This window comes from Silurus meridionalis, chromosome 5, assembly GCF_014805685.1.
Source record: "Silurus meridionalis isolate SWU-2019-XX chromosome 5, ASM1480568v1, whole genome shotgun sequence".
In the NCBI taxonomy this organism is placed as follows: Eukaryota; Metazoa; Chordata; class Actinopteri; order Siluriformes; family Siluridae; genus Silurus; species Silurus meridionalis.
This window is the reverse complement of record NC_060888.1, coordinates 19,194,653-19,483,010: the sequence shown is the minus strand read 5'-3', so window position 1 is coordinate 19,483,010 and position 288,358 is coordinate 19,194,653. Positions and strand designations below refer to the sequence as shown.

At 37.0% G+C, this 288,358-nt stretch overlaps 1 protein-coding gene across 4 annotated transcripts; it reads right to left on the bottom strand.

The window, feature by feature from the left end:
- Positions 1–76,088: 76,088 nt before the first annotated feature.
- pcdh11 (protocadherin 11) lies at positions 76,089–266,797 on the bottom strand. Of its 4 annotated transcripts, none has more exons than XM_046849645.1 (6): positions 265,887–266,797; positions 258,038–258,619; positions 247,721–250,207; positions 183,034–183,093; positions 150,883–151,093; positions 76,089–78,899 (listed from the first exon to the last, which is right to left on the bottom strand). In XM_046849645.1, exons 2-6 carry the CDS (start codon positions 258,575–258,577, stop codon positions 78,499–78,501), a joined length of 3,699 nt encoding a protein of 1,232 aa, XP_046705601.1. In that variant the 5' UTR covers positions 258,578–258,619; positions 265,887–266,797; the 3' UTR covers positions 76,089–78,498. The 4 variants fall into 4 exon arrangements, with proteins under 4 accessions (XP_046705601.1, XP_046705603.1, XP_046705604.1 ...); XM_046849648.1 differs by lacking the exon at positions 76,089–78,899 and adding an exon at positions 138,901–139,107 and having other exon boundaries at positions 265,887–266,240; XM_046849647.1 differs by lacking the exon at positions 183,034–183,093.
- Positions 266,798–288,358: the final 21,561 nt, after the last annotated feature.

The following is a 288,358-nucleotide window of genomic DNA, read 5'->3' as shown; positions in this document are numbered from 1 at the left end:
TGGAAAAAATGTTAGATTCCTGCCAGGATTCAGGCAAACAGCCAAAAATAAGCAAAAGAAATTGGGTCTTGCACAAAATAGGGGTTTTCTGTATGTAACATTCTTGGATGTTACACACACACATCTAACAGCTACAGGCACTTTTCAATAACCACTTCACAAACTATCTTCTTGCAAAACCCACACATATAGGCAAAAATACACAGAAATCCCACACTGACAGTAACCCAAGCTCTGGACCAAAAAAAAAAAAAAGCGTTGAAGAACCTGGAGTTGTGAAATAGTTTAATTATTCTAAAAAAGAAAACAGTGAAGTTAAACATGCAGCTCCGCATTTTGACTGGGTTTGTCTATGACCTCCTAGATTCCATTTATGCACTCTTGGAGAAATTTTGGTGGACCAGCCACTTTTGAGAAAATTTGCTATAGCTCCATTTTTTTTTGTCTATTTACAGATAATAGCTTTCACTGTGCCTTACTAGAGTCTCAGAGATTTTTAAATGTATTCATAACCCTTTTCAGACTAATATACTCTATATTTAAATAGCTGCATTTCTTATCTGTTTAAGAATTTCTTTTAACTGCACCACAATGTGCTGCTTGTTGAGACCATATAGACATTTAGAACTTATAACTTCACATCGCCTGGGAATTTCTACTTTAATCGAAAACAATTACCAGTTACATTTGGTTAATTGGTGAATTAAGCAGTTAAGGAGGCAATCACAATCCAACTGGATAATGTTTTTTTCCCTCAATAAAGTAATACAGGGTGCGTGAAAAATAACTAGCAATATTTAATGACTATAGAACTTGGCGACCTTATTTTTATTTAGAATGGTGCACCACCTAATTTTGCTCTTACTGTGTGTGCGTGGTTAAACCAGCATTTTCCAGGATGTTGGTATGGACAACACAGACCTCATGGATGGCCTACAAGAAGAACTCACTTTTTTGATTTTTTTTCTTCTGGGGCTAAGCAAAGGAGGAGGTATACAGGACAAAGCCTCACACACTGAAGGACATGGAGGAATGGAATAGAAGACCATGCATTCCATTTGTTCATAAATTCATATTAGAAATATGGACTTTACTACCAATTTTTAATGAATAGTTACTTTTTACCCACCTTTGAGTCATTACAAAATCAGTACTTTGTGTTTCGTTAGGTTGTCTTTGCTGTATATAACATTTAGATTTTTACATAGGAAACATCAAAAGGGGGTACAAATTCCTTTTCCTGGCATTGTGCATGATTATATTTCAAAGCAGTGAAGTTGGATCCTTATGCTGCCCCAGTTACACATTGAGGAGGCTTGTTTTAACATTATTGCTGGTTTGTTTAACAGCAAGAGATAACTGACAAGGAACAAGATTAAAAATATAATATTAAATAATCATACAAAATTATTACATTTCCTGTTATCTAGATAGATAGATAGATAGATAGATAGATAGATAGATAGATAGATAGATAGATAGATAGATAGATAGATAGATAGATAGATAGATAGATAGATAGATGAAAAAGTGAATAAATGGATGAATGACTTGAAATAAGGAAACTTATTAGCGGCCTAATGAAAGTCTGCTGCACTTGAACTACTTTGCCATCTTAATGGGAACTTCAGACATTTGGCCTCGAAAAGATTATCTTGATGTCTTTCCTGGTACATTCAAGGCATTATACACCAGGCAATGATGTGAAATTAAAGAGCATGTGAATTAGTGGCGCGCTAAGCCGAGCGGACTTGTTAGTGTGTTCAAGGTCTAGTGACACAGCCATGGCAAAAGGCTGTGCTGTCTCTTCCATTTAATTTTCCAAGCCACTTCCTCCACAGAGTTTTGGGAAGAGAATTTTGTTCTGGTTTGATTCACTGCTTAATGAGTGGTACTAAGAGCTTGTTGAAATTGTCCCCTCATAACGCATTCTAAAGCCTCTGAATGATGAATATTTTTTATTTCTCGAAATGGTTTAACACTTTTGAAGGTTGCCATGGTTGTTTTTTCTTCTACAGAGTTTCATTTGCTCCTTAATCATTACAAAGTCCACATACAGTCAGATTTTGATCTGAAAGCAAATGTCTGTTTTGGATGTAGGCATGAGAATATGACATTTTAGTCTGATCATTTCAATTGTTTTGCACAAGAAGAAATTATTGAAGAGGTTCAAAAAATCAGTCAGTCGGTTTTTCTGACTCATTCATCTACTCTATCCGTTGCAGTTTGTGCACAACATTGTACAATGCTGGCAAAATGAAAAATGCAAAACACAGTCTGTTTAAAAATTCTTTTACTAGTTACATTCTGCCATATTTTAGAACTTTGTTTCAAACTACAGAACTAGTAACTACTAAAAATTACACATTTGCAAATGCCTTTGCATTGTCACTGTAAATGATGAGGCTCAATCAATCATGGTGGGTGGGACTTTGAAGGGGAACCATGTAAAATCAAGAGACCAGGGGCGGAGCTTGAGCTGATCTTATGACCTTATTTATTTATATTTTTTCAGCTGCAAGAGTGACTTATGAAAAGAACTTTCAGGATGCTCATGGGTTATCAGAAACTGACAGTGTTTATGACAGTGTTTTTATAGTAAAAGAAAACATGGGGTTGAGTTCAGGGCCCTGTGCAAGACACATCAACTATGTCAAAGCATGTCTTTCTGGACCCCATAAAGTGTTGTAGTACTCTTGGTCTTAACACGTCAATAATTTTGTTCTTGTCATAAACTCGGGTTACTCTGTTTTGTCTTGCTTTTGGCGAAAAAAAGACGAAACAAGTACTTAAACAAGTACTTGCTCATTGTTATTATTATTATTATTATTTAAAATATTATTTATTATTTTAATTAGAAGCTTATTACATGAGTTACATTTGTCGCTTATAACAGTTACATAACATGACATAACATAACATAACATGACATAACATGACATAACATGACATAACATGACATAACATGACATAGCATAACATAACATAACATAACATAACATAACATAACATAACATAACATAATATAACATAGCATGACATAACATAACATAACATAACATAACATAACATAACATAACATAACATAACATAACATAACATAACATAACATAATTACTACCCGCATCCCGTGCCCAATCCCAACTACATTTGTACCATTAATGGATCACGTGACCATAAAATTCAGAAGCCCTTGGATTTCATGTCATCACACAGTTGCAATAAAAAATGATCATTTGGATATGGATTGGTAGGTAAAATAGTTTTACAATTCTTGTAAGAGTTTATGAGTACATATGGATGATTTTATTAATTCTATTTTTGTGAATGTATATTGTGTTTATTAATTGTTTATCAATTATTTAGAATGTCTCCAGGTTATGTAAGTAACCCTGGGTTCCTGTGGGAACGAGACGCTTCCGCAATCTGAATCACGTGTGTAATCCGTCCAATAGGAAGCTATAAAAGCACATGGAGTGAAGCCGTCAGTAGCTTCTGAAAAGGAAAGGAAGCGCTGTAGGGATGCCGGTAGTGTGGCATGGAAACGCAGTATCTGGTTTCCTCAGGGAACCAGGGTTATTTACTGTACGTAACTTGAAGACGTTCCCATTCAGGAACTCGAACTGCACCAATAACGATTTGGAAACGAGAGTCCAATACCGGCAAAATGACCAGTCCCTGTATAGAGTAGAGTAAGAGCACAGCTGGGTCGAAGGACAGAGGGGCCATGAGTGGCACTGAGGTCAAGATTCTAAAACCTGACAAGGTCAGCGGGGTAGACCAGCATTGCAAATGTCATGGAGGGAAACTCCAGCCTTAGAGGCTGCCACACTCCGGGTTGAGTGCGCTCTGACCCCGAAAGGAGCAGGGCGACCAGAGGACTCGTAGGAAGATAAGGACTCCAGGAGAAGAAGGGCTCTGTCCTGGCGACTCTCCAGAACTCCCAGGAGCAGCACGACAGTATGCAGAACCCACCGAGACACGTCTGGCAGAGCTTCCCAGGCTAAGGGACTTTAAGACTTAAGACTAGCCTCTAGTACACCTAGAGCCGGATCTACGCCCTGGTGCAGCTTTAGGAGCCTCCAAGGAGGCAGGGCTGGCCGTGCTCTGAAGCACCGATCGTGGCAGGGTTAATGGACCAGGTCCCTAGAGGCGCTGGGGTGGGGCTCACTGTATAATAAGGTGAACCCATGCCCTTTCCTGCCAGAATCCCTAGAACGCCCCATGTCAGGACTTCTTGGACAAAGCACTCTTATTGAAAATGACAGTCCTCAAATCTTTCATCTCACAGGGTTTAGGCCCAGAGTGTCGCAAAGGATCCCTAGCAGGGGGAGTGCGAGTTGTGGCACTCTGTGTTTGAACCTTACGGTGATGGGAGGTGCTGGGTTGTTCTTGGGGCTGCGCTTGGGGTTGCGTTCTTAGTAACTACTGAAATACTGCTGATTGCATTGAGCATCCAACAAGGATCTGATAGGATAAGCCATAGGTGCCTCTAAGGAGTCTAAGGTGGCTATAGACCAGCCAACGGCCCAATGGTCCCTTTTGTGGCCCTAAGAGCCAAAACCTGCTCCTCGGTGTGCAGGTCTGGAAAGAAAGGCAGACCCCAACGTGGAGGTTGTGACACAGCTTACTGGACAGGGAAGCTTTCTGATGATCGGCTTGTCAAGCTTTAATAAGTTTGGCTACGGCATGGGGCACAACCTCTAATAGCGCCTCGAAACCCTCGAAAATCTCCCAAAGCTCCCTCGGGAAACGACCTAACGTGCTCCGCTCCCAAGCAAACAACGCATGGGCTGTCTTTTGTGCACAGTCGGAATGACCGCTTGCATATATTTTTTCAGAACATTTACCTTTTACCAAAAACCTGTAAGGTGACAAACACACACAAAGAGCGCTACATGAACAAACAGAAGCTAGTGCCTGCTTCACTCCATGTGCTTTTTTAGCTTTTCCCGCCGGTGATTCCACGCTTTTCAATAGTCAGACTACACTCGTCATTCAGAGCTTGGACAACGCAGAAGAATCAACAACCAAGCTAAGGCTTACTCTACATTCAGGCCTCCATATCATGTTCAATCAGACAGAACAGTTAGGCTAAAGCAATGACCAGTCCTATGAGGCTCTCAAATGTCTAGACTCTGGGCCAAGGAAAAATGCAAATGCAATTAAGTATAGAAAGCTGGAGCTCACTCTAAAGTTGATTGACAGATGCCCAAGTATATAGAGTTCAACATAAAACAGAGGCAAGGTTTTGAAGAATGGAAATCTCAAAACTAAAGAAAAACAAACTATATTGTTATTATTATTATTATTATTATTATTATTATTATAAATAATATAATAATATAATTATTACTGTATATATACAGCATATTTAGACCACATATGATTTCTGTATAGACAATGAAAAGACACTAGGTAAAGACTCATTGTTGGGTGCACACAAGTTCCCATTCATTCTGTTTTAATATATATTTTTAATATAATCATTCTTAGTCTTTTTATGTTAAATTATTTGTTTACTTTTAACAACTTTGACATGAGTGGAACCGGATGTGTTTTTCTGCTCTTGTAGCCCTTCCATGTCAAAAGTGGGTATTTGAGGTTCTGTAGATTTCCTGTAAGCTCGAATAAATGGCCATTCTACTCTGACTTTCCTTATGAACAAGTTGTTTCCACCTGCATAACTGGCACTCGCTGGATTTTTTTTTACACCACTCTGTCAACTCTAGAGATTATTGTGGGTGAAAATCCCAAATCAGCAGTTTCTGAAATTCTCAGAGCAGACCGTTTGGCACCAACTACCATGCTATGATCAAAGGCACTGAGATAACACCATTTTGATTATCTACAACATTTAGATTTCGAAATATTATTATATTGCTGCTGATGCAGTATACTGCTAAAATAGCTCTGGCTTCATACATAGATAATTGGCCTGAGTTGTATCCAGGTATCCTGCTTACATACTGGATTCTACTTCCAGCTTTTAGGTTATTACAATTTTAATGATTATTCTTATATTAAAATCAGGGATATTAAACAGTTTGCAAATGTTTTTATATTATGTTCAAATGTGATGTAAACATAGCATAATGTCTATACACAATGATTTTATGTAATTTTATGAAAGGCATAATGTATAAAGAGTGAATCTGTGTGATTTTTACTGATGAAAAAAAAAAAATATATATATGTATATATAAAATATATAAACAAATAGACAGGTGTATTAACCAGTCAGCCCTAAGAATATGATACAGCACATTTTTTGTGAATATTTGTATATCATATAAATAAAAATACACATTAAAATACACACTGAATACACATAAAAATCAACTCATATACTTAAAAAAATTCAAATTTATTTGCTATTTACTTCACATTCTTACTACATTGGGCTTAACAAAATGGCATTATATCATTATATAAAGTAATGCTGTGTAGTTTAGCACAGTTTAATTCATTTGTTTATGCACAGTATCACTTTTAGGCTTCTGGGGAAGTGGTAGTCTAGTGGTTTAACTGTTGGACTTATAATTGAAAGGTCATAGGTTAAAATCCCAGCACCATTAAGCTGCTGTTACCCAGTCCTTGAGAAAGGCTTTTAATCCCAAATTGCTCAGTTGTATAAATTATATCATTCTCTCACCCTGTATAAGGGCATCTGCCAAATGCCATAAATGTGTGCATCACTGCATCTATTCAACAATTTTCAATAAAAGATTAACAAATAATTGTTATACATGTGAAGTTGGTAGTAAACTATTTCAAAGGTTTTTTTCAAATCCATTTTGGTAATGACATAAATTAATATACTTCCATGACAAATGTTTGCACAAATAGTATCAGGTAAACACTGTTTCAAGTCTTTTCTAGCCAACAAGCAGTAAAGCTGTTTAAAACCAGTCGATGTGATATAAAAACAAATGGATATTTAACACATTTAGTATTGATCTAAATGTATTACATTTAAATAGTTATTTGCTATTTAAAGTTTTTGCAGATTTGATATTAAGAAAATAAATATTTGTGGCATTTTATTTGTTTCAAAACAACTGAACTCACTTTAAAACTTAGGTGCATGTTAATACTTATTGAAATCAGAAATATATTTTTTATCTTACACTATAATAAAGATATGACTATTATTATTATTATTATTATTATTATTATTATTAATAATAATAATAATAATAATAATAATAATAATAATAATGACAATAATATATAGAACCTGGTGTCATGCTTCAGCACAATGACTACATTAACTCCTGTACATCACATTTAAACACCAATAAGCACTCATACTTGTTCTGCCAACTTAAGTTCTTTAAGTTGACTTTAAGTTTTTTTGTATGTCTTACTGTCATTGTTTTTTCTTTGTTTTCTGTATAAGTCATTGTGAGTTCCACAGCCTTGCCCATAGCTTGTTATTTTGTTGTATATCCAGTGTTAATGCTCATGGTTCTTATTTCTCAGTTTTGTTTGTTTGTTTTTTTCACTCCTTTAAATAAAATCCATTCTTTCATTCTCTGTCTCCTGAATTATGTGACACACGGCTTCAACTGCCAAATTGCGCCTGGATTTTTTGGGGGGCTCTTTCATTACATTACATTGTTACAAAAAAAAAAAAAAAAAAGAATCACTTTGAAACATTTTACGTTCACCAAACCCTTCAGGGCTTCTGTAAGAAAATAGATGTCAGAGAAAGTCTGGCCCTAATTGCACTTAATGAAACTCAAAAATATAGACTAATTTATATGTAGATTTAATAAATGACAGGGTTTGCCATTGTTATGTCTAAGGTTTCGATTCAAAAAGAAAGCTTGCAATATAATGCGTTCACTTTAACCTTGAAAGATTCTACATTGGCTGTATGCCTGGAAGGTAAAAACTATATTTTAAAAATGCTGTGTTGTGGCTTCTATTGAAATTTGAGGATTATAAGGTATAAACAAATGCCCATATAAACCTCGGCATCTGACCCTTTGCTAATGAGTCATGGCACATGACAGTTTTACAAAAAAGCTAAATGCAAATACACGATTAGGAATATGGTCGTGGGTGAGATCTGGTCTGAAATCCTACCTGACATTCACTTTAGCTTTGTTTGATACAGTAATCTGCTTCGTATAAAAACCTCAAGGCTGAATGTGTTTCACCTTGCAGTCTCAGTGGTTAGAATTTAGGCATTGTGTGATGTCTGATTGGATCTTTACATTAGAATGTATATGAAAATTTTCCAATATCGGGTCTTGCTCAAGGCAATAGTAAGAAAACAGTGGGCCCATTCTTTTTGGGGAAAAGAAAAGTGCACTTCCTAAGATCTTCCTGAGAGAACATGACTTGTAAATCCATGAGTTCACAGTCGATCTCTTTTTTTTACCGACTGACATTTCAGACATGGCAGTGCACATTTTCAGGAAGGGGAAAATCAATAATCTGTGTCAATTTTTTCAAATCCACAAGAGTCTATGTCTACATTTAGTGTTTTGCAAGCTGTTGGCACAGAGCATCTGAAATAAGATTTTCTTTTTAAAACTTTTCTTGGTATTAAGTGTTGTATTGCTCCACAGCTAATAACAAATGTATACATGTCTAACTGTCATAGACATTGTACATAGTCACATTGTTATAGTCATATTATTATATTTTAGTGCAATTATCTTTTGTTTATTGTTTTGTTTATTTAAACATTTTAGTCTTAGTCTAGCTGTGGAGAAAGTTTAAAAAAAACGAAAGGTTCCCCATTTAAGTAATTCAAAAAAAAAAAAAGAGAACTGCTTTCATATTCGTGCCATTATTTAAAATAAAGCTAACCTATTTAAAACCTCTCATTTTCTTATCCACAAGCTACCTGAAATTGAAATCGGAAGTCTGCATTAATAACAAGCCCATTTAAGGGGTTTGTATTTGCAGCTGCAGATCATTATTTCTCCCACGAAACATGGATGAGGTACTTCTAAATAAATGCTCTTGCTAATTAAGGCCTCATCTTCATTAAATTTTAATGGGAGAAACAGACCTTGCTGAAAGAAACAAATAAAGGTCACAGACAGCTTTAAAGTTGCAAACACTGCTTTCGAACATGCTATTTTGGATATAGATGCTTAAATTTGAACGGATCTTCGGTTTGGAGTGTTAAGTTTAACCAGAAATAGCATAAAATTATTAAGCACATACCTACTGAAGAACAACTGCTGTCTTACTATATACCCTGTATATAATGTGCTATATAGTTACATGAACAAATAACAGTTTATATTTTAATCTCATCCGAATCTAAAATTTGATCCATGTATTATTGGGTAAACTATACCAGCCCCAGTGTTACCAGGTCCAGGGATTGTTCTAGGTACTAAAACTCTTTTAAATTGCTGCCATTTGCCGACTTATAATATCATAACTAAAGTAAATGCCTACGAATAATAATAAAAATTGATTGTCTAGCTGTATGATGTCAGTATAACTTTTTTTATATATTTATTTTATGTTATTTATAAAACTTGTAATTACTTATAGTATAATTGGCAATTGGAGTTAAGATTTTACATTGCAAACCACAGATTTCATTGCTGGTACTGGCTGGCTTTCATTTGTCATGCACATCTGGCAACCCTGACTTGTATTAGTTCATGCTTTTGTTACTTCTAGATTAGACTACTGTAACGCTTTACTGTCTGGGTGTGCGATTAAGTGCATAAATAAGCTTCAGTTAGTTCAGAATGCAGCAGCAAGGGTCCTCACTAGATCTAGGAAATATGACCAAATCACTCCTATTTTAATCAGTCTACACTGCTCCTAATCAAATCTCGCATTGATTATAAAATACTACTACTGACGTATAAAGCACCTAACGGTCTCGCACCGCAGTATCTGAGTGAACTTCTTTACCAGTATGATTCTCCATGCCTACTTAGATCAAAAGGTGCAGGCTATCTGTTGGTTCCTCAAATAACGAAGACTACAGCAGGGGGCAGATCTTTCTCTTATAAAGCCCCACAGTTATGGAACAGCCTTCCAATCAGTGCCAATCGGGACTCAGACACAGTCTCAGTGTTCAAGTCGAGGTTGAAAACACATTTATTTAGTCAAGCCTTTGATCAGTAGATTTTTTCTTAGGTAAAGGCGCAGATCTGGAGGGAACATGGATATAGAGTGTTTGGTGAACTGGGATATTTGTATGCTGTCGTCCCCTCACTCTCACACGTTCACTCAGGTTTGTTGCGGTGGCGTGGTGGGTCGTCTCTTATCCCAGAGATCCCTTATGTCTGTGTTACCTTCTGGTTCTTCCTCGTAGTTATGCTGCTATAGCGAGTCCTGCCTGAGTCCAAACTGCACAGTGATATTAACTTTCATACAACAATAAGGACACTTAATAATCCATATCCTTCTCTTTCTGTCAACCCTTTCTCTCTCTCTCTCTTTCTCTCTCTCTCTCTCTCGATAGTGTTCTCTTCGACTGGAGCCCACTCTGTGCAGCTTGGGACCTTGGGTGGTTACATGAAATTCCGGAGTAAGAACAGGCGCTTTGAGGATGGATTGGAGTAGAAGTTAATGTCAACAGTCTCCTACACTGACTCAGGACTACTTTTCGCTTCTGATCATCATCACTGTACCCCGCAACATCGTATATCTGCAATAAATGGACATTCGGTGCAACCCAGATGAGGATGGGTTCCCTCTTGAGTCTGGTTCCTTTCAAAGTTTCTTCCTTATGCCATCTCGAGGAGTTTTTCCTCACCACAGTTGCCACCTGCTTGCTCATCAGGGACAAACTTACTTATAAAGAACATATTCACTTTTAATCACCACAATATCTACTACTTTGAGACAATGTTCATTGTTAAAAGCGCTATACAAATAAAAATGAATTGAATTGAATTAAATATCATCTCATACATCTGTCTTGCAAATCACCAAGTTATTTAAATATTAATAGGGTTATTGTTTCTATTGTAGCATTTCATTCACAGGTATGTATGATCAACATGATCTAAAATTGAATACGTGAATGGAATAAGTAGTGATATGGTAAACTTAGTAGGAGAGATGACATTTTTGAGTTTGATGGTAATAGGACAAGCTGCGTTTTGTGTTTTATTAAAACTTAATAAAACATATCTATAACATATATTCAAATCATGCTTTATGCCTATAGAAATAAAAGCAGCTCCTTTGATAAAGATTATAGTTTTTAGCTTTTTTAACAGACATTACCTTATATAAACTTTTCCACAGCCTGTCAGATGTTCAGGGATTTGTCCCTGATGCCTTATGTATTTAAGGTAATAATGATTGCTTGGTAACAAGTACTATTAATCTGCCTTGACACATTTAGTCTATTAGGTCATTTTCCTTGGCAGACATAGCCTGAGCAGGGTAGCTTGTGAGGACAGAGTGAGGAAGAGGCAGCTGCTTCGTGTTCTCTCTCTGTCATAACAATAAGGCTGTTAACCAAGCAGATGGGAGCTCAGGCATTGCATGACTGCATTGCTTCTGACAAGTCACGAGAAAATTGTTTGATTGATGAACAAAGTCTTTTCCCATTTGTAATTAATACAAGAGGATGTAAAGTCATTCCGAGAGCAGACTGAAATGTATTAATTCAGAGTTTGTGTGGAAGAAGGAACTCCCAGCAGACAGAAGGGGCAGGATCTCATTTATCAAAGCTCATGCTAAATACTCATGACATTATTAATGGATTCTTAGCAAAAATATGACGCGGAATGATTAAAGAGGTAAAGGAGGAATTATATGTGTTTGTACTGAATATGTCTTTTACTGTCTGAAGTCTTGTTCAACACCTTTAGTCTTTATCATAGTGCTTTTACTGCTTCTTTGTCTAATGTGCCTGAAACGTTCACCTGGTTCAATTAGCAGCAAATGCTCTCAATATCTAGCACTTTCAAACTTGTTTAACGGCCTACATTTTAGCTCTTGTGCATCCCACTCAGCTAGCTCATGTCTTATTATATTGAAGGACATACATTATCAGTGCACAGTTGACTCAAGTGGAATCCTCTAATGAATCCACTTACACACAGGAGGGATATATATATATATATATATATATATATATATATATATATATATATATATATATATATATATATATGTACCACATATCAATTAGAAATGTAGCATAAAAGCAAAAAAACATTTAGGTAAAAAAAAAAAAAGACAATTATAAAGAAAACAAAAATCTGTTAACATCCCATGAATGCCTATTACCATCCTAAGAAAGTCTAACTAGCTGTAATTTGTTTATCTGTAATAAATGGACATTCGGTGCAACCCAGATGAGGATGGGTTCCCTCTAGAGTCTGGTTTCTCTCAAGGTTTCTTCCTTATGCCATCTCGGAGAGTTTTTCCTTGCCACATCAAGTCAAGTCAAGTCAAGTTTATTTGTATAGCGCTTTTCACAACAGACATTGTCTCAAAGCAGCTTTACACAAATCAACAGTGAAGGTGAATGGTGTGCATTTGTCCCTGATGAGCAAGCCGTGGCGACTGTGGCAAGGAAAAACTCCCTTAGATGTTATGAGGAAGAAACCTTGAGAGGAACCAGACTCAAAAGGGGAACCCATTCTCATCTGGGTGACATCAAGAGTTTGATCACATCTTATTCATTTTTATCACCACATTCTCTGTGTAAAGCTGCTTTGAGACAATGTTCATTGTTAAAAGCATTATACAAATAAAAATAAATTGAATTGAATTGAATGTATAAGAAAACAAAATAAATAAATAAAAACTGAATGACTCACATAATGAGTATCCGTTGTTAAAGTCACATCTCTCGTGAAGAACATGTAACTTTGTTATTGATTCAGCAGATTGGCCACCAATCAGAACTGACTTCTGCAAAACGAGTTAGCCAATTATATTTAAGGTTACAATTAAACCAGTGGGGCCCTCCTACTTTTGGTAATTAAAAAAGTACTCGTCTGAGGAAAAGCAATAATTGAGAAAAAGTGCAGTTTTTGAAATGTGGGAACAATTTTGCTTGTGTCTTCAGATAGAAAATATGTTTTTGCACGCACAAGAGTTTCCAACAAGCATGCTTCATCTCCCCTGTCCACGCATGTACACAAATTTTCCTCTTGTGATTGTAATTTACCGCACAAAAGATTTTGCACCTTACTTCTGCCAAATACCAGTCTTGTGTGTCCCATCAATCCTTCACTGTCTGCATCACCCTAAAACTTGTATTTTAATACTACTGAAAGCTCTTATGCCAATACATTTGTTATATTTTGTGAATCTCGATATATCGTACAACACTAATTGCATTTTTTTCCATTTGATATTTGTGCTGGATCTTTCATACCTCATTCTGTTCAGTTTCAAGATTCTGAAAGATTAAATCCAGGTGAAAACGCATTCACTTAAAAGCACTTTCTGCACCAGTGTTCCATCTTTATAGTTTAGAGCATAAAACGGCACCATTTTATAGTATTCAATACTGCTGAATACAACTGTTAAAGTTAACTGTTTGTAACACATATCAAATCTAATTCAGCTGTGGAAAGGTTTCTTAACAGCATAAAGTCAGGAAATTCAGTTGCAATGGCATGTAATTTTTATGGCTTGTACAGGGCAGAATTGTGCTATGAATCATTGATTATACATCAGTTTAGTATACCGCACTGCAGACTTTGCACTGGGTTCGAATTGAGAAAAGGCAACCTGAAGTCTCAGATCGATATAAGCAGACCTGCAAGGAATCCATCAGGTCCAGCTAGAGGACTCGGTGCAGCTCCTCAGGGGGCAAGGCCTAACCTTTTCAAAAGCAAGGTGAGAAAGAAGCTCATCATTCTTAATGAGGAATTAAGGATCCATGTGTTAAAATCAGAAATGCAGTCAGGAGAACTGCGGACATTAAGACTGATCCACACAGCAGTTTTTAAACAAAAAATAGCATACAAAAAAATAAAAGATCACTTCAATCAACCAAATCTCTATACTATGCCTACTATTTCCAGTTCATTTTGATTGCAGGGAAATGTAATCAAATGGAATAATTCCCACAATCTGAAATGTTAACAGACATTAGATTGGATATTGTGTATTTTCTGCCTTATGCATAAAAGAATATTTTAACCCAAGCATTAATACCAAAAGAAAATAGGCATGGTGTCTAATTTGAATGAATGTGTCTTGTCTGGTATGGCACTTTATTTTTCACAGAGGAATGACAAATTACAGCAATTGACAAGAACAGATTTACAGTTAATTAAAAATGTAATTACATGCACTTAAGCTATTTAAAGTAAGATAAATGTGAAATCATTAGGCATACTTTGAAAATCTTATGTTTGTTAAATTACTTTAAATGGACATCATAGACCAGAACATGTGGGCATGTGCGTGCCAGTGTCTAGGCTTGCACGCCTGTGTAGAGTAAACTAAGATAACTACTAAAAAAATAAAACCCTCTGGTGGTAGCACATAAACAATCCACTATTCTTAACGAACAATTATGTAATCAAATAATAGCTTTACTTTATGAATGCTTAAACATATTTTACCAAAACAACACAGAAATGTTTTATTTAATTTTAAACCATACTTTGGTTAATAAATATCAGATGTTAAACATGTTATACAGTAAAACCCTATTGTACGAGCAACTTATAGTAAGAGCAAACGAAAATACTAGAGAACATGCTCGAAAAACTTTACCCTATTTTGCAAGCAAATTTCGAAGGCACGAGCAAACCCACGCCGCTTAGTTCATGTTGTGTCGCTCAGTCGTTGTTCAGTGCAGTGAAAACTTTATATTTTTATTTCACTAGAAATCTTGAAAAATGTCTCCCAAGAAAATCAGTGATGGTGCTGGGAAAACAAAAGTAAATAGAATTACCATTGAAACCAAGAAGAAAATAGTCGAAAAGTACGAGCGTGGTGTACGTCTCACACTCGCACACTGACAGCAGACAGAGTTATAAAACAATAAAACAGCATTGCAGTAATAAACAAATTTGGTCAATAGAATAAAAAAAAAAAAAAGACTAAATTAACAGTGATCCATCAAGCTGAGACAGAGATAAGTGTGGAAGATGCTACAAATCAAAGTGAGAGCTCAGTTCTTATTATTAAACTTAGTACAGTTTTTTAATGTTTGGAAAAAATGCCAAATGTATGTGTTTTTCTGAAAGGTGATAAGAGTATGAATGTAGAGGCTAGCAGAACATTTTTCAGTAGAATGAGTATTAAAACTTTGAAATTCTACTTTACAATTTCTGTCATCTGTCATCTTTCTATGATTGGTGGTTAAATGGTATTGTTAAAATCAGTGACAAAAAATGTTTTAGACTCCCTTACCCAGAATTCAGAGGCATGGGGTACACCAGACTACAACACACAAACCCTGGTTTGTACTCAGGTCTCTGGTATTCCATTTATATATATATATATATATATATATATATATATATATATATATATATATATATATATATATATATATATATATATATATATATATATATATATATATATATATATATAATGTATATACACACACACACACACACACACACACACACACACACACACAGGGTTCTGGAGAAACATTGTCTCAATTCGCTGTGTACTGTGTCAGCTATGTATGGTTGAAATGACAATAAAAGCTTCTTGACTTGACTTGACACACACACACTAACCAGGCAGAAATTTTATAGCCACAGATCAGGCATAACATTGTGACATTGCATTGCATTACACTGCAGACCACACGGACCAGTCTTCGCTCCGGATGTGCATCAATGAGCCTTGGCTGCCCATGACCCTGTTGCCATATCACCACTGTTCCTTTCTTGGACCACTTTTGATACTGACCACAGCAGATTGGGAACACCCCACAAAAGCTGCAGTTTTAAAGATGTTCTGACTCAGTCATCCAGCCATCACAATTTGTCCCTTGTCAAAACACTACGCTTGCTTAAATTCTTATACTTGCCCATTTTTCCTGCTTCCAACACATACATTTTGAGACAAAATATTCTCTTGACTTTTATGTTTTTTCAGGCCAGCATAGCAATTCCAAAAAAGCAGGTTATCATATCACAGATAAAATTAAGCTAAATAAAATTATTACCAACCTAGCACAACTAAGGGCAGTGTGTGTTCAAATCTGTTTTCTTTCTCTGACTGCCTGAGTGTCCCCACTGTCTGCCGTAAGATATTCGAGCCTTGGCAGGATGTTAATGTGTGTATTTTCCTTTACTCAATTAGCACCTGTTGTTAAATTTATAATGTTGCTTTAAACCCTATAGGCTCTTATGAACCCTGACCAATAAATGAACTGCATGCGTTTGTGTAAAATTCAGCATGCAAGTCAGACGAGAATGAGATGAGAAGCAAGGTGGACATTACTTGAGATGATTGCTGATACAAACTTTTATGATCAGTGTTCATGTATAAATGTGCCCTGAATACTCCCCACACCACATTAATTTATTACAGAGCTGTTGCGCAATGACAGGTGATTGTTTATAGGATGCTTTTAACTGGAAGGACTTCTTCAAGGGCTTGCTTAAAGGTAACTACCTGCTAAAGCTTCAGTGGACTTCAGGGAACTGATCCAGTTTCTTTTAGGGATTCATTACACAGGGCATATCAGGCATTGCATCGGGTGTAGGTTTTGCTGCTTCTGTAATTTTCAAGTAAATCTGGACTACTTTTGACTTGCATGAATGTTTTGCATACAGTAAATTAGACGGAGTGTATTATTGCTTTGCGGGCAAGATAGGTAACCTGGAGATTTCCATAATGTGAAAAAATAAATGCAATTAAAACTAAAATCCGATTGGTTGAGGCATGCTAAATACCATTTTAATGCACACTCTCACACACATCACACTGTGTTTTGTCCATTGTTTTGTCCATAGAATGCCCTAATCTTTTACAGAGATGTCATCTGTTAACAGTGTTGTAATCTGCACTTGACTTACTCTTGACTATACCAATATGCTTTATGCAATAATTCACATTTTTTGGGACTTTCATGCCTATAACTTTAATCAGTGAAATATGTTCAATGTACCTTGGTCATTATTACAATGTTTACGCTTGTGTAGTTAGTCAGTTTCTATTGAAAATTTACCTTTTTGGTGCAGTTGTATTAAATAGCTATTCTGTAATGCAAACAAAGCTGAAAAAGCTACATTTTACCTTTCAAAAATCTTTTCTTTTTCCTCATTTGCACACCTATATTTTGTGTAGTTTTTGGTATAATTCAAAGTAAGCTTTCCATTAGTGCATTTCACTGTTTGTTTTTACTGTAGCATTCTTATGATTATCATTGACTCTACAATATACATGTAATTATACACTTCTGGGGAAAAAAAACACAATGGCAAAATATTACAATTTTAATGATCTCAAAAAATAACAATGTCATGAAATTAGCAAGAATTAACAAATAGTGTGGATCTGCTTTGTTAATTCTGGTTCCATTCATCAGCTTGTTAGATGCCCTTGATGAGCAGCATCATGTGTTGCACAAATATTAAACAAGGGCTAATCTTTTATTTCCCTAAAAAAAGAATAACAAACAAAAACACATTCAAGAAGATATTTTGGAATAATTTGCACTGCAAATTATTCATTTGTTCATTCTGTGAATGTTGATTTCTTTTTTACTTTTGCATACAAGAGTACTATATAAGTGCATTCCTAGCATTGCAGAAGGCCTCAGGTGGGAATTTGTTTCATTCTTCAAACTAAACGTTTGCAATTCTTGAGCTTTTGCTCAGTAATCTTGACTAGTGATGTGCTGCATTTAAAGTTCAACCGCTTTCTATATGTGTGAGTGAACCAGTACCTACACAAGTATACTCACACTCTGCAATCTAGACTTTTCACATGGCAGCGCTCCAATGTATGCCTACATTCCTGCAGTTATTACCATATGATACGTTCCCTGACCAGGTAGTATGGGTTGCTTCACTGCGGTGCTAAAGCTTCATTATCGATTCACTCGCATGCAGAACAGCACTTGAAAGTGTTCTATTACTGCTGGACACTCGACTCAGCCTCTCATTTCTGCCTCTGACTTGGTGCTCATTGGCAACTGTGCTATTATTCTGTGCTGAACACACAGAGCGCCTGACTCACACTGCTTCATTCTTTTTCTAAAAGCCACACTGAGTAATTTCAATTTCCTTGCCTTAAGGTTAAGCCCTAACAACAGTCTCTTTCTTCCACCATCAGAATTAGATTTGGTTCCATAAGAATAGGAGTTTGCAGTATATGTGATAACAGATTTTTTTTTTTAATAGCTGTACGTTAGCTTTGCTGCAGCTAAACTGCAATGTAGTCACTGTCTGGGTTGAAGGTCTCAAGTGCATATACAGCACCAAGCAAGCACACTAAGGATTGGATTGAGTGGCATTTGTGATTGGATTATTGACTGCACAGTAAAATCCTCTAAGTCAGAAAGTAGCATAGTGCTACTTTGACAAAACTTAAGATATAAAGATGCCAAAATGTTATTGAAGAGATCAAGCTTTCGGTTGTGCAAATTATAATTTAAATCTGTAATTCTTGTTTTTAATTTTGATTTAAAAAATAAAAAGACATTACAATAAATATGCAAAATATAAATAAAGTGCACCGCTCATTAAAACTGTTAATACTCGTGCTTTAACATGTTGGACAATAGATGTTGCAGTAATTAGATTTCGATGTTACAGTGACACCATCTGCCATTTTTGGATGCTGCTTTAGAGGCACCATTCCTATTGCATACCTTCCTTAGAGACATAGCATGGAAGAATATCAAACGAACAGAACAAATGGTTGAAGAGATGTTTTTAGCTACACTTGTGTCATCACTACAATCCAAATCTGTTTGGGAGGGGACTCAATTTGTTCTATTTGTTTGTTTTGGCTCGGAGGAAACTAACCAGTACTTATGAAGGCATTATTTTAGAACATAGACTTTAATTACATTTCATTTACAATATGTCGGGTATATATATCTCCCCGCATATTCAGCAATTCGAACCTGAGAAATTACAATATAGTGTATTTTCATATATAGTGTTATTACATTACCATAAGTACTCACTTGTGCCATTATTTACACAACTGAGAATTATATTAGCAAATAACATCTAGGTTTTATTATTTTATACTTATTTTAGATATAATTCTTTAGATTAAGAGTTACTGTGTATTACAATAATGCTTGAAAATTTAAACCAAAATATTCTGGTCACGTCCATATATACAGTATGTTAAGCCTTTATGAATAAGTAGTTTTTACCGGATCAAAAATTCTAACACAATAATGAGAGATAACAACTGACCAAAGTGAATGTCTGGAAAATACCTTTTTTGAAATATTGTACTGAATACTTCCTATTATATGGACACATGCATCCTTGTAAAGGATTTCAATCACAATGCAATCCACCAAGGTCAGCAAGGTTAACTTATATAAAAGTAAGAGATTAAAAACAGGACAATCTCTGCGAAAATGTAAATGACAGTTGAGATGAACATTAACCTGCTCTAAATGATACGGGAGCTGTTTGGGGAAAATAGCTATTTATATTTATAAGTTTATGGATTTGAGGAGAGTGGCAAAAAAGGTGAATTCCAAAGTGCACACATTATTGAGTGCCATAGAATATAGTAATGTTTCAGCTCGTTCATTGTATGTCTTTTAATAAATCATGAATTGTATGCTAAATGCAATATTAGGGCAGAATTGTCACATATTTTCATTACCATTTCCATTATTTGTGTTTTTCAAGTGAAATCTTAAAAAAGTGTCCTCAGCCTCAGATTGTGAAAAGGAAATGCCATGAACAATTTAATCTCTTGCTGAGCCACACACTTAATGCATTATTAACCAGCTGCCGCTGTTGTATCAATAGACATTTTTCCCCCAAAAATACCTTTTGTCTAGTAATGAGCCTGTTTGTCAAGTACTACACTGTCTACAGATTAAATATTTATCATTCAATTCAACAATTGACTATCTGATAGACTACAACAGCAATCACTGAACAGCAAACAACAACAACAAAAAGCCACATAACAGTTACAGATGTAAGTAATTCAACTGATTAGGTATTAAGCAGTTTAATTACTTCAGTTAATATTCTCCAACTTTCTGATTCCATTTAAGCGATTTGCATATTGTCATTGTCTCTGTCTTATTGCACTGGAAAGATTCTTCCAAGGACTGCACATAATGGATGATGGCAAATCCTTTAAGCCATGTTTCACAGATAGTTTTGATCCTGTAATTCCTGGATGACAAAGTGGAGAGCAGTGTGCAGCTATCACTAGGTGGCAATGTAGCAACATGAGAAAATGAGCAGACACACGGATGCCCTGCGCTTTAATTTGGGAGCGAGGGCATTGGTGCGGTGTGCCACACAATCAACAGATTCTGTGCTATTTTTCTTTACTTAATCATTGCCTTTTCTAAACCATTCACAAGTTGTGTTAACACAAAATCATAATCTCATATAAATATGTATCTACACACACACACACACACACACACACACACACACACACACACGCACATATTATATATATATATATATATATATATATATATATATATATATATATATATATATATATATACATATATATGTGCGTGTGCGTGTGTGTGTGTGTGTAATTTGCTCTTATGTATACCATAATTCAAATGCCATTTGGTTTATTTGCAGTTAGTGAGTTATTTTCTGCATATGCCCCTTAAGATGTCCCTCATGTCTTCTCATATACTCTTTATTTTCTTCTAAGCACCAAAAGTCCCCTAATAAAAAATACTCTCTCTTTTAACACATCAAGATGCTTCATTTATGCATGATTTTTCACTGTACCTTCCAAAGAAAACTGGGCAGAGACATGCACGATGGTCTGAAACACTGAGCTTTCCAATATCCTGCAAAGCTGCTCTCCTGTCTGTGACAGGTCCCAGTAAGGGAGTTGAACTAGCAATGGATGTCATCCCTTGCAGTGATTTAGGAGAAAGCTTCACATTAGCATTAAAGTAGTCCTTTAGTAGAAAAAAAGGACGTTCAATTTTTTTTTAAAGCTGTATGTATTATTTTATACATTTTACATAGTATAGAAAATTTCTTAATAGTACCCAATAACTATAAATAGATAGATAGATAGATAGATAGATAGATAGATAGATAGATAGATAGATAGATAGATAGATAGATAGATAGATTAGATCCATCTTCATTCTTCATACTGACAAAACTTTCCCAAACTTCAAACAAATAAAAAGCATTAAAACTCTCTATGCAAATGTGTCACATGCAACAAGCTATAATGAGGTTTGCTTCGATTCCTGTTTTATTCTAATATTTTGGCAAATCTTACGTCTGAGTAATGTATAATACTTTTATTCCAAATCTATGGTTCAGATCTCTTTTCCTATGTTGCATATGCGAGTTATGTAAATTGTGTGCCATTGTATAATGAATATTGACATTTTGTTTACAACATGATCACATGGCATCATAGAATTACTTATAAACACTATTAGATCTTATTAAAGATGATAAACTTTCTTTCGGCTTCTCCCATTAGGGGTCGCCACAGCAGATAATCTGTATTCATGATCCGCATGTTTGATTTGGCACATGTTTTTACGCTGGATGCCCTTCCTAATGCAACCCTCCCCATTTATCCAGGCTTGGGACCGGCACTAAGAGTGCACTGGCTTGTGCAACCCTAACGGCTGGGGTCGGTTCCTTGACCGGGGATCGAACCCAGGCAGCAGCGGTGAAAGCGCTGCATCCTAACCACTAGTTGAAAAATAAAATTACAAGGAGTAAGAACCAACTTTTTCAATATTTATAAGCATAGATATGGATGTTTTAAAAGCTGTAATGTTTTTAATTGTATTGCTAAATCATCTGCAAAACCTAAATATGAGTTACTAACTAAAGTCCCAAAAAGGATTTTGCTCTTCATTCATCGCAAAAGATTTGCCCCAAAATTTATAAAAACTAAACTAATCTAATGATTTAAAGTTAAAAATGAGGGAAATGTTTCACAAAGTAAAGGTTTACTTAACAAAACAATTGCGAGGAGCAAACAAGATAATAAGCAGCACTAGAGTTTGTAGCTTTTCTTTTCAACCTTATTCATAACCACCTTCATAAACCTTAATCATAAACTCACTCAATAAACTTCAACAGAGCACTTGTTTTTAATAATCCTCTGTAATCTCAGAAGTGTTCACTACAATGTTTATATAACTTTAACAATACCATTGTGATGAAACAAAAACAATTTAACGATCGAGGAAAACAGTAATACGTTATTCTAGGTGAAATTACAAAATGAATACAATTTAAGACCCTGTTAGTAAATGTCTGTGTAGCAGGTATAAAAAATACATGGAGAAATTGGGGAAATGTCCTAAAATTTTTTTTTTTATAAAATTGCAGATCAGTTGTAGCAACATTTCAGCGAGAGTGGAGATAGGAAGCACTGAAGCAATGTGCACTTGAATGATTGAGGTTACTCCAGTGATCTCATAAACCAAAATGTATGGCAGCCTCCCAAGGTGAACGCTGAATTATGCTGTCATTAAAAGGACAGGCCCGGTAGCCAAGGTTAGTATGTAAAGTAGACTTCGCTATCTCTTAGCTGTTGGTGTGAACTTGACAATACTGCATCTTGAACATGTTTCGCATTGTATGTTTAAAATGAAGCTATCCTCTTCCAGTTTGAATATATAAACAGTGACTTGTGCCAATAGATACTGTAGGACAAACTGACATTAATAACACATGGACTAAAACAAAATGAAGTTGACATGCTACCACAACTGAGTTATACTATAGGCCACTCGATTTTCAGTTGCGTTTAACTTTTAGTTCAGTTGAGTTATAAAACATCCACCATACAGTCTAGCAGCTAATTTGGACAAATTCAGACATACCTTTGTTGAATTGTGCTCAATACAGCAGGTGTGTTTCCGGTTGCCAGTGAGAGACACACACACAGACATGCACACGCACACACACACACACACACACACACACACACACACACACACACACACACACACACACATTAATATCATTAGCATGGGTTGCCAGGTTACAGCAAAATTTCCAGACCAATTATATGTCAGAAACCACACAAAAGAACTGAAACTAGATAAAAATGCAAGCACTTTCATTCTGCCTTTATTTGCTTCAGACATGATCATGGAAGCTGAGAAGTATTTTTTTTTTATCCCAATTTGCTGTAAAATGTACAACATGTCATGTCTACTGCTCCTCTTACATTATACCTGGCTGGCCCAGAATAGAGTCAGCAGTTCTCTGATTGGATGGTCAGAGGAAAACTGTTACAGCCAAGTTCGACTGGCAAAACACGTGTGTAGCGCGCTGCACACAATAATACATCTGAGTGGGACTTTTTTACGCCTACGGAGGTAGAGAAATTGATTTTGTAGCGGACATACTTAAAAATACATTTTCAAGAAAAGCTAGACGGCTAGGAGAGGTCGGCCAATGCCGAAGCTAGCTAGCTTGTCTCAGCCCAGGAAAGGGTTTGTTTGCCACTTCCAGACTAGTAAATACGAGTGGTACCACTGGATTACAGCCTCTGAGGAGCGGTGCAAATTATGAGTCTGCATCTCTGATGAGTAGGTTGGATTTTATTTACATTTGAATGTTTTTATCATGTTATGAGACAAATATTGATTCGGAAATGCTCCAGATAATGTGGATTGAGGTTGTAGTGTAGAAGTGTAGAAGTAGAAGTATGGTAGAAGTTTGGAGCTTGCTTTAGTTAAATGGTATTTACCCTCCATATGCAAAATGCCTTTCTCTCTGTAATGCAACGCACAGTTATATTGCGTTTTTGTATTGTATTGATGGTTTCTATAATTGCGATGTGATAGTGGTGATATTAAGAGGTGGATTAAGTAGGGTAAGCCCCAACTGAAGACACAGGTACCAAATGCACAGCCCGCCACACACACACACACACACACACATACATACATACATACCCACATGTGAACATGTGAACATGTCAAAACTGTGTTCAAAGTGTCAATATTTTGCGTGAGCACCATTGTTATTGAGCACTGCCTTAATACTCCTGGCCATGGAATTCATTAGAACTGCACAGGTTGTTGCTGGGATTCTCTTCCACTCATCCATAATGACATCACATAGCTGCTGGATGTTAGACAAATGGTGCTTCTCCACCTTCTGCTTGAGGATGCACCACAGGTGCTCAATAGGGTTCAGGTCTAGACACATACTTGGCCACTCCATCACCTTTACCTTCAGCCTTCTCAGCAGTTGTCATCTTGGCAGTGTGTTTTCGGGTCATTATTATGTTAAAATGCTGCCTTTCGGCCCAGTTTCAGAAGAGAGGGCATCATGTTCTGCTTCAGAATGTCACAGTGCATGTTGGAAATGATATTTACCTCAAGCCAGCTTCAGAAGAGGCTACCTTACTTGTTGCAGTGTGCGAGCTGGTCTGAGCACTGACAAGCGAAATTTCCACTTCTGCAACCTTTAAAGCAATGCTGGCAGCACTCATGCGTCTATGTTCTTAAGCCAGCTTTTGCACCTGATGCACAGCACGAGGACTCAACTTTTTTGATCGACCCTTGTGAGGCCTGTTCTGAGTGGAACCCCTTTTGGAAAACCTCTGTATGATCATGGCCACTGCACTGTAACTTTGTTTTAGAGTGTTACTGATCTTCTTACAGCTGACGCTATCTTTGTGGAGAGCAACAATTCTAATTCTCCAATCCCTAGGAGAGTCTTTGCCATCAAGTGGCATGTTGAACATCTAGTGGTCAGTATGAGAGAATTGTACTCAAAGCACTACATTTTAACTGCTCTAATACAAAATACACAAATTTGTATGGTTTTAAATGTATATTTGTGTGTGTGTGTGTGTGTGTGTGTGTGTGTGTGTGTGTGTGTGGTAAGGCTGTGCTCAATCATATGTGGTGAGATACACACAAAAAACTAAACTAGTTTTAATAAACAATGCTGCAACTATGAGCCATTAAAAGCATGATTACAAAAGTGAGGTTTAAAATTTTTCTCTATAACCTAATATAACCTAATGTCAGGTGCAGGAGAAGGAGGGGGGACACATGCACATTCCACTCTTGCATAAGCATAGTGCTTGCTTTAGCAAGAAGCCTGACCTTTCCATAATACAGGGAGGTCAAATCTGAAATCTGGTCGCATACAGCATTTTGGAAATTCAAACTAGTAACTCACCGTTAGATTAGATTCATTAGATTTTATATGAAAAAAGTTGCAAGAAAGAAAAATTAATATTGATACTACTACACTACACTACTACTGATCTGAACCTTAACCTTCATATCTTAAATAAAAAAAAAGATACAAGGTTATGTGCATAATTATGAACTCTAGACCATAAATGAGTATGTGTATTTGGGGTTTCTGAGGATCAGAAAGGTGCCCTCCAGCAAAATTTTCACTTTCATAGCAAATCCTTGTTGGGTGAAAAGCCTGCTATTAATGCCCTGCCTCAACCCATTTAAATGCAAAGGAAAAAAACCTTTGCCAGTTTCCCTAGACAAAAATCTTGAATTTTTCAGCAAAAGCTGTTGAATAGGCTGTTATCAAAAAGTAGTGTCTGAGCTGTTCAGGACTCAACTGCTGCCATGAGAAACTCTAGACCCTGAAAGATGGTCCCCAAAGAAACATAGGCAGCTAAAGAAATGGTCGTCAGCCTCCATGAACTACCACCATCAACCCCGGTCGGTATACATTATATGGCTAAATATTTTTTCTTATATCCCCAAAGCTAACAGACTAGATCTAATATAACAAGTGCGGTGAGCTAGAATGTGCTTCACAGCCTAATGCCACCAAATGGCCTTGTCCTTCATTGATCTTCCCTGCTGCCTGTGCTGGCGGCGCACTGCTGCTTTTCTCTGTTCCAAGGCTGGCAAATGTGCTAATGGTATTGCCACCCCTAAATCAGCAATGACTGTGAATGTGGCACCATGTTAAGCAATAACTCTTACTATGGTTGTGCAGGAATGTGAAAAGGTGCAAGATACATGGGGAAAAAGAAGATATTTTTGCAGCACTCAGTTCTCAGGTATGCTGGCAGATTTCTTTTTCTTTTTATATTTTATTAAATAATTAAAACCAGTGGTCTTTAAAATGGAGTCATAACAAGAGCCAAACTAGATTAAAATATATTTTAAAATTATCTTACAATTAGAAAATGAAAAAAATGCAATCTACCATTTGTATTTTTTGAAGCATGCAAAATATTGTCAAAGACAATCTTACTTTTAACAATCTGCACAATTATAGCTTAATTGAGGACAAGCATTAAATCAAGTAACACTGTAACACTGTTTAATGTCATCTCAAAACATCAGTTCTGGAAACTGATGTGTTGGAAGCAATAAATGGGCAAGCGTTATGATTTAAGTAACTTTGTTAAGTTGCTATATACAGTATATAATAGATGAATGGGTCAAAGCATCTCCAAAACAACAGATCTTGTGGTGTATTTCTATTTGCACTGATTCTCCTACCTCAGATGACTTAAAATCGGGCGATAGAAATTGTTATTGTTGTTTATTGTTGGTGATTTCTTAATGCACAATGTTGCAAATGTCCTAAAAGTTGATGTGCATGCACTTGGTCGAGCTGCGGACCGGTCTTGCATTTTTCAATCGTGGAAATGATGGGCTCTTCTACTGTGAGACTGTTACTCTGTCTCAGGGTCAAACTTGTACACCCAAGTTTTCATCACTGGTAATGATCATGGACATGAAGGAAGGGGTCATCTAGGGCGCACTGACAGAGTTCTTGGCAGACTTCGACACGGTGTTCCTCTGCTCCTGGGTCAGCAGCCTGGGGATGAACTTAGCAGCCTGGACTGTTCTGTATGACACACCGACAATTGTAGCAATGTTGTTGAGTGTTCTCTGAAAATCATCATGCACAAGTTGCTGAATATTTTCAACATTTTCGGAGTTCAGCTTGTTGAAGGTCTTCCTGATCTCTTTTCATCTTTCAGTGATGTTCTTCCACTCTTGAAGTGCATGCACCACTTAAAACACCTCAATTATTGCAGCATCGCCGTAAACTTGCCAAACCATGTCAAACATTTCTGTGGCAGATTTGCCCAGTTTCACACAGAATTTCACATTTGCTCTTTGTTCTAACTTGCTGTCAATGATGAAATCACAGACTTGGTAACACACATGGGCAGAATAGCACCAGTTGCACAGCTCTGGTTGGCGCTCCCTGTGACCACGCGCACAGCCTTTTGCTGCCATCTATTGGCGACTTACAAAACTAGTCTCTAAACTGTTTGATATGACCTTATATTAGTAAACTAAATGCTTTTTTTGTTTTGTTTTTTTCATGTCGTGGACATTATAAAAGGTTTTAATTACAGCAGTACACAGTAAATTAACAAAACTTTGCCATTGTTTTATTAAAAATCTATCTGAAAATTGCAAATTAAAAAGCAAAAATTAGCTTTACACTTTACGATATTTTGACCTACGTTTTGTGGCCATATTAAATTGTATGTACAATTAACTGTTTATGTGATTTTTAATTTTTTTTTTAGATAAAAAGAAATTCGAAGGCATATCAACTCACAGCACTCAACAGTATACATCACGTTCACCTTCCCTTATAAGAAATTGAAGGTGTTTATTTAAATTATTAAATTGTGTTATCTTCAATTTCAAGTTCAATTTTAAATTCCATAGACTCATTGTTTTTTTATTTGTTTATTTTCAAATTGTCTCTGGCTTTTATGCTACACTGTGTTGCAGTTGACAGCAAAGGAATAACGTGGTCTTATTCCATCCACATCTATCACCTGAATTATTTCAGGCTCAAAGGAAAGTCAAGGAAAGTGCTTGTGTTTAAAGGTGGTGGTCTAGACACCAGTGAAAAACCCAAACTCGACCACTTCTTAGGAAAAATCAATCCACCCGCTAACACTTAATGTCCACTAAAGTCTTCATCTTCAGGTAACTACACCACGTCCAACACAAAAAATAACTCTCACGAGAACTCATTACAAACTCTCATTCTGTAAATTGCATATTGCCACACAGTTTTGGTCATGCAACTTCATGCACCTGCTTACTTTAAGTCTTATTTAGGTTTTAAAAATAACCAAACTGCTGATAGTCTAAGATCTCATTGAAAGAGTGTTTAACGGCATCACACATTTTTGCAAATCTTTTATTTAAATTGATAATAATGAACACGTTCATCTAATACAAAAGAAGCCATTCATATAGAAATGTAAGAATTCGATGCAATCATTATGTTTGTTTAGAAATGTTTTAAATGTTACAAGAATGGAAAACTGAACTTGTACCTTATTTATTATACTTTACCTAGATCCCTAAGCTCAGCAGTCTGAAAACCCAAATGCATCAATCCAGCATATTTTAAAGTATAGTGGATATAGGGATTTTCCCTGCATGTACCTAATTTATTTTTCCAAAAAATCATCATAATGGTCATGGAGTCTTAGGAATATGGTATTATGAAGTGCCATGATAATTCAGCCCAGCAAGTTCATTGCGTACAGCAGGAGATTGAAGGAGACCTGGTCAACATAAGCTATAACCCTGCATACAAATAGAAACAGCACATAATCAAGGTTTTGCAATAACATGAGTAAGGCACATGTGGCCTGAAATAAAGAAAAAAACAGACGGTTCACATCCGCGAAAGCTTATAGGTGCTTTTAAGGATATAAAAAAGCTTCAAGAGCGCTGAATGGAGACATTGTCCAAGATCCCAACACAAGTGTCTCTAACCCATTACAGAAAGCAGCTCAGTGATATTATTTTCTCTCAGAGGAGCTTCACCGAATATTATTTGCAAGGCCATTGATAATATTGAATTGAGCCAGAAGCAACTTTTTCTTTTTGGCAGGACTACTTAAAAAAAAAAACATATTTCTTGAGTTAAAGAAATTAAAGTGTTTTTAAATATAACTGGGCAGAGGGCCTATACAACTGAAGGCAGAAAAATATTACATGGAGTATTTTATGTATTTGATATTCATTTTTGTTCCTTTAAATGAAGGGTGCCAATAATTTTGTAGGACACTGTAGCTTTATCACAAAGTTAATTGGATTTTTGGCCCCACCCCTAATTCTGCATGCACAAATACTAAAAAGGTCAAAAACGTACATCAAGGAAAGCTCGGGCACTGACCACAAATTAGAATTCTTTGTACTCATCGAACCCTGCAAGGTGCAGTGATGACATTATTTTATTCATGATTTACTGCTGAACTTTGCATTGTGCTGACATCGGGGATGTAGTAACTAAGCTGTGAATTAAGCCTCAAATCCCTTTGATTCCTCCAAGCTGACTGCACATCTCCACTGATGATTTTAAAAAGTGAAAAAAAGGAGATTTTGCTGAAGGGCCCCACTATATCAGCGTCCCCTCACCTGTTCTAATCCAGTATAATGGAATGCAGAATGTCACCTTGTCTTCAAGGTACCTGATAGCCTTCTGTAAAAATGTCATTTAGCTCAAGTGCAGATCGCATTTAATTAGAATAGGGGATTTAAATTGTCATGCATCAAACACGGCAGATGACCAAATGGGAGAAAAAAAAAAAAAAAACTGGGCTTCAAGCCAGACACTATGAGCTCTTCACAACCCATCAAAATCCCTAGTGCCAATGAGGTCAGAAAGCCAAGGCAGCCTTAATTAATGATGACCAAAGTGAACAACTGAGCAGAATTGTGTGAGTGTACAGACAAAAAATTGACAAAAGATTGCAGAGATTATTTGTCAGAGTAATATGCATAATCCTACAATGTGTATTGTTTGTCTAAAACAGGTTAGGGTAACAAATGTTCAAATAGATTAAAATCTCATTGAAATAAATTATTGTACATGCCATTGCTCTATAGAGTCTGACAGTGTCTCTGCCAATAACATCTCCTTAACTTCTGTCCATGATATGAATGGAAGCATATCAAGTATTAAATGGGGTAGGTAAACGTCAAAAAGTGTCAGCTCATTTTTTTAAAGCTTGTTAACTTGTCAATTTAAACACATTTTTTTTTAACCACTTAAGTCAACTTTTTGTTCCAGAGTAATTCTATTTGTGTTATGTTTTGTAGAGCACTCAATAATAACCTCACAGCTGTCAAAGTCAATTTGGCATACACTTTAAGATGAGGAAAGATTATTCATATAACCTAACATATCCTCTAACTACAATGTATGAAGGCCAAATTGTTCAAACAATCATCTGAAAAATGTGCCAGCTCATACTGATTTACACAATTATTGGGTTCAGCAATGTGTATTGCTGCGGTGTAAAAGAACTTAGCATATGTCATTAATCCTCATCTCAAAAACCTCTACTACAGTGTAGATACACCTATACTGTAGAATTAAGTTATTAAAATCTACATTCCCCCAGTTTTTCACATAAGTTTGGCCACTTGCAAACAGTTATTTCTCTCCTATAGATAGATAGATAGATAGATAGATAGATAGATAGATAGATGGATAGATAGATAGATAGATAGATAGATAGATAGATAGATAGATAGATAGATAGATAGATAGATAGATAGATAGATAGATAGATAGATAGATAGAACTTTATTGTCATTGCATAGTACAGCTACACAGCAATGGAATGCAGTTTAGCATCTACAGAAGTGCAAAGATGCAAAAGTGCAAAAGTGCAGATAAATATGTAAATATATGTACAGTAAATAAATATAAAGGCTATAGCAGTGAAAAGATGTGTAGACACTGTTGAAAAGTACAAGCAAATAGTTATAAAGCTATGGCAGTAAAAAATGTGCAGACACTGTTGAAAAGGTACAACAAGGGTATAAGGCTATGGCATTGAAAAAATGTGCAAAAAGCTGAAAAAACAAGTACACTAAATACCAAATCATTTTTACCAAATCTACCAATAAGGTAAGATGAAGGCTAAAATGCTTCATTTGAAACATGAGAAAGCCGCTACATTTTTGACAGCTTGTTTCACAGCGCAGCATAAAACACACATTTAGAGGAAAGTGGTATCTGCCCTCTTATGGATACATACCGTATTTTTCGGACTATAAGCCGCTACTTTTTTCCCACGTTTTGAACCCCACGGCTTAAACAACAAAGCGGCTTATTTGTGAATTTTTCCTGGGTTTTTCCTGGTTTCACAAACTTCAAGCTAAAAAACGGAACCCCATAACATTAGACCAATGAAATTTCCGAACGGAAACAAAAAAACGCACCTCACCTGTGTTCTGAGCTGCACGGCATCGGGAGAAAAAACTTTTTTTTTTAAACGCACGACGATGCCAAAAGATAAACTATCGAGAGAAATACTTGTGAAAGGACGGAGGAAGACAGTGAACAATGACTTTCTTGGGAGGCTGCTGTTAAGATAGAAGCCGTTGTAACGCATTGAGTCTGGGTGAAGGGAGAGCTCGCTAACTCCAGTTGCAACAGAAATCATATAAGCACAGACAGGTTTCCAAAACTTGTGCTTTTTTATTTTTCTTGGCAACAGCGTTACGGTTTAGTCAAAGAAACTTTGATGAGCATCAGAAAATAATAAGGACATATTCCTCGTCTTGCACACACGCAGTAATAGCGGAAAAATGCAGTGCCAGGCTATTCCCAAAATACCGCTATGCTCCTATAGGAAACGCAACATATTTCACCCGTTACACCGTGTGTAACGTGTCTTTTGTTAAAGCCTGTGTACGGTTCATTAGTTTCAGTGTAGACTGCGGCTTATTTATGTTCAAAATAAAAAATATTTGTAAAATTCAGTGGGTGCGGCTTATATATGTCCAGAAATTACGGTATCTACAATTGGCTAGGAATGCTTAGGTTGACAAGAGTGAGAAAGAGTAAAACACAGTTTTGGTTACCTCACAGTAACTTAGTTATCTAATGACAGGACAAATGTGAAGCACAATTATAAACAACTTATAGCCTTTTCTTATTTATTTATAGCAGTGAACATTTAAGCATCACAAAGTAGCTTTTAAGGCATGTTATTTATTTATAATCTTATAAGAATTTAATATATAGTTAGACCTTTGAAAGTGAAATTTTCTTGCCAACAAGAAGTCAGCAAAAAGTGAACAACTGCAGTTTCAACCCCCTTGTTGAACAAGAGATTTTTAGTGAAAGTGTATTGAAGTTTATTTACTTGAATTCACTTACATCCCTTAGAAGAGCATGATGTTTCTATTGAAACAAACAAGTGACAGATATTTCACCAGTTGAAGTCTTCCCTTCAGGGTAGTCAGGATTAAGAAAAAGGCAAGAATGGCCTCCTGCTAAGACAGTCACACTAAAAAGAAATGCTCTGCCTTTCCAGTCCTATGAAGGCCCCGTTTTACAAATTATCCGGACTTTGCCAGCCTCCACAATGCCCATTTAGTTCTGGGCATGAGACAGGCATTCAACATTAAAAAAAAAAAAAAAAAAAAGGAAAATATTTTAAATTTCCTGTTTTAAGAATGTAACTAGCTGAAAGTATACTGAAGATATTTTCTAAAGGTTTTTATTTTATTAAAACAGGCCCAGGCAAGGTCAGCTTCAGCAAATTTCAAAATGTCATTTATATTCATTTAATTTTGCTTTGACACTAAAGAATCTTGACTCATAAACTGCGTGGTCTATTACATCAAGCCTCAATTTCCAACTGAATGTTAATTAAAGCACCTTTCAGTGGAGGCACACAGACAAAAAAAATGGCCCTATTATAATAAATAGCATTCTTGCAGATTAATGAAAGACCAAATACATGTGGATGACTTGGCTTTTGTACAAATAAAAGCTGTTCTGTTTCAGCTGAAATTCTTACCACAGAGTGCAAACTCATACTAAATTGTACTATTACTTCAGCAGCCGAAATGAAAATGCCATGTCAACAATGAAACATAAGAGACTTTGCAAATAATCGAAATAAATGCAAAGTTGTCTGTAGTGCATACTATTAAATAATGATTGCATTTTCTGTTTTCCTGTTTCCCTTTTATTGCATAAGTTATTTTGGTGCAGCTGTTAGCCATGCTGTTTTACTCTATAATACAGTTTATCCTCTCAGACATCATTTCATCATAAAGTCACTTGCTTTTAAAGCAAATCTTTAAACATTGCATGTTTTTCCTATGACCTTTCGTGACTCTCTCCTGTAGTTAGAGGCAATACAGTTGGAAGAAAAAAAATATGGTTTTCTTCAAAATGATGAGTCACTCAGCAATCAGTGTGAAGACCGCCATTAAATGAGGACAAATAATATATTTTGCTGCCAAGGACCTCTGTGATTGGGAGTTATTCACTCAGCTGGTAACCAAAGTCAAATTTCACCGTGCTAATTTTAAATGACATATTAATGTAATAATAAAGATGCTATACCAGTTTTTTTCATGTGGCTATAGAAGCTCAACAGGTAAGGATAAATGTTGTGGTGTTTGTGCTACTAGAGGTAGTCAGTTCAAAATCCAGGAATGGCAAATAAATATTATTCATCCTTTATAAAAATGTCCCTGAAATCTTATAGGTGTTTTCCGCAAGGTATTGCCCACTAAATTTTTTGTTTAAATTATAAAGTTCTTCACTTGTGGGAAAATGATTAAAATCTTTTTATCGAACCATCCTGTACTAGTCTTCAATTTGCTCAATTAAATACCCTCTAGAACGCATATATCCCACACCTGGGGCCTTCAAAGGAGCAACTAGAAACGGCTGTTGGTGTGTGGTTTTTTTTTTGTATGCATGGCTTTCTGCACTCTTTTCCTTTTTTCAACCATCTCTTAGTGGAGGACATTTTTTTGTGTATATTAATTTGAAACAGAGAGGGTTTTGTGCAAGTTATGTAGCAGGCACTCATTCATATATTCATAGGAATTTTAACAAGTCAGGGATGTTCAATGCTTGAATATCTCACTACATCACACTGATTAAAATTTTTACACTGTTTGGGCTTCTTCATCTGTAAAAGAAAGGAATATAATGCTATCATCTCCAACATTAACAGTTGACCTTGGCACAAACATGCATGGTATTAACTCTAAAAATACACTGCATTTAGGATACTCAAGAATATGATAATTATTTGAGTTTAGCAATGGTGTGAAATCTTGCACAGTTTAACAAATATTTAGTTAAACTCTTCACTGTATTTAGCACTTAAACATGTCATTACTTTTTTGTCCAGGCTCCAGAGAAAATACGAACAAAGCAATAACGTCTAACTTCTTTGCTATAAGCTAACATAGTTGGAATCTGAATGACACTTTAGGTCACTTTTGATCAGGCCGCTTGCCAAATGAATCATTTTAAATGATAGACTGTGGTGGAAAAGGACAGATAGATCACAAACATTGCCACATTTATGCACACAAGGGTCAGGACTTTTATGGTTCAACCAGTATTAAGAGGTCCAAGAGAATGATTGAATCATTCTATGAGTCATTGACCCACACTTATCATAATAGCTCTTCTAGTTTCGGAAGCAATGTTTCTGAAAAAGAACAGTGACCCTTTTAAAATTTAGGAAATAACAAACATACTGGGAGAGCATAAAATTGTACGAAATCTGTCAGAGAAAGTGTTTAACCCCCTATTCTTTTCACATTCACATTATCAAGTGTCACAAATACAGATGTCTTTTTATTTAATATGCACATGTCTGGCATAGAGCCATGATTTGTAGCAACAACAGCAAGAAACAAAGTTCAACAGACAACTTGGAATTGAAGTTTTCTCAATTACATGCCTATTAGATATGACAGAAACAAAAAAAACCTAAAACAAATAATTGTCGAATGCTTCCTCAAACCAATTTCTTACGTACAAATTTATTTTCTAAATGAAATGTTCCTATTTAAAGTTTTATTGGAAAAAATGGCAGAAAAAAAAACATACGACAGTGATGTCATATGATGTTGGGGAGTGAACATAGTATATGTACATTAAGTACAGAAACAATGCATCTGCAAGATATATAGTAGAAATTGAAAAAGGATGATTCATGAAGGATTCAAGATGATAGCAAAGAATATTGCAGTTATTACAAATCCAAACTTTGCACACCACAGTGAACCTGGTAAACCCACACAAAGACTGGAAATAAAAGCAAAACAATGCAGCTCTGTTTTTCATTTTCAATCTTGTATATTTTTTTAGACCTGGCAACCCTACACTACCATTTCTAATCAAAATTAAATGTGTAGGACAGTGTAAGCTCATCAGCAACAACAGTATGAGTCATTACACATCTACAAGTAACAGAATATAAACAACATCAGCAATCTATTTGCCTATAGTGTGATTAAATGTTTCCTATTTTATTAAATATAAATGAATACGGAAAAAGTAGACAACTAGCAAAACTATTGCCAAATAAATCTTTCAGGTGTCTAAGCTGGAACAAAAAATGCACACACATATTGATATAAACAGTTGATTCTCAAAGAACAGAAATTGGTTACCTTAATTTTAGAGATGGAAACATGCAGCAGTGGTAGCTGATGGTGGGTGCTTTTTGATTGGCAGCGTGAAACCCAGTAGCATTGGTGGTTTCTGTGGCTAGGGAGACTGTAGGGCTGGAGGGCAGTTGTCTTGCAGGGAACCTGTCATGAAGACGTGAAAGATAAAGGATTACTGCATGGTTTCACAAGATTGCTGTGCTTCTGGCATCTTTCCTCCCTTTTCCTCCAGTGAGCAGCTCTTTTATTCCCCTTCTGATGAGCCACCATCCGTTGAGGACTGCGCCACTCATTGCCTTCCAGCCACAAGCATTTGGTTGTGTCTCTGCCTTGAGGCTATGATTACTTGTTGATGTTTTGGTTACTGTCCCACATTGTTGGTGTGCTCATGGTCCATAATGTTATTCCCATTTCCTCTACTTTTGCTTACTTTAAAATAGAATGGGCTGACATTTTCTAAGTTACTTAATACATTTAGTATTAATAAATAAGAACTAAAATTGTCGTATATATACAGTATACTATATTTTTCTATGGTCATTTATTTGTATTTCTTAACTCGATAATGTATGAATACCATGCTGTGTTATCATGAAATGGGTTAATTTCCTGTTCTATGTTTGATCAATTATACTGAACTCACATGATATTACAACAGCATATTGTGAGCACAAGGCTCTTTGTAAAGTCTTTGAGAAGTACCAATATAAAAAAAAAAAAATAAACAGGAAAACCCTGAAAACCTACAGAACATAGTTAAATGACCAACAAAACATTAAACTGTTATCTTCTAGATACAAAATATTCTTTCACAATAATTCTTGATTGGAAAAGTTTTTAAAGCCTGCAAGTCTGGAGGTTAAATAAGCCCATGTTCACCTTTTAAAATAACCTTGGTCTGAGTACGTTGCTGTTAACTAACTTATAAAAGGTTCTTTTGGTTGAGCGCAAGTATGTGACAATGAAGCTCTGGCCAGAGGAGCCGATCACCATGGCAACAAACAACAGAATAGATCTATCGTTCAGCATTGAATGGAAAAAAGCAAGATCATGAAAATTGATTGCCACAGATGAATAATTGTACAGCCTTGTGACACGACTATGCTGTATATGCATACTTATTGGCTTGAATGCCCAGGGCCAGCTTCATATTTTCACAAAGAAACTGTGATGAGAGCAGATGTAATTGCTTGTGAGCCAAATGAAATATGTAGGCTAGGCCATGTGTCTGACCTGTACACTTATATTATGGGGTTTTCAACATCTTTAGAAGATTTAATTCACTAGAGTCTTTTTTTCTGTTTAATTAGAAGTACATCGTTTTGTTCTGGGAACTCGTTCATTTAAATACATGACCTCGTTTTACTGGGAATCCGAAGTTAAACATTCAATTAAGAAGATGTTAAACAGAATTTAGGGCACTTTTCTTTTCATATTCCTTACTCCACAACAACCCCTATTTACAAAACTCAAAACAAGTGTTTAACCTTTCCTTAACTTTCTGAAAGAAGTCATACATTAAAAAACAAAGCGTGTGAAAACTGGTATGGTAGTTGTGGTAGTTGGTAGTTGTTTATACAACATATATAGTATTTGAATTACAATTATTAAAGTATTCTATTGTTTGTTCCCAAAATGGAACTCACACAGTAGTGACTGAGCATTTTAATGTGTCTTGCTTTTCAATGTCATAATTATTTACTACAGATTTTAACAACAATAATGAGTAATTTCTTCTAACTTATTTACTCATTGGAATCACCCTGAGCACATAGGTTTTGGTGAAAACTAAAATAATTCACCAAATCAAATAGAGACAACAGACAACATTTAAGACAACAGTTTCCAGGTAACCAAAGTCAATTTCATGCAGAACACCACTGCAGAGTATGAGGACATGAGGCATTTCCTAAACATGATTTCAGTAGAAAAACAGTTTATTTGGTCCATTTGGGCGGAATGATTGACATAGTAGCAAAGATATTTACTCAAATTATTTTTATATTTACACTTGTCAATCTGATAAAGGAAAATAAAACCTACAATGGTCCTTATATCTTGCCAAGCTGTCATGACAAAAACACTCTTCTGCATTTCCTGTTAGGGGCAGTGGCAAACAAGCTGAGAACCTCAGTTGTAGGCGTCCCAGTGTGTCTGTTCGGTGGGACTTTCCTGATATTGCTCTGCAGTGAACATAGCAGAGGGTATCAAAAACCACCACAACTGGCTCCTCAGAGAAGTAGTAGCTCAACTCTGAAGCACTTTTGTATTTTCACTCTCCTCACCATATATTGGACAGTAAGCCCAGCAATTCTGTAGAGGAACCTTATTTCCACCACGTGTCACATGTTCTTTTTGTCATTATACCCTGGCTTGTGACTATGACAGGCAACTACACAGAATATTTGGTGCTTGGCTAGGTAGTCTAGAGAATGCATGATGGACATCCTGAACCACGTTTTTTACAAGCATGCATGGTACATGATTGAAACAATCATGTAGCAATCATGCTGGATTGGTCAGAAAATGTGTGATCATAATGTCTCCTGTATGTACCTTATCTGGATTAGGGTTATTGGGACAAACCTTGTGAACCAAGCCTAAGAGGTGTTTTCTGTAGAATCACAGACAGACTAGACTTTTGAAATGGATTAAAAACAAATCTTAGATTATGTATTATGTATTTTAAACATTCGACACGTGATGATGATAATTTTCTCTTAAAAACCGAAAAGCAACATTTCACCAATCACTTTAACGTGATCAATACTCACATACAGTAATTTAATAATCCACATAAGACATAATCTGCACAATCCCAAAATTAAGCTCCCTAGAGTCATCATAATATGATATCATAATATGATAGAGCGTATTATTACATGCCTTATTGGTGCCTTGATTTTCATTTAATCTGCCTGAGTGATGCATCATTGCTTACCCTTTATGATCTCATTTTGTTTTATTGCACGTGTATTGTGCCTCTCTGGCAATATTCTCATTTACTACTCAGCAATAAAATGCCCACAAGTTTTAATATACAGCCTTTTTTTTTTTTTTTTACACTATTTTATATGAAAATGTGAAGAAAACTAATAGTTTCTACAGGAAAAAAAACCAAAACAAAAGCACCTATATTGATCTGGCTCACAAAATAAATACACTACTGAAAACAGTATCTTTTTATTTTATAACTGTAGCTAAATCTTATGATTTATTTCGGTTAAATTTTTAACCATGTATGGTAGGTATGATGTATCATGACATAAGAACCTACCTTCCTTTAATGGGTACCCAAGTGTAAAGACATGCATTATTAACAAAGCCGTCTTTTTACAGTAAATGTAGGCTCTCCAGAATACTATGCATGACATCCTCGAAGCCTTGGATAATATTTGTTGACAATATGATCAAAATAAGATATTCACTAATACCCAATAAAATAAATAATGATTTACAGCATACAAATAACACAGAATAAACAAAACACACACACAACATGCAATTACTCATGCTTATTTTGGAACAGCTAATTAGTCTTCAATAACTAAAATTATACACCAAACAACAGTGTCAGAAAGCTAGCACAATGACAATAGTGTTAAATGGAAGCTTTCAGCATGGTAACTACAGGATTGGAATCTGAAATCTGACACTGCGCTGGTTACTAAGGGGGAAATAACAATAGAGTCAGCAGAGAACCATGTGAAACACATCTGCACAATAAGCAACCTAAGCAACACATTGTGCAATTTTTATGCTTATAATTCTAATGTTTGTTTTTGTGCAATAATGACACATGGATGTCTGCATTATGTTAGAATAGCACCAGTCTTTACAACAGACAGCACAAGTAACACTGTGGATTTATTAGACATTTGTCAAGCTAGATACAAAGGAATTTAATCAGTTGCAAGAGCATTTAGAACTCTAAGCGGTTCCGAAAAAGGTTTGTGTCTTACCCGAGTTTGTATAATTTACATATAAAGTGTCTCCTAATGTAAAACTAATTTGACTGACTGCAAATTGTACAATTGGCACAAGTTACGCTAATTTTACATTATATACTGAATATGTTATCAAGAGTAAATTACTTATTTCGTTTTTCTTTTTTCTTTTTTTTTTTGACAAAAAGGAGAAAAGGTTAGTTTTCTCTACTGGGTTGTATCATTAAGGTGCTTATTAGAGATACAACACACTGCTTTCACTAGACTGATGTCCACCCTTACTACATCCTGGTGCTCTTTAGCAGGTAAGAGATGCAAAAGTCCTCAGAGATCTACTTGATGCAAAAGAAAATATAAGATTTATTAAACCAGGCCACCTTCTTCCTTTGCTCCATGGTCCAATTCTGATGCCCATTGTTGGTGCTTTTGTTGAAAGACAAGGATCAGCGTGGGCACTCTGACTGGTCTGTGGTTACACAAGCTGTGATGCATTGTGTACTGACCTCTTTCTATTATAGCCAGCAAGAACTTTTTCAGCAATTCATGCTACAGTAGCTCTTCTGTGGAATCAGAGAAGATGGCCATCAATAGGTCTTGGAAGCCCATGACCCTACTGCGGTTCACCAATTGTCCTTCCTTGGACCACATTTTGTAGATAATAACTACTGCCTACCAGGAACACCTCACACAATTTGGCCCATGTCATCCTTATTCTTGCCCAGTTTTCCTGCTTCCATCAAATCAACTTAAGGAACTGACTGTTTACTTGCTGCCTAATATGTATATTGCATATTGACAGGTGCCAGTGTAACAAGAAAATTTATTATATTAACTTGACCTAGCATTAGATTTTGTTTTGTAAGCATTTTTCTTTCTTCTTTTGTTTCATTCTTCTTCTTTTGTCTGAGGTAAAACTTTCTTTCGGCTTCTCCCATTAGGGGTCGCCACAGCGGACCATCCGCATGTTTGATTTGGCACATGTTTTTTAAGCTGGATGCCCTTCCTAACGCAACCCTCCCCATTTATCCGGGCTTGGGACCGGCACTAAGGCTTGTGCAACCCTAATGCAACCCCGGGCCGCAGCGGTGAGAGCGCCGCATCCTAACCACTAGACCACCTACTTTTGTCTGAAGTACAATGTACAAATAAGTGTTTATAGGAAATTCTAGTATCTGGTCTTGCAAATCTTAAATTCTGCCCAACATTTAATTTCATATTGATCACAACAAGTGACAGTTCCTTTTTTGACACTGTCCATTTTATTATCCACAATGATTCATTGCTATAATAATCTCTCTTGGCCTGGATTGTACATCGTGAACCATGCTAAATAAAACTACTCACCTTTATGTGAACTCCCATGTCCAGAATCTTTTTCACAGTAGTCACTTTTATGGTCATTTCTTACAAATGATGAATATTGTTTGAAAACCTGCATACTGCCTGTCAAAAAAAAGATTTGATGATTTTACCCTGTTAATATCAATCTTGGTTTTTAATATACTGTATATTTTATCGCTTTAGGCAACACTCAATTACTTTGATCCACAGCAAGCCTCTGCATAAAGGATTATAAGGAATAGTTCCATTAGGACGCAGGGAATGGCCTCTTTTATCTATAACATCAAAGTTTATTGGTTGCCCATTAAACATACACATTTATTTCTCCCTGGACTAAAAAAAGTAAGAGTAATTTTTACAAGATATCTTTCACAGTTATGTTTCATGGTGCATTCTTACACATGAACACCAGTTGCATCAGAGTTTAAATCCTTGAAGCTCTAAAGGGTGTTTTACATGTTCAAGCCATATTGAATAAGAAATGCAGTAAAAGTCTTTTAAATGTACTTCCAGATTTAGTTAAATGGTGTTGTGTTTTATGCTTGTTCTTCCTTAGAAAGTAATTTATTGCATTTATCATAGGGGACAACATGGCGCAGCACCAATTTCGCTTCAAGGAAACATCTTTTTTGCAAATAACTTGTAAAATAAACCAAGAACTGGCTGTGTTTAACAAATAAATTGTATTTAGCTGCTTTCTGTGCTCCCTGATCAACTGCTTTAAAATGTCAATGCAACACTGGCTGGTGAGAAATGGCAAGGAGAAAATAAAAGCAATCTTGTTTTTATTTCTGCAGGGTGTCCCACTTAAACCACAAAAAAAAAAAAATCACTATGACAAGAATGTAGGACACTTCTGAAAGTATAGAACATTAGACTGAAAAAAAGCTTTCACTGTAGTTGAAAAGATTCATTGCTGTGATGAAGTTCACCACGTCGAGATCTCATTGACTCAAATCCCTCATGCCTTGTTAAATGGCATTGCAGCTCCACAGAGGCTTGCCCCAAACTCACAAGGCAGATGTTGTTGCCGAAAGCGACAGGGTCTTCTGGAGCAGTGTGATCCTTCAGGACCAACCAAAGCAAACACAAAGCAGATTTTCATCAGGGGCTTCTCCTGTTGTTTGGCTCTGCAGTGTACACACAGAAACTGTGGATGAGCAAAGGCCCTTAAGTGAACGCCACAGAAGACAAGAAACTTACGAGGTGATGGAGAAAATAAGCAGGCTGTGTGATGGAAGATTATGGTACGGTGCCCTAATTCTCCATAGCCACCAAAATAATTAGTTTGCAAACACAAACACCTGTGGATGTTCACCTAGGATGGCTAAAGCTGGACTTAATTTCTCCTCTGCAGGGAGATGCTCTCAGAGGTGCACAGTGTTGATGGCTTAAGAATAAATGTGCTCACTGCAGTTTTTTTTAAATGATTTATATTTGTCTTGCTTGTCCATGTCTCCTGTACACGTGAGAACAGACGTGATTGTGTCCTGGCTGACCGACCTTGGTGCCACCATTTTATTAATTACTGAGTAAAGTGTTTAAATTGTCAGCTCAGCACTTTACAGATTTATCGATAAAGACAGAATAATTAATCTCATCTTTGTTTTCTGATTTGTAATATGTTTTGACTGCATGTCCATATTTTGGAAGGGTATAGTAAGCATTATTGGTGGACAGTAATGAAGAAAGTGTAATTTGTTACTGAACTTACAGTAAGTAGTTTTTCCGCATATCTGTGCTTTACTCAAGTATTTTCGTTTCCTTTTACTTTAACTTCACTACATTTCAAAGTTAAATATCTTACTTTTTACTCTACTACATTTACAAATCAGTCGTTTCTTTTTATTTATGAGCGGATAAAAACTTAACTGGTCTAACACGCAGCAAACCACCAATCAGTGTAGAGCTCTGTTTTAAACTTTTTTATCTTGCAAAAAAAAAATAATAATAAAAAGCTCATTTGCGTGGTCGCATTAATTATTATATCATGCCACGGTGAATGAACCTGGTCAGGACTCAGAGTATGAGGATAGTAAAGAATAATGCATTTAATGAAATAGTAATAATAATAATAATAAAGCTTTTACACATAGAGCAACACTATGAATTTTTTGGCTGCATAACTATCATTTATAGTATATAGTTTATTATAATGTGTGTAGCAACAAAATAATTACAACCCAACTAATCTAGTAGGATTGTATTTAAATTAGCACTTATTGATTTGGTTACCTTTAATTGAGATGATGTCATAAAAGTTTTCTTTGATTGTACTGTAAATGTCCTGAACTGAGTTCAGTAAGGGGAATCTCCAGTGCATCTTATAAGGCTAATTTAAAAGACATATATTATAAAGATATAGACGTTATATGTATATAATGGTTACACTTAGCCAAAGAGTTGTATGAGTCTTGGTTCTGAGAGTTTGATAAATTATGCACAATGACGTGTATTTCATTGTTCAGTAAATACATTCAGGTTGATTTAGGATCTGTCTTATGCCCACTGCTTTTTTCTTTATATATGCTGCCTCTGGGTAAAATTATACATGAACATGGTATTCGCTTCCATTGCTATGCTGATGATACCCAGTTGTATATTTCAGCAAAGCCAGATGATAGAGATCAGGTTAAAAATGTGGAGGAGTGTAAAGGACATTAAACAATGGATGCTTAATAACCTCCTTCTGCTCAATTTGGATAAGACGGAAGTACTTTTACTAGGACCACATGCAGCTAGAAGTAAACTTTCCGATTATGTAGCATCTCTGGATGGTGTTTCTGTCTCAGTGTGTACAGCAGTCAAAGACCTTGGTGTAATTATTGACCCTAGTCTTCCTTTCAGGCTCATGTGAATAACATTACCAGCCTTATTTCACCTTAGAAATATTGCTAAAATTAGATTGTCATTACAGGATGCAGAAAAAAATTGTTCATTATATTGTTACAGCTAAATTAGACTACTGTAATTATTTACTGTCTGGGTGTTTGAGTAAGGCATAAATAAACTTCAGATAGTTCAAAATGCAGCAGCAAGAGTTCTACTAGATCTAGAAAATATGACCACATCACCCCTGTTTTAATTATTCTACACTGGCTTTCTATTAAATCTCACACTGATTATTAAAAATACTACTACTGACGTATAAAGCACTTAATGGTCTCGTGCCAGAGTATCTTGTGAACTTCTGTACCATTATGATCCCCCATGCCTACTTAGATCAAGCTATATGTTGGTACCTCAAATAATGAAGACTACAGCAGGGGGCAGGTCTTTCTCTTATGAAGTCCTACAGTTATGAAACAGTCTTCCAATCAGTTTTCGCAATTCAGCCACAGTCCCAGTGTTCAAGTCGAGGCTGAAAACATATTTATTTAGTCAAGTCTTTTATCAGTAGATTTTTCTTAGTTAAAGGAGCAGATATGGAGGTGTCATGGATAGAGAGTGTTTGCTGAACTGGGATATTTGTATGCTGTCATCCCCTCACTCTCACAAGTTCACTCAGTTTTGTTGACGGTGGTGTGGTGGGCCGTCTCTTATCCCAGAGATCCTTTATGTTTGCGTTACCTTCTGGCTCTCTCTTTTAATTATGCTGCAGTAGCGAGTCTTGCCTGAGTCCCCAACTGCACAGAGTCCTTAACTTTTATACAACAATAAGGATAATTAATAATCCATATCCTTCTCTCCCTGTCACCCCTCTTCTCTCTCTCTCTCTCTCTCTCTCTCTCTCTCTCTCTCTCTCTCTCTCTCTCTCTCTCTCTCTCTCTCCCCTTCTCTCTCTCTGTCCAGTTAAACATGCTCCTGAGGTTCCAGTGATCACTGTTCCTGCCCCTCTCCTCTTCTTGGATCTGCCTGCTTCATCCCAGCCTCCCTCTGGATGGTGTTCTTTTCGATTGGAGACCACTCTGTGCAGCTGGGGATGGTTTCTCCTCAACGGCCTGGGGATCCATGAAATTACGGATTAAGAACAGAAGCTTTGACTATGGATTTGGACTGTACTTAATGTTAACAGCCTGCTACACTGACTCAGGACAGTTTGCATCTGATCACCATCAATGCACACCTTAACATCATTTAGCTGTAATAACTGGACATTCAGTGCCACCCAGATGAGAATAAGTTACCTCTTGAGTCTGGTTCCTCTCAAGGTTTTTTCCTTATGCCATTCAGGGAGTTTTTCCTTGCCACAGTTGCCACCGGCTCGCTAATCAGGGACAAACTTACACTTCTAAAGAACAATCTTATTCATTCTTTATCACCACATTATCTTTGTGAAGCTGATTTGAGACAATGTTCATTGTTAAAAGTGCTATACAAATAAAAATTAATTACATTTAATTATTTATACATGAAATGGATCTCAGAAATGTATCCAAATTTGTACTCTGCTCTGAGAATATGTTCTTACTCATCCAGTGACTGAAGCAGAGAGAAGCTTTTCAGAGCTAAAATGAATCAATGGGGAGACATTGGGTCATGGCGTGGTTCACCCAGGGCATCATTCAAGCTAGAACTGCTATTGCCACTTGATGGTATCTACTTAGTACGAATATACAGTTCAACATCAGTTCAACAGCAAGCAGAACATTTTGAGAGTAATAAATGATGGAAAAAACTCATGACTCTAACTTGCCACAGCACCATTGGCCATTATTTGCAAAAATATTTAAGTTGTTGAAAAGAGAAAAGGAAAAAGAAAAGGTTTTGGGCTCATAATAATACATTTTATATCAATTAGTGTTTGGCTCAATAATATCATTCTAGTAATAAATTGGTGTGCTAAGAGTAACATTAGAGTCTTTTTTACATGAGTTGATTATTAAAAGAGTCTTGTGATTAAAAATTATAATAGGACATTATTGCCCTAATAAATCTTGTACTTGGATACTTAAGTATATATATATATATATATATATATATATATATATATATATATATATATATATATATATATATATACACACACACACACACACACACACACACACACACACACACACACAGACACACACACACACACACACACTAAATACCAACTACCTGTCATGAAGAAATATATCTTAGACCCAGCATGACATCACAACAGTATGCATAGTCCTATATACACAAGTGGGACTTTGAGAGTTATCTAAGTCTAATGAGCCCCTTGACAGTCCTCACCTCATTTGTTAAATTGGCTAATTAAAAAGACATTTAGTCACAAATAAAACCTGTGTGCATTAAATGAACATATCTCCAATGATTACACACAGTGTATCTGCACTGAAAAGAAGTGTGCTCTCGAGCATTCATCAACATTTTCCTCATACAAGTCTTTTTTTTTTTTTTTTTTTTTTTATATAAGGCATTTATATGTAAATCATTAAAAAACAAATTCTAAAGGCAAAAAAAAAGCTGCATAAATAATTTTTAAATGAATTAGAGCCTGGTAGGATACTTGGCCCTGACTATGTGACCGCCCACAGCATTGAGCCGCTGCACCTGACTTCACATGACAACAAGCATGCTATTGCAAACACACGCTCATTCACACAAGATAATTAACCTACTAATGTAGTAGTCATCTCATGCCATCCTCATCATTAAACGTTTGACATATGAACTAGACATTTGGCAGAACATGACAAGAGATATGAGAGTCAACTTTTGATGTCATCCATTCATATTCACATGCACAGTGGGAAGTGTTATCCTTCCCCACACAATACTATTACTAGTACATTACAGTGCACTCACTTCTACACAATTGTTGTTTCACTATGTTGTCTTTTACACCAGAAGACCGCTTCAGTCAAATGCAAACGGTGTAAGGATAGGTCTGGAGACAAGATCTTAACAGCAGATGAATTTTATTTTTTGAGATGGAGAAATCTAAAAGTGTAGTCAGAGTTCTGTCAAGCATACTGTCTCCATTTCTGTCAAAGTAATTGTGTGAAATCCTATCCAATACATAAAAAGGTTTTAGATCATTTATGTTCAGGCTTAGCTCAATGGATGATTTTTCACATGACAAGGTGTATCACTTATCAATTTCCTTAATACATTCTCTTCACTTATCTTATAAAAAGATATTTCAGGTCAGAACACTCTGGCACATAGTATATATATATATATATATATATATATATATATATATATATATATATATATATATATATATATATATATATACACAAACACCTGTTTAATAGCTAACATAAGTAAGAATGTTCTTAGCTACCATCACTCTGGCAGTAAACATTTAGGTAACTAGTAATTAGGAAGAATTTGCTAGAAATGTCTCCCTATGTTCTAATGTTGGATGCTACAAAGAAAAGGGATTACATTTCTGCCTCATTGCATTTATTTATTTTAAAATTACTTTTAAGATTCTTCCATTTCTGCACAATCTGCACTCTCCTTCAGCTGTACCCCCTCAGTCTTTAAAATCATGTAGTCAACTTATTTTCTCTTTTTCTTGCTCTCTGTGTAAATCAATGGGCAATTGGTCTTTTTTTTATTCTTCTCATCAGCACCCCTTAAGCTGATGTGGAGTGTTGATGTTAAAGCTTTTTAAACTTATTTTGATTCTTCAACTTTTGATGAATTTGAATGTCCTCTAAGCATTTACAGTAAAATGTTATGTAGTATAATCAAATTAAATAAGCTAGCATCTGCTTGCTAATTTACAATTATAGAAGACATCTAAAACAATTGTTATGTTCAGGAAAAGATTTGATCAGATTTGATTAGTACTGCCACCTGTAACCTACAATACAAGATTATTAATAATATTATTATTAATTAATTTGTTTATTCATTTATAAAATAAAACAGTATTTACTAGAAAGTTTGAATCATAGCATAAAAAGGATTAGCATATTAGACTAATGATGCAACACATAACAAATGGCTAAAAATATTGGTCCAAAAGAAATACACTGAGTTCAGAAATCCTGAATAAGTCCAGAGTGCAGACTACAACTCCAAGATCATAACTACTACAAATATTGCCGTAATTATAAATCTAAAGTTTGTTGCTTTGCTCTTTGTAGATTTGCATGATATTCTTGAAGTGAAACTAAATGCTAAATTCTGCTTTAATTTGTCAGTGTTGACATGTAAACAACAGAATTTAAAACCATATCACAAATCACGGCTCTTTAAACAAGCATAACCTTGATTATTACTGAATATAAGTAATTAGACACATTTTTAAATAACGTTGACACATTTTGTACTTGCTTGCAAATCCTTGTGCAAGCACTTCTTGAAAGTCTGCACAGACATCTGCTAATACGTTCTGTCAGGCCTGTAATGCAGTCATCTTTCTGTACATTCCGTTTCTTTTTCTTTTTTGCCTTCAGTAAATAAAACCTCCATAAAGTTCAAGTTAGGTGAGCAACAGTCAAGAACATTTCTCTTTTGCCTCTGAAAATAATCTCTGCTCTCTTTATGTTCGAGGTCATTATCTTGCTGCAGCGAGACATTTGATTGGATCTGAGCAGTTAAGACAGATCAAGCAAAAACGGCAGTAAAAACAAGTGAGCCGCTGCCAGTCTCAGCCACACATGCCCGTGCCACCCTGTTTCACAGCTGAGGTGGTATGCTTTGGATTTTGAGTAGGATTATGTTCTATTTTCTCTACATATTTCTCTTTCCTTCACACTGGTACAGGCTGGCCTCCGTCTTATCTCTCCGTAAAATTTTGTCATAGAACTCTACAGGCTTTTTACGTACTTTGCAGCAAACTTGAACCTGGCCTTTCTGTTTTCCAGGCTTATCTGTGTTTTACACCTTGTGTGAAACCCTCTTAGGTCATGTTGGTGTATTCTTTTCTTTTCAAGTAATCTTTGACATATCTGTGCCTACATCCTGCAGGGTGTTTCATGACTGGAAATATTCTTTGGTCCTCCACTGCGGTGGTCTCTTATGATTTACCATACTGTTTACTATTACAAACCTCCCCAGTTCTGGCTTGGTCCTTAACAGTGTATCAAACAGTTTATTCCAACATATTTTAGGGCTTGTATATCACTTTAAATTCAAGATGTTCAAAACTTAATTTGAACATCTTAAACATCTCAAATTCAAGATGTTCCAAAACTTAATTAATCATTGCGCATTCACATATTCAGATGTCACATTTTTCCTTTGCACAGTTTTTATTATTTCAATATAGCTGAAACTGAATAATATTACAAATTTATGCACATGATCACATTTATATAAAAACTATATCTGGCACCAGAAAACTGATCATGTAAGAATATTTTACTTGAACTTCCGTGTAGACGCTTCACATCAAATAGTACTGTGGGTGTTTTTTTTATTTATTTTCAGATTTAGGAATATTTCAGATGTAGATTTTGTGGTGAAACGAGAGTCAATATTTCAGTGATTCTTGTTAATGATGATTAACTATTTTTATTGCCTATGACAAGTTGCTCCTTCTTTTGCTAGACAACAAACTTCACTTGCAAACGCTTCAACTGGAACCTACAGCAAACATTTTATTTTATTTTTATGTATATTTAAAAAAAAAAAATAAAAAAAAAAAGATTTTTCAATGTGCTGCAATATTGTGCCAAAACGACAGGTTTTCTTTTACTGTCTAGTTCTTCCAAGAGTGCTGTATATTGTTTAATTGGTAGGTAATGGATGCAAATCCATGAGTGGTAGGAAGGAATGTGCATATGTTTATTTGTTATCGACGAGCTTAAACTTCAAATGATAGATGTAATAATGTATAGAGCATATTTAGCTTAAGATCTAGATATATAGATTTATAAATGTATCTATAGATAGATATATGTTTTTAAGCACAGTTCTCCGTACTCTACAACTACAAGATACATTGTTTTCTTATTTATATAATGTAGTGAATCTTGGTGAGAAATGGTATAGCTAACCAGCTAGCTAACCAGCTAGCTAACCAGCTAGCTAACCAGCAATCTATCTATCTATCTATCTATCTATCTATCTATCTATCTATCTATCTATCTATCTATCTATCTATCTATCTATCTATCTATCTGTCTGTCTGTCTGTCTGTCTGTCTGTCTGTCTGTCTGTCTGTCTGTCCGTCTGTCTGACAAATAAAGTTGGCTTGGGCCGACTCCATATCTCTAAAACTCCTCAGCTTTAGCTTTAGCCTTAGACTACTTTTCTGTTCACTCAGACTTATAACCTGAGCAACCATGATCATAATTTAGCATTTTGCATTTAAGAGCTAAATTTGCTAGTTTGTTAAACTCAATTTGTTATACTCAGTTTGTGTATTAAGTGACAAGCAGCTCTACAACCTACATTTTGTCTTTACAGCCTAATGAATTAGCAAGGTGCCTGGACTTTGAGAAGGTAATTGATATCTCCAACTGTTACCCCAGATTCTGAAATAATAGGCAGTAGTCATGCATGAACAAAGCAGGCTTCTACCCTATTTTTGCTGCTTGCCCCAAGCACTATGCCCCTAGATATATGTACAAAATACACCCACAATGTTTTTGACTAAAAGCCGAACTGTTGAGGAAATGCTCTACTTTGTCTTGCTTACTCTCTCTCTTCTTCACTGTCACCATCTGCCAATCTTTATGCAATGTGACATGCCCACACACATATGAACAGGTGGAGTTTTAATGGTGATTAACTGTAATTAAATGGAGGTTAAGCACATTATGTACGCTTATATATATACTCAGCAATTTAAGTATAAAAAGTAGCAAATGCTTAGTATCACAAGCCTGTTTTCAGTAGAGGGCTGCAAAAACCTTCAGATTTCTGTATACATTTTTAGAATTCATGGAGCTTTAGCTATGCTTTATGTATGCATATGCATTATCCACTTGTCTGTTTCACCATTTGTGAACAGGAGCCAGTCTGCATTATATAGCATTAAAGTGGCATAAGTAAATGGATTAGGAAACACGATGTATTCTATTGCAAGGTGCTTCAATTGAAAAATTCACAAGTTGTTGCTCTCTGTTGAAAAATTAAACATAGTTCAACCCTTTTTTTTAATCGGACTGAACCCAAAAGCTATTGGAAAACATAACTTTGGGACCCTGCTATTCTGAATGTGATTATACCCTTGCCCCTAAATTAACACTGGACTGGATCTCAATTAATTCTCAGTATTATTAATCACCTCAAATTACCCTAGCTAATCAGTGTTTTAATAATTAAAAACAGAGAGAGAAGATTGATATCGGAAGAAATGGCATTTTTATTGGAAGGAATACATGTTAAGTTGATTTTCCTGACTGCTGGAGTGGTTTAGGCACAGGATAAGTAAAATATTGTAACTGGCAGGCTGGTGAAAGAAGCACAGGTATAATATCAGTGTGAGCATTTCTGAGCACAAAGCAATATCAAGCATAACACCCTCCTTCATTTCCTTGCACAAGTAACTGCAGAAAAAAAATCACACATGCCTTCAATCACCAATTCTTTATACTGAATGCAGCAAAGTATAAAAAGTACAATTATTAGATATACAGACAAACAAACAAAGAAGTAAATGAGTCAGTGCAAATATAGATATATAAATGCAATTACATTTTGTCAAATAATTTGTTTATTCACATTCATAATATAATATATGATACAATACAAATGATACAATAATAATCATAGTAAGAATGTACTATCTATCTATCTATCTATCTATCTATCTATCTATCTATCTATCTATCTATCTATCTATCTATCTATCTATCTATCTATCTATCTATCTATCTATCTATCTATCTATAAAAAGAGAGAGAGGAAGAAAGAGATTAAATGAAATGACAGATTTAAAAAAAAAAAAAACAACAACCCACATATACAGTGCAAGATGCTGCAGGAAAACTATTTTCTCAGCCAATCAGTAGAAAGACCATACAGTGTCACACACTGTATACACCAAACACTCCACCTTCCCCAAGTACAAACATCTGTGACCAATCAACAGCCTCCAGACACCAACAATGCTTTTATTTCTTACAGCTCACCTCCTCATTTCCACTCCTTTCCCTTCATCTCATTTTAGCTCCCTCTTCTGAACACAAGAAGCATAAGGAGGATGCGAAGAAAGGAAATTAGGACAGGAGGAATTGAGGACAAACATATTTACCCAGAGATGTCCTTGTTCACTGAAGTGTCACTCTAAAGTGACTTAAGCAATTCACTTATTGAGGACACATTGCCATTATTGCACCTGTACATCACACACACAAAATACAGCTGCTTAGGTTTTTTTAGCACCTGACTTTTAACGATTTCATTTAGATTATTCAAAGTTTAAGAGTATGATCTTTTCTCATCTTCTGTAAAGCCTTTCTTTGTTTCCTGTTTTCTTTGAGCTTCTGTTTGCTCTTTATCTTTACATTTATCAGTTTGTGTTTATAATGATTACTTCCATTTTTCTCACAATCATTTTCAGTTACTACTATAAATATACTATAAATAGAGTTTTTTTGTCTTGCATTATCCTGCAAGCAAGGCAAGGAAACAACCAAGACAGAGGAAGAGTGAGAATCTAAATACCATTTTAAGGTGACATACAGTACGAGTGCATATTAATAATAAAGTATGATAGTCTTAATAAGAAAAGAAGCACATTAACGTGAGATGGACGTTTACTCTCTGTGTAAGGTCTCCCATGTTCTCCCTGTGCCTATGTGTGCTTTCATCCAGTTTGTCCAGTTTCTTTTCCCCTTTTCCTCATTGTGGGAACTATAAATTGGCTCTGTGAGATGGACAGAAAGAGTGATAAATGGTGGATAGTCGATGTTGGGTGCTGCCCCCTTAAGGACGCCGATTCTGGGGCACGTAATAGTTTTGAAAATAGGTTGCAGATAAAAAATAAATAACTAAATAAAAAAACAGAGAGAAATGCATGTTGTTCTCATGTTAAAACCTCACTGAACTTCTATAAAGATTTCAGTTTCAATTATAATTTAAAATAATTATAGTAATTCACATGTTTTTTAAAAGAATTGATAGTTTCTGATGTGTGACTTGTGGTTTAATGTTTGTGTACTTGGTATGGTATTTGTGAATTGTTTTGTTTATACAGTTTGACCACACATGAATGTGCAAAAAATACTAAACTAAAATTAAACTGCAACAACAACAACGACCAAATGTGTACATTTTGAGTTCAGCATGAGAGAAATAAAAGACAAAATCAAGATCTAAGTTAATGTTATAATTTCATGGGTAACAGTTGAACTTTTCAGCCTGTTGCAGTTTGCATGAAGGGATGCATGGATTCACCTTAACACCTGCTGGCCAGAGAAGTTCAAGCTAATTACCTACTCAGTGGATACAACATTATTACAGAAACATTCATTCTGAAATAAAGATCAATGACCTCTTTCTTATTTTACAAATTGCTTACCAATTACAATTTTCTATTGCAGGATGTTATTTTTTATTTTTTTTTTTATTTTTGTAGAACATGCTTAACATTAATTAAAATAATAACTTACAACCAAGGATTTAATTATAAAATATTTTCTACAAAGAGATTTGCCATCAATCTATTGATATCATTTTGCAAGACTTCTGTTTGAGAGAGTGACCCACAGTTGGATTTTAGTGTTATTAAAGCTCAACTGTTAATGGTAATCAGAGAGCACATCACATCTGGCCCAAGGATAAGCAGAAGTCAGAATGACTGGCAAGGCCCTGACTGCACTGGCCAGGTGCAGAGTGGGAAGGGACCTCCCTGTTAACACATGGCACGACACTCAACCAGGGAGATTAATGGCTCTGACTACATGGCAGCGAAGCGACCGGGATTCGCAAAGTATAATTGGCCTGGGCCAAGTATGGTCATGGACAGCTGCTCATAGCAGGAGCTAATCACACTCTGTCATCCCTATAGTAGTTCATGCTAGGTAAGTGGAGCACCATCCAAGTGTTGATGGGTTGCCATTGTGTGCACTTTAAACCAATGAAGCAGTTTAACTTATATTTAAATAAAATTACCAATCAGAATGTTCACTTTGTTTTGTGCACATATGTTAATGTATTGCATGAAAATTGGTATGCTTACACTAGTGTTTGGCAGGTAGATTTTAATGGTGTAACACAGTGCCACTATCTGTATGTGTATTCAGGTATAAATGGGCGTAGTCTATACTGGTAAAGGGGTTTTTTTTTGACAATGAACCCTACCACTATGCCCCTTAACACCTGAACCTCAGCTTCTTTACATGAGTTAAAAAATAGTCTTCTTGCACTAACCTGTTTAGCTTTTTGACGCGAGTGCTATCTGTATTGACTTAGTAAGGTGGGAAATCGGTATTTAAAACATCTTTTTAAAATTGATGACAAAAATATAAAATATAATATTATGACCACCTGCCTAATATTGTGTTGGTCCTGACCCATCAAGCAGTCAACGTCTTCAGCAGTTTACATCAATGTGCATCAATGAGCCTTGGCCACCCATGACCCTGTCGCTGGTTCAACATTTTTCCTTCCTTTGACCACTTTGGTTGGATAATGACCACTGCAGACTGGGAACACCCTACAAGAGCTGCACTTTTGGAGATGTTCTGACCCAGTTGTCTAGCCATCACAATTTGGCCCTTGGTCAAACTCTAATGCTTGCTCAAATTCTTACACGTTCCTATTTTTCCTGCTTTTAACACATCAACTATAAGGAGAAAATGTTCATTTGCTGCATAATATATCCCACCAACTAACAGGTGCCATGATGAAGAGATAATCAATGGTTTTCATTAACTACTCATAATGTTATAATGTCATAATATTATTCATTGTCCATAGTATATATTCTATTTACTTCATTTTTTTTCCAGGTTTAGGTCAGCCTTTTAAAGCATCCCACTGCTAATACAAAATACAATTCATTAGGAAGACAACGATGATACCAAAAATCCACTCCTGTTCACAGCAATCACCTCTTGTTCTACAAGGACTTTGGTGAAATGAGAAGAGCATGTGGGTGTCAAAAGAGTTTATCTTGTGACACCCACATGCTCATCTCATTTCACCAAAGTCCTTGTTCCTGCAGCAGATGTTTAAGACAATGCTAATATCTTAGTGACATTGAAGTGGCACTTTGCTATTCAAATTAGCTTTGCATCTTTCAATGCTAAACGCCCCTTCAGTTGTCTGTGATATCAGTGCCTCTATAAACAGCTGTGACCCCATGCAGGAAGTCAGGCATCCCACTTCCTGTGGCAAGCTGTGTCGCTGGCTCTTCTGGCCAGAGATTGCTTTCTAATTGGTGTCCTCTCACCTCTTTATACGGAGATGCTTCTGTTTGACAGTTCTTGGCAGCAGGTGGAATGTCCTTGAAGAAGTAGAAAAAAGTCAGATCCGAAAGCTGGTATGTTAAAACACTATCCCAGTTTTCCCACAAGGATGCCACCTGTGAACAGACAGGAAGCTGCTGCACCTTGACACTGTCATTTAGGCTTAACTTATTTAATCACTCCATTTCAATTAGATGTGCTGATAAAGAGGTTCTCCCCTTAAGGCCTAGTAATTATGGGTTTAAACTGTGGGCGTCTCATACACCCTAAGACTCATTTTTACTAGTGTTATATGACATACTAAGTCTCATAGTTAATCATAATAGTTAAATGCTGTATAATAGTTATAGAGGCATGATAGTGCAGTGTCTAGCATTGCTATTTTACATTCTAGATTCTGATCTCCCCTATGAGCTTGAAAGTTTTCTAACATCCTAGTCAATTTCCTCTGGGTTCTGTGATGTCTTTCTACTTCCTAAACAATCCCATTGAGCTAATGGGTTTAATTGCCATGTAAGTGCTAAAGCTCTCTGAAATAATAAGTTGGACGTTTTATAATATTCATGCAAGATCATGGGTTTCTAACTTTCTTTAAAACTTTTCTTTGAAAATTATTTTAGTCCAGCTTTTTTTATTTGGCACTTAGAAGCTTGTTTCAATATTATGAGGGAAACGTAAAAGAAAAAAAAGCTGCACTGCAGACAATTCTCTGCATTTTGTAAAAGATCTATAAAGCTGAATGAGTTATCTAGTGCTTTGTATTTTTCGAATGAAAATTGTAAAGCAGAGAAAAAGTGCTTTAAGTAATATCATAGACACAATGATTCTGGCTTTTGTTGTGGACTGTGGATGGAATTTCAGGGTGGGGGACTGGGGGTGTGTGTGAACAGCTCTGACCAGAGGCCCTTGGGCATCAAGCATTTATATGTTACACCCTGGCTAAAACCAGGATAAATTATTCATGTGACCCAGGCAGAGGCTTCTGAGTGGGTCAACATAAAGCTTCATAAGCAATGAGAGAACTGACAGCAAGTGGTGCAAGACTTGTCCTGAAAAACCATGTTTTTGGAAAGGGTCAGATTTGCAGCAGCTGTTCAAGCAAGCGGGGAGTGACCTGCTCACTAAACCATAAATAAGTTAACGGAATATGCAAAGACTCTTGTGGGGTAGAATGTTGTTTATATTCACCTTGAGTGGGGATGGGTTTTAGAGGAGTTTCAGCTGTCACTGGTTAAATGCATATATTTAAATTACCAGATTATATATACATATATAGTATAGACACTAAATTCGGATCTTTCTATGCAGACTTGTTGAGCAAAAATAGTTCAAACAACTTTGGTTCTAGGATACATTGTTGGATTTGCTTCTTAACTTTTTGTCCTTTTCCACCTTTCACCCTGGCGTTAAATATACATGAAGTACCATACTCCAAGCTTTGAGCATGACCTTTATACACATGCTACTTAAATAAAAAAAAAATATATATATAAACCTACATACTCTCATTACTGCTACAGTGCAATGCATTCCCATAACAAAAAGTTGCAAACACTTAATTCTATGTTCTCAGATAAAAAAAAAACAAACCTGTGACAATCAAGACTTTCTCGGAAAAGGTGTGATTATTTATTTATTTAATCATTTATAAGAATAAAATATTAATAGCTGTGGATTTCCTAATAAGCTCGTTGATCATGCCATGGTCCATATTAACAGAATCCAAATTATTCTGGTGCTCAAACATCATATTGTTGAGAAAACCAAGGGTCAAATTATACAATGTCTTTCATGAGACTGCTTTCTTTTTTGAAGATCATCACTTATTTCTATCTATCTATCTATCTATCTATCTATCTATCTATCTATCTATCTATCTATCTATCTATCTATCTATCTATCTATCTATCTATCTATCTATCTATCTATCTATCTATCTATCATCTATCTATCTATCTATCATCTATCTATCTATCTATCTATCTATCTATCTATCTATCTATCTATCTATCTATCTATAATGTTATTAATTTTGGTAATTATTGCACTACAGTATATATGCTTTATGGTATAATGCATGGGGTAATATAGCGCTCCTTCCTTGTTCCCAGTTTATCTGGAACCTCTGCATCCACAATAACCATTCTCAGGAGAATTTACTGTAAATGAATGAATGATGATCACTGTGGATGCGATCACATTAAAAGTACATGATGTTTGGAGGGAAACAGGACATTGTAAGTGCACACTCAGTTCAGCTCAGGAAAAATTGCAGCTTTCAGAACTTTAATTGTAGAAAGTGTAAAATGTTGTCATACACACACGCATGCACGCACGCACGCACACACACACACACACACACACACACACACACACACACACACACACACACACACACACACACACACAAACCCATTATGCTAACTCATCAGACACCAAATAATGTTCCAACCCCCAATATAGCAATATTGGTTTATAGGAGTGTGGGTTTATAGGACTGTGGTGAGACCTGCGATGTTGTATGGATTAGAGACAGTGGCATTGATTAAAAGACAGAGGGCAGAGCTGGAAGTAGCAGAGCTGATGATGTTAAGGTTTTCATTGAGAGTGATGACGATGGAGAGGATTAGAAATTAGTTTATTAGAGGGAAAGCGCATGTAGGACGTTTTGGAGACAAGGTAAGGAGGCGAGATTGAGATGGTTGAGATGGACATGTGCAGAGGAGGGACATGGGTTATACTGGGAGGAGAATGCTGAAGATGGAGCCACCAGGAAGAAGGAAAAGAGGAAGACCAAGGAGGAGGTTCATGTATGTGGTGAGGGAAGACATGCTGGTAGTTGGTGTGAAAGAGGCAGATGTAGAGGACAGGGGGGTATGGAGACGAATGATCCGCTATGGCGACCCCTAATGGGAGAAGCCAAAAGAAGAAGAAGATTGCTTAGGGATATTGACTAACTTTGTGTGTCCAGGTTATATATTTAGACACACACAGTTAAATTTTATATTCCTTTTTGGCTCTTTTTCTATACCTCAGGTAGTGTTTGAGAGATCCATCTATGAATTTTAAGATGCTGTGGCTTACAGCAGAATCTGACAGTTATGTTTGAAGCTTTGGACGTCTGGACATTTTTTTCTTCCCTTTCTGAGCTCCACACCAACTGCTTTGGCGTTTGCCTATTCTGCTTAAACAGATTTCTCCCCTGTGAATAGTATACTTGCACTCACTACTCACTACTGTTTGTATCAGACTGCTTGGCACTGTCTTGATGTGGCTACTATCCTCAGTTGATTGCCCACTTCTTGGTATTAGCTACAGTCTCACAGGACATGCAACACATCTGCCCGTCCACGCTAGAGTACTTTCTAATGAAAAACACAGCTCTACTTTACTAGGGGGTGTTTGGCATCGTCAAACAGCGTGGGTGCCAGAAGTTGCATTATGCCACATAATATCCTTAAACACTATTTTCTTGGCAATGACTGATGTGTCAGAATCAAGTCGAACACACAATCTCATCAAAGGCTTCAAGTTTGTAAAAAGAAAAAAAAAAAAAAAGGAATGTAATGATAAGACAAATCGATAAGTAATGAGAGAAGAGCTTTTTGTCAAGAGCAGATCTAAAACATTTTGTTTTCTTTTTTTCCTGTATGAATTATGTACAGTATAATTCTGTATTATTTATAATACAAAAGCTTGCAGTTACTTTAATATACATTACATTTACAAAAAGAAAATCCAGACAACCCAGACTTAATATTTTAAGTTAAGTTTCCATTCAGAGACTTAATTAAAAAGCAGCTCCTACCTACTTCTGACATGATTCTGAAAACATTCACTGATAGAAATGGTCTGTATTTTATAGCTCAAAAAATAAACAAAAATCAAGTTTGGGAGTAATGACACTGTACTTGTACCTGCAAAGTGAGAACAGGCATTATTGTTGATTGCTCCTCTTTATCAGTCACAAAATGATTGTGTGTTTTGTTTATTTTTTTTTCCCCAAAGTGCAGAATGGTTTAAACTAAGGTAATTTATTGTTTGAAACACTGAATGGAATGGCAGGAAGAAGCCTCTGACAAGGAAGCCTATGCTGACCTTCAATTAGACTCTGAAATGACAGTGCTGTCGGGGGAGTGGGGGTGGTGGTGTTGGGTAGAAGAAAGAAGAAGACTAGAAATCAATAGCTCATTTTGTACTTTTTTTGTATAGGGATTTTTATGTTTGCAGAGACAAAACGTTGACAAGACTGAAAATAGAGTATCCTCTTAAGATGAACAAACACTGAAAATTGCCACTCGCTAGACAAACACTTGTAAGCAGAATTCGATTTTGCACACTGGTTTCAACGTGACAGCTTAGAATAAAGGCATGGTTATTTGGTAAATATGTTTGTTGGACGTATTTCCCCATTCAGACATAACATGTTACAGTTTGTTGCAATATTTAATGATTGTTAAATTTTGTTGCATTAGTCTATGTTAAGTCTGCTTCCTCATTGTCAATTTGTCCATCTGTCAGAGATTGCATCTGCAGAGGTGACGGAGGAGAGGTTCCATCTGCAAACTTTCTCCCACACATTTCATCTGCGATGTTTCTCACACGTCATGTGTCAATAAAATTGTCCGTCTTCTCGCTCTGCCACATGTTTATGTTCAGTCTATTAAATTGCGTGTTTTCTGTGCCGTGAGCTAACAGGCAGCCCTTGTGCGCCTCAAAGTAGGAAGGAAACTCAGCAAATGAATAAACTAAATGAAGGGGGTATTTAAAAGCATGCCTTATTAGGAAAAATCTGATGGCACCTATTATGGCTATCTCAGAAAAAAGCATGTTTGTCTGTCTCTCTTGCTCCCATGATGCCTGCTATGTGCCCGCCACCTGCCAGCCTGCCACCTCACATCCCGGGAGAGAGAGAGAGAGAGAGAGAGAGAGAGAGAGAGAGAGAGAGAGAGGGAGAGAGGCACAGTTCTTCAAGGGAAAAAAAGGAAGAAGAAAAAGCCATGAGCACACAGCACTCCAGCAGAGCAGATATCAGCTCTGCAATCACATCTCACTTTATCCTCAGCCATCAATTTTCAATCATCTCCATACAGACAGGTTTATTTTGGACCACCTCTATCTTTAGACCTGCAGACAGACCTTTACATCCAAAAAAAGGAAAGAAAAAAAGGAAAAAAAAAGTGGGGAAAAAAAGAAAAACTGCACTACCCTATTAATTGTGAAGAAGGACAAACACCTGCAGTGTTTGATCCCAGACATCGGTGACATAAAGATTAGAAGTGAGCAGCAGATGCTGTAGCCAGAGCCAGGACCAGTGGGCCCCTAATGAATTTTGAACTTGTGAATGCTAAGTGGCATATGTAAGGTCCCAGTGTACAGTTGTTTGCAGTCAGAGGAATAGAGCTGAAGTCCCTAAACACCTGCTTCATGACAGTTCCGCTCCTCCCATCCAACTGGAAGAAGCTGTCAAGTGTGTTGCCAGGCTTGCAGCAAGCAGGTTGCTTTGCATTTTAAAATAAGGCAATGACACTGAGCGCAGGAATAACAAGGAAAATTATTCAGGTGCTGCAAAACCATGAACAGAGATTATAGCACTAGCAAGGGGGTTTGTAATTAGCTCAATTGTAAGAAACTGTATAAAATAATGTACAAATTGTGCTGTCAGGTTCCTGTCTTATTCGCTTTAATGCTGTATATAATGAGGCTGATTAATCCAAAGGCGTATTCCGGTGTTATTTTCTGTGTAAAAATCGAGTAGCATGAAAAACTTACAATGAAAGAATTTACGAATAGATAGAGGTGGTTTAGTGAATGTAGCCGTTCTTATGGATTTCATTCATACAAAATCCAACAAAATTGCTCTTGTTAAAATCCTATGAATTTTGAATGAATCTTGGTTGGTGAATAAGAAAACAGCTCTCAATTACATTTCCACACTACAGCTAAAAAAGAGACGATATTAGGTCTTTAATTCCACACGTGTTTATTTTTTTATTTTTTATTTTTTTACTGTTGTTCCCTAACTGACCTCTGCGGCTTGTTCCAGCTGTTATCAATGATGTTCGACAGAATCTGTCTGGCATCACTGAAAATTACATTTGCCATTAGGCCCTTGTAAGGGAAATCTCTGTCAGCTGATATATCTTTGAATTTGTGCATTCACAGCTGTGACACATGCCAAAACAGTTACAGAAATGTGACTATGGAATGGAAGAGTGGTGTCAGTTATTGAATGACCCCTCATATACTGATGGAAAAGAATGAGGTGTCACACCAAGGAGTAGTAATAGATATAGAATACATTAAATAATAGGGAGGATCCATCGAGCTGGAACCAATCTGCTCCCTCTTGGAGGCCCAGGGACCACCAAACAAGACTGCATGCAGGCTTATGTGATTATGCATCGGCGAGCAGAGATGTGCGAAGCGGACATGCATGATGAATGACATCAACTGACTTCGGTGTTATTAATTTTAAGAAGAGCCTTCAAACAATCTGCCGATACAGAGGGCGGAATTATTGCTGCACTCAGCCCGAACCAGGCAATTTATTATTCTTTAATAAAAAATAAAATAGGAACAATACTACAAAGATAAAGATCAACTCGAATCTTCTTTTGGTTCTTTTTAAGTAGATAAATAGGCAGCCTTGTTAATTAATATGCAAATCAATGCACAGATTTCTAACCTCTTGCTTTTCACTCAGTTATCACTTTCACTTAAAAACTAGGTCTAACAATATTTAAATGAGTTAACATTACATATTGCAAAAATGTCTTTTCACAATATTAAATGTATGCTCTATTATTTCAACTTTATTGTCTGATCCCTGCACCATTATTTCTGGGTTAAACACTGGTTAGACCATTTCAATGGTTGATTTCAGAATTAAATTGCATGGTATGTTAATATAGTAGCTAATGAACACTGTCAGTGTAGTAGTATGCTATTAGTTAAAAAAAAGTGCAATTTCAAAAAGAAATTCTATAGAATTTATTTAGAAACAATCGTGTAGTTTAAATCAGGTAATCAGGTCATTGCAAATAATAGGCTGACAGAGAGAAAATACAGAGCAAAACAAATTTATATCTTTCATTTAATGCATTGTTCTACCACTTTTTCTAGTTGAGGTCTCAGTGGAAAGATAAATTGGGGTTTGCATTATATCCACAGGCAATTGCTTTTTAAATTAAATCACATATTCGTACTTGGGCAGCATGGTGGTGTTGTAGGTAGTTTTGCCTTCTTAAGGTTTCAAAGTCCAGGGTTTGTTACTGAACTTGAGTTTAAATAAGGGTTTAAGGTTTGTGCAGGTTGCCCAAAGTCACATTTAAGACTTTTTAAAGACCTGTTTAAATTAAGAATGAATTTAAGACCTTTATCACAGCTTCAAACACACACACACACTGCTTTTAGCAACTGGGCTTAACAAAGCCCTAAAGTAATTTTTTCAAGTCAAGTATCGCAAACTTGCTAAATTAACTGAAAAATTTAATCGTTTTTACAGTATGTCTGCGATACAATCAAAGAGAGATTCGTGCCAATAACAGAAAGCTGACTGGCTGTTCCATGTTGGTCTCATTTGTAGTCGTAATAAAGCAAATTATATTTGGACTAGCAAAGGAAAAAACTACAACCAAGGAAATAAACAACAACAACAACAAAAAATACATTCTAAAGTGCTGTGGGAGCATTAGAGGTAGCATTACATGAATTTCTTAAAAAAAAAAAATGTATCTGTTCAAAATGATTTAACACCTAGAAGAGCAAAATATTTAAGGCCTAAAATTTTTAATTTTAAATTTAAGACTTTTTAAGACAGCAGAAAACCTGCTAGTTGTTTGGATTTTCTGATCATGTTCTTCCCATGTTAAAACAGGTTTCCTTCAGGTTCTCTCATTTTCTGGCAGTTTTCCTAAACATAGGTGGATTAACTATGCAAAAGTTCCCATGGTTCTGAAAGTGTCGAACTCGGAGGTCCATACCTCTTCCTCCGAGGAGGGAAACATTTTGGAAGCTAGCGAGCCCACGGACTCCTCAAAGCCTGTGCTGTTTGAGGAGCTCCTGGGGGTAATGACGCGAACCGTGTCCAAGCTAGAGATAGCTTGACCGGGCGAGAAGCGGAAGCAATGCACTCCAAGTAACCAGATACCACAGATACCACATACTACCAGATACTGCTCCCAGGAGTTCTGAAGAAAATCCGCCAGGAAGGAGTCTGCTCCTGGTGGCACCTCATTGGCCGGGAAGACCGTGGTTCATGGACCTGTTGTCCCCTCTCGAGGGACTTCCTTCGGAAATTCTTCCCAGGAGGAATCTCCTCTTGCATTCAGAGGGATCCCTGGTTCACCCCCACCCAGAGTTATAAAAGTTATGGCTGTGGCCCCTGAGGGGGCACAATTTCTAGCAGCTGGTCTCTCTACTGAGGTAGTTGAGATCATCCTCCATTCCAAAACTCCCTCCACAAGGAGGTCGTATGGCACTACATAGCACCTGTTCCACCACTTGGTGTGAGTCAACCCAGTCAACTGCCCGGTTGGTTCAGTTCTGGAGTTCTTGCAGGAACAGTTTGCCACAGGGTTGGGGGGGGGCACCCTCACGTTTCCTACGTGGCACCCGAAGGCTGAGCCCTGGGATACGACCCAGATGCCCATGTGGGATTTGGTCATTGTGTTGGCGGCTCTATCTGAGCCCCCCCTTCGAGCCTTTAGCCGAGGTGGCCCTTAGGTACCTGTCGGTAAAAACCGCCTTTCTTTTGGCGATATCCTCCCTTAAGAGGGTTGAGAACCCACAGGCTCTTTCCGTGGCCAAGTCTCCCCTGGGGTTTAACCCTGGCATGGCCAGTGCTTTTCTCTACCCTAAACCTGGGTATGTGCCTAAGGTGCCTACGGCTCCCTCACGACCTGTCATAATGCAGGCATTCTGCCCTCCTCCTTTCCTAGCCCCGACCAGGAAAAGCAAAATTGACTGTGTCCAGTGCGAGCACTGGATACATACCTCCACAGGACGAGTCCATGGAGAAAGTCAGAGCAACTGTTTGTCTGCTATGGCCCAAATAGAGAAGAGAATAGAGAGAGAAAGGTTTTCCTGCCAATACGCAGACTCTCAGCAGATGATATTTTATGAGTCCTCTCGTCTTTCCACTCCTTTTGGAATCAAGGCTCATTCCACCCGGAGTATGGCAGCCTCTACGGCCTGGTCCACGGGAGTTTCCCTCCAGGACATATGCAACGCTGTGGGCTGGTCCACCCCTTTGACCTTTGTCAGGTTTTACAACCTCGACATCAGAGCCACTCCTGGCTCCTCTGTCCTACACAATGGTGGTGTTTAGACACACTAGGCAGGGATTGGTCAGTATTGGAGTCGTGATTGGACACTCGTTCCCAAAGTGTTTCGACACAGCTAGAGTTCCTGAAAGAGAATGTCTTTAGGTTACATATGTAACCCTAGTTCCCTGAGGGAACGAGATTTTTTCTCGTCTTTTCTCTTTCACAGAAGCTAATGTCGCTGCCATCGCTCAGCCATTTTGTAGCTTCCTGGTTTGCGCGACATTGTCCGCCTATGATGTCATCACTTACTAATTGGCCAGATTTCACACGTGACTCAGAGCGTGGACAACGCTAGGCGTTCCCAAAGCGTTTTGACACAGCGTTCGTTCCCTTAGGAAACTAGGGTTACATACGTAACCTAAAAAAAGGTTAAGCAGTCCATAAATGCTTTTGCATTTATATGATAGTTGTAATCTATAAGTTAAAGTCTGTTACTGTGAGAATCAGCTGCTCTGAGGTCAGAAAAAATCAAATCATTTCTGCTGATTAGGTATTGGCAAGCTACACCTTGAAGACTGTACTGCTTCCAAGTTGAAATAAATAAATGTGGGGTGTGAAAACACAATATTCCAAAACTACTTTGCTCCAGACCTTGATGTATTTGTAGCTAGTTAAAACAAGCAACAACTTTTTAACAAAACTTTTTGGATCTTTTTTTTTTTTTTTTTTTTTTAGTATTTTACAAATGAATTCATTTATTAAAATGTAATGGTGTTCTTAATATTGTGTGGTTTTTTACTAGTAAATAAGGTATTTATTAGATACAGTTCATTTATATGAGCAATCCTATTTGATGTGACCAAGTGATTATTAACCACACTAGTATTGTAGAGGATTCTCAAAAAACATGAAACATGAAGGGCTGAAAATGCAGCTTTATAAGTGCAGCAACTTTAAACCCTTTTTCACTTTCTCTGAGGATTTCTTTGACATTTCAAAGGTTTTTTCCCCCCAACTACAACTCACTTCAACAACACATTTGAAAGCATCAGAACTGAATCCAGTTGGGATCTGCTATTTTTGGCCTTTTAGGAATTGCTGCCCCTACATACTGATCCAAATAGTCATTTCGTGGACTGACTGTGCCAACGGCATTGAGTTCTATGACTTTAGTAATCAGAAATTCTGTATCTTTTTTATTTCAGAGGTGGGGTTGGAGGTAGGAAGTTCTCAGTTCTATCTATTGGTTACTATCACTTTTCATTTACCAAACCATGGGTTTCTATTAACAGCATCATTTAAAAATTAATTTTAATAATTAAAATGCTTTTTATGGAAATCATGTAAATGAAGTTTAGCTGAGAGTCAATATTTTATTAAATATCTAATTCCTGTTTTCAAATTAGGTTACCTGATTAATTAAATTATTATGTAGGGGGCCAAAAATCTAACTTAATAATTTGACAGAAATTGGACAAATTCAGATTACATTTAAATTCTTATAATTTTAGCATTACATTGATGGACTTGGATTATTTTCATAAATTAAATAACAAATAATTATAATTTAATTATAATAATTACACAACTTTCTACTTCTGTGTAAAATAAACAGTATGCCTGTGAATTTCTAAAAATTTTTTTTTAGAAATTTGTTTCATGTTAAAAAAAAGAATAATTAGTTTTAATAAAACTTTTAATTAGGTTGATTAAATAAACCATAAACTAAAACTAAAGTAGTAAACCAGTGCAACTAATTGAGTGACTAAACCTGGTTATTCTTGCCTATTAGCAGTATGGTATTCTGCAGTTCTACATACTTCAGACATGTCCATTTTTTAGACCAGTTTTGAGAACTCTGAGAATGAGTTAAGACATAACCGTCTAATGCTCCGTGAACAGGAGCTATTGAGAATAATAATTTGTGTGATTAGTGTCACAGGTAATGAGTTCCTCATGCATCTGAATTAGGTCCTATTGTGCAAAAATATAATGCAATTAATGCTCATTTTAGTTGAACAATTGAAAACTAATGTTCAATTTATTCAGTGATTAAGATGTAGCCTCTAGACTATGCTGATGCTCACTTTATTGCCTTGGACTCCCTATTTTCTGCTTTATTTCATTAAATATATGAATGAAACAAAAAAAAGTTTCTATACAAAATACATTTATATTACGGACAAAATTATGTGGACTCTTAATTATCAAAATATTTGGCCATTCTTCTGGTCTGATGAACCTTGGAGCAGATTGTAGAGTTTGAATTTTATGTTAGTAAACATAGAAACTACCTTGTGTCAACAGTTTCAGGTTGGTGGTGTTGCATATATAGTCATGGAGCACTATAAAAATAACACCTGTACCTCTCTCCCTTCATGCGATTATCCAATAAGTCAACCATGTGGTAGCAGTGCAACATGTAAAAACATGCCGATAGAAATGATGTTTGATTTCCATAGAACAAAGATCAGAATGTTAAAAGAAATGTGATCTTTGACAACAGCACAGCTGACAGACAGTTTGAGCATTTCAGAAACTGTTGATCTCCTGGGAGATTCACATACAGTTTCAAGCTTTTAGAAAGATCTGTGCAAAAAATAAAAAATAAAAAAATAAAACTCTCAGTAAGCAGCAGTTCTGCACTAGAAATATCTTTTTATTGCAAGATGTCAAAGGATAATGGCCAGACTGGTTTGAGCTGACAAGATGTCTACACTCATTAAAATAACCACCCTTTACAACCATGGTGAACAGAATAGTATTTCAGACTACACAACATATAGAACACTGCAGCAGATTAGCACCAAAACAGAAGACCACATTACGTTTTACTTCTGTTAGGTAAGAACAGGAATCTGAGGTTTTCAATGGGTACAGGTTCATTAATTCTGGATAATTTGATAAAGGTGACTTCATTATTAGGTAATTAATACTCTAATAATATATAATAATCATAAAATGCTATTAACATAATCTAAGTCTACTAAAGAAGAAGAAAAAAACCCCATGCACAAACAACAATATCAACATCTAACCTTCTAATGATAAAGTGAATTGGACTCAAATGACAAAGCAAAAGCCTTGGCATGAACCCATCCCAAACTTCTGGAACATTCTCAGCATTTATGGTGCATCTGGACAAAAAAGCTGGTGAGAGAAAGGCCTTTAGAATTGTTGAGAGATATCATTAAGGAAGGGTGGGGCAAACCCAGTGGTAGCCTGACAGAAAAAAAAATGGCATATAATTTTTACTCAATAAGTGCTCATGAGCCATTTTCTTCATTTGATTGTTTGTTGAAGAAGGCAAGGCTTTGTTGCTGGTGCCTGGCTTGTTTTTCTGTCCATACCTTTTTCTGGTCAAAGAAGATGAATTATATTTCAGGCTTGATGCTATTTTCTCAACAGAATACAATGAGCCTGTCTTTCAAAAGGAGCATAGCATACTGCCATGGCAACAAGCCACAGGCTTGAGCGGCAAGTTATGTGCTCCGCAAAGGTTAGTCAAGAGGTTCATCCACCTTTAGGGCCATGGAGACAGCGCCGCAATATCATAGCTGTCTGCTGTGTCTCCCTCTCTTTCCCCCTCTCTTCCTCTTGTTTTTATATATATATATATATATATATATATATATATATATATATATATATATATATATATATATATATATGTCTACTAAATAAGTGATATAGGGTTGAGCATGATTTTGGGAACACTTTTAGAGGTCAGGGAGCGTATTGTGGCTGTCCTACCTTGTATGAAATAGAGTGTAAGGATGACATAATGTGATTATGTGCTTAAGACCGACGTGCATTCTAAAGCACTTGTCTGCATGAAAATAGGACTGTGATGCTTTCATATTGTGTAGCTATTGTACTGAAGGGTAAAATATTGTTACAGCCAGGATCATTTTAAAAGGTTTGGTTGAGCTGTTTGGGAATGAAGAATACACACATTTACATACTTTTGTGTTCAATGTGTCCTTAGACCTGCAGATAATGAATAATGTTGTAATGATATATATATATATTACTCTCCTTCTTGGTCAAATAGCCCTTGATGCCTTCAGTGTGACTCTACAATTTTCATAGTCATGAAAATAAAAAAAACTCTTTGAATGAGAAGGTGTATCCAAACTTTTGGTCTGTACTGTATAGGGATCACTGGGATTCTTGTTTGACCCAGGGGTATACATTTACATTTGGACTGAGAGCCCATGGGATGCAGCAAAAAAATTTACTAGGCGTGAGATATTTACTTTCATGAGAGTTACAGGTTTGCACAATGCACATTCAGCATCTTTAGTGCCTGATTAGATTCATGGTGGTTTAATATAAGCTACTAGTTGTTATTTAACATCTTAGATACAATCTGAATTTGTTAGAAAAAAAAATTCAGGCAGAATCAACCAAAGATAAGGTTAGATTAACATTAATTAATTAATTTTTAAAAAGTCCTGCAGTCATCTTTACTTAACATTAATTATAAACAAACATTTGTGAGTTTAAGAAAAGTGTATATATGTGTATTCTTAGGTAGGTAGGTAGATCAGGAAAACTGTATGAAGTGATAATTTCCCCAACAACATTTTAACCATCAGAACAACAGCCAATAACGGTTCTGGTGCACAGCAGTAAGGTTTATATATTTTAATTATAATACAACAAGAAAATACAATGAATATCCATTGAACACTTAATTACAATTAACGATTCAGTATTTGGTTACACTCCCTTGCTGGTATTAAAAAAAGAAATGGTGGCTAAGCAGCTCCCTGTTGTTCTGGAATAAAACTTTGTTGCCGCTATTCTAACTTTCAAGCATAAGTAGTGTAATTGCAGATATAGTCATGCTGACCCCACTGGATTGTTGTAGATGTACCTAGGACACAGAAAGTCTTATAACTAGCACTGCAATAGAAGACTCAGCATCTGGCAAATGACAAATGCATGTTTGATAGTACAAAGCTCCCATTTTTCCCCCTACTCCATTCCGCCTCCAATTAGCGGAAATGTAAGGATCATTATCCCGTGGCTTGATTTGCATTATTTAAATCAGCCATTGCAGTTGTCAGTCATTAATCAGTGTTCACTGAAGGCTGTCGGAGAGCTGACAAGCCTGCCAGCTCATTATGGACTGATTTGGCGTCTCATCATCCAGATCACACACTCATCTGACCTGGGCCAGAGGTTTACGCACCAATCCTAATGGCTGGTGATAGCAAGTCTTCTCTCTATTGTTTTTTCCGTAATCCATTTTGTTGTCAGTTTTGTGTGAAAGATCCTTTGTTTCAGCCAGTCCAACTGTTGCTATTGGATCCCATTTGTTTCCCAGTATACTGTTCAATGTGTGATGGGAATTTTAGACAATGATGTCTTGAGATCTATGACCAAACGTGCCAGATTATTGCCATGCAAATGTTTGTGCCCATAGAAATTGTTGTATGTTAACTGGATTCCAAAATAACACCTTCATGTTCATTATCAGAGTGCATAATTGCAATTGATTATCCCCCTCTCATAAAACTCTCTCCAGTCTTTCATTGCTCTCTGTTTGGGGTTTCATGCAGCGTGGTGAATTACTGTGTGAGTGGGTGTTTCAGCTTATACTTTGTGTGTCATTATGCGAGCAATCACGGCTTAATTTGTAACAGCGTGATTGACTGGACAGTAATTTGTGATAATTAAGCTCTGAGGTGACTGTGGCACAGTTATAGATTATAGATATTCATTATAGTCATTTGTTTAGAACAGGCTCAGCAGTGAACACATGAATCATGTGCATCTCAAGTTACATGTTCTAACCTCTAGTATTACCATCACAAATTATAACAAATGTTTTCCCAAGTCTAGATGTCTATATTTTCCCCCTTCACTTTTGTTCCATTGGAAAATGAATTGGCCTATGGCTAGACTGGCAAAATTGAATATCGTGTGTGAAGTAAGGGGAAGTGGACAACATAACACTATTACAGTATCAGGGCATGAGCCAGTGTGGGTGGATTGAAGCTAATAATTTAATTAGCTCAACCTGCTTTAAGCACATTTTAAAACTGCTGTCAGCAAAAATAGAGAAGAAAACCCAATTAGACTGATGGCAGCACCATGTGTTTACCAAGTAAGGCTTCAACGAATATTGAATTGTTGCACTATAATTGTGAGGACCCAAAAACCAAGACAGCGACAAAGTGTCCATTTTAGAGCCACAAGTGGATATGCGGAGGATCCATTTGTGATTAAAAATGTGTGGACATTTGATATTGCAAGATTACGAAAATTTTTGCAACCTTCCTACAAATATTGGTTTAGCCACTACATGAATTAAGTAGGTTGGTTATAGATTCAAAACAATTTCTGAACAAATATAAACACAATCAGTTCAGCTCCTATATTCAGATCACCAACATTAAAAAAGTCCTACTCATGTTACATATTTCATTACATAGACGTGTATAGTGGAATGTTGAATTTTAACATTGGATTGTTGAGCGTGTTTGGAGCATATAAAGTTCCCCTGGATACACAATGGATGTCTCAGAAGCAATTTCCTCAATTATGAATTATTCACCAGATATTATTTCAAAGGTCATCTTATAGTAATTAGTATCCTGCTATTGACCAAACAGCCTCAAGGTAGCTGATGGCCAGTTTAATTACAATTTAAAATGAGCATGCTGGGTGACATGCTCTATATGTTGAACTGTTGCCTATCAATGATTGTACTTTGGAGAGCGAGGCAAGTTACCACTAAAGAACCATATTTGCAACGTTAACAGCTGTGCTTGTGGCTCACCAGGGGTGGAAACTAAAAAAAAATAGATGCTTTGTGCTTGCAAATGAAGAATTCAATCCAAATGGATATTCAGAGTAGCCTGGCATGATGTTACGATACTTATAGTGGCTTGCCTTGGATATATATCACCGATATGCTTGGTGCGTCATCCAATATTGTACTGTGAGAGTTGTGATTCAATCATTCCTGTTATTTCATTGTCAGTGTAAACCTCTGTAAATGCATTCCTACCTATATGGTTGATGTGATCAAATGTGCAATCAGATATGAAAGTAAGGTCACAGAAACACAATTCTCTTATGTTAAGGGCAATCCCCATGAGCACTGAAAGAAAAAGAGCTCGGCACTGGCGATGAGAAGACCCCATCTAGACGGGCTTTTGCAACATGCTGTGCCACTGTCTGCTAATCTCACACAGTTCGTTTAGTTTCTCTTCTCAGATTACTCTGTCTACAGAGAGTGCTCCAGTGCATTACTGACAAGTCTTTTGAGTGTTCCTGGAAACAGCCATGAGCGCTGAGAGTCATTCTTGAGCCATTTTGATCCCTTTGCTGAAATGATCGCATGGAAGTGGGCTGATTATCTCTACATCCATTAAAGGCGAGAAGTCACGTTTCATTCATCCAGCACAATGCCTATGAGGGTGTCTTCTGGGAAGAACCATCTGTAACCTTGTTCATGTTAGTTTTTTTGGTTTTGCATTCATGCATACAAATCTACTGACATTGTCAATCAATGCTATTCAATATGTCCATAATTGAAACATATATTAGAAAAAACTAAATATTGTGTTTCCTGGCTATTGGATATCATGTTACTTAATTTTATTGTCTGACAACCAGCTAAAAATCTAACAGGGTGATGTTTAGGCTACTGAGCATGATCATGTGCCTTATGAGACTCATACATCAGCTTGTGTTCGTATATTCATATATGCATTGGCACACGTGCGGTATTCTAACCTCCATAAAGTTACTTTACAACCGGCAGAGGAAATATAATTGTCAGCATCTTACTTACATTATACTGAGGTGTTTACTTGGGTTATGTTTATTCATTGGCTTTTTTTTATCCGTGTGACAAGGAAGGCATTATGGCAGTGATGTAAATATTTACAAATCATTTCGGAACATGCCCAGGTGGATTTTCTGCTTTCAGCCAACCTTTCTGAGGTGAGTTATAGGGATTCCCCTTTTCAGTGCCTCTGACAGGAAAGAAGTCAACAAGGAAAGGTTAGGTCCTTATTAAAATCACATGCTTATTATGTAATTAGACAAATGGCATATGACTATCACAGCTACTTTTTCAGACTGTACTTTAGTTCAAATGGCGTAATGTGATGAAGTTAATCATTAGGTGGGGAGTAATTCTCTCATCTGAATCAGAAGTCTGTTTAGGTATAATTTTAACATTCACATACTCATACTCATAAAAGAAAACAGTATAACTGAAATCTAATTATATTATTACCCTGTATAAAAAAGCATTAATGAATAAATTGTTTTTCAATTTTCTTGTTATTTAACTATTTACCGCAATTTCCAGACTATAAAGCGCACCCATATATAAGCCGCACCCACTGAATTTTACAAATATTTTTATTTTGAACATAAATAAGCCGCACCTGTCTATAAGTCGCAGGTGTCTACACTGAAACGAATAAATTTTACACAGGCTTTAACGAAAGACACGTTACACACGGTGTAACTGGTGAAATATGTTGCGCTTCTTTTAGGAGCATAGCGGTATATTGGGAACAGCCTGGCACTGCATTTTTCCACTATTACTGCAAGACGAGGTGTGCAAGACAAGGATTATGTGTTTATTATTTTCTGATGCTCATTTCTAAGTTTCTTTGACTAACCCGTAACGATGTTGCCAAAAAAAATAAAAAAAGCATGAGTTTTGAAAACCTGTCTCTGCTTATATGATTTCTGTTGCAACTGGAGTTAGCGAGCTCTCCCTTCACCCAGACTCAACGCGCTACAACAGCTTGTATCTAAACAGTAGCCTTCCAAGAAATTTATTGTTCACTGTCTTCCTCCTTCATTTCACAACTATTTTTCTCGGGAGTTTATCTTTTGGCATCATTGGGCGTTTAAAAAAACTTTTTTATCTCCTGAAGCCGTGCAGTGCAGGACACAGGTTAGGTGCGTTTTTTCGTTTCCGTTCGGAAATGTCATTGGTCTAATGTTATGGGGCTCAGTTTTTTGGCTTGAAGTTTGTAAAACCAGGAAAAACTCAGGAAAAATTCATAAATAAGCCGCCTCATTGTTTAAGCCGCGGGGTTCAAAATGTGGGGAAAAAGTAGCGGCTTATAGTCTGAAAAATACGGTATGTATTTATGCATTATGATACATGTATTTTAAATAGTAAATAGGATTTTGTCATTTGTATTTGATAGGGTTGATGAAAATGTTTTATATTTTGTAATAAAATACTTGAGTGTTTTGTGTTTTTGTAGATTTCAGATACTGTAAAATACTTTGTAAGAAATCTACGTGATGACATCATAAAAATGTGTCCTCCGATTGAAAATCGATCGAAATTAAGAAAGGTGGTGAAGGTAAGAAACCTGCAGGTTGCCATCTTTCAAATAGGTGTCCAATGATTCATAAATAAATATTTGTTTGCCAAATATTGCACCCTAATTAAAGTAGCTGTTTAGTAGGATCATGATTTTGCAAGAATGACTGCCTGACACATAATATATTATTATATTTATGATTAACAATCAAATGATTAATTAGTTAGAAACTAGTTGCTATGAATACATCAGTTGTCTTCTTATGAATAACTTGTTTGTCATTGAGTCAGTGTTGCTAATGCAAAGTAGCCTTTTATTACTGAACACCAACTATATTAGAATGCAATTACGAGTCATTTGCAAACTGTTAAACATTAAACTGTTGGTTAGTTTAAAACAAACCTTCATGTGGGAAATCAAAGGGATTATGTATGTGAATATATGATTTGTTAACTGGTTGCATATGTCAGATTTATTGCATGACTCGGCCAAAGAAAAGCTGTTGCTATCAAACACTGTTTACTTAATCAACTGAGTCAGTGTAATAGTAAATAGAAGAGATCAAATAGGCCAATTGATTGGAGGTTTGTAAAGAAATGTAATGCTTCCTTGTCAAAGGTTTTTTTTTTTTGAAGACAGTAGTTTATTTTGATACTTGTTGTGACTGCTGTATTTTGTAGTTTATAGTATAGTTTAAGTATGTGCTATTTTATTTAAAAAAACATTTTGATGTATATTTGCCCAACCCTGCATTTCTGTATCTATGTATTTGTGTGTTTATTTTAATGTGTGTGTTTTATTTTTGTGTTTTGGTGTTGTGCTTTGGTATAGCCATTGAGTTTTTGATTTTGCTTTTGGGATTTTTAATTGTTGTTGTTGTTTTTGTTGTTGTTGTTGTTTTTTTTTTTGCTGCTTCTAGTACTATTGGTATATTTTTTTTTCTGATTTCTCCATGGTGTTGTGCATTTTGGCTTATTGGTGTTTTTGTTGTGCTTTTGGTTTTGCTGATCAGATGTCTTTAGTTTGTTGGCAGGTTTTATTTTGTTTGTTTTGAATTTTGTGTTTGGTTTTACTCATATGTTTTCAATTTTGCTCTTGTGTATTTTATTTTCACTGATGTTTTGTCTGTGGATGTTGTGTGTGGTTTTGCTATGATGCTTGTGATTTTGTTGTGTTTTGCCTTTGCTTTTTGATTTTGCTTTTGTGATTTTTATTTTTTTGCTTTTGGTTGATATTATCTGTTTAGAATTTGTTATTTATTTATTTATTTATTTATTTATTTATTTATTTATTTATTTATTTATTTATTTATTTATTCATTTAACAGGCCATCATATATTTTTTTTCATTTGTTATTTTCTTATACGTCATTTATGCAGTATTTTTATATCCAAGTTTTTTCACAAAATAACATTCACAGCACACAAATAAATGAGTACTCAACAAATTTCTAAAGATACACAATATTTAATTATTCAAGTAAAATTCCAAGACAAGAAAAATCATTACACCAAATGTATATGAATTTTTTTCATAGATTCTAAAGGGATTATTTTACAGGGGCAAGACAATACACAGAATATTTTTTTTATTGTTTAATAGTGTACTGCTGGCACATATCAAAGCTGTCATCTTTCAAAGCAATTGTGAAACACAACAAATGATTGAATTACAAGCATTTATAGTATAGCAATAGCTTCATATTGTTTTCCTGCTTTATACAAGATGCATGGTGTGTACATTATTCTGACCATCTCTGTGCCAGCATACATACATGTACACACACAAAGACACCCGCGCACATACACTGATATATGCATAAGGAATGATGACGATTGTCTCATAATGTTAGAAATTTCTGCTTTTTTCTATGTACTGTATTTTATCAATAAGTTCAAGACACACCAAGCACCCCACTTCCCTTTGCCAACATTTTGCCAGATAATGCTATCTGAAGTTACTTTTAATATATATATGTACATTTTCACCCTTTTCATTCCATTTTTTTTGTCAGATGATGATGAAAGCTGATTTGATTTCTGCATAAATGATATGCACCACTGTACTGACACGTGTCGATAAAAAGCTTGGGGAGCTTGCATTATCAGTATTTATTACTGCCATGACAAGTTCAGGTCTATAACACAATCTACAAGTGGCCACATGGCTACAAAATGCACCTCATCACTGTCAGACACGAGCCAAGGGTGTCAAAGGTCACATCCTGCTTTTTAAGGTCATGCAAATGCAAAATATGAGAGAAAGAGTGAGTGTGATAGGAATTAGCCCCCTGCACAATATTCCAGAGTACTGAAAATAAATGCTTTTGTTTAAGGTGGCTGATGCTGCTTTCATAATGCACTGGATATTAAGCTATAAAATGTATCAAAAAGTGTTAAAGGGAGAATGGACATGAAAGTAGTATATATTTATGTTTGGTTTTTTTTTTTTTTTTAATTCATTAGTGATTTTGCAGCTTTTTTTTTTTGTTGTTTATTTTTTTTATTTTTTTTTTTTTTTGCGAGACCTTTGGCACCAAATGTAACTCTACCAAACTGGTTACACACGATAGATATGGATATTTATCAAGTATACCTTTATAACATTTTTATTATTAAGAGCTCTTCACTGACATTCTGACATTGGAGCAGCATTGTGTTTTCTTTTCTTTTTTTTTTTTTAACATCGTGGCCTCATGCATTTTGAATAGCATTCAAATTATATGTAAAAATAATTAAAATTATTTTTAAATTTGAATACATATATAGCCTATATATTTTTCCCCAGACAGAACTGGAGAGTAGAAATGTTTTAAAACCCCCAAATAATTTAAGTATGTATTATTTGCTCATAACTACAAAATAATGATTACTGGTGAAAAAAAAAATTCTTTCATTTCTAATCATTCATAAATTAGTCTCATTAGAACTTTTAACCTTCCGGTTTACTGACCTATCGGTTTGATAGGTTCATCCACCAAGCAATAAAATCTTTATTTAAATGATCCTGTCTTAGTAAGCTGGAAAGAATGTGTTTTATGCCACAGCCAGGGCATGGAAAATCCCCTGATGCAGTACCACCTTATAGTTCTTTTCATTGATTAACAGCATTAAAGGGATTTTTTTTTTGCTGCTTTAGTCCAGAGACTTGCTGCCAATGCAACTGTGCATTCTCTCAGATCAATGAGCAATACAGCAGACCCAGGCTCATCATAGCCCTCTCCTGGCATACATTCCTTCACTGCTATTTCACCTAATTTATAAGAAAGTAATTTTTTGGATCACTAACTCAAATGCTTGAGTTTCATTTAGTATGTACTAAGCAGAATTGCTGAATTAAAGAAAGTATGCCTGTTCGAGTCCTTTGGGCTCTGCCTGATTCAAAATTATTATGGAAAATAAAAGAGTGTATAGGCCTTTGTTTTATTCAAAGAAGCAAAGAAGGGAGAAAAAGAAAGAGAGAAATGCCTAATTAACTACACTGTGATGTTTGTAATTACAGTTTCGGGTCCTTCTTATTGTTTGGTGGCTTTATGATTGACACTGTCTGCTATAAGACCACATGATGAACACAGTTGTTTTTTTGTGTTTTATTTTTTATTTTTTGGTTTTGTTTTATTTATTTTTTTAAACCAGTTATAGCTCATTACTCACTATAAAAAATTATAATGTAAATGTGTGGAGGGGAACGAGAGCTTCTATTTCTATTTAGCAGTCAAAAGGCATACACGCCACAAATAAGTTTGAGGTCCTTGACTAAAGTAAAAACCAAAGAACAATTCACATCAGCAACCAAGTGTTATGATTTTTTTTCTTATATAGATTATAAAAGAGTAGTAGTGTGCCACGAAGGTAACACACACAGACACGCACGCAAAGAAAAAGTAAGCCAATTATACTATTACAGAGCAGTCTTCCCCAGCAATGGCTGCTACGGTGATTACAGATCAAAGTAATTATACTATCAGGAGATTCTCATAATTGGTTCCATAGCACTTGTTATGGTGCATAAATTGTATATTTCAAGAGCGAAACTTGATGTAGGGGAAAATGAAAAACAAAGGCCGGCTCTTTAGCACATCTGTCTGTGCCTTCCCAGGCTTGGTTAATAAGAAAATTAGTAGGTTCCTAATAATGGCAGAAAAAAAATAAGGGTGTCAGATGCGAGGAAACTGCAGACATAAGAGGAACCTTCACTTTTTAGTTTATGAAGAAAAAAAAAAAGATGTCGATTTCATGAGAAAACTTTCTGCATGTTATTAGAGTGCAAGCAAAAAGTTTGCAATAAGGGGTAATAACATGTCTGTTGTCTGGACAGAGTCTCTGCAGCACTCAGATGAGAAAAAAAAGTTGCTAAAAACAATTTACGCTATATACTCACAGATTCTTACTGAAACTAACATCTCAATCACTCACACAAATTTACAGTATCACTGTTCATATCAACAGCATATAATGTAGGTTTTTTATAATTACATCATATTCAAAAGGCTCAAAAAACATTGACATCATCTCTGAAGCTCGATTCGTTAGCCACTACCTAACAAAGAGACACAGCTTTTTTTTTTTTTTTTTGCTTTTTTGTTTTTTTCGTTTGAGATGCTACTTTGGTTTAGATCTACTGAGAGTATCATGACTGTCCGTTCACTTCAATTTCTATCCTGACAAAAACAGAAAAAAAAAACAAAAAACACGAAAACCTTTTGTAAGCATTGCAAATTCAGGTTGATGATAAATTTTGTTAAGATTTTCTTTCGTAAGTTGTCTGCTTAGTTATGGTTTTCTCATCACTCACTATTGTTTTTGTGTCGCTGTAACTTACTGCAAATGCTTGCTTCTTGCTCTACAACTGATGCTCATGTAAGAATGCAGAAGAGGCGCCAGTGCCCGAGTTCTGCGGGCTTGACGTGGCAGAGAAGCTGGCCAGAGGGATGACCTTCACAGCGTCCTCTTTCTTGCTACAGTGTCTGTCCAGTGTGCTGTAAAACTGGGGCCGATTGCTCCCTTTGTCCAGATCATCTCTGGGCACAGATCTGCCGAGGGTGTGACGCCCGTCTGGCATGGCGCCGCTGCGTGCCCAGCTCTGTTGAAGGCTGAATGAGGGCAACGTGGCAGCAGCAGTTGTCTGGAATTGGGTCACTGCCGGGGGCATCCAACAGCTGTCAGAATGGCCGAGGATCAGACATTCTTGGGTGCAGGTCTCCGAGGCCTCAGTCATGGCCTTCTGCAGGTTGACTTCGATAGCTGTCGAAGAAAAAGTGGCAGGATGAAAAACTTAAAACATGAGAACTTAAAAGGAAAAAAAAAAAGGATTTTAGCTGTAGCTAACTAAAGTGCCGCAGTTATAAATGTTTAATTCATCCTATAACACACACACACAAAACACAATCAGTACGTTTAATTTGCACCATATTCCCAAGGTCTTCAATGTTTACCTGCAATATGCACTGAATTCCCTGTAGCTTAATTAAACTACTTAAAAAAAAAGAAGAGGAAAGTCTCATTTGTGTGTGAGAGCAGCTCTGCCACATTAAAGAATTAATGAACTGCTCATACAAGCCATTGTTTATTTTAATAACTGTCATTGTGGCGCACTTCACATCTTCAGATCTTTTAATGAATTTGGTCAAGTTGAATCAGACCCCAACTCTGAAAAATACACCTACAGTCTTGACTTTGCCTACTTGTTAGCATATCTGACAACGTGTTAGGCAAAATGAACATAGCTTTGAGGAACCAGATTTGATTTCAACAAAGGAAGAGAACAGGAAGGTTCTCCACCATCCTACCTCATTAAGCCCGCTCTGACATTGTACATCTGATGGATCTACCAACACGCCTTATAGTCTCAACAGTGAAGCCTGTCAGCTCAGATAATTAGAATGTAAAACAGTATTTTCAGAGCCTGCGGCCTTATGTTTCTTTACCTACTAAGAAATCGGAAAGTGCGGAAATCTTGTTAGGCCTTCACTTTGAGCTGTCATGTAGAAATAATTGATCGTATTTGCATGAGTAATATGCTATCAATAATTGAGCAGGACTCTGTCTCTGATTTCTGCATGCTCTGAGGAGTTTTATTTGCTAACCACCGGTCAGCTTACTAAAAGATTTTAATCATGTTTATGACCATTCAGGAAGGAGGAAAATCACATGATGATACACTAAATCTATAAGCATTCAGGTTTATTGTCAGTCAGAATAATCCTCACGTGATCATGCAGCTTTAGAATGTACAGATAGGAAAGAACGAAAGAGAGAAAGAGAGAGAGAGAGAGAGAGAGAGAGAGAGGTGAGAAGGAAAAAAGTGAAGAGAGAGAAAGATACAGACATGTGGCTGGATCCCTCTGGTTCTGCACTGTTCCAGCTTGCCTCAGAGAATCGGTGCATAAATCAGCCAAGCGGTAAATGTGTCACCTTTCAGAGGGTCACTAACTTCATTAAGGAAAAATGATGCTGCTCACTCACTCTTTGCGCAAGCAGAATAAACGGGGGGCCAGATCGCTCGCACAGCCTTCACTGTAAATCACCTCCAAGCTGCTTAGGAAATTGGAGGTGTCTTTCCAAGCCATTGTTCTTCACAGGAGCAAACACTTTACGCCACAACGGACACATTCGTTTATGCCGGCAAACACACACACACACACACACACACACACACACACACACACACACACACACACACACACACTCATAGTGTGCTCACCTGTGCTCCCAACTTCGCCTTTTGTGCAGAGAAGGCAGAGATCAGCCCAAAGTGCACAAGCTTATGTGTAATTATATAATGCGTGAAAGGTGATTTCAGTGCATCTGTGTTTTCTACAAAGGCGCAGCATGAGCTGCCAGGGACCCTTTGTCAACAGCCAGAAGTTGTTATTATTCTATTTTTTTTCTTTCGAATCTGATATTTTACATTAAACAGCTCTAAATATGTAGTCTGTATCAGTTTTCTATCTCCATAGGGACTGGTATTGCTTGACTGATGTGGCTAAAATTGTTGAATGCTTTCGTCAGCAAGAGGCAAGCAGCTCACAGTCATTTAAGTGTCTGATGCATTCTAAAGGAATTGCCATTCTTCCGTCGTGTTTTCCTCTTCTGTTTTTTTTTTTTAAACTCGTACCACATGCATAGTCCAACCCCATCCCATGCATTTAAACGTTTGAATCTAAATATTGTGTAAAATATGTGTAATCTATAGTACAGTCAGTCTGATCCTCATACATTTTACAAAGAGGAAAAAACATGTTTAAAGGAAAATTGGCTTCTCAGCTACAGTATGTGGAACGGAGTCTTGTGGCTCGCTGGCGTTTTGTAAAATGACCAGTTGCTATCGATTGAGGCCTTGGCCGATTCAGGCTGGTAATTACAGTGGTACAAACGCTTGGAGATGTTTTTCATCTCCTTTTCTCTGCAAATGTTTTTTTCAGTTCCTTGACTCTTAATCAGACAGTCTTGGCTTTTGACTCAGTTGGTGCGAACTGCCAGCTTGTTTTTATACAGTCTTAGCCTCCATGGTAAAAAAAAAAAGAAACCAGATTCTGTCCCCATTGTACTTTCATGTCAATAGATGCAGCCCACAAATACGCAAGTAAAAGCTATTAATTTGATAAAAAAACTTTATCATAGGCTTGCATCTAAAACTGGCTTGGACTGAATAGCGGAAAGAATATGAACTCGATAAAAAAATATGTAAAAAGACAAATAAAACATCCAGGAGCTTTCGTGAAGAATTTGTGTCGGAGAAAATGACAATAAATGCAGATGACACGTAGCAACGGAGTCTGCTCAGGAAAACAGCACGACCTGATGGGATTTACATGGATAGACTAGGGATGATTACTCATCTCATTACAGTAGCATGTGCATACCTATTACTACCAATTAGAGGGCTAATTGCATAAATATAGAACATTATTTTCCCTCAATCCAAACAGTCTCTGTTGGGACAGAAATCTTGTGCACCATATCTGCAGTAACGCTGTTGTAGATTTGAATGAGCTGATGTCATGCATTCATTTTGATCGGTCCCATCTAATATTCTTCTACACATCACTATACTGTAGAATTAAAAAGCTACTTTCATCATATATTTTTCAACATGCTATCTGAACATGTAGTCATTAGTGCTTGATTCCTATTCAACCGAACTCCACTTTTTAAAGCTTTTTTTTAAATAGGTTGTTGCATGAGTGACATTTTCAAGGACACCACTTTTCGCATGCAAATGAAGTAGAAATGACTCTTCATAAAATTTATGAAGCTCAAAAGATGTCAGTGGCCTGTGCACACTTGCTTCTATGTTTCTCTCATCGAAACATACCTTAATGGTTTACATTTCTTGACAAAATTGCCCAATTCAGCTGTGTAGTATTTAAATAGTGGTTATGTAGTTTAGATAATTGTAGTCACTAGAGGTTTATTGACGCAAAAACATTACTGTATAAGTCATAATGAATATAGAACTTCAGGAATTCCTTGAAGACGATAAGGGTTTTATTATCTTGATTGCAATTACTTTAGTTTCAATCTACAGTATTTGGTAACATGATCAATATTTTTTTCTTTTTATTGCCACTGTTTTCAGCCCATCAACCTATTTCTCATAATTGTGGGAGAAATTGTGCATTGTGACTATTTCTCTTCATTGTGTGTATCATTTCCAGGCACCACAGATGTAGGCTAGCCTAACGTAGATGAGACAGAGGGAGCCAGTGATGTAAACATGATTGAGATGTTCCTGATCAACTAATCATAATCATCTTTGCTCTACTTGTGTTCTAAATGGTGGTTGTTTAGCAAGGATACATCATTAGGTAACAAAATTTGAAATTCATTCATATCAATATATTAACTCTCTAGTATACGAGGGTGTTTTGGGGCCATAATAGTATGCGAACAGCATGTATGTATATGATTGTGCTTTTGAGAAAGTTACTGGAATGAGGCCATGAAACACATACAGAACATATGTTTACAAGAACTCGATGTAATAGACTAGAGTTTTTGCTTTAAATTGATGTAAAAATCATCCTATTCACTCATTCATGGAAAACAATATATTGATTAATATTTTTGAAGACACTTTTGAAGAACTGGCACTGGTCAATTTTGGTGTGATTTTCTGGCACACCACAGAGTTCTGCAATTTGTTCTTCCATAAACTCCTTGTGGCTTATGGTGCCATAAAGATCTTTGTGTGAGATAAAAGTGTTGGTGCCAGCAATGTCCAAGAAGTGTGGAAAGATCTTTCTGTACCACTTCATTGTTTTGTGCTGTGTACTGTAGTACTGTAAAAGCTGATCAGACAGGTCAACTGATCATGTGCTGGTTGTAGGCAGTCAAAGGTGCAGGACATGGAAAAATCTTTGGCCTGCATACATCTTGTGTTTACACCCTCCTCTGTACAGTGTCTTCTGTATAGGCGGCATGGATGGTGGAGCAGACAGATACCTCTCGTGTGTCCATCCACTTTACAAACACAGGATGTCTGGCTTAAATCCACCTGATGGATCTCGTCAAAGATTTTTTGGTGAGCGAGTTAGCTGGATTCTAAAGGCAATCCTTCCTGTTGTCTCTGTAGGTCCCACATGCCAAACTTCAAAGCAAACAAGTCCATTAGGAGCTTAGGACTAGTGTAAAAATGATCCATGTATACATGGTACCCAGAGCCCAAAACTGTACCTCTTCAAACTTTCATACGGATTACATAGTTAGAGAATATTTGTTTTTTTGGTTTGAATTGGTTTATTTAAAGTAGACATTTCAAGCTTTCTATGCATATATTTATAATGTCTGTAAGGCAAAAATTTACGGAGATTCAGGTTGTTTTATTTATGTGTCTGTAAAAAGAGATGACAGAGACAGAGACGACTGACCTTGCACCCTGTCAGTTTTCTTTATTTTACAAAAGCACAGTATTTTTGTTGTTATTATGAGCGTATACAAATAAAAGTAGACCCTTCACAGATTGGAATGATGTATTGCTCTTATTTATTTGAAGAAAAAATACATTTTAGTTCGTTTTGGCGTTATGAGGAAAAAAATGCGTTTTGTTTGACCCCAATGGGTTAATAGAATGTGAGGTCCAGTTACAACCTTGACACTAAAACAGGTAGTAGTAATGACAACTTTTTACTTAAGTACATGTCAGAGCCCAAAAGTCTTTACTTTAATTTGAGTGAAAAAGTGTAGTCAGTACTTCAACTTTTACCAGTGTCTTTCAAAACATGAGTATCTGTACTTCTACTTGAATAAAGGAGGTGTGTACTTTTGCTATTTCTGATTGTGGGTCAAAATCAATTTGTTAGAAGATGGGAACATGGGGGAAAAAGAAAAATTATATACAGTGTAGGAGTCCAATCAGGGTTAAACACAAAGTGCAACACTTTCAACAAACTGTCTATTTAAGAAGAACATGTGCTTGTAAAAGAGATCCCATGTTGTCAGCTGGAATGAAATTTGAAAGAAATAATTGAGTTTGTAATTGCACAGACTGTCATTTTATTACAGTGCCACTCTGCCTCTACATCTGGATTGGCAAATGGGTGATCATTAATAATAATGAAGCCATTTAACCCCATGGGCCTTTTACAAGGGAAGCGATGCCATTTTTCAAACGGCGGACATGACCATAAGGTGAAAGAAGAGGCCTACTTTTCATTTTCACACAGCCGAGAAGGGCCACTTACTGCAGGACGGATTCATTTTATCATGATTCCACTCCAGGTCCTTCACTGTTACTTCATCACCTGATAATGTGTGATTTATGCTTTCAGTTTTCAAAAATGACTGATATGAATTTGTTGCCAAATTGTTGCCTCATTTCATCAAGTTAATCATGAACCCTCTATACTTGGATATTAAAACATAACACCATTACAAACAAAAATGTACTACCAAGCACAAATAATGCACCAAAAATAGAAAAGAGGTATTATAGACATATGGGTGTTGACAAGCTATTTCACAGAGTTATGTGGAAATTTCAGCACCTGTCTGTGGTTGACAGTTGAAAAGAAGCAGTTGTCTTTTGGAGTGGTCTGGGGTTTTCTCAGTTGTGGCTTTATGAGTAACTTTCTCTGACAAAATCAATGTTGCAGAGGTTATTTTTGCCAAGAGCCATCAAAGGGGATCTTTGTTGTAATGCTGAGGATTAATGACAGTGGTAATCTTTTTCTTCTCTCCAAAGCTGTTTGAGGGCTTAGAAACACAAAAAACACCAGACTTTTCTGTTATTAGCTAAATGACTAAAATTGTGGCGATTTAGACTTGTTACCCATGTGCAATTTGGTGGAGTTACACTTTGTAGCCTTGCAGAATGCAACACACTTCTTGATACCATTCCTCCACACGCATCCATGTCTCACCATCTGTTACTGTTAACTCTTACTGATGGTGAAGAAGAACTAAGTCTAAAGCAATCGGCTCCATCCATGTGTAGTTTCTGTACTCGAATGAATATTAGCAAATCTGTCTAGGGAACTTCTTCCAAATTCTTAATGTACAAACAGAAGTGCTCAGCGGGTGAAACTCACAGCTTCTCAAGTTATTTAGGATCATTTGCACCTGCATAAAAAAAACAGCAAAAAAAAACCCCAACAAACTTGCTTGCAGTACATGTGCACAACTTGTGAACTCTGAGAATTTTGCCATACTTAATTCTTGTTATTGAGAAATCCTAAAAGAGGCTGGTGTTGCCGAGCATGTCACATTTTCAACAAAGAATAAGGATATTTATGAATAAGAATTATTATTTTTTTCTAATTTTAGTCTGAGTTAAGTATGTGTTATATCCCCTTTTGTGTCATAACTAAACATTAAAAAACATCACCTGGACATTTCCAGTTCACAGCTGTTCCATTGCAGTGAGTAGATATTGCCTGATCAGAGCAAAATCTAATGTGGCCAACCTCGAGGTTTGATGTGTTTGCATTCCGAGATGCTCAGACCAGACTGACCATTCTATTTTAATCTCTCATGAACAAGTTGGAGATCAGCATGTTTGAAAACACAAAGATCACACATTTTCCCCATTCTGATGTCTTATGTAAACATTAACTGAAGACCTGTATCTGCACGATTTTTCTCATTGCACAGCTGCCACATGATCGGTTGATAGTGATATGTGCATGCATACTGTTGTTCCTAATAAAGTGGATGATGAGTGGGTTGTCAACAGCAACCTACAGAATAATAAAATCAGAAAATAAACAAATTATGTAGACAATTTCAACAAATTAATCTTACTAATATATCAATTAAAAGTAATTATATATTTTGAAATGAAGAGCTAATAACTCAAAATAATGAGATACGAAGTCAAAATAACAAGATCTTGTCACAATATTTTGTTATAACTTGCAGGTCAGAGCTTTAGTTTCACTATGAAATATTCGCTATTCAGCCAGGACAAACCACTGAGTAAATAACATTGATTATCGAATTACAATGGCCCCTGTTAAGGACTGGCTATATTAGGCAGGAGTCAGTTCTTAAAGTATGCTAAAAGCAGAAAAAAATAGGCATGTATAAAAAGTGATTTGCGGTTGTGCATTTTTTAGTAAACAGGAAGATGGCAAGTCAGCTGAGGCAGTCTGATGCTCTGGGCAATATTCTGCTGGGAAACCTTGGGTCCTGTCATTCCTGCGAATGTCACTTTGACACCTACCACCTAACAAAACATTATATGCAAACTGAGCAAACACCTTCATGGCAACAGTATTCTATTTCAGCAGGCTAATAGACCCGGATAAACTGCAGAAAACTGTTCAGTAATGGTTTGTGGAACACAACAATGGGTGTTGGACTGTCCTCAAAATTCCCCAGATCAAGCATCTGAGCATCTGTGGAGATGTGCTGGACAAACAGGTTCACTTCATGGAGGCTCCTCCTCACAGCTCTGTAAGCTCTTAAAGGATCTGCTGGTAATGGTTTTATGTCTGATATCACAGCACACCTTCAGATATCTTGTGGAGTCCAGGCATGGACAGGTCAGAGCTGCTTAGGTGGCTTAAGATGGAAGAACACAGTCTTTGTTGGGTGGTTATATTGATCTTTGCAGGCAAACAGTCAAGGCGCAGTCAAAAAAGTTTAAATAACATATTTCCATTTCATTTTTCTAAAATATTTGTGTTGTATAATGTAGAAAATAGTATAGTATCAGGATAAAATTTTTTGCTGGAAAAATAAATCGTTATGTTTGGCTGTTTTTCAGAATGAAGTCTTAGCAATCAGTGATCAGTGGTGGCTGACAAGTTTGTCTCTTGTCTTTTCTTTGTCTTTTCAATACAGCAAAAAATAGAAGGATTTTTTTTTTTTAGAACACATTTAGTCCACAATCGAAAACATTCTTTCATTTGCTGCATTTGCAAAGATTTCTTGACACTGCAAAGTGAGTCATTCGGTGTTAGGAATATATCAACTGCAGCGTGTTTAATGCCTGAGAGCCCTGGCTTCACACCTTTCCAGTTCTTCATCACTTTTGTTCTTGTTCATTCCCTCCTCTTTCTTCTCACCCTTTTCTTTCCCCTCCATGCCCATGTTGTCTTTGACCCAGCGAAAACTATAAGTAATTGCAAGCCGAAAAACAACATTTAATGATACAACATTTACTAAGGCTGAACAGACAGAAGTCACAGGTAGGCGCTTCCAACAAAAGGCTTTTTTTCCCCTCCATCACTCCTTTTTCAAACGACAAAGAATATTATTGACTCAGCCAAGATTAAAACACCGAAACAAATAATGGAACAGCATCAAGAACAGGTTGCAGGAGGAAAAAAGTGGCCTGGAACATGACAGGTCAGCTGCTCGGCTCTGTCTTTTCTTTTGTTAGTGTTGATTAAAAACATGCAGCCGCTAACAGATTAGATGTTTTTTTCTCTCTGGATATAAATAAAATTCTCTTTTCTAGTCATGCCATTTGTATAATAAAGTGTTGATATACTGTATATTGTCCTGCACAGACATACACTCCTGCAAACTTATTGAAGTGCAGAATTATTAGGCAAATGAGTATTTTGACCACATCATCCTCGTTATGCATGTTGTCTTACTCCAAGCTGTATAGGCTGGAAAGCCTACTACCAATTAAGCATATTAGGTGATGTGCATCTCTGTAATGAGAAGGGGTGTGGTCTAATGACATCAACACCCTATATCAGGTGTGCATAATTATTAGGCAACTTCCTTTCCTTTGGCAAAATGGGTCAAAAGAAGGACTTGACAGGCTCAGAAAAGTCAAAAATAGTGAGATATATTGCAGAGGATGCAGCAGTCTTAAAATAGCCAAGCTTCTGAGCGTGATCATCGAACAATCAAGCGTTTCATTCAAAATAGTCAACAGGGTCGCAAGAAGCGTGTGGAAAAACCAAGGCGCAAAATAACTGCCCGTGAACTGAGAAAAGTCAAGCGTGCAGCTGCCAAGATGCCACTTGCCACCAGTTTGGCCATATTTCAGAGCTGCAACATCACTGGGTGCCCAAAAGCACAAGGTGTGCAATACTCAGAGACATGGCCAAGGTAAGAAAGGCAGAAAGTCGACCACCACTGAACAAGACACACAAGCTGAAACGTCAAGACTGGGCCAAGAAATATCTCAAGACTGATTTTCTAAGGTTTTATGGACTGATGAAATGAGAGTGAGTCTTGATGGGCCAGATGGATGGGCCCGTGGCTGGATTGGTAAAGGGCAGAGAGCTCCAGTCCGACTCAGACGCCAGCAAGGTGGAGGTGGAGTACTGGTTTGGGCTGGTATCATCAAAGATGAGCTTGTGGGGCCTTTTCGGGTTGAGGATGGAGTCAAGCTGAACTCCCAGTCCTACTGCCAGTTTCTGGAAGACACCTTCTTCAAGCAGTGGTACAGGAAGAAGTCTGCATCCTTCAAGAAAAACATGATTTTCATGCAGGACAATGCTCCATCACACACGCCCAAGTACTCCACAGCGTGGCTGGCAAGAAAGGGTATAAAGAAGAAAATCTAATGATATGGCCTCCTTGTTCACCTGATCTGAACCCCATTGAGAACCTGTGGTCCATCATCAAATGTGCGATTTACAAGGAGGAAAACAGTACACCTCTCTGAACAGTGTCTGGGAGGCTGTGGTTGCTGCTGCACGCAATGTTGATGGTGAACAGATCAAAACACTGACAGAATCCATGGATGGCAGGCTTTTGAGTGTCCTTGCAAAGAAAGGTGGCTATATTGGTCACTGATTTGTTTTTGTTTGGTTTTGAATGTCAGAAATGTATATTTGTGAATGTTGAGATGTTATATTGGTTTCACTGGTAAAAATAAATAATTGAAATGGGTATAAATTTGTTTGTCACCTGCACACACAGATATCCCCCTAAAATAGCTAAAACTAAAAACTACTTCCAAAAATATTCAGCTTTGATATTAATGAGTTTTTTGTGTTCATTGAGAACATGGTTGTTGTTCAAATTAAATCCTCAAATAAAATTAATCCTCAAAAATACAACTTGCCTAATAATTCTGCACTCCCTGTAGATGTAAATGAAACATACCCTTATTTTTTCCTTCCTCAGTGAATTGATAAAAAAATACATGCGTATTGCTGCACTGTCTTCTGACTACTTGACTTTTTTTCCCCCAGCCAGCTACTGTTGGCTGATGGGACTGATTGCGTGGTGTTCATTATGTCTGATGGACCCTGCCTCTTGTCTCCTCTCCTCCGCTTAGGCCTCTCCTCCATTAAGAGTGCAGAGGAGGAGAGGTGGTGGTGGTGGTGGTGGTGGTGGTGAGGGGGGGCAGCGTCAACACAATCAGCACTGCCCAAACACACAGCGTGTGCCGAATAGACGAGAGGCGCAAACACCATAACAATCAGCAATCAGCACTGATCATGATAATCACACGGAGAGTGCTACAAGATCCATGCTGCGCTCTCCCAGCTTGCCAAGAGTGGTTATTGTGTTGATAGGTCGGCGTGTGAAGAGAAGTAATAAATTCGTCCGTAATTTGAGAGGTAAGAAAAGAAAATGCGACCCTCATTTAAAAATAAATAAATAAATAAACTACAGCAGGTATTTCAATATATGTAGGTGGAAATTTGGCAGCAGACATGACCTTTTCTTATGGCTAATGCTTTCTGAAATCTAAAAGGAAGGAAACAATTTCTTGGGAGGGGAGAGAAAGTCTAAATCGTATACTGAGAAGGTGCTTTTATGAAGAGATAACATAGATGGATGGAGCAATATGTGCAAAAGATTAAGGGGTACTGTGAAGACAAGGGCACTGACAAAGCCATGCTCTAAAACCTACTCACCATTCAGATCAGCTGTTTGAAATGCCCAGAATGTTCTCTATGATGGCCAAGTTTACCATTAAGGAGCTATGCTTTCAAAAAATAAAAAATCTAATAATAATAATAATAAAAAAAATTATAGTATATAACCTGCATTGTAGCAGCTGTACTTGAGTATTTATTTGAGTAGACCGAAAGCAAGCTGTAGATCAGTTCATTCTGGGATACTAGACCCAGAACTGTTACTGTAGCATATCCTATATTAGATCTTATCCCATGCATTCATGCAGATTGTTAAACTGTTACAGTTTATTAAACCAAAGATAATCTACTAAGATAGAAATATGAGTTCAAGAAGCAAAAAAATATTTATTTGCCATTTCTCGTATGAAAAAGAAAAAAATAAGAAAAGAATATGACTAAAATCTAATTTTTATAACTAAACTGAACAGAAAAGTATGTATTTATTCTATTTATGTCAAACTCAAAATTCCCTTGTCTGTAACACTAATTGAAAGTGGTGCTGAGAACAGCTTCCATCCTCTATTTTTGGAAATTAATCATTAATGGTCAAGCACAAAAAGACAACTGTTATCAGTATCCAGTCATGTTTCCTATAGAATTCTCTTTTGTAATTTTATTTTCTTGAATAACCAAATATTAGTGTAATTATCTGTTATCAGATTGATTAGTGCCTCCCTAATACATGCTGTGTGCATATTTATCAGTCTGAACTACTTAAAAATTCTATTCAACCAATAATGGAATGCAATTGGTGTGAAAAAAGAGCCTTTAACTCTTGGTGCAGTCTATAGAGAGCTCCCTCGAGGTGTGGGCAAATAAACTATGCCTTTGGACCCACAATATATCTGTTAGTCACTTGTGATTTGTTCTCGTTCTCGTAGCCATATATTTCTGTAACTGCTGCAATGGTCAGGGAGATAGTGAGTACATAGCATCAAAAGAGGCCATCCTTCAACCCTTTACTGGCAGGACAGAAAGCCGCTTGCCACAGTTGCTCCTTTGTCTTCGAAAATAAATGTCTCTGAAATGGACAGAATCTGTTACATTGTGAATTGGGTGAGAAGAAGTCTGCTAATTAACTGTTAACAGAAAAAAAGTGATAAAAACTGTTTCTTTGTGTCAGTGATATATCCTTGAGGCCAGTGTACTTGCTACATGGCCTCTGATTATTTCAAGAGACAAACCGGTTCTTTGAAAATGAGCTAAGAATAACTTGAGTTCCTCAGAGGCTTCTTACTGAAAAGCTCCTTTTTCTTTTTTTCAAATCACAGCCTTGATGAAGTTTCTGCAATGTTAACACACTTGTTTCATGAGGATTAGACGCGGTTTGAAGCGTGAATAATTTGACTGTGTTTTTTTTTTTGTTTTGTTCCGATACGATTGAAGGGCAGATTTCATATGTTGGTTCAACATGCAATGTAACTGTCACAGCCAAGCAGTTCGCTAAATTATTAAAGGTTGTCCTGCATATCTTAAAGGAAATGGAAACACAAAAATCAAATCACAGGGAAAGAAAATGTATGTGTATATATAAGTTTTAAAACGTTAGCTTGAAAATATTTGCATTTCTGCTGCGCTCATTCTTTTCCATTCCCTTTCTTATAAAAGAGGGACATTATTCCTTTCCTCCTTTCTAGCGTTTTTTTTTTTTTTTTTTTGGGGATTTCTGTTTTAGCACTTTGGTAAATATGAACACTTTTAGGTTTTATTTATATATTTGTAAAAAATAAAGATGCTGTTTATTTCTTTTTGGTTGTCTTGTAGCAGTCAAAGTCATTCAAACTACAACTACATGGATTACTGGCATCCATTATCAAATATGTTACAGTTATTATCTCGACTGAACAGCACCATCAATAGTAATCAGAAAAACTACATTAAATAGTAGAACCAATAGTAGAGCCTGATTTCTTTCTGGCCCAGACTGGAAAGTCATGCATTAATGTCAGGTTCAATTTGGAATTCAAATTTTCAGTGAATCACTTCATCTGACACTGCCAAGTCCATAATACATCATCAGCATGTTGTAAAGCACATGGAAAAATACAGTTACAGGTTTAAGGTGTCACGGAGTCCGGTGGTGGGGGGTCAGGGCCAGCAAAGCCTTCTCTGCTGGCCTAAACACTATCAGAAGCTTCATTTACAACCTCAATTATAATATTTGTTCCAAGAAATTGTATTCATTAATTCCCAACAGTTTATTCTCTTCATTTCATAGTGTTTCTTTTGGCTGCACTGCTTCTAGTACGTGTATATGGATGTTAGATTTTTTTGTCCAATCAGATTTCAGCCTCTATGTGCTGCCATATCAATCTAATCTGCCCAGGGCCTTCAAAGTCTGTACTGCTGGCCTTTTTACCATAGGGGATATTAGCACTGGGTCTGTATCTTTAACCAGTCAAAGTTTGAAATTCGCCTCACAGGGTCAGCTAGCTGGCCCAGAATAGCGACAGCATTTTTTCGTCCTTTGATTGGTTGGCCAGAGGGAAACAATTACAGCCAAGTTTGACTGACAAAACACGTCTGTATTGCGCTGCACACATTAATACATCTGAGTTAGACTTTTTTTATGCCTACGGAGGAAGAGAAATTTATTTGGTTTTGGACATACTTAAAAATCCATTTTCAACAAAAGCTAGACATCATGAGGAGAGGTCGACCAACCCTGAAGCTAGCTTGTCTCAACCCGGGAAAGAGTTTGTTCTCCACTTCCAGACCAGTGAATATGAGCAGCACCACTGGCTTACAGCCTCTGAGGAGCGGTGCAAATTATGACTATGCATCTCTGGTGAGTAGGTCGTATTTTATTTACATTTTTATGTTTTTGTCATGTTATTAGACAAATATTCATTCTGAACTGCTCCAGATGATGTAGGAGGCACAGATGCGGTTGTAGTGTAGTGTTTTGGAGCTTACTTTAGTAAAATGGTATTCACCCTCCATATGCGAAATGCTTCTCTCTCTGTAATGCCACGTGTTGTTATTTTGCGTTTTTGTATAGTATTGATAATTTCTATAATTGCGACATGATAGTGGTAGTATTTATAGGTGGATTAGGTCGGGTAAGTCCCCACTGCAGGCCCAGGTACCAAATGCACGGCCTGCCATTGATGGAGTTCAAAGACCAGAGGGGTGGATGCAAATATATAGGATCTTTAACGAAAAACAACTAAGACCGGAGAAAAACAAACAATAGATCCTCAAAGGGCAGTGCTAATGCTAGGCAATGCATGGTAAGACAAGGACGATTTAACACACAGACACAGAAACAAAAAAGGCTCTTCACACATTAAATAGCAACTGTTGCTTAAATCACTCACAGATGTGCAAACAAAAACACACACACTACTCCAAAAAAACCAAGAGGGAAAGCTATGGACTTAAATTGACTAAAAGAGAAGTGAAAAAAATAGGTGTGCAAAATCAAGAAGTGAAATAATTACAAATGAAGTGATTCAAACAGGTGGTCTGCTTCATACCGGTGGTCAAGCTCCGTTGGACATTGGAAATTTCCATAGTGGTCATGGCAAAAGTAAACACACCCTTCAGTCAAGTAGAAGTACAGATACTCATGTTTTAGTTTAAAGACTCTGGTAAAAGTTGAAGTACTGACTACACTTTTTCCACTCAAGTTAAAGTAAAGAAGTTTGGGCTCTGACATGTACTTAATTGAAAAGTAGCCATTACTACTACCTGTTTAGGTGTGACAGTTGTAACTGGACCTCACATCTTATTAATATATTAATACAAAGGAATCTCAAATTCTGTTGAAATGCCCAGGCTGTCCAGGCTATCCAGGCTGAACATCCACCATATAGAACACAAGCAGAGAAAATATGATAATGATGATGATCAGGTGATCAGGAATGTCTCTGTTCTCAGTCATGTTTACATCACTGACTCCCTCTGCTTATCCAAGTTAGCCATATTTCTTGTTGCCTTCTGCCTTGCTTGTTGTTAGCTTCATAGTCTAGCCTACATCTGTGGTGATTGATAGACAGGAAATGATACACCAGGTTGAAAAAGCTGCACAATGACAAGAAATATGTTGATGGTCTGAAAACAGAGCGCAATGAAAAGAAAAAATATTGATCATGCCACCAAAGAGATTAAAACTAAAGTAATGAGACGGTTTGAAAATGTAAACAGTAGAAAGTACAGATATTTATGTAAAATGTGTAATGTGTGAATAGAAAAAATTGTCAAAAAAATAAATGTGAAGTAAAGTACTGATACCAGAAAAATATACTTAACAGTAACAAAGTATTTGTACTTCATTACTTCCCACCTCTGACTGTATGCCATCTTTCCCCTGCACAAAGCACAGCCAATTTTGCTCCCTTGAATCCCAGTCACAGATGGCTATTGGTATTGTTGGGATTCAAATGTGACAATCTCCTGACAATAGGGCAAATGCTTTTCTGCAGCACATAGAAGCATGTTTTTTCTGTTTACAATGTTTGAGATTCAGATCAAACATGGCATGAAGCCAGTAGAGCATTACAGACTTGAAAAAAACACTTGAAAAAACTCTACTTTCAAGTGTGTGTGTGTGTGTGTGTGTGCATGAAAGTTTGCCCTGCATTATTTCTATTATGCCATTATTATAAGACCTAATGAAATTATTCCATGTTCAACCCTAAAATGTTCACCTCTAGCAATTTAGAAATTACAAGAATTGAGCCCATAGTCATCACTGCTGATATATGGATATAATCTACAAAAATACACAGACGTTTTAAAATTCAAACATAATGCCGTTTTACTTCAGACATCAGTGAATGAGCAATCATTGTGAAACACTTTCTTCCTCCGAAAGGATTTGATGTGTCCATACAGGCTAAAAGCCCTCTTTACATTATTGTGGTCTTTTCTCCTCTCCACCTACTATCTCCCTATATACCTGCCAGAAACATGTCTACTGCTGCATTTCAATACAGTTCAGGATAAAATAAATAGAGTATATACAGGTTAATAAAATACATATTTCATAGTGATGATGATTGCAAATAGGAGAATTTATCTTTTTTTAAGTTATCAGTTAAATGCATGTATGTGCATTTACTCACATTACTCACACCCACACACACCTACACCCCCTCACATACACAATCACACACACACTCCTAAAGTAAAGCGACAAATGTGTCAGGTGAGTAGAAGAAAATATTTTTAGGGCTATTTTTTTCCACATATGAGCAATCAATGCAAGAGCTGTGCCAGAGGCACTTACAGTGAGATGCTGAAGAATTATAGCAGTAGAAGGTGAAATGGATTTTTAGACCTCAGTAACAACAGGAAGTAATAGGCAACATCAACAACAACAACAACAAAAACAAAACTCTGACAGCTTGTGTAAAATAATAATAAAAAAAGAAATCCCGCTTGGATAATTTTTTTTTTTTAAGCTGAACACCATGTCAGGGTGAGTCATCTCATATAATTATTTCATATGTTACTTCAAAACCACACAAAAATTAAGGAAGAAATCCAACACAGATAATGAATGATGTGCGAAAGCCGCACCATGAAAGCAATGGTCAGTCGTAGTAACTTGAATGCTGTAGTTTGATGTTTTTTTTAACGTTTGATTTCTACATGAGGACAACAGGGGGAGCTCAGGGGGAAGGACCAGGCTTCTGCCTTGATAAATAAAGCATATTTTATCTTTTTCTTAGTATTCCACATGCAGCATCGTCATGCATTAAATTACTAGCCCGTAGCTTTTCATGGAAGAAAAAAAAAAAAAAACACAGAGCAGTTGGGGAGTATCTTCAGGATTTAACACCAAGTACATATTCTTAGGCCTAGTGGTGAGTTGTGATCAAAAATATTCACCATATATCTACCTTTTTACTTGATTCCATAAAGTTTTTTTTTTAGCAGTATACTGGCCTTGTTTTGTGCAATGAGAAGCAGAAACTTTATACAAATACAAACAGGGAATGCAAAATCAATAGATGAGCGATCTCTAAAGGAGCAGACACACTGGGTTCCAGGAAAAGACACATGGCCACATTGCAGAGACCACCAAAGGCCAGGACATGCAAGAAGTGAGAAGAATTGGAAATAGCCACAGGGCCTGTGCTCAGTAGACTGCCTGAAACCTATTGACCTCATTGCCTTGATTTTTATTTTTTTTGCCTGAGGCAGCCACTATCAAACATTAACCAGTGAAGCAGATTTATGTATGTGTCCAGATATGGATCAGGCCTATTGTATATAATATGATGGTCAATATACTCCAGAAACAGAAGATGGACTGGACATGTCATCCTCCATTTTGGACATACTGGTTTTTTTCTTGATCCTCTCACAACCCTATGTCTGTCACATTTCATGGTTGGCATCTCTTACAGCTGTAATGTCAGGACCCATTAGTGTGTCATGCTGACGGCACGGAAAGACAGAAGCTCTGCCGACCAAATGTCAGAGACTTTTGTCATCATATCGCATGCTCAGCATCGCTGTTTGTTGTCAAAGACTATTCCTCTTCCTCTGTACACAGTCTGTTCCATGTCTCCACATGAACACACACTGATATTGATACAATATGTATGATAATGCTATTCCCATATCGAAAAAAAAAAAAAAAGAAAAAAAAAAACAAGCCTCATGCAATATATCTCCACAGGCATTGCAAACAGGTTGGGATGAAATTCTGGAGAGACAGCTGCTTTTAGATTACATTCATTATTCCATGGGGTTTGCTGTTCCAAGCTGAGGACAAGAGGCCCAGGCTTTAATTTGGAGCTAAGATTAGCTGCTATTGGTCAGCATGAGGGCTCAGAGCATGCTATTGCCAATAATATTCAAGGTGATCTCTCCATAATTTTCCTCTTTTTTTTCCAGACCGTTCTCCACTCCAATATTTGATAATTAGGTAAAGCCATCAGGTAGACAATTTCGTTTTCAATTAAAACTCCTTCTCCCCTTGTGACCTTGAGAATAACAAGGGAATGCTCTATATAGATCAGTGTTCAGCATGGACATTTCAGGTGCCATTTAAAAATACATTTTAATTTAAAGCCGAACCCCCCTCAGCATCTAATCTTAACGCACACTCACCTTCATAGAGACTGAAGGCGTACCATGAGGTAGACTGGGATAAATGTTAATGTAATTACTGAAGCTGACCCAATTAACTCCAGGGATATGAGTGGACACCATCTGAATGTCATATTTATGACCATATATTGTTTGCCACTCTTGCAAAAACAGGTTGTAAATTTGTGTGACTTTCATATGAGCATAAGGCATGCTGATGAGCTAACAATGAATGAACTTTATAATATAGCTTAATAGTGTGATTAGACTTTATATCAACATATCTACAACTTTAATATGTATTTTAATAATAATACCCCACAACTCACCCACTGATGTGCGAATCTGTTTAGTACTCACAGAGATTTTAGGGAATTTAAATGATAATTGTATGTGTTAGCTATATGTTATATAATAGAACCCTGAATAATGCAAGGTTTCGATCTATTTGTTTTTGTCCTCAGGGCTTCATTTAACTAACCACAAATAGATCTCAGAAGCTTAAATGCTGTGTTTGTTTGACAAGTTGTTGGCATCTGTATCACATCTTGATTATTATTATCAGCATTATTCCATTGCTGAAATTGACTTTTCCAACAGAAGTTAATTACTTGGCATTCGCATAAACCAAAAATTGCATCAAAGAATCAGTCTTCCAAATTTCTCCTGTCAGTCACGAAGCACTTTGATTTATTGTTTTAACCCTTACACAAGAAGTACCATAAAATTACTGTACATACTATACTCATAATAAAAAGGATCATTAGAGCAACACTGCATGCTAATCAAGAAAATAACAGTTACCAAATGTAAATGTATTGCAATAATTTGTCAACCATAATAAATATCGAGGGGAAAATGACAAGAACAAAAGGAAGTTTCAGAATTACTGGTCTGCATATTATGCTTCCACTCTTAAATCTGTCCAAACGATCCAATGTATTGGATAAAGACATTTTAGGACTCTTTCATAAAAAGCATCACAAGCTAGTGCCACTCATCCAGCTTTCTGTCTGTCTTTGTCTAGGAAGCTGGTTTAGGATATTGTCTCTTTGAACACAAATTTGTGATGTAAGAGTGGCCAATCAGAAAACAAGCAAAAAATAAATAAACAACTAAAGTTAGTCAGTGGGGTTACAATTTATGTTTCAGTACATGATCTTGTGATTTTAGGTAGAATAAATAAACAACAAAGTAAAATTTCTTCAGTAATATTTGTTTCTGTTTGTAGCTCTATCGCAGTGTGGCGATGCCAATGAAGAGAGGAGAGACACCAACCCCCGAGAGAGAGAGAGAGAGAGAGAGAGAGAGAGAGAGAGAGAGAGAGAGAGAGACCAAGCAGAGAGACGAGCGGAAGTGTCGCCGAAAGGTGATTTAACGCGGGCGGGTGCCGGTAAAAGACGTGTCGACCGGCAAATGAACTCGGGTGGATGCGGAAAAAAAGGCGTACAATTTGTTTGCATTGGCAATAGCAGCATACTAAACTAATCAATACATATATAATTATGCATTTAATGCACCATCAGGTCATAAAGATGCATTATGCAATTTTTTTATGGATATTAAGTTAGAATAATGTGGTAACTCTGGCCACCCCATTGTAAAGTGTCTGGCCATCCCATTGTTAAAACAAAACTTCAGTATTGTACCGTTTTGTGGCAACTTACATGAGCATGTTTTGATAAAAAAATTTAAATAAAATACTTCTGATAGAAACAAGGTCAAATACAAAATTCCAGTTGAAAGGAACATTAGGAATAGGTTAACTGGAAGTTTGACCTTAAAAGTAAGTTGTGGCATAAAGGTGTCTGGTTTGAAAAAGCTCACAACTAAGGAGCAATAGAAATGAGTGTCAAAAATTGGTTGCAAACCATGTCGCTCACACTCAAGTATTCAGCTTTTAACAGTAGTTGGCTTATGTAACTTTTTTCTAAAATTACAATCATGAGACCAATTTGTAGCTCAAAGATGTGTCCTACCGTTGGGACTGGCATTTCTATTGCATTCAGTGCAGACGAGTGCACTACCACTGGGACTAAGGTTTCTGGTGCATCCAGTACAGAGGAGCGCACACCACTGAGACTTGAGTTTCTTCTGCAGCTGTGCCATCTGTAGCCACAGGCACTCAATTGGCCATGTTCTCATTAGAGGGGAAGGACAGCAGGGTCCCTGCTATCATTACATAACAAACCAACCAATCAGGTGTCTACTTGGTCAGTTGATTAGCATTCCCTAAGCACACATCAGAAGCTGATATAGCTGTGTGGTTGCTGGTTTGGAAAGGTCCACTGGCGGGCTACATATGCCATAGAGGAAACAAGTTTTTTTTTTTACTTTTTTTTCTTTTTAATTAGTACACAGCTGGTAAAACATTAAATATGACAACTGTTTACGATAAATAGATCAACAAATAATGGCTCGTGAGCCAAAAGAAACATTTTGCATCTGAAATTGCTTCTGTTCCTGATAAATGCGTCCCTCAAACCTAGGCAAAACACAGGGTTCTTGTTTCATCTAAAGTGCACGGCAATTAAACCAAAGCAATGTATCATTTCATATCAATGATATCTAGCACAGTTCTAACACTTCTTCAAATAAATATAAAGTTGGTGATAATGCTACAAATTGCTAATATTAAAAAAAAATGCTGTGCAATCAAACTGGCCTCCGACAGGGATGCCAATCAGATGAATGTTTACTGAGCCTTGTTGCTGCTTCTTATTTTGGAAATCAACAGAGATGGTGCCGGAGCTTGAAGATGATGGAGGGGGAAATGTTGATTTGTGATTATTCTCTTCAGCTTCTCAGTAAGGAATGCTCTGTAAGACACTGTTTGAGCTACATGCAAAAATTGTTCTAAAAACTCACAAACAGTACACATTTGCTCCATTGATAAACCTATATCGGGGCAATTATGTACATGCATGCTGTGTATGCATACGAACACTGGCCACATTAAAAGGAACACCTGTACACTTGCTTATTTGTGCAATTATCATATCAGCATATCATGTGGTAATTCAATATCAGAATATGTTTTTTTTTAAGGAATTTCTGTGGAAAAAAAGAAGAAGACTGGTTCGAGCTGGTTGATACTTTAAATAACCACAGTCAGCATTGGCACCTCGAAAATGCATTTATATGTCGTACTGCTCATTTAAATGAAACCACATCAGGCTCCACTCCAGTCAAAAACAAGGCACAGGATCAGCAAAACCAGACAGTTGTTGATTGGAAAAGTCCATGGTACTTTTCCATCGTCTACTGCCCGATGTAGGTTTATTTGTTTATACTTTGAAAATACACTAAAAGCCTAAGAGACCTAAATGGATAAAGATAGATACATCTGTTTTAGGCTTGAAAACATACACTGCACAAAAGTTGATTTAGATCTGTTTGCTCGGGCTGGCAAAAAAAAGAGAGATATGAAAATGGCCTCGCCAATGGCAATATGACAACATTATAAAAATGTTATTTTCTGCAGTGATTTGAGCAGCCAGATAGAACAAATAGCAACGGCTGAACTATCCAAATACAATAATTGGCTATCTAAAAATCCTTACTTTACCACCTTCAATCGATCCAGCCCGTGTAGATAAGTGTTCATTTTCAATCCTTGAGTTTAGCAATAATGTGGAATGATGTACTTGCAAACAGATTGTGACATAAATTTTTCCAAGCCGTTCTCAGTGGTCACTGCATACACCATACATTTTCAAGCATTTTTCTTTATTACAATAATAAGATGTCTTTTACTCTACAGCCGAATCACATAATCGAATACACTGGGCCATTATAAGTCTGAATCTGCTCTGGGTGGTTGTTTCTGAGCTTTTCTCTGTTTATATCAACCACAAGACGAATTTATTGGGCTTGACATTTTAATGCCTTCCTTCTTAGTTGCCCCCTCTGCTATGACTTCATCTGCGCCTTAAACCTGCAACAGCTAGTTCATGACCAGAATAATGGAGTTGCAAGTAGGAAAGATCCTTTCAGCAGAAACGTGCTGATGCAAATTCATGTGAGGCGTGGCTGCCGAGTCTTACTCTTAGCATCCGTGACTTACTGTCACAAAGGAGATTGAACTTCCTCATTTGAGTAATTAATATAACATCATAAAACTTTTTCACAACTGCAGATTCAAGTGAAAATAATGAAAATGACTTTCATCCGCAATCAACCTCATCAATAATACCAAGGACCCACCATCATTTCTGACCTGCTTCCATAAACACAAAAAATGATCATTGCACTGTCTCGCTTGCATTTTTATTTGCACTGCCTCACTTTACATACCCTGCGCAAACTGTATAGATAATGTCTTTATTTATTTATATAATTTTTTTTATAATTTTGTAGTACCAGCTCACCATGACACATTCTTTGTACATGCAACCCAGGATACTTGGCAATAAAGATGATTCTGATAACATTAATAACACAAACAACCAAAAAAACACAATGTATTTTACTTTGCTTTCCAGAGACATCTGTTGTATGTTGTATGTCAGGTTGTACGTTTTTTGTGTGCTTTCATTCGTGATTGCAGCATTTAATATTATTGACTATTAGACTATTACATTTTAATGAGCAGGCTTGAAATCATAATAGGTTTAAACAGACACATTCTTTTCACTTTTAGATGTTACTTTACAAGCCATCACCAGGTTGCTATCATAAATAGAGATTATTGAGAGCCTCGAAAGATGCAATATGGTGTCCCAAAAGATTACATTTAAGCCCCCGGAATTATCCTCCATTTTTATCTGTCCTTTGGGCATCGAATTTTGGCTTTACTTTCTATGATGTACAAGAACAATTAACAGAAACAAACAAGATGAAAATTATTTTTTACCTAGTTAATTCTGATTAAATGCTGATTTTTAACCTAGAGCATAATGGAATTTCTGAACCAGATCAGGTTCATCCTTTGTATTTGTTTTTTTTTCCATAGATGTAACATCTCAAATCCTGCTTGTTAACATCTGAAAAGCAAAACTATAATAAGAAATATACTAACCTTACATGACACTGAGAAGCTACTGCATGCTTTCATACCTTCTAGATGAGAGTGTTATGAGGTGTTGCTGGACGGCTGCCTTACTGTCTCTGTAAATAAGCTAGTTAATATAGGATATGGCATAATAGACTTCAAGGAAAGTAAGACAGAGTTTATTAAGTTACTTTGGCTGCCTGTTTTTTTAAAACTAATGTTTAGGTCTGAAACTGATGATTCTTTATTAATAGTTATTAAATAGTAATCAAACTTCCATTTTTAATGTGACACTATATATATATATATATATATATATAGGTTTGGACACACCTTCTCATTCAAATAGTTTTCTTTATTTTCATGACTATAAAAATTGTAAAATCACACTGAAGGCATCAAGGGCTATTTGACCAAGAAGGAGAGTGATGGGGTGCTGCGCCAGATGACCTGGCCTCCACAGTCACCGGACCTGAACCCAATCGAGATGGTTTAGGGGTGAGCTGGACCGCAGAGTGAAGGCAAAAGGGCCAACAAGTGCCAAGCATCTCTCGGGGAACTCCTTCAAGACTGTTGGAAGACCATTTCAGGTGACTTCCTCTTGAAGCTCATCAAGAGAATGCCAAGAGTGTGCAAAGCAGTAATCAAAGCAAAAGGTGGCTACTTTGAAGAACCTAGAATATGACATTTTTCAGTTGTTTCACACTTTTTTGTTATGTATATAATTCCATATATAATTCCACATGTGTTAATTCATAGTTTTGATGCCTTCAGTGTGAATCTACAATTTTCATAGTCATGAAAATAAAGAAAACTCTTTGAATGAGAAGGTGTGTCCAAACTTTTGATCTGTAATATATATATATATATATATATATAGTGGTATGACAAATAAACAAGCATACAATTACATAAATACATTGCTACTGTCTGAAAATAATGCATTTTTTTCAATATACAGTACATAATGTGGACATACAGTACTCCTAATTCACCTAAATCACCAAAGTTAAAAAGTAGTAGTTAAACTGTTTTTCATTTGGCTGTTCATCAAGATTATGTATCTCAATTAAATCAGATCTTTGATGTGTGTTTGAGAATTGTTCACCATTACATAGATTTTTAAGAAAAGGACTGACACACTTCCTAGTCCTCACTGATGTCCATATTTCCAAGTATCCCAACAATCCAAACAACTCCTAACAATCATTTGCACCAGTCTACTGGAAAACCATGAATGCTATACTCCTAAGCAGTGCACTCCAGAAAAGGTGTACAAACCTGCAACAAATCTGTCCGCAAGTACTGCAATGAGTACATGCACTTCATACCACATTGATCTTGGTTGTCATAATCCAATTTTCTAAAGCTGGATTGCTTATCCTTTAATCCAAATTAGCCTTTCACTTGATACATGAAAAGTGAGCTCCCAGCTCGTGTTCATAACACAGTGAACTACCTGAGGACCAACTGAGTCTCAGACCCTAATTTACCTCTTTTGTATGGCAGGCATCATAGAAGATATTGCAAATTAAATTTTACAACACTGAATATAGCCAACTAGTTATATTCCAAAAATTTGTAAGCTAAACTATAGAGACTGGCAGACTCCTTTTTATCTATTAATCCATAGAGCTTTGTAATCAGATTTAGTTTTTGTTTTCTGCTTTTGCCACAGCTTTTAATGAGGTACTGTAAAATGAGAAGACGTGTAATTTTAGCAAAGACATCAAAATGCCCATGTTGATCACCGACATTGTCCATCTCTCCTTAAGCCCGGTTATTCTCAGACACTGGCCAAAGAGACCATGATTACCCAATCCTACATTCGAAGTATGGTCAATGAGTTTACATTGTCTGAGCCCTGTGGGACATGCTTGGGTGATTCTGTACACTTTGGAAATACAGGACATCCACTGGAAACACCCTAGTCAGCCTGCCCTGGAGGCATAAGGAGCTGCTCATAGGGGAATTTCCATCATGGGTTAACCTGAGAATTTCACAGCACAGCACAGCACACCACACCACACCATTAGAGCATTACCTATGATACCTAGAATATCTAGTCCACTTCTAATTTATCTGAATTGCTGATTCATGGTACTTCCCCATTTACTCATTATTATATGCCTCTTCTCCAAGTTTTCATTACCTCATTACAAAGTCTTGCCTTCCATCTGGGTTACAGTTCTGAGAATTTATGTCTGAGACTTTATGACCTTGTGATTTGGTGACTTTATGTCTGAGAATATGTTTCTTTTTTTTATACTTCTGGATTGTTAACTGACACTTTTGCCTTTTCTCTCTGTTTGCTAGGCTATAATTCTGTCACGGGTTTATCAGAAATTACCTTGTGCAATTTCTATGATTGCTAAGTGGAACTATTTCTAATAAACTGTCAACCGGAGCAATATATTTTTTTCAATAGATCATCGAAATTACAAAACTGACATATCAATTTTTTTTTATTTTATAGTACGGTCTATGTTTTAACAACATATGTATCCTTAGATGCCAATTTTTCTACTAATTTAGATCTTTGATCCCCTAATAACACAAAGTAAAAACTCTGCCTTTGTCAGTGAATAGTGCTGCACAGTCTCTTTATCCAGCTTAGGTTTATATGCCTGACTACACTAATCATGAATGTGAAGTGCCAATTCATTCTTTGTTAAACATGTGCTTTCACTCTGGAAAGAGAATTATGTGCTTTTTGAATTTAACAGATATACTGTACAGGGTAAACATCCCCTAGCTTGATTTGACACAATACTAATGATACACTACTTTTGATACTGAAAATTTGGTGCACACGAGAAACAGGCAATAGCCACAGCTTAATCCAAAGAGGTATTATAACAGTGATATCTAGGCAGGCTGACAAATCTATTTTGTAGTGGTCACTCGGTTTTTTCTTCAGGTACTTTGGTTTTTTTCCCCACTGTACAAAAACAATCTGCAGGTTGGCGAATTGGCTATATTAAACTGCCCGTAGGTGTGGATGATTGTGTGAATGTGTTCCCTGCAATCAACTGGAGTCCTACTGGGAAGAATTTTCCTGACTTGCACCTAGTGTAAGCCCTGGATAAACAGCATTCTTGATTCTTGATTCTTAAAGAGGTTATTGGAGATGAACGAATGAATATAAATAGAGACTTGCGAGTTAACTAGATCATAAGATCTATAAACCATAATTGGTGATGTTTACTTAGTATAATCAATGCAAATCCATTTCAAATATGAAAATGTATATTAATAAAGGGATGATGATTTAATTTGAGATTGAATGAAGTATAAATTCTGAACACTCACTTTTTTACTGGTCACTGGCAAGTTCATATGAAACTAAGCCTAAAGAGAATACAATCAAGTATAAAAGCCCATATCCAGTGAGATGTTCATCTGTATTTAATTGGCCTTTGTATGGTCATAATTTTTGCAGCAGATTTCTTTTCATCCTTTCTTTGTTTTTTCAAGATAGTTATTTACTTCAGCGCAGGCGTTCTTCTTGACACTAGTCTGAATGACTTGTGTAGGTTGGTGAAGGCCTATCCATCTCTCTGGCAAGCTAAAAAGTAATTTACTAATTTGCTTGTGGGTGACCTGGGTCATTTTTATTTATGATCCATTAGTGAAATATATTCAGGCATCAAACCCCCGCATTAAGAGAATGATAGTGAATTATGTAGCCTGAGCAACAGAGCAAGCTTACACTCCACCCAACTGTTTGAAGGAAGAAGTCATGATAGTGGGCATGCTTTAAAAAGCAGAGAATGCATTTTTTTTTCTCCAACCTGGCTGACATAAGTGTGTGGGGAAAGGAAATCTCTAAGGTTTATAAACTGAACTTTTTATCCAACGCACATAGTATAGGACAATTACCATTTATAGTGGTTGCATGGCCTTTGCAGCATCCCCCTGCCACCAACTTGCCTTTTTATATGAAAAGTACTATACATTCTGCTATTACCTAACATATTGAGTGAGGTCACACTGGTAGAATATGCTGTGGGTTATTGAACTTGGTAAATGGGCACAGATTACACCAATGCCTCAACTGTCAATGCCTCATAAAAAGAAAGGCAGTAAAATAGAGTCATTAAAAACTACTCCAACAAGCGCTTCATCTTCATTTACACCAAAATCTGCTTTTCTTTGCCGATGTTTCAAATACTATAGGAACACTGTGTTCAGCTGAAGCTGATGCAATGATGCCAAGAAAATGAACAATCTTTATTAAAGAAACACAAATGTACACTAAAATAAGGTCAATGAAAAAGCTGACATTACATTCGGACAGAAGTGCAAATGATCATTGTGATATAATGAACAGGCCATTTTTTATTATATATTATATTTTTTCGATTCTTTTTTTCAACTTAACACACACGAAACACAATATGCCAAGAGTTCAAAATGCATGAGCCAAGCATTATTAATATTTTTTTCCGCCAGCATTATTTCTCTTGAAAATTTTAGCAGCTTGTCTTTAGCTCACCCTTTGAGGGCTAAAAGAAGTCTCTGAAGTGGATAATTCTCCTTTCAGTGGGAGAAAACGTTCTGCCTGCTCATGTCAATACAACTTCTCATGAGATGTGCATCAATGTCTGCACAGCTGTGATAAGTGTATTGAAAACGAATAATAATTCGGCACATTTCGCGTGCACATATTTACTGCATATTGTAAATTAAGTCATGTCTCCATTAATGTGACTTTGTTTTTTTGCCTCCATTTTAGTGAATTTTAAATGAACAACTGAAGGGGTGATGCCTGAAAATTTATCGACAAAGCACCAATTAATGAAGTTAAGTAAATAAATAAGAAAGGCCCCTCAAAGATGAATGGTAATGGAAAAAAAAGGCAAAACTGGAAAAGTAAAGTTCTAAGTTTAAATATTTCATAACCACAATTTGTTTCTCTTCTTCTCTCTTTCCTTCAAAAAAGGTATTACGGAAGATAAAAGGGCGTGTGGATTAACATTGGTGCATAATGTTGGACAGCCTCGCATAACGAGTGCAGGAGTACACACTTCACCGCACAGCCTGGGAAAGCAAAAGCATGTGAACTCCGCAGTTGAAGCTCTTTTGATCAGCATCAGGCTACTCCTCCTGCTGAGCCCCTCCATCCTGTTCACAGTTGGATAATTGAAGATGAGTTTCTTTCCCTAATGAAATCTGCACTGGATCATGGGTTTGTGAATGACCACCATGAAAGGTCAGACAATAAAGAAGCTGTTTTTCCACCTGCTGAGAAAAAAAAACCTGTGTCGTATCTAAAAAGTTTACATTACTTTACACAAGGCTTGACACAAGCCACTCGGTGGAAAGTTATTTAATTAGGTCAATAACCTAATACAGCCTGAGAGTGACCCAGGTTAGAAAATCACTAGCCTAATTTACCTTGACCCATGAGCTTATCAAGTCATTAATGCCTGTGACAAAATATAGTGAGGTTCTTGAAACACAGAGTTGTTTTGCTAATGCAGTCGGTGGAGAGATGGGCATGAAAATTACACACTCATGTTTACCGGAATATTATTTTTACTCACTTCTCGCCACTTTTATTTTCACCCTACATTCACGCTCTTGACAAGTTACTCATGTCGGGTTGTAGTATGTCTCTTGTGTCTCTTGATTTTTAATGTAACATGCTAAGCTTTGTACCACCTTTGTTGGCAGACACTGTAAATAAAACAAGCAAAAAATGTATTTGCTACGCACACACACGAGCGCCAACAATCCATGCTACTTGCTTCAAAGCTTTATTTTTCTTAAAAAAAAAAAAATACACATATATACGCCCATACACATTTATCAAGACATGTTGAAAAACAAAAGAATTAACTATGGCTTTTTAGTTTGAATTTTTTTTTTGCATGTTGAAATGTAAATGCCTTCAAACCAATCGTTTGGATTTATTGCTTTAATACTTTGCACAGAATTGAAAAAAAAATCTCAACTCAAATATTAATTGTCATGCTGCCGTGAGCTGCTGTCAAAGAAATTGTGGTTCAATGTCATGTGCATACTTTGGAAATGAATAGCCACACGTCTCATTGCTACTTGCTAGCGTGAAGGGGTCAAGGAGAGCAGTAGAAAAGCAATTAAATGACACATTAAAGAGCATATATCACTTTAATGTACTGTATGCTTAAAGATTTCAAATTTCTACATTTCGTGGCATCCCAAGGTATTATTAAAAAAAAAAGTGCTGCAATTCTTAGACATGGTCTGTAAATATTACCTATCTTTTCCATTTAACACCCATAGGCAGGCTGCAAGTGCTGCTCTGGCACATCATGGCATTTTGGATTCTCCTTTCATTAATATTTGAATGCCACATGAAAGAAATATTACAACATGGAGAGAAAAAAGGGAGTGGACTCTCTCCCACCAGAGGAGGAAGTTTTGTATCCAGCACGCTACTGAATGGCAGAACGTCATGCTGAATTTTCTTCCCCTTCATTCCACTATCTGATGCAATGCACATCTTTCACAGTCAGACACCCTCTACATCGTCTACAGGTTACACCTAGCATCTCACGCTACGCATCATTCTGCACCATCTAAGCAAAAATCTCAAGCTGTGAACACGCTGATGCTGCTCCAGACGTCTAAAAGGATTCAGCCAGGGTTATCCGGGAGTGCTTCATCCCATCGCATGACCTGTCCGCATCTTCTGGATCTCAAAAAGGTTTTCCATGGTTTAAGAAGCCAATGCTTTTTAGATTGTAATAAGGTCCCAATTGTACAAAGCATGCATGGCGCAGGAACAGAAGGCTTATTGTGCGAGCATCAATGCATGAGGGCTGCTTTAAGAACGAAACTCAGTCACGCACAGCATGGACCTCCCTTTATACACAGATGAAACCGTATTCCCTAGATCAATGGCAGGATGTCTCGTCGTACAGTAAACACAAATCATTCTTTATCATCTGGCCTTCAAATGTGATTGCTTGGGCCACTACTCAGCCGCAGCACAGCGCCTCATTTCAGTGGCATTTCAAAGCTTGAGTGTTTGGACGCAGCACTGAGGGAGGATGAGTTTACTGAGCAGATTTCTTGACCTTTTAATGGCCAGTAGAGGGCAGATAATACTCCTATGATGGTGTCTTTGTGTGTGTTTGTGTGTGTGTAGATTTTAACAGCCATTTAATATATATATATATATATATATATATATATATATATATATATATATATATATATATATATATATATATATATACATACACAAATATAGTTATACTGTACATAGTTTGTTGAATTTAATCCAAACCAATTTAATCACTAGAAAAGTTTTTGTTATGAATTTTCTGTCTGTCTTATTTAATGATCATAAATGCAATCAATATCGAAATATCTACCAATTTTAAATTGTCAAAATCTGAAATTCAGTGGATTGTTTCTAATGACTTTTTCAGGCAAAAACTCGTTTGTATAAGTTTATAGTGCAAAATTAGTTTTTATTGCTAATTCTAATACTTGAGTGCTAATTTACTGTGCTTGTCTTAAAAGTAAGTTAATCAGTTGGTTTTTATAGGTAGTGCTGGTTGAATGCAAGCAAGCTCACTGAGGAAAGCATATAGAGCTTCGAGCTACTGCTTAGAAGGTTATAAGTGACATGGTTGCCATGGTTGGATCCTTGTGCAAGACCTTCAGCTACTGCAAACTATTGTAAGCTGCTTTGTTTTCACTGAAATACAAAGTATAACACTGTAAGCATTATACTGTAAAACAGATTTTAGAGGCAAAGTCCATTTTTTTTTTTAGACGTTTTGTCCAATTTAATACCAAAAAAACATCATTATAGATGTTTTTTCCATCTGATTGAATTTAATTGGTTGACATAGAATTTTCAAAGAATAGCCATTTGTATTTTTAAATAGATTACTTTTAGTACCAATAATTGTACTAATTGTATATTTCCCTACTGTATGCATTAGTTATTAAGATGAATCATCTTTTTATGGTAAAAATATGATAAGGCCATAATATGAAGCTGTAATTAGATATAAGTATTGCATAAAACAGTACTTTCTGTATTCACTAGTTATTTATAAACACAAACTAATGTCTGATATACAATCCAAATAGAAATCCATTCATACTAATGTGTTACCAATTAAAGAAAATCAAAACGCCTCCATTCAGGATGTTATTGTGCATCTGATATCCTATAACCAGAGACACAGTGTACATGTGGCAGATGTGGCACTTGTACTCAGGTCTAGTCCAGTCACTGAGACAGATAAGCTGGCAAACACAAGACGAGGTGGTGAAGGATGCAGTGTCAGTAATGGCAGCAGGTGAGATAAAGTCACTGGAAAGCTGTGAAGATTCAAGCCACCTGATTCAAAGTGGATACAGTAAAAAGGCTATTGTGAGTGTGTGTCTGTGTGTTGGTGGTTACTGCAGGCCTGAATGTTCTGTGCCCAAGTCTCAGTAGCCACAATATGAAGTTTCTTTTTTTTTCTGCAGAGGCTACGGCTGGTTAAGGTCCTCAGTAGACAGGGAAGAGCCCTGTCTCATACATTCAAATGCACACACACACACACACACACACACACACACACCCACACACACACACGTGCGCGTGCGTGCGTGCGCAAACAGGATGGAGAATGACCCAGATACAAACAGAACCATCCATTTTGCAGGGCGTCCATTTTGCTGTTGCTTCCTGTTGATTGAATGTGGGCACATATTCTAGAGGATGGTATAGTTGGAAACAGTTATCTACATATAATTTTTTGAACTGGTATAACCACGGCAAAATTAATTGTGTGCCTATTCTGTGTCAGGAAGGACAAACGCAACCGCTGCAAGATTTTATCTGCACATAGAAAGATGCCCTGCATGTAATTAGATATGCTTCTTTTTTTACCATTCATATGCAACACTAGCATTGATAAAAAACTATCACAAGATGATGCTCTATTGTGGTGCTAAGCCGGTTTGATAGTTACTGTAAACAATATAACAAACCACCTTCTTAGACAAAATGGAACAATGAGCTATTCTGCATGTATATAAGCAGCCACCGATTCCTATTTTAAGGGAGGTTGAACAATTCAGTGCTGTAATCATCTCTCTCCATTCAAGTCCCCTTTTTTGTTCTTCTCAAATGGTGTTCAAAAGAATGAGCATTTTCTTTCCAGTCCACTTGAGTCGAGAATATAAAGTGCTACAATGCAATCTACTCCACAGCTCGATCAAGGCAGCGATGTACTGTATGTATAGAGCCACTTTAAAAGTGTTATGGAAATATGCATTTAAACACACATATGCAAATGATTCTTGCTAAAGATGTAACTGAATGGCAATGCATTATTTAGAATGAGAAGCTAGAAATAAAATTATTACCCTTTTTCGTTTCCCCACCGGAACTTAAAGGACAACTTCATGGGTGCAAAAAGAAAAAACTCATGCAACTGCGAGGTTTTATTTTTCAAGTAGTCATATATGTTGCTTGAAGGACATAGAAAATCCACATTCATAAATATTGACGACTCGTTTACATTGCTCGTCTAAGTATTCATTGGTTTATACATAGAACTAACTAAACTCATTACAAATATTCAAAGACAGTAATACGTTTGTAGATTTTCTCCTTTCTACCTGTCGAGAGTTCAATTTGTTGTGTATGTTGTGTATGTTGTAGTATTTCTAGCAATTAAGTTATGTCAGATTAGAGATAGTTTACATGTACACAAAATGTATATATAATGTGTGTGTGTGTGTGTGTGTGTGTGTGTGTGTGTGTATGTCAGAAATCCACCTGCCACGCCACCTTCTGCGGCTATCATTCCTGAGCTCTCAGCTTCCGCCTCCATATCTCCGCATGACACAAAAAAAAAAAAAAAAAAAAAAATATATATATATATATATATATATATATATATATATATATATATATATATATATATATATATATATATATATGTGTGTGTGTGTGTGTGTGCCAAGGACTGCATTTATAATTTCAAATGTCCTGCCTGATGTGGCAAATGGAAATAATTCAATTATTAGCACCATGTACATTATATATATATGATGTGCATCAGAGCACACTGCCCTTGCTTTTAGGATTCAGCAGATGATGGAGGATGTCTAGGCATCTCATTTCCCTTTGGACTGTAATTCGGTGGTGACAATGTGCTATGGACCCTAAAGGCCTGCCATCTGCTGATGTTTTTCCTTTTCCTAAGGTGAGAGAGCCAGACCTCAACCTGGAAGTTCCAAATTGTGCACACACACACACACACACACACACACACACACACACACACACACACACACACTATAAATCCCAAAGAGCTCTAGCAAAATGCTGATGCTTGCTGCAGACAGCTCAGCATCAGTGTGAAATGACAGGAGTTCCGCTATGTTTGGACCAGATTAATTACACCAATTGAGGAAATAGCTGCACACTAAATAGCCATTAGTCCCTACAAGAAACACTTAGAGCAAAACAGAAACAACAATCAACACCCTGCCAAGTCCTGATCAGACTGATGGGAGGTGAGGGTGAGGGATGGGGGGTACGGGTGCAATGACAGAGAAAGGAAATCTCACTTAGTCGGCTGGAAGCCTGTACTTCACTGCTACTAAACCTCTAACTAGGACAGACAACGATGAAAGAGAAACAAAAGGGCATCACTCTTTCACACATTCTGCTTTCCTCATTGGCAGGAAGATTTATATTCACTATTATTCACTGTCTGTCGGTCCTCCCCTTCTTCTCGTCCGTGATTTCATGACTCAAATAAACTTAAAACTCCTGAATACTGCTTTTTAATAATAATTTATAGAAGAAGAATAGAACAGCCTTTTTTTGTTACATATACATTACAGCACATTGAAATTCTTTCTTCACATACCCCAGCTTGCTCGGATCTTTGGTTTTAAATTTGCTTTAGCAGAATCTGTTTGGGTTTGCATACACAGTTTTAGCTTCGTCAACTGTTTTATTGACAATTGTATATAACTGAACTTGAAATATTATTCACAGTCGACTGGCTGATCTTATTTGGTGCTGTTTATTTAGTGATCGAGCGCCACTTTAATACTAGTTTTCTTGTTCCAGCTGCCAAAAGCATGGCCACTGAAGCCATATGGTGCCTCTACAAATCACACCATGAAATACACAAACACACAACCACACATACTCTGGAAAAGTAGCATTCAGTGTGATATTAGATTTTTGCACACACGCACAAATGCACAAAGTACTCTCTGTTGTCTTGTTTTCCCAGTAAGCAACTTGCTTTTTACACTTAGCCACTGGTATTGTCATTAATGCTTAATTGCCTTAACAGAGCTGGTAAACTAATCAAAACTCTAAAGGGTCTCAGTGGCATTATTCATATTCCGTACAAGTAATAACTTGTAATGAAAAGATTATTTTTATAACAGTTTTGTGTCTGAAAAGACAGAGTGTTGTGTTGCTTTTACAGCTCAGTGATTGCATTAGAGCTCTGCAAATTGACTGTTGTCATTCTCCGACTAATTATAGCACTTAAGTGAATTCTTAATAACCAAGAATTACGCTGCATGCCTCGCAGCGTCCGATGGGGGTTAGTAAGTATCAACATTTTGATGTGTACTTGCAAAATCTGTGTGTTTTCTTCATGCCATCAAGAACAGTACTATCAAACCATTTAAAATGTTGTTGTTGGTGGTGGTGGTGGTGGTGTGTGGAGGAGTGTATTTGCACTCGGGTTTATGATCGTTCTCTGGGGAAGGACTTGAACCAAGATTTGCATTGGAACACTCTTCTAGAACAGTGGAACTTGAGTTCTCTTTTGTTGGTTAGGCCCATCTCCAGGGGGGTTTAAGAAAAAACAAAAAAAGCTTGGCCACTTTTCCAAAAGCGTTTCCGGATATTCAGAGCTGACGCGTTGCTGTGGCAACCGCACGCCTTAATGGTCGGCTATTTACCCATTAAAACAGAAGCTGGGTTGATGGACGAATGAATGCAACCTCACATCTCTTAAGGTCATGTGTCCTTGTGTGTCATATTTGATTGCTTCTACATGCTTTTTTTGGAAGTGTTGGCTATTTATAAATAGCTTTTTCATATGTCTCTATCCAGTCCAGTTTGGTTCATAAAGCAACATATCATTCCTGGTCCAATCTGTACTCTGAAATTTAGTATAATTCACTTCATTTAACATTCAGACAACTAAAAACAACTATAATGTAAATCATTCAACCTTGATTCTCACAGGTACTGAAGTGCAAATAAAGTGTTTAGCCCTAGAGCTAAGATTTAGAAAGCTAATTAGATAGATGTACTTTATTGATCCCTAACGGGGAAATGACGCAGTCTATTCTTACTCATTCTCGCCTTATACACTTACATTTAACCTTTCTCACTTCTCACCTGATTCATGAAGTTTTAGGATGAGTGCAAATGACAAGAGCTGCTTTTACATTTTACCAAGTTTTTTATCCTGAATGCTTTGAGCTATCTAGACTCTATAGAACTCCCGCAAGGTGTTATTGAACATCATTTACCTTTGACATATTAAAATATAAAAAGAAGACAACTAACTATAGCTTGTTTCCTTATTATTCTGTGCATGTCACAGAAGGTCATACCTTCATCCAAATATCAGCCGGTCTAGTTTTTTCCTAGGGCCTTTTTTTGAAGACAAAGTGCTTTTCTTTGCTAAATGTCACTGTCAGTCTAAAAAACAAGGCTAAATAGCATCTAACCTGCCAGTCCATATTTGTAAGCCATGTTTATAAGGACAGGAAATTACTTTTGACTCTAGATGGCCATATATGATTCAGAAAGGAAGCTATCTCACCATAGGACACAGATGCAGAAGTTTTATGGTAATTTGATTGTTTGATTTCTTTCAGCTAAAGATTGTGGTCTGTTGGATGTTTTTGACATTTATGGGTGCCCCTAAAGGCTTGTAAGAAAACATTTTTACAAGCCCCCCAGCTTACAAATATAAGTATAAAGAAATAATAAGAGACTATATTATCATATTATAAATTTCCCGGTATCAGTCATAACATTTGGATTCCCAAAATGTCCCATTATGGATGGATTTAATCTAGTAACGGTCAGATTGGGCTTTTATAATTTATACAGTAAGAGACAAATTGCATTACTAGTTTTACAATTGGCCCTAAAAAAATCTGAATTGTTCTTTGAAACCATATCAAGCTGCTTTCTATCGCACGCTGTACGCATCGCATGCTTTCACTGGGGAGTGGTAGCTCAGTGGTTAAGGTGCTGGGTTACTGATCAGAAGGTCGGTGGTTCAAGCCCTGGTATCGCCAAGCTAGCGCTCTTGGGCCCTTGAGCATGGCCCTTAACTCTCTGTGCTCCAGGGGTGCCGTATCATGGCTGACCCTGTGTTCTCACCCTAGCATCGTAAACACGGCACGCTCATAAGAAATACCGCTGTAATCATTCTACTCCTCACTGCCAAACACACTTTTGACACCACAGTGTCAAAAACATCCCAGGAATACATTAGTTGATAATGCATAACAGCTCCTCCAGGGTTGAACACACTGCTTTTTTTGTTCAGCTGCGTGATGCAATCAGATAATGCAGCAATACATCACAGACATCATAGCTATCAAAGCTATACATTTGGCAAGTTATGCTCCAATCAATCATGTCAGAGCCTCTCTGGAAAGCCCTCCACGAAGTGTGTGTGTGTGTGTGTGTGTGTGTGTGTGTGTGTGTGTGTGTGTGTGTACACGCATGAACATTACTGAAGGCGAGGATCAGAGCGTGCACAAGCCAAGTAACAGTCAACTGCTGTATGTATGAGTTAAGGTCACAGCACAAGAGCACTGAAATGTTGATAATGATGTAGTCGGTTTACATGCAAAACATACCAAGATGCTGTGTGTGTGTGTGTGTGTGTGTGTGTGTGTGTGTGCATATTTGCTACAGATAAAATGTTCTATATTTAGCAAAATGAATGATAAAAAAAAGAGTGAAATGCTAATGGAAAATCACATTTATTCCACATGATTATTATGGTTATCATTATGATTTATAGTTTACTTATAATAATTGAAGAGATGTGAAAAATTCATTTTCAGCCTGTTAAATCCTGAAATTGCACTTGTTTAACATGTATAATAATAATAATAATAATAATAATAATAATAATAATAATGATAAAAGAAGAAGAAATTACATTGCACATTAAGATATGTCCTGTAACAATACCTCAGTTTTGAGGAAAATAATTCTGAAGCCCTTTAATGTTAATTTTTTAATTCAAATGCAGATGAGTGCATTATGTATAACTTTTATACCATGAATTAAGCTTATTTTTGGAAACCAAAATCACATTAATCTAAAATTTCTGATGTAATTCACAACTTGTTTATTGCATATTCGACTTTAAACACTATAGGTTATAGTGATATTTTAGACTTTGAATCTTGTACTATTAGTGATTCACTCATATTAGCTCTTAAATAATGAACTACAGAAGTCACTTAACACTCACTAAAACCTGGTGGAAGATAATGCTAATTATAAAGATGTCAATTTAGATAATGAATCCATGCTTAATAATATCAGCTTGACAATTAAAGTGTTTAATGTGCATTAATATACATTAGATAGTTTGTTTACCAAGAACCGATAAAGGTTAAATCCTATTCAAAGCCATGCCTTTACTTTGAATTGAATTGATTTCTAGATTGTATTGTTTTCTAGTCAAATTATTTTCTACCTGTCAAACATTAAACTTTTTAAAATTAAGGAAAGCAAAAGCATTATTTATTACTATAATTATGTGCAAACTCTTATAACAATGTTTAGCAAGACCAGTGCCTGAGTTTAAACCAAGCCAGAGTACATACTCTGATAAGTTTAAAACAATTACAAGTCTTAAAACCAGCCTCATGTTCAAGTCTAAAAACATCTAAATATGAATTAAGCTTCAATTCACATGCTAAATTTATGTGCACTTTCTTTTAAAAAAGAAATGTCTCATTTGGTACAATTTGAAATAATTTAAAATGAGCTCCTAGCCACGTAATGTGTTGCTTTAGGCCATACAAGCCAGATAATTCATTTATTTAATTCTTAAACCACTATCTTTTCTGAGTACAAAGTCAATTTTTTCTTTATTTCGACTGCTGCGCAGCATGGGATCATCAGTGGTGAAAGGAGCGTGCCTTCAAAGAGATTAGCTCATCATCAAATAGATGCCAGTAGAGGAACAACAGGATTGTGGGCATACATGCAAAGTTTTATGTCTTCATAATTGTTATTTAGTCATTAGTGCATATCTCACTAGGTGAGAGACAGGTAAAAGTAGAGCAAACCTTTTCTGGAACAACATGCTGAAACGGATTAAGTGCTGAAAGTCACTGGGGAAAAGCAGAATGTAAGGTTTACAACACACAAATGTGCACCTGAGTCCCCTGTTCAGCACAACCCCTTGCTGAACTCAGAGCTTGTTAAAGGGGTTCAGTCATGTGATGTGTTATTTTAACGGCTGTTCCTCTAGATTGGTCTCAGTGGCATCGTGAAGGCTCATAAAGGCTGATTCATCACCTGTGTTGTTCACAGAGGGCATGGCTAGCAGGAGACAAGCTCCTCGCAGGTATATTAAAGTCACTCCCAGCAGAATATGTTAACTCAAGACAACTGCCTTCCAGACTTGGTGTCCCGCGAGACACAACAGAGACGGTTCGTCTCCACTAGTTCTCAAAAGTGACCAGCAAATTGTTGCCACTTGATATGCAGTGCCCTCATCCTCATAACCTCAACCCAATCAATGTGATTGATGTTATCAATAGGACTATAATGCATATGAGCAATACAAAGTCACTGGCTGAGTGTACGGCTTTTTTACTGTGAGCCGTACTATTCATTTTATCGGCTGCCTTAACTTTGAGCAGGTCATTAGCATTTGGCAGGAATTATGTGCGATGTGCTTAAAGCTGATACCCTTGGGTTTAAGGGACACTACTTTTCTGCAATGTGCCACCACATGACACAACACAAAAGGCTTCCAGAAACATCACATTAGCTGAGTGATATCACTCGTGATTGATTTTTTAAAGAAAGTGCCACATTTATTTATTTTCTCCATCAGCAGACTGGGCATCCAAAAGCAATACATAGAATGTAGAGCAGAATGAGGAGCAGGGGTAATGTTTATGCTGGATTTGTTCGAAAATGCACAGTATAACTACTTTTTGATTTTGGATGGAACATGAACATAGATTTTCCTATATGCCAGCAAGTAATGGTATCTGTGTGCATGGCTTTAAGTTACAATTCAAGTTGCAATACATAAATTGACTTTTCAAACAGAATATCGCTGTACCCTGCCTAGCTCCTATCTTTGAATACTGATTTTGTGGGATGCCTAAGAGAGCTTTTGGAACAGGTCAATGTCTGAGAGAAATGGGAACATATCTACATAAGTGCAACTGCAAAAAGAACCAGTACTCAGTTTAATATAATTATTTTGGAATTATTTTGCATGGCAGAAGTGTTGGAAGCTAGTTACTGACAGATTGGAGGGAAGGTATTGACACATGGTTTGAAAGATACAATAGTTACTAAGAGAAGAGATTAAAAGTACATACAGATAGAATAGTTTTTCTGTTCACTGAAAACATGGTAAATTGTTACTCGGAAAAGAAGATAGTTCTATCTATAGATAGAAAAGTTGGAAGTTTGTTACTCAAAAGAGTAAAAAAGTCATTACTAACAGAAGAGTTGGAGGCTAGTTACAAGAGTAAGGAAGTATTTACTGACAAAAAAGTTGAAAGGTAGATACTTATAGAAAAGATGGATGGTAGTTACTGACAGAAGATTTGGATGGTAGCTACTGACAGGAGGGTTGGAAAGCAGTTACATATAAGAGTTAGAAAGTATATACTGACAGAAAAGGTAGTTACTAACAGAAGACTTGGAAGGTAGTAACTGACAGGAGAGTTTGAAGTTAGTGACTAGAAGAAGAGTTGGAAAATAATTACTAACAGACGAGGCAGAAGGTAGTTACTGGAAAAAAAACAGCAGGCAGTTACTGAGAAAAGATATAAAGTTAGTTTAAAAAAGGTTTTCTCACAACAGTAGTGTTAATTATCAAGAATAAGTACTAGGAATGTATCTATCAATTACAGTGTTTATTACACTTCTTTGAACACAGAAGTGCATAGTAGTGGTAAAGACTTTTCTAAAGCCCATACGCATTGACCTATATATTCCACATCCATACAGCAGATAAAATCAGTCCAATATTTCCTTTCCTTTTTCCAACCACATGTAAGAAGTTTTGTTTCCCTATCAATTCTAAACTTGACAGGTGGAGCCTCCAGAAAATGGATTGAGTATGGATTTAGATGGGCGGTGCGTCGGCCTGTCTCGTGCTATTTTTTCTCTCTTGGCACTGCACCAATTTCATATTGATGAGCTAAGCAGCAACTCCAATTGCTTGTCTTCTTTAAACATTTAACCAGAGAAGAGAGGGGTCACAATAAATATAAAACCTAAGGAATATCTGAAGCGCAACCCATTAATGGTTATTGCTATTGTAAATTTTTGTGTATATTTCCAAAAGATGTAGGTCAAAAAAAAAAAAAAAAAAAAAAAAAAAAAAAAATATATATATATATATATATATATATATATATATATATATATATATATATATATATATATATATATTTATATATTTATATATTTATATATTTATACCGATATAATCCATATAATAAAAATTATTATTATTATTAATAATAATAATAAAAAGGTGAAAAAGAAGAAGAAGAAGAAGAACAACAACAATAATATTACTTAAAACTGTAAGACAAGATTAAGAGTAAGACATATGCAGCATTCTCTGTGCCCACATTTTACTTCACATGCAGTCCACTTTTCCTATAATTGCATGGAATCATGGCTGCCAAATATGGAAAGAAAATAGGTGGTACAGAGAATATCACTGCTGCCTCATAACTCAAGGGAGTGCAGTTCTATCCTGAGCTCAGATTACTGTCTGTGTGGACTTTTCCTTGTGTGGGTTTCTTCTAATTTTTCTTGTTAACTTCCAACTTCTAAAACATTGAAGTAGATAGATTTCATCTGCACCTGGTGACCATTAATGGGCTTGTCTATCATCCACATATTTGCTTGGGTGTTTTTTATTGGGGTGGCACTAAAATAATAAAATGAATCAAGTTACCACTGAGAATCATATAATTAATGATATGGAATAAATCCTTCAAAACCCAATTAGAATCTGCTTTTAGATTATAAGTTTCAGTTTCCCTGAAAGTGTTCAGGATAGCAATCAAATTTCTAGACCCCTCTGGTTTTTAGCAGCAAGAAAAAATGTGTAAGTTTGCATTAATGCTCATTTATTAAAATATAGTAGTGCTGGTGTAATTGCTACTCGGATATATGCACCACTGGTCCATTATTAACACTTTTTAAAGGTTTTTCTGACTACACTTTAATCTTTAATCTTAAATGTATGTTTGTACAGTGAACAATTCATGCAGAATCCAATTTCAGCACCTATATATGTATTATAAACACCTATAAAGTACATATTGGCAATAATACAGGTATTGACTTCCCTTTAACACGCTGCCTAGGCATTTCCTTTTGAAAACACAGCATGTGTATTTTGTGCTTACTAATCATTCTGTTGATTAATAATCTTTTATTTATTTATTTATTTATTTATTTATTTATTTATTTATTTTTTAAGTATTTTCACTACTAAGTCCTGAACATATATTATTATTCTTTTTTTTTTTTTTTTTTGTACTGACCATTGTCTAGAACCTTCTCTAGCTCCAATAGGCATTTCTTTTTAAACATGCTTGGGTATATCTTATCTCAAAAACACCTGAGCACATAAAAAAAAAAAAAAGAAATAATTAAATAAATAAAATAAAAATAAAAAATATGAATGCCATGCAGAGAAAAGGCTCTTTGGGGAGTTTTGGCCCTCATAAATTCTAATCACATTATCGGAGATAATCATTAGCATTCATGTTTTTTTATAGGACAAGAGAGGTTGCTTTAATTAGCAATGAAAAACACAGGGATATGACTGGGTGATGATATGCTTCTAAACCCGCTGTGAATAATTTCTGAGAGTAAATCAAATATATTTTATTACCCCCTTATCCAAATTAGGACAAGGGGAAAAAAAAAGAAAAATGGCTGAGAAAGAAAAACAAAAGTGGTTCATAAGGTGAACCACTTCCCAACAAGTCCACCCTGCCCCCCATCCCCCCTCCAAAAAAAAAAAAAAAACACTCATAACAGCTGGAGCTTCGGGAAATATAGAACAAATGGCAGTCCTTTAATTCACCTATTGCCATTAAGAGGTGATAAACTTCTGATGGGCTAAGTGCCATAGTTCTCGTTCTGTCTAAATGTACTGCTTTGCCAATATTTATTCGGCGCCGTGATGACTGTGAGGTTTTACCCGTGTGTGTGGTCGCCAGGCTCTTTTCAAGGATCGCTTCTCTCCTAGCAAATCTGTCAATTTGTCTAGTGATTTATGATGTTGACTAACTGAGTTGGTATCATCTAACTAATTCACAGAGAGGCAGTGCAGGTTGCTTGGCGGCTGTCCATTGGTACTGGGGTGGGGGGTGGGGGGGCTCGTCGGTAAGCAAAAACCTCATGAGGGAAATACAGGAAAGATGAGAAAATAAGTGCGTCAAGCAGCAGCAGGCACAAGGGCACAGGCTAGAGACGAGGAACCCGGAAATCAATGTCTCCTTTTTCAAGACTTACTTTTGTGGGATATTGAACACTGTAAAATGCGTAGTGCAACGGTGAGTGACAGAAAACGGGGGCAATATCTTTTTATACCTGGCTTTGATTAGTCTGTCTTCTCGTGCTGGTGAGTTATTTAAACACAGAATAAGTGTCAAGGATCATATTGTTTCCCTGCCACACTATTCTTCAGGCCTGCCATGTACAGGCTAATCATAGTGGCCTACTGTGTGTAAGCTCAAGCTGGACACAACAAAGCAAGCCAGCAGTGCGCTGTAACCACACATGCGCCTTTCAAGCCATGTGAAAACTGTTAAAATTTTGGAACGGAATTATTATGTTAGATGATATATGGCGGAAGTTATAATACAATAAATTTCTCTTACTCAAAATGTGTGACTGCTGCGTTTAAAAAGCTGCTTGTTTTATAGAAAAAAATTATAATTCCAATGTGCAGCATGCAATATCTGTCATAAATACATTTATAGTAAAAATACATTTTGGGAGAAGAAATGAAAGTCTGAATGAAAAAACTGTCTATCAAAAAACATGATTTGCTTTATATAAATGTGGGAAAATTAAGAATAAATAAATATGGCTCTGTTTGTATTTTTTACCATTACACTAAATAATGTGTTGATTCTCTCTTGAAAAAATACAGACCAAAATACAAATTTTTGATCATTAGTTGCGCTTTCAAATTACCACCTTTGTTTTTGCAGGCAGAGGCTGTTACATTTGCTGGAAAACTGTTATCTAAAACATTTCTTAAAAATGTGAGTGGTTTTAACTTTTTTTAACCAGAGGATGCAATAGTGTCTTAATAGTATTAATGGTTTATATAAAATTATGAAAAATGACACACAGAAACCCAACAGACTTGTGTTGAGAAAATAATTATCTTAATAAATGTGTTTATACCTATATTTGTTATATACCTATATAATTCAATTCCCATTCCATCAGCTTGAATAAAACACCAGTGTAAAGGTAAAAAAGCCATTTGATATTTACATATGAGATGAAGTGGTGTTCACATTCACATCAAAGCACATTCATTCAAAGATGAATGAATGGTAAATGAAGATCCACGCAGCAAAAACATCCCTGTTTAAATGTCTTGATCCTGCGTAAAAACTTTATTGCTGTCTGGATGCAAGAGTTTAATAATGGAGGAGGCAAATTATTACAGATGTCATTGAGACCCATTAATCCTGTCTAAACATTCCAGACCTTTGAATCATAAAAAACTGAATTATTATTATCAAGATTCCAGCTTTCCTCTGACTGAGGCACAAACAGTGCAGACGATATGCATATAAACAAACACATAGAAACCAGTGTCTAAATAAAATAATTAAATACAGTCAAATTTATTTAGCAAAATTTCTTCCAGTTTCAGTCATTTTGCTAATTTTTAACTAGATTTTCCGCCGATCAAAGAAAATCTGAAGCTTGAAATTATTATTGAAATTCTAATCTTATAATAAGAAATACTAGAAAAAATGGCAATATACAAGATACATTCACTGGATAGGATGGCACTGTTTTTTGTGTAAAAAGATTCGGAAAAATCAAACTGGTAAAAAAGGAAAGTGTAGGAGGAAAATTCATAGCATAGCTGAGGTCACATTCGGGAAAAAAATAAGGAAAGACAAGTGTGTGATTGTGGGTGTGTGTACACTGGTAACGATTTCTCAAAGAAATGTAACAAATTTAAATCAGAATCAGACAACTTGATTTTATTTATTATCTCTATCTTTGATAGAATGTGCATAGATTCCATGAGTATTAGTAATACACCACCAGACACATTTCTCTGTTTAATGGAACTATTTGCTTTGTGATGCTTATAACACATTCACTAGAGTTCATATATCTCACCTTCCTGACAAGCTGCCACAGTTGCAAATACAAACATCGCATCAGGCTCACAGCCTGGCTCTCCAACAGCTCGAAATCATTTATTTATTGCATCCTGGATAAGCGCATATAGCCACCAGTGCTCTCGAGCCTAAACAGGGCCATAGCACTACTAGGAGCATCTATCTGCTCACTACAGGTGTGTACAGATAAGCCATTTTGCTCTAGGTTAAACTTGTTATCTGCCATACAGAGCGGAATTAGGTTTATCTAAACTAAGCATTTCCTTTTCTACCTTGAGGCATCCCACCGGCAGGAAAAAGACATTCCGGGCTCATCAGCTGTTTACTCATTACAGTGCTTTTGAGTTATAGAACAGTAGTGTTCAGTCTGATGCACTGTGTTAAATGGGGTTTTTTACCAAGGTCATGTTAATCAGTGCCTGATTAGCAGAGCAGCTACAGTTCTTCCAATCAATATCAAGCGTAAACCAAAAACAGTGACAACTCCATTACAACTGTTAGTCACTTAGCATGCTTATCTGGATTCTTCTTAAGTTCTGAAATAAGAAGCAAGTGATTCATATATATATATATATACAGTACAGACCAAAGGTTTGGACACACCTTCTCATTCAAAGCGTTTTCTTTATTTTCATGACTATGAAAATTGTAGAGTCACACTGAAGGCATCAAGGGCTATTTGACCAAGAAGGAGAGTGATGGGGTGCTGCGCCAGATGACCTGGCCTCCACAGTCACCGGACCTGAACCCAATCGAGATGGTTTAGGGGTGAGCTGGACCGCAGAGTGAAGGCAAAGGGCCAACAAGTGCCAAGCATCTCTCGGGAACTCCTTCAAGACTGTTGGAAGACCATTTCAGGTGACTACCTCTTGAAGCTCATCAAGAGAATGCCAAGAGTGTGCAAAGCAGTAATCAATGCAAAAGGTGGCTACTTTGAAGAACCTAGAATATGAAATTTTTCAGTTGTTTCACACTTTTTTGTTATGTATATAATTCTATATATAATTCCACGTGTTAATTCATAGTTTTGATGCCTTCAGTGTGAATCTACAATTTTCCTAGTCATGAAAATAAAGAAAACTCTTTGAATGAGAAGGTGTGTCCAAACTTTTGGTCTGTACTGTATATATATATATATATATATATATATATATATATATATATATATATATATATATATATATATATAAAGATAAAATCCAACATTTCATCTTACTATCCAAAAATTGTTTTAATTGAGCAGCAGTAAAAACAATGAATCTTAATGAATTGTCCTCATTTAAAATACATTACAATTTTTTTGTTTTAAATTTATTTGAATTAAAATGTAATTGCCATCTTGAGTTTCATAACCTATTTCGACACTGGACTACACACCTTGCTGATTCTTTTCACATGACACATTTTCTGTTCCTGTCACACCATACACCTTACACTTGGAATGTGTCTAGCATTTGTCTTTCATGGTCATTGTGTCTGTCTCTACCCACAATTCAGGTTATGGTTTTCTTGGTCCTTATGGTCTTTGTGTTTATATGAATGCATTGTCAATAAAGAAAATCTGCATTTGCATCCACTTTTGCCTTAATTACATGACAATATTGTCTTCGAGATCATTATCGGGAGTAAACAGGAAACAACTAGATAGCCATTAGTTAGCCACTGCTAAGTACGTATGTGTATCATAAAAAAAAAATAATTCACTTAGTCGTTATGGTGTTTTAAATTACATAAATCAGCAGGACACCAAATGGAACCTTTGCTGTTTCCACACAGGTGGTTAATGAGGTGATACCAAAGAAACTGTACCTCTTCTAACTTTCATGCAAAATACATAACCAGAGAATATTTGTTTTCTATGTGAATTGTTATATAGACATGTCAAGCTTTCTATAGATATATTTATTATGTCTGTGAGGCAAGTATTAACTGCGATTCAGGTTGTTTTATTTACGTGTCTGTGAAAGATGACAGACAGAGACGGCAGAGAGCGCACCCTGACTGTTTTCTTTATTTTACAAAAGCACAGCGTATTGTTGTTGTTATTATGAGTGTATACAATAAAAGAAGACCCTTTACAGATCTGAATGATGTATTGCTCTTATCCGTACGATCAAAAAAGAGTAATTTAAGTTCATTTCAGCGTTATGAGGAAAAAATGCCACAAAATGGGCCGGCGCGTTTGTCGACCACAGAGGGTTAATTGCCGGATTCTGGTGCTCGATTTGAGACTTGGCGCATCAGTAAAACAAATGTTTACTGATTAAAAAAATGTTTTCGATTGAGTTTATTTAATTTTATATATCTGAATAAAGAAAGGAGGCTGTGAATAAATGTGTGATGCACTGAAGGTTTTAATTTTGTCTCTTTTATATTTATTTATATCTTTTAAAAAAAATGGTCAAACAAACGATAAAATGTGTGCTCTTTAAATAAATGTGCATTAGCGCGTTATTGACAGCCCTAATTAATATATTAATACTTGAGGAAAATTTTGTTATATAATGAATGTATGCTGGCTGAACAACCACCATATAGAACACAAGCAGAGAAAAGATGATGATGATCAGGTGATCAGGAATGTCTCTCTTCTCAGTCATGCTTACATCGCTGACTCCATCTGTCTCATCCACGTTTAAACCCCAAACTTTGTGTTGCCTTTTGTCTTGCTCATTGTTATCTTTGTACACTAGCCTATGTGTGTGGTGTGTGAAAGCCAGGAAATGATATATCAGTGGTATATTGAAAAAGCTGCGCAATGACAGGAAATTGGTTGATGGGCTGAAAACGATGCACATTAAGAAGAAAAAATATTGATCACGTCACCGAAAAGATTAAAACTAAAGTAACAAGCCTGTTTTAAGTAGAAAGTAGGGACATTTATGTAAGAAATATAGTGAGTAAAGGTAAAAAGTTGTTCGAAAAAGAAATAGTGGTGTAAAGCACTGATCGACAGAAACATTACACTAAAAAGTGATATTTAAGGCTGCAGCTTTTGAAAGCAATTCCATCTTTTACATTACTGATTTCGGGTAAAAAATGTAATAATAAATCCAGTTAAAAGGAGACTGCTGCAAGCCAGATTACATGATTTCAGTAAATGTTTTAATTTGATATAAATCATCTTAGGGCTAGATGGGGAAATATCTCATTTACAAATTGTGTCCTCGTTTGTTAGTGGCACTGCACCTCAATTACCCGCCAAGCAGCTTTTTATTTATTCATGCACACAAAGTCATGTATTCATGAGGATTAAGCAGCTACTCTCACGGAGAGTGGCAGCCACAGACAGCATATTTTCCCAGACAGGGAAAATATGATGCAGATTAAAACGCAAAGGAATTGGAAGAGAAGCGTCCTCCTGTGACTCAGTACCTTCGTAGGTCGGTACTTGGTCAGTTTGGCAGCGAAAGCTTCGTTTTAACAAATGATCTTCGGAATGAATAAAAGCAAAGCTGGTGTAGCTGCAATGCCTTTAAATCAGGCAAGAGCTCTAACCGCTGTGAAATGATATACTAGCACTGAGCATTTGGGGACATTTATATATGATAATGTATGCGCTATTGTAATGGGAAGATGTCAAAGCAAATATAATAAATTCCTCTGTGCAAGGTGTCCTCCGATCTCTTATATAATGCATAGAAGAAAAAAAAAACAACAAAAAATGTTGGGAGAAAATGAAATGACATTATACTGGGGAACAGTGAGAATGAATTGTTTTGATAGCTATTCGTGTGACTGATATTTGTAATAAAGCATGCTAACATGCTGGAAAGCACTCTGACATTTGGGGCCCACAAAAGGATTACAAAGCTGCATTGTTCTTATTAAAAAAAGAAACAAAGTAAAGGAAATTGTCAAGCCCTTAATTTACCTTAATGCCTGCGCTTCCCACGGCCGCGATATGCACTAGACACATTTATCAGGATCCTGTAGCACCGTTATGAAGAGCCTTATCAAATTATCAGGCAGCGGAGTGGCTGCAGGCAAGGAATTGGAAACACCAAGTCCACTGAGGAATGCAATTTGCTTAGATCTAGCGTAGCAAATGCTCGCAAGCACATCGCTGGGCCTGGTGGAGCATGCACAGAGCGGGGCGACGCATCCCGATTTGCTGTCTGTAGGGACAGATGTCTGCATGTCTCTCTGACTGGTGAGGTGGACTTCCCTGCGAGCCATGACAGATGCTCTCAAAGGTAAAACAGATGGGCCTGACTTTGGGCCGAGGGAGGCTATAGGCATTTAAGCAGGGAAATAATGGGGATAATCATTCACCAAAGCAAAAGCAGTCGGGACATCACACACTCTAAATCCCACATGGCTCGTGACGTGACAAGAGATGTAAAAAGGCTGGGGGCCTGGTGCCGAGAATGATCATGTCTGGATTGCGCTGCTGAGTGGACAGACACATTTGGGTTCTCTGCTCTGCTACACTTTACTTTTCTGACGGAGGGGAAAAACAGGTGCGTGGGATCACGAGCATATCACAATACGTAATTTAGTACCAGTGCACAGGAGCGTTTACCCTTACTGTGAAGAAATGGAGTGTAAAATGCCTAATTAGATACACCTTGTACAACATATTTGCTGAGAATTGAGTATGTACAATACCTTGGGCATAATTAAATGGCTAATCCTAAATCCTAATGGAATAATTAGCCATGGGGACAGGCTAATCAAAATAAACAAACTTGTACTTTGATTCATTGCAAAAGAGAAGAAATAAACACAGCTATAATGTCTTTCTGAAAAAAAAAAAAAAGAGGGGAAAAAAATTGTCTCAGTTGTGCCGTGTTTACTTTCTTTCAAGTCCACTCATTACTAACTTATGAGACCATCTCGCAAATGTTTAAAGAAGCGTCGGCGATACAGAGAGAGAAAAACATTCCTGGATGAGAAGGGCCATGGTGAATCAACTGTTCATAGCGATGCTCCCGGACGTTGCTATTGGAGACAGTGTCACTTCAGAGGAACGCATAATTAACTGGAACTTCAGCAAGAGGAGGTGGAGGAGAGATCTATGGGCTGAAGCACATCAAGGCGCCTCGAGCACATCATTAGGATGCAAATCTGCCATTTGTAGGACAAAATGCTCATCCAGCAGTACAATAGGCCTCCTGATGTTTACACAGTTGCCGTGTAATACCTGGACCTTGCAGCAAAAAAAAAAACAGTCCTGTGTTAGGTGCCTTACTAGCATGTTTTTTTTCTGTACGGACCAGCGATTTCTTATACTGACAGCAAGCCTGATCATCAATTATTATAGCTCACTAGGTCTAATAGGCATTTCCCCCTTGCTGTCTGACTCGCCGCTCAGGCTGGTGGCGAGAAAGAGCAAGCTCTGGGGCATGGTGCACCTGTAACCTTACCACAAGACAACATCTGTCTCCCACGAGTTAAGCCACTACACGCGTTAGAAAAACGCTGACAGCTAACTGGCAAACTCTGAATAAATAGAGCATAATTAGCAATTTTATTTGTGGGTCTTAATGAAGTACTATGTTAAGCACAGTGTCAGATCATTTCCTGATTAAAACATTTCCCCAGTATCATTATTGCCGTATAAAGACATATATGCAGCTGTGTTTTAAAGCAGAATGTTTGACAGATGTGAGACAGCTGAGAGCCTTGGGAGTTATGCTCGACTAGAATGAAGGAAAATCAATGCAGCCAAGCAGGTGTGTTGAGTTAGTGGGGCAAAAGAGAGCAAATGGCCAGGCTGGGTGGCTCACGGCATTTCGCGCTGGTGGCCTGATCCACTTCAGCCCAGAGGTCTTGCAGATGTTCAGTGGTGGCCAACTTGACCATAACAAATGTGATGAATGCACCAGTTCATCTATGCTGCACCCACAATGCTTGCCAGGTCCCTGTGTTCACTGTCAAGCCCTCAAAAGCTCCCTGTCATTCTCAGTTAGCGCAAACATTTCCTGCAAGCACAAGCATAATCCATCCTCACCAAATCCCAACTGGAATAACTGGAATCCTTTATTCCTTCACTCAGCAAACCTCCCCTGTTCCCAAAGCACTCCATCCGTCTGCGTTACCCAGCCCCTTGAGCTCTTTCTGAACTCATCCATTTGTCGCAGGATGCAGATTTATCAACAAATCGCAGTGCACATCGATCAACTGGACTACGGTGTGCCACGGAGTAATCCAGCTTTTGAATGTGCACCCACATGCTATGATTAAATCCCACTGACGTGTCCAAGAACACAAAAGCCTAAAAAAAAAAAAAATCCCTTTTGACTGTTCATGTATTAGCCTCTATAAAACATCCATGATGTTTTCTTTGGTAGCCTGAGGAAAAAATATTTACACAATTCTATAAACTATTTTCTTGTTGGCATATGTGGATATCCTGCATATCTTTGAGTTTGTAATAATATTCCCATAACAGGATTTCTCTTGGCAGCAAATCTTCCTAAAATGGTGGCAGCGTATGTTTGGGGCGATAACTGTTAACAGGATGTAAGCACTTTAGAGGTCAACAGCGTTATGTTTTGTCAAAGCCCCCACCCATAAAATCAAAAATAAATAAAAATCTTTAAGCGTTCTATTTTCAGAATCAAGGAAACATGTTTCTGCTTAGTTATTTTGGTCAATAAGGCTGTCCACAGGTGGAAAGTAACAAAGTACAAATACTTTGTTACTGAACTTAAGTAGATTTTTCTGATATCACCTTTTACTTTCACTCATTACATTTTTTACACAAATATCGTTACTTAATTTTGTGACATGATCAATATTTTTTTCTTCTGTTTTCAGCCCATCAACCTATTTATTGTCATTGCGTGGCTTTTCAATCTACCACTGGTGTATCATTTCCTGTCTTTCACACACCAGAGATGTAGACGAGTTTACAAAGCTAACAATGAGCAGGCAGAAGACAACAAGAATTATAGGGTTAACCTGGATGAGACAGAGGGAGTCAGTGATGTAAACATGCCTGAGAAACACTTTCTCCGGTATAACCTCATTAACCGTCCGAGTGGAAACATAGCAAAGGTTCCGTTTGATGTCCTGTTGATTTACGTAATTTAAAACAGCATAATTACTTTTAAATATTTACAAGAATTGTAATTGCGATTAAATATTTGAAACGATTGATAATAATAATAAGGCATGAAGTCCAGTTACCAGTGTGACAATAAAACAGGTAGTAGTAATGGCTTCTTTTTACTTAAGTACTTGTCAGAGCCCAAACTTCTTTACTTTAACTTGTGTAAAAAAGTATAGTCAGTACTTCAACTTTTACCTAAATATTTAAAAATATGAGTATCTGTATTTCTACTTAAGTGAAGGATGTGTGAACTTTTGCCATCTCTGAGGCCGTCTAGCCAGAGCCATCTTAATTATGGAGTGGTGTCGCATGAAAAATGGAAGCTAGACAAGGATGCATTTTAATCAGTTCACCACAGAATGCGGTAGAGCATAAGGCATATACCTTGTGTCGGCTTCAGCTGTGCTCCAATCAGACGGTAATCATAATTAGATATAATTCCTTAGAGATGATTGACCTTTTTGAAAATCTGTGGGCCCCCAACCCGCCAGCAATGAAACGAGGGCTTGATTATGGCAGTATCGGAATGAGGGACTGCAAACAAGAGGTACCACACAGGAAAGAGTGTCTATAGGCTACACGCTGGTAAGCTGACAGGCGCAAATGCTTTGTTTGTCCGGAAGATTACTAAAAATTTGGTAAGTACTAAAATCATCCAAAATTTATGAATTTAATAGTAATAAGTCATAGAAAAAAATTCATTCCGAGACTTAAGCTATATTTTGTTTGGACTACTTTTACATAGGGGTTGGGTATCATGTTGTTGTCTTTTGCCCTGTCTAGAAAGAGCAATCTTTTTTATTTTATTATTATTTTTTTTTATAAACTATGTGTCTATGTGCTTGGAAAGAGCTACAAAATGACCGGTCAAAATAACCCCGGGTAACTTATATAAATCAGATCGAAATTGACATGTTGGTAAAGATTGCATTATATCCAGTGGGAAAAGAGATTTCAGACTGTTTCTTCAATATGGAGACACTCCAAGAATTGTACTTGTCTGTCATCTCTTGCCAAAACCAAAACAAATGAATACTGGCCATGTTTATAATGGAACAAAATAGTACAATTGAAATAAAAAAACTTCTAACCCAGGCATGTTTCTAACTACATGCATGGTCATGTGACTTACTAATGATTAAGCCCTACAACAAGCATGCATTTATGTATAGCATACATGGCATTTTTGGGGGTTGGCACACTTCACAAAGACACTCCCATCTCCCTAAATCATACAAAACTCAGTTGTCCCACACAATTCGATCATAATTACTACAGACATTTCTCCAGCAATATTACACAGCAGACATCTGTTCCGAAATCGTATGCCATCCAAATAGTACTTTAATATTGAAACAGCATGATTCAAAAAGTTCTTTCAGGCATAAAAAAACAACTCGGCAGCCTGAAAGTGACAGCGACTGTTTTTCCTCTCACAAGTGCGTATTAGCACTTTTCCATTTCCCAATGTAAACACTGAGCAATAGTCAGTTTGTAGGATTTCAATAATTCAACAGATTTCTAACATTCAGTAAATCTCTGTGGGAAAGCCACGCCCTAGAGCTCTGCTGTGCCAAAAAAATGTGGTGCAACGCTATTGATGCTTATGTTATAATTTATAGATGCAGTGCAAATCTTATGAGGATTTTATTAGATAATACTCCCACATGGAGACCTTAATCGTAGTATGGCCCCCATGACACCATGTGGGCAGCGATTGTGCCCTGTATGCCACTGACCTTTTAGACTCACTGGTGCTGCAAGAAAAAAAGAAAAAGAAAAGAAAAACAGAGGAGGAAGAAAGCCACCATTTTCTCTTGATGTCAGATCAGAAAATTTTCTGGGCATAATTTGTGGGTAATCACATGCGCGTTAAGTGCAGATGGTCTGGCTGTTTGCTGTGTAGGGGTGCTTTAAAAAGCTGCTGCTGTCCAAAATGACAGTGGATCTGAAATGGGTGCTTTTCTGCCCGCAATTGGGAAGGCAAAGCGTTTTTACTCTCATCTGGCCCAGCCATGGTTTTAAGCTGTCTAAAACCAAATTACTCTGAAACCAACAGTTGACCTAATTCCCAAACACAATGGAAATCTTTGTGTTGAATCTATTACAAAGAAGAAAAAACAACCCAGCATCCCTGGCAACCTTTTAGCTAAGAACACCGCTGTAAGAATGACATGCTGATGTTTGCCCTAACTCATGACAGCTATCATTAGATTTGCACCACTCTGTTTTGCAATTGACATTATGGCACATTCAGTCAGGACGTATGATGGTCTATCTTAAGGTTGACAGTTGTCAAGCTTTTTTTTTAAGCTGACCAAAGGATTATGGCATAAAATGCAAATAACAAGTGCAATCATGAGATTTAGGCAGTCAAACAGCTGAAATATCCACATGACAATCTGTACCACCTAGCTAATACACGGACTGATAATCAAACAAACACACAGTGATAACCACTACATTGCAGTTTGGCGCATTGCTGAGAAAAACTGTATGATCTGCGCCAAGTTTAAAGGTAAGGAATAAAACATAATAAGGGTGTGCATTTTATACAACATGCATTAACAAGTCAATGCGATGATGTTGCCTTCTCAGAATTGATCATTCATGTTATGGATGATCTTCTTTTTAACTCTTTTTTTAAAAAAAATTCACGTTACACTTATTTTACGGTTGAGCCAAGGCTGTGGAATGCCCATAAGGCAAGTTAGCACCAGACATTAATTACAAAAAGACTTTCACATGGTGGAAACCTGTCTGTTACTCATTGTATTGACTGACCCCTGGAGACTACTTCTATGAATATTAACTAATCACCTCCTTATGGAATGGTTTACCATATCAATGATTATATCATTGTTTAAAAAAGTATGTTTTTTACTGCATTTATTAGTGCACGTAGACTATCTGGAGGGTCTGCTGTAAAAGTCAATGTGTTTGAGTTGTTACTACAGAAAGTGAGTGCATTGCTACAAACCATTCAAATAACATGTTACATGGCATGTAGAGCTGCTGTAACACCTTCTGACCAATTAGGTTTGAGTATGCTAAAATATTTTATAAAACAGTAACAATTGTAATTATTCAGAATTTTCAAAAATGCTAAAAATGCCATAAATAACACGGCAAGAATAAAGTAATAATAATAATAATAATAATAATAATAATTATTATTATTATTATTATTATTATTATTATTATTATAACGATAATACTGTGAAGTTTCAATTTGGTTCAAACCATTTGGGAACAAAGAATAACTCTAGCTGTATGACAGGAGCAATGCAAGAGCTAAGACATCTAATGAAGCATAGATATGAATATTTATAAATCAGCTTTTGTTCATGCACTTTTGAGACCAGTTGCTTCCCATGGAATTACATTATGTGTAAAAGAACCTGTTATAATCTATCTAATCTATTTTAGGCAACCTATTTATAACAGAATGCATAAAAAATAAATAATTGGCCCAATAGAACCCCTCTGGGCTTTATTTGTGTTTATATACTATATGAATGAAGATTTGCCAACATGTTGTTACACCTCTCATCTGCTGCGAAGTTTCCTTTTACCTAAAGACTCTGAACAAACGTGAATCGGATAAACACATCTGCAATATGATTCCGTTCATCAAGCAAATCAAGGCGTGAAAAATCACTGTTTAGTCGAGACATAAACCCTGCATTTAAATGCTCTTGTAATGCGCTGTACACATTCCTTTGGCTTCGATGCATGAATGCTGTCACTGAAATCATGCCAGTTGGACGGAGGTATATCAAATTGGCCCTTTGTTAATGAAGCCTTGTAAACAGAAGAGGCTTTGGCAAAATGTCTGGAAGATGTCCACGTTAGGGTTTGTACTTAAAAAAAAAATAAAGTACTTTATTTGATGTGTGTGACACTGGGTTGGTTTTAAAGCTGAACATTCCTTTTTCTCTCCAGTATGCTTTAAATCCAAATGGTTGTAAGTGGAAAAAAACTCCCCAGAGATTTATATGGCTGCCTATTATTCTACTTTTAATATAATTGAGATGTAGGCTGGTTGGGGCACGTTTCGTTATGATTTCAAGGCATTTGGAGGCAGGTGATTTCGATTTTCTGAATTTCAGTTCTTGTCAGAAAAATGAGGCAGACCAACTTGATAGGCAGCTAGAGGGGTGTGTGCACACTGGGTGTTTGAAGTTCTCTCACAGAGTTCACAACGCTTTGTCCAGAGAGGCAATCAAATGTGGCAGCTATCGATCGCCTTTTTACTCAGACAGATGACTTGGTGCACATGTTAACAAGTTGACAAAGGCTGGTTTAATTGTAAGCCTCCTGCAGTTTTCAAAGTTTGGGTTGCTTAAAGGGATTTGACTAAGGACAGTGTAAAATAAAGGCAGCGTACTAAGGTATCAAGCATGGGAACTAGAATCTATACAGATCTATAGAGAATAAATGATCTATCTATCTATCTATCTATCTATCTATCTATCTATCTATCTATCTATCTATCTATCTATCTATCTATCTATCTATCTATCTATCTATCTATCATCTATCTATCTATCTATCTATCTATCTATCTATCTATCTATCTATCTATCTATCTATCTATCTATCTATCTATCATCTGTCTGTCTGTCTGTCTGTCTGTCTGTCTGTCTGTCTGTATATTTGCCTGTCTGTCTGAGAGAGAGTTTTATATATATTAGTTCCCATGCAACTGATATTTTTCAGAAATTAATTTTAACCCTAAATATGAACACTTCAAATGAAGATAAAAAGTAGGAAGCAAATGTACAAATCAATATGCACTAGCAAGCGCTCAAAGTGATTGTGGCTTCTTTTGGATCTGTTTCCTAGAGCAGTGGAAACAATCAACATGTGTCTGATATGTAACTTATTCTAGATTCATTTCTTGGATATAGAATTGTTGTGTAAAAGCAACACTGCACTTGCAATAGTGTTGCTATACTGAATAGCAGCATGACTGTGGCTCGCACTGCAGACTGCATGCCTACACGGAATCCCAGCCGTGCCAATATTCAGTACAACCACATTCTTGCTAGTGCGATAATGCGTAAAAAATTCATATGACATTAACTAAAAATGTCTTTGTTCCCCTGCTGTGTTTATTTTGAACCTCTAAATATATCATTTAAAATTGCAGGTTACATCTTTAGATTTAGAATAACAAAAAAAATGTCCAGGAAAATTCTTCAAAATTTGAATACAAATTCGATGTAAATTAGAGAAAATGTAAAACATTGCATACAGACTGGTCAAATCTATAAATAAACAAATAAAGTTTTATCTTTTATTCTGATAGCTACACTATATGGACAAAAGTATTGGCACACCTGCCTTTCCAGAGATATGTTTCTCTTCCCCAAACTATTACCACAATATTGGAGGCGCACAATTGTATAGGGTGTGGTAGCATAACATTTTCCACAAACCATTTCCAGCATGACAATATCCCTGTGAACAAAGCATGCTCCGTGAACATGTGGCTTACATGGGTGGAAGTAAAAGATCTTGAGTGGCCTGCTATAGAGCTCTGACACCAACCCTACTGAACACCTTTGGATGAATTGTAACACTACACCCCAGGCCTCTTCACCCTACATCAGTACCTAACTTTACCAATGCCCTCGTGGCTGACTGTGCACAAATCTTCACAAACACACTTTTGTCCGTATGGTGTATGTTAGACAGTAAATTCTTAGTGTAGCTATATTTATGTAACATTATTTAGTTAGGATTCACAGCCTAATATAAATTGACTAGCAATGATTAGCAGCTAACTTTTAGTAGAACATAAAAAGAATGACTAATTACTTTTAATTATTTATATAAATAATTTGCTTATTAAGATTCATATCATGCATTTTGCATTGCTTAACTCAGGTACAGTACATGAGCATGGCAGAAGACTGAGATTGGCTTCATTCTAAGTTAATTCTGAAAGCATTTACTTTACACTGAGAGCATTGGATGCTTCACCTTTTGTCTAGTTTACATGTATCTCTGAGATTTAACTGTTTGATATTAGTATTTAAGGTTCAGAACTATTTTCCAACACTGTAACCTGTAATTGAGGATTATATGTTTTAAAAGTTAAATCTTACCCCAGGCAAGTTCAAAACAACAGCACTGGTGAAAATGTAAATGTATTAAATACGTTACAGAAAAAAAAAAATAATAATACATGAAATATATTGAAATATTTCTGGCAGCTTTTTGAGCTATACCCAGGAGCCTGTACACTGGTGAAATGTGCATCTTCCTACTCGAGTCAGTAAATAACATGCTTAAGAACCTGCGAAGTTTCCTTTTACCTAAAGACTCTGAACAAACGTGAATCGGATAAACACATCTGCAATATGATTCCGTTCATCAAGCAAATCAAGGGCGTGAAAAATCACTGTTTAGTCGAGACATAAACCCTGCATTTAAATGCTCTTGTAATGCGCTGTACACATTCCTTTGGCTTCGATGCATGAATGCTGTCACTGAAATCATGCCAGTTGGACGGAGGTATATCAAATTGGCCCTTTGTTAATGAAGCCTTGTAAACAGAAGAGGCTTTGGCAAAATGTCTGGAAGATGTCCACGTTAGGGTTTGTACTTAAAAAAAAAATAAAGTACTTTATTTGATGTGTGTGACACTGGGTTGGTTTTAAAGCTGAACATTCCTTTTTCTCTCCAGTATGCTTTAAATCCAAATTCATTCTAAGTTAATTCTGAAAGCATTTACTTTACACTGAGAGCATTGGATGCTTCACCTTTTGTCTAGTTTACATGTATCTCTGAGATTTAACTGTTTGATATTAGTATTTAAGGTTCAGAACTATTTTCCAACACTGTAACCTGTAATTGAGGATTATATGTTTTAAAAGTTAAATCTTACCCCAGGCAAGTTCAAAACAACAGCACTGGTGAAAATGTAAATGTATTAAATACGTTACAGAAAAAAAAAAATAATAATACATGAAATATATTGAAATATTTCTGGCAGCTTTTTGAGCTATACCCAGGAGCCTGTACACTGGTGAAATGTGCATCTTCCTACTCGAGTCAGTAAATAACATGCTTAAGAACCTGCGAAGTTTCCTTTTACCTAAAGACTCTGAACAAACGTGAATCGGATAAACACATCTGCAATATGATTCCGTTCATCAAGCAAATCAAGGCGTGAAAATCACTGTTTAGTCGAGACATAAACCCTGCATTTAAATGCTCTTGTAATGCGCTGTACACATTCCTTTGGCTTCGATGCATGAATGCTGTCACTGAAATCATGCCAGTTGGACGGAGGTATATCAAATTGGCCCTTTGTTAATGAAGCCTTGTAAACAGAAGAGGCTTTGGCAAAATGTCTGGAAGATGTCCACGTTAGGGTTTGTACTTAAAAAAAAAATAAAGTACTTTATTTGATGTGTGTGACACTGGGTTGGTTTTAAAGCTGAACATTCCTTTTTCTCTCCAGTATGCTTTAAATCCAAATTCATTCTAAGTTAATTCTGAAAGCATTTACTTTACACTGAGAGCATTGGATGCTTCACCTTTTGTCTAGTTTACATGTATCTCTGAGATTTAACTGTTTGATATTAGTATTTAAGGTTCAGAACTATTTTCCAACACTGTAACCTGTAATTGAGGATTATATGTTTTAAAAGTTAAATCTTACCCCAGGCAAGTTCAAAACAACAGCACTGGTGAAAATGTAAATGTATTAAATACGTTACAGAAAAAAAAAAAAAATAATACATGAAATATATTGAAATATTTCTGGCAGCTTTTTGAGCTATACCCAGGAGCCTGTACACTGGTGAAATGTGCATCTTCCTACTCGAGTCAGTAAATAACATGCTTAAGAACCTCCTCTCTTGCATTAACACTAAAATGCACCCTATAAAAGAAACAAGTGCTGGCAACATATTTAAAAGCCGACATGTGTTTATCTTCAATGGATCTACCAAGCATAAGAGTTCGCTCATTCCGCATCGTTCTCTACCAAAGCTAAGGCTGCGTAATTAATGCAGGAAGGTTTTAAGGACCATCTCGAGATATATTAACAGGTGTTCGCGTGGCTCTTATACTGAATTATCTCCACTATCTACACATTACTTTTTCTGATTTCCTTTGTTCATGATGTTCATTATGTACTCGGTTCCCTAGGGACACTTAATGCACCGTGCATGAGCTGTCTTACATGACACTCCCCCGGTCTCTTCTGAGGAAATTTCAGAGCTTTGACTCGCCTTGCCAAATCAATAGCCTGTCTCCTCGAGATGACTATCAATGGCATTTGATCCAGACGAAACACAGGTGCCTCTCCAGATCACCTCGGAAGCACGAGCGCTTCCCTAAAACCCCAGCTGCTACGATGGATATACAGATGAATCCATTTAAATCCCATCTGGCGCAGCCAGAGACCTGAAAGAGTCAAAAGATGAAGGAATAAAAGATTCAAAATCAGCAAAAGGAAGAGACTAACACAGTATGTGGGTTAATACTGTTGGTGCATCATTTAGGACCAGTGCAGCAGCTGGGGGAAAAAAAATTCTGCTTGCCTGCAGCGCAACGGCATTTTTGGAAATTCTGTAAAGAAGGAAAAGCTAATTATGAAACGAGACAAGATGTAAATCTTAGTAAAATAATCTAAGATAAATAAATTTATATATATATATATATATATATATATATATATAAAATACTGACTATATTTTATCCTGGCATTTATGCTTTCGGATGCCCCCACCAAATATTTAAACTTTGCTGCAGGTTGGTGGGTGACATATTAGAGCTATAAAGCCCTTAATTGCGAACATCTGGGGTAGCCGAAATGTCGGCAACATGAAGGATCACAGTTTTAGGAATAGAACTGCTGCTAGTGATCATGAAATAAGACAACACAATGACCGGCATAATTGACCAAGCAAATATGTAATGCAACATTACCCCGACTGCCAATTCTGTCCTTGTAAAGAACGGCTGCTCCCATGATGTTCTCCATCGCTAATTAGTATTGTCTTTGTTTTGGACGAAACTCAACTCATGAAATGCCATCATTCGGTGTCAAAATGTTTCCAGAGAGAAATTTGGTGAGTAATAGAGATTTACACAGCTCAGTGTAATTAAGCACTACATTCATTAATGCTAATTGCATAAAAAACAGGCTGAAATTAATGAAAATGTGTTTCACTCAGTGTCATCACATTTCTTCTGTGTGGGCACAGCATCTTATATGTCCTGCTTTATTATTAATAATATTCCAGTAACTGCCTCAATCACAGTAGAAAAAATACCACAAGTTTTGTGTGTGTGTGTGTGTGTGTGTGTGTGTGTGTGTGTGTGTGTGTGTGTGTGTGTGTGTGTGTGTGTAAAACTGCACACAAGAGTTCATTTGGGTCAAACCACATTTGTGTACATTATAAAAATCTATAATAAGAACTAATACGCTTGGCGAAATGTATACTAAAACTTGCTGTGTAACCTTCTTATTTTTAAAAGAATTTAGAAAAATTGTTCTTTTGTTAGTAAAAGAGTTGCCTGGATACTTTCTTTCTTTCTTTCTTTCTTTCTTTCTTTCTTTCTTTCTTTCTTTCTTTCTTTCTATCTATCTATCTATCTATCTATCTATCTATCTATCTATCTATCTATCTATCTATCTATCTATCTATCTATCTATCATCTATTTATTTATTTATTTGTTTGCAATCCAATTGAAACCTTTGAAATATGATGGATGAGATGAAGCTTGAAACCAGAGCAGCTTATCATTCTACTGCAATGTGCTGCACACATCTGGACTGTTTGAGCATTTAAGGACTTGAATTACTTTTCTTTCTGTATTTATTGAGTTTTAACTCTATTTGGATAATGACACATGACGCCATTTTCTTTTCAGACTGAACATCATTTTTGATAAAATCTCACTAGTTGTAGAAAAAAAATACTTAACAACTCTTTAGCATTTAAAGAACTTCTTTACCGATGTTTAAACGGTTTGTTAAAAATAGGATTTTGTTTTGTAAAACATGGCAACACAGCTGTCAGGATTTGGCAGATGCACACAGGTGCACAGAACACAGGTTCTACAGTGCAAAACAACACCTAAAACAGTGAGCGCACAAACAATAAAGTAAACTGTAGATACATGAAAAAACATACAGATTATAGAATGCGCAGTGACACACAAGTACAATAAAACCAACAGAAGCTAAACAACAAGTTGGAAGTTCCCTTTCAGGAACTCGAGCTGCCTCGGAACGCTTTGGGAATGCCTTTGCATTGTCCACTCTCTGAATCATGTGTATAATCAGTCCAGTGGTAAGCAGGCGTCACCAGCGGGATGACGTCACGACTAGGAAGCTTAAAAGCTCATGGAGTGAAACCAGCGGCAGCTTCCGTTTGTTCAGAATGTGTGTGTGTTTGTGTGGCAAGGTAGGAGCTGTTTAGATCCTTCGATGAAGCATTGCTTCCATCCTTGGTTCCTCCTTGCCTCCGCTATATTACGGAGGGGTGGGGGTGGGGGGGTGTATACGCATAAACTGTGTGTTGCTTGTCTGGAAGCGGTGCATGCTATGTCGGTTCACGAGGGAGAAAGTCGTTTTTTTCTTTCCTTGGTCTCTAAGCCTCCTGAAACCACCCCTCAGGCAGTCCTTTTTGAGGAGCTCCTAGCGGTAGTAACCAGTGCTGTTATAAAGCTCGAATTAGAATGGCCAGCCGATAAGCAGAATGTCCACCTAGCAAGCTGAACGAGCACTTCTTGCAACCCTCTTCACTGCCTCCGCATGGGGGCTTGCCTTTTTTTCCAAGACCTGCACACCAAGGTGTCCAGGTTGTGGGTGTCCCTTTATTCCAATATAGTAAGATTGATGAAGTGCGGCTATTTCTCTCCGGGTGACGCGTCATTCCTTAAAGCCCCAGCACTGTCCACCAAGCCTCTGAGAACCACTTCAGCACTGGTGGGCAAGGCTTATGCCTCAGAAGGTCAGGCCTCTCTAGGGCTGCATGCTATGGTACAGGCATAGCCAAAGCTGCACTGATGCGCTGCTCCCCGGAGTTCTGGAGAGTTTGCTGAGGGGGATTCTGTCTCCTCCTGGTGGCCCTGTGGTGGCCAGGCAGGCCATGGTTTGTTGACCTGGTAGCCCTTCTTGAACAACCTCCCTGGGAGCTTTCTCTCAGGAGGGATCTTCTATCTTAAGCAGGGGGCACAATAATACACCTCCACTCAGAGCTATGGGGGATTGCTAGCCACCAGTCTCTCCACCGAGAGGTAGAAACCATTCTTCAATCCAGAGCTCCCTCCATGAGGAGGTTGTATGCTGCAAGGTGGCATCTGTTTAGTTTACTGCCCAGTTGGTTCAGTGCTGGAATTCCTTCAAGAACAGTTCACGTGTCTGCCATTTCCATTGATGTGTCTGCCATTGTGGCCTGTCATGCCCCCCTTGCAGGGCAATCACTGGGTTAGAAGCCGTTGTGGCCTTTGGTATGACCTAGAGTACCGACCTCTCAAGAGAGTATGAGATCTTCAGGTGATCTTCCCTTTTTGTGGCACCTTTATTCCTGGAGTTTACTCCAGGCCTGGCAAGTGCCTTCTTCTACCCTAGATCAGCGTTCCCAAAGTACCCTCAGTCATCCCAGAACCCATTAGGCATTCTCTCCTCTTCTCTTTCAGGCCCCAGACCAGGAGATGCTTGCACTGAACATATACGTCCACAGATCAGAACTGTGGAAGAAGTCAGAGCAGCTGTTCATCTGCTATGGCCCTTTTGCAGGTCTCCCTGCAAATAAACAGATGCTCAGCAGATGGATTGTGGATGCTATTTCCACCTCTTGTGAGTCTTCTGGTCTCCCCACTGCATTCCACTCGAAGTGTGGCAGCCTCTAAAGTCTTGTCTTCTGGAGTTTCCCCCGGGACATTTGCAACGCTGCGGGCTGGTCCACCACGCTGACCTTTGTCAGGTTCTAAAGCCTCGACCTCAGTGCCACTCCTGGCCCCTCTGTCCTTTGCTCTAGCTGTGCCCGTCCACACTAGGCAGGGATTGGTTAGTCTGGCTGGATTGGACTTTCGTTCCCAAAACGTTCTGACGCAGCTCAAGTTTCTGAAGGAGAACGTCTCCAAGTTACGTATGTAACCATGGTTCCGCAAGGGAACGAGACACTGCATCTTGATGCTACGCTGCCTGCATCCCTGCAGTGCTTCCTTCTCCTTTCAGAAGCTGGTTGTGATTCCTGGTCATGATTCCTGGTCGCGATGTCACATCGCCAGTGACGCCGCACTTTCATCGGTAATCGGACACGTTCATCCTTTTGACTGATTATACACGTGATTCAGAGCATGGACAATGCAAAGGCATTCCCAAAGCTTTCTGACAGAGCGTTTTGTTCCCTCAGGGAACCATGGTTACATACGTAATGTGGAGACGTTGCTCTGGATAAACGTCTGACAAAATGCTATAACAAAAAGAGTAAAATGTCAAGTAAGGGTAAAGATTCTTAATTTCCATGATCTTTACTTATATTTTTATAATAGTCAATAGACCATTTTTCTAAAACAGCAGCTCTGAAACAAACGCTTGAATCTCTGTTTCAAATCACACATTCATATATTTCATTCATTTAAATACATTAGTGTTTCTTTATTAACTACAATAACTGATACTGGGATTTGCATGTCAAATGCTCTATGTACAATATTTGGTAAGTGTGTTAATGGTGATATGGTGACATTTTCTTAAAGAAAAATGCTGATTTAGCATTTATGGAAAGAGTCTCCAGTGACAGTTAACGGTTTACAAGTTTTTGAGAAAGAAAAGCCCAAGCAGGAACTACTACTTGCTTTAACATAAGTGGTAACAGGAACTAGACATTATTTACATATATTTACATTCCCCAGTGTAAATATTAAAAAAAGAGTTAAAGAGTTTGACATGCTCATCTTAATTTTTTAAAATTAATAATATTTTGTTTTATATATATATATATATATATATATATATATATATATATATATATATATATATATATATATATATATATAGTGAGGAAAATAAGTATTTGAACACCCGGCTATTTTGCAAGTTCTCCCACTTAGGAATCATGGAGGGGTCTGAAATTGTCATCGTAGGTGCATGTCCACTGTGAGAGACATAATCTAAAAAAAAAAATCCAGAAATCACAATATATGATTTTTTAACTATTTATTTGTATGATACAGCTGCAAATAAGTATTTGAACACCTGTCTATCAGCTAGAATTCTGACCCTCAAAGACCTGTTAGTCTGCCATTAAAATGTCCACCTCCAATTTCAGACCCCTCCATGATTTCTAAGTGGGAGAACTTGCAAAATAGCAGGGTGTTCAAATACTTATTTTCCTCACTGTATATATACATTTATCAGAACATGTATATAATAATATATGATTTATGGTATGCCCATGGTATGAAGAGGATGGTTTGGGTTTTTTGTGAATAATAGTGAGGATAAGACCATAGTAGCCAATATATTCAGGGAAGTCAGTTATAGGAAACACAGAGGCACAAGAGACCTATGTATGCTTTGAGGAATCTCAGAACGTGTACGAAGGTGTAAATTCCTAGCTCTAACTAAATTATAGCTTCCTCATATTTCAGGAGAGGGAGGAATTCATTTTGAAAGAAAGAAGGCATAGAGTAGATTGAAAGTAGAACATTTGATTTAATAAAAGAATAGGGTGAAACATACCAGTGGCAAGAAGTTAAATTCTCCAAATGCAGTATTTTTCTCTGCTTCAGGAATGACAAAAAAAATGTGTTATGCTAAAAAATTTTCTTATGAGACTATCATAATATGTGTGGTAGAGGGTTAAGATGTTTCGGAACATTCCCAGCATAGCAGTGGCACTATTGTGTGATGCTCTTGTACCAGTGTTGTAGGTTTACAATTAACACAATTCACACAAATCTTAACATGTTAATCCTTCCCTAACCCTAGATCGGTATCAGTTTCTGTCCACAGCACTGCTGTTTACTGGATGTTAATGGCTGGCAAAACTGTTTCTCAACCCAGCAGTGGCATTATGCTTGTAATCCTAGTAACACTGCCATGTCTGATCTTCTCATAGCATTGCAACACCTGCTAACACGCCAGTACCATAACAAAGCCGCTGCTGTGCTGTGAATGTTGCACCATATCAACACTATTTGGTCAGTAGTAGTCCTGGAGTAGCTTCATGGAAAATAAACCTAATTTGTGAATATTATACTAAATAGCCATGTTATCATGAACAAACAAAAAAACCTTCTTAAAAATATTATATAATCAACTAGTGTTAGTTGATTTGTAGGAGTTAACCAAAAATGATTGTTTTGAGCTGACAGGAAGTCAGTAGCACAAAAAACACTTTTTACAACCATGCTGAACAGAAAAGCATTATAGATTGTACAGTCATGATTGTACATGGGCTACAACAGTAGGGAATCACTTCCACTTTTGCCAAGAAGAGGTTTCAGTTACTTTAGTGGGCAGAGTTTAGCTAAAAAGTAACAAATGAAGACATCTAAACTCTAAATATCCAGAATACACATTTCTGCTGTATGTAAAGCTGCTGGTGGTGTAATGGTGAATGTAATAAAGTATTTTCTCATCACACACTGTTCACTTTATAGTAAGTCTTTACCGTTTCAATTCCATAGATTTGATCTAATCTGAATATTTCTGCTGACCATTTGCATCTGTTTATGGCCATTATTTAATTTGATCTTATAAAGTCTACCTCCAGCCTGATGATGATAATGAGAGAAAAAGTCAGTCCTATCCAGTATTAGTGTGGTATGGTGTCCCATTGCATAAAAAAAAAAAAAAAAAAAAAACCAATCCTTGTTTATTTAATATACAATTCTACAAAAAGAAATCCGGATAATAATAATAATAATAATTTTAATAGTAATCATAATAATAATAATAAATGTCAGACTAGCAGCATTCATTAAATCTTATTCAATTATATCATATTATAATGCATTTTATATATATGGTGTATATATTATATATACATTTATATATACATTTGGATCTCTTCCTTATAATTAATACCATTGACAATATCTTCGTATTGATCAGCTCCTTTCGGTCTTTTCACGTTTCATGCACATGTTTACTCATTTTAAATGACATGGGAACAGGAGGTAAACAACAAAACACACACACACATCACACACCCAAACACACACACCCACCCACACACACACACACACACACACACACACACACACCAGCCACAGTCACCATGGTGACAGCTATAGGCGAGATGCACTTTTATGCATTATACTGTTTGATGTTAAGTACAAAGGTTTGGCTACAGCCTGGAGGGACGGTTCAAAATTAAAAGTGCTAATTGTTTGAGACGTGCATCTCCCCCTCTGCCAGCTGTTTGGGGAATGAGAGAGGAGGTGGAGAAGAAGCAGCATCCATGCTAATTCTGCCACAGCAAATCGAGCCTTTTAGACAATCGGCCAGAGGCCATGGCACATTCGACCGGTGTGTTTGTGTGTGTGTGTGTGTGTGTGGTAAGGATGAGAGACCAAGCACTGCTAACTGGCTGATAAAGAAATGCCGAAGAGTGAAATAAACAAATAAATAAATAAAGTGGCCGTAAAGAGAACAGCCTCCTCCCTCATAAATAACAGCTACATAAACGTCATATGAACTTTATTTCAAGAGCGGGTCGGTGTAATAAAGATGCCGTTTTAAAAAGGAGTGGAGAAATTCATTGTCATAAGAAGGCCATATCCCTCTGCTTCCCTCCGCTGGCCGTTATTCACTGGAGAGTTGACACACCAGACCTTGCCACACCACCACACTGACATAAAGCCTGGGAGTTTGGACACTTTGTTTAACACCACCTTATTTTTTTCTTCTTCTCAGCTCTCTCTCTTTTTTCTCCTTCCCCTTCTCTTCTCTCTCCTACCATCCATATCACCCTCTGTCTCTTGTTCTCACTCTTTTCAAATTGAGACGACAAGATAAGCGATTGCCACAGCTCCGGCAGCCTGCTGCTCATTGATAAAACCGTATCTAATCCGTCTCGGGCTCGCGACACCACAGATGCACTCGTCTCCCAGTCTGTCAACAGAGCATGGATCTATCTCTCCTTTTGAACTCTCAACCACAGTGTCAGGTTTTATCTGTGAACTTTTTTATCGTGAGGAAAAAAAAAAACAACAAGGAGGATGAACAAGCTGGTCGACTTCAACATCACACATCCTGACTTGTCAGATTCTCTGTTTCAAAGCCCCAGTCCTTAACCCCCAAACCTTATTATATATGCATGACAAAAAATGCAACATATCCAACTACACAACTGCAAATAATTTGCCTGGATAAAAAGAGCACATGATGTGTTTTTCATTTTTCCAGCAGCACTGGATTGCTCATGTTTATTCATGGGTCTGTCAGTTGGGAGGCTTTCGGGTTTCTAACGCGCACAGTGGGTTCTTAACCAGTGCTTTGACAATTGAATCAATGATACATTTTATGTATAAAGGAGCGATTTTTTTTCGCATAAATGTGTGAATTGAGAATTAAAATGGTGGTTTTGCTGACAAAAGAGCCACAACTACCATTTGCCACATTACTTTTTTCTTAAGTCTGTTTTGTGTTGCTCGAACTACCTGAAATGTGTTTAAATATGATTGGGTAGAGCAAAATGAATGAATAAATAAAATAATTAGCCTAGATTTCACAGATGAAAGGCTGATATAAAATTTCTACTGCTGACTATTATTAATCCAGGAAATATTTACAGCATCGAAAGCAGTGTTGAGGCTGTACAGGTTTTCGCTTGTGTTTGTTTTGTTTTATTTATTGTTTTTTTTTTCCTTTTACAGTGCATCTAAAAGACCTGATTATGCGCCGGCAGCCAGCAATATGCAGCAAAAGGTCATTATCATAGAACGCAGGCTGGTGGGACAACAGCTAATCTGAAGGAATAGATTGGTGATCATGGGTATGGAAATAGGCAGGCAGGGGGAACTGCACGGATCCATTCATCCTCACATAGACACCGCGGGTTCTGTCAGACCTGTGCTGCAATGCAGAGAGAGGGGAAGATGAGCTCGCAACCGCGGCCAGCGACGCTGTTGTCTCATTTACAGCCCAGACTGAAAGGATATCTGCAGGTGTATGCCAGGCAATTTATTCCTCCCCTGTCCTGTGTTTAAAAAAAAGAGCTTGTGTCGCCTCTGACAACCGGAGCAATGCTATGGTAATTCACCCATATCATTGATGCGTAGGCTGGAGCGGGATGAAGAGATCGACGCTGATCACAGTCGGCCCACTCGCTTCCTGATTATGACAGGGGCGCGGCGGCGGAAATCAAAGCCTCCGACAGTGGCTTTTGACAGTTCCGCCATCTGATTCCAGTGGCTTTACAACAGCAGATTTTTGTAAAGCCCACCAGATAACTACAAGGGGGGAGGGGGGGTTGGGGGGTCGAGCATGCTATCACTGCGACTTTGCCAGTCAGTCACATTAATGGCTGTCCAATATATACAGCAACTCAGTGGCACACAAACGCTAACCAGTTTTTGCGCGCCTCATTAAACCATAACGACTTGAGCAAATAAACAGCCTCCCCCTGATCAAGCATTATTTGTTCAGCACTATTACGGCAAGCCATGCAGCGTCCACCAGGCATGGCTTGCCTGTCTTCATCTAGCCCATTCTCAAATCTCAAAATCTCATCATGTCTGTAAGTGTCTGTCTGTGCATGTGTTTTTGGAAACAATTTGCATGAATATTAATGCTTTACTAGTTTAAATAGTAATTTAAAAAGTAGCCATTTGCCAAAACTGATTCAGGACACGATTATTCTTAGACTTTACTAGCAGTGCAGGTAAATACTTCCAAACAACAGCAAAGTAGACCTCACACTTCACTTTCATTAAAAACCATACACAAGCTACGAATTATACTTCCAGCCTCAGTGCTTTGTTTAAGACACAATAAATCAGTGTAATAAATGTAAAAAGAAATTTTACTAGAGGTGTGTATCGGCACCGTGTTTCAGAGGGACCCGAGTGAAAAGTCACAAGCGCAGGTGCTTATTCTCTTATATGACATGCAGGCAGGCGAGCATGGCCACATACAAAGCTCATGGGACAAAGAAAGGTCATGTTGTTTAACATGTGAAAATATTGAAGTGATGTGCTTGCAGCATTTGGTGTAAACTGTCATTTAGCCATTCATGCTGTGTAGTCCTTTAGTAACTAGTTTATCCTGGTCAGGGTTGCTGGGGTTTCAATTATTAAATGTGTAGTTCTGGGAAAAACATGTCAGACTGAATTCTGGCAAATAAACACAAAAAAACAAACAAAAAAAAAAACATTTTAACCGAAGTCGGGCCTATAACATACTTTGACACCTCTGCTTCAAAAAAAAAAAAAAGAAGAAAGATCTATATTCCTCCAAACTATATAGAATATTTTTTAACCTTGCCTCTGCTAGCAGGTTACAGATATGGCATTATTTAAGAAGCCACTGTGACTAATGCAGCAATAGAATCATTCTTCAACAGATTCAGTGTGTATAAAAACTAGCTGTCAAAAAATCAGTGCTGCACGTGCAAAATGTCTTACATTTTTGAGAGGGTAGCAGCCAAAGCTGTAATATAATAAAATACTAATTAAAATTAATGAGAAGTGTCAGGAACACAACAGTTTATAAATTAATTAGAGATTATATCAGCACCAATAAATAAGAAGAGATCGATCTGTTGTTAAATCTCCCGTTTATTACTGATATTATGACTGATATTGATACTGATGTGTGGATAATGCTTGTTTTTCATGATAACCTCATGATGTTTTATAAAGTGACTCTATATATGAATCAATAGGACAATTGCAGTGTTTATATATATATATATATATATATATATATATATATATATATATATATATATATATATATATATATATATATTCAAATTAATAGAGCCACAGTTATTTACTGTTATTTTTATCCTGGTCTTGTGTTTGTTTTATATTATACTAACTTCTACAACATTTGTTTTAGACTCATAGTGTTTTTAGACTCTGATCTGGTGTACTCTGGAGCTCATCCTCAAAAGAGCTTCAGAATATGTTTATGATAGAAACTATAGGGCTCTTCTCTCAGTGGCACTGTATGAGGGTGCCTACCAAATGCAATAAATGTGAGCGTAAATGTGAAAAGTGTAAAGGCATGTGGGCGTTTGTTGATATAGAATGTCTTCTCAGGGAAAAAATAAAATGAAAGATAATTCCTGAGATAATATAGTGAAGACAACAAAGTAAACCCAACAAAGTAAACCCCAGCAAATCTCAGAGTAAGTTCTGGTTTGAGTTTCTATTCAATAAGATTTCAGCCATCATGCTTTGCTGGGGTCAAAGGGAATTGCTCTATGGTCATCACTGTAAACACTGCAATTGTCCTATTGATTCATATCTATATTGCTTGAAGGCTGTTGCTTTAACCACTCAGATAGCGACTTACTTACTCCAAGGCCTCCTTGAAGCCGTCTAAACACATCAGCATTCTCACGTCCTTTAATTGGATGGTCAGAGAATATGTGCTAATCAGAGCTATCAAACCGCATCTGCTGCAAAATGCACAAGCTCATGTATGTTAATGTAGATGTAATAGCTGTTTTTTATTTCATTCCAAAATGGCTGAGAGTGAAGAATCAAATTTTTCTGGGTGCAGGTTCACAAAACAGAATTGATGCTTCTGCTAGCGATGATGTATGCGGGCAGTGCAGCTGTGGCTGCAGTGAAAGGAGACTTGTTAAATTGGGTTTAATGGGTTTCTTGATTTACTAATGGCATTTATTGTAAATGCATGAAATACCTGTCTATGATATGTCTGTTATATTGCGTTTCTGTAAAATATTGATGGTTTCTGTAGACCTTACATCTATACGCTCATCCAAGGGAAATTATGCAAAAAACATTCACAGTGTAGTCTTACACTGATGGGAATCGATTTCATCTAGTTTAAATATTTCCATATTAACAAAGTACATGATGTACAAGTACATGAATAGTATTCAAATGTCTTTACTGCCACACTGTTTGTTCCTACATTTGCTTAATCTCACAGTTTTGGATATTAAATGTATATCAGTAGACTAGTGGGTGCTGCTCCTAGCCTGTGATGTAAAAGAATAGTAGCAGGCACTCACTAGACTCGGGGTCAGAGTTGCCATCACCTTCGGTGCGGCTGTTGGGTGATGTCTGCTCATAGTACTCATCCTGTGGGAATCCCAGTGGCAGCGATTGAGTGGTGCTGGTGCCACTGGCACTGCTGCCCACCTCCTGTTCTGCCAGCCCAGTGGCATTACAGCTTTCCTGAGAACCATCCGGAAGGTGAAAGGTCACACGCCGCTGACTCTGCTAAACACACAAACACATACGCACAACGCTGTTCAGCATAAGTAGGCAACGTCTTTGTGCTCCAAGGAGATATATAAAGACAGGAATAATTGTGAATAATGAGAGTAACAAGCTGCAGAGGCACACACTGAATGAAACACAGTTTGCTTAACCCTAATATCCAGATAATTCCTGACACATTCCTCAACAGCTGTACACAAAACCAGCAGCGAGTTTAGATTATTGGTTCAAATTAATTGGTTTCTTGTTCTTGTTCTTTTTTTTTTGTTATTATTTTTTAAGTACAAACATATATATATATATATATATATATATATATATATATATATATATATATATATATATATTAGGTATGCACCGAATATTCTGCCGAAAGATTTTGATCACCGAAAAAACACGGCCGAAACAGTGTGTTGTGATGACGCAAACAGAAACCGCTGCCTGCACGTGCTTGTCTAAAACAACATGTCTGCGGTGTTGACGTATTTCATATATCTGAGAAACACGGATGGCGATTTGCAAAACATGCAATGCCGAAATTTCAAGATAGGGTGCATCTGCAAAGACTTTCTCCACGTCGGGTTTAATTTATCACCTGAAATCCAAACATCCCGATCGCTATGCTGAATATGAGAAGAACACAAACGCACAGAAAAGCAAAACCCCTCCAAGCACGCGCACTCCGTCTGTGGTGGACGTATTTGAAAAGGCAGGAAGTTTCCCAGTGATAGTGTTGTATTGTTGTATCTTTAAGCAGTTGCACTTGTTCTAAATGCACTTTGTTTTTATGCAAGAACAGATTTAACTTTGCAACCTTCCAGCAGGCCAGAGGGCCTGTACATTATTATTTAATGTACACATGAGTGCATTTAAGTTAAACATTTAAGACTAAATGTTATTTTTTTTATCCTGTGCATTGTTGCAATGTGCTATAAATAAATATTTTTATAATTTGTAATTGATTTATTCTTTGAAAATATATATATATATTTTTTTTTAATTATTATTTATTTATTTATTTATTTATTTATTTATTTATTTATTTATTTTTATTGCCAAACATGGCAACTAAAAAACACTATCTGTCTTTCGTTCTTTTGTTCTTTCTTTCTCTCTTTCTTTCTCTCTTTCTTTGTTCATTCAATTGATTGCTTGTTCATTTTTTTTTTCTGTCTAAACACATGTGGACAAACAAAAGGAGATAATTAATAAGCATGCAAAATAAATACCATGTGTATTTGCCACTATCACTACTTTCCATGCCACCATGCCAACCCCAGACCAATAATGCTATTAATTCTAGATTCCTGTATATTTATATATTTTCTATATTTTCTATAGTTTATAATTTTTTATTTATCTACTTTACCTAATTTTTTTATCCTTATATTCTATTCCTTTTTTATCATGCTTAAATGTCTTCCGAATGTTAAACCAGGACTGAAAATCTGACACATGAAAATTAAAGTGTCATCTACTATGCTGTGAATATATATATATATATATATATATATATATATATATATATATATATATATATACTCAGATACTTGTATTTATATATTTTTAGATTTATTTATTTTTTATTCATGCACAGTACAGATGCTAAGGCCAATGCCAGAAAACATGATGTACTAGATGTACATGTGTGATAATGGCGGACATGTGCAGTGTGAATGGAGCAGAGGAATGCATAAAGTATTACCATCAAATCAATATAAAAAATTATAATAATAATAAAAGAGAAGAAGAATCTAGATTGAAACCATACAGAATACTTCATAAGTATATGGTTATCAAAAATAACCAGTATGCATTATCCTAGCCATAGATGCTCCATAATATCTCCAAAAGTATATGGACCACTTCCCTCACATTCTTGCCACAAAGCTGCACAAATCAGTCTAGTGTGATTGTATACAGCAGCATTTATTTGCAAGAAATACTAAGAGATAAAAACCTGTTTCAGCATGCCATTGCCTTGTCCAAGCAAGCTTCATGAAGACATGTTTTGTCGAAGTCGGTGTGTAAGAACTCGAGTGGCCTGCACAGAACCCTGACCTCAAACCCACTGAACACCTTTGTGATGAATTGGAATGCTCTTACCTAACATCAGTGCCTGAGCTTATGTGGCTAAATGACCACAAATCCCCACTGTTCTGACACCAACCACATTACAAAACCTTTGACCCTTAGACTCCTTACTGACCTTGCTAATACTCTTGCGGCTGAATGGATGCAAGTCTCTACAGCAACACCCCAAAATCTACTGGAAAACTTTGAGTGGAGGTGATTATAGCAGCAAAGGCAATTCACTCTAGAATAGGATGTTCAAAAAGCAGATATGGATTGAGTAATGGTGTGCACAAACCTTCAGCAATATAGTGTAGCTCATCATATATACAATGATTCTTGTGTGGCTAAGACAGGGGTGTCAAAATCAGGTGTAATTCTATTTTGCCCACGAGATCATATCAAATGTGTATTAGAGCTGCCCGCCATTATAGAGCGCATACACCGCTGATACTACAAATCCAAGAAGGCTTTGTTGCGTTGGCGCATCAGTCGAGACCGCTGAAAAACTCTGCGTACTCGGCGCCGAATTTACTGATCGATTTGCCGACTTTGAAGCCCAGAAATGCAGATTTGAACTGCTCAGTAATCCGTTTGTGGTTGACGTAGAAAGCGCACCAACCAACCTCCAAATGGAGCTGATTGAACTCCAGTGTAGACGTGCTCAAGTCAAAGTACGACTCTGTGTGTGCTGCACAGTTTCCATGTTTCCTCCCAACACCCTGCCCCAACTCCGTGTCCAAGCTGCTCAAATGCTCTCTATGTTTGGCAGCACATATCTATGTGAGCAACTGTTCTCTTTGATGACGATGAACAAAACACCACTCTCGTGTCGTCTCACTGATGAACACCTTCACTCAAACCTGAGGATTTCCTCAGCTCAGAGCCCAACCCCAAACATTGATGCACTTGTATCTAAGAAGAGATGCCAGGTATCTGGCTTCAACCAATGTGCATCAGAGTAAATCAGCAAACTGAGCTTGAATGAATGTTTTTTCTACTTCAAAACATGGACAGCTAACAGTTGAAAGATTGCCTTTTTTTTTAATTGAAGGAAATTATTATTATTTTTGGTTGTTTTGTTGTTGGCCTGTGAAAAAAGATTTACATTGAAAAGGAACTCAAAAGGCAACAGATAGAGAGAGAAATAATAAGAAACAAATACATCTTATGTGTGTTTTATTTCAAATTGCATTTCTCATGTGTTTTTAATATTAAGCTTTGATTGTTCCAGATTCAATGTTTATGCAAAATTAAAGTTTGTTTCCATATGAAAAGGTTCAACATTACATATCTGAAGAGAAGGGAAAACATGCACAATTGCAGTCAATTTTTCAATAAATATTGAGTTTGGCCCGTGACTTCGTCCTAGTTCTTAATTTTGGCTCACTGTGAATTTGAGTTTGACACCCCTGGGCTAAGACATGTTTCTCAAGATACCACTGGTTCTCTTTAACTGCCTTCTATGACTTCTATCTATCTGTACTAAGATATTTTGCAAAACATTCTATGCTTGTTTTCCACCGGGGCTGTGGAGGAGAGAATTTCGAAAGCCATAACTATGTGGTCTTATTAGACTGTTGTACTTTACAACTAAAAATATGAAGGAGACAATTTTGTAGAACAAGTGCAGAGCAGTGCAGGTAGAGTATTGTGTACAATGCATTGGGGATTGTGCTTGAAGAAGCAGGAGAGAAATGGTCTAATTCTCCTCACAATTGCAATCCCTAAAGTATTATATTTTAATGTTTTTGTATTTCATTTTAATAGCTCAGTTTATAATCATGAGCCCAGTGCTGCCTGAAAGCAACTTTTAGGGAAAAGAAAAAATGGTTCTGTTTCTTGCTTTACAGTTGCTCTAGTATGCTTCTGATAAAGTCAGAATTGCCTGGGTCAGAGATTAACCACTAACGGTGCCAAGCTCAATGTTGTTACCGTTGTAGTACTGAACAGCAGATTTTGGCCAACACAGTGTAGAACACAATCTCTGGCAAGGCAGTTGTTGGCCAGGATAATCAGCCTGGCAGCTACTATTAGGAAAGTTTCTCAGTCCAATCTGGCCCTATGCGTGGGGAAGATTACAACTCACAAAGAGTCAGGATTGCTCGCTGAGGCATGAAACCAAAGCAGTAACACCATACCAATGCTCACTACTTTATACCAAGAAGCTGAAGCTTTTGTGACTAAATTAAATGCATGGGGTATTGCTGAGACACACACGTGCACACACACAGAAATGCATTGATTGAGAAATGTAAAATAATAATTATTATTATTGTTGTCTTATTATGATTTTCATAAATGTAAAAATAAACTTCCATCAAGGTAATACCTGCCCCTTTGTTGTGTTGATAATTATAATAATTAAATCATATAAGTTGAAAATCTCCAAATATATCAAAAATATTGTTAATTAATTCAAAATAAGGAAATCAAACCTTCTATTTGATCCGCTGATCCGGCAAAGATCTTCCCTGCAAGTGAACTAGTTTAAATTCTATAATAACAATAAGAAAAAAAAATGCTTTCAAAATCTAAAACAGGAACCTTTAAATTCCGGAAACAGCAAAAATGTGCATTTTCCTCTGACACTAACACTATTGGAGATATATGATCCGTTGTGGCGACCCCTAACGAGAGCAGCCAAAAGTAGGAGAAGAAGAAGCAGGCAAAAAACCTTATTGTGTGAAGTGAGTGGAAGTTTGTCAATAATTGAGATGCATTTAATAAAAGATATATTCAATATTTTAAATATTATCAGTATTCATTTGAAATGTAAAGTGCGACCTGATCTATGATCTTGGGCTTCAGGAGTGCTATTGAATTCTGGGAAATTCTCCAGCCTATAAAATGTGTGCTATTTGATCATGTAATGTCAGGTTGGAACTGGTATGAACATACAAAAGTATTTTTACACAAGTGCAAAACTTTCTATCGGCTTCTCCCATTAGGGGTCGCCACAGCGGATCATCCGTATTCATGATCCGCATGTTTGATTTGGCATGTGTTTTACACTGGATGCCCTTCCTAACGCAACCCTCCCCATTTATCTGGGCTAGAGTGCACTAAGCACTAAACCAGCACTAAGAGTGCACTGGCTTGTGCCTCCCTAATGGGTGGGGTTGGTTCCCTGACCGGGGATCGAACCCGGGCCGCAGCGGTGAGAGCGCCGCATCCTAACCACTAGACCACCTGGGAACCTCAGGTAATAATGAGTGCAAATGAGGACTAAATGTGGAGTTCAAAAACACAAAAAAAATCTTATGGTCAGGTGTCCACAAGCTTTTATCCATCCTTTAAAAAAAATCACAAAAATATCATCCTGCTGTAAAAGATTCCCATGTCCTAAAATAAGTCGTTGAATGTTACGTGTTAACTCTCCATAATGCTGAGTGTTTAATTGATAGAGATTCGCAATCGTTAGGCAAAACGGTGATAGTTTTTCACTAGCCTTCACTGCTTTCAACCCAGTGGCCCAATTTAGAAGAAGGAGAAGGATGTGGATCAAGTGGCCTTAACCAGGCGGCTCCAGGAGCGTTATAAGGATTTTCTCGTTCAAAGAAGGAGCACTCCTGTCTCTCTGGGGACTTAGCTGCAGAGGTTTGAATGAATGACCTTTTTACAGACAGTCAATTTGTTGGAAGTAAGAAAACAGCCAAAGGCAAGCGCAGCTTTGCTTGATTCTTTATGAAACAGAACTAACTGGATGTCTGCCCCCCCTTTCTCTTTTTTTCTTTTTTTTTGTACTTTGCGTTTGCATTAGGCTGCAAACTGAAAAGATCCATTTGTTTCCCTTTTCATTTGCAGCTCTTGGACGACTTCTTGTAACATTGTTATGGTGAGAATAAAAGTGACAGAGTACATCCTCATATTTGCTTCCCTAAATTTGTGCACAATGAAAAAGCAATGATGCTGAGATACGAGGTCGTGTTTACTCTCATGAACATGTGCGATGAAGGAAAACAAGAGGTGCTTAGAAGGCAAAGGTATTTCGCTGTTGTCGTATTTTTCCAAGATTTATTCAAAAAAACAAACATTAATAAATACATTGTTAAGCAGATTTTTTGTAGTTGGCAAAAAAAAAAAAAGAAATAAAAAAAAAAAAAAAAAAAAAATATATATATATATATATATATATATATATATATATATATATATATATATATATATATATATATATATATAGTCCAAAAGAACTGAAAGAAGTATAACAAGGAAGATACATCAAGCTTTATTATAATATTATTCTTGTGTCATGGTGATATACAGATATTAAGTTATTATTATTTCGTTATTGTTTTACAGGGAAGGAAAAAAGTCTCTTGGCATAAAAACAGCTGCCTGCTGCCAAACCCACAGATTTGCAAAGAGCTTACCGGTTCATTTACGAACTATCGGTGGATTGACTAAAGCAAATCCTTACAATTGGCAAGCTGAATTGCTGAGTTGCGCTATTGGGTGTGTTATAGACACTGATCACCACCTCCAAAATTCATTCAGAAGCTAAAAGAGAGAGAGAGAGAGAGAGAGAGAGAGAGAGAGAGAGAGAGAGAGAGAGAGAGAGAGATCTCAGTGTACTAATGGATTATGCTTTAAAGGGATCTTAGATAGACTTATCGGCTGCGATTGCCTCTACTCTGCACACTTAATTCGATTCTTTTCATTCAAGCTGTAATGATACTCCCTCGTCTGACAATATCATAAACACTAATCTCATTTAGCATTTAAAAACCGGCAATGTGTGAGTGTGTGTCTGTGTCAGTGCGTGTATGTGTGTGCACGTGTGTGTGTGTGTGTTGGGGGCGTATTGGAGATGTAATGAGATTGGAATTAAAATTCGAAAAGAGCAATGTGCAATTCTACCCCCTGTAGCCAGAAACCTTTCCTTTAAAGAATGGATCGAAGTTGTGCTGTCAGAGAACACAGTGGCATTCTGGTGACCTGAGACCTCCGAGCTGGGTGATGTTCTGATTGGTTTATCTTTGATCTGTGCTGACAGAACAACAGGACACTGATGTGGAATTATGCGGTCTATAATTTAGAGCCTGCGCAGCTCTGCTCCACCAGATGTGCTGTCATTTATTAAGGGGTCTGACTGGAAACATAGTCGGAGGTAAACAAATGAGCTGGGGAGCTCGATATGGTCTGTTGGTGCCAGTTTTATCACTGTAATGCAATGAATGACTAAGAAATTCTTTGCATGAGTAAATAAATGAGAATACACTTTTTTTTTTGAGAATGTGTTTACAGAAAAGGACATGTTACTTTGCTTAGGAGGCACAGTAGCGCAGCCCATAGCAATGTCCTTCCGGGTGTCTGCGTGGGATTCTCTAGGTTCTTAAGCTTCCTCTGACTTCTAAGAATGTGCTGTAGGTGTGTTGACTACTGTAAATTGCCCCTAGGTATGAATGGGTGGTAAATGTGTGTGCAGACTGTATTTCCAGTATCACCCTCACCATTCTTCGGACTGAATCCAGATCCACTCTGAACCTGACCCTGACCTGGATAAAGTAGCTACTGAAGATCAATGAAAGAGAAAAAGTTAGTTGTGATGCACTGAACTATTTGTAGAAAAGCTACATGCAAAGAAAATTCACTGTATGGATTTCTATGTTTGCCAATGGAAAATGATGATAAAAATGATAATGATAAAAAAAGTCCTATGTAAAATTCAACACATCTGTCGTCCCGAATGTTTTTAAAGTCGGAATCATCTGTTAGGAGCTCATCAACGTTGAATGGAACAATAGTGACTCTTTTTTTCTGAAAGAAAGTCTGCAAGTTTTCTCACAAAGCTTAAACATTTACATAGTGCCAATGTATTTACTCCTTTATTATTGCTAATCTTATTGGCTATTATTACCATTTTGAGTTGGCCCATGAGTTTTTGTCCATAAATTGTATTTCTTTATTTGTAACTTTATCTGTAAATAATATGTATATATTTAAAATGTTTGATTGTGTCTTAAATTTATAGCTGCAACAAAATCTTAAGACAAATATTCTTTAAAAACCCAAGTACAGTACTGCTTCATAAAGGTGTCACAACTGTGTAAAGACACTGCACTATGAATAAAATTGAATGATCACAGCTCATGAATCTGTCACCTGCTTTAAATGTCAATATACGAAGGTAAAATCTAGACAGTCATAAAAAATACTTTGTCTACTTCCTATATGGACGATGCCAACAAGCTATTATCTCCATCGCCATTTATTAAATTTGAATATCTTTAAGAGCAATCCTCTCACGGCCAAGAGTTTTGAACAAACATATACCATCTCATTAGAGGGGGTTAAGGTGCGTATGTAGGGCATTACCGTATGCCAGAAATTCACAACACAAATACAGGCTGCTCAAGGAGATATCCAGACCAAACAAAGCCTGTCAAACCAGATAACACTGCCATCAAAAGTATGTGCATAGAGATAAAGGGGAGGAGCCAAGTACTGAGTCAGCTACTGCCAAATGCTCCTTGCTAGTGGCGAACCCAGGCACGGTGCAGATGGAGCCAGATTGGCCGGTGAGCGGATTATGTGCTCCTTATATTAATGTAGGGAGAAAAAGAGAGAGAGTGGAAGCGAGGGGAGAGAGGAAGAACATCAGCCACCTACACCAGAGGGAAGTCGCGGATCAGTGCTTCGCCATGTCCTCTATCCTTAGCAAAGTCAGAATGTCAGTGTTATTCAAAAAAAAAAAAAAAACAAGTCCCAATTTCTATGCAAGATGGCAAGTGCAGCCTGTCCAGCCTCATTCTGAGTGACAAACAGCAGCAGCTTAGGAGTAGATCACCAGAGACTGGCTGGCTGGCTGAAGACACATCCTTGGGGCTAAATTGAGCTGTGAAAAATCTGTTTAACTCAAAAGGCTAATTCGCAGTCAATTGTTTAAAATAAGACTGGAAAGGCGGAGGAAAAAAAAAACATTCATGAATACCTCATCACCGTTATCTGCATGCAAGAACATCTGATAACTTGAATTATACATTTCTGTCCATCATGTTTCAAGAGACAGAAATCATTTTCTGCCAGAAAACAAACGAACTCAGCATTGCCACAGTCTCGGGTTTGATCTTGTAATCCTATGTTTATAAGTTATGTTTTATTCATTCTTATTCTAATACTAGGCTGGTGTATAACAATAATATAAAAATGTAATTTCCCATTCTTTGCCATAGTCATCTATTCTTCTGCATTGCAATAAAATTGACAGAATTCTTCTTCCAAAAACATGGAACTGCTTTAAGTTGAAACCTGGTTGAGCTGAAAATATCTGAATTATTCATTGCTACCTTACAACTGTTTTTAAGCCCTTTAACCTCATAGATGAAGCAGGGATATGGTTTTGCACCTCATCTCAGCTTTTCTCTATTTAAATATGTCAGGGGAAAAAAAGTAATTCACTTTACTCAATTTTGTGCAGCCTTAGGTCCAGAGAAGCAGGGGGGAGTGGGTTGTTAAGACAGCATAAATGCTGCTTCGAGAGGACATGCAAAACTATTTCTCAGCCAAATGTAGTCGACGTACTCGAGTATTATTAATTTATTTATTTATTTTCATGTTGGATTTGAATACGAGGTCACCATCAGTTTGAATTTGTTGTGCCGCTTTAATTTGTTCCCATGAATAGGGAATGAGAGGATAACGAAAACGAGGGTGCTCATGCAGAGTGACCCTGACTACTGCTCTCCCTTTTGCCTCCATGGAAAGCAGGCAGGGCTGATCTCCAACTGTGGAGCACCGTGAAATAGCATTACGGTTAATTTTCTCGTTTGGCGCTTTCTCGAAAGCCAGCAAGACACCGAACAGGCATCTCTCCAGATCCGTGCGTGGCACGAGCTACTCAGCTGAAAAAAAAAAAAACATATGTGGCCTGTTCATTTTTCTCCCCTTTGCTTTCCCTTGATAAAACCGAACAACCAAAGACCTTAATGTCCTCAGCAACATACAAATCCTAGTTGGTTTGAAGCGGCTGTTATTTTGGGCACTTGCACATATCTTTCCTAGCCTGAATTCAAGCACCTGACTCAGCAGACGGGCAAAACAAAGTGCAATACTCTTCTAGGCCTACTAGCCATTTGAAAGAAATATGTATGCTACAGTATAAATTGTTTCATATTGTGTCATATGGAGGTAAATAACCTGCAGGAAAAAGGATCAGATGTCAGAGAAGGACCAATAGGCTTGTGTAAATGTAAAACATTGACAATGTCTATTATTTTTATTTATTTTTTGCTTGCTTGTTGTGCCACAGGGCATGGAAAGAAATAAAATGTGAGTGCTAAAATTGTCATAGCAGCACAAGAGCAACAAGTTCCAGACAAAGCCTCTGTTCATATTTAACATTTAAGTTTTGTTTAGGTCATAATGATGCGTTTGAATGTTTTTATTAACATCAGTGCCAAAAAACAATTTAAGCGTGACTTGCCTGGCTCTTATTCTGGAAAGCGCAATGAAAATCATATTCAAAGCTTCAAAGGTCACGCTTTAATCAAATTGACCCGACGAAACGATCATGTTGGATGTGAAATGTGCGTTCGGATCACAAGGGTGAAAACACACAATGTTTTACAGATTTAAAGTTGTCGTGAGCCGAACCTTGAAAACGACCATAATTAACTAAATGCCTGAGATTAAAGATCACTCTAATCATAACTTAGATGATCGTCTGACACCACGTTAGCGTTCGTGATAATGAAAAGATGAGCCGGTCTGTGCTGTAACAGGCACTTCAGAGACTGAAAAGACAATCTCAACAGTGCTTAAGGCCTCTTCTCCCCTGATGGAGCGCACTGAGTCACAATGTATTTGCAAGTGACATTTTGCTTAAAGTAAATGCCTTTTGATGGAACAAAAATCTGAAAATTGCTCATTAGAGCTAGGATAAGCCTCCGTGGCCTTACAGGGGAAAGGATATGGAAAAGAACTGTCACTTCATTAAGCATCAGAGGGCTAAAGCATAGAAGTCATTAGCTACTCTGGCCAATGCTACGTTCATATTACAAACTGATAGTGACAGGTGAGAACGGAAATATATTTTTTTTTGACCTGGAGAGCTGAACTAAAATACATAGTAAAAGCAAAAGCATTTGCAAAGAGAGAACCTTGAAAACTTGGACTTAAGCAAAAGCATGAAGGTCATGCTTTAATTAATCTCTTATACGAACATTGCAGAAGACTTACTGAAACGCCTCACACTATTATATAGATACTATAAGACAATCTAGGTTGCGTTCAGTGCTCAGACAGTCTCTGCTGGTAGTCTATTGAGAGGAACTGATAGAAAACCATAGGTGGATGCAGGAAAAGATGTTTGCATTGGCTTTTTGACGTGACTATAAGATTTGGTATCGATTTTAGACCCGGCGTGTCACCCAGTTGTTATTACTACATTAGTACTCTGACATATCTGGTAGTAGAATACACAGTGACATTGGGGTTTGATAGGCAGCCCCTGGCATGCTGATGAAGCTGTCAGAGAGCAGTACATATCTAGTGAATGAGTAAAGAAAAAAAAAGGCTCTAAATAGAGAACACAGAGCGACTATTTGTATTTGGAACAAATAGCTTTGTCTCGTGAGAGACTGTATAGTTACTCAGAGAAAGAGAAAGGGACAGAGAAAGGGGTTGTGTTTAATTATTAATCAATAATTTTCCATTCTGCATATAATTCTCTAACAGCTCTCACCAAACGGAACGTGCTAGAGCAGAAACGAAGGAGACACACGTGACTATTTTTTCGAGCTGCGAGTGCATAGGAGGCAAAATATTCATGTCAACAAATCAACAAATCACTCGAGGAGCTAAGAGGGCAGCCACGAGCATGTAGGAGAGCAAGGCGCTTAGCAAAGTGCACAGGATGCACTGACTGATGTGGCCTGTCAGGTCTACAAGGATACAGATGGCACAGGCTACAGCGAGGCTCCACGTCATGTCCGACAGCGGCAGCTATAGCGCAGTCCTTCATACGCCACCAGCATAATTACATCTGTCATAGAAAACAACGGAGATTCATCAGGCTGATCAAATATTTAAGCAGAGACCTGTGGTCCAGCCATTTATAAGAGACATACATTTTAGTGACGGTAGCGCCTCTGGCGAAGCCCAGTGGATGGTAAATGTTTCTACAAAACTTTCATATCCAGTGAATTATGAAACACTAAGGTTTAATATTTGCCTCAAGACTTAAAACACTATGGGATGAACCTTTTTTTTTAAACATACAATAATAGACACGAACGGATTTCCAGAGAACCAGATTCATTGAAGAACTACGTGAGATTCAGCACCCTGCTCTATGACACGGCATGCAACCTATTTGCTATACAATTAATCCGACCTGTTCAGCGAGGCTTGGCTTTGTGTGTCCAGCGGGAAAATGTAAGCCTCTGTAAATGCCGAGCATCAATAAGCTGTCGGCGGGGCAGAACAGCTTTCTCTGACACCTCTTCATTGTGACACAGATTGGATTGGCTCATCAGCAGCCACAAAGCCATCTCTGCTCACGGATTTATTGCCTTTGAATGATGTGGTTTCTCGAGGAGACGAGCACTTCTGCTCGACAAAGCATCTCGATGAATAAAATAAAAATGAACAAATTAATTAGCTCATTAGGCGAAAAATCGCAAACGGAACTACACTCTCGAGTCATTTATCACAAGAGACACACTTGAATGAGAGCTTCAATGTCGCATTAACAGATTCCGATTTAACCTTGGGAAGGCATGAGGGTCTCAGGTTTGAGCCTGACCTCTTGTTTCTGTCTGTTTGAGGTTTTGCATATTCTCTGCATGTCTGCTGTGGGTTTTCTCCAGACTCTCTGGTTTCCTCCCACCTCCGAAAAAATATGTTAATGTGTGAATTGTTAAGTGTGCAAGCATGCGACTGATTGCAAGCTACCCCATCCAAGTTGCATTGTACGCATTATGACCCGCAGTTCCTATTAAAATACAATGTGGATCCGCCTTAGTGCTGTCCAGGATTAAACGATTACTGAACATGAACGAACTAAAAAGAAATAATAATATAACCCCAGAAACCACTGGCTTGCCATTAGCTCAGAAAAAAAAAAAGATTATGGTTATATTGTAGAATAAAACCCACACTAAAAGCAAGGCCTGTCAGTAAAAAAAGATTTGTTTTCCCAGAACATTTTTTCCTTGAAATGAGAATGAGCAAGGTAGTGTGTGAAGATCTATGAGAAGATCAGGCCAGAGGGAAGAAAGCGAAAAATTAATCAGCACTCTCGGCATTGGCCCGAGTTTGTGCAGATTCAATGTGGTATATTAGATGTTTAAAGAATGGGTCAGTGACCCTGACCTATCTGCAGTGGCTCCTCAGACCAGCACTGTCAAAACTCTGCAAAAAGAAATGTAGAGACAAGTGAATTTTTTGGCGAAGCACATCAAAGCTCCACTGCATGTCTCAGTGAGCCACAGCACAGAGGCACGAACCAGACCTTTGATCATCTCCAGCTTTCTGATCATTAAAATATCGAATGAATAATTGATTAAAAACAGCAGGGCTTATTGTGTTGTGTCTCTAGATCCCAATTTATTTCAACCTTGAGAAGTATTTTTTTTTTGCTTCTGCCAAATGAATAAATGCAGAATAAAGTCACAAAGATATTAAGATGTATGTCTTGAATAATGCTATTGGTATTAGCAATATTTTGTATGCCATTACATTAACCTTAAGCATTTAGAACATATTAGAAACACGAAGGAGAATTAATTTATTTGCAATTTATTTGCAATTTTTATACTTACAAAAAGCAAAGAAGAAAGGTCCAACCAGGGTCATCCTTAACCAAGGGGTCTTATGCAGGGAAAGTTTGGTGCACACAAAAATACAAATATATGCTATGTTTTATTATTCCTCAAGGCTGGGGTTAGCCTCAAAGGGTCAGAACATGCTCCTGAGATTTCCTGCCACATTGCAGGAAATAATAGCCAACATATAGTACGATACAAAATAGGAGTCATTGAGAAGGAGCAAATGATTCCGGCTACATTATGTGATTTTACACAGAATTACAATGACGTAAAAATGGGCACAAGGGATTGTTTTGAGGCAGCTTGTGCTGTATAACTTTCAAAAAGACATTGTGTGCATGGGTCACATACAGTACAGACCTCAACCGTGTAAAAAAAAAAAAAATCATTAGGGATATACACTGCTTGTTCTATTAAGCTAAATTAGACCAGCTAGGTTAGATTTGGTAAACAAAATACATTATTAATATAACTTAATTCTTAATGCATTTAATGTATTGTCTATTTTTATTGTTACTTTAAGTAGCATTATGCTTCATGCTGCATGACTGATACGAAAAGCAGCAGCACACACACAACGGCATGTTGGGTGTCGAGTTGTGACAATTTCCAGGTACATTCTGAGTTCCTGATATTTACAGAACACCACACATTTCACAATCACACATGCAGCAGCTCATAAAAAGTGTTATTTTACGTAGGTTGTGCTGATTACATACTTCAATCAACAACCACTTGCCTCTGTCATGATCAGTAACATCAAGGCAGCTACAACAACAACAACAAAAATAATTGTTGCAGATATAATTGATGTGAGAGACAAGACTTTTTGAAAATTAAATTTCTTTCTCCAGTAATTGTTATACAGTAGTTTCTGGACTTAATCTAAGCAAACGTGTTCTAAGCATACACTATATAGACAAAGGTTTTAGGACACCTGACATTTCCTGCTATATCTGAAACAGAAAGTACAGCAAAGGGTTCAGCAAAGAGCACTTTACAGTACTAGGATTTGTCTTGTTGTGAGGTGTAGAAATATACACAGAAATGAAATGTGTACAGTTATAAATGAATGAATGAATTGGAACAATGACTGCATCCCAGGCCTCCTCACATCACCATGGCCTTGTGGCTGAATAAGCACAAATCTCCACAACCACACTCCAAAATGTAGTGGAACATCTTCCCAGAAAAATGGAAGTTGTTATAACAGCAGACTAATTGTGGAATGGAATATTTTAAAAAGCACCCACGAATCACATGGTCAGGTGTCCACAAACGAATGTCCATATTGTGTATCACGTTAACAATGTGAAAAAATGTTGTGCGCTATAGACGTTACAGTTAACTACTGACCCACCCAACCAATCAGCCCCTTACTGCTACTCAAATGAAGCAGCTACCTGAAAACTATTTTGAGGCATTTATGTAATGCCAGCTACTTCAGAAATAAAACGTGACGTGTCCCAGGATAGGAAGATGCGTACATGATACATGATATTGTACAGATTTATTTTAGGCTACTAACCATTCATTTACACGAAAGCCTTTCTATAGTGATGTGTAATGCAGCACTAAGCTCTCACATTATTTCTGATGCGAATAAACATACCATAATCAAATGCACCGATTTTAGAGCCTGCTGCTTATCATCTTAATATGATTGTCGATCACTCAGCCTACCAGCCTGCCTACAGCAACTGAAAGGTACGCTGTGTGTTTAAGCATATTGCTAAAAATAAGGAGTGGTAAGTGATGTAGGAAACTACAGCCATGGACCAAGAATTAATCATGTAGCAGGATCTCAGAGCACTGCTCCAAATGTAAAAAAAAATAATTAAATAAATAAGTTTTTGTACTGTTTTGTTCTTATAATCTACTGCAGAAGAAAGAGATGTGTGCCATTGTAAATGTGTTTCCTATTGATCACAAAAGTTTATACTGCATGCAAATGATGCACGGTAGATGGAAGTTTCTTTTGGCAATCCACACGCTGACTTCAAAACAAAGGTTCCTGCATTTTCGGTGCCGATCTTCAGCTGCGAGGAAATGACCAGTGAAATGTGTATGCATGCTAATCTATCTCCAGGTCCTCGGGTACATTTATAGCTCAGCGCATTATTCTGATGAATTGCGCATAGTAAGGTGTCAAATCGCCTTCACGATGCTTTGTTATCGGAGAGTGTTTACAACCAGAGACACCTGGTGTTCACTTTTTCCCCATATTTTATTCCCGTCAACTCACTGTACGTTTATTACAGATTACAATTTCCTGCTCTGTTTCTCCGCCACACATGAATAAACATAGGCAGTTTGCTCGTTAGGTAGCCATATGGTTGGGGTGTTTGCAGTACTTATGCATGCCTGTGTAAGGCTGGAGTGTACAATGTCCTTGCAGGCCATCATGGCCCTCTTGCGATGTTTGCCATGCAAAGGAAACCTTCACTTTATGTCCTCATGGGACTATTTCTGTAGTATTGTCCTTCAACTTCGACTCACTTTCTACCAAAGCAGTCTCTCTGGACCTTTAAAAAAAAAAAAAACAACTCCATGGACCAATTCCAACACCCTGCTTAGTTCATACTGTGAGCCTGGATCAGCAGTGTTGATGGTTGGGCTAGGTTCAAACCACTGGGACCCCCAAAATCCCAGCTGTGATTTGCAGCTTACACACCCATAAAGTGCTGTGGCCAAATGCAGTTCTTATTCATTTCAAAGTGGTCGTGAATGTAGGACAAAACCTATAATGAGCCTAACCTTCCTCAATAACAGTCGCCATGGACTGCCACTCCCTGATGAATGATGTTCCACGGTGTTCAACCTTTCTAAAAAAAAAAAGCTCAAACAATGTGTTTGTACAGTCTAACTCTCACTGAGAATTTTCTTCTTTGCCCTAGTACGTACATATTGATCATGTCAGATAAAAGAGACCTGGTAAAAAATAATAATAATATACATAGATCAATACAACAGAAGAAAGGAAATTGTAAGTGGACAGATGAATCTGAAAATGGTATTAGATTGCAATAAATGCAGCTCCAAATCAATTTACAACCAACTCTTTTTTTTTTAATGAATGCAAGAGACAAAGGAAAAAAAAAACTCTTCCAAATCCCTCCAAATCCTTTCTGCTCGAGGATATGATTCACTTCTCTCTGCCTAAATTCTACCTCCAGTTCATTAGGCCAAACAGCAGTGAAACTGGTGAAAGTCTCTTATTATCCCTGTTCCACGCACAGGTTCAGCTAACTCCACTTACGACTGGGAGCTCTTTGAGAAGCGAGAGCAGCAGGGGCTCGGTGTGTTAAAGCAGTGAAATGACGGTCGAGAGCAAGCTGTCGTAGCAGCTCATCCTTGCAGAACGGCCTGGCAGGCCCTGGACTTCCACCTCAGCTGTTAAGTGGAGGTGAGAGAATCCTGCGGCCTGCTATCAGACAGTTACCCACTGAGTCTTGTTTACGTGCCTGTATTTTCCTGATGTGAAATACGGGCACGGCTTTCAGAGCAAAATAACTGGTTGCACCTTGTGCCAAGAAGGCATGCACAATCTCCCACATGCACAGGCACGAAGAGGCAGAGCATATGCATGCGCACATGCTCCTCACATTCTAATGTCAAAAATAATCATTTTGAAAATTAAAACTAATATAGGCAGCCATGTCACTAAAAGGTTTACTGCTGTGTGATCTTATTACTTTGTAATCATTATGCCTTTTCCCATGAATATGTCGCTAGTTTCTCTCTGATAGCAGGCTGAAGGGGTGTAAAGGTCAACGTTGAGAAGCCACGCTTCGTAATTGGTTCCACTGCAGAATATTCGGCCGCAATGCACCTCGCATCGCGTCCATGCTAAATGAGGTGTTTTACTTTGTCGCTCACTTTCTTTCAAGTGTCATTTCTCGGGCACGTTTTGTTTTTTAAGCACTTTTAAAGGTCAACACTCTTTTGCTACTTTGCTAAGTATTTTTTGGAACGGAGCCATTTCACATTTTCTCTCAATCTGCACCAGTAAAGATTCCTATGCTCTGCAATAATAAGAGAAAGAAAGCAAGTGTGAAAAAACATCTAACAGTTTCTCACATATTTAAACTTTTCACCCAGTACAGGCATCTCACACTTGCTAGCACCAGAGGTATTTCTGCAATACACACAACAGCTTAGGCTAAAAGGGGGAAACACATTGGTATTTCAGGGTCTGTCACCTTTGTTTTAGAGTGACTTATATGGTGCTGAAGCAATGTTCTTCCTAGTACACCAGTCCTTCTCACATACTAATTACACCATCACTGATCATCACTCTGTATTTTGAAGAGGTCTGACTTTCGTTAACTCTGAGCCTCCACTTTCCAATAGAAATGTGTACTTTCAAGAATTTCATTTCGTATTTTACTAACGGTGGTGTTGTCAGAATTATGGAATTGTAATGCTTTGGCCACTACAGGCCCACAATGTCACCCATATTATTATCCTCCTCTCTGTTTCATTTCATCATTACTTCCACCTGTGCCTCAATTCCTCCATGTATACAGTATTTAAGCATTTACATTTACATCTGCAGCATTTAGCAGATGCCTTAAGCTGCCCTGTTTTCTTAGTTTTCTCGATTTAGTATTTCAGGAACTTGAACTCAGGTCAAAATTCAATGAATAAAAGAAAATGTTAATGGAATCCTCAAAGCTTTTAGCTATCATTAGCTGTCTGTGTTTAGTAATGTCAGGAAACAAATGTGTATACCTATACTTAATATATACAGTGGCACCTTGACCTACGAGTGAATTAATGTACGAGATTTCCGAGGAACGAGCGGTCACTCGGTCGATTTTTTGTTATGTTACACGAGCAAAAGATTGAGGTACGAGTTTGAGACGCCTCTGCTAAATGCCGAAGCGAAGCCAGAAAGTAGAGACTGTGACGAAAAATTAAGATAAGCAAAGAAGAAAAAGTAAAAATGTAAAAGTTTAGGGATACGTAGTGTGCAGTAGTGATAGAGAAAGTAGCAAAAAACGAGTTTTCCCTCCTCCTCCGCTTATCTCCTCTAGTACCATAATGTGGTATGGATGTAATATAAAGTGACCCTACTATGTTTCTTGTGGCTAATTAAATACGGCCTTCATATAAAGTGCGATAATGAAACTGTTGTAGCTACAATATTAGTAAAAAAAAATTACAATTGAGTGCCAGAATGTTATGCTGCACACAAAATCTTCAGACATTCATATGCAGAACAACCTACCCTGTCCCACAACATGTTGTACTGGATTTTCTGCAAGCTCTGGATATGTTGCTCTACTTTGTATCATATTATTTATCATGTGCACAAATAGTTCTAGAGTGGACATTTATTTCTAAGAAAAGACCGGCAGTGAAATTCAGGTTTACTCCAAGGTTAGGATGGTAGATTTGAAATATTGTGGACTTTCAGGCATTTATCATATTTAGTATTGTGAGATTTTGATTGCTGCACAAACAAAGTAACGATTTTCCTGTATTGTGTGTGCTCAAAACAATACAAATCTGTTTTCTCCTGATTTTGCTTTCAATATTAAGAAAAAGTACAGTCATTTCATTTTCAATTTTTTTTATTATTTTCTGTCCAGTGTATACTTTTTCCCCATCATGTAAGACACACAGAGGTGGTTTGGAAGTGTGAAAAGCTAATCCATCTGCCACCTTCAATATTCTCCTAATACCTAATGGGGTTAAACCTACACCTGCTTGAACACCTTTTGTAGTGCATACTATTGTCGATACACTGACAGATTTTTATTCTAAATCACAAAATGACAAATTTGCTTGACTGGTCATTTTCGAATGCAATCAATCCTAGGAAATGTGTTTGACGTAAGACAAAATTTGGATTAAAGAATTACAGACTTTGACTGGAAGGCTCACTTAATTACATCCATCTGAGCAGAAAGTCTGCTAGTTTGCCTCAATATGTTAGCACACTGAAGTGACATCTCATTTAGCACATGTGGACCTGGTTCATCAGCTTATTACTATTAAGTGCCTTGTATTTCCCTGTACAATTCCTAGCCAGGCCACACTTAAAGACCTGTATTGATCCTCATGGTACACACCATCCTCTCATTTCATTAGGCCCGGTGCCTTTAATTACTCCACACTCTAACCTTGTGGTGTTTCATTTGGGCCGACAAATTAGGTGAATTAAAAAAAAAGGTTGGAAAGGAAAAAAGGCAAAAAAAAAAAACGTCAGAATGCGGTTGTAGATCCCTGTACTGGCAGCATCAAATTCCCAGGCGGCATAATAATTAAAAAAGTTCATCAATGTTCCCTTTGCTCATCACATTATGCAGAGGTTGGGCTCGCCTGTAATAGTTCTGGAGAATTCATTTAGGAAATTAGACCAGTTTGAGCTGGTTCTTCATCAAGAGAATGGTCCAGTGCTCCCTGAGAGTTTTTCATGGATAAACCTCCACCTCAGCTTTTTTTTGTTTTTTTTTTGTTTTTTTTTTTGAGTGAAAATAAACAGTGAGTGAAATTTGATACATGGTTTAATGGTGATCCTCTCATGATCTGTGTTTTAGAAACGGTCTCTGACCCATGTTGAATTGGTATTTAGCCATTTGGTGATAAAACCTTCATCTGGATTGGCTAAGGAGCGCTGAATAGTTCGTTGCAAAGGGAAATGAACAGAATTATTGCTTGATTTAATTAAGCATTAAAATTCAATTAGATATCCTTTTCACTGAATTTAAAAGTGAGTTTGGTCAAGAACTCCCACAGAAACAGGCACAGTTCAAGGACATCTTCAATAATAACAATAATGATGATTTAATAAAGCTCTTGTGATGAAATCAGTGACGTGAGGATTACATGGAAAATGTAATGTAATGTAAAATTTCACAGTGCGGTTTCACCAATTATTATTTTTTTTTTGTTATGTATAAATATTAGTCCTCTGGACAAAGGCATTATTAAACATTATTTTCAGCAGCCAGATTGCGTAGTCCTTGAAGTGAAATGTTCACTGATGGGGTGATTGAGCACAAAGTAAAGCTTTCATGAAGTTATCGAGTTGCAAAGGACGAAAAAAAAAAAAGCCATTGCTATGCTTGAGATGAGAGGCTGAATCCACTCGAACTTTTCGTCCCTTGCCCTCCACGCTACTGGAACGCCTCATCAAAGCTAAAGTCAGACCTTGTTTTACATGTGGCACTGATTTATCCCACCAAACACCTGGTTGATGTCATTTCCGCACTATAGCAGAGGAGAGAGTGTAGAGGTCATGAACCAGAGCGCTTTGACAAGCAGGGAAGGATGATGAGGTAGGAAGTAGGAGCTCCGTCCTGCCTCAACCTTCAGAGCTTGTTTTTTCTGCATGACATTTAAATTGTAAATGGGTTTGATCTTCCTCCTATCGAGTGACCTGACACTTTTGTTCATTGCGAGTGGCACTGGCATTGTCTTCACTTGATAATGTGAAAAGCCCACTGTATTAGGGCTCATGTTGGAACAAGAGGAGGATCACTTATCACTGTCACTTAGGCCTCGTCTGGCAAACAAGCCACCTGATGGGGACACTGATTAATGGTGCTGGATAACTTTGTGAGCACAGCAAGAGCACCACAGAGGTTCTGTCTGATTTATACTTAAGCATATGGGCACCATATGGATTCAGATGCTTAATGAAATACTGTTGCCAACAACGGCAGATCTATAGATATCAAAACTCGGTTTCGGTTTTTGTTTTCAGGGTGTAATAAATGTGCAATTACATTATTATTTTTTTAAATGTATTTATAGTCCTAATTACTCTAACTCAAAATCTCTAACCCAATGTTTTAATGTTAAAATAAATGAAACTGTCCTGATAAACTACCCCTGTTCTATTTACGTTATAATTGTTGGTATTATAGTATAATTTTGCGGTTTTAATCTTGAAATGTGTTTCTTATTTCTTGTCATTCCCATGACATTGCCATGCACACACATAATTATTCACACCTTGGGGCAAATGTAGACTTGCCAATCAACCAAACTTGTTTTTTAGAAGTGGGAGGAAACTAGACAAGCCAGATGAAACCCACATGGACATATAAAACTCAAAACGTAAAGTAATGATGTAATCAGGGACTTGGAGACATGATGCTACCCATACTGCAGCATCTCTAAAGCATGCTAATGCAATCCCTAACAACACCAAGAAAAGGACCGAAATGAAAGTTATAATTTCTTTTATAACCACTTTATCTGTGTAAAGCTGCTTTGAGACAATGTCCATTGTAAAAAGAGCTATACAAATAGAAATTAATTGAATTGAAATGAAATGAAGCAGGGTGAAAAAAGAAGTGGTCCACATCAAAAATATTTGGCAATAATTTCTGTCTATTTAGTTATTTGGAGGGAGTACTTTGGGGATTACGATCTGGTACAAATGATTGTTCTTGTTCTTTTCTATAAGTAGGTGCTAAATGGTGTGCATCAACAAACAAATGGAGATACCAAAAATTAAACTAGATAGATAGATAGATAGATAGATAGATAGATAGATAGATAGATAGATAGATAGATAGATAGATAGATAGATAGATAGATAGATAGATAGATGATAGATAAGTTTACATACTGAACTTTCTTGTCAAGTTCTAAAAACAGCATTTACTCAATATATTTTCAAATAATATTAAAACCAGGGCATCAAGTCTTGAGCTAATCAAAGTAAATCTTTGCTTAGACAAGGACAGAGAGTGCCTCATTTAGATCAGCTTGTTTTGACCATGTCAAGCTGACATAAACCTCTCAAGTGTTTATTTACACTTCTGATACACTTAGAGGTATTGACTATGCTCTAAGACTTCCAGCATTTATAGCAAGAGTTATTGATTGGTAAAATTGATTTGGAGCTGATGGAAAAAGATGCTTAGTCACGGTGGACATGAGTAATTTACACAGCGAGTGAAAGTAAGGAGAGGAGATGTTAATAAGCCCGGACTAATTAAAGCAATATCAGGCATCCATGTGCAGCATTGCAAGCATTCTCAGGCCTATCTTAGGCGAAGCAAGTTTCCTTTTTTTTGAGAATTATCTCAGTGTTTTTTTTCAGGGTTAGAGTATAAGTTGGCAGAAGATGAATAGCTGTCAGGAGGCATTTTAGTAGTACAAATAAGGACCTGCTGCCTTTAGATTGCAACCTTAAAGTGTAATACATATAAGTGTAGTTTAAGATAAAAGAAAAGATTACCGAAAGAAAAGAAAAAACTTAACCCGGCGAAATTCTTCATATCACCTTGCAATAAAATGCTAATACCAAATATCAAAACAATAGGCTTGATTGCACAAGAAGGGCAAGTAAGGGTAAGAAATGAGAATGTGTGTAAATGCCTGTGATTTTTGGCAAGCCTTGTGTGCTGTCCCGAGCTGCCTTTGCGTGCAGTCTTTTGTGAAGAATACAATCCTGCCAACAAAACAGCTTGTCGAAAGGCCCTCCTGAAACTGGTGTTTTCAGTTAAAACACTTTAAAAAGAGTCAAACTGGCCTTTCAGTATGGATCTTGCACCCTCACTGTGATTGGCTCAGGGTCTAAAATATTAGAAATGGCATCTGATAGTTAAATTGTTGTATTGTTTTTTCTTAGCACTATCACCATTGCTGCGTGTTATAGACATGGCTTTGCCGGATATCATTATTCAGCTGTGATCCAAGTAGTACAAGCATCGTTCTGAGGACGAAATAATATTAATAATGCTAAGCATTGAGCACTGCACTGTTTAAAATCTAAAAAATAAGCAATTCTAATTATAATTATAATATTCTAATGTGCAGTGCATTAAGGACAAGATAATTGATTCATTTATATTATCGACCATTAAAAATTAAGGCACATAAAGCTTTATCTGAGTCATTCTATGTTTATATATTGATTGAAATAGTTCAGCCCATAATATAATATATTATGGTGAAGCAAAAAAAAAAAAGTGCAGGAAAATTAAAAGACATCAGTGCTGCTAAATGTGGCCCATAGCTTAACCATATGCAGCAACGACACCACACCGTGCTTTCTGCTCCAGACCTCATGCTGTTTTCTGGCGTCCGCTATCCTCATCGACATATGCTGTTTGCAGCGCGCAGTGTTAAAATCCATTCGAGTTCAGTAAACGAAACATGTTCCTGTGCTCGGCTGTGGTCGTAATCAGTGCTGTTTCTTCAAGGAGCAGTAAAGCGTGATCCCACATGGACCCTTAGAGCTCTGGATGAACGTCTCCTTAACTCCTTATTATCAGCCACAGGCCTTCCGCTAGACGGGAAATAATAACGAATATTTATACCACCGAATTCTCAATTCGACTTGGTATGAAGGTGGTGATTCATTTTCTCTAACAGCATAGCTCTGGCAGGATTCCTGTCTGAGAGGTAAATAACAGGTTTCTACTAATGCACTCATGCTAATACGTTTTGATTTCTGTAGTATCAGCTAATTCACAGGAACTTGTATGGTAGATACTCACATAAAGAAAAAGGGATTAAAAATGTGTGTAATTGCTGATATGGTAAAGTTTTCTTATTTTGCATTTTTGAGGCTCAAGGGTCAGCGTTTTGGAACAGTCAGAGGTGAAGGCAATGAGCTTTACCACAGGCTTTGAGCTTTGTGTTCTTTTTTTCAGTAACAAGTAAAATTATTTATTTTTCTATTATTAACTATAAGATTTAAAGAGAGCCAGAGACAAACAGACAGAGCGAGAGAGAGAGAGAGAGAGAGAGAGAGAGAGACTTGTGAGGGAAAGAGTCTATATAGCAACTTCATCATAAGTGATGACATAAACAGTAAATAGTTTCGCAGACATTCCACGACAGAATGCAATTCGAAATGGATAAAAAACATGTCATGTCCTTTACTAAATTAAACCTGTTAGCTTTGGCAAATTGCTCTGCTACAATAAGAATAGAGCGCTTGAAGACATGTTATTATGGGAAAATTATCACCTTCAGGTTGGTAAGAGTAACTCCGCTTTGTGTCAGGCCTCATCAAGCCACCCTGTCGCTGATTATTCTCCTATAACCGCACACCCCATTGCGTCTTACTTTCTTCTATGTGTTTTTGGATTGGAGAACTTTGAGTCTAATGAGGTCACCGGGCAGATATAATGTTTTATTCTTTTTGTTTCCGAGTGCTGAAACTTCAATCCCCTCACAGCATGTACAAGCCCCAAAAGGAAGCGATGCCCTGAAATATTTAGCGCAAATGGAATATTTCAGGCCAGTGACATGCCATTATCAGCTTTTGCATTGAACACTTACGTCCAGTTAATGATCATACGGATGCAATTTTCTCTCAACTTTCTCGAGGAAATTTCCCTCAGGAGAGATGGAGTGAGACTTTCGAATGTCATAAATTCTTCGTAATAAACTGAACCAAAGCAATTATGGCAAAAAAAAAAAATTGTCATTAAATATTCGCGCAAGTCAGTTTCTCATCTATTTCATCCAGCACATCTTGTAAAAAGGGGTTGGGGACATATTTAAGAATAGTACACAAATTATTTCCAAACCTGGCAGCGTGAGGCCTATGAATAATAGCATAAAGAGGTGAGGGAAGGAAAGGTTGCGTGAAGGTGAGCGGCATTAATTTGCTTTTAAGCTTATGGGAGTTTCAGGCACACTAGGTACACTCCACCACCTGCTGCAAGAGACAAAGGCGCCATTCTGGGTGTCAGCGACTCAGTTCCTTTAGCAATTCACCCAGGGAGACATGACTTCCTAAAATGGATCATTAGACTACGTTATAGGGGATGCCTTATTACCGTAAATGCACACAATGCACAAAGATTATTCATGAATAGATCTGTTCATGGCTGTTGGTTTCCTGTCATAGAAACTACCTCTTGAGTCATAACAAAGTGTCAGGAGGCCCGAGAGAATATCAAGCATGCACAAATTGCATGCGCAAATATTTTTATAACGGTCAGCTGCTTATAATGCAGACAAAACACGTTTAGGATGCCAAAAGTGTATCAGCTTAAGTAGTGAGTCTTAAAGTGGGGACCAGGGACACCCAGAGGTGCATGAAGCATAGCCAGGCGGGCCATGATTTTCTCATTTTTCTACAGTGGTGGAAATTACAACCTACCATTATCAATGCTATTAAGCTTACAGGAATATCTGGGATCTAATGACAATTATAATAAAATGTTTTAATAAAATTTTGAAAAGGAAAAAATAATAGAATCCAATAAATAGCCACAATTTTATTGCACATATTCAAATAATGTACTTTTTGGCTATAATTTTTTATGGACATGAAATTTTCAATTAAACTAAATCTGCATATATGAGTAATGTGATTTTTAAATTAATGCTTTTTAATCTTTCAAATTGCTATTCAACCTTTTTTTATTTTTTTTATTTCTTGACTGTAAATATGACTTGTTTAAGAATGTGTGACTTAGGGCATCTATAAATTCTAACCAAAAACATAAACACGTCAGTATGGCATCTCTGGTCAATACAGGGGATCGGGTATGTATTATGGGAAAATTTGATTGCTCAGGCAACTACTTGTCAACTCCTACTTTGATTACCCTTTAAATCAATGTCGCATGTCTTACTTTTTCTCATCTATTCTATGAACGTGTTTCCCTGTTATTAAACTACCGTAATTTCCGGACTATAAGCCGCACCCACTGAATTTTACAAATATTTTTATTTTTAACATAAATAAGCCACACCTGTCTATAAGCCTAATGTACATTACACAGGCTTTAACGAAAGACACGTTACACACGGTGTAACGGGTGAAATATGTTGCGCTTCCTTCAGGAGCAAAGCGGTATTTTGGGAATAGCATGCCAGAAGCGAGCTATCCCTTCACCCTGACTCAACGCGTTACAACGGCTTGTATCTAAACAGAAGGTCTTCCTCCTTCCTTTCACAACTATTTTTTTTGGGAGTTTATTTTTTGGCATCGTCGTGCGTTTAAAAATCACCCTGATGGAAGTTTTTTCTCACGATGCCGTGCAGCTCAGAACACAGGTGAGGTGCGTTTTTTCGTTTCCGTTTGGAAATTTCATTGGTCTAATGTTATGGGGTTCAGTTTTTTGGCTTGAAGTTTGTGAAACCTGGGAAAAATTCATAAATTAGCCGCTTCCTTGTTTAAGCCGCGGGGTTCAAAACGTGGGGAAAAAGTAGCGGCTTATAGTCCGAAAAATACGGTACTATTTATGCCGTTGTTTCATTGTACCTCGTCTGTAGAGTGAGTGGTGCAGAAGATAATAATAATATTAATAATAATAAAAAACTAGAACTACATAGTAAAGAAATCCGAATTATGCTGTGCTCATGGGTGTCGTAATTGAAGGAATCACATTTCTTTTTCTTAAAAGGAATTCAGGCTTCTGAAGGTTGTTATTTAATCCAAAAATGTTAAATAAAGCTCACTATAGGCCACGTTAAATTAAACTCAGAAGGAAGAGGAGTGAAGTTTCTTTTTCCAAGTTCTTCTGAGAGCAGCCAGAACAAAGCAATATGAGTGAATCATTAAGCATCACATAAATTCATCTTAATTAACCCTTCAGAGCTTCCACTGTCTTGTACAACACAATCAACTACTACTGATTTCCAAGGTAAACCAGGATTCTTTCACCTCCCACCACAATTTACCCAATAATGGCTTAGAATGCAATTATGCTTAATGCATTTATGTTATACTAAAGGTAGTTTGCAGTATCAGGTGACATCGAATGCGATAAGCAGGCAATGGGACAGAGTGAAGGATTTGAATCCTAATAGCCCGAATTCTGCGAAATAACACCATGCTTTCTCGGAGTACAGCTTTCAAAAAATTAAGAGGTTAAGCTGTGCAATCAAGAGGCTAATGCATGGAAAAAAAGCTTATGGAGCATAGCTGAGGCAAATCCAGTGAGCACAATGACACCCCATTAACGGGTTGTAGGACGACGGCAATGCCCAACTGAACAAACAGATTTCCAGGTGGATAGGATGGCAAGCTTCTGTCTCTGGACTACTTGCACTCTGTCTAAGCCGCTCCTTTGACAAATGATTCCATAGCAAAGGGCCGCACACTTATTTAAGCTTAATTGATTGGATAGGAGGCAGTGAAATCCCTGATTGGTTTAACTAAAAAAAAAAAAGTCGCTGAAACATGCCACGGCTTCAGAGGAAGCTTGGTACAGTCGCTGAGGTGAAATGAGGCTTATGGCTCGAAATTTAACTGATTAATATCAGAACAGTAAAAAAGGGAGATAAATTAATCTAGTTTAAATGCAATGAATTAAAGAATAGGGGCAGGTCTGCAGGCCATAATTCCACAGGTTAGCATTCCTTTCATCTGTTCATTAGCAGGGTTCAACCTGCACCAAGACCTTCTGCGAGGCGGCTCTATAAACTCAGTACGCTGTGTAAAACACGAAAAGAACTGACACCACATTAACACGTTACATGTAATTAATAGAGGCGAGAAAAGCCAAATACATTCCTTAAAAAAGGTGATAGGGAGACTGTAATCACATGCTAAAAAATAGTATTGCACTGTATAAAAGAGCAAATTTGTGCCAAATTCTTAGACTAAAAAAGAAGACGCGGTGCTTTCTGTGATTAGCGTAATGTAGCTGTACCATTAGCTCAAGCATACATTTATAATCCCATTATTTGATAGGTATAATTTGCAGAGCATTTACATTATGCACATTTTTACATTGCACTGGCACACATCTTGGAATTTCTTCTTAAATGTTTTTTAATGTTTGCCACAGAATGTGGAGAAAATCTGCAGTTTGCATTGTGCTGTTGCAATTTTGGCAGGTGCTTCAAATATGGCTGCCAGAAAATATTACCCAGATACCAGGAATATCTCCATGGTGACATGGACTCGAAGGCTGGAAGGCATTCAGCAAGCTGCTTGTGTAAATAAGACTAATTCTCTGTAAAGCATACCCATATTAGGACTTGATCTGCTCCAGAAAATTGCTCACGTCCATACAATTCAAAGAAAAGCGTCCTGTTGATTTGCAAATGCTAGCTAGTTTGTTCTTGCAACCTGTGATGTAAAGTGATATTTGCTGTCGAGGTAGCTAACCAAAAATATCTCAAGGGATACATTTAGCATGGATTATAACCATCTTATTTCACAGTAATGATGGTATTAGGGTGGCCGGATCCATTAATTTGTGTGATGAGTCACACATTTTAAATTTAAGACATATTTTATTTTAGATGAGTCATTATGAAAGAGAATTGCAGGTTTCATATGGGAATGAGCTCACAAACCACATAATAAGCCAATAAATTTGAAATTTATACAGAAATCTACTTGGATGTGTTCAAACAAGTTTATGGATGCAACACAACCCACGGTACAGCCGAGCTTTTCTGTGTGTTGTGCATTCCTCTGTTTGACATGGACATGCTGTGAGCACAAGTGACAGGCCTTGTACCCAAAGCTCACCGATGACCTTTCTGATTGCTTTTTTCTTTTTCTAGGTTTGTTACACGTTTGTCTGAAGATGTCGGCCGAACTTCCCCAGGCACCCTGACAGTGCCATTGTGTATGTGTGCAACATTTCGCTGCTTGTCTTCCAAAATCATGCCTACTAGCTCTGAATGGTGAACGCGTGCAGAGCTCTGAACCTGAAACCTGCTGCTTGGAGTTTTACATGTTTTAATACTTAATCTCTGCATGACTAGGCTGCTGATAGGCGCTGGAGGGAGTTCCACTCATCACCCAGTATAAATCATTATTAAGATGTACTTATTCACAGCTGCTTTCTCCCAGATCGTTGCGTGCTCAGTCAGAGTGCAGGCGAGTGCACAAGTGCACAGTCATGTTTGCAGTTTGGATTTCAAAAGGAGAGGAGAAGAAGAAGCAGAAGAAGAAGAAAAAAATGGTTTTGCAGTTATGGAATGGAGAGCACCATAGCGTCTCACTTTCAGCTGGTGGTGGAAAGATTGTATGGTGGTCCCACCAAGCTCAGATTGCCATCAATGCCAAGGTTCAGCATGATCATACCCAAGGAAGGAGGGGTCAAATCCTGCTCCATCTGCTATCTGATATTTGGCAACAACATGATGGCTAGCAGGAGGCGTTTCTGCCAAACTCAGTGGTGATGGTGACGTTAACCCTGTGCTGCAACCGACCGAGAGTTGAGCCAAGCCTGGAATATAGGTCAGGGTCATCGGGTGAAATTTCCCAGAGAGCCATGTTTCTATTATTCATGACAAATCGGTTTACTCAAGTCAAGATCTCTTCATCAGCAATAGGCTTTCAGATGTTCAATGCTTCCTAACAGGAGGTCTGTAGTTGGGAGACTTTTTATTTCTGCTCCTGACCTGCTGTGCATAAAGTGACCAGGAATGAATACCTAAAAATGGGACAAAGTGCATAATGCAAGATATTATTGTGTAATTTAACAATGTTCGGGCCATTGGGGTTTTTTCATCACATAGTGTATAGCCTTTGGACCAGAATTGCTTTGGAAACCAAAGTCCTTGGGTGACCAAGTAGCCCGCCCACACCGGCCGTTAATCATCTTCGCTGCAATACTGGCGTAGCAGAATTTGGCCAATGTGTCAAGCAGCAATTATGTATACTTAATTTTGTCTCCGCCCTCTCCTCTGCTTTCCTCTTGCTGATCCTGCCTCTTTCCTGACAGCCAGATTCACTCTCTGTCTCTGTCTACTCTCTTTCCTGTTTTATATAATCACTAAGCCCGTTAAAGCTGTTCATTAGCTCTCTTTCATCGCCGATGCATACAATATCAAGGGAGAAAATAGAAACAGTCTTAGTGCCACATAATAAGACGTTCCTATTATATAAATCATATCCGACCATTTAGCCATTATACTTTCATTCTGGGCTGACTGACACACCGAATTACTCCACCACCTCATTGCTTTTTTTGCATATTGGTTTGTGCAGATCACAGATGCTAATGGAAAGTGACGAGACAAAGCTTATGTTCCGGTGCATGAGAGGAAACCGTTAAAGGCATCGAAACTCTGGTGCGTAGTACCTTCATTACCTCAGTCCGGCACTTTTGTTTCAAGGGAAATTTTGACAACAGTACAGGACTTCCTTTACTTCAAGGACAACGTATACAAACCTGGACAGCCAACTGTAGAGTGATAGTGATGTCAGAAACGTGCCATTACAGATGATGTCAACAGAAATGGTGCCAGGGTGAAGGACAGGCCAGCAATTAAAGCATGCGTCTATGTCAACAGACTCAGGACAAAGCTGATTGCCTTTTTCGATATCGCTTCACATGCGGTGTTGGTGCCATTTCACATAACGTGAGAAGATCTAAATTATTTTCCAGTTCACCTCTACAAGTTTCTAAAGATAGCACTCAGTGTATTAAGGCAGCACACTTAAGATGGAGTCGAGTTTGACCACTCGCTGACAGGCTGTCAGACATGTCTGCTGTTTTTCGGTAACTCCGGCGCAGTCTTTACTCTTGACCCCGCTAGTCAACCAGAAAAGGACATGAGCATTTTGACACATTTGGGGTTAGTGGACTGAAAATAGTGCAAGTTTTTGCAGTATAGCACATTAACACATTTTCATGCAGACATGCCAAAGTGCTGAGGGATTTATTTTATTTTTATTTTATTTTTTATTTTTTAAATGTAAAAGTTGTGAAAAAAGACAACAACGAAAAAAAAAAAAAAAAAGTAATCCATAAAAATAGAAAAATAAAATGAAATAAATAAATTGAAAAAAAGCTAAATGCATGATTATTCTGTGCTTGGTTTGTAAAATGAGAAAATGTAGATTGTTATTTATGTTTGGCTGACTCCCAAGCCTTCATGAATGATAATCTTGTCACTTAAATCGAGTGGTACAAATTGTATTTTCAAAATTAGATAAGACACTGCTGAGCAAGACATCTGAGGTAATAGATTAAAAAAGAATCTATGCCAACTCGTGAATGGCAAAGGGAATTTAGGATATGCAGGTATGTGAGGAATTGCTGAAAAAGAAATAACCGAAATCTTTTAATACAAAGTTCAATCAAGCAGTCGAATGCTAATTACTCTCTGGGTGATTACCAAGGGATATGATCATTGGTTTCTACATAACAGAATCACAATTTCAAATAGTAACTGATAAGGAATCACCTTATGAGGACAAGTGGCAGGAACTGCAGTCAGTGTCTTGTCTGGGGTCTGGTTCTGGTTCTGCAAAAGAGTGAGTGCAAAAAAAAAAAAAAGAAAAAAAGATGTTCATTAATTTCTTAATTAAAAGACATGAAGGAAAAACAAATCTGATAATATCTTGTATTTAGATGAAAGATGACTTATTGCTTGCACAGAAATTCTGAAAACTTAAAAAAACAGGGGGAAGGAAAGAGGTGAATAAAGGTTAAGATCATTAATCTCTGGAGGTGAATTACAGAGAGCCACGGCACTGTTTTTTGCCTCCCACATTAATGACTCAACTAATAATTGCACCATTTCCATACAACATATGCAGTAACTCTAAAACAGGATTTCATTAGGCAATTACCATTTTGTAAATATGCCTCTACATCAGACAGATACATGAAATGCGACACTAAAAAGGTTACGCTTAGCTAAGCCAACAAGGCAACAACAGATGGTCCTGCTGTTTGTGATTATGCAGGATGCAAGGCCTCTACACACTGAAGGCGACACACACACACACAAAAGTGCCTTCTTTCAGGTGACCTCAGAGGTGAAAACAAAACAAAACCAGTAAAAAAAAAACAGAGAGAAAAAAAAAATACAGTCCTGAGGCACCATGACTCTCACAACAGGCAGCGATGGCCTCACAAACTTCTCCCTCAACTACTTCGGGGAGGCCCAGTTGATTCCAAGCAGGTGCCGCCAGTCATTTGCTCATATCCAATTATCTTCCTGTGGCACAGCTAATGCACCTTGACACTATTAATGGCTTCCTTATGGTATCACCAAGAGAGATGAAACATTGAACTGTCCAGGATTCGACATCTATATTTCATTACCACTTAGTGGAGTCAGCGTGAAGCATGGGCTACCTAGCTTCACACCTACAGATTCATAAAAGCAAAACGCTCTGTGCAGCAGCTCTCAATAGCCTCACATGAACACAGAAGTGAGAGCGTATAGCTTTCTTTCTTTCTTTCTTTCTTTCTTTCTTTCTTTCTTTCTTTCTTTCTTTCTTTCTTTCTTTCTTTCTTAATCTTTCCTTTAAATTTTATATTTTCTTCGACTTGAAGAAAGTGCAGGAGCAATAATCTATCTTATTAATTTCTCCAGCCTCACAATTATCACCTCTACCTCTACATCTTTCTAAGTTCTAAAGCAAATTTCAAGCAATATGCATTACCATAACCCAAGCAAGCACTGACATTGGTAGAAGAAAAGAGTAGGCTAATGACATACACCTTCTCATGGACACAAGGGCAGCTTAGAGGACATGTTTATTCTGGATAGCTTCTGTCAGCATCGTTCATACTGACCCGCTACTCTGCTGCAAACCAAGACGTCTTGTCCAGCTCGGATATGGATGAGGGTGTGCTTATATTGTGCTTATTTACTCAAACTGAAAAAATTTACCCGATTCCATCTCATTGCACATGTTACTGTGTGATGTAAGCCAAGTGTTAATCGAGGGAAATCAAAACTAGCGCAGAAATATAAAATATAAGGACTACATCCCACTATACAAGTAACCAGATTTATCATTTTAAGAATAAACCCCAGTCATGGGGATTTCATTAGTAGCAGCTGATGCTGATTCACTTTAAAAAAAACTGTACAGGTAAATTAAACTAGCATTTCTGACCACCATATTTTATTTCATGATGGTCAGGTGCTACAGATTCAATTTTGATGCATACATGAAAACATACTTTACTTATAGTATATAAGCTGTATAGAAACCCGAATTGGGTAAAAAATTGTAGCTAGATAAATAATTAAAAATATGTAAAGTATTTAAGTAAATGTACTTTGTTACTGTATTAAAGGTTTGTTTTTTTGCCAACTTTCCAGTTTTACTGAGTATCAAAGATATACTGTAAGCAACTTATTCTCTAATAAACTACATTTATGATTCAATATATGTACTTTACTCCACTATATTTTAATTGACAATGACCATTACCATTTACATTTTGCATCTCTGATGAAGATGATATTAAGGCTCAACACTTCCCTATACCTGTACCTGCATTTCCAAAAAAAACTAGAAAAAATTACCAAAACTTTACAAAACAGATTTGTTAAAATTGAATACAAATATTACTGAATACTAAAATGATTTCCTTTAATTTTATTTGTCCATTGAATACTAATGGTTCTTCTACTTTGTGACATTACTTTACTAATTTGTCTTTTTTTAAATAACATTTGATCTTGTTTCATTCTGGCATGTTGAAGAGGTTGTTGTGTTGATCAATGTTAATGCTGTGTTTAGGTGTACAACTTGATTTGTAGTTTAAGAAATTAAACCTCAACAGTATTTGGATATTTATTAATGTGTCTTGGAGTAGAGGACTAGTGCACCTTTTAGCCTATGTTCAATATGAGTAAAATACTCAAGTACTGTTAAAATCAGATACTCTAAAGCTTTTACTCAAGTCATATTCATATTGGTAACTTTTAACATGTAATAGGGTAAGATTTACATTAAGGTAGCTATACTTTTACTCAACTATGATTATCAGGTACTCTTTACACCTCTGAAAAAACAAGCTTTTTAGAAAATGTGCTTTTTAATGGGCATTATGTTATCGATTAAAACATAATTACAGCTTTAAAAAAAGTTCCAAGATTAGGTAGGTAGTGCACATGTCAGTATTAATATCACTATTAATGTATTCTTACACAATTTATTAAAAATGGTTATATTATATTGAAGTATTTATCTATTGTGCATGTCCTTTTTACGATTCATTAATAAAATAGGTTCTTAATTAGGATTAGGATTCTCCCTCAATGATACGGTAGAGTCTCTGTGCTGAAAAAAATCCGTGGTAATGCTTTTCACTGCACATATATCGAGCACCCATGGGTAATTACTCCACATGACAGGTGTGGCATGGGCACTGTATTAACTTGTTCTATATTTTTAAATAATACATAGCCCTATTAGAATATGACACGACTAACACACGATCTTTTACACACTCTCTCTCACACACACACACACACTCACACATCCTCTCCACCGAGGTTTTACTGAGCTGCAGACGTGATTATCTGAGCCTAAGCTGACCCGGCATGTTGTGTGCCATGCCCTCAGTCTGATATGCAGCGGAATTATACACTCCGATGCAAACTTCGGGCTATGCAAATTCTAACTAGGCGGGTCAAAGCTGACATCTCAATGGTCGGCTGTTATTTTGGAGAGCTGTTAATTCTGTTAACCGAGAATAAGGGGAAAAAACGTGTTAGAACACTGCAAGTTTTGAAACAGTGAAGGGGCTGGGGCATGAGGGGGGGCTATTTTCCATCCTGTCAGCTCACTCCATTATTCATGCAGTGCCTGTGAACTACTGAAACCTGGCAAGACTTCCAAGAGTTTAACACAGAAACCAGAGACAAGAACACAAGAACACATTGATAGTTTTTACATTTAATATCTAGGCTATTTAATATTAAATTAAACCCATAGAAAACATAATTTGTTTTTGATTTTTAAATATTTATTCCATTCTTTATTATGAGGCTTCAAATATTGCAATTACTACATTAATTTATACATTGCTTTCCTTTGGCTACACTGATTTCGGCACATGATATATCCTTTTTTTTATATATAAATTGCATCTCCTATATAAAAAAGCAATGAGAGAGGAAATTTCCAATTGAGAATTGAAATGAGTTGACTATCGGTGGTCTGCATTTGAACTGGGTAGTACATTCTGTGGTTTGAATTCTGAAGTAGAATGGATATAAGATGACATTTTTTAAATGAGATTCTCAAAGCAATAGGAATTCTCAATCATCTATTAACGCCTTTTAAAAGCTTTATAAGACACAATAAGACATGTCTGACTGCATTTGATTGACAACAGATATCAAATAAGTTAGTGACAACTATATGGTCAAAAGTTTTTTGACAAGGGCATTGTCATGCTGGAAGAGGTTTGGGTCTTCTACTTCAAGTAAAGGGAAAATTAAATTCTACCACATCCAAAACCTCCTGTACAAGTGTGTGATTGTAAACCATATTGTGGAAAAGTCAGGTGTCACAATTCTTCTGTCCATATACTGTATATATGTATGTACTGTATACAAATACTGTGTATTTTTAGAAATCCAGAAAACTTTATTAGGATATTAAAACCTCTAAGCTGTTGGCATTTTGCATTGTTCACAGATGTTAATGTTTAACAATAGATGATGTAAAGCGTATAACAAATGTATTTGCTAAATTTGGCACACACCAAACATGCATATAAAAATTCAGTACTTACACTATGATTTTAATAACGCTTTGCAAACGCCTCCACAGCTACAAATCCCTGCAAATTTTTTCGGAAGATAAGGGTCCACTGAACAACACACCGTAAAGCATTTTTGGTCTAACAGAACAATAGTGTTGTAATTTAGATGGGTATTAAAAACGTAAAAAAAATATATATACTGTATATATCTATATATATGTCCGTTAGAAGTAGTGTTACAAAAATATTATGTAATGCTATGAATATAATTCTAGATGTCTGTTTGGTGTCTAACAATGTCTATAGTAATAAGATATATAAACATAATAAAGGTTATTGTTTAACTCTTTACTGGGAAAATGAAGTGTCACAGATAATAGGAAGATTTGCAAGATATTCATATATAAATACAAATAGCGTAATGACAGTAGCAGTGTTCATATGACAAGTACACAAAATGTAGCAGTGTGATGTGATTAGATAAATACTGCATGTATATAAGAAGATGTAGTGTTAATGCAGCATATCAAGTGCTTGTCCATGTGCTAAAATGCAATACGTAACAGCAGGATAATGTATAGCGAAGGACAGGCATCTCGGCAAAAAAAAAAAAAAGTGCACGATAGCATATTATTGCCCATATGTGCAGTGTTTCATGTGAACATATGGTGGGTTTTATTTATTATTTTTATTTTGTGTGTGTGTGTATTTTCCCATAAGAGTATGTGGAGTGTTGTGTCATTGGTTAAATGTGGGCATGGTGAATATGAAAGTTGAGAGAAAAGCACTTGAGAGAACAGATGTAAAAGGCTCTTCTTCCTTTCTAAAGCAGAAACCGAAGAGGACACCTATTGCAATAGTATTTCATTTCTTACACATAGGTCAAATCTAGTGTGGTGTTTAAACATTTTATCATACTGTATGTCAACAAGAGATTTCAAGAAAAGTTTGTGGATGCCTGATCATAAGATTTATATGTGATTACTGCACATTCTATTCAAAATCTAGTCCCCAATTACTGTTATAATAAACAACTCACTTCTGAGTAGATGTTCCACTAGAGTTTTCGAGTGTGTTTGTGGAGATTTATGCTCATTTAGCCACAAAGATGTTAGTAAAGTCAGGTACTGATGTAGGCTAAAGAGGCCTGGGGTGCAGTCAGTGTTTCAATTAATTGCAGAGGTGTTTAATAAGTTTGAGGTCAGACCTCTATAGAAGGCCTTCAAGATCTTCTACTCCAACCTCAATAAAATCATATCTTCTTGGGCCTCACTTGTGCACAAGGGCATTGTCAATTGGAACAGGTTTGGGTATCCTAGTTCAAGTTAAGGAAAACTAAATGCTACACATCTAAACAGATCCGATACAATTGTGTGCCTCTGACTTTGTAGTAACAGTTTGGGGGAAAATGGCACATATGGATGGTATTCCAGTACTTTTGTCTATATAGTGTATTTGTAAACAAAAGTGAATAAAAAGCAATATTAATATATCTATTAGAAAGTCTTTCCAAAGTATTTTCATAATGGAATGAAAATTACCTTTTTGATTTTGGGTTAGTTAATTAGATAAGCACACATTCTGCTTTAACAATAAAGCTTGATTGATACTGTGTATTAGTAAGTGGTTGGGTATTAGGTCTAGTGGTGGTCTTTAGCCAGGAGGGCAATCCAATGTATTATTCGTTAGCTGTAACAGTATTTTTTTTTAAACCAAAAATCCCCCCTTCATTAAATCTTAAAAAAAAAAAAAATCCATTACATTTCTTGACACAGCGTTTTAAAGGGTAAGGCAGAAGCAGACAAGTGCTTACTGTTTAGTTTAGTTTGTAGAGGTAAATCAACAAAAAAAAAATGTTTTCTTTCAAGTTGAGTTTGTGACATTGGTGACATCAATACCGTCAGTCAAACACCCTAAAACCATGAACATGCAGCTGTGACAAACATTCTATTCGTTCTACTGAGAAAACAGAATAGTTTAAGACATAACATGTGTAAGGAGTTTGTTTCAAACACAATGGTGAATATTTGTGTGTATTCTAAACCTGATTGCTCACTCATACTGTACTTTATTGCACAATGAAGCTCTGATGAAGCTTATTGTTTCCATCAAAGTTCAACTTATTTATGCACAATGAACAGCTCCGAAACCAAATGTGTTAGAAATGGCCTTGTTTAGCTTCTAAGAGATAATTGGCCTTTTGACTACTTTTTTGCTAGGGCCAGGATTAAATTATTCACACATATTTTATTGTTTTTTTCAATTAGAGAAAGTGATTTCCTTAATTACAGCATGTGCTTGAGAAAAAAAAAAAAATTAACCATTCAGACATCTGATGATATCCATATACACCAATATATTCCCTACAGATGGTTCAAGGCATGAACGCTTATTGACTCTGCATTTATTCTCATGAAATCATCATGGAAAACGTTTTATATAGTACCCTGGAAGTGATTATCGATACTCAAGCATTTAACAAGCTAGCTGTGCACTAGGAGCACACTGAATGGTTGTCTGCAAGTGAATATGGCAAATAATTCAGTATACATGAGAACGATGTTTATTGTTATTATTGTTGTTATTATAATGACATGAGATGAAATGCAGAGCTACAATATAACATTTGTGTTCTGGAGCTTTACTGTGGCTCAGCAGTGGCAGGAGTAGGTCTGTAAGCTGGCCTGAACAAAATCACAATGTCTGTGCCTGCCGCGTTAAAGCCGGCTGATGCGCAGTGTGCCACTGCTACGAACGGTGGTGCTCTTTGAAATGACAGCTTCCCAAAAGTGCATTAAAACATCGAAAGCCCCCTGCTCCTGGTGCGCTCATTTCCTAAGCAGTGTGAAGCCCCTTCTTTGAGACGCCGGTCGAGTGCTGAGAAAGTCTCAATTAAGGCTTTGTAACAATTCTGAATTGCAAATGTAACCATTTGAAAAAGAAAAAAAAAAAACAGCTTCACAAGTGGCTATGCAGGAATACAGAATATGTTAGGGGTCTCATATTACACCTGATGCTCTTGGCCTGTATTGCTTGCCATTAGTGCATATTCGCCTTTTTTGTTGTTTTCTAAAGGACCACAGCCTGCAGGCGTCTTCCTGCTGTGAGTCATGCGCTTAATAGTTCGAAAAAACAAATGAATAAAAATGAAACACTGCAAATTTTAACTCATTAACAGAACAGCAACGGGGTTCCAAAGGACATATAGAAAAAAAGAAGTGAAATGATATGCCCTGACTAACACTTTAAACCGTGCAATCAAAGCCTTTACACTTGTTTGGTGGTAATTTATGAGCCACCACTGAGCTCTTAAAGTGTTTATTGTGCTTGGTGTCTAGTTACAATTTTTTACATGGTGTTGCAACGTTTCTATAGAAATTATTATTTTTTCTGTAAAACATACTGTGTTCTTAGAAAGTTGATGTTGCTAATATCGTGTGTTACCTGTTTTAAGATGCAGGGACATTATTAAACCGGTTTAAATTAGCCTACAGGAAATCTTTGACAACTCCAGGAAGTGCAGGAGAATTTTTTAACATAGGCTTTTCACTGGATATTCGGATGTGCACTTCTGCTAGAGACTTCGTACTTAAGATCAAATGGATAATTTACTTCTTTGTTAACAAAGATAATCCCAACCTCCTTATACTTAAAACTAAACACACAAGCATGCTTTTATGTCTATACATGTGCACACAAACACAGACACACACATGCACAGACAAACACACGCAGGCACACACAAAAGCCTATCCACAGGCGGTAATGAGTTTGCTATGTGTTTTAAAGGGATTAACAGCATTAAAAATCACATTTAATTATTTTAGCAGAACAAAAAGCTGTTCATGAAAAAAAAGAAATAGAAAAAAACCTGTTCATTTATTACTGCTTTGGAGGAGCTTAAATTTAATGCATGAATATTTTATCACAACTAATGCAACCTAGCTGTGTGTAAGACATGCATTCATTATGAAATCAGAGAAAAAAATGACAAAGACACACAACACACTCCATCTATGCAACTAGGGAAATGACAAATGAACTAATCAATTTGTTATGCAACAGTGATGCTCTGTATTTTTTATATCTGTAAAAAAAAAAAAAAAAAAAAAAGACTGCCAATAACAAAGAATCTTGAAAGCACATGCAGTCGTGTTTCATTTATAACCAGCTGTGGCTACAAGGGGGGGAAAGAGGGCTAAAATGAGCTGAAACAAAAGCTTCAGGCTAAGACCTGACACAAATGAGCACTACTGTAGCTTTTGGCCTTAAATGTAGTTCGTGGGAGGAGGTCTGAACATGGTTACATTAGCTTGTCTTCTTCAATATACACCAGGTGGACCAGATTAAGCACCCTCTTCGAAGACCCCCCTTTAAGAACTGACAAACAAGTAGACTATTCAGTCAGGGGTGAGGGAACACAGCACTTTTTTTTCTGGCAGGATGGCACTGCAAGGCCGCCTGGCCCAGTAATATTCTCACCACACACTGTGAGGCTTTGTGTGTTTCAGTTCCTGGCTGATGCTCAAGAGCACTGAAGAAAAAAATGTTTAATTCCCATTACTTCATTCGCTCAATATTTTGTCACTCAGTTTAATAAAAAAAATAAAGAAAGATATAAGAAAAAGTCCAGGGTATTTTTTATTATTTTTTTTTTTATTATTAAGGCTGTATTTGAAGGATTAAAAGATCCTTATGATCATGTGATCCTGCTGATTTGGATTGTGTGGTAGGCATGCAAAAATGAAAACAACACTTTGCCAGTCCTTGTCCTTGGGGCAGAGCATAATATTAAAAAACAAAAAACAAAGGCAATAACCAGTGAAGCTGTACACTGCTGTAAACTGGTGGAAAGTATCTGAGTTCAAAGTTATTTTATTAATAATAATGATAATAATAATAATAATAATAAGCATAATTAGCATTATTTTTCAGATTTAATTATTTGCTAACTTTAGTCCTCCATAATATTAGCAAGACAAAATACAAAAAAAAAAAAAAAAAACACAAGGTTTTCAGCTTTTCAGCACACGACAGCAGATCCGCTCCAGATTCCCTAGGCGCTGCTATCAAAGAGCTTCTCCGCAGCTGATCATTAGCAATTTCAGAGCCTTGGGCAACTCTGGGACCCCAGACTGCGCAGTATAATTTAGCGTCTGTCTTGGCCATACAATCAAGAGGCCATACTGTACATTTAGCAAGTGTAGACAAATAAAAGGACTAGGGTAAAGAGAACATTTGGGTTTGACTAATAAAGTTAACTTGCATTACAAATAAACTATGGCACGTTTTTTTTTTTTGTTGTTTTTGTGCATGTTCTGCAGGATCACTTCCAATTACTTCGATAAATTCCAGTGTCAAATCAAATCCAGGACAACTCAAAACAAGTCCCTATGTGACTTGAAGCAACAGAAGCAAAGTTTTTGAGCCGGCCTCCTGAAGATGTGGTTTTAGGCTCAAGTCGTCAATGGTTGATTGAATATCACTTTAATAGCAAAAGGAAAAAAAAGAGTCAGAGCAGCCATCTGTCACATGGTGAAATGGGTCCTGTCAGTCATATTCAGTCTAAGCTCATAGATTCAGCCTGATGTAGCCTGGCAGGTAAGTTCTATATATACTTGCTGGGTCTTGCCATTGCCTTACAAATATTCCATGCTTGAAGATTAATGCAGGTGGATATAGAAAACCCAACTTCAGGCCAATGATAACCCAATTCATACCTTGAACCAAATTTCTGTACAATGTATGCAATTTATACATAGAGTACAATGTACTAACAATAACACCTTCTGTGTTATAATGCAACGGTGTTTCCACTACAGTGCTACTGTGTTTATGTAATATCATTGTCTTTTTTTGTACATTACAATATTTTAATCACATTGCTAATAGAGATAGTAACCAAAAATGTATTATTTACACACAAATACAGATACATGTATGCTTTTTTCCCAATAAATACTTGCTGTATAGGTTCAGGGGCATCTGATTGAGACTTAAATTTTTTGTGGGTTGAGGGAGGGAGGTGCTGGGAGTGTTTATGTGAGTGTGAGTGAGCAGTCAGATATGAAGCTTGTGGGACATACTTATCAAAATGAACACTCATCATTCATTCATTCATTCATTCAGGATTGATTAAATAGAACCAATTAAACATGGTCAAATATATGAACCAAATTAAAATTCTTCTCTATTTGAGACTAATTACAGACTTGAAAATTCACAGACATTCAGTTAACTGACAAACCCAGAATTCACATATATAAGTTAAAAAAGTCAAAAATGGGCAGAACAACACATCGATACTTTATAGCCTTAAAAACAGCAACACCACTGTTTCTCTCTTAATCCCTAATGCACCAAAATATGTTTCTAAACTTAAATGAAATGTTCCTATCCATGTCCTCCAAAGGTGTTAAAAAAAGTGAGATTAAAGGTAACAATTTCGATATTAATGCAATACATTTTAGCTACAGTAAATGTAACAGATCCTGAGTTAGGAAATACCCAGAGCAATAATGTTAACTAAACGTATTAAGATATTTTATTCAGGGATACATGTTTTCAGTGGCTGGAGACTAGCCAAAGGAATTTGACTACATTTAATATCTGACCATTAGGAAAACTTTAGGTTGGTGTGAGAACAATATTTCAATCTGCAACATTTCCTGGTATTTGGTACAAGAGTATGCTGTACCTTATATGCTATTGGAGTTTGTTATTTATGTAAAGAAGTGTGGCATTATTGGAAACTGTTTCTTTTGCTAATTTAGTTTTTTGTTGTTGCTAATTTTGGTTTTTGTGTGTTCCTACAAGCCTACTTAGTTTTATCAGCTGTTTCACTGTTACACAATACATTACTCAAAGTGTGTTCACTTTCCGCTTCAAACGATGCCGGGGTGATTATGTATATTGGTCCTTTACAATAATAATGTGTGTGCCAGCTGGAGCAGGACTTGTGTGTTCAGCTTGCATAAACTTAGTTTAAAATTGCCCATTTGGTGCGGAGGGTCTTTCCTGGCATGTGCCTGTCGGTGGCTCAGACCAATTTGTCATTCCAAGCCCGCTTTGTGTACTGCCAGCACTGAGATGATGGCCATGCTCTGATCCTGGCGGCACCCTGGGACAAGGCCAAGTGTTTCACACACACCACACAGGGACAAAAGAGCTTGTGCCTGCTGATCCCTGTCTCAGAGGAGGAGGAACAGAAGAACAGGCTTTGTGGAACTTCTCCTCTATACAAGTATAAGGCTCAGTCAGTAGAATATGTGTGACATGATACAGCTCTCTCTAAGTGCTGGCTTCGGTATGGTTTGATTCTCACTGTATTATATAATAACATATAGTATACTACACAGCATGGAGTCTTGGTAATGGTTTAGTCAATCCTTCTTATATTGTATTTAGAAATGCTTCATGTGGAACCCAAATTATTGTCGAAAGTTGAATTGTAGTTAAAGAAAAACTCTTTCAACTGTGGTTTCTCCAAATTTAGCAGTGACATTAACAGTGTCACACACTTTATCCGTGTTAAACCAGAGAGGCATTTGAATCCTCTACTGTAATTAGCCCATGCCCAGTGCTTGAAGTGGGCCGCACTTATAAATATTGCTATTTCGAGTACTCTAAGGGAAAGTCAGGGATTTCACTGGCATGTTTTGGGTCTACTTATTTCCTTAGAGGGAAGCGTTACAGCAAATCAATTCAAAGTTATTCTGCTTGATCATCTTTATCTTATGTTGAAACATTTCTATTCTGATGGGAGTAACCTGCCCCCCTAACAGATTATGAGGGCTCAATGAATAGTTTCATGAGTGTAAAAATTATGTAGATCATATACTATGGTCTTCACAGTCACCATACCTCAAACCAAGTGCACATTTATGGGAGATTTAGAAAAGACAGTCTTCTCATGAAGCATTATTAAAATTCCAGCTGATAGAGCATCTTTTGAAACATTGGTGTCCTGTGCATTCAGTATGCTTCCACAAACTCATAGTCTACAACAATGTGCTTTGAAGCTATTCAGGAAGGCCCTTAGGGGGCCAAACACCCTAATTACACTTTTATAATGTTTTTTTTTTTTTTACCTGTTTCATGGTAATGTTTCATTCGTAATAAACAACAGTATTTTTTGTTTCACACCCCTTTGTACAATGAAGTTGTGTTCAAAACATATAAAAAGTGTGATTCAATGATGTCACATCTCTAACATAGCTGGTTTGGATTGATACGCTTGTTAAAATAACTAAAATTGTCCAAAAACATGTTTAGTTTGAATTGGTCTAAAAGGAAGGTAGAAGATGACATAACATTGGGTCAAGTTAAGTCAAGTACTCAAATATACAGTGACAAACTGTGCAGGGAGCAAAGAGCTTTGACTTTAACTGACACTGACTTCAAGTAATGGATATTATTGAATGCAATTACTGAATTCAGTTCAAAATTTTGGAATTATTAAATAGATTTTTTTTATTATTTTAAAGCTCTATATTGTGTAGGACTTCAATACAAAAAAAAAAAAAAAAAAAAAAAAAGATTATTGAATCAGGTCGACAAAAATACTCTGTAATAAGTTGTTCCTCAGCTGCCGTGAGTCACCCAGACAAGTCTGTAATAGAACCTCACAGTCAGCAGGGTCTTGCTGAAATTGGCTGGAATGCATCATACACCAGCTTAGAGGCACAAAGTTTAAGCATGAAAAAAGTCAACTACAAGGTGACAGACAGGAGCAGACAGCCAAACAAGAGATGAGTAGACAGGGTAACCAAAACAAACAAGAGTCAAAATATTTCTACCAAAAGCCAGTAAGCCCATATGAGGAACACAGATTCTATATTGATGAGCTTCTTCTAATTTTCTTTTATCTCTGTGTTGGTCTGAAACCATTGAATTTTTTAAAATATATTTTTATTTAATGTATTTATTTTTAATATATTCTTAAACTCTTTTTTATTGTTATTTGGTTGAGATGCTATTGAGCTAAATGGCTCAGACTAACCTTTCAGTGTTTTTATGAACGTGTATGTGTATAGGTGTGTGTGTGTGTGTGTGTGTGTGTGTGTGTGTGTGTGTGTGTGTGTGTGTGTTTGTGTGCATTTAGTTAGTTGCCTAATTCTGTCTCACTTACAAAAAATCAGTTTGACTGGCACAGATTACATAACTAAATCCACACTATGATAGCAACTACAGGCTAAACTTTGCTTTCTATGTTATATTTTAGATATACCATAACTAGAGATTGTGGGCAGATTTACCATCATCAGAGATGAATGACTCAAGAGAGACATAAACCTATACACCTATATATATATATATATATATATATATATATATATATATATATATATATATATATAATAGTTTAGTCATTAGTCATGTATTTAGAAAATTATATTCTCTCAGAAGAATATAAAGTTAGTTTTATTTCTCTAAATTCATGGCCGTTTTTGAAAAATACTTTTTGTGAAAGCTTTCCACAACATGGAAAAGACAAACACATTGTATGGTGCTAAACACTCCATGATATGGTGTAACATTTTTTTTTATTTTTTAGTAGAGTACATGATTTGGGATAAACTATCAGATTTGTATTGATCTACGCAAAGCTTGCAAACTTGCAAAAAGTAAAATGTAAAAAGTAATTAAAGACCTAGAAAATGTTCCTCCTGCTAAACAGTTAATAATTTTTCTGTATCCTAAAGACAAAACCTTTTTATTAACATTGGTTACAGTTCAATTTGGACAAATGCTTTGGTTTGGGTAGATGTACAAATTTTCATTTAGAATGCCAATAGCCAAATCTAAAAAAATAATAAAACAAAACAAAACAAAAAAAAATCAATCAAACAAAAAAAAAAAAAAAAACAGAAATAAAAAAAAAAAAAAAAGAATAGGCAAGTGGCCAAATATATTGATATCAGGCGTACACATCGATCCGAAGGCATAAACAAAAAAAGCAGACAAAAGGTCAAGGATAAATATAGTTAAAATAAGGAAAAAAATTGGGTCTGGAGTGTCTTCACTGTACAAACACTTATTCAAAGCTAAACGCTACACAGACAGAATATGGTTGGATAATCTGTTTCACATTTGTTTTACATTTTGAACAAAATGTTTTAAATGGAAATCTATGAAATTAATGAATAAAGATTTCCATGAATGAGTCATACATCGTACACAGTTGTTGTGGATTTAAATGTTATTTACGTTGGATGCATCTGTGAGACATCAGACTAGAAAATGCATCACAAACTACTGTAACATGCACATAATGAACTAACACTTTAATAGCGACAGTGTCAAATCGGTTTTGCATTTTTGTGTGCTTGTAGATGTTTAGGTTGTAAGGAATTCCTCTACATTGTATGAAACATGTTACACAGTTTTATACTTTGAGACCACCCAGAATTTTGACAATTCATACTGCATCAAAGGTCCTTTCAGTAGTGTTATAAATAAACAGCTGTCATTTTATTTCAATAATACAGTAAGACATACAGTATCATTAACCTTACTGTTTTTTTAACCACTGCTAATTTGTCTTTATTGTGCATTTCATCAGTTTCGCATGTTCATTTTAACACAACTTGTTTTTTTTATTTGATTTTATCCTAGTACACTCATGTTTAAATAGTATTCACTTTTATTTAAAATGTTTTCTTTTTTAAACTGTAATGAAATTTTAATGGTTAGATTAAATACCATTTGCTTGCACTTGCTTTTACTGCAATGTAATTAACTACTAATTAATAACTAAGAATTGGTACGTACACTATATAGAAAAAAAGTTTGTGGAGACCTGACCATGGGATTCGTATGTTCTATTTTAATATCCCGTTCCACATTTAGTCCCAATTTGCTTTTATATTAACTTCTACTCTTCTGGGAAGACATTCAATTAGATTTTGGAGTGTGGTTGAAAGATTTATGTTCATTCATCCACAAAAGCCTTAATAAAGTCAGATAATAATGTAGGGTGAGGAGGCCGGGGTGCAGTCAGCATTCCAATTCATCTCAGAGGTGTTTAATAGGGTTGAGGTCAGAGCTCTGAGCAGGCCACTCAAGCATCTTCCACGCCAACCCATGTAAACCAGATTGCAAAGGTGCACCCAAATATTGGAACTGGTTTGTGTCTCTTAGTTTGAGTTAAGGAATAATGTAATGCTTCATCATCCAAAGTAAAGGTGTAATGGTACATGTAATCCTACCGAAACATTTCAGTACAGGGCTCTCGGTACGGTGCACATGTGTACCGAATGCGATCCTCTTTACGTGCAGAACATAGTTAAAATCTGAGTTTCCTCACAAACATATTAAGTGGCAGACTGTAACTTTGTTAAGTCTCCGAATCATGCTTTGATTTTCACTGTGGCTACTCATTCCATACCGCAAACACGATTTTGTTTTGTGCATGTGTGAAATTGCTGCCACTTCCTGTCTTCGCCAAGACAGGACTCTTATGCCTTTCATGTACAGCTTCAAGAGTTTTTCTAAAAGTATAAAGTACTCTCTGAAATATTCATAGGTACTTGAATATCTAATTAAGCTATTTAGTGTGTAGTGGATTTTTTTTTTTATGAGCATGTACACAAATTCTCTGACTTTCTACCAAATACTTATCATAAACCTACATATTAAATACAAGCTAATTGCCATATACAGTACAGACCAAAGGTTTGGACACACCTGCTCATTCAAAGAGTTTTCTTTATTTTCATGACTATGAAAATTGTAGAGTCACACTGAAGGCATCAAAACTATAAATTTAACACATGTGGAATTATATATGGAATTATATACACAACAAAAAAAGTGAACTGAAAATATGTCATATTGTAGGTTCTTCAAAGTAAGCATCAAGAGAATGCCAAGAGTGTGCAAAGCAGTAATCTAAGCAAAAGGTGGCTACAATATGACATATTTTCAGTTGTTTCACACTTTTTTGTTATGTATATAATTCCACGTGTTAATTCATAGTTTTGATGCCTTCAGTTTGACTCTACAATTTTCATAGTCATAAAAATAAAGAAAACTCTTTGAATGAGAAGGTAGCTATTAATTATTAGTTACTTTCCATAGTGTAAAATAAACTACTACAAATGTATTATTAAAATAAAACAATGCTAGGACTTTACATTTTGTGGCTGGTCGTACAGTCGCTTACAAAAAATAAGACCTGTATGTCACATAAGTCCTAACAGAAAGATTTGATGAAATTTGACATCCTAGCCTGTACTGTTATTCTTTTATTCTTTTTTTTACCTAAGGTCTAGTACTTCTTATGCCCTGACTTCATTTTCATTCCTTGTTGCTTCTAACAGTTTTGAATTTTTCATGTTCGGTCATTCGGCCCACTCAGTTGTGTAGTTCAGACCAGTAGCTCAGTCTAGATCAGAGCTGACCTTATTGGAATGTGAAATATGAAAAGAATCAATCAAAACACAAAGGAAAGTAAAAAAAAGAAATTAATAACTGCGAATGCAAATTGCTGCCTATTGCCTAAATTACATACCCGGACTCTGTGCTGATGAATGTGAAAATCTGATGGAAAAAAAAAAAAAAAAAAAAGAAGACACGAATTCTAAGCCCTTAATATTTTATATGCTATTAAAACTGCACTAAAATAAAGCCGGGACTGTGCACATACATTAGCACAATGCCTTACACACTACTGTATAATATCGAGATCCTTTCTGGGATCAGATATCAAATATAGTGGTATGATTCATTCTTTTTCAAACTTCCTATGGTGTAGCTATGCGGTAAAGGATTGTGAAGTGTTGTTAAAAGGATGTTTTATATCATCCGAACAAATAGTCTCTCGAGAGCTGCATTTTATCTTGTCAAAATAGTAAGAGGTGTATGCCGAGTTCTCCTTGCCACTTTTAAAAGCGTTTGTCATGGATTTGGATGGTTCAGAGTGCAACTATCCATTTCTTTCTTTCTTTCTTTCTGTCTTTCTTTTTTTTATCCATATGATCTTTACCCAGCAATGGGCACACGATTACTCATACAATTATAAAAGCATTGCTTTATCCTACATCTTATATAATGACACACACACAATAGCTCAGTGTCACGAGGGTTATAACACCTCCATATTGTGACAAGAATATTGGTGTGAATTAATAGAACCATTTACATTTTTGAAAGGTATATAGATATGCCTTTTCTGTTCTGTCTTCACAGAGTTTCTCTGTTTCTTTTCAGAGTTCATATGACCCATCTGTATTATTTTAGCACTTAAACAATACACCGGTTTCTTTCCTCTGTGAGATTTTATTAAAAGGAAACCTACACTGGGCTCTCAACACATTTCTAAGCACTTCATAAAACTTTCAGAATGCTCTGCTAGAGGATTTGTGAAAGGATTATGTCAAAACTTGTGAGGTGACTCTAGATGTTTTATGCTGTATGATGTTTTCTTTCCACAAGACAAAGAATAGAAAAGAATCCTTAATTATCACTATGAGTAGAGAGATTTAGAACGTCATTGTATATTTGTTTTTTGTTTTTTTGCCTTAAAAAAACAAACAAAAAAAATTCATTATCTTAAAATATTTATTTGATTTCAGTAAAGGCATATTCTCCAGAGAAACAACAAATCTGGACTAACACTGAAATGACGGCTTCTCCATATGTCCATAGAATTATGTACATTCTTTCATTCACTTTGACAAACACGTTCCAAGAATCTATATTTAGAGCAGTCAGCAACATGAACAATTTTGTCTGAGGTGTCCTGGACTGACAAGCAAGAGCATTTGAAATTGTCTACCTTTATTAAGGCTTAGTAAGTAGTAAATACAGAAAAATGTACATTTAAATGTATTGCATGCGTTGCTTGTTGCCAAGACTGAACCTCAGACATAGCTTTTTTAGTTATGTGTGTACAAACATGAGGCAAGAATGCAATTCAATTTTATGCTTTTAATGGTCTTAACTACAAATCATTGGTCAGGCAATTAGCAATTAGCAACAATTAAATAAATAAAAAGACAAATGAATGTATTATGGGATAGCGTTTCCCTTTTGATTTATTTAAATGTTTAAACATTGTGGATAAATTTGCAGGAAGCTTCAGCCAGTGTTGTTCCATTCCGTGTTGATGTTTCTTTTCAAACAGTTGATGAGTTGCTGAAGAATTTTCAAGCCCCAAGCATGTGTTAAATATTACATCGACCATTATCAGGATTTTATTTTTGTCCACAAGAAAACTATATAAAGAATCTTCTCTGCTTTTCATCAAAAGTGCAGCAAATGCAAAATAAGCAAATGATGGCACAGGATTTCTAATGTATGCATCTCTTTAATTCTTGCTAAACACTGATCAATGTTTTGATGTTATAGAACATCAGAAAACGAAAAGGTGCCAGCTTGGGATTGTTTTTCTTTTTTCATGGAGTGTAGAGAAAGTTGACTTATGTAACGGCAGCACTTGAGTTCATTAACATTAGGAAGGCACTAGCAAGGTAAGGAACTGAAAACTTGGTGGAGGGTGGGGGGATACTCTACACTGGAAATGCAATTATCATGCAGATTACAAGCATTTCACAATAAGAAGAAAAGGACGCACTATTTTATGAAAAGCCACATACTATGTATTGTATATACGGTAAATCTTCCTGCACTGGTTTATAAAATATGCACACTGTGCTTTTAGATGTGTCATAAAATCCCAGTATCATGCCTCGTTTGGAAACCAAACTGAAATACATAATCCCGGTTGCTGTTATTGACCATCCTCGATCGATACATGTATGTATAGATTCAAGCGCTAGTTTGCTATGAATAAAGGAGTGACTCAGTGTCTGGCTCCTTAGATGACTACACCTTCTTCTTAGCAAGAACTGATTTATAACAGACAACCACCCATCATCTTTATGATGATTAGCCTGATTTTAACTGTATAGTTCTCTTAAAATTGCTGATCCATTCAAGTGAACAGAGCAATTGCATTAAGGATTGGGTTAAATAAAAACAGAGGGCTTTCAACTGTGGACACACACACACACACACACACACACACACACAAATAGCTTGTTCGGTGGTTACCTTTGTTTCCCACTGTTGTAAGACAGTAAGCTAATGGCTCTGCGCAGGGATTAGGATAGGCTTTGTTGGCCTCAACATAGCGCAATGGATCAAATCAAGTTTCGACACTGCCAAAGGTCATGTCTGGCCAGAGGCATTCTAGTATTGAGACCCACTCCATGCAAACCTTTCTTTTTTTTTATATTGGGGGACTTACAATTATATTCAATCATGTTAACAATTTAAAATGTCAAATGGTGTCAAATGAGAAGTTTAATTGTTTAACAGGGATCCAGTGTTAAAGTTTATCACATATTTCTTCCTTTTTTCTTTCAGGGAAAATTACAACATGCAACCTCTTTATGGCCTCAGTCAGACGTCAGTATGTATTAACTTTCCATCAGTCAGAATTGGCTAAAACCTACCCGAGTTGCATTTTAAGCTATGAAAAAAAACATGCATTTTATCCAGATTTGAATATGTATAATGGCTTAAAATTCTAATAAACAATTTCTCCTTAAACAGGAACAAAGAAAGAGGACATTCTGCAATAAATTCAGCATCCTACTATAGGACACAACAATTCATTTTCAAAGATTATTCCAAAAGGAACAATAAAGCCTGTGTAATAAGAACATGGAGACATTTATTTGTGTTTTACTGCAGCACTCAATAGAGGACACAAATCCTTAATCCACCCTAAAGATAATAACTATTCAATCCTCATTCCCAGGCAGAGCTGGCTCAAAAAGGATAGAGCAAGCCAGAGGAGGTTCTCTGCGCAGCAGAACTAGAAATAAACAAATAATTAGAAAGTGAAATAGTGCAGATTTCAGGCTTGTATAACAGGAAGACACTTCTGCATTTTGCATCTATATTTATAAAGAAGTGGTAGAGAGGTGCTAACCTACAGTGTACTCGAGCATCACCCTGGACCCTGTGCAGCGACCCACACACTCTCCAGCATTAATGAGTGCGCTCCCTGCTTCCCTCTGTCCTGATGTGAGAGGTGCTTGGCTTGATTCATTTGCTTGACATTACTCAGCGTTGTAATTAAGAGCCCTGCGACAACATCGCGCTGATTGTTATCCGCATCTACGCAGCTAATAAAATCGTGCCAATTGTTATGCAAATCCATTTAAATAATGAAGATAATCAAAACAGTGCACGGGAAGGCAACTCAGAGCAGAATAAAATAAAAGAACGGCGCAGCCCTGTGACTAGCGATCTGGAGGCAGAGTCTATTAAAGATCCATTGGAGAAGTAAATAAGTTTTCTCTCTCTCTGCCAAAGGGGTGCTTCAAGGTCCATCTCGCACACACTGAGACTTAAGCAACCCTCCTTGATGCTTCAGGAGAGTAAAGACGAGGAAGTGGGCATGAGTGATGAGTTTCTCTGTTTTCATTCTCTTTCTTTTTTCTTATTCTCTACTGCCTCCTGCTTTACCTTCCTCTCCATCACACTGTCACATTCTTCTGCCCTCCCTTGTGTGTTTAGGTTAATATAAATAGTTATATTATATATATATATATATATATATATATATATATATATATATATATATATATATATATATATATACACCTTGGCGAAGTTCAGCATGTACAATGGAATAATATATATATATATATATTCCATTGTACATGCTGAACCCCGCCAAGGATTGGCTGCTGGATACTGCTGAAAGCCATTGGCGGCTAAAGAGGCACAGTTCCGATTGCCAGGTACTCACTGCCAGCTGCTGGCTTTGGGCCATGCCTTCCCAACTTCCCCTAGCCCCGGGGACTCCCCAAGAGGGGAGCAGAGAACAAGCGATGCCCACCTACACACTATTGTCTGCGGGGAGAGAAGATTGGCGCCCTTGGCTGTGGTGTCGGGGCTGCTGGAGTGCTTATTATGGCTCTGTGGGGACTGGAGTCCAGGGCATCCAGTGTGTGGCTCAGCAGCTCATTATAACTGCCTTTGAGTCAGTGGAGCCAGAGAGGCAGAGCCTGGAGAGGAGATAGTAGAAAGGAGGGCTGCCAGATTAAACTTAATCAGAGCCACGTGGAGCGGCCAGAGCTCACTTCTCCACCTCATCTTGCCCCATCCTCGCTGGTGGAAAGCATGGCTTTTGTCATCTGCAACTATGAAGTATGAAGTACCTTGAACAGCATGTATTATGCTAGCCCGATATTGGGAACAGAATGCACGAATTCAATTATGTTGTTAATCCCTCAACTCTGTAAGACATTGGCAACTTACATTCAAAAGTTAAATCAATATTTACACAGGATTATTCAATAGTATCTACATCACCAGCTTTAAAAACAAATACTAAGGATAGAAAGTGTGGTGTAAAGAACCTTCTCCTTGCTGTCAGATGCAAATCAATTCAAAAACCTAAAAATACCAAAAAAAAACAAAAAACATTAATCTACATCTAATAGGAGCCTATAGCTACATCACCAATAGAGAATAATGCTGTATATATAGTCTTGGTAATTATCATATTAATCACTGCAAATAAATACTGTATATGGACTGAATGCTGCTAACACACAAGGAAAACTGCAAAGATAAGAATCACATGTACGTGTATCTGAAATATAGTTCTGAATGTGACAAACTCTATAATTCCTGTGTAAGCAATTCTGAATACCCCTAACGTTTGTAGTTACACCTGAATCCTGATGTGCACTATTTCTGTATTAAATCCTCTTAACTCTGAACATAGCCCTTTATTTGTTTTGGTCAGAGCATTTTTTCAGAATATTTTCAATTCAAAGAGAGTGCTGAGTTAAGAAATACCACAGAACTGCATTTAAAGGACTGACTGCAGAGAAAATATCTTCAGAAATCGTATATAATTACAGCAGAAATAAAAAAACAAAACATTCAAAAGTATGATTTCTTCTAATTAATCAACATATGAAGTGAATTTTTTTTCCCATGGTTGCATATAAGTAAATGAATAATGCCAATGTATCACACAGTTCATCATAATATGACAAAGCTGCTTCTGTGAGGGCTGTCATCATTTTGGCATGTTACAATAAGTGTGCAGTGATAGCGAGCAAAACTTTTGAGCTGCTTTTGTTCTTTACTGGTCCTGTGCAGGCAGTTTGTACTGCTCAGAAGGGATTAATGAAAAGCGTGTGATGTGATTTGCATAACTGAATTGCCTTCCTTGCACACCTCCCCTTAGGTATTGAAACATTCTGAAACATTCTTTGAAACAAACTGTCAAGCGGCTGTCTTCTTACCAGGAATACAAAGAACTCACAACGCCACAGCCTGACACACACTAAACGCAGGATACGCTCCTCTACCTCAGAATGCGCTCTCTGCCTGTAAGCTTAAAATGAAATCAACCTAATGCAGAATTACCATATGTAAATGTGTGTTTAATGCAGTCCGCACAAAGTATTTGTTTTAGGAAAAAGGTAGAAATACATTTCGGGGAAAAAAATCACAAAAAGTTTCTTTAATGGTTTCCAAACGCCTGAAGTTGACAGGTGTTAAAGACATTCTAATTTCATGAGCATCGATTCATCATCTTGCTCCCTTTTAGGATTTCATTTTAGAGAGACTTTAGAGTTCATCCCAAAAAATACAACAAAAAAGCTTTTACTGATGGGTCTTCTAAGTTCTCACATTTGCTTCATATTGATTAAAATATTTTGTAAGGCACATCTAATGGCTATTTGAGGCAATTTACTCTGTTCAAATAGCACAACTGTTACCACAGCTTCCAAACTGCATTAACTGTGATTCTTTTTATATTCATTCGAATTGCATTAAACCCAAAGGAGCTATTTATGAGACAAGAAGCTTTCCTCCATACAACCAGAATTCCAGTATCTTTTTTCTTTAAAAGGCTGAAGTAATTCGAATGTGATGAGCATGAGCATTAACATTTCGAACAAGGATTCTAAGCACATTGTGTTTGCAACCTTGACAAAAAGCCAACAAGACTCTGGTCAGGATTTTAGCAAGAAAGAAAGAAAAAAAAAAGAGTTACTATATGTCCTTGTTCTTTTGTGCTGTTTTTTCTCCACATGTGTTTAAAATATAGGAAAAAATCTACTTAAACCATGTAATAAAAATTGTCCCACTATCAACCAAATGGTCTTAAATTATGTAAACGCACTGGCGGCCTATGCATGTGGACCTGGGCCTTCAGTGGGGACTTACCCGACTTAATCCACCTCTTAATACCACCACTATCACGTCGCAATTATAGAAACCATTAATACAATACAAAAAAGCAATATATCACAATGCGTGGTATTACAGAGAGAGAGGCATTTCGCATGTAGAGAGTGAATACCATTTTACTGAAGCAAGTTTCAAACCTCTACACTACAATCGCAACTGTACACCTACGTCATCTGAAGCAGTTCAGAATCAATATTTGTCTAATAACATGACAAAAACATTAAAAATGTAAATAAAATACAACCTACTCACTAGAGATGCATAGTCATAATTTGCACCACTCCTCAGAGGCTGTAATCCAGTGGTACCGCTCGTATTAACTGGTCTGAAAGTGGAGAACAAACCCTTTCCTGGGCTGAGCCAACCTAGCTAGCTTCAGGGTTGGCCGACTTCTCCTCACGATGTCTAGCTTTTCTGGAATATGCTTTTTCAAGTATGTTCAAGACCAAATAAATGTATCTTCCTCCATAGGCATAAAATAGTCTAACTCTGATGTATTAATGTATGCAGAGCAGTACACACTAGCTAGCTGGCCCTGTGAGGCAAATTTGGAATCTGATTGGTTAAAGAAACAGACCCAGTGCTAATATATTCTATAGTAAAAAGGCCATCAGTACAGAGTTTGCAGGCCCTGGGCAGATTAGATTGACATGGCAGCACATAGAGGCTGAAATCTGATTGGACAAAAACAATCCACATACATGTACTAGAAGCAGTGCAGCCAAGAGAAACGCTATGAAATTAAGAGAATTAACTGTTGGGGATAAATTAATAAAAAAACATGACAAAATGTTAGAATTAAGGTTGTGAATGTAGGTGAGTGCTTCTGATAGTGTTTAGGCCAGAAGAGAAGGCTTTGCTGGCCCTGACTGCCCGCCACTGTGTAAACGCTACAGCAGGTGGTAAGAAAGTGAAAATGTAATGCTATAGTTGCAACAGTTACTGTTTTTTGCACCACAATAAAGCATGTCAAATTTAGAATATAACCTAATCAAGCTGTGAACAAGAATACTATTGTCAAGTCTAATGCCAGTGCTAGCCAAGATTTAGTAAAGATCAAATCTTAAGGGCTTGATGCCAAGTCAAGATCAAGGCCAATGTCAAGATAGAGATCAAAACCTTTAAAAATTCAAGCTTTTACTCAAATTAGTTTGCTTCATTCATGCATTGCACCAGTGATTAGGCTGCTTTCTAGGATAAGAAAACATTATTTTGTCAAACTTTGTGCAAACAAAAAGAAAAGACAACTTGACCATTATTTATGCTAACTCCCATCTGAGACAAGTCCATATTTAGTTAAACTAATGGCCAAGATTGAGACAAGTCCTAGTATCAATGCCAATACAAGTCCCAAGTCATTACAGAATAATGCACTTGAGTCATACAGCCTGTCTCAAGTCCTTTATATCTATCATATTAAATAAAAGTCTTTGTTTTGGTTAAAAATAAACTAGGTTGTTGAACTTGCCTGTTCTGGCAACCTAGAATTAAAAAATATAAAGCATGGGCATAAAAAGTGGTGCATTTTCTGTATCTTGTATAGATGCTATTATTAAAAAACCTTTTATTACAAATTCCAGCTATACTAACCAGCATAATTTGCATTTTCATTGTCATAAAACCCTAAACAAATGCTAATAATTGTGAATTATTATGCACTAATGCTCATGGACTGTATATAAAAACAATCGATGTGCTAGCCCTGATAGTACATGAGCTGCCTGCCTCCAAAACTCTCCCTGGATGCATTTTGGCAGAACATTGGATGAGATGATGAGAAAATATTCAAGTATATGTAAATGTATTCCTCCTCAAGCATTGTTTAACATGTCCTCATTATGTCCTCTTTAAGAACACCCTACACCTGCCCCAGGTACTATGTTCATCCAAAGTCAGTCTTGGGGCTGAACTTCTCAGGCTTGAGCCGAATGAGGGAGACTGGTCAAGCTGTTGGAAGTAGAGATACAGCATCTGTTACAAAGAGGGGTGGCAGACCTTATTTTTCACTGCTAAATTAATATATAATATCTAAAGTAGCGCAATCTCTGAAGTAAAAATTTGTTTCCTGTGCAATTAATATAAGAAATAAAGCATAAGATATTCCTACTTTATAGAGCATATTACAATGCAGCCAGTAAATATCACTTAAAGCATCACTCATCAGTTTATAGACTATTTCCTGTTTGTAATATACATATATAATTATTATAATCTACTATACATCTTAATCATTACACTTCATCTAATCAAGTCTTCCAGTAAACAAGGCTGAATTCAGGTCGCCCACGTAAATCTCCAGCTGAACAAGTCTAAAGAGAAACTCGCTTTCTCTGTGTCACTGTAGTCTGAGGCTGTGGCGTGTTCCGAATGTGCTAGGGAAGGGGGGGAAAAAATAGGTTCAAAAGAGACCTCGTATTTTTTAGTACTCCTTCTCCAACCAGACAACACAGAGATCAAGATGCACAAACCACGAATGTTACTCCTGCTTCATCTCTCTATTCTCGCTGTTCTGTTAGAGCGCGCTGTTTTGTTTTGCCTGCAGTGAGAAGCCAAAAGGTGACATGAAGTAGAAAAAAATATGCTTTTTAAATTGCAAAAAAAAAAAAAAATCACACAGGCAACTTATATTTATGATCATGAATCAAGAAATGTGATGGAGACCACAGTCGCTTCTTACCTCATCACACTGAGGCTTGGTGAGGCTGGATTCACAGCTCTGCATGGAAGATAGAAGTACTCAGACCATAAGTTCTTAAACTGAGGGTCCATGGCGTACTGACAGAAACTGTGATTATTTTTAATTTGTTACAGAGGTTGAAAATAAACAATTGACCATTATCAAATTCATAATTAAGGATTTTTTTAATGAGGTTTAGCAAAGTTGGCTGCTCTCCAACACTTATATGGATTTTAAAAAATCCATACTCACATACTTACATACAAGTTGGCCTGTACTGTAAGTAGTATAACTTGAGTGATTTTTATTAAAAGAACTTGAGAAAACGTAAAGTGACTCTCGTACATGTCATTTACATAGACTAATATTTAAATAGATGGATGAGATCAGTTTTTAAAATTAATTTTATAGTTTAATGGCTTCCTGGCTGCAAAACATTTGAGAACAAAATGATTTAGAACACAACTTATTGCAATAGCCTGAACGTCATAAACAAGATGGATTCACCTGGATTCACACCTAATGCAAATTTAGTAGAGGCAAAACATACTGTTACCATGACAATATTTTGCATAGGTAAACTAGCGAACACTGCTGTTATTGTAAGCCTTGCACCCTTTAAGCACAATTTTGCATTGCATGTACACTGCACTGTTAAATATAGGAAAGTCATAAAACAACTTCTCTTTTATTCAAACACACAGGTAATTTGTTTGTCAATTCTAGACAAGCTCGACATGGCCTGTGCGGTAATGATTAACCCTTTAAATGCACATGTTTAATGTTCTATGATATTCCGTAGCTACAATTAATTATTCAGTAACTACAATGAAAAAAACATGAAGCATACTTAGCTATTAGAGTAAAAAATGTAAGCCTGAACCTAAGAGTCGGTCCTGGGAGTTTAATGCTATAACTATTATAGTTAGTACATCATAAACTGGCTTACAAGCTATTGCAATTGCTATTAATTTCACTGTAGTTACTGAATAATTAAGAAGGTGTTACAGAAAGATATTCTTCAAAATGAATCACTGAATATTAAGCTGCATATTTTTTCGCCCCTAAAACATTACTTCCTCCAGCGCAACTTCATGACAAGGTTTGTTTGTGTATCCAAAAATAATCTGTCAGCTTCCCTTGAAGAAGATACTTGACCTTGGACATTCGGTGTAAATCAGTTATGTGGGTTTGATTCGCGCTGGACACACAGTAGCTACAAATAAACAATCAGTATTTGGAAATAAACAGTGACAGCATTGCCTCAAGAGGTAAGACATTGTGCATGGATGAAACGTCTTAATAATATTCCAGGCGGTAGTCTCATAACTGCGTTGAACAGGACGTTAGCAATGTAATGATTCAAGTCGAATCTGGCAGATTCTCAGTAACCAATGATAATTACAATGACTGGAGCATTTGTACACTCAAAAACACATTCTCATTCATCCGCGAGAGGAAACAATAAACAAAATAAAGAGAGGCAGAAAAAGGGAGAAAAGTGCAAGCTGACATTTTGAGGTTGTAAATAGCTCTGGGATGATCACACTCTGACTCAAAACTGAGCTCTCGCTAAAAAAAAATGCTCTTCTCTCTTTGTAGTGGAACTAAACAATACTGCTGCCGCACCAATTGTCATTATCATTAGCATTTTATTAGAGCTGTGCGCTGCCAGCATCTTTTAGCATTATAGAGAAAGTGGAATGGAGCAAAGAGACACATTATTTCTTAATTCAGGTCAGCCCCAGACCTGTGTGGGATGAGGTGACACAACTCTGTCGGATCAAGTCCAATTAAAAAAAAAATAAATATGTCGACTCAGTATTTCACTTAAGTTAATTGGCCTAATTATTCTTGGTACAGCAAGGCCTTGTCAACTCAGAACTGGGAAGATATACACACTTTACAAGTACATTTAGGGAGATGGAGACCAACTGTCACAATGACGTAAAGTTCTAATTGCTTTAAAATGCAAGGACATGTAAAAGCACGAGGAAATGAAGGCGAGTCAGGCCACAGGGGAAGTCAAACAGGCAGGAAAACCCACAGACCGATGAGTAAGAGAGGCAGGCGCCACAAACCAGGAGCCAAGAAACCTCAGCATTATGGACAAATGTGTTTCATTCAGCAGCAAGAGAAAACAGCCAGCCGTGCAGTTCTAAATGAAGAAGAAATGTGCAATCTTTAATCAAGCCTGAATTAATGAACTCACAAAAACAGGAAAGAGAAAAAACAAAAAACAAGTTATTTCTGTAAAAAATTATCCTCCACACATGAAACATTGTTTTGCCTTTAATCATGCAGTAATTGTGAATGTTCTTCAAAAACTTGGCCACTTCTAATAGTTTGGAATACTATACAAGTAGGCCAAGGGTGTTATGTTCGAGAAAGTGGCACTATTTTTAAACATTAAGCTCGTTTTATGCGTGACTTGTTAATAGAATTTCACCTCGTTTTATTTAAGTGCTAATCAATGGCATGCAATCATTGTGCCTCATGCATTATAGATTTTAACGTTACATGCTTTTAGCTGCTGGGCATAAGAGTAATGCTCCTGAATCAGTCAATCAATCAATCAAAATCAATCAAAATCAATAAATGAAGTGAAACAAAGTAGCAACTGAAAAGTGCTGCTAATATAGCTGGCTGAAATGTATTATTTTCCTTCATGACATTTTTAATTCTTAACTCTCCAATATTTGTCTTTACAGGAGAGGTCACAGAATGAACAGAAGCAAATAGCAATTAAAGGTTAAAAAAAACAGCTTAAAGCTATTAAGATTTTTAGACCTAGTTCTAGTCTAGTCGTGTGTTCATTCATTATAATGCACAAATAACTGTAAGCAAACATAAGTAAACATAAAATAACAAAATTAAAAGGTACAGGGTGTATTAGGGTGTATGAGGGTGAAAGACATCATTATTTTTTTTTTTTCTTTTCAATCCAATTCATTCATGCAATGATGCTGCATATGGGCAACATATTAGACTAAAGATTTTTGCAATTTGTTACCATTTTGTCTGTTTTCCTTAAAAACTGAAATTCTTTTTTTTTTTTCTTCCCTGAGTAAATATTTTCTTTTTATTTTTTTATTTCAGGTTCAAAGACAAGTGCTTGTCTGAGCAATAACAGAGATGTGAAATACATGTATGTTCTGAATGGGGGGTTGGGGGGGGGGGAAGGGTTGTTAAGGTTAGGGTTAGTCCAGGCTATCAGCTTATGCTAATTTATAGCTCAGTTCTAAAACACTGAGGTAACTGTAAGCTCTCTAAAGTCATCAATTTTAAATTTGGCCTAAAGTGCACAAGGGACAAAAAAATGAAAAGGGGTAGAGTTCTCATTTTCTATATTCTAATACCTGTCAGCAACAAAAGAACAGCAGATTTGCCATCACAAACAAATCTCTGGACTTCATATGCAGTGTATTGTCCTTGTGTTGTACATAAATCCTCCATTTCATAAAAACATGTGCCCAGTTTATTATTGGCAAATCTCTAAGAATGTATTCAGCACTTAGTAAATCCGCATTATAAACAGCTAGACTATCAGAAGGTCATATGGAGATGCACATCTATGGAGTTCAATTTGTTATTGCATTTGGCTTTCAATGTTGATGAAAAGTGAAGCAGACTGGCATCTCTGTGTAAAAGTAACCTATTATATATAATAGGAAAACAGCTTCTGTATAGGAGGCAAGCAGATTCATAAGGGGCATATTTTTTGATACATTAATCCGTTCATTCATTCGTTAATTTATTCATTCAGATCTGGTATTTGCTAATGCAGGTGAGGGATGCAGTGGGTATCCCAGGAACATAGGACATGGGGCAGGAATACACCCGGTTTTGGACGCTAGCCATGTACATACACATTGACATCTAGGGGGATTTAGTGTAATGAATCCATGTACCGGTAGGATTTTTTTGGGAGGTAGGAATATATAAGTAAACCTCAAGGGAAGCCACAAAGAAAAAAGGCTTTAGACATGAGACAATATATGTAAACATGCGCTTCAGCTCGAAGACGTTTTCAAAATATGTGCACTAAAACCTAATGAAGCGTCTAACAGTGCTGCCATTTTGTAAATCTATCTGACAGGTCAACAATTACAATAAAATGTAGCAAGGCAATTTGCTGTTTGCTGGAAGCTTTCTTAGAATCTCATGCAAGCCTTGCTTTGCAAGAAGAATTGAAATGATTGCAACCTTGATTCCTCACCCCTGGCAATGTAGACTTCTTGGATCCTACTTTGAACAGCAGTCACAGAATACAATACACGTCTTCTGAACTCTAAGATGCAACAATATAGTTAGTCACACATCGGGAGCAATGCCTCATGTGAGATATAAATAGAGCTGCTTTGCAATCGGGGAAAAATAATGAATGAACGAATGAATTACTCCTCTGGGTTTTTTTTTTACTCTGTATTAAAAACAAAATCAGATTAAAAGCCATCAATTATAGAAACATGACAGCTAACATGCATGAGGGGACACAGATTGGTGGAATGCTCAGATAGCAGCATAGGAAGGAGTGTCTAAAATCTGTTGGAAAAACACTTAGTCAACAATAAAAGATCCCAGCTGGATCCTGGAGTGAAAGCTGTAAAGATGCACTTGTCTTCCCCACAGCTTGAGCTGCAGCCAGCCATTTTAGCTGGCGCCATCCGTCTCTCCTCCAGGTAATGCAATTAGGTGCCACTAATATCTCGAGATGCTCTTCAAATTGCAAATGTATTTTGCTAACCAGCAAACCATAATAACCAATGACAGCCCTTAAAAAAAAAAACCTGACTTTTCGATGTGACTGCTTCAAACTGTTTCAGTTGATTGGGCTTGCAAAAAAAAAAAAATAATAATAATAATAATTATAAATAAAATATTAATAAACAAATATAATTCAAAAGCCTTACAAGGAGACAGCTGATGTTATTAGGCAACCACCATGACCATATAGTATGTATAAACACATTCTCAAGCTTCCTTGTAGTCAATAATAATGTGTATGGGATTTCTCAGGCTGCCCAGGTTCTACATGGTGAGAAGGGTGAAGAAAAGCATGAATTGCACACCTTGAGTTTTCAATAACCAGCCAATTGATTAATCATCCTTTTTTAGAACCAGTGTGACCTAGTTAAAATGTTAAATGTCACCTAGTTGAAGAGGCAGAGTTACTTTTCATCCACCTTTGTTTTTTGGCAGAGAAGGTGCTAAAAACAAACCATGAGCTTAGAATCACAATGAGGATTGGAGCAGTTCATCTGCAGGGCACGATGAAGAAAGCTGGTGGGAAGAGACCTCACACACACTCTGGAAGTGAATGAGAGAGCCTTAGGCCAAAAAGCACACTCAAGTCCATGACATGCATATAATGTGATGAGGAATAAACATATCCAGCGGAGTAATTAAATATTATAAGATAAAGATATAGGCATATACAGAGCTGATCTGGTGGAATAAAGCATTCCTACTGACTTCAGCTAGACTGGAAGGCCTTGGATTAGAAAGCACCAGAGCTACGCAAGGTAGCTGGACTCTTAAGTGGATAATCTAGCATTGAGACATTAAGCGCTGATGGTTGACATCCATCTTGGCATTTATCCACAGCCAATCACCCTGGTCTATTTTCAGGAAGGTTTATAAAAGATTAATTACAGGGCAACAGTAAACTAGCGTTGGACTGCTTCACTGTGCTGCCTTGCTACTGAGCTATTCATTAAAATCCAAGAAATCGTATTTATTTGTTGTGCTCGTTAAGGTTCATATGCTTGCACTGCACTAATGGGAAATCCTAAACTTCCTGTTCTGACTGCACGACTCAAATTGATGGCATTGCCTAAGGAGCCCCGGCACATGCTCTCAAGAGTTTGTGAATCATCACCCTGCATTCGTAGAATTGCCGCATAATCTCGCCTTTGAATCTTTTCACTCGAAGGATTAACGAGAATATCAAGGCGTAGAATGCAATAGTACTAAACAAGAGGATGGGTGAGCCAGATAACTGTTGTGAAGCCAGCCAAAAGGAAGAATCAGCCTCCTTGTTCTATTCTTCCTCTAGGCTAGTGAAGAGTAAGTTGTGCAAAGAATTACACTGGTCGCATAAAGCTCTGTTTTCTTTTTTTTCCTTCTTTTTCTCTCCCTCCAATGAACACAGCGTGCCTGTTTAAGCAGCAATGATATATTAGATATTCACGGATGGATGAAAATCTGAGGCAGGAAACATTCCATGTGCCTCGCTTCCTCCTTCCAATCTGATAAGCAATATCAAATAAACAATATTCATAAGAAATATTTGTGCCTTTGCTGCATCCAGAGTGCTGCTATAAGGCATAGGTTTGGCTCAGATGGTCTACATGGCTTCCTGTCTGTTACGTTTACAGAAAGTGAAAATGGTTTGCAATGCATTCCCATCCAATATTGTACACTTTGCGGCGCGCCGTGTGTTATTAGCTGCATACGGCAACTTTGTTCCAGAAATAGGAGCGGGCATCTGCAGTTTCAAACTCACCAGCTAAATTATGTTTCACAGATAAATGACTCAGAAGCCTTTTCCACACCATATACTGTAATTATCTTTCACTCAGCACACATATGATTACAGACTCCGACAACCAATCTTTGCATTTTGAATGGTCACTATGCGCCAATATTAGTTTAATGACAATTAATTGGCATTATTCGGACTCAGAATCACTCAGGCCTGTGAATCTCTAAGGCAAACTAATGATCAGGGAGTTGATTGAATTTGACTCATCCAGCACACAACAGCTGTGCATTAGTCAGTTTTGTATAACAGCTTAGATCCCTTTGCTCAGTACCATGCAAGTGGGGTTTTTCGTCACCCAATTAGGCTGCATTATACTGTGCATTTCTAACAGAAAGAGGGTGGATTTAATTATTGTACTTCTGGGTTAAGCCAGCTTTACAAAATCATGTTTATCAGCCCAGCTTCTTGTCACAGCAAAACGTGTAGATTGTATAAAAAATACAGCAGTACATGATGGAGCAATTTCCTCAGTGTTAAGCAAAGTTCCAGGTTTTGTTCTAGTATAGGGGGTTAAAAGTTGCACCTTGATGTTGCAGTACTAAGGCACAGATCATTTCTACACTCTACACTAGTGCACAGATCATTTCTACACTTACCTGTTCTAACCCATCTAATGACCTCATTTGCACTTCCTCAACAAATGAGAATGACATTTGCTGACACACAGCTACACAAATGGACAAAAGCATATACTTATTACCTCAAAATCACTTGGAAGGATGCCTGTTTATGCATGCTCATTTCCTACCCACACCTGGATCTCGCTGATTTTGATACGTGGATAAGTGGAATGCAATAATTTTGTCTAATTGTCAGTCTATTATTAAAGGATCATCATTTGATCTGACATGAAGAACACACGTTATCTTGCAGTCTCTCATCAAATTTGGTCAAGATTTCATTGGGATCATCTCATACAGTGTGACAAGTAATAATCTTTAAAAGACTGCTTTAATCACAGTCTTTTGTGATGAATTTTCTAATGTTTTTTTTTTCTTCAGTTTGCAAAGTCTGAACTTGTCTTGTACTTGAAAAAGATTTTTAATTTAGCCCAATACCTGCATTAAGTATAATGGTTCTAAAGGTTCAATTTTAGTAACTAGCAGTAAATGGCCCGTTGTCACACCATCAGTGCAGATACAGTTTATATGAAACAGAAATAAAGAGCGAGAGCGACCATAGCTTTGAACACTGCAGATGAGCGGTGATGTAGCACCTCTAATCTCTCTGATGACATTGTTTTTAAAACACCGATTTCGGCCCAGACAAAATCAAACCGCCTGCAATTATGTGGAGTGTCATTGCAAGGGCAAAGTGATTGCTCACCTAAACAAAAATGGCTCTGAGGCGTCACAAAGGCAGAAGCGTGAAATGTGTCTGCGGGCAATCTTGCTACTTTTGTGTGGAAAAATGGCTTAAGCATTTTTTTTTTTCCCCGGTTGTTTGCAAACATATGTCACACATTCCGTTATCAGGACACTGAGCATGGAAGAGGGTCTTACATGCAATAATTAGCGTGTTAAATTTTACCATTAAGCTGAAAATGCATGGGGTGAAATGGCTTCACTGGAGAAATAAAGATATGGTCATATCTCAGTTTATCCTCATTATCTGAGGATAAGATTGCATTATATCTAGAGTTGCATGACACAAAAATGTTTTGGGAGCTTAAACAATTACTTAGCCCTTTGTGACTGGATTTTTTTTTCTCTCTGGGTGATCTGCACTGTATATTTAGACAGATGTGTTTCTCCCAATCATGTCCAATCAACTCAGTTAATCACAGGTGAGCCTCAATCACATGTTTTACGGATGAACACAGGATGCTTCTGAGCCTCATTTTGATTGTCATATCAAAAGGTCTGAACACAATTCAGGAAGTGATTTATTCAGAAAACACACACATATATATAAAACTTTCTTTCGGCTTCTCCCATTAGGGGTCGCCACAGCGGACCATCCGCATGTTTGATTTGGCACGTTTTTATGCTGGATGCCTTTCCTAACGCATCCCTCCCCATTTATCCGGGCTTGGGACCGGCACTAAGGCTTGTGCAACCCTAATGGCTGGGGTTGGTTCCCTGACCGGGGATCGAACCCAAACACATATATATATAATTAGCTATAATTAATTATTATATATATGATTTTTTCAGTATAGTGCATATGCTAGCTCTCTCTTATTCCAGAATCCATGGTATGATTGAACTCATTGTAGAAGTTGTAACAAGATTACTTTTGTTGTGTGAAAAAAAAGCTTAAACTTCTTGCTTTTTTTAGTTGTTTGCTATTTTTTTCTATGTCACACTTTCCCTTATCAGGAGCTTGGATGAGGGACTTAGGAGCAACAATTTGCAAATTAAATGCTACCAATGAGCTGTAAAATAGTTCCACTGGAAGACTAAAACCATATCTATGTTTATCCTCCCTACCAGTTCTCAGTTTTCTGTTCATATCCTCAAACCATGCCAGCAAACAGCAGGCAAATTTTTTTTACTTTGTTTCTGTACATATTTCATGTATCTGTACTGTATATTAGGGTGTATATTAGGGTTCTATACTATTTGATACTAAAGTACATTCAATAGCAAGTATTGTTGTACTCAATTATTAATGTAAACTTTAAACTTTTCCTGGATTACTTGAGTAATATATAAGCTAGGAATTTGTACTTTTGTTAAGAAGACTATTTATACTTTGTAAACAAGTTGTAGGCCATTAATGGCCCAGAAGTCGTTGCATATATGAATGCTTCCTGTGATAGGCTATTATTTTATTTGGGGGTATATTCCCAACTTCCTATCCACCACAATCCTGACCAATAAAAGGTGGTTAGTGAAAGTGAGGGAGTAGTGTAACACAATCTAGAATCATGATATAGGGATTGAATTAATTTATCATATTTTCTAAATGTATAGTGAGATTGATGTGTATGTTCTAAGTGAATTGTATCAAACAGCCAGATATTATGAAGAATCAGGTTTTGAACAAAACTGGGTTTCTTTTGTTTTTTTGCTGCCCATTACACAGTGTGACATTTCATCAAAATGATGTGCATTTTGTACATGTACATTTTGTACACCTGTAATTTTGGCCTGCAGAGACTGTCATGTAAGTACATAGCCAATTTACCTTTCACAGCTGCAAAAACAATAGTCTACCCCAAAGAAGTTGTAGATAAGTCTTTTTTACTTTGCAGTGGATGTCAGTGGATATCTAATATAGTGAAATTAACACAAGTCTAATCTATTCCGCTTGCAGTATACAGTAAAGCAAATTATTAGTAACATATACACTGTGTAAAACACTGTAGATATCACAGCAAAGTTGTAATGCTATATTCTAAAAAACAGGAAATTTGCTGTAAAGAACTTGCCTAGAAAAAATATTTCCACATATTACAGACATGCATTATTTAAATGCCACTAACACCAACTATAATTTTGGGTATATTATAAAAAAAACTAATACATAAAATATTATTTGGCCTTGCTCAATAATCGCAAACTTGTATATTATAAATTATACCAGTTGTAGCACCAAGATAAGATTCATAGCTTAATAAATTTCACATAGCAGTAGCTATTAATTGTACAAATTGGCATGACTCATTTGGACTTAAGATTAAAATGCTTTCAATCGGCTTTGACAAATGTACAAATTAGTAAATGGCTTTATGACAGAACTGTTGGCAATGGAAAAAGCTCACAATGCTTAATTATTATGCTTTTTAATTTACTTATGAGGGCTTGACTAACCTCGGGTTTTGTACATGCCAGAAAGCCTTTGTTCAAATGAACTGTGTTTCTCCTATCCTCTCCTCATCCATATATCCCACATATCCATATTCCTACTACGAAGCCTTTTTCCTGCCACTGAACTGTGCCTGGTCAAATGATTTGGTTTCGGTCTCGTAGCCTCAAGCGCATGAAAACACAGTTGTCCCTTGATGTTTGAAGTGCGAAATAAAGAAAAATTACCAGAGTGCAAAATCAAATAGATAAAAGGCAGGAGTCCTCTGTGTTCAATGCCTCCTGACATGCTTGGTCTTTTTATGTCTACTCTTTTAAAGATAAGCGGTCAAGGACAGATGATTTTAAATGTCCCAAAATTTGAGTGCTGGATTATTTTTGACACACACAAATTATTAGATCAAGATATATATATATATATATATATATATATATATATATATATATATATATATATATATATATATATAAAAACAGGATATATTACACCGTCATTGTTAATTATTACAAAAATCAACCATATTATGAAAGCATGTGTGGAAAAACTAAGTACAACTTATGATTCAATAGCTTGTTGAACACCCTTCAGCTTGAAGCAATTATGTTCTGTAAAACTTTATTAGCCTTTCACAATATTGGGGAAGGTTAGGGTTTGTGGTTTACTCTTTTATACAATGTTGCTTCAGTTCATTGGCCGTTGTGGGTGTTCCTTTATGCGTTAATGTCCCACCAAAGAATTTTAATCAAGTTGAAGTCTGGGTTTTAAGTGGCCATTGATTTTGTTATTTTTATTCATTTTGTTGTAGATTTGTTGTGTGCTTGAGCTTATTGTCCTGTTTGCATTACCAAATTATGGCCAAGCTTAAGCTGCTGGACAGACAGGCTCACATTTGGCTGTAGAATACTTAAAATGTGGTATACAGAGAAATATATGGTTGGCTAAATGACTGCATTTTATCAAGGTTCTGTGGCTGCAAAATAAGCCCACATCATCACCCCTTCACCATTGTGTTCGACAGATGACCAAGCATTGATGATTGATTGACTTGAATGATTTTTATTTGTGAATAATTTTCCTGACTGTAGAAATATGGAGTTGTTTGGAAATGGCCTTATAACCCTTCCCCGATTGATGGGCAGCATCAGTTGCCTCTCTAAGGTCATTGCTGATATCTTTCCTCCTTGACACTGTGACACCTTAAAGCTCAGCTCAAAAGCGAAAAATCAGCCGACTGCTAAGATTTTTACCTTTACAGAGTTAACAATATTTGCTTATTTTTAATTAACCAAGAGCATTCAATTAGGAGCATCTGGCTGGTCCATCCCCTCTTAATTCCTATGGAGCAGTAAAGGTTTACTTTTTACAGTGAAGGTTTTTTACATGAGTTCTCAATTTTGGCATTATTTTTTTTTTAATAAATAATGACAGTGTAATATGTAATGTGTTATTGTTTTTCTGTATTTATATTTAGATCTTTAGCATTTTTTTCATGCAGGAGGCTTTTTAGCCACATTTCTTTCATGAAGACCACTTCTGGACACAGTTCTCCAGACAGTAGATGGGTTTACCCATCTGGGGGTCCCACTGGTTTAAGTCAGTTCCTTGCTGATGCCACTGCTGGACATTGATGCTAAAGGAAAGTAAGCATGATGTGTCTTTCATCTTCTTCATTACATTTTCTTGGCCAACCACTACATCTATGGTCCTCAACTGCTTCTTCAAAATAGCACATCTTGAAACCTCACTCTGCTTTGAAATCTTTGCCTGAGAGAGACCTTGCTGATGCAGTATAACTACAGTACCTTATTTCTTGCATGTGTGCTCAGTCTGGTCATACCGTATGACCTGTGACATGAAACTGTCTACATCCTCCTCACCTTAGTAGGAGAGTTTGGCTGTTCCTCACTCCTACACATTGTTTTTGTTTTAGTTAAAGACTGTGTTTTAATCTACATATGAAATCAATAATCATAAGTACATAGTGTAATTGGTTAATCATACACCCAACTCTGATCCTACCCAGACTTTGTGCAAGTGTAAAAAGTGTGCAAGTGTAAGAATTGGTGCAGGTTTAGAAGGGTAGTCAATCAAAATATTGATTTGATTTAGATTTTCTTTTCTTTTTGTTCACTCACTTTTCATTTTGTAAAATGAAAACCAAAAAAAAGATAAAGAAAAAAAAATTATATATATATATATATATATATATATATATATATATATATATATATATATATATATATATATATATATATAAATACAGTGGAACCCGGTTACCTCGCCCTTGGTTACCTCGACAACCCTATTAAGTCGACGTTTTTTAAGTGGAACCGCCAAATTCTCGCTGTTTCTAATCATTTTTTATCGGTTATGTGGACTTTTTTTATGTTGCGAACCCTAATATCTCGAGCACAAGGGGGGAAAAATTTGCCATTTAACGTCGGTTATCTTGGTGCAGTTGCAGAAGAACTCGCGGAAGTGGCGGAAAAATCAAGCCTTACAGATGCTACAGGTGTTGTATTGTATACTGGTGAATCTCTGCTGTTAGTTAGTGCACATATGCCTTTTGTTGTTAAATGTTATGCGATGAACGGGAGGCGAAATGATTTTGGATGGTGATGACCGCGGTGCACTTTGGGAAGAAAAGAGCAGCCGTTGAGAGAGTGCCGGTGGGAAGGCATGTACCGGGATACGCATGCGCGATAACAACGACCGCCGTGAACCAACATATACCAACAATAACGGACAGTGAGAGTGTGGAAGTTTAAATAAGAGCTGGTGATGATGATAAACGAGCACCATATGTGCGCGATTGAAGCCGGGAGCTTCAGAGAAAGCGGCCGAGAAAGCACCTGACACGCCGAAGGGGGCTGAAGGGGGCGTGGCAGGTGGATTCCTGACAGATAAACATGTACTGTATGTATTTTTATAGCATGCCTTCATCAAACAAATCGCGGCAACGCTGTTGTGTAAAAAACCCCTTCAAAAACATGTGCATGCACATTCTCATTTATTAACGCACATCATGTACATAAAGAAATTTCAAGCACGTTAATATACTGCCGCCATTTTGATTTTCGTTTATCTCCATCATCGGTTATCTCGATGCTTTTTGGCAGCCCCCTAGGACATTGACATAACCGGGTTCCACCGTAGTAAGATTTCTACATACTGTATATAAAGACACACACACAGATGCTTTGCCAAAAAAGCAATTCAATAAAAATGTACAAATGGAATTGGGTACTGGGTTTCTTCAGAAAACATTGCACTGCTTACTTTAAGGAATATGCCCTGGGGTTTAAATTTGTTAGGAATATGCCTGCGACATTTACTATAGCTCAAAAGGTTTTATTCTGATCTACATACACTTTCTTTTCTTGTTTGTCTTTACTTTGGTGCAAAAGAAAAAGCAATACCAGTGTAGGATCCTGGACAAACATTGCCCATGCTGTCTTATTACAAGGTACAATTTGGCACAGATCAGTTATAACTGTCATTTGATTTCATGTACAAATGATCTAGTAACCTACCACCGTGCTTAAAAATTCAGCAGCAGACAATACGGACATTTCTCTAACACAGGTGGGCCAAATTCACTTGAGCATGTACTTACAGATAAACGAAGCATGATATTAGGTTTTCAGTCAAACTGGGATAAAACCAAATTTCCTGTTGTAAAGAAAAGTTGCAATATCTCCAATTCATTTAAGATTCTGCTGAAATGAAAGAAAGGAAGATGAAGATAAAAAGTAAGACTACTCTTTGCATGCTACCATTTCATGGGTTGGTCATGATCTCATGTTATCCATGCTTCCCTCAAGCATAAAAGTATTCCTTGGCATGCCAATGAGATCCAGAGAGCATCTTCTTTTGACTTGTCTGTTAAATTATTAATTACAAACAGAAGTACAGAGTGAACAAAATAACACTGCCAGGGATGCATTTCTAAAACAGTTTTGCATGCGATTGCTATTTAAAAGCATGTTGTTTTTGTGATGATCATCAGAAAGGTAATTAAACGAACGCCTGAATCACCATTAATTGCAAACACATTTTTACCTTGACATTTACGGTTACGTCAAAAAAAAAGGGGGGTGAGGTGTCAAGGGTGTGTGGCTTACATCATGTAATCTAGACAGCAGAACATTGTCCTGTGGTGTCAGCACCAAGAGAACAATGCCGCTGGACGCAAAGCTCTGAGATATTGTGCTACAGTCATCAGTTATATTACACCACACCAGCCAACCAATGCAGACAGGACACCTGAAAGTTACAAATGCATGACTTTCAAGCTAGATCACAAGCACTGAAAGTGAACTCTGAGCTCAGGACTCATAAATCTCCCACTAGACATTGTATTCAGCTGGGAACGCTCGGCACATGATGCAAACATCGTACTTTTTTTTCTTTCATCAGTGTTCTTTCACTTACTAATTACTCTACATGCCAGTGTTAGTACAGTTTTAGATCTATCTATCTATCTATCTATCTATCTATCTATCTATCTATCTATCTATCTATCTATCTATCTATCTATCTATCTATCTATCTATCTATCTACCTGTCCGTCCGTCCGTCCGTCCGTCCGTCCGTCCGTCCACGGACACACCGTGTGTGTGTGTGTGTGTGTGTGTGTGTGGGTGTGTGCTCATTGACTTTAACCATAACTGGGTCAAACCAGACACTGGTTTTCCAATCTTCAAGTGAGCCTGTGCCCACTGTAGTCTCAGATTCCTGTTCTTGGATGGCAGAAGTGAAACCCTATGTGGTCATCTGTTGTTGTATATAATTTGCCTCAAGGTTTGGCATGTTCTGTATTTTGAGTTTCTATTCTGTTGACCATAGATATGGTGGTCGAGGATTGGATATTTTAATTGCTCTAGACTTCTTGTCAGCTTAATCTAGTCTGACCAGTCTTCTTATCTCTCTCTCTCTCTCTCTCTCTCTCTCTCTCTCTCTCTCTCTCTCTTCTCCACATGTTTGAAGAACAATTTTCGTTTAACTCTAGTAAGAGAAAAAAAAAAAAATCAGTAGTTTCTGAATGATGCAAAACAGTCCATCTGGCACCAACAACATGGTCTAAGACACTAAGAGAACACATTGTCCTCATTAACAATTGATAGAAAATTCATCTGATAATTGATGTGGAGATTTAGTGAACCTCATGACCTGTAGCTGCATGAATTTTTTTCGCATTGCACTGCCACCACATAAATGATTGATTCTATAATTGTGTGAATGAGCTGAAGTACAGGTGTTGCTATGAAAGTGGATCTGCTTCAACTATTACTCAAAGATTAATTTTTAAAATTTCTATGATCCCTAAATATCAAAACATGATCTATTTAACAGGGTTTATTCAAGGAATTAAATTTAACTTGTATTACTATAATATAGAGCTCAGGTTTATTAAATTACATATCAATTACTCTGATATTAATGATATTTATTAAACAACGGAATTACAATATTATTAAGTGCACGAGTCCAAATGAACAATGGTATAGAGGGTACAAGCATTTTGAATAGTCAACATCAACATAAAGGCTAATTTCCACTAGCTATCTATTGTAAGCCATGATATTAGTCAGATTGTGAGACTTATTCATTACAATTATGTTTATTTGGCTCAGAGGATGTTAATGTATACACTTCATTATTTCTTGATGTGCTAAAGATTACGGCATGCATCCATTCATTAAGGTATATTGAACAGTGAAGTATTCCTGTCTAATTTATTTGTGAGCCTTACAGTAAAGCTTTACTGTTATACCATGACCATTATCAAGCTGTTAGAAATAGGCAGCACAAGAAGGCACATGCTTTTGAAGTACCTGCATGCTGCTGTCGTTCGGTGTTTGCATTGTGACAAGGACCACAAAAGACTCCTCGATGAATTGAGTCTGTGGTCGATGTGATCACAGGGTCAAGCAAATGCACAGTGTAGGTGTGACCTTAATCACTTTCTGGTGCAGGTCAGCTCCAGTTTCACTTGTGGGGCATTATTCCAGGTCACTGACTCAAAGTCAAAAGAGGGCACAGTCATTATCTCTGGCAGGAGAACCCAATCATCCGCACAATAAAATGAGCTTTGTTCTCAAAACACACTCTAGTGTTGCCCGTCTCTACAGACTGAACATGCACTCATACCCTCTCTCACTCTCTCTTTTTCTCTCACTCCTTTTCTCTTTCTCACTCTCTTTCCCTCTCTCTCTGTCACTTTCTCTCTCGCTCTCTCAGTCCTGTAATGCGCTAATCTGCGGCGTGAATAAGCCAAGAGAAATGTGACGGTTGCTGCTGGAGACCATTTTGGCACAATATAGAATCAAACCCCTATTGAAAACGAGATCAGTCAGGCACGCTGGTGGCACAGATCAAAAATATGTTCGCAAAATAAGCTTTAATTATGCCAGGGATCATCCTGTTTTAAAGTGGGTGATTACCAACGGCCTTGAAAAAAAAAAAAGATCTGTGAAATGATTGTAGCTAATCATTATTCCTTCAGGTCTGTCTTGTACACACACATGACATTAATACAACAAGATAAATCCTCTAAGATTATCCCTACAAGAACTACTTCGAATTTCATTTTTCATTCCGTCCAGGTGCTCAAACGCAAAACAATTAGATTTGAGCGGAGCTTCCCATTTGTGACCACTTACATTGTACATCTGATTGGCCCTTAGAGTGTTGATTTGGAATTAGCAGGCTCTAAATCAAGTTAGACAAAGCTGACAGTTCGCCAGCTCCATGGCCCATCCTTTTTAATTAGCACAGATTGGCTCTAAACTCACTCATCAGCACAGCATGCTTCACTGCAAAAGGACCATATATGTAGTCACATGTCTTCCACTGAATGCACATGCACCCCAATGAGCTACCTTTATTTATTTATTTATCTTTGCATGCATGCATGCATGTCGCCCACTTTTTTATACACTTCTTTTCATTGCCATGTGATGAAAAACACACACACCGAGAATCATGTACAGAGAAAACTAGACAGCACCAAAGTCACACATCAAATTGCGAGTGAAGCAAAGTGACAAAAAGGCCAGCGAAACCTGAGATGAATGCATATCACCTTATAATGAACATCTAAGCAGGCAAGCAGTAGCACTGTCTTCAACTGCCTCAAAAGTGGCACGTCAAAATCTATGAGACTGATCTGAAGAATGTGTGTGCCTCCCGAGACAGATTTCACCGCCTTTGTGCATTAATCATTCATGATCGTGAGTGACTCGTCCCTAACAATTGCTTGACAGCGCTCACAACAGTCTCAAACAATTTAATTGCCAGACTTGTTCAGCTCGCTCAGTCTAAAGACAGTAAGTAATTGTTCGGCGGGAGAAATGAAATTAGCTGTGAATGTGCTTGGCATCTGCTCACTGAGATGCACCATAGCCACCACCTATGGCACTTGTGAAGGCTCGGGCCTATGCGGACAGATTGCTGAACAGCCAAAGCCCATTTGCATCTAAGCCTCTTAAAAACATGGCAGGATTAAAAGCAAAAAAGACAGAAAGGGGGTAAGAGAAATACAGAGAGAGCAGGCAATGGAAAGTATACTAAAAAAAAACATTATTGCAGTTTCTTGCAATGCAAAAACATAAAATGAATATAAAACCAGAAGGAGCTAAGATCATTTCATGTTTGTATTATTTTTATATTTCAGAAGCATTGAATAAGCCCACCTACCTACCTACCTACCTACATTTTATTAGTTTTACTGTTTAAAAAGTTCACAATCAAGAAATCACTTGTCATATACTTGCACACCCCCATTTGTGTTTGCTATACGTCTGTTACTGTTTTGTGATCCAGGCTCTCACCTTCAAATATCACACTCCCTCTGTCAATATTGCACAATTTGCCCACAGTCTATACTGTATATGTTGGCGATTTTTAATACATTATTATGGGATGCTGCTCTGCCATACCACTGGAACTAAACATTCAATTTATTCCAGAGTCAGAGCCACATCGAGGTTGTGCTTCAAGTTTAAAGCAGCTTTTGGTGCTATTGATTTTAGAAATAGATCTGATTTTTCACACTCATCAAGTGTGACAATAGACACTACTGTAGAATAAAGCAGAGCGGTGGTATGGCACTTAAACACTAGCTTTAGAAAGTGATTACTAGGCAAGAGGAAGGCATGCAAAGGCATTTGGGGTCTTGCAGAGCAGCTCTCTGGGGTTGGCAATCTGGAGAACAGTATGTCCATGCCTGCTGTTCTTCATTCTTACCCAAACATCAAGCCTGCTTTTTTCAACAACCACATGCCTGGAGCTAAATCTAATATTATGAACATGTAATGCTACAAAAACTGTCCTGAATTTAAAAATGTGGTTGTTGCATTATATAGTAGTATATAGTATATATGTTTTTACATTACACTTGTACCTATTGCTATTCCAATTGATATACATAATTAAGTGTATAATTGCTTATTAATTTATTTAGTAGCTAGGAAATATCTAGTTTTGTGCATGCAGTCTACTGAATTAAAAAAAATAGTACATTTGGATGGACGTTTCCCATCAGTGCAAGCAAAGTGCTTCTAAAGCTGTAGGAAGTAAATTAGTAGATGTAAGTATTTTAAAGCATACTGTTCATTTCCAAGCGATTCTGAAGTTCTGAAAGTTCTGACAGCAGATTAAAGTGACTGCTAGAAGGAATCTGTCTCTCATGTATCTTCAAATAAAACTGATATGGCTAATAAGACCAGGTACATTTTGTTAACTTAATGAACTGAGCAGTGAAGAGTGCAGCTAGTTAAAAAGCCTCCATCCCCTTTAAGTCTTTAGATGTTAATTGCTTGATGGTTCACTGGCTGCAGGGGGTATTATTCTGAGTGAACAGATAATTGTTCCAAACAGACACAAATACAAAGATGAACACGAGGCACCCTATTCGCATTAAAAGGGTTGCACGAGATGGAGGATTTTACTTTCATGCAGGCGTGAGCAAGCAATCAGATATGAAGCTTCAATGAATTAAAACCCTTTAAGTTTAGGCCACACATACTTCAATTTTAAATCTAAAAACAGATGCAAATACTTAGAGAGCGAAAACACTATAGATACAGAACCAGATAGTGCTATCAAGTTATGCATTTAATACTCACTAGGGCTAACGCATGTTTCTTTATCATCTTGAGCATCACAGTGTGGTTCAATTACAATCTGTAACCTCTGGAGTTCATCTATCACTAGGTGGTTTGCGCTCATTAAGATGCACCCTGAGGTAAAAAGAAAAGCACACTCAATGCTTAGATGCACAAAGAATCTCAAGGACCTAGTAAAAATTTATTTTAATTTTCCATTAGTTTTTCTCCTCAGTTACACTCCGGGATACAATCTCTTTTACCTGACTGAGATGTCTCTTTGTCCAGAATGGGCATTTTTTTCTCTACATTCAGTCCCTAATCACACATTCTTCCACTGTTAAAGAATGGGCTAATTGAATTAAATTAGCTTTATCACACAGCATAGCTTTTAATATGGTGAGAATCACCTTCCTAGATGTGTATCAGTATGGCCTTCTGGTTATATGACAAGCAAACATCCTTCACACAGACCAATTTTTTGCTGCTCTAAGCCCCAATTAGTCAATGCATTGGGCTAATTAGGTAAAAATGCCTTTGTTGCAGATGTCTCCTCCCTGAGAGATGAGACCGCTGAAGGATAGAGGTTAGGATGAAGGGGTTTAAAAACAGAGATCTGGAGGTTTATCCATGTATACCATTCTATTCTAAAAAGTAAACCTTTATAGGTGGTTGGTTTTGTTACACACAAAAGGGGTTCCTTGGGGGTGCTTTGGATTGGAAATTGCTCTAGAATCTCTGGAGGAGTTCTAATGGGAAACCTTCTGTTGTAGAGTTCCCACAAAGGTACAAACTGAACAACATTTTAGCATGCTAGACTTAACCATTTTCTTGTCTGCATTTCAAATGCAGCATGAGTCTTTTAGTGAGACACACCAAAACAGAAACACTTTAAGAAAACTGCAAGATTAGTGTTTAATGTATATTATCACAAAAATGTTGATGGGGAGCTTCTGGTTTTGGTTCGTTCCTAAAATCAGGGTACTCTTTCTGTGGGTTTGTTATTACCGGGGTTCTTCTGAATCTTCCTACCTTCAAGGAACAAAACAATAGGTGGACTGGCTATGCTATATTGTACCTAAATGTAAATAAGTGTATGAATGTGTGTGCACACTGAAATAGACTGCCAAACACCCCAGATTCGATTTTTTTCCTCTTTATTCCCAGTATTCCAAATAAAAGATGAATTAATAAAATGTTCAGCTCAAACAAGGTCTAAACTGTAAGCAGTGCTATGTAATGTGCATCTCTATTGTGAGGCCAGCCAATGTTTCATCCTTTATGGGCTTAGACATTATTCTGATCGAGTTGAAAACCTTCTTGTAATTGGGTCTCACATGTGCCATCCAAAAGCCAGCGGAGCCAAGCAGACTATATCTGAGGTGTGGTGATTAGCACCCTGCCAGTTAATTTTAGCAGGGATAAGATCAAGACTAATCAGGAATTAAGAGTCTGTGTTCACCTTTACACGTTTCCAGGGTTGATGTGTTCAGGATGCGTAAAAGGCAATTGTCCGGTGCCTCCGATTATCCCTGGGAAAGCCTATAATCTGGCTGTAAGTACTTAAGAAGTCAAGCGGTAAAATAAACAACTCTGATTATCATTCACTGTCCTTTGGTTTTCCTCCCCCCAATGGCGAGTCAAGGAAATTCAGTAGCTCTGACCCCCCTTGCTACCATCTGCTTTGGCAAATGTTAAGGCTGGATAAACCCTCTTGAGTCCTGCATCCAAACCAGATTACCAACTATTCTAAGATAGGCCTATGCTCTTATTGTCACCCAGTTCCTTGAGCAATTGCAAATTAAGAGCACTGTACTGGATTACCAAGATTACAGTGGCCAAGGCCATGGCTTTCGTCTTCATCTTGTAACCTGCCTTTATCCAAGCCCATGCTTAGACATTTGCCCCAGCTTTTGTGTGAATGTTCTCAAACACCCAGCTGGCTATCACATCCTGGAAAAGCACAGAGACACTGTGTGCCTTCTCTGGAAGAGAGATGGGACACTTGACACTTGAATTTATAATAGCAAAGCAATAGCAAACTTTGATATTTTATCTATTTGCAATATCATTCCATACCATACCATAAGACAGCATACTGGTTACAAAAATGAGTCAATTTAAACTAATAGTGTCAACTCATTCATAAAGGCATATCAGCCATATCATCCATTCAAAAAGTCCAAATGAACAACTCTATACATTTAAAATTCTCTTGGAACAATTACCTCATTTAACCATATAAAAAATGCTGCCATTGGACAAATGTAAGTCAATGTTCCATTGATTTGCTCAACTTTGTAATTGTTGCCTAGTTGTGGAGTAGAGCCCAATTTAGGTCCCACAGAGTTATTGTTATTATTATTGCACCTAGTGCTCAAAAATTAGAGCTCCAACAAGAGGTAATAGAAGCCCATTGGGGCAGGAATCACACTGCCCTGTGCTCGGGGGAGGAGCAGTAGAGAGGCAAATTGGACTAGTATAAAAATACTCTGCAGGTGCCAAGAATTTTGATTTATAACAAATAATCTAAATCAAATCCAAAGCATTTCTGAAAAAAAGGAAGGCTTTTGAGCAAAAGTGTAATAGCACACTGTGGGCACAATATATGATGAACAGAACAATTTTATTTTAGAGGGGAGGGGGATTATAGATTATGTATTGTTTGTTTATCAGAAACAAGCATGGACGGGTGACCTTGTTTCCTACATAAAGGCTGAAAAAAAGACAAATCTGTTTCAGATATTCAATGCCAAATTTCCAAATTTTTGGTCTAATTTCAGGTCTTTTGTGTTTTTGAGATGGGGCCTAAAATGTTATTGAAACCTGGCAACCTGGGTAATGGTTACTTTACTCAAATTGATAGATGATAGACTTTTGCATAAATCAAGGTCATTTCAACCTATGATCATGAGCTTCTGCTGCTGTAAAGGACTTTTGCTCCAGTCACTATGTTGAAATATCAAGTATAAAGTGTTATAAAGTAAGAGAAGATGCAAAAATAATAGGATAGGATCTCAAATATTCAACACTGGTGACACTGCCAGAGATATATCAGGACACTACACTTCATGATGGATGTTTCTTAACTTTCCTAACTGCTTAAGAAAGTATTGTATAGTAGAGAGTTCAATAAGATGTCATTTGCTCATAAACAAGAGCAAGATCAACATCTTACAGCATTCGATTAAATGTCTGATGCTTCTGATCTATGGCAAAATCTGGCACTCCAGCTGGGAACTATACGAAAGAACTAGACTGACGAAGAGAAAAAAAAAGAAGCAAAACAAGCTCTCCGAATTGAATTTTGATCCCTTGTTTGAGTGGAATGTATTTCTTCAATGGCTTCCGCACAAATAACACTCTCTCCCAGTTTCATTTAAGAGTTTGTCATCCTAAAGAGGTCTATCTTTTTGAGAACAGAATACATCTGCAACCTCTTGATCCTTAATCTATGTGAGTGACAATCGTGTTCAAAAGCAATCTGTAATCGCTGGAGTTCAGCTAAAGTGAGGATTTTGTGTTCTTTAATGTCAACCCCGAGGTGAAAGTAAAAGCAAGAGTTTTTGGCTATGGATATTTTTTTTCTGTTGTTGTTTCTATATCCGCAGCCAGTGCTTTGTAATAGCACAGTGCTAGACCGGATATGTCAAGTGACTGTAACAAATATTCATATTTACGAAGAACTGTTGATTTATTATTTTCCATGGGTGCTATTTGTATATTTGTATAACCTATCACACAGCAATTGTATGGAAATCAATGCAGCCTAAAATAGTTTTTATGTTGTGCAGCAAATGAATTTTTATTATACCGTTGCATTAGTTTACCAACATGCACCGTCTCGAGAAAGGTTTTTGAGAAGCACTTGCTGATTGTTGTGCAGACAAAGGTGCACTACAGTGGAAGAGGAATGATTGAATTATTCAGTTTGGCAGAGATTTGGCAGCAGTAGGTTGCAGCATTGCCCTGAGTGCCAGAAAAAAAAAAAAAAACGGGAGCAAGATTCTTCCTGCTTCCTGCACTGCTACACACAGCATGCATAAATAGCGCTCCCCTGACCATCAGCAAAGCTTTGAGGCTTGAGCCCATTACTCTCAGTCCGCAGTAACTGCTCTGCTAATTCCCCAATGCATCTGATCATTTATAACAATGAACAGATTTGCCTGGTCTACAAAACCCCTGGTCCTGTTCCGCCACATTTGTGTTGCGTAACACAGAGGATACAGGATCCGATCAATATGAATTATGAATATGATCTCAGAACATGTGTTTTGTTGTTTTTTGCTTCAAGAAGCATTGTGTCAATCTGCTGCGTGACATAATTATTTATTCCTAAAATTTCCAAATTTCCATCTAAATTTTTGCTGCAATTTTTATCTGATTGATAGAATGTTTTTCAAAGACTTGGAGTAAACATTGGGTCATTAATGCAATTCTTTTCCAGGTTTTATTTAGGCTTTATTTCAAGTATCACATATTCCTTGTTTCTCTGTGTTTATTACTGCACAATTTTTCAAGCTACAGTACCCTGCATTGTTAAATCTACATTCAAATAAAGTAGAGATAAACAAGATTATTTGACTAAGCATGTAAAGTCTTACAGTAGGTCTTGGGATTTATTCTGACATTAACGAACATGATTTTTTTTTTGGGCACAAAGCTACAGTTATCTTAAAAGTGGATTTCAATTGACTGCCACTGCAATCATTTGAGTGCACACATTAACATTTTCAAGGTTGCACAGTGTGGCTAAGCGGTCATGGCTAAGCAGCCTCCTCCATTATCTGAGCCATTACATTAAAGGCTTCATTAATCAGTCTGCTTATCAGCACTTGCTTATTATGAGCGCATGTACAAAGATTCAGCAGATCTGGGCTCCGCATATTACATGCACACCATCTGACGATGAAAGCTTATACTTGGACCTTATAAATAATGCACTGGTGTGTCGGCGATGGAGAATTCGAATAGCTTTAAGCCACTCGCACTCTGTTGGATAACTGTTGGATCGCCTCTGAAAGTCACCTTATGGCAGATAAACCTCCGATCCTTTGCTTTGTTCCCTAGTAACACAATATCCAAAATGAGATGAAGAAATAAGTGTGAAAGAACAATTTTTCAGGAAACTCTCTGATCTTAAATAAATAAATAAATAAATAAATCAATAAATCAATAAATAAATAAATAACAGACAGAGACTGAGAAAGAGAGAGAGAAAAACATGTGACAGAACCTCAGATGGAATTCAATCTGCAATGTAATCGCACATTACAATAATAATAATAATAATAATAATAATAAAACAAGGGGGAAATAACAGGGGGAAAAAAATCTATCAATCAATCAATCAATCAATAAACAAATTAATGAATAAATATTTTTTTATTAAATAATATTGTTGTAAATCAATATTTTTTTTCAATCAATAATGAGATCCATAAAATACGCAGTAATAATAATAATAATAATAATAATAATAATAATAATAATAATAAAGAAGGGCAGACAAAGAGGCAGAGAGAGGGAGAGAGAGAGAGAGAGAGAGAGAGAGAGAGAGAGACATGATAGATATATCGATAGATAGATAGATAGATAGATAGATAGATAGATAGATAGATAGATAGATAGATAGATAGATAGATAGATAGATAGATAGAGCGTATTATCATTTCAGTGTTTTTTCCTCTAAGCTGTCATAATACAGTGTTTTTAGCACACTAGCACTTATAACTCAGATAATGCAAAAATAACCATGAGCCAGTTGATGAGAGAGAGACAATTTCAGGCTTATGTTCGGCTATTAAAAGCAGGCTGACATTTGCGCACCCTTTCACAAAAAAATTAAAAAAAATAAAAAAATAAATAAAGATGAGTAGACACACAACGTCGACCATGTGCACTCTTTTCTCTAATCACCAAGGACACATTTCCCTCAAGGGAAATGATTAGCTCTCTAGTCCTGCAATATAGAGTAACTTTGATAAGCAATTAAATTGTTTCCCGTTTCTCCTTATCCGCCCCACACCAACCAGTGAAGAGCAGCTATATCAGGACAATGCACTTGTTCTGAGCATTACTGATAAATGCAGGACACAGATGTCACTAAATTGTAGCTTACACGCTACTTTTGTAAAGTTGCTGCATCAATCAATTTCTGTTACACAATAGTAGAAATGCAACATAGTAGAGCAGAGCTAAAGTCCTAAACTAAGCACTGAATTATACACTGTCTAATAACGGCAACACTCTATCACTGTTACAACTGCACAATGTTGTTTATATGTTGGTGGAAGTTCCTATTATTAATATTATTTTGTGGAATAAAGTAGGTTAGGTTTAACACTTCTGACATTTTGCATGTGATGTGTGGAGGAGAATAATGCAAGGAAATTAAGGTAAAAAAAAAAATGCTACTTGGATACAGTGCAAATCTCTGTTGCCAAATCTACCGTAATGTGTAAACAATAAAACATGACTAGTTTGCTGATATAGGAAAATGATCAGCGGCAGAGTGGTGGGATGTGTGTGAACACAGGGTTGATTAGTTTTCTAGTTCCTTAGTTAGCTAGAATTAAAGAATAACATCAACAAAATACTCTTCCATTTTAATTCATATATATATATATATATATATATATATATATATATATATATATATATATATATATATATGCTGTAAATGATCACCTTTGATATATTATTATGTCAGTTTCCTCTCACCCATATTTGTTTGTTTTTGGATGTTTGTTTTTGTTTGTTGCCCACCTTTATTGTTAAGGTTATTGACATCCGGAATGCTGTCATGACACTAAAGACTCCTAGACAAACTCAAACTCATTCTCTTTTCCATAGAATATCACCAACAATTTTCATTTTCAAAAATCACATAGTTGGAGACACACAGGAGTTTGAACGTCTTTGAATGGATTAAGAGAGCCGAACCTGTTTCAGCATGGCAATGCTTCCATACACAAAGCTGCATGAGGATATGGTTTACATACTGTAGGTTTAAGTGGAAGATCTTGAGTGGCCTGCTATAGAGCTCAAGGAACCTCAACCCTATTGAACACCTTTCATGGTATGAATTGGAACACTGACTACATCCCAGGCCTCCACACCCTACATCAATACCTGATTTTACTAACGCCCTTGTTGTTAAATGAGCACAAATCTTTACAAACACACTCCAAAATTTAGTGGAACATCTTCCTAGAAGAGCTATTATAACAGCAAATGTGGAATGGGATGTTCAAAAGGACATACAAGTGTCCACAAATTTTTGTGTATACAGTATAGTACAGCCTACAAAAGTTTTCAGAAAATGTTATTTTGTCAGATATGAAAATAAAGTTGGTAATATAATGGTATATAATGTAATGAAAAGTTAAAGTATTGAAGTATAAATTTAGCATTGCAGTATTACTCCAGAGTATCACACGGCACTTGAACAAGAAAACCAAAGCTGAAAGACAAATGCAAAAATGCTATGATGCAAAAGACTTTAATAAAGTTTTGAAGCCCAAACATACAATAAAACAAAACATTTATATACAGTTTACACAATTGGCAAATTAGAATACAAAGGAAAATGTAAGGTGCATTTTGTACTTTTACATTTGACAAAGTGATAATGTCCATCTTGCTCACACAATTAATAGCTCTTTTAATAGATATATTTTTTCCTCAAAAATTCAGGTAAATCTACCAATTTGTTACACAGTGCTACAGTTTCATGTATGAGGCATACTGTTTTCTACATCATAGAAACATATTCAATATCTTTAAAGACATTTGACACCTCTGCCATGGAAAAAAAAGGTCAACACTTTGTGCCGAAAAAAGCTTCTCTACTTTAATATCAAGAGTACTCTATAGGCCCTGGGAGACGATTTACTATACTGCATATAGGTGCCCTTACATCAACTTAGCTGTGGCATATTTAAAAGTTGTACTAATCTAGTACAGACTTGGAAAAAAAGATCTAATCACAGCTCACATATGATCCTGGTTTTACTTTATTGCTATTTTTAATGTAAAGCTTGAATAGTTTGTTCTTTTTTTTTCCTCTGTGTGTCCCAAAGGAACAACAGTTTTCTGTCGTGTTTTTTATGCGGAATAAATAGCATGTCAGATTCAGAATAGCATGAGACGTTTTAGAGTACATACTCAACCTACAGCCTAGCAAGTCACATTATAGACTGCCTGAGGTTTTTCTATAAATATAGCAAATAAATACATATCACAGGTTATAGTGACTCTGTGATAGGATTTTTGACTATGACAGACACCAGATATCAATCTGACTGTGTTCTTTGACTCATGTAAAAAAAAAAAAAAAAAAAAAAAAGTGAAATAAACGACACAGCTGTCGAGCCCTGTGTCACAGTAATACCTTGATGATATGTCCGTGATACAGCAGTGATAGTCATGCATTTTTACTATTGACTTGCTCTGCAATGGTGTCAATAGGTGAAGAACAGCTGGGGCAGCTGAAGTAAAGTGAAGAGGTATAGAATAATCACAGAGATCATGTAGTGAAAAAAAATGCAGAATTAATGATTTTTGTGAGCAACAAATAAATAAATTGGAGTTTAATATTTTATATATATATATATATATATATATATATATATATATATATATATAAAGGGGAAAAAAAACAAAGACAAAAAGTCATCCAGAACATCAAAGTGGTGCTCCAATCTCAAATTTATAATACTGTGGCAAACAAATCAATAGCCATCCAGACAACAAAGACTGTGCTGAAGTTATAGTACATGAACACATATTGAAGTAGACATCCTGTACATAACTATTTTACACTCGTAAAAAAATGTGGTTCCTTTAAGAGTTCTTCAGTTGCCCCTATGAGGAACTTATAACCTTACAACACAGGTTTTTCCAATTAGAAAAGTTTCCATGTAGTACCATTTAATTACATACATTTGGACGGTAATAATTACATTATTACATGATTCAATTTCATTTTACTTACAATGAATGAGCATTTTTGCTTTTTTGGTTAGTTAATGAGATTTCTATAGTGGATTATTATATACATTTTAAACATCAGAGGCATCTGCAGAAGATTCTGTAATACAGCAGTAATATTTAATAAATCTTTAATACGTTTATTTGCAGCTAAAGATTTCACCAAAAAAAAAAAATCAGACTTAGTATGTTCATTATCTAATGTCTATGCAATCTATCTAGCAAGTTAATTGGCGATATATTCGGACTCAGTATTTTAAAACTAAATATATTGCAGAAGTCAGAACATTTTTAGTGGGCAATTAGGCCTTATGATACAAAGAGCCTTTAAAGAATGCAAGTCCTGGTTCAGGCTAAATTTCAAATGCCTGACAAGTTCTAGGTAATAAAAAACGAAATTATTTGTAATACAGACAAACTTAATCCATACACTTGTAGGAAAGCAGGTTTAATTAATTGTAAAGGGTGATTAGCTTTTAAAGCAGGGTTCTACTTGTAAACCATTTGGCTCGGGGTGGGGGGCTGGGGGGCTGGGGCTATTGAAGAACTGTTAAAGGTTATACATTGTTTTAAAGTGTACATGTCATTTGAGTGAACAGGCTGGGGAAAATTATTTTGAAGAGTTGTCTTGTGCCTTCGTTAGGGAGGCGAGTACGTGAGCACGAAGTGATTTAACAAAGCATCTCAAAAATCTCCTACAAAATCACTAGCGGATTTTCAGACAAGCTTCAAGCAGGCAACAAGATGTGTCTCAGTGAAAATAGCCTGGCCGTCCTCTCCTCTCCTCTTTTCTCCTCTCCTCTTTTCTCCTCTCCTCGCCTCTCTAGGTCCTGTTTCAGGTTGCAGAACATGTACATTATGCGATTGTTTTCCCCCTTCTTCAGTCAGTGCCTTCCTCTCCCTCCCTCTCTCTCTCCCTCTCTTTAGGATATGGCAGCTAGAGATTGATTTTTATCCTGTGGGAGCGAGTTGTACCTGTGCCACAGAGTGTGCCATAGAGTGGTGGTTTCAGTGCCGTCTCCTGTAATATAGAGAGACAGACAGATATAGGGAGAATTGTAGTTACAATAGCATCTGGGTAGCTGATCTGCAGCATGTACTGTGTAAGACGATATAAAAAATCTCTCTCTCTCACTCTCTCTCGACATATACATTATTATGCATACATAAAGAGAGAGTAAGCATTCTTCAAGGTGCAGGCAATAAAAATACTATCGTTTTGTTTGTTTGTTCTCATTTTTGTTTAGTTGTTAGCTTTGTCAGTTTTGCAGATTTACCTTGAAGAATGCTACACAGTGCAATCAGCTCGACTAATCGGTGCATGCAGGTATTATATCTCCAATTAATCCAGATTTTTTTTACATCCACCATACTACAGCATCACTCATTCTTTGATGACATCAGGTACACTGTAAATTAGTTATTTATTCCCCTTCCACAAGATAGCTACTAAGAGTTTTCTATAGCTAGTTAATGAGGTTCTTAGCACAGAATGTGGCAACAGTTTGTTTTTATTTTTTCCCATTTTCACGACATAAACACGGGCTCATTAATTTATTTCTAACTCTGCTAAATGTGATAGCCGGTTTTGTTCCAGGTTATGCCAGTTAATGGTTGGAAGTAACTCCTTCAAGTGCAGGATATTGCAATCTCGAAATGACACATATTGTGGTTAAAGGGTGTCGTGTTTTTCCACTGCTCATGTCAAAAAAATCAACTCTTCCCTTCAGGCAAGATATCCCTAATGGAGAGCAGGACTGGTTTTATATAAAACCATGGTTTTCTGAGAGAACAAGAAACAGTTCACTTAGGGAATGTCACTCATTCCAAATAATTTGGTGAATATTTTCTCATTCTTTTAACAGAAAGTGGATCTCCATCAAAATGTCTGCTACACCCATATAATTTGCTTTCAGTATGAAAAATGGTTCTGCCTGAGCTGTGTCTTGCAATATTTACAGCAGAAAAATTGCTTCTGAAAAAGAAGACAGCATTGAGATGGACTGGTGAAGCACATAAACTGCTACACAAAGACCCATAGCAAAACGTATCCAGGCTCTTACTCTCATTAGTGGAAATTGTGATGCTCCCACTGGTGACAAGGGGATTTTAAGTCTGCAGACCACTACAGAACGGTGGAGGTAGAACTGACCCAAGATGAATTTCATGCAGCGTGATGAGGAATATGCGTAGGCACAAACCCCAAATGATTTCCTTGACTTCCCTTCTTCTCAAACGGAGCTGAGCTGAGTGTCGAGTACTAGTCATTATTATAAGGCCAAGCAACAAAAGCAAAGTCTCACATCTTATAAAAAATGTGATTTGGTGTAGACCTACTACATTCAATGGAAAGTAGCATGGGCTATATTCTGCGCTCTAGGCATCAGGAAAATAGAAGTGAAGATTCTAAAGCAACCAAGTGGCACAGAGTAAGATATTAAATAGTGGCAAGCGACTAATTCTACCAAGCAACTAATTCTTTGTCCATTCACCCTCACTGATTAGTAAGCCAATTTGTGCTAAAAGTATTGTTGAAAAGCAAATGGAGATGGCCTTCATGCTACATTCAAACATATAGCAACCCATAGCAGCAAAGAGACTATTCATTTTCAGTTAGAGGTGGTGATGGTGATCATTGGTGACTCAATCTGGGTGTATTAACAATGTGACAAAGCTGTAAAAAAGTCCACTATATCTAAATGTGGAATGACTTGTATAGTGTAAAGAATGACCCTAAACCTAACCCTAGCACATTCACCATCCACTAATATCATGTTCTTATAAATAAATAAATAAATAAATAAATAAATAAATAAATAAATATAAAAAAAGGTGAAATTAAAACCTTCAACACAACACACAAAAAAGAAAACCACTAAAAAGTTATTTTTAATCACTAAACATTTGTTTCCTCATGCACCAAGTGTCAAATTAAACACCAAAATCTGCCAAGAAGCACACAATGACTGTGTGGAAACTAATATACTGTAGGTTATATATATTTATTTATTCCAGTGATTATTATATTCTAAACAGGAATTCAAAATATATATTTGTACATTTACATGTTTACATTCTAGTTGTTTAAGCAAATTGCAGGAATGGGATGTTTAAACTACGCGATGCAGTGGGGATTCCCAATTCATGTCTGCAATATGCTTAAACAACTAGAATATAAATATATATAAATATTTGTTTTACATGTTCTCTCTGAGTTCATGTTTGCTTCCTCTGGGTTCTCCAGTTTTCCCTCAACTTAAAAATGTCAGTAGGTGTAGCTACTTTAAACTGCCTGTTTGTGTTTTGCCTTGTGATGGACTGCCATCCCATCCAGGGTCTATTCCTGCCCCATTCCCATTTATGATCAACCGCTTCCCTCTCCAAGATAATCACTGAAGATAAACAATGGATGACATTTTTACACCTAACAGCACTGTGTGGAAAATTTATGAAGCTTTCCTAGTGGATTAAATACCATGTGTGTCAACATAATTGACTAACGTGGAACTGGGTAGAGATAATTATTAATATTTTCTAAAAGTTTATTTGCAGCATTAAAGGCAGGAGTGTGTTCATCAGCAGTCTTTCTAGCTGAGCAATTTAAGTGTTAAAAATATTTCACATTTGGTATTTAAAACTAAATGTCTTGTGCCCGCCTGCTCGACAGAAGTAAAGTTCTTAGCTGACCAGGCAAGAACTGCAAACGTGACAGGAAAAGACACTACAGGAGCCAAATTAAAATTTTAACGCACACAATTACATTTCTTGGTTATAAACATGCATAAAACTGTGACATGTGAGGAAATTTCCTGGGTGGAAACTAAAAAAAAAAAACGGCATAGACATGTTTTGGCAAGCTAGTACACTTAGCAAACAAATTAAATATAGAGATGAAGACAAATTTCTCCAAATGCAACCAGGATCAGATAACTAATTTAACAGATACTTCATTGGGAGGACATCCAATAGGTTTAAATGAATATGCTTCTGAGGCAGACAATAGACAATAGATGCTTTTATTTCTCAGTGGGGTCAAAGCAGGATGCTTCAAGTATTGCACACAGTGAGATTGCAAGAACATCCACAAATATATAAAGAATTAATGCACCTAGCCACAAATTGGTATTTAGGGGCGACCATGGTCTTTAGAGAAAACCACTTAGATGCCATATGCAACCAATGTTTAAACTATAGCATAGAGCAGGTCAATAATAAAAAGAAAAAGAAAATGTAGGCTTGTATAGTTTGATTAATGAATAGTAGCCAAATGGTTAAGATGTAGATCAGGAGATTTTGCTTTTAAATCCTGGCACTGCCACTGCTAAGCCCTTGAGCAAGTCCTGTAACCTTTAACTGCCTGTTTGTATAAATTTCCCGTTTATTGTGGTGGTTATATTCCAAAACTGCCCGCGATCAACAAAAAAACAAGGGATTACTGTATCTTATTTACACAAACAGGCAGTTAAGGGTTAAGGGTCCCTTAACTTTGGCCCTCGGTTTATTGCAAAATTGCATTTGCCACATAACAATTTATTTAGCTGATTTTCCCAGCCTCGCACAATAGACTAAAAAACTTATAGGGAATTTTTTTTATTGGGTTTTATGTTTAAATAATGAAATTTATTAATACAGTACAGTACTGTATACATAAAATTAAATTTTCGGGGTGGCGTCCGTTTATCACGGTTTTTAGTTTATTGTTAGTTTATAGTTAGTATAGTATAGTATAGTATAGTTAGTTTATAGTTTATATTTTAGTTTATTTTGGAACGTAACCACGCCAATAAACAGGGGATTACTGCATTGTAATTTGCTCTGGTTAAGGGTGTCTGCCAAATGACTCTCCAAAATGTAGCCATACTGGCACAATCATTTTTTACGTTTCCCGGCTGACTGCGCATGTCACATGGTTGCATTTTCATTTACAGCATTAACAGGACAGGTCCATGTCATTTCATATCTCTGCCACAGGACTGTGCTGATCAAAAAAATCATTTACAGGGAATGAACAGCAATATTGTCAGAGAACCACTAGTAGCAGCAGGTAGTAGACGCTGCAAGTCTAACATTAATGCTTGCTCAACTGAGATACCTGATTCAAACACAGTGGTGAATATGTGCAAAGTGAGACTGTGAGCCTGGTCTAGCAGAAATATTTTTTTAACAGAAACAGAAAGCAGAAATAACAGAAAGATTGTAGTTATTTTAAAATCAAAGCACCACCGTGGAAGCAGAGGCAACAGTGAGACTGATTCTAATTATCGTTCTGGAGATAAAATGCCATTTCAGCTGGCCCGTGGACTCTTGAGAACCACTGAACATGGAAAAAAATCCTACAGCATTTAACAGTAATGCAACCCAGGGTAACCAAATACCCAGCTTTTGTGTGTTACATTGGTACTGGAGGTGAAACATTTATTTACTAATGAACTTCATTATCACCATCGTGTCAAAGTGAGGGTTTGATATCTTGCTATACCTGCAAACTGCTGTCGTCATGCGCACAGTTTTGAACATGTGGTTCTCTAACCAGAGACATTACAGCTTATTCAAGCTACTACAACAGAGGCACTGCATGGCTGCTTCGCTCCACTAAATTACTATATGCTAAGGAGGAATATTAGAAGAAGCTTTGTGGTGTCTAGTATGCAAAAATATTAGACCAGAGGTTCTGATTTAAAAATGGCGATTAGCTTTTGGTCTTCAGTGAGCAATAATAATTGCTGGAAAAATTGCACAGTTTGATTGCACCCTTATCAAAAATAAATTACACATTGACGTATGGCCAAGAGTTAGATCTTACTTGTCATCTAGTGGCTGTGAGGAATTCATTAGTTTAATAGTTATATATGTATATTAAAAAAAAAAAACGAAATACAGAAATACAGAATAACGGTTGACTTATAGTAGGAGAGTTAGACTAGCCTAGTCAACGTCTTTTAAAATTTTGAAATGAGAGGATGAAAAAAAATTATAAATAAAATATCTAGATAGCAAGTACTCAGAAAAGACAATAGGAAGTTTTCTAGCATATGTGACCAAAAGGCTGGTGCTATGCATGTAGCTTTGACCTCAGAGTTAGTACAGCTTTAATGACCATCTTTTTCCATACTATATATTTTTTCGTGCTATGAAGCTTTAAAATCCACAAGTAACCCATTTAAAATGGGTTCTGTGGACCTATAGGCTGCATAGCAACTGCCCACTGCTTTCATTAATGGGGAACCTGCAGAGATACATTTTTTCATCTTAAAAATAAGCTGCTTTGGTGTGAAAGACAGAAACAGACCAATGACCCTGATGCTCAGCAAGGTAGGGAAGAAAATACAAAATAAAAAACCTGTAGTCTACAGTAAATTATGCAACACTAACCTAGAATACACACCATTCCCAAGACATACGAAAGAATCGGTTCATAGTGGTAATGACCTTCTATCAAATCCACTCTGCTTCTGACTCTGTTGCTGTCTGAACTTGAACTTGTAATGCTCTTGTGCAAACCAGTGTAAATTAAACATGAGTGGTGAAGATAGTTTTTTGTATGACGTATTTTAATATTTTAAATATAATGTCCGTGTAATATATATAGACATTGTTTATTGGTTGCTGTCCAGACATATACAGTGATAGTAAACTGGTGTATGATAGATTGATAGAGTGTAAGATACTTGATGAATACTATATATATATATATATATATATATATATATATATATATATATATATATATATATATATATATAGTTATATATATCTATATATAGTTTATCTTTAAATCTATAACTTAGTAGTGCTTATTGTTATCAATTTCAAGGATGTACAGTATCCATAACGGTGAATTTGTCATATGTTCTATAATTCTATGTATATTTAATTTTTTTGAAGGTATTTACTTCTTTACGACTGAATTACTGTCTGAATTCATAAAACCTTGCCACCTGGTGCCAAATTATTCACTGATGAGACTTTCAGTCCTAATTTAGCTCTATTCTATCCTTAATATGTAAGAGTCGAAAAAGAAACTTGAACAGATTATTTCATGCACCTGAAATAGAAAAAAAAACCCTACAATATACTAAAAAAACAAAAACAAAAAAAAAAACATCTGGTCATTACTCTACTTTATAAGAGATTGATTGAAATAGGTTTCATCAAACTACAGAGGACAGGTAATTGGCCTGAGTTATGTAGGTGTCAAGAGAAAATGAAATAAAACTAATTACAAAGAGAACACTAATTACCGAGTTATTATATATAGGTTAGCTATATTTCATGCCACTACAACTTTACAGGATGAAGAGCAGAGAACGTTTTACTTTTCAAAAGATTGATGTCCCCTACTGTATTATGGCTTGGTTGAAATTTTTGTCAGTACTGTGATGGCAATTATATTTAATAATAAAAAAAAATTAAATAATAATGTAAATAATAATAATAATAAAAAGTTAAACAATACAATATATATAATCAGGTAGGCCAAAGCACAAATTCTGTTTCTCTAAAAATGTTATAGCTTGCCGAGTGAACAATGAATCTTGATTAAAAATAATAGTACAAAAAAAACAGTAGATACCTAGTGTTGTGTGAACTCCAATAAATCCATGCATTACAATATTTTCAAAAATAGATACACTATGTGAAGCTTACTCCACTAAGACAAGTCACAAGAGGTTAGTATGGGAAATAAACTGACCTCTGCAACAGCCTCATCCTGAATATATATAGGTCAAACAAAGATCTTATTGGATTTTATTCGACTGCATATTCATAGCTTTGTCTGAGAACAGTCAAGCAGCTTGGTATTTATTTGATCTTCCACAACCAAAAATGTGTGTTCTGACTGAAGCTCCTGTATCACCAGGGGCATTGGCCTCAAACTCATCGGCTCTGAACCGGGAGAGCAGGATATAAAAGAGATGAGAGTGAGATGAGTATGAGGATGAGAGTAATGGAAAGAGAAGCTCATGCTGCACTGAATCTAGCAAATGGACCTTTTACAGTGCTATGAGCCATATGGAACCTTTTATTCTGACAAAAAAATTATCTTTCTGGCTAGCTAATTGCTAACAAAGTGCACAAAACCTATAACATAACATCAAATAATGTGCAATGCAAATTTTTATGCTAAGGAATTTGTGTGTCTGTTTCATGTCACTTATCAGTCACAGATCACAGATATTATCCTGTGAAGTGCAAAGTCTTTCTCCTGTTTTCAGCCTTTGGTCGCTCTTCTGATTGACAACCTGATTCAGCAGTTTATGAGTTTGTTCTAGCTTAATGTCTTTGGTTTTTCGCGATTGCAGACAAGCCTACCTGCTTTTTATTCTGAGTTTGCTTCACTCTCGGGAGCATTCGCTTGATCTTTTAATACACCTGCATTTGCATCGTGTGTGATCTGACAGATGTTAAAAACAAAGCTGTACACTGAAGCCAATATATATGGATTGATACAGTTTATAGCAAGATTGGGGAGAGAGAGAGAGAGAGAGAGAGTGTCTATTTATCACTAAAGATCAAAAAGTTTGACTAATAATTCAATTCTGACACAATATGTAAAATCTCGCTTCATGTTTCTGCAACATCCTGACAAAAATTACGGAGAAAAAGAAATGTGTAATTTAGCATTCGGACCACGTAAGTAGGCTTATATATAATGCACCGTAGCAGAGCATTGCTTTTAGTCACATTCTGAAGGAAATGCTGATGGCGAGAAAGGACTATTAGCTGTGTGTGGGTGTCACCTTAAATCATGATGCACGTAATACTGTATATCTGAGAAAATTTGCAAGGAATATGCAGAGAGGGATTTTCTGCATCAGGGACAAACATTACAGGAGATGAAAAACAACATGGTGACCATTTGGACTGACAAAAATCCTTATAAAAAATATATGATATAAACTGTTCTGAGAGACTATGGAAATGTTAAAGCAAATTACAACCTGATTTTTTTTTCAATGACATTTCTTTCCTATCACATGAGTTTCTGGAATAAGAATCATAAAAAACTGATAATGTTGCATATTCTGGGTATAGGAAATGGCTTTAAAATTAGATAATACTACAAAGACTGGGTTTTACAGTGTAAAATACAACTGGACTGCATTGGAACCTATGAGTGAATCTGCTCATGAGTGAATTATTTTAAGTCGCTGAGTTTGAAGCATCGCATTCATGCTGATCTTTCTAAACCACAATTGCACAGCTTTTTTGTACAAGGTAAGACCTGTCGCTGCAATGCCACTACACTGTCCACCACAGATTTCCATCTATTTCCCTTGTCTGTGTTTATTTATAAACCACTTTGCATTTGGCACAAATCAGGTCTCATAAGCTAAAATATTCCAGTATTCAAATTAGCATGTCTATCATTAATGCTGGTGCGCCTCCATTGCGACATTGTGTAATAAACTGTTTTGAATTGTGGTGAAAGAAAAAAAATCCCTCCCTTCTATGTCTGTACAACTTTAATTGTAAGAACTATTGCTTTAACCATGTGCATCTGTTCAGCTCTGCCTGTGGAATGTATCTTTGATTTGATTTGTTGTCAAGCATACTTGGTTTTGATATGTCAATCATGATCAAACATTCAACCATTTCTGTGCTGAAAAGATGATCGTTCTTATTTTTGTACACTTAATAATTACTGTATAAATTATAACCTTTCTTGGTAAGAAAATAATACCATTTCACTTGGGTACTTTTATACTGAATAATGTTATTGAATCTATCATTCCTAAAGTCTAACAGCTGGTGTTTAACTTAAACTGTGGCAGTTTTCCTAATTCTGTCATGGATAGCTTAGCGTGTTTTCTTTTTTTATTGAATATAACTGAAACGCTTTCTCTGATTGATAAATGCTAGCAGCCAAAAGTACAACAGATGCCTTCTCCTTAGGTGTAAGCTTTTTTCCCAGCAGCTTTTTCAATACTCAGTGCTGTCGGGCATTCATGCATGTTTGAGCTTTTGTGTGGTTGAATCCCTGCCCATGCCCCTGCCAACCTCCACCCAGAATCATTCTAACAGAAGGGCAGCTAAATGAGGAGAGCAAGCAGGAATAGTGAAGTGATTAAAAAAGAAAGTTGTGAATTACCTGTCGGGTATGAATTTGCCCAGGTGCCTTGAAGCTTCCTTGACAGCTGCACTCTGAGACACTGTAGGGGTCGGAGCTGCTGGAGGAGCATTTGGAGAGAGAGTCACAGCCAACTACGAATGTGTTGTCCAAAGGGAGTTCCTGAATGACATGGTGCTTTTTGGGAGCCACTGGGGTTTCTGGTTTGATCTGAAAGGTAGGCTGGGGAGAAGCTGACTTATAATGCTTGGCTAAATCAGGGCTATCAGGTTTAAAAGTGGTTGGTGTGGTGGCCCAATTATACTTTCCCATTGTCTGCTCCTCAAGCTCAACAGGAAGGTCCAGGGTTCCGTTGATGTGCTCATGAGTATTATCTTCAGATTTGGATTCTTCAATGGTGACAAAGTTCAACAGCAAGCTCTTAGGGGACCTCTTCTTTTTCTTCTTCTTCTTTTTGATCTGTCGACCTTCCTGGTTTGGTGATACCCACTCGCCACTTTGCTTGCCCTTCTGAACAACTTTGTGCCTTGGTGTTTGTCTACAACGTACCAAGGCAGTCACAAATATCACCAATATTACAGTCATAGTGCCAGCAATTATAGCTATGACAACAATTACATAGCCATTGTTCTGAGGAATTACATTATTGTCCCCAACGTTTCTGTCCAAGGGTGTCTCCATACTTTTTCGGACTTGTTCCTGAATGAACGTTGCATTGGAAACAGTATCGTTCACAAACAAGTGAACAAGCGCAATTGCATGCAATGGGTCTGGCTGTCCTAAGTCTTTGACCATTACCACCAACCTATGAAGACCTTGATCAGCACTAACAATCTTCTCCTGCAATGTAATGTTTCCTGTAGCTTTGTCAATAGCAAACATTCCTCTTGGTGACCCTCCAATAATGCTGTACTGCAGCTCGGCATTCATTCCAGTGTCATTGTCAATGGCATACACTCGAGTCACCACAGAGCCAGGGCTGGTTGTAAAAGGGACTAGGTCATAGGAGTAGTTGGAAGGTGGGATGACAAACACAGGCCGATTGTCATTAATATCAACAACATTGATGGTGACCTTGGCATATGAAGTTGTCTGAATTAATCCTCCATCCACAGCTTTGACTATAAAGGTATAGGAACTTTGCTGCTCCCTGTCAAATGTAATGTTTGGTTTAATTACACCAGTTTTGGGGTCAATTATAAAATTGTCCTTCCCATTTATAATTGAGAGCGTAACCACTGAATTGTCCCCAGCATCTGCGTCTGTAACTGTAATCAAGCCGACGGTACCATACAAAGGCAAGTTTTCAGGTACGTAGAAATTATACTCTGGATGGGTGAAGGCTGGACTGTTGTCGTTTTGGTCTTGGACAATTAACTTCACGGTGACATTGCTTTGCAGAGGATTAGATCCATTATCCCTTGCAATCACTGTAAATGAATAGGTTTCCTGTTTTTCTCTGTCCAATCGCTTGCTTACAGAGAGTATGCCAGAACGTGAATCTATGTTAAAGCCCTCAGGTGCATCTGGGCCAAGAGTGTAAATAATAAGGGCATTAGAACCGCTGTCTGCATCAGTGGCACTGATCTTTATCAGCTGTGTGCCAGGGTCATTGTTCTCTGGGATGGACAGCTGAATCTCCGGCTGAGGGAAAACTGGAGTATTATCATTCTCATCCTTGATTTTAATGAGGACCATTGCAGATGTGTTTAAGGGTGGTTTCCCTGAATCTGATGCTACTATCTTAATGGCATACTCTCGAGTTGTCTCGTAATCTAAGGGGGCCGCAGTTTCCAACAAGAATTGGTCATTAAAAACAGGCTTCAACCGAAAGGGTACGTCATGATCCGTGTAACATGTCACTTTACCATTAAGGTCAGCATCCCTGTCAGTCACTGTAATTAGAGCTATTTTTGTGTTTAGAGGAGCATTTTCAGATAACAAGACCGTGCCGTTAACAAGGTTTATTATATACCGTGTGTCTATGGATGGAACATTGTCATTAACATCTGTTACATTTACAATGACAGTAGCCCTTGATGGTGTGGTGCTACCATCACTTGCTAAGACTATAAGCTTGTGGACTGGGTTGGATTCTCTGTCCAATGGCTGCTTGACTGTAATCAATCCAGTAGAACTGTCAATAGAAAAGTGCCGCCTGGATACCGAGGAGATTTGATTGCTAAAGGAAAAGTGAATCTGGGCATTGGAGCCAAGATCAGCATCACTTGCATGGAGTTGTGTGACTGATGTCCCCATAGGGGCATTCTCGGGCACGTTCACCTCCACCTCACTGTCCTTGAACACTGGCCGATTGTCATTTACATCTGAGACCGTGACCTGGAGGATAGCTGTGCTGGACTTTGGAGGTGTGCCACCGTCTTCCACTTTGATTTTCATCACAAAAGTGTCCTTGGTTTCTCGATCCAAATTTTGTTGGACTATAAGCTGGGGCCACTTGTCTCCCTCTGGAGTTTCAATGATGTCCAGACCAAACTCACCCACACTCTAAATGAGAAGAAAAAAACAATAAGATTTTGAATACATTGCTTATTGACTTATGAAAAGCATATTAAAGTATCTGTGTAAAAGTCTATTTTCCTAAATATGACTAATAATGGCTTTTATTACATAATTTTAAAGCACAACCCCAAAATATAAAAACTGTCATATGATGTATTTTTGCTTAAAATATATATTTAGTCAGCAGCAGCTACAAACCTTAAATAAAGTTATTTAATCATATTAGAAAGTGTATAAGGTCTTAAAAATATTGACTTAAAACACACAGCCAGGGAATATGATCCACTTATGAAAGCTTATGAAAGTGTGCGCTGAATGGTTGTTGTGCTTTGTACTATTTTTCTATATAAGTTAATCAAATCAATTATATGGGAAACAGTCAAGACAGTTTTAATGGAAAAAAGAACAAAATAGACAAAATTCAATTTTCAAACCATATTTGTTTTCTTACATAAAAACTAATGCAGAAACTGCTTTTGAGGTCACTATAAAAAATCCTTCTTATTATATATCATTTTTGTGAAATTTCTTGATTTCTGTCCTCTTTTTAATGATGGGTATAGTTGGACAGATATAGGAGACTAAGCTGATGCTTAAATACAAGTTAAGTAAAGGAGTATAAAGAAAACGAGGCAAAAATATTTGAAGAGCAGAAAGCAATCTGTCCAGCCAAAATAATGAAACTATAAATGTAGGCTGATTCCCCCCTCAGTGCACTACACCTAAAATTAGGTTTTACCTTTCAATTTTACAATGAGACTGGTGTGGTATATTGAAGACATTTCTTCTACTTAAGGATACATAGAAAGACGAAAAAGAAAGCCATAGAGATAAGCTTCTATTTTAAATATGCTGCAGGACCACCATAAATTACACAGTGGGGAAAAAGGGCTTTTAAAAAGAGAGCTTTTGTCAAAAGGAGGGTTAAAGCCTAAAGGAAAAGAGAGAGAAAGAGAGAAAGACAGAGAGAGAGAAAGAGAGAAATGCACATGTAATCCCCAAGAGAGGCCAGCTTCTACTGTTCAAAGTAATTGCCTTGCCTTTTTAAACCAGCACTAATATTTATGATTACAGATCAGGCTCCGTAAAGCTAAAAGCTGTCAACACATTCACTCCTTTCTGAAGGTAAAGCAAACGAGGATTACACGGGCAAAAGCACTACTAAGTGTTAGTATATCTGAGAAACAATAAGTCTCCTTAAAGTATTTTAATCTGAACCACATTCATGCTAAACTAAAAAAAAAATAAACATTTATATTTTGAGATAAGCTTCCCATCACACTAAAATATGATTCTATTTTGCACATATTTTGGGGGAGAAATAAATGGGAGGAAGGACGAGAGAAAAGTATTTAACTGCGGGACCTATAATACATCTTATAAATGGAGGGTGATTTCATTCGGCCTTCTTTCATTGTATTGTTGTTGTAGCTGAGGTAGCATTACCCTCTGAAGGCTACTTCCAAAACATGTGAAAGGGGCTAATCAGAAAGAACCTTTCTTTCTGGAAAGAGTTGTTTTTTTTCTATAATTTTGTGATGGAGATTATTTGCTAGATGGGTCTTTTTCAACAAGAACCAGAAGTATATAGAAAAAGGGCAAACTACAGCAATTGTAAGGTTACATTAACTAATATAAGCGGTCATAATAAGTAGCTAGATGTGTGTATAGTTAATATTGTGTATTATTTATCTGGTGCTTACCACAATAGTAAACATGTAATTGCCAGATAAGCTAACGAGTTCGTGACAAAAACAATTTTAGTGAAAAAAATAAAAAATAAAAAAACATTTTACACTTTTATCACTGATAGTAATTATTTTGCTCAAGTTAGCTAGCTGTATTTTGAGTTAATTGAGTGTTTACACATGGGGAAAAAGTATTTAACTATGTGACCTGGAATCCATCGTATAAAATCGTTGTTCATTCCATTTGACTTTCTTTCATTGCATTGTTGTTGCAGCTGAGGCAGCATTATTCTCTAAAGGCTACTTCCAGATATGTGAAAAGAGCCCATCAGAAGGAACCGCAGACTGGAGGAGAAGAGGGTTGTTGGTTTTTGATTGTGATCTATTTAAGGTACACTGCTGCAAAGAGAGGTTATGGAGACCGAAAGGACACCAGGGAAAATGCGAAGACTGTGGTGAAAGAGGCAAGCATGACAAAAGACAAGAGCTGTGGGCATTAAATCTGTGAGGGAGACCTTGAAGAAAGGGGGAAGAGTGAGAACAGAACAACGTGTGGCCCTCTGCTTTTTTTTTTTTTTAACCAAACAGTCAGGGCCTGAGGTCAGCCAGTTGTGTCCACATTTTTATGAGGCACACTGTTGTTTCTGTAGCACAGACATCCCAGCTGAAAGTGTGGCCACCAGCATGTTTTCCGGCTTAAATCAAAATGCGTGTAGGGTAGTGTAGCGACTATGCATGGTCAGGTGTGTTTCTTTTTTCATTATACAGTATTGTATGTTATTGTCATTGCTGCTGCTGTGCCAGTGTTGCTGGAGTTTTCATTTCCACAATTTTTATTTGATTCATTTCTGGTGTGAGATCAGAGTAAAACCTTTGTCGATACTTCTGGTTCTTCTTCTACTTATATTTGAATCTAGTAGACCATGAATTTTTTCTGTCGTCTGGGGTACATGTAATTCTTTTCTGAATAATAAGGCAGTACATTTGAAGCAACATTTTCTCTTTATTCTTATTTTTTGCACATTTTCTTGTAAAACCTTTACACAAGTAAGACTTTAGGATGCTATTACTGGATTGTATATATTGTATATAGTGACTGTAATAGCAAGAGTTATGTTCAAAAAATGTGGAAATATGAAATAACTTTTAATAGTTCTTGGCACGGACTGAGGTAAAACCATTTCTACGTGTTTACATGGCAATGAATACAAGGCTCAGGTCTGTAAACACATAATGAGTAGAGAGATCTAATCGCAGAACCATAAAAATAATTGGCAATGAACTTTAGAGAAAACTACTCTCACAATCACTAATTAATATGGCTAATATTTACTATCCTATTTTAGTGTGGCTTAAATACACTGTCAATCAAAAGTGTGTGGAATTCTTCTTTATTTCAGTAAGATTGTTTTCCCTTGTTAGTTTTAAGGAGCAAGGCAGAGCCATGTGAACGTAAATAATCCCCCCTACACACATACCCTACCGTAGTGTACATAACTATAATAAAGTTACGACAATAGCACTGTTACTCTTAAACCTTGTGGTCATTATTATGCTAAATAAAGGTTATTGATTTATTATTACTTTATTTGATGATCTGATGTGACATAGCCACTAAGTGCTATATAGCATGAATATGCTGGACATAAGGACTGATATTGTGATTTGTAGTGAGAGTAGGGAGCAGGTTGAGAAGAGCCTGGAGAGGTGGAGGTATGCGCTGGAGAGAAGGGGAATGAAAGTCAGAAGACAACATGTGTGTGAATGAGAGGGAGGGCAGTGGAGTGGTGCAGTTGCAGGGAGAAGAGATGGAGAAGGTGGAGGAGTTCAAGTACCTGGGGTCAACAGTGCAAAGTAATGGAGAGTGTGTTAGAGAAGTAAAGAAAAGAGTGCAGGCAGGGTGGAGTGGGTGGAAAAGAGTGACAGAATGGTTTGTGATAGAAGAGTATCTGCGAGAGTGAAAGGGAAAGTTTATAGGACTGTGGTGAGACCTGCTATGTTGTATGATTTAGAGACAGTGGGATTAACTAAAAGACAGGAGGTGGAGCTGGAGGTAACAGAGCTGAAGATGCTGTGATTTTCATTGGGAGTGACGAGGATGGACAGGATTAGAAACAAGTTTATTAGAGGGACAGCTCATAAATGACGTTTTAGGAACAAAGTGAGAGAAGCATGATTGAGAAGGTTTGGACACGTGCAGAGGAGGGACATGGGGTATATCGTAGGAGAATGCTGAGGATAGAGCCACGAGGAAGAAAAAGAAAAAGATCAAGGAGGAGGTTTATGGATGTGGTAAAGGAAGACGTGTAGGTAGTTGGTTTGACAGAGGCAGATGTAGAGGACAGAGTAGTATGGAGATGGATGATCTGCTGTGGTGACCCCAAGGGGAGCAGCCGAAAAAAGGAGATGCTGGACATAGGGACAATTAATGTCCAAGGCAGGATAGTACAAGATTCCACTACTTTCATGTTACCTGGAATTAAATTCAAATTATTAATGGTTACTGTATTTCTGGATTTTTCTTATTTCAAATTTTAATTAAAATCATGGTGGATAATGAGGTTTTACTGTATAATTTAATGTTGCAAATATTTCATCTGCTGTTTCCCCTAAAAGAAATGTTGACTACATCGAATATTTCTCAATATTATTCTCACAATACCATGGCATTGCCATGGGTTATTTGGCATGTGAAGACAATATCTTTTAGTCGAACTTTAAGTAGTCTATATCTGGTTGTGTTTACATGCACAGCTGCAAACAATACCCACTGGATCTAATAGAACCAGTTTTTTTTTTTTCCTATGGCCAAGGGCTGCATGAGTTATCAAGCAACACTTTTGTTCCAGTTTTGCCCATACAGAATGAGGCAGGGGGATTGTGATTACCTTCAGGCATCCTAAGAAAGAGTCAAAAGAGCATGAATCACCAGCCCAAGGGAAGTGACAATCATCTAAAAGTAATATGCATGCTGGTTGGGATTGTCTACATATTTATACCCACTGACCTGCATCTTAATAAGAGAAACACATAAGGTGAATCTGTTTCTTAGGAGGATAACACCCAGAAGATTCTGAAATTGATACCAGCTATACTATATGGGACCTTTAAGAGGTACATGCTACAGTGATAATGTATTCCAAAAGCAGATAATAATAATAATAATAATATATCTTGAGATTATTGTTGTCCACAGTTGACCCGCCTAGCATCATGAATCAATAAAATGACCTTGCATTAAGGTTAAATAAGAGAGTAAAAATCTATACCTAGCACACTTGTATTGTGTTTATGTAGGTCATTTGTATGTACAAAGACCTCAAGTGTAATTGAACAAATTAGGCTATAAAGATGTACACTCTTACTTTTTTATCAATACTCTGACCATGTGCTTTGCCTTTTCCCCATTGTTACCAGCTCGGATCCTATTTACACAATTTGGCAAAGACCAAAACACAAGAGATGTCTCAGTGGAACAGCCCCCATCCAAAATCCAGCCACAAATAATATCTGGAACCGAATGAAAGTGAACAGTATGGCTCGAAGCTTTCTATTTTCTGTCCAGAGCACTAACAGAAATAATTCTGCCATCACCATAAGGGTTCTTCTAGATCCAATTTCTTTTTTTTTTATGTTTACTCATACAGACTTAACTCAGTGTGCTAATGACTATCCACAGACCATGAGTGCTCTTTCTTTCAACCTATTTATCCCCAAGGTAACAAACTTCTGAATTGATCAGCTTTAAGCCTTACGTTAATTAGTTTGTTCAAAAAGAGGACATCTCATTAAAGCTTGGCTGGTATGGAAATGTTAAAAAAGGTCTCATGCCAGTCACTTCTTCACTTGTCACTTCTTGATCATTAATGTTTTAATGAGTGCATCACCTCCTTGGCCGCCGCCGATGCAGCTACAACAACGTAACTGGTGAATTAAATGTGCATGCAAATGAGCTTAACTGAACGAGCACACACCAAACACATCGGCAATGTTAACACAGCATCCGATGTAATGAGATCCTGGCTCGTGGAATAAGAAAAAGCCTTCTCGTACTGTTTTATTTAAGTACAGAACCACCATATAGTGAAAGTTGCCCCATGAGCCATATAAGTGGTCAAAGGGGAGGGATAGGTATCTTAATGTGGGGCTAGAGTGCTTAAATGGCGGAGTGAAAATAACAATGAGTCGGGTGGAACCCACAACAGAAAAGTCAATATTTTTATCCCATGAGCCTGATCTGATCCACATGCCTCTAGACAGAACTTGTAAAAAAAGCTTCTCTTTAAGTGATAAAATCTCATCTAATGGAATGCCCCCCCACCCCCCAAGTAACTCATAGTATTACTTTCACCAGACTGACCTTGATGCGTCCACCATTCCAGGTGACATAGCAACACTAATGCTGATGGAACAATAAATACTGCTCATCAGTTAAATAAAGAATAGGATACGATAAGTGTGCTGTTTTATGAAAATAATAGATGACGAGGTAATGTAAGGCGTTAATGCCATTAAGTTGAGCCTACTCTTTCAATAACACTCTGAAACAAGACAATGCAATACAATCTTTTCATTTATTTATGGGATGTGTTCATTTATTAATATTATTTCAACCAATGAATTTTAAACCATGACAAGTTAGAAAGTTTCAGTTTTCATTAACACTATTGCATCCATCCCTTTGCCAGCCTTTCGATATTTCCTGTTTCTTGTAGTATAATAATAAGAAAAAAATATATAAACTGCAAAAGTCCTCTGAGCTGAATATTCTTGCTGAGGGTACTCTGTACTCCTTCAAGAAAGCTATATTCATAATAAAAGTTTCCATGAATGAGCCAGTGCAATAGAAATGATAGTCTAATAAAATCAATTATATAAATAAACAGAGCCATGATGTTACAAAAGATTTTATCCACACATACTGACAACAATATTTGAAAATTTCTACAGTATGGCACTTGTGGTATAAAACTGGCTTAGTGAAGACTTCACACCCGTGTCATGAGTCAAGGCTTCCTCTTTTTGCAAATGTGCCGTGAGCATGCGACAAGCAAAAAATAAATAAAAAAAATATATTTCTGGCATAGCTCTTTCAGAGCACAGCCTTTCACTGTACGTGCAAAAACTGCCACGATGCTAATCAAGCTTCGCCACGCTGTAGATCAGCTCGTCTCTCAGGGTAAAGTAGGACTGTGTGAGAGATTACAGACTCGCACTTGCTATCTGTCAGTGGACCAAACACAGTCCAAGAAGTGGATTCGTGGTCAGATGCTACTCAAGTGATGTTGTAGCCAGCTCAGAGGACAGAAATACATCCTCTTTCGTCTGTATCCGGCATTCACTTTGTCCCAGCGTGACTAAACTTGCCTTTGATTCATGTTTGCATATCCAATTTGGAACTAAGAGATTTCTCCCAAGTTCAAAAAAAGGAATAAACTGAATTATCAAGCCAAAAGCAGACGCCGCACATATTTATTCTAATACGCAGCTATGTTGTAATATTACTTTGGTCATTTTCCAAGCACAAGCATTGGAGTGTTGCACTAGAGATGCCTTGGCAGCTATAGCTCTTTAAAAATGCAAATTGGTGACTTAATCAGACATGGAAGGCATGGATTTAGCTAATTCTCATAAGGAGATACAAATTGCTCTTTCACATATTAATGTCAGTTGTGCCTTTTTTGTGTTTTGAAGTGTTACAGCCTTAATCAAGCTCTGAAAATAAACTTTCCAGTCGAGAGTTCCACAACGTGTCTAAATGCAATCACTGCATAAATAAAGATTTTAAAATAAAAATCGAGTTTGAATCATATTTTGTGTTGTGAATTCTTTAATGCATTCTACTCCTAATACATAAGTTACACAAAGACACTGAGAACATTACAATATTTTCATATTTGTAGGAAAAATGAATATTCAATATACTGTATTCATATTTTTTCTAATTTTGTAATTTTTTTAATAAATTTTTTGCAATCAGTATGTTACTTTAAATAAGCACAGTCAATTACTTGTGGAAGACCCTGAATATAAACCCAGCACTACTATTGTTTTTTTTTTTTTACCTCTTAAGGATCTAATAAAGGCAGTAGTAATTAAATGACTCACAGGAGACCAGTGCACCCACCTTGACAAGCTCATAGTGCTGTATTCCATTAAGCCCCACGTCAGGGTCGAAGGCTGAGGGTACCGGATAGCGGTTATTGATGGCTGTATTCTCGGGAATGGAGATGTTAATGACGGTAGACTGGAACAGCGGGGCATTGTCATTAATGTCTTCAATGAGGAAGCGAATCTTGACCAGGCGAAAGATCTCGTCGGGCAGAACAGCCACCTCGATCTCATAGTAGCAGCGTTTCTCATTGAAGACTCCGGAGCACAGCTTCTCACGGTCTATGCGGTTGGATGTCGTGAAGATCTCACCCGTGCTGGCCTCCACCCTCACCAACGGAACCTCTCCAGACTTGTAGACGGGTTTGAACTCCAGAGCTGTGGAAAGCTTAACATTGGGGTCCAGGTTTAGGTCCAAGTCTTTGCGCAGGTTCCCGATACGCACGTTCTCTGGCTGTTCTTCTTTCACCGTGTAATCCTTTTCCTGGGCCCAGCACAGTGACACCAGGCAGGTGAGGAAAAGCACCAGCACATGGGATTCACTCAACAAGTCCATGCTCGGAGTGGGTGGGGATTTGTCTTGGGAGGTCTGTAATTTCTATGGTAATAAGAGAAGACAAGAGAAGGAGAAACGATAATTGTTGTACTACAAAACCATGTAACACACAATTACACATTTGACTATAATTAGAGTTCTTTTCACCATTCTCTTTTTTTCCCATTCTGTAAATGACCTTTCACATTTTAACAAATGAGGAGAAGGGCTGCATATCAAATCCTTGGACATATCAACATTTAATGGTGTTCAACACAATTAACCTTTGGTGCTCCACATCAAATGATGACTGTATGGACAAGGAACTGGTACAGGTTCACTTAACTTTGACAACCACCCTAATTAATGTTTTTAACCACTTTGGGAAAATAAAGCAAATGTACAGCCTAGTACTGTCTTTTCGCAAAAAAAAAGTCTCAAACAAACAACCATCTAAAATACACCAATTAGACATTTTGCCATGCTTAAGTTAAACCCTGAACACACAGTGGAATTGCCAAATTCCAGCAAAAATAATGTTGTTTTTTGACCCAAATAATTAAAAATGTAAGTGATTAAAAATTAAACATTCAAAATAATGCTTTAATAACTTAACTGATAATATCCTTTATACTCACAGAAAATGTGTTAATCAGCTCTTATGTGTTCAACTTTAAAAGCAGTCTCTTATTATATATAATCTCCCACCCCCACTTAGTAAATAAGTAAATACATTTTCTTCAAATACCCACAATGCTTTTATCTGATCACTTGACTAAACGTCAGATCCGCTCTATGAGGAATATTTCCACAACTCGTCCAAAAGCATTTAAAGTACATGCTTAAAAGATATATTTGAGTTATTTCTGATTATTATTAATAACAAAACAGTATTGAATATACAGTAGGAATGTATTGAATTCAATCTTGATAATCCTCAGAATCCCAAAATGAAAGATATACCCATGTGAATAGGAGTTTTCACAAAAACAGCAAGAAAGGGAAATGATAATTGTACGCACATTCTTAGTCTCTAAATGACCATTATAGTCTTAAACTGAGAATTTAATACAGCCCTGCTCTAACTAATTATAATTATCCCCTAGAAGAATACAAACACATTTCATGACTTGTTTCCTGATTTTACATTTGTGTGCTTCCTATAAATTAGCTACCACAATCCTATCAGTCCAGTATATAAATATATGTTAAATAATTGAATGCTGCCAGAGTGTCCAGACCTTCCCTGTATGCGGGGAAAAGTAATTGGAAACCAGTATGGAAGATGCCCAACACTCCGGAAGTCTAAGTATTGTTACTTTTTACACATTTTCATATGCTGTGCTATTTCTGTAAGAAAATGTGATTTGTGTAATTTCCCCAGATGCAATGAAAAGCCATCCTAGTCGAGTTTTCTTTCTTCTAATCAAAGCAATGGCAACAATATGAAAGTTTAAAAAGTGCAATCTATGCATCTTTAATTCGCCCAACTCCAAAAAGCTTTGCCCCAGGAGTTGATGGATTTGAAGGGAGGAAGGCTGCATTAAATATAACTTTAGCATATTAATGCATCTAATATGTGATGGTAGAACAAGCACAGTGAAACATAAAATGTTCTTTTTTGAAAGTTTGTTTAAAGGACATATTTGATATTTTAAATAGAGGGACACGATTAAAATCTTTATGATTTATAAGATCATTGTGGTTAGTTATTTGCAGATGTAAGGAGCTCTAATGAACACCTGGGTGGACAATTCATAAATTCATTAGAAAGCCAGATGTGCACATTGAAGCTTGAGCTATCTTTTATGTGATTTAATACTGTCTAAGAGAAATGAAAACATGCACAATTGTGTAGGTTGCTGTGTTTGTGTTTTAACAGAAAGTCAGATATCCATTTGTGTTATTAAATCCATTCTATGTTGTGTAGTATATTTGTATTATACTTAAAAATGTGTATTTCTTGATATGCTAGAAGTTGACAGCTTTCCACTAAAATGTAATTCTCTGAATAGATTTTAATATCCCTGATTCTGAAAAATCACATGCCATTCATTTATGCCTTCCATAATCATTCTATTCTATAAGCACCAGGTCACACCTCAGGTGATGTGGGTAGTGCAGCATGTTGTCGGATTTCGATTAAACAAGATGCATGAATTATGTTTAAACATTACTGCACTTTAAATAAAAACATTTGTTTTGCGAAAAATCAATAAGAACTATATATGTTTTTTTCTTTTCCAGGTTGTTAAGCCTACATGTCTGCTGGGGTTCTCTGAATTAAAAACTAATAGACTCGCAAGTAATGCGTATGTCCTGGGCACCTAGACTACCGATATGTCCAATCTTTGATTCATATATTTCCTGGCCTTCGTAGCAGACAGACCATCCATGAAGATTGGCTTCTCTCCATCAAATATGCATGATAAGTTGATGAAATGAGCATGACATTTCTCAGTGGATTTCCATCAGCTCTCTGCAAAAAAAAAAAAAGAAAAAAGAAAAGGGAAGGGAAGGGAAGGCTTCTTTACATAGACAGGGTCACGGAGCCTGTTTTGATGTGTCAGAAATGCAAACAGCAGTGAGCTCAGGTCTGTGCTGTCAGGGGCATGTTGTGTTACTCGGAGCGTGCGCTCTGTAGCGAAACTCTGGAGATACTCATTAAAGGTTCGCTGGGTAAAAGAGCTCTGTACACAGTATTTACATGTCAGTGAGCAATAAACAGCTTATTCTTTACACTGATACACAAATTGATAGGTGGGTGTGGGAAAAAAAAGAAATAAATAATAAATAATAAATAAACACATGGAGCTCATAATTCGCTTTTCTTTGAAGTTCGGACCTATTTTCAGCCAGCTAAGGGAGAGCAATTATTACACACCTACTGTACTGTGATCCTAAGACAGTCAGTCCGAGTCTATGCCCATCAAATGTCAAATAATAAGAACTCGCCGGTGAAGGAACACATTACAGTGTGGTGAATAAAAGATGAAAAGATGATCTAGATTGCTCTACCTTACATTAAGAGTGGTACTGAAAAGACTTAAAAAAAAAATTCTCAACATAACTGAAACCACTTTTAAAGCTCTCTTGTGAGCTATACAATACGATCCAATTCAAGATCGCTTGTTTCCTCAGTATATTCAACAATATCCAGAAATAATGATATATCCAGTCCTGCTGACAATACGGCCCCCCGAAAATAGAACACAACAGCGCAGACAGAATATGCACCATAACACGGCATACGCTCAACAGTGAGCACTGTTTAGCATTTTGTAAGAAGCTTTTCAGTCCAGGGACATGGAGCTGGGATTAGTCAATTCCACTAGGGAGCAAACACGCCATTCCTCCCCATATTTAGGACAGTTTATCTTGTTGCAAAGCATGTATAGCCATTTTACACTCAGACTTCTTTCCCTCTTGGGAAATAACTCTCCAAACTCCACCCAGCATAGATTTGCAGAGCTTTGAAGGTTCAACTTTCTCAATCTTTGAGAAACTTCCAGCATGCCAGCGCATCGGGAGCTCGTGTCAAGAGAAATCACATGTGTCACCGAGGATGCTTTTTCTGCTTGCAATGGGTTCCGATGATCTATTTTGAGCGCTGGACCATAGAATCCACAGGGTAGGCAAAAGCCACCCATCCCTCTGGAGCCTGAGCCGAGGAACACACCGACTCTGGATCGCTTTACATGACAATGTGATGGACTGAGCTGCCTGTTTTTATTATGAGCCAAGCTGTCAAGGAAGAAAATATCTCCGCAGCCCCAGAGCATTTCAGCTTACATTGCAATGGGATGGCTGTTTTGAATAATTGTCTGTATGGTGTCTTCTGCCTCGGCAGCCAGGGTGGTGAATTCTGCATGATATTCAGAGATTATAACCTCTGAGCGAAGTCAGAATTGTAATTAAACCGAGGAGGCGTTGCACGGAATTATTAAAGGTGCTTATGGAAGTTAATCTGGGACAAGTGCCTAAAGCGTGTCACTCACTTCAACTTGTTCATTTCATCAGTCGAGCTTCGTGCTCCCAATCGGTTTGAATGTACTTCGTTTCTTTGACATTTCGGCGTCTTATTTGAATTCACCCGCAACCTCCTGCCATCAGCAACACGAGGCCATTCTCTGTCCTGCCAGCCTCCCTCCCCCTACCTGCTCTCCCTCCTCTCCACTCGGGATGTCAAGCTTCACATCCATGCGTGACTCTTTTTATTCATTATTCTGCTTTAACACTCCATGAATATAGTAGAGGCAGCTTATGAATTTCTAGTACATGCAAGTGGACGGCTATATTGCACAAGCAAAGCAGCACTTTCACAACCTCAGCTGACTTATTTCACTATATCCAAATCAAAGCTATAAAGACATGTGAAAATCGCATTGAAAAAACCCTAATAGAGAGAGAGAGAGAAGTTTAAAGGTCAAATCAGTTCCAATATTTAAAAGTGCAGCCACAAAGTTGGTCTGGCATGCTGATCAGAAACGCTTGAGCTTGATCGATACTGAGGTATTAACATACTAAATAGGGTGTCAATCGGAAAAGATAAACAGATGTGCTTAATTCAACACAGTCGATTCTTAGCTGTCGACAATGATTGCGCAGCCGAAAAGCCATGTCAGGCGTTTGTGCAAAAGTTTCCATGCACTAAATAGCTACCAAACTAATGTTTTTCTCCTTTTCTACTCTGTTGATTTGAGCTATAAATTAGTTTGATAAAACTTTTATTTTAATTTCTAAGGCCAGCATCCATCAATTTCCTGTGGGCAGCTTCAATAGGAAAATGTGTCAGCGGGTTGACGTGTCATTTTATCCGATGAAATGTATTTGGACAGCGCCTGCAAAAAGGCCAAAAATTATGCTATAAGTTTTAAGAGTGTGAGGCCAATGTTCCTTAGAAATGTAATCATCAACCTGTCCTTAGTTCATTATTGCAAAAAGAGGCTATTTCTAAACCTCTATTTCACCTTTAATAAGGGTGGTCATATAATGACATAAGCAGATGTTTTTATGTCTTTATAGCGTGGAAGAAAATGCACAAAAGGCACCGTAAAGGTCAGGGTGTTATCGTGTAAAAATGTTCTTATATATTTTTCTATGAAGGCCTACAGTAGGTGGGCTGTAATGACTAGTCAAAACAAGGTTTAATTTTTTTCCCCATACATAGCATACATACATAACATACCTAGTTATCACACTTTACATCCATTTTTATATAAACGTTATCTGTAATTTGCAATAAAAAAAAGTTAAAAAAAAAAATCAATGGGACAAAAAGTGATTTGTCAGTAGAGGGCACTCAAGTGGTGGGGATGAGATCAGGATTAGCATAGTTATATTTTAAAATTTTATGAGAAATATGATAGGTTAATACGACATGCATTGCAAATGATCGTACCATTACTGGGAACTATAACAAATAGCACTATAAAGTTCATATCAATACCTTTCTCTCACAAATGGCATCGAACGCAAATCTTAAAAAAAGACGTAAGCCGATTTGTAATATGTTTGTATCTTTTTGAAAATTCCACATGAATTAAAATGTCCAAAAAAAGAAAAATTGCTCTTTTTTAAAAAACGCAGTATGTGTGATATAACCGACTTCCTCATTAATACACTCACATCATTTAATTGACACTGTCAAAAAAAACCATTAGTGTACAGATACATATCTGTTTCCTGTCTCGTGTGCATGTAGCCACAAAGGTGCAGCAGTTTTTCCGTTTGCGTTTTTCTTAAGCTACAAAATTGTACCTTAAATGGTTTAAAGAAGCATTACGTTCACTTTCTCTGGTACAAAAGACATACCCTTGAGGCTACATCTCCAGATTAGGTAGCCTGAAGGATAGTAGAATGACGATATGAACAACAAGTTTCCTATCCTCGAAAACTTGGGCTGTACTTCCCACATCTGAAAGGTCATGCTGATTTTTCCGCATTTTATCAATTCAAATGATCTAATTCCTTGTAAAAAAAAAAAGACATGCAGACACAAATAAGAACTTATTGCGCCTTTCTGTTCAGTGTATGATTAAAAAAGCGTCCCAAATGTTATGAAAGAAAAGATCCAAAAGTATAATTTGACTTGATGTTTAATTTAGCATCATCACGAGACTCCAGCTACCACGCACTGCAACAGATTCAGAATTTGACTAAAATGAGACAATGACTGCATTCTTTGTCAACATGATTTGATCCCGACTCTTGTCAAGTCTGTGTCTTGGAACACTGGTGCAATAATCAACAATCAAATACGAAACAAGATGCACTGTGCATGCACATTTATATTATTTCATGTTTTATACGTCAAGTTTATCCTGGAACTCTGGAAAGAGTCTCGATTAGACTGAAGAGCGAAGACGGATCCTTTGAAAAATCCCATCTCTGACACGGTCCTCATTTAAGTTTAACCACAAACGTTGTTCTAGATCTAGAAAAAGCAGTTCTACTGCTTAATTTAACATTTTTCCCCTCTACAAGCTGTTTTCCTACAAGTTAATTACTGGTTGTCAGGATAAACCCACTTTCAGGAGTGCCAGCCTAAAGCACATTACTAGCAGTAAACATGTTTTTTCTCTACAGGTTAGTGAGTCTTTCACTTTCACTGATTTCACTTTCACTGTTGTTGCTGATTGCAACTTTTTTACGTTTACTTGTTTAGTTATTTCTTCAAAAAAGGTTGTCTAATATGCAACTAACGCCATGCAGATGGACCTTTTTTCTTTATGTTTTTTTTCTAAGTTGCTCAACTGTAATCCAGGCACCGGTTACGTGCACAGGGTGAGAACAGTTTTGCAAGGGGCCACTTTTAACTTTCTTTCGCCGTTACGACTCTCCATCATCCTGCCGCAAATATGACGTGAAAATCCTTTGATGTTGCTGTCGCGCGAGGTCTTGAAAATAGGATTTGCACAAATAGTAAGCACTGCATACACGGGGATTACAAGGTAGATATTCGGGGAAGAGAAAAGAAATAAGGGATGCGTGGTCGATTAGTTTGGCATAAAGAAAAAAAAAATGATTTCAGTAGAAATCAGGGTTGGCACGAGCGGAAACGCCGGCTCTTCTGCATAATCCTGGGCATCCCATAGATGATGAAAAGGTTGCACCATAGGAGATCGAATCGTGTTTGAAGGTTTGCATTTGAGTTAGGTTATCAAAAGTAAATGTAGAGGATGCACGTAAAAAAGTGGCGTATTCAAGCATAGATGCGTCTCAGCCATAAGGTCGATTTGAGAGGCTTTGCGCGCGCGCAAAAAAATGGATCATTTATAATCATTTAGATTATAATGAATCCCAAATGCATATAGAAGATACTGCTTACCTTTGCCAAATGCGTGCCAAAAAAAAGACAACTCTTCTCAATTCGCGTCACGCAGCAGCATCTCGGAGATGAAGTGCCGAAGAGCCGAGACTCAAGTGGAGTGAAATAGAAAAAGAAGAGCGAACAAAATCTCTTCGCAGGGAGCAAATCGAGCAGCTTGAGTCGGTATCCAGCTGAAAAAAAAAGCGCGAGGTGGGTCCTTTTAAAAGAAAGAAAGAAAGGAAAAAATAGGAAAGAAAGAAAGAAAGAATGAAAGAAGAAAAAGTCTACGGTCCACAAGAACGGCGCTGGAAGCTTGGTGCTTTACTTTTGCCCTGTAATTCCTCCTCCTCCTCCTCCTCCTCTCCTCCTCCTCCCCCTCCTCAGACGGATGGACTCGACTGCTTTCAGTTGCACTCTCACTCACACTGATGCTCCGAGTCGCTTACTCAACACGCAACACTTCTGAATGGAGGGGTGAGAAGAAGGAGGAAAGAGGAAAAGAGAAGAACAGGGAAAGAAAAAAGGAGGGAGAATGCAACTCGTCATTGGAAACTGGGGAGTCTTCAGGGGCCACACTGGGACAGGTTGGAGTGGATTTGGTGCGTCTGGAGCGCAAAGTGCGCACTATTGAGGTGCGCTGAGAACATAGCCCAAGCGCGATCTCTCTCTCTCCCTCTTTCTCTCTCTCTCTCTCTTTCGCTCTCTTTCTCTCTATCTCTATCTTGTCACGCGCGCGCGCGCTCACGCAGAATAGACGTGAACATGGACTGCTGTTCAGCGCTCGCGCTTCCCCCAAAAAATGGAGGAGGATGAAAGTGCGCTTTGGTGCAGCATCACTCTCTCTCTTTCTCTCTCTCTCTCTCTCTCTCTCTCTCTTTCTCTCACTCACTTCCACTCTCTCTCACTCACTCGATCACTCTCTCACACAATCTGACACTCGCCGCGATGTTGCACGACTCACAGTCGGATTTTTTTTAGACACGCCCCTAGAGCCGCCGGCTCTGTGAGTTGTTGGGTGACGTAAGCACACAGGGGCAGGGCCACGCATGAAAGTCTCCGCCTCCGTCATGTAAAAGCCGCACTGCTGCTGGAGACTGTGGTTCACTTTGTGGAAGAGGGGGCAGTGTTGGTTTGGCAAATGCACTTCGGCCAGCAGAATAGGTGGCTAATTCTAAAATGGCAAACTTTAAATTATGCTTGTTTATTCAAATCTTTTACATTTAGTGTTGGTGTTGGAGCATGCGAAACATGTACAGTAGGTTGGAGGTATGGCTTTTCTCATTTGATCTCTATCCTTCTGATTTTCTAGGATGGGAGGAAGTTGCACACCTGATCAGGAAAGCCTCTGGCATTTAAAAAAAATGAATTCAATTTCACTAGTTATTCTGGTGAATCCAAAACAACAAATTAGGAATACACCCTAAATTGGATTCCAGTCTATTACGTGGGAGGCAAGAGGACACCCCACAGGAGAGCCTACAGGAAACCTTCACGAGGACTAAATAAAAATGATGGAAAAATCATAACCCATTAACCATGGGCAGGATTGAACGGCGGTGCTGTGAAGGTGTCCACATGCCACCAATTTGTAAAACAAGGTTATATAATGTCCAGAAGGGCAACCTGTACCGTTCACTACCAGAGCTCTGATGGTCTTAAATTCAATAAAGGTCATTTGCTAACCATGCAAACATAAATTTTACTGTGTAATTATATTAATTAATTAACATATCCATTTAATCATTTATTCATTTATTTTTAGTAATTAGTTTTGTTTTATTCTGATTGAATTCAGAATCATCAAAAGGGTGGATGGGAACAGCCTGAATTAGAGTTTGGTGTATATTTTTGGCAGGTGAAAGGAAACTGCTGAACCCAGAGAATACCCTTGTGGACAAGAGCAAAATATAAACAAACTAGTATCTCCAAAAACTTTATTCATTCATGAATTAATTAATTCATATTTAGTGACTGTTTTTGTCCTGGTCAGTGTCAAAGCGGAGTTGTATCTTAACAGGGAACAATGTTAATAAGTCAGGAATACAACCAGAATGGAACATTAGTCCATCCCAAGGCATAATATACAGACATCAGAGGAAACCAGAGTACCCCCACAGAGACTATGGAAGAAAATTCAAAAGTATGTACAGACTGTAACCCAAGATCAGGATCGAACACAGGATCCTGGGGCTCCAAGGCAGCAACACTCACAATTTGTAAATCGAGGTTATGTAACCTCTAAAGCCTGGTGTGCATCCACAATATATGATTCATCTAAAATGGAAGAACAGACCTGCCTAATGATGTGTCTACTGCTAAGTGTGTATGCTTTTTTTTCTGTCTTTTTTTATTTTTTTAATTCACAAAGTCAACATGTACCCTGGCCCATAGATCACATGAATTCACATTCAGTAAAGGTCATTCCCTCATCATGTAGACATTGATCACACCATAAATGTTGACATCACTAATATGTTACAAATCACAAGCAATTACAAGTCGCCTCAAGCACCTTTTGTAAGAAATAGCTATAACCGTAATAACACTAGCTGCCTCTACTACAGGACTGTATAGAATGCCCTATTCAATACATGCTCTTGTAGCTCTAATTCAAAGATCAAGAGAGGTTACGTATGTCTGCAGAGATGTGCACAGTATCTATGAAAGATGTTTAAAACAGTTAAATATAAAATGCACTTACAGTGACTCAGTATCAGAAAAATTCTCCTGTAACCAGTTTATCACTATATTTGCAGAGTGTACTATCCCTTTACTATAACTGTCACCATTTTGAATTTAAGATGAGAAATAATTGAATACTGACCTCATAATCTTTTTAATGTAGAGAAATGATCAACCACTTACAGCAATAGGCCCTGTGGGGGGCTGATGATAATATTCCCTGACAAAATGTTTCTTAGAAAAATTACACTCAGAAGTCAGTGTCTAAAATGTCTTATGCTGGGGAAAACTGACATTTCTGAGGATTTTGCAAGTAGTCAGCTCTGTTTCGTTTTAAGGTCATGCGGTTATCCCATTCCCACAGCTTAAAGGGTTTGATCACTTCATGTATTTTTTTATTTTTAATTTTTTTTTTAAGATTCATGCTTTATGACACTGAAGGACTTCTCTGAGGCATGTTAAGGAAATGCAAATCTGAAAGGCTTAAAGTAAAGTAAAAGGAACAAAACAGCTCATGAATAATGCAGTGGGTTATTTTGCCACTTAAAATGAACTTTCATAATAACTATTTATGCATTCGTAGGCGGGTTGTAGAATCCACCCCACATTGCACATGCGCAAACAGCATCTTTCTCTATTTTAAACAGTTTTGAGTTGTGCTAAAATGGACAAGACGAGTATGCAAACTGCCATAAAATGTCCTACAGCACACATGCAATGTTTGTATGCGTTTTTCGTGATTGATATTTTTCTATCAAGGCTGCTGTCCTTGGTGCTTGAACTACAGAGATTGTCTTTCAGTGGCCGCTTTGACAGCCATAGTCTGCTATCTTAGCCAATGTGCTGGTGTTTTGTGACACTCAATATCTCAGTCGAATGTCTAGATTCCTCTACATGTTATGAAGGACAGTGCTAGTATAAATTGACATCTAACAAGGAAGAATATGTCCTTTTTCTAAAATCCTTCCATTCCAATCCAGGAAACAAGACTTCATTTACTATTTCTATGTTTCCTAATGAACTAAAAGAATGGAATGGTTTTGCCTGCTTCTCCACTGTATTATTTAAAGCAAGTATTGTGTGTGGTTTGTGTGTTTCTGTGTGTGTGTGTTTTTCTTTTTTAGCATAAACATTGTGTTTAAAGTGTTTTCTGTCCTTATTCCTTTCCTTTGTTTTTTTTTTTTTCTCTCTCTTCATGTCCTACTTGATTGATTCGTGTCAATAAACTCATTTAGACAAACCCAGGCGCGCTATTCTTTAGATTGCATTCAGCAGTGAGCAGAGGTTCCTCCTGGCACAGAAAGCAGAAGGCTGTGACTTCTCATCGGCAATCAGATCGAAACGACACGTGTAGTCAAGGTGAGTACATGGTGAGCTAATTGCGCCTCTTGCACTAAACCCTAAACCAATGCTTGTACTGCTTAAATAATTTCTTTATCGTAATTAAAAAAAAAGGTTTACAGTAGATCAGCATTTCTGAAATCTCTGTATCAACACTGTATGAGACCCATGAGGTAAGCTAGGTGCAAATCGTACTTTTCCTTTCCCTACTGATATGATCAAATGGGCTTCTCTGTATGCCTTAATCTGCATGCTGTTGGCACCACTTTCTGATCCATGAGTCATTATGAACAGCAAGAAGAAAAAGTAGAAAAAAAATTTGCCAAAGAAAAGAACACACTAATATACCTTATCAGTCTGGCACAGCTGGGCAGGGATCGGCACTGAGGGCTGCGGAGGTAAATTGCAAGGTGTGCCTCAGTGTATTAACATTCAGGTTCTTTCAGAGAGGATTGATCTCTGCCTGCTATAATACATGCCTGTGTATTATCCCATCTGTCTCCAAAGAAAGACTAGCTTCTTTCTCTCTTTACAGTGCTCAATAGCTACTCAAAACCTTTCTGGCTAGGATATGCAGCATGCTTTTTTTTTATTTTTTTTTTTTTATTTTTACTTTCAAAGATGAAACTCTGAGAAAGACAGGTCAATTAAAGATACTAACATGATATTTATGTGTGTGTGGGAAAAAAACATCACATAGACAAAACTAGTTCCTAGTTCAAGAGCTCCTACAATAAAACGTTTCACTGATGCATTTGCAAAAAAACAAAGTTCTGGCATTATAAGCCCCCCCAAACACACACAAAAAGTGAAACCAAAGTCAAGTTGCATTAGTGGTAGCTCACTGGTAACCATGTTGGACTTCTGATGGGAGGTCATGAGTTAAAACTTGAGGAAGGCCTTTAAACCTCACCTGCTCAGATATATATTATATTTATTAGTTGCTCTGGATAAGGGTGTCTCCCAAATGCTGTAAATGTATATATATAATTCCAGTTCAACTCACATAGACCACCTGCCTCTTAATTATAACCTTAAAAGACTTTAAAAGACCTTAAAAGACTCTTAAAAGATTTAACAATGGGAAATCAGCCAACAATGGGGATCAGTGTCATCGAAATCAGTTTTTGTCTTATCACTTGAGTAAAAGTCGCTCATTGCCTTCGACAGCTGGCATCAGATCAGTAACGTGATCACAGCCTGACATTCACTGTGTGAGAAAAATCCTATTTAGCTATCAAGGTTTTATACATCTTTAGACAGGCTGAATCTTTTATTTGTTAAACCAGCTCGATACTCAACATGTTTTTTCCAGGCAAGTAGTTAAGGCAAGGTTTAAAAGTAGCCTAAGTGAAAACATTCCCATGTCATTTTCATAAAACGTGTCTTTTTGACGTTAAATAGCAGGAAACATTTTCATATTGTTTCTACCTGAATTTAGCTACACCATATGCACTCTCCCAGACTGCCATGTAGTCGTGTATGTTCAATTGCTTTTAATTAATTTCAGTTCCAAATAAAAAGCGAATCTGCCTCAGTCAGAGCGGGTGAAATCCGCTAGTGTAACACGTTTATTTTTCTTCATGATAAAATAAACCTCAGTCGACCTGCATCTCCTTTTATCTCTTGCCAGGATAAATCTCTATGGAAACAATATGGAGTGGAACTTAGGGAGGATTGAAAAGTTGCCGCCTATGTACTGCCTTTGTGCTATCGCTTATTGAACAAGATGAACAAAGATGCGGAGGAGTCTGAGGGGGCGAAGAAGTTATAAATCTTGACCTTTGCTTTCAAAGCATGCAGCATTCATGACCTTGGTTCATGGTGCAGCAGCAGACTGGCATTCAAAAGCAACTGCCCTTCAGGCACGATGATCGTTTGTTGGAAGGAAGATGCAGAATGTAAACAAAAAAGTCAGATTCAATGCGTTCAGGGCCATGAATTTATGGAAGGTATGCGTTGGATTTAAGAAAATTTAATTCACCTTCACTGGTTAAGGCTTTATCTCAATGTGCTGTACGTGTAGGAGTATGTACGTGTGTGTAATATAGTCCGCAGTTGTGCGTCGGAGAAAAATAAAGACACAGAGATGGGGAGAACAGCGTGTACTCCCATCTGTATTTTCAAATGTCAATGAGTGCTGCCATCAGGTGAGTAGTGTGGGTGTGTGATGGGTAATAAGCAGATCATTGAGGGGGTGGGTGGATCAGCGTTTGATGCATTGTCAATCCGTGTCGGCTGTCGCTCCTCAGTGTGGCGTCTCAGTCAGACGAGATGAGAACAGATTGTATGGATGTTGACCTGCAATGAATTTACCAGAGGTAGGTCACCTCAGTAATGGCCCTGGTGAGGGATAGTTGTTTGTTTGGTCAGGTGGTCAAGGTTTACACGCAAAGGATCTGTGCTATGTTTAGGAGGTCACAGGGTCAGACCGATACACACAATCCATTTGAACAGAGCTCAACTGAAACATACCAAACTAAAATACTACAACACATTAAGTAAGATTATTGTATGTTGTATTATTTTCTCTTAGATTTGCACGTTTATTTGTCAGAAAAAGCGGAAAAAATCTAATGCACTAATGAGTTTTGAAAGCCCTATAGTATCAATTATGGAAAGCATGTGTCCTGATTTCTCAGCTTACATGAGCTTTTCATGTCATTTTCCACATATTTAAAGGATTTTTTTTCTTTAAATATGTTTGTTTTATTTTTTTAGCACACCCTTTCAGAAAACCGGTGCTCGACAGTAACAAAGTAAGTGTAATTCGTTATATATTAATACAGTACTTAAGAAGTTTTTGCGTATCTTTACTTTACGAGTATTTGCATTTTGGGAGACTTTTACTTTATCTTCACTACAATTCAAAGTAAAATATCGTACTTTTTACTCTACTACATTTTGCAAAATCAGTCATTCCTTTTTATTGATGAGCGGGTAAAAACTTAACTGGTCAAACACGCAGTAAGCCACCAATCAGGGTAGAGTGTGCACTCTATTTTAAACTGGTTTTGATTGCCAATTGGCAAGTGGCAGATTTAAGCAGCATGGGCAGCCGACCAGGATGGCATCTTCCCAGGGGGGTGGCACGGGGTGTCTACAAAAAACCCAAAAAACAATCGTTTCTTTTGTTGTTTACCACTCATTTGCATGGCCACGTCAATTATGATGTCATGTCAATGAATATTTTCGGGACTGTGGGTCGAGAGTGTGCACCCATCGCTCGAAAAAGTTCCCTCACTCATACACTCAGAAAGGAGGGCCGGGGGTTGGGTGACTGAATCCAAATTAAAGATATAGATGACAAAAAAACCCCTCAGGAGCCCAATTCAGTAAAAGTGGAAAGAATAAGGGGGGAAACGTGCAAAAGATGAAGGTATGTATGCAGCTCTATCACTCATCTCGTTATGGGGATAGTAAAGGAAAATGCATTTAATGAAATAGGCTAATAAATGTATAGGTTATATACTTAGGTTATGCTATTGCCTGCTATGATTTTACGCATAGGGCAATATTATTACTTTAAGCTGCATAACATTATCATTTATAGTATGTAGTTTATTATAATGTGTGTAGCAACAAAACAATTACTGCCTCACTAGTCTAGTAGGATTGCAATTAAATTAGCACTTATTGTTTTCGTTACCATTAATTGAGATGATGTGGTTTTCTGTGATTGTATTGAAAATGTCCTGAACTGAGTTCAGTAAGGGGAATCTCCAGTGCAGCTTAAAAGGCTTATTTAAAAGACATATATTATGAAGATATAGATGTTGTATGTACTCTAACTTGCCACAGCACCCATGTCCTTATTTGCATGATTTTTTTTATGTCATTGAAATTAATATTTTAGGGTCATGATAATTCTAATAGATATCAATCAGTTTTTTACTCATTAATATCATTCTATTAATCGATTGGTGTGCTAAGAGTAACATTAGAGTCTTTTCAAATTAACTTAGTTGAGGAAGGCCAAGGAGTAGGTTTATGGATGTGGTGAGGGAAGACATGCAGGTAGTTGGGTTGAAAGAGGCAGATGTAGAGGACAGGGGGGGTATGGAGACGGATGGAAAAGGAAAATAGAAAAGTGGAAAATACGACATTGTAGTCATAGTAAATCAAAGTACTTGAATGCTTTTACATTTGAAAGCAAATACTTTTGTACTTTTACTTAAGTAAATGGGAGCATTTTTACTTTTAATAGAGTAATATTTTACTTACTGTAACTCTACACTTACTCGAAGTACATACTTTGTGCACTTTAGCCACCACTGCAGAAAACATGTCACTGATGCCAGAACTCACTATGAATGAGTGAACATACACTCATGCGCATTTAGAAATTTAAAACTGTCAATTTCTGGGAGGTTGGTTTAGTTTGAAAAATGTGAAATCTATGTGATCCTACTGCAATTATGTTACAATGAATCACTTTGATTTGAAGATATATAATAATGACTATATAACCATTAATATGGTGCTTATATTTTATCGGTTCCTTAGTTGTTCAAGTAGGAAAAAACAAACAATTAAAGGGTATGTGTAGAAAGAAGACATGTTCATTTGATCTACACTATAAACACACTTCTAAAGATGCATCAAGCTCATTTTATAGAAGGGATATGCTTTAATGTTAACCATCATCGACTTCACATTAGCTTTCCTTAGCAATTATAGAATGAATGATGCTTGGTTGCTTTGTAAGTCTCCTACATTTTAATTGCCATCATCTACACGATGTTACGCTGGAAAGCTATTGAAAGAAAGAAATATAAACCAAAGAGTGCAATCCTGAATGCTGAGTACATTGGCCATTTAAATGGCTGCTACACAGCCGGTATAAAACCCTGACCTTTACATTCACATATGCCATATATCACAATTGTAGTATAATCTAATAAGTTTATGGTACAATAATACATATCACAAATATGAGAAAGCAGGAAAAGAAACCTGGCCTGTTTTAATCAATAGCCACTTTAATGTGATCATTCTGTTATAGAGGAAACATTTTTAATATCACCACCACTCTCACCATTAAAAATGAGTAAACAGATTATTTCAGAAAGCTAATGGATCAGTCTCTGTAGCCAATCGTTACATATTTTAAGACCAGTCTTGCATATCAAAAAATGTCCTTAATATTAATGTTTTATTAGGTGATTTATAAAGCCGGACAGTGGAAAAAAGAATAGAGCTTATTAATGTTATCTGCACATCTTGCTATGAATAAGAAACCACGATTGTCCTTTGAATTGCATTTGAATGAGAAATAATATTAATGTGTCACAGTCATGCTGCTTGCCCATGTACATCACCGCATGTAACATCTGTGTTCTGAGACAGAACAGTGCAGGGACAATTTGTTGTGTGCATGCATAACTAATTCGTCACATTTTTCTCCTGTAGATCTGAATCTCTCTAACACACAAACACACATTAACACACAAACTATAAATACTATATGAGTTATGTTTTTACTTACAGTGCCCTCCACAATTATTGGCACCCCTGTTTAAGATGTGGTCGTGGACTTCTAAAAATTCTCCTTTTTTTTAAAACAACATAGAACCCAAATGCAAAAAAAGAGAAAAATCCAACCTTTGATTTAAGTACATAACTTTGGTGGTAAAAAAAATCATACATTTAGAAAAAAAAAAAAACTTGAAATCATGTGTCCCACAATTATTGGCACCCCTAACAATTCCTCTGAAAAATTTAATTGTTTTTTTTTTTTATATATTTTTCTGTAGTTGCTAAGGTTGGTCAGGGTATCTAGGGACTTTTAATTAGTAATTCATGATTTCCTGTTTCCTGGGGTATAAATATGACGTGACACAGAGGCCTAATTCTCTTACCCATTTGTCAACATGGCAAAGACAAGAGAACACACCATTCAAGTAAGGCAGATGTGTGTCGACCTTCATAAGTCAGGCAATGGCTACAAGAAAATAGCCACTCGCCTTAACTTGCCGGTATCTACAGTCAGAGGAATCATTAAGAAGTTTAAAACAACTGGAACAGTGACAAACAAGGCTGGAAGAGGTCCCAAGTTTATCTTGCCACAACGCACAGTGAGGAGGATGGTAAGAGAAGTAAAAAAATTTCCCAAGCTCACCGTCACAGAATTGCATCAAAGAGTGGCATCTTGGGGTCACAGAGTCTCCAAAACAACCATCAGACGCTCTCTACATGCCAACAAGCTGTTTGGGAGGCATGCAAGGAAAAAGCCTTTTCTCACTAACACTCACAAACATAAACGTCTGGAGTTTGCTAAGCGGTACTGGGACTTCAACTGGGATCGTGTGCTTTGGTCAGATGAGACTAAGATTGAGCTTTTTGGCAACAAACACTCTAAGTGGGTCTGGCGTAAAACAAAAGATGAGTATGCCGAAAAGCACCTCATGCCCACCGTGAAGTATGGTGGAGGATCTGTGATGCTGTGGGCCTGTTTCTCTTCCAAAGGCCCTGGGAACCTTGTTAGGGTGCATGGCATTATGAACGCTTTGAAGTACCAGGATATTTTAAATAAAAACCTGATGGCCTCTGCCAGAAAGCTGAAGATGGGTCGTCATTGGGTCTTTCAGCAGGATAATGATCCAAAACATGTGGCAAAATCTACACAAAAGTGGTTCAGCAGTCACAAACTCAAGGTCCTCCCATGGCCATCTCAGTCCCCAGACCTCAACCCAATCGAAAACCTGTGGGGCGAGCTAAAGAGAAGAGTGCATAAGAGAGGACCCAGGACACTGGATGATCTACAAAGATTGTGCAAAGAAGAATGGTCAAAAATCCCTCTCTCTGTGTTCTCCAATCTTGTGAAATGTTATAGGAGGAGACTAAGTGCTGTCTTGTTGGCAAAAGGAGGTTGTACAAAGTATTAACATCAGGGGTGCCAATAATTGTGGCACACATGATTTCAAGGTTTTTTTTTTTTTCTAAATGTGTGATTTTTTTACCACCAAAGTAATGTACTTAAATAAAAGGTTGGATTTTTCTTTTTTTTTGCATTTGGGTTCTATGTTGTTTTAAAAAAAAGGAGAATTTTTTGAAGTCCACGACCACATCTTAAACAGGGGTGCCAATAATTGTGGAGGGCACTGTACATTTATAATATGGACTGTCTTGATTTCACATTTTTGTTTTTCATATACGATGTAATGTTTATGTGCTTTTTAACGTTTCAACAATATTGGCTACAAAAATGTTTTTTGGAAAATGTATTATTTTATTTTTATTTGTATATTGCATTTAACAGTAGACATTGTCACAAAGCAACTTTATGGGCATTGTAAATCTGGAATAATCAGAAGATTTCTAAATGCATCCAGAATGCATTAATTGATGATGATGATTGCAGATTCCTTATGACCTGCTTATCCTTTCTATGCATGTTCTATAACATCTGACCCAACATTATGAGCATGTGGGGAGTTTAATTTAGTGTCAGTATTACCATAACAACAAGAAGCACGTGTGTCCAGAGAGAGCATGAGAACAAACTTTCTAATGATTCTCTCATGCAGAAAAAAAAACATATTAATGCAAAATCACCTATGCAAAAATGTGTATATATTATTACTTAATGGACATTTCTCACAGTGTAAGATGGTGAAAGAATGCAGCTTAAAATCACTGCAGCACCTGAAAAATGAACAAATAATAAATGCATACATAGATACATTATATTATTTTTTCTCTCCCAGTTGCAGACTAAATTTGATGTCAAAGAAGGACATGCATGGAAATCCTGTTGTTTGCTTGACCCTGAAACAGTGGATTGGGTCACTCCTGATGGTACGCCCTCCTTGCCAAAAATAAAAAAACTTTCCATTCTTTGCCAAATTGACACGTGGGAGTGACCATGTGTCATAAAAAGAGGGATGATTTATATATTATTAATTTTATTACCATTGGTTCTTGGTAGGTCATATGGTGATCAATATTGCAAAAAAAAGTGTATTATTTCTATGCAAAACAGCATGGAGGAAAGCCAGACCGCTCATCCTGTACCAGAAGGTCCATTCAATCACTAGATAATAGACTTCTATCAAGATAAACACATTTAAAGGATATAAAAACTGTAAAGACATAAATGGAAGGATAGAATAAAAAAAATTTTTTTTTGTTATTTGCTAGGATGAGAGTGAGCATTTCAACTGACTGCTCCAAAACGAATGGCTTGTTAGTTGTAAACTTAGCTAGCCATGTCAATTGTTCAACACTTCAGACAATCAGTGATTAAAGTTTGTTACCATAGCAATGCTGCCAAGACAAGCTGGCTAATGTCAATCAAACGGGGACAGGGCACCGAAAGTTGGCAAAAGGGGTATTTCTGTTTTTATAGCAAAACGGTTTGCTGAAAATATGTGCATACTGTAGGACAACATTTATGATTTCAACAGCAGTTCAAGAGTATTCAGGTAAAATCATCCACTTAATGAAGATAAGGATTTAGAGAAATTGTTTTTTGGGAAGCAAAATGTTTGGGGTATCCATCTCAGACCATACAGTGCAGTAAAAACCCTTGCAAATGGCATACAGATAACAGAGGCTGCATATGTAATGTGATGACTAGTATTTGGAAAACAACTCGAATTTTAAATAACGATTAAGTGTCATGTTTTAAAGAGGACAGGCTTAAGGTTATAGTTGGGATGAGACAGAGCAACATGCCAGACACTGCCACATCTAGATGGAGTTGACATCACCTGTCTTTGCATAGGAAGGTCACAGAATTGATTTCAAATAAATTTTTATGTGCTGAAGATACCGATCTTAATGACTAGCCCTTGTAAGGTCAGGGATTAGAGTAGCCCGGGTGCTAACAAAGGCAGGTGAAAATAAATTGCTAATATATATGTGAAGACTTCATCTGGGTCTTTGTCTCAAATGTGTCTGCTATCTTAATAGTCGCCTTTTTGTGTTGTTTTGGCACAGAGATGATGACAGGGCTACATAGACTGATAGAGAAATGAAATTATATTAATAATTATAGTAATAATAAAACAGAAATCTATTCCTGTGGAATGTTTTAGGTGAGACAAAAACAAGTATTACTAGGACAATAAAGAACCAGTCACACTGGTAGTCTTGCACAGATGGTCCAGTGCTTGATGTTCAAATCACGTTGTGTTGCATTTTCACAGCCTTGAATGAGCTGTGTACACAGCCATTGTTTGATGAGGAAAATTGAAGGCATGCCTTGTAAACTGTCGGCGCCTGATGCCAAAGACGGAACTTGACTGAGGCGGTTTTAGCAGGACATGTTTTTTTTTTTTTTATAATCCTGTCACCAAGACTAGGTTTTGATCCGAGCTGTGTGCAGATGGAGGCGCATAATGACTGTGTTATGAGGTGGAATGGTGGCTGCAGTGCAGCTTATGGGCAAGCAGTGAACTAGCGCAAGGGAATAGACTTTGGTTTACATGGATGAGACAATTTCTCTTCAGGGTTTTCTATGTAATTTAGGTTGAGCGATGTTCCTCCTTTGACAATTGAAATGAAGGCTCTATGTAATTAACCTAGAAATAGGATGACACCCTAACTCAACCCGGCGCTTCGGCGTAATGCTGTCATCATCTTTTCCAACAATTCAATTTCATACTTTTCCCCCCATTGTTCGTTTGAATAAACAATTTAATGAAATCAAAATTAGGTGCAATCCTCTTATCGGGTCAACCTTTTTAAGGCTAGATAACATCCCACGACAGAGACTTACCGGCTTCCTGCAATTTTATATAATTATTATTCGTTTGAAGCAATTATTATGTAGCACTTTACCAGATATATTGCTTTTAAAGATACACTTTGGGTGGCCATGCCTCTTTGTGCTGCCTTGTGTGAATAAATTACTAACAGAGAGCTACAGTAGTTTGACCATGGTCATGATATTTTAAAGATCAGGTAGTAACAGTAAACATTATGCAGTAGCAGAAAAATGCTAAAGAATAGATTACAGAAGTAGCAATCATATGTACATGAGGGTATCATTTAATGCAGCATGCCTGGATGATATAATCTACAACAACCAAATCCTCTTTTTTTGTACACAAAACTGTTTAATATATATATATATATATATATATATATATATATATATATATATATATATATATATATATATATATAAAACAAGTTTGTGTACAAAAAGAAAAGAGTTGGTTGTTACATTAAATGAACGAGGGATTACTGTAAATGTATACAGTATATACATGTATAAAATTAACCTGCATAATATGGAAATTAACTCTCTATTAGCAATAAATGCCCACATTGTATTTACTATTTGTATTTCATAGTGAGTAGGCAGATGCAAAATATTTTGTGGTAACAGAATTCCTTTGAGACATGAAGGAAAAGATATAAACTGAAACATAATAGGCATATTGTACATGCAGCTCCAGAGTGGAGACACATATAATAATGGCAGACAGTTGTAAAACTTTTTTAGTATTTAATTTGATTTTCTTTTAAACCGACTGTTAACACTTCAGCAGAGAAAAAAACAAAAAACAAATAATAGTAGAATAAATAAGGAATAAAACTCATTTAAGCATACTACTTTAGGATATCATGAAGGAGAGAAGCATGCATCTAAGTGTTTTGCTCCTCTAACGCTGTTTGTTTCACAAAGCCAACAATGGTTGATTTATTAAATAATATGTTGTCTTTCTTATCTATATACAGCTACATGTTGTTAAACAGACAAAAAACAAGTTATTACTTACATGATAACAGCTACCATCAGTCTTTTATTTTTTCTCTCAGCTTGTTATGTCACAGAGAAACCTGAAAGTACAAACTCCCTTGTCCTGAATCTCTGACACTGGGGAAAATACAGGATCAGCATATCAAAAAGTACACAGAAAAAAGAAAAGCCACACACACCTCAGATTTTGTAAAGCGTCCATCATCCAGCTGAGCTGTTGCAATAGAAATATGCATTATGTACATTAATACACTATAAACCTGTGATTTAAACTTGAGCTGCTGCTACTTCCAGCTCTGTCGCTATGTAAAAAATAACATAGAAAAGACCATACTGTTACGTGAGGATAATGGATGCCTGGGGTGATGTGACATGATGCACAAGCTGATTTTATGTTTCTATAGCAGCACAATCCAAAGTGTGTTATTCTTCTTATCCCCCAGCGATTTGCCACAATTTACAATGTTTACATTATTAATGAATGAAGACATCTTGCTTTTTAATGGTTTATAGTTAGATGTAATGTTGTGGAACATCAAGTTAGTTCCTGTTCTTGCTTATGTTATAGCGGACATTAACAGATATGCTTTCACCATCCTCCGTCTCAAACTCACTCAATCTGTCACTCTCTGAAAATGCTTTCTTTTTTTTTTTTACCAAAAACCCAGGTAGGAAAAACTGCCCTAAAGAATTTCATGTGCTGGCAAATTTTAACTTCTAATTAAACATCAGAGCATAACTAGAGGAAGTAATTAATATAGTTATTATAATAATAACATATTAGAACAAGCAGAAAAATATTCCTCTAATAGTTCATGTTAAAGCCGGGAACTTCTTTTCGAGCCTGTTGGGATACCATCACGACTAGGAAGCTTTAAAAGCACATGTCGTGGAGACATCACTATCTTTGAAAGTGAAGAAAGCACTCGCAGGGATGTAGGAATTGTGGCTTGGAGACGCAGCGTCTCATTCCTACAGGGGTCCAGGGATACATACTTAACCTATAGACTTACTTTAGCTGCATCAGCAATGCTTTGGGAACGAGTGTCCAGTATTGCCAGACTGACCAGTCCCTGCCTAGTGCGGATGGGCACAGCTAGGTCGAATGACAGAGGCACTAAGTTCAAGGTTGTGGGACCTGACAATGGCCGGTGGGGTGGACCAGCCCACAGCGTTGCTAATGTCTTGGAGAGATACCCCTAGAGAACAAGGCCTTAAAGGCCACCACACTCCGGGTGAAGTACGCTCCGACCCAGACAGGGGTCGCAAACCCCCATCCTTCTTAGAAACTATGAAGTACTGGCTGTACAACCCAGACTCTCTGTCGAAAGAAGGGATCACCTCAATGGCCTGCTTGCCAAGAGAGTTTCTACTTCTTGTTCCATAACCGGGGCCTAAACAGGCCCACCAGAGTGGGACACACCGCATGAACCAGGGCAGATGAGGCCCTGAATGAATCGTATAGCCTCTCTCTACAGTGCGCAGGACCCACTGAGACATGTTCTGCAGGGATTTCCAGGCTGCCAGATAGTCTCTTAAAGAAATCAGCCTCAACTGTCAGACTTAAGACTGACCTTTGTTGTCCCGAACCTTTGTTCTGGTGCAGCTCTAAAGGCCTCCTAAGAGGCAGCCGCTAAATTCTTAGGCAGAGGCTGAGTGGGGTACATGCTGGAGATGGCCTGAAGCATTCTTCATGGTGGGGTTACCGAGCCGATCCCCTGAAGGTGATCCCCATGGAGGGGCAGGCATGCTGAGGTAACCCTTTTACTGCCCTTAGGCACTTCCTCGTCAAACTCTCGCAGCAGGTCCACCTGATGAGCCTGTAACACAACATTGGTGTGCAAGTATACACATCTGAGGACTACCTTGGCTTTGGTGGGGAGTACTGGTGCTTAAAGGGATGATGCAGCACCCGAGGAGAGACAGACCGGGTTTTTTTAACCCAGGGCATTGCCCCACAACCACACTCCTTCAGCCCCACTACATTAGCATAGACGGACACTAGGTCTGAAGAGGTGGACTGAATAAGGATTCTTTCAGGACCTTGTCACCTTAGTGTGCAGGTCTGGGAAAAAACGGCAGACCCCGGCGTCAAGGCAGCGATGTTGGTTGCAGGAAACTTTTGTCCAGCTTGCTTTGGGGACGTTGTTTCTGTCTACAGCCCAAGTCACTACCTTCTCGGAGAGCGTTCTCCTGAAGTGGAGTGTCCATATGGACGTATGCACTCATATGAGCGCCAACCGCCCCCTAAGCAAGCTATCCTCCCCCCACAATAAAGTGGGGGCAAAGAGGAACACACAGCCTGAAGGACTGCTTGCCTAATATATATATATATATATATATATATATATATATATATATATATATATATATATATATATATATATATATGAATTTCATTTAAAAAAAGCAATTTAACCAACAACCTGTATTCAGACAGCGCATAAATGTATAAAGAAAAAATACTCATACACCTACAATTTGTACAGCATGTTGTTTTATATAGCATGTGTACCGTGGTCGAGAAGTGCAAAACACATTAACAATTTAGTAAACACTAACATATCAACAAATTACCAAATCCAAAAACAAAATAACAAATCCGAAAGTAAAATAACAAATCTGAAAACAAAATAAAAAATGCAAAAACAAATTAACAAATCTACTTATTATACTTCCTGTATATCTTGAATGATTTATCCGGTCTCAAGTGTCATCCAAATGAGACCATGTGGCCATGGCAATAACTTCCATAGTTACACAGCTATATATACTATATGTCATTGCAGATGATAAGTTTCCTTGATCTTCTTTTAAATAGAATAATAAATAATAATTAAAAATTACATATTTGCTGTTTTTTCTAATTAAATGTTAAATTTAATATCAATAATACCAATAAACTGCCTTTTTTTGCTCATGTTTCTCTGCAGCATGTGAATGTTTCTTACATCAGAACTACATTAATGTTTTTTTAACAATGGTACCAAAATTTCATACACAGCTGAGAGCTAACAGAATCCAGCAGGTAGAGTGCTCACAAAAAGCGTTCTAGACAATTCTTTTCTGATGCATTTAAAATGATTTTACTTCTTTTGAAAACATTACTGCTACATTTGGGCATCTCAGCTTGAATGACTATAATGCATAGTGATGGACTGCCTAATGTACCAAGAATGAGAAAATAGCAAAAAGTTTCAGAAGTGCCTTCCACAGGACACCATCAAAAAGTACTTTTAAAACTCAAGGCTTTATTGGTATTATTTAGAATTGTAATTTTCGTTTTGCCTTTCTTGACTGAGAGCAAAATAATGAAATAGATACAGATAGATAGTACACACCATGTTCAATGAGGTCATAAAGGTACATATGTCTTGCAGTATCTTCAAAAAAAGATATCCCATCAAAAGTCCTTTAGTATTTAGCACTGGCCTAAATTAGCAAGCTTTACCTGGATCATTCTTTTAACTTTATGTTTTGTGATAGTTTATTATGGGTCCCATTTTCATTACAGGTAGTTAAACACATTGAGGACAACTAAGTTTGCCATAACAGACAAAAGTTTGGACACACCTTCTCCCTTAGTGTCAGGGAACCACCTGCCACGCCCCCTTTGGTGGCTCTCTATGCCTCCACTCTCCATAGAGCTCCAGGTTTAACCACGCACACCTGGAGCTCATCATCACTCATGCCTCCACTCTCTCTGAAGCTCCAGGTTTAACGAGGCACACCTGAAGCTCATCAGCACTCCACCCCGCTCCTACATAAACCCCTCACTCACATTCACTCCCCGTTTGTTATTGTTTATGTTGGACTTCCCGTACTGCATGTTTTGGCGTTCCGGTTTTCATACAGGACTTCTCTCATCCGTTTCATCCGGACTCCAGAATCCCGTACTGGCTGCGCTTCCCCTCCCTGTGCATCTCGTGTCAGCTACGCTTCTTCCAATGCGCTACTCGGACTATCTCTCTCAACCTAAGGACTGCCGTGTGTGTATGTGCGCGCGCGAGCGTGCGTGCGTGCGTGTGTGTGTCTCTCTCTTACGCATGCCATTAAAACCCGAGCGAGCTGTACTCCGGCTTCTGCCTTTTGTTTCGCTCACACTTAGTGGTTTGTCTTTTTATTTTTATTTTTTATTTTTTTAACATAATGCGTTAATCCTAGAGATATCCATAATATGAAAGGCAATTATGTAGTAAATAAAATGTTTTATATTATTATTATTAATATTATTATTATTAATAATATAAAACACACTTTATTTACTACATAATGGATTTATTACTAAATATGGATTTATACTCACCCTTTCCACTGCACAAAACAAAACACGGTACATAAAAAAGGCAAGAAATGGCACAACTATTAATTGAGCCATTTCTTGCCTTTTTTATGTACCGTGTTTTGTTTTGTGCAGTGGAAAGGGTGAGTATAAATCCATATTATCTTAAGAAACACTATGTAAAGAGAAAAGACAGTCACCAAAACTATCAAATGCTATAATCAAACAGGCTGCAACCAACAGTGACTTCACTGACTTGGAGAAGTCCACATTGTTATTGACCAGCTACATCGGCAAGCGCATTGACGGTCACTGTCTCAAAGAGCATCATCTTATGCCCCAACCAGAAACTGACATGAAGAAAGCTCTAAGCAGAGTCAACCCACAGAAAGCTGCGGGACCAGACAACATTCCTGGTAGGGTGCTCAGAGGATGTACAGACCAATTGGCAGATGTTCTCATCCACATCTTCAACATCTCTCTGAGCTGTGCTATTAGCTCAATGTTCATTAAGATGTGCTGTTTATAGACTTCAGTTTTGCATTCAACACTATCGTTCCTTAGCACCTGATTGGGAAGCTGAGCTTGTTGGGCCTCAACATCTCCATCTGTAACTGGATCCTGGACTTTTTGACTGGAAGACCTCAGGCAACAAAAGACAGCAAAAAAAGAAACTCTGATTGCACAAACTTCTGTTTGCACAATTAAGTTGAAGCATAGGTTTACATCCAGCCAAATGTTTACGTGTACAGTATTTCTTTTTGATGTGCATACGGACAATCCATTTTGCACAGCCTACTGTACTGGTCATTGCTACTGTGTTACTATTTTCTCACACTCCTCTTTTTTGCACTAAATGTTGCACATGTGTATTTTGTGTTGTTAGTTTAGAGTTATGTGTAGTTCTGTGTTCTTTTTGGTCTCTTTTTGTTAATTTATGTTTGCTGTAGCACCTTGGTGTCCTGGGGAAACAGTGTTTAGTTGCACTGTATATAGTTGAAATGACAATAAAGCCCACATGACTTGATATATATACTGCATAACTGAGCAAATGTCTTTGACCACCACCCTAATTAGTTTTCATAGTCTTTATTAAGATACAAACAGAAAATATATAAAATAAAATATAATAAAATAGCTAATTGTGTGTATGTGTGTGTGTGTGTGTGTGTGTGTGTGTGTGTGTGTGTGTATATATATATATATATATATATATATATATATATATATATATATATATATATATATATATATATATAAAAAGGAAATAATTAAAAACTGTTTTTAGGCAAAAAAAAATTTCCACTAAGCACATCCTGGACTCTTTCAGGTGTGGATTGTCATGAAGTTTTCTGAACCAACTGAGGCAAAGTATTATTCCAGGCCTCTTTCGCACTTCCCGGAGTTCTGCTTTAGATGTAGGTTGCTTTTTATTTCTTTGTCTCTTCAGATGATCCAATACTGCCTCTATAATATTCAGGTCTGGACTCAGTGGAGGCCAGCTCTCAACTCTGTGTTTCATCAGTTGTTTTTCTGTTTTGATATCACTGCATTACAGTGTGCTTGAAAAATAATGCTGAAAAATAAAACATTCCAATATAAATTTTCTGTACTTTTCATTATCATAATCTCATCATTTGGGCCAAAAAATGATTCCTGCAACCTTTTCACAAAGACCATTCCTGAGCTTATTTGGACTGTAGTAGGGTCAATTTGGCATTCCAGTAAAGCTGCCAGATGCTGAGCCAGGTCATTGTTCGATTTCTTTCAGTCTCTAAAAGAAATCAAACTCTTCTCATCAGATTTGAAAAGTTTTCTTGGCCCTCCAGTCCTTTGTTTCCTTGACCTCTCCTGATTCTTCCAATTTCTTTATAACACCACTCTTATAGAATAGAGTTTGTTTGCTGATTTTCCTTTAAGATCGGCCTTGCTGATACAAAGGCAATAATTTATGTCTGTCAAATTCTGTGGTCTTTGGCATTTTAAATAGTTGTTCTTATTAGCAGGCTTCCTATAAATGAAACTCATACTACATGTAGTGCTCAAACATGTCTTGCATAAACCTGGTGGAATAGATCTTACAGCAGTCATTTTTAGGTGTTAGCGAATACATTAATTCCATTAAATCTAAATTTCCATAAAATTAGTTCCATTCAATTTAGGTTTATAGACACCAGTTTCTGTTGTTGTTCAATTGTAAAAAAAGGTCACACTAAATATTTACTACTTTAGCCTATAGAAGTATTTTTTTTCTAATTTCTTAAATATTTATAATCCACAATACAAAACACAATAACCTGGTTTACTAAATGTAAATATCTGGTATGCGAACAGGCAAATATTAAGAAATACATTGCTGTATTTAATTTTTCAAAAGACCTCAATAACAGCTTATTAGCTTTTTTCAAAATGTATTATATTTTTGACACACGTTACTTTTGCTGATAGAGAAAAATGACTAGTGTGGTGGTGAAAACTATTATTACATTAAAAAGTAGAATATCAAAATAAGCTTGTACATTTAAACCCAGTATACCTGTTGAAGCTGCTGTTATAAAATTAACACCTTCTGAACAATCAGATATGATAATTAAGCATTGCATTCAGCTTATATTAAATCACTTGCTTGAGTCTAACAAAAACCTGACATACAGCAAATTGCTTCCCTGGATCTTGTTAATGTATAATAATACAGCTGTAGATATCGTTTTTTGGCTCCTCTGCTGGATTTGCAATTAGAAGACCTACTTATCACAGTCTACAGGGACGATAGATCTTAGTTTTGACACCACCTTAGCCACTCTTTTGAATATTTTGCCTTTCACGAACACACTAATTTACTTCTCAGAGGAACAATCATCATGATAACCTCTCAAAAGTGCCACACATGTATTTGTAAATGAATCACAGAGCAGATGTTCCTAAATAAATATCTAATTCATCACCATTATGGCCCTTCATGCAAATCAGGTCTAGGTGCAATTCTTTGTTTAGCAAGAACCTGCACAATGCATGGTTTTCTTACGCATCAGGCTTTAAGTGTCATTAGCCATTTGAGCAATCCGGTTAATCTAAACACACCTAATAATCACTAAATAAATTGATGATAAACATGTATAAATGGATAAACCTTTATTTAAATTCAGAACTGGCCGTGTGTTGATTTTCTGCAGTGAGTGACAAACAAAAGCATGAGCGTGACCATTAATACTTGACTAAACTGGATTAACAGGAATCTGTATTTGGATGAATAGACATAGCTTCATGCACTGCATCACAGACTGTTTGTGCTGTCTAACTGTCAGCTATCCTGTTATCCTGGAAAAAAAAAAAAAAAACTGAGAATCAAAGTACAGTTTTAGTGCAATTATTTGTATGTGTCTTGCTGCTGACAATGCTCAACATTGATTTTGTGTCTCAGGGCCATGCAAAGGACGACTGGGAGTCATATGCAAGGACTCTTCTTCCTTA

Coding starts and splice junctions, on each gene's coding strand:
- pcdh11 (XM_046849645.1), bottom strand. CDS start 258,577: ATGGACTTGTTGAGTGAATCCCATGTGCTGGTGCTTTTCCTCACCTGC. Junction 250,208..258,037: donor AGCACTATGAGCTTGTCAAG/GTGGGTGCACTG, acceptor CTTCTCATTTAG/AGTGTGGGTGAGTTTGGTCT. Junction 151,094..183,033: donor CTGCCACTTGTCCTCATAAG/GTGATTCCTTAT, acceptor TTGTGTGTTTAG/CAGAGTCAGCGGCGTGTGAC.